Source organism: Drosophila novamexicana, unplaced genomic scaffold (assembly GCF_003285875.2).
Source record: "Drosophila novamexicana strain 15010-1031.04,08,12 unplaced genomic scaffold, DnovRS2.1 tig00001059-arrow-arrow-pilon, whole genome shotgun sequence".
Classification (NCBI taxonomy): Eukaryota; Metazoa; Arthropoda; class Insecta; order Diptera; family Drosophilidae; genus Drosophila; species Drosophila novamexicana.
In genome coordinates this window covers 96,403-384,760 of record NW_020824837.1, presented here as the reverse complement: position 1 = coordinate 384,760, position 288,358 = coordinate 96,403, and the positions used below count along the sequence as shown (strand labels likewise).

Sequence of the window (288,358 nt, the reverse complement as noted above, 5' to 3'; positions counted from 1 at the left end):
GGTTGCAGCGTTGCTTGTCAGCTAACGGTTAGAGAATAAAAAATGCTGCCAACTTAGCCCAATTTTTCACATTATCTTGTTGGCTAAATGCTACGCTTAAAATCTAGTCAAGCACAAGGAACCTAAAACTAACCTCAAACATTACCAAATATGCGGTTGCTCTTTTAAATGGGGCCCCTTTTAAGAACTTTCATGCAGTTTTAAATAGCATTTCGTTTCTAACGAGTAATTGTAGACGTCCCCCTTTCGAGTGTTTTCAGCAATAAAGCACATAGATGTGCATCTGGGCAAATTACGAAATCCCAGAAAAACCGCAACAGCACTAGAAACTGCACAATGCACAAATAACAATTCGCACAGATGCACACAAATGTTTCTAAATGGCCTCTGGACAAGAGCAACAACAACAACAACAACAACCACAACTAAACATGCACAACAACAAGAAACAAGGGTAACAATGTGAACAGAGACAATAAACATAACCACAAAATGTTCAGCAGCTTCATTATTGTCAACAGTTTTGGCCTGGTCAAATAGGAATTGACAGTCTGGCACTTGAAATTCAATATGAGATGCATCGTCATCCAGGCCGAATAATGAGCGTCATTGTCAATGCCACATTGCGATAATACGCAATACTTAATACGCTAATCAGCTCCATTTGAGATTTGCATATCTGCTTTATGCTATTTCACGTGGTTTTCTTCTCAATTTCAAAAAAGCTTTTCAGTTTCAATTGAACAGAGTATTGTAGTAAGTATATTATACCCTTATTGATAAGTCTAGCTATCGCTCGCTTAATATAAATATATATTTTTTTTATTTAATAGACAGTGTTTTCTGCTTTTATTTTGCTAAAGTTTCGTATGTTGCTTTGTTAGTTTTAGGAATGCTATTTGTTGCTTTCTAAACTTTACAGATAAAGAAAGGCTTTCATGTAAGCTTACATAGTTATGTTAACTTACAGAGCCATGTTAATTTACATTACATTATTTATATATCAATTTAGTAGAACATATAATGTATAACGTTCAATTAAACCTTACAGCGTGTCTTTAACCCGGAATTGAATTTTTAAATTTATTTAACATTAAAAGCTCCACTTTTATCATATTGAGACTGACCTAAGCCCGCAAAAAGTTGCATTATGATTTTAATTCAATGAAATGTTATTTTTAACATTCAATTAACATTAACAGCGTTACTTTAACAGTTCTTTACATACACAGCCAGTGTAACATACTTCGAAAAACAATCATTTTAAAGACTTTTCCATTCAAGCAAGTCATGGACTTTTAGTACCTGTCAGTCACGTAATCAACTAAATTATTTAAGCCAACATGCATTTCTTTGTACCCAATTCTTGTTCTCCACTTTTGCTGTAGGCAGCCCCACACAGAATTTGTTCCTCAAAAGATTGAGCATGGCGATTTCACCATCATATACGGCAATTGAAATCAATTTTCACTGCAGTTGAGTGGCTTCCCAACAAGCGAACCCAAAGCAATGTCCATCTCAACTCTCCGGTGAGTGCTGCAACACTTTCATAACAAAAAAAAATTGGGGTTTTTTTTTGTTGTTGTTGCGCTCTCCTTCTTTCTGGCTGGAAGCTTGTGTTGCAGACATTTTGAAAGCGGCTACAAATGCCAGTCGATAGTTGACCCAAATGCTGTGCCTCACTCCCGCTCGAAGCGGGTGAAAGAGAGAGAGAGAGAGAGAGAGAGCGGGAACGGAAGAGAGAGTGGGAAAGGGAGAGCGGGGGCGCACTCGAGAGAAAAAATGCTGACTGTCACGTACAAAAAAAAACACACACATAAAAACTTGCTTCCTTAGGGTCTACAACAAAAATATATGCAACTCTTTGCAATTCTGTTTCTCCATTTTATTTCTACGTTTTGTGTCTCGTTTGTCATGCTGCGGTGCAGTGCATGTAACTGTCAAATGGGGTAACAACAACAACAACAACAACAATGAGAGAAACAACAACAACATCAACGAGAACAACAACTGTCATATATATCAAATTTTTCTCAGACTTATACCACATACGAGCGGGCAGACGGCACCGCAGACAACTGCGGGTTTTATATGAAACTGTTTACCTTTGCCAACAACAACAACAAAAGCAACAACAACAACAACAATCACATGATTTACGATTGAGTTGCGCCTTGCTTAAAAACAATGTCATTTAATTTTGACGCTCAGGCAAGGCTAACGAGCAGCGAACAGCAACAAAATAGAACCGTAAACTTTCGACGGCAACGCGGCGTATGAGCAATGCGCGCACAAGCCAAATATTCCACATACGCCTCGTGTGTCACATTGCATTAGCATTCGTTTTGTGCTATGCTGCGTTGTGTTGGGTTTTCCCATTTGCTTTTGCATACTTTGCAGCGACATGCACGCAAATCATTGAAAACTCGCAAGGAAATTTACGTTTTCATGTACATTTTCAAATAGAATTTAATTTTAATAGAATTTACAATTGGCACATGGTGAAAATCCAAAAGGTAAATGCATTTTGATCAAAAATTATGTTGCCATATTTAAATTTTCATTTTTAACCATTACCAAAAAGCCAAATCTCGTCATGAGACGAGGTCAAATCAAGCACAACAAGCCAAATCTCGTAAAAATCGCCTAAAATTTGATCGTATTATGAGCAAAAGGAAGTTTTTACCCGTATACAAAAAACGTTCTCAATTTTAATAAAAAAATTTAAAAAAAAAAAAACCATGCCTAATCTTAAAACTATTCCTTTGGACAGCATCTTTAATTAAAAAAGTTTTAGCTCTTAATTGTCTTTTTACATGTTGAAGACGTGGGATATTGTGTGCGTGTTCTGGGATTTGTCCATATATCATATATCCGTTTTCAATGGCATTTTCTGCGGCATTTAATTAGGTGTTACAGTGTAACACGAACCTAACTTTGAGAGACTTTCAGCCTGTCAAAGACTGCAGCCGAAATGGAAATTTCTATAACGAAATTTTAAGCGCAGTCTTTTCAGATTTTGTTCGGGTCCCAAAAAAAAATACCGCATTGCAAATGCAGCTCGCATAGTTTGCACTTTGAACTTTGCCAAAGTTTGCAATAGAAGTAGGAATAAGGCAGGGTTAGCAGGAGGAAAACAAACTTTTCTGTAGTTTGAGGCAAAAGATGTTGGCACTTGAAGCTATGCGTATAGCATTTGAGGTTATGTCTAAAACCAACTTTGGCCGCAAATCAAGCGCGAATTAAGGCCATGCAATAGCATAAATAACAATTACTAAACTATGCATATATATTTAGCAGCAAGTTAATTGCGCTCGAAATGCTCTCAAGTGAAGGCAATTTGAAACGATGCTTCAAAGTTCTGTCATGTGTGTGACATAATTAACATGCATGTTAGCTGCAAGTTAAAAGAAAACATATATATGCATATATTTATTTTATTTGCTAGGGGGAAAACTTATTTAGTTCTTTTTTTTTCAAAATTCCCAGAGATAAATTCGCAGCACATGTTAGCATAGTTTGCGAAGGACGCGTGCTCGTTTCAAAGTGGAGGGCGGAGCGGGCGGACGAAATGCATCCACAGGATGTGCGGCTGTCTTAGTGCACGCTCAAGCGTAAACACAGACGCGACACTCAAGCGACAGGGGACAAGAGTGGTTGGGGGCAGAGCTGGCAACAGGGGTACTGGGAATACACAAAACAAAAGTTTCAAACGTCAAACGTTTTGTAGTCTTGCGTACATTTTCTTTTAGCATTCGCTTTGGCTTGCCTTTGCTTCCTCTCTCTCTCTTATCAATTATGCAGCTTGAGCAAAGCAACAGCAAAAGCAACGAGAGGCAGCAAATAGAGGGCGAAGGTCGTTTGCATAAGCACTCAAAAGTATGCTGGACATGTTCATAGAAATATATATATATATGTTTATATATCTACTCGCTTAGCAACTCGTTTTGACTGAAGTTTTCATTAAGCTAAACTCATTTGAATACCCTAGAACCATTACAAATCTTAAGTAGGGCATGCAGAGCAGTTTTGTGAATATGTAAGAGGCTGGAGATGGCATTTTAAATCCTGTAGCTAGTTAGAAGCTTTCAGGAATTTATCTAAATTAAACCCTGATACTAAATCTCGATTAGAAAGTTTCAGAACCATTCTAGAAATCGACTACAATTATATTTCGAATATGGAATATCAGCTTTTTTTATATTTAATAAACAATAGAAGTACAGTGATTACTCAAAACGTAGAACTTTAGTATATAAGTATTTGCCAAAAATTAAGATCAATAAATTTCTTACATTTTTATTCCATTTAAATTTTAAATATGAAATATTTATTATCTCATTTTTTTATTATTATTATTTAAGTTATCTTATTTATTTTTATTAATTTTTCTTTTAATAAAAATTATGTATTTTGAAAATTGGATTAACCCCAGTCAAATCAGCTCTAGGCATTAACACAGGGTATCTCCAAGGCGAGCTCTCTCGACTTTTACTTGCCCTAGAATTAACATCAGAATATATTTGCATTATTTAGGTTCATAAGCTTTAGATTGTGGATATTTGAAGCCCTTTATTTGCTTATTTATGTAAATCTTGTTTTGTACTTAAATCTCAGCTACTAAAAACTGCAAATTTATTCATTTCAATAACTGAATTCCCAAAGAACTAAAAGCATAGTCAACTTTTTTGATTTTAACAAAATATAGTTTTTGCTTTCTAAGCGAAATATGAAGCACTTGCTTTTAGCTTGTTGAAAGCCCAACAACTCGCTTACTTAAGCCATTAACTGAAAGTAGATTAACAGATAGTTTTAAAGGCGAATACCTTTCGTACTCATTATTAAGTCCAACATCCTTAATTATACATATCAAGGATAAAACTTTGCGGCCACATAATTATGTGCATACCATTCGACTGCAAGGGCATGCACAATTTCCTATTCATTTGAGGGCGGTTTTTGTTGTCTTTTTTAGTGCAAGCCGCAACTTTCATAGAGTTGACTGGCCTCCATGTGCCATATTCCTTGCTTTCACCCCGCCACGCTGTACACATTATATGCAAAGTCTATTAAAAATGTGCCCGAGTCATGTCGGGCACCTCAACGTTGCACGGGTGTTAAAGAGTGTGTGTGCATAACATAAAAAGCTGAGCATTTCCAATGAAAACAACGCCGACTAATGAGATACCTGTCAGAGGCCTGAAAAAGCTTTTGAACTGTTAAATTTTTCTGGCAAAATTCAAGTAAAATTTGACAAAAATTTTGGACATTTCATATGCTTAAGCTCCTAGTACATGCACTTCAAGCTAACATAACTTTGTCAAAACTGAATCAATTTTGTAGACAGCTGACATTTATTCATGCTTTGACCTTTTATTATCTGATTAACTGTGCATTTTTTTTTAAATCTTCTTTCTTTTCTTTCTTTATTTCTATATAATATATGTATATACCCCATTTAATTAATCTAGCACGGGTATGACAATGTCGTCGCGTCAACGGGGCGTATGAAATGTGTTATACAAGGAAGCAAATGCACACAAACACACACCCGAACAGACTTACGCACACACACCCGCACACTCTTTACACACTTTGACACTCATAACGGTTTGTGCAACGCCACCTGGCGGGCAAGTCATTAAGTGAGCTTGTTCTGTGCTGATTTGTGGCTGGAAGGAGAGAACTGGAGGCAGAGAACGGCAGCAGGAGGCCATAAAAATGCTTAGACTCAGCTCTCTCTACACACACACACATACACACACACACATCATTATAATGGGTATTAAAACGGACGCCAGTGGCCACCCAGCGCAGAGTTGCCAGAGTGTTTTATGCGCGCAACTGGTGAGAGAGAAAAATGCCACTAATAAAACCTTTTTTGTTTATTTATTCTTCTTACACAACTTATACACTTCCAGAGGGTATTACTGGTTTATCATGAAATGCGTAACGCATTGAATGAGGCATTTTTGAAGCCAAACAACATTTATTTAAATCTCATGCAATCGACCCAAAGAGTTCATTAAGTTTTCAATATTTATCAATATTTTATTAATATTTTTTATTCAAGGATAACCTCAGGACAAAATCTTGAAATATCAAACATTTCATTATGTTTAACATATTTAAAATGTTGTTTAATATTTGTATTTTTGTGTAGTTTTCCAGCGATATCTTAACCAAACAAAGCAACTATGATTTTATTTGCATATGTTCGTTTTATTTAGAGGGATATCCTAACCAATAGGAATATCTTAAACTCAATAATTACGGGTTTCTTAAATTTAAACAACATTTAAAATTTCTCAAATATTTTATAGCAGCTGCAAATGAGAGCAAAGGGAGCGGAATTGGGTTTCTTGTGAAAACCAACTTGTTTCCAGAGTAATGCGAATTTTGTAAAACATTTCTCACATTTCTCCTACCTCTGATAGGGCATTTAATATTCGGCTCCTCACTTTGTGAGGCCTTCTGGTTTTTGTTATATTAAAATAACTTACAAAATGGCTAAGCAGGGGCGAGTCCCAAGTTGGAAGTCAGCGGTTGCTTCCGGCCAAACAATCAAGAAGAAGGCGCCAAGAAGTCAGTTATATTATGCACACACACATATATATATATATATGTATGCAAGTGTGCGTGTGCCCAACATTGTTATAAACATAAACAAAAGTCAAAACTGTGCACACACGCACCCACACACTCACACACATAAGACACACAAGCCCAACGCTCGCTTAACCCCACATCTATATGCAAAGAAACTACAGTTTTTGGCAGCCTTGCGCAGTTCTCCCCCCCCCCCCCCCCCCCCCCTCTGGGTTTTCCAATGCCTGGGAAAAACCCTCTATTCAATTGTAAACCGTAAAATGCTCTTCATGCATTTCCGTAATTTTCAACGCTTTCCACTTTTATATTGCGCCTTTTGTGTTCTCATATTTTTCAACATCGCGTGCAAAAGGCGCATTACAAACAATTGCTCTTCTTCTTCTTCCTGTTGTTGTTGTTGTAGTTTGTGGTAATATGGGATTCAAATTGGGTTAGTAGTAAATTCTCTTGTTTGTTTTCACTATCTGTGAATGCGGCGCAGAAAGCAAAAACAAATTGCATGCAAATTCTTTTGATCATTTTGCTTCTGCCCGAATTCAAGTGCATTTTCGTGCTGCATACTTTTCGGCGGCTGCACGAAAATGTTTTAATACAACAAATTAAAATGCATTTCAATTAAAAGGTGTCTCAAGTGGTTGTTAAACAATTAACTTGCTCAAGCTTTATTTAAACGATTTAATAAGAAAGTGTGTTGTGTTTTTAGGATTTTGCTCGGGAAAACTAGAAGTTGTTGAGTAGTTTTTTCAAGAGTAACACTTTGGATTCTTGATGAGTAAAGGAACAAGAAATTTCGCTGACAACAAGACATTTTCTTCTTCTTGTGGTTTATGAAGCTGTTCTATCTAAAACTAAAGCACAGACTTTCAAATTGTCGGATACATAAGTTTACAGTAGATTTGCGCAGCTTGATTTAAAAGTCTTTAGTTTGGATCTTTAAAGGGCGACCAATTTGTTGCTCAGAAAACAACAGAAGGATATTGAATAAAAAAACTACACTCTTTTCTCTCAAACAGTGCAAACAAATTTCGATCAAAGTTGTGCAAGGCTAAGCTTAATAAACAGGAGCAGAAGGTCAGAAAGGCTCTTCCTAATATGTTTATATAAGTTAACATAAGGAAAAATCTTTCTCGGATTTTGGATATCTTAAGTGAAAGTTCCAAAAGGTTGTAGAGAGTTAAGCTTAAGAAGCTGGTCCGAAAAGAAGCTGTTTTTTCCTAAAGGTTTATTAGGAATAGTTGTAGGGGCAAATTGGGAAAACCTCTCTCAAATATCGCATATATTTAGTAAAACAAATTTCCCAAAATAACGTCACTCTTTAAAAGCAGCTGGTAAATGATACAATCCAGTTATATATCCAACAATAACAGGCCAGCCCAGCTAACATGTGATCTATTGCAATTGTATATCTAACAATTACACCTGTCTGACTTTTGCAAGTCAAGTTTCGTTGCAGCCGCTTTCGCATTTCCACAATAGGTTTTCTTTCTTAATGCTTCAATGAACGCTGAACATGTCTGCAGGCCATAAAAACTAATCACCCACGGGCAAGGACACACACACATGCACACGCAATATACTAGCTCCCTCTCACTCTCCCTCTCTCCCTCTCACTCTCTCTCTCTGATTTGAAACAAATTAACCGCACATGGCAGCCGTCACACGGATTTAAGTGCATCGCTCGGTTAGCTGGCAATTTTCCAGTGTGCGCCGCATTGAATCGAACCACCTGCAGAACCACCTGGCCATATAGCCAAGCCCCAAGCAATTCCAGCTAGTTGATAGCCCCCCTTCCACCCTGAACCCAGACTCCATTTGCGTTGGCCTTAGCCTGATGACAGGCGCTTAATTTTCAATTACGAGCACATAAAGTGCGAACGGACGGGCTAATGGTAATGCCATCATATGTTTGGTCAGGCTACATCCACACCTGTTCCCGTAACTATATACACACTTCCTATGCACACACACACACACGCATATATATAAATGGGTGTGTGTGTGGGTGTACTCTTGCGCAGCACGTTTCGCGTTTTAACACCTTGCAGTTCACGTTTTTATTTAATTTGCTGCACATTTCACGGCGCAACACAATCAAATGCATATCGCACACACATACATATACAAATATATATATATAGCCGGATATGATGTTGGCCTGGGCAAGAAAAAAAAGCAGAAGAAAATGAAAGCAGCATGGGCGTAGTTGCAGATGCAAGGCCAAAAGGGGGTAATGAGTTTGTAAGTGCTTCGAATATTATTGAAATAGCTTTTTCAAAAAGCTCTTGTCAAAGTCAGAAAATTGATTGGGATACAGCCAACGCCATGACCTCTTGTCAAACAAAATCTGAGAGTGGTTTGACATACTGGCAACGCCATGTCCTTTTGACAAACCAAACTGCACGTAGTGGCAACACCAGGTCCTTAAGTAAGCCAACGGAAACGAACTTGAACGAATTTAACAGCCTGTTAAAGTCGCTGTTAACTTTCGCAAAAATACTTCAATACATTCTTTAACACTTAACTGGAAATTAAATATTTACCAACTCTCGCACTTGTGTCTTGATGTTAAACTGCCCGTCAAATTTAACAGGCACATAACAAAATGGGCTTACATAGAAAAGAGACATGTTCTACTCAAAACGTAAATCATATATATACACTCTGCTGGCGTTCCAGTTGAATTCACAATATAGTTGCCTTTGAGGCGGCGTTGCCAGCCCGAGCCAAACTATCTTTACGGTTATCTAAGCTCCTGTGACAGCTGGGAAACCCACCACAGCCCGTCCCCTATTTGGCCCCATTTTCAATATAGAATTCAATTATTATGTGCAACAACTTTTTTTCATGTGTCTGCGCAATAATTTTTTTATATCATCAGCTTTTATTTGATTCGTTTTTTTGGTCTATTTTGTGCTTTTATATTGGCGCGACGTAGATTGCGATTCAATTTTTGATTGAATTTTCTCATTGTTTATGCTGATTGCGCATTTGGGCGCCGCACCTGCAATTAATTTAAATGGATGCCATAAAGTGCGCATTAATTATTTAATTTTGGCTTTGCGGTCTGTCGCTGCTTCAACATTATGTTAATTATTTTAAATGGGCTCTCGTTTTGTCGCATTTACATAGTTTAAAGTGCAAACAGTTATCCGATAAATGACAAACCAATTAATTAATATTTAAATAAAGAGAGCAAAATAGAGTATGGGAAAGATTTATATTCATATTTATCAAACCCATGTTACCATCTAAACCAATAAATTTCTAAGACTATCGAATACCCTGCAAGTCGAATCGAATTTGACAAACAATATTTATGTAATGAGCAAGTGAGAGAGAGAGAGAGAGAGAGAGAGAGAGATAGAGAGAGAGAGAGAGAGAGAGAGAGAGAGAGAGAGAGAGAGAGTAAGGGAAAAGCAGGCGAGAGATTTAGATAAAAACATTTCACATTTAAATTAAAAATATATAAAATATAGAAAATTATCCTATAAAATAATTTAAACCAAGTGAAATCGAATATAATTCGATAAATTTGAGTTTGAAAAGCCAAGAAAATTGATTTTCTTAGAATATAAACGGATAATCTTAAGCAGTTCCATAGGATAATCTGAATCAAAGCATTGAAACGACTATCAAATACCCTGCCATTGATGGAAATATTTACTCAGATTTATTCAGAAAAGAAACGAAATAAATGTCTCCCAAGAACAGCTTCTCTTTAGGTTTCGGAGCTTAGTGAAATTTACGTAAATTTAACAATTTTTAAAGCTTGTAAATCCAAAATAGTTTTGCATGAAATGCAGACAGATAAAAAAAACGTTTTAAATGTCCCCGATTAAAATTATAAATTAATTTAATACGCAAACAAATGTTTTTGTGCCGAATTTGAACTGGAAAACTGCCGCTTCTCTCGTCTATATTCATCTATTTCATTTAAACTTTCGCCTAAGTTAGCCATGTTCTGCATGTTTGTAATTTCGAACGCATATTATAAACAACATTTCAAAGCTAAACATAAGACCAAACAAACAAAGTTTAGACGGGCATGGTATACGCAGAGCCAATTTACCAAAATTTGTACAAACTGAGCTCTCGCAGATGGTCAGAAGCTCAACTCTTTGTGGCAAAAGGCCACATTTTACACATTTAACATTTGCCACTTGTGTGGGGCACACACCGAAACGTTGTGGACCCCGTTTTAAATGTTTGTGTACGACTCGCAGTCGGCCATTTTATGGGCTGCCGGCCAAAAGGACATTGCACAAATAATATATAAAAATGTTGCAGACAGACAGTCGCTCGAGTCGCACCATGAGGCAGTTTTATCTGCGCCACTTTTTATTTATGCAGCAGCTGCAACCGAGAAACCAGCTAAAAAGCGGTCTGGACTCAAATAGTTTTTGGTATGGTTTTTTTTTGTTATTTTTGTGTGTGTTTTGGCAACTGCTGAACTGAGCTCATGTAGCGCTTAATTTAATTAGTCTAAAGAGTGGGCGAGCATAAATGATTTATTCAGCTGCAGAATCAAGTAAATTCGTTTACATTTTTTCCCAATTGATGTATTGATGTATGCATGCATACACGGTGCATCCATCAATCAATAGATAATCATTAGCTAACAGCCAGGTCTATTCAAAAGAACCTTGAACCTTGCCCGGAAAAAATCGGAGTAGAAAAAAAAACGTTGACTAAACTGCCAGATGATTAAATGATAATATGTCAGTGGCAGCTGCGCCTAAACTAACACAACGAAAGCGATTGAGCGTGCCCGACTAGCAGATACCCTGAGCCCAACTCGTTGCTGGCCCTTTTAAACAATTTTGGTTACTTTTTTAACAAGCATACAACACAAACAACAAACACACTCTTCCTGACTTGTGCCAAATCATGTAAGGATCCTCTCTTGAAAAACTTCGTTGTTTATTGTCCGATCTGTTGGCAATTCATAATTCATTCAGGTCATAAATATGACATTCGAATGTGCTCGATAACTGAGTTTTGATGGATATCAAATAAAATATAAAAATGTTCAAATTTATTAATATGTATAGTATTATATGTACGACAATCTGAACAGCAACTCTTGTCTCTACTGCTTTAAGCTGCGACATTTGCTTCAAAAAAAGTGCGAATTCTTGATGATTACAAATCAAGTTGATCTACCCAAACAATAGGAATACCCAAACACAAGTCTACAACTTTTAAAGTACTCGATACCTGGCTTTTAATGCTAACTAAGATATATATAATATAACTTTATGCATATACGTCTGTAGCTCTTAGGAAGTGCGACATATACTCCAAGAACATTACCTTAAAAACCGATATTTTTCGATTTTGAGAAAACATAAAACTGAGTTTTCAAGAATTTGAAATAAACTTGAGCTACTCGAGCAATAGGCGAACCCAAGTCTCAAATTTTGCAGTGTCTATCTCGTAAAGTCGCCTAGATCAGCCAAAACGTTTCTGCTTTTCGATTCTGACTAAAAATTTAGATATACTTTATGGTATAGAAGACGCCTTTTGCGCGCGTTACAAACACTTGCACAGAAACAAAATACCCTATAAAATATTGAGCACAGATGGTCGCATGTGTGCGCGTGTGTGTGTGTGTGTGTATTGTGGCACATTTGCCAAACTTGGCTGGCACGTTAAAAATTGTTCAAAGCCAGCGACATTGTGTGGCTGCCGCCGTCTGCAAGAGCCGGAGGAGGAGCAGGAGCAGGAGGCGCCACTGCAGCCAATCGAGTTGCGACTGCATTTGGCATGTTTTTTTCATTTCATTTTTGATTTGGTCCATTGTTGTTATTGTTGTTGCGTGTTCGTGGCCATGAATATTTAATGAAATTAGCTCAAGAAGTATCTTGCAACGCGCATATGTGTGTGGCACGGCCTGTGCGCAGGCAAAGTTCACGCTGCAGTCACGTATTTTGTTAGCCTGCCACGTCTCTTTACCTTAGGAATTTGAAATTAACGCAACGCCCAAGCAACTAATTGAGTAGTTTTTAGCTAGAACTGTTCGAAATTCCAGTTTTGCAAGGCAAGTTCGACAAAATTCTGGCTAATTCATAAGAATATAAACCTCTTTATGGACTAGTCAGAAATGCGAAACTGGAACTGATTGCCAGAAACTAGAAGCTTAAAAGCAACAGCTCGTTAAGCTTGTGGAAAGTTCAAGGCTTTTGTCTAAGACTATTTTATATAATAACGAGTAAGAATGGAAGCTTCCTTTTTGCAGATGTGTCAAATTAGGAAAGTTCGCAAATGCTGAGTCTGATGAAAATATCTACGAAAACTATATAAAACAAGTAAGAGGTTCTAGGCGAGAGCTCCCGACTAGGGGATACCCAGAATCCTCTTCTTCCAACATCAAATGCATATATATATTCTATTTTAGAAGCTATATGTCAAGTTTGGTGACTCTAGCTCTTTTTATTTACCAAAATTGCCCAAAAAACAGGATATCGATATCGATTTTTATCGATTGCCTGAAAACTGAGTAAGTTATCGATTATCGGAAACAAACTCGATCTGCGCGAGAACTAGGAGCACATACATTTACAATTTCAGTCTCTAGCTCTTATAGGTTCTGAGATCCTTGCGTTCATACATACGGACGGACGGACGGACAGACAGACGGACATGGCTAGATCGACTCGGCTATTGATGCTGATCAAGAATATATATACTTTATGGGGTCGGAGATGCTTCCTTCTGCCTGTTACATACATTTGGCTTTCGCACAAATACAATATACCCTTATACCCATTTTTAATGGGTATAAGAGTATAAAAAGCTGCTCATCGATGAAAGCATAAATTAAGTATTCAGACTCTACAAAAATTTGGCAGATAATTATTAACAAATATAATTTATCGCATGTGTATTTGTGTGCAGCTCATATACGCCTATACATATACATATAAATACATATAGATATATATATATATATATAGATATATATATAGATATATATATATATATTGATATTTGCACGCACCTCCACTATATGTTTCTATAGACAGTTCCATTGGAGCGTTATGTTTACGTAGAAATATGCATGAGCTAAAATGCTCATAAATAAAAGACAAACACTAACAGTGAGAACTGTGGGAGGGAGGGGATTTGGGGGGGAGGGGTGCTGCCACGCAACACGAATTCTGCGTTCAGTCAATAAAGCGAAATCGAAATGCCAGCGGCCATATAAATCATAAATGGTCAACGATGCCAGCTGGACCAGAGCGGGGCAGGTGGCAGAGTGGGCGGTGGGTGTGGCAAATATCAACATGGCCAGAAAGGTGCCAAGAGTCCATAGTGGCAACAGATGCTGCGCCTCAGAGTATGCTATGCAGCCATAGCCAATGTGCTGCAGTTTAATGTGAAATTTCTCTTTAAAGTGGTTTTCCCAACTCTTTTCTTATGCGAATCTGTTGTCTATCTCTTTAAAAGTTAAGCATTTATTTTCTGATAGATCTAAATTGTTATAAATTATCATATTTTCATTGCATTTCTGTTGTCAGCATCCCATAAGTATTTATTTAGCACTCAGAACGAGAAAGAATCGATGGACATTTGTTCTTTGCAGTTATATGTGGGAATAGGCAGGAATATGTATTTGTCAGTCAAATATTTCGATAATTCTTGGCATATCAAGATATATGCTAACTGGTGCTAAAAGAAATGTCTGTATCGAGTTTGATCAACTTCTCAAATGAAATGGATCCTTGAAAACGAACTTGACCGCGAAACGTCAACCAACAAATCTTGGACCACCATTTCCACCGAAGAGGAATACATTTTTGGAAAAATGTGAAACACTTCTCAAATTAATTTGAACAATGAACCTTGAAATTGAGTTTGAGGCCGATCCGATTTTTTCACACTTTCGGGTGGAATTTCCCGAAACCCCGCCTTAACGTGCACCCTAATCACAAAGGCTCTTACGGTTTGGGCTGTGCGTTGATCATCAATCAGTCAGTCAGTCAATAAGTCAGTCAGTCGACTGACTAGTCAAACTGTCAGTCAATCAGTCATACAGTCATTCAGTCAGTCAGTCAGTCAGTCAGTCTGTCAGTCAGTCAGTCAATGAGTCAGTCAGTCATTCACTCAGTCAGTCAGTCTGTCAGTCAATCAGTCAGGACAAACAGTTTTATATATAGAGATATATTCAAGAAGGAAAGACATTAAAAATGATGTCTATTTGTATCTAATTGCATGAGAATACGGATTTCCAAGCTGCATCGATTACATAAAACAATCGATTACATTATATCGATTACATACATTATATCGATTGAATGAATGGAAAATCGATAACAATCTCTACAAATTGACTCGTTCGACATTATTTATATTCGTATGTGAATTATATTGTATAACTAAGCTGATAACTTTATAAACCTGCAGAGCTATGGACAATTTATATGCTCGCAAACAGAAAAATGTGTGTGTTTTCCTTGAGCCAGGAAACTTGTCGCCAATGAAAAATAAACATGGCCATTGCGCTCCACACTCGGGATAATATATTTTAGAAAATGTCACTCGACTGCAAGTTTTATTCCTTGTGATTATCCTTGCACTTGCTGGCAGCAGGAGCTGCTGCTGCTGCTTCTGCTGTTGACACACAAAATGCCACAGCCGACAATAATAGCAGAGGGGCTTGTATAATAATACATAATGATGAGAGGGGGGGGCGGTAGGTGGCTGGGAGAGGGTTGCCAGGCGCACAAGGAGGCCGCTGTTGACGATGTTTTGATGATTATGAGGCTTGTCGCGGAAGGGCGCACAATAAAAGCCCAGCCTCATTGAGCATAGTTTTGTTTCCCTCTAAAATAGATAAGCGATATGCGAAAGTTTGATAGACCCGAAAGTTTGCGAAGCTTCGAAAAATTGCATGCCCATTAACTGCTATTCGCAACTTTCCGATATCATTTAAAGCAAGTATCGATAAATAAGTCGATAAATTTGCATCGATATATAAACACTTTCGTTCTCTTTTTGCAATAAAAGTAATCGGTAAAAATCTGTTATATCTTTTTATCTGTCTATTAATCTTTTTTAAATAATTCTTTTAAATTTTTACAAGTTGTATACATGACAGACTTTTACCGATAACTTTTTATCGATAACACTATTGTTGTTTTTATAAGAGAACTCGATAGGTTTTCGATAAAAATGGAATGGTAAGAGTTTAGTTTCTTTAATAATATAATTTTTTGAATTTATCCCAGCATTGAATTGATCCAATTTCTATATAAATATGTAAGTTGATTATTCAACTTTTGTAATATAAAACAGATGTTTTTGCTTGCGATAAAAATGCAGTATAATGCTTATTTATCACACATTTGATTTTGAATAAAATACAGTTGTGTATTGAATAAAAAAAAAATATCATATAAAGATGTTAACGAAAAAAATGTTTTAATGAGGCGTAAATCTATATGTTATACTAAGATTTTATAATGAAACGGAATCATTTATCGATACTTTAAATCGATATTGAGCTGAATTAATCGATATTGAAATTCAATGCGAATATTTTGAAATTTGCTAAGAAAAATGTAAATATATTTTTGGTTCAGACTATAGGGTGTCTATAGGTCCATCATTTTGGTTCATAGACATATATTCTCTGTGTATATGCACGATTCGCGATTCAAGGACAAAACGCCTTGCCCTAGAATACTTACAAAAAATATATATATACACATATATATACATATATATATATATGTATATTTAACTAATAATATGAGAGCTTCTCTCTCTCTCTCTCTCTGTTTTTTATGGGCCAAGCTGTTGTCGGCCGTATATAGCCGGGTTTGGGCCACAATTTGATTGTGTGCACTTGCCGCCAGCTGTGAGTGCCACTTTTACTTTGTGAAAATCAGAATTTTTATGCGTTGCATTGTCAGGCCAAATGCAAAGAAAATAACGTATTTATATATGTGTAATAAAAAACGAAGGTGGGCGTGGCACATAAAAAGCAACTTTGCTTTAAGATAAGAACTTTATATGGCAGCGACAAGTGACGTGAAAAAAGTAATTTATCTGAAAGAATACAAGAGAAATTACGGGCACGCGACATTCAAGCGTTGCGTGGGTACACACCCCGCCCCTACCCACCCCTCCCCCCTCCCACTCATCCGCACCCACGCCATAAAAAATGCATGAGTCAAATTTGCCAACACATGGGAAAAATGCTGCCCGTTTTTTGGGGCATGTGGGAAAACAAGAAAAACATTTCCGAGCACTTGAAATTCGAGTTATTTCAGCTTGATTGGGACATTTGCTGATTTCGAATTTCCCTTCAGTGTTTTATGGCCGGAAATCGCGTTTGCGTGCGCTTTAAGCAAGCACCAGGATTTTGTTAGCGTTTACCAACACTAGAAACCAAACACTGACTGAGCCAAAGTGCCGGGTCAATGCTCTGGGAGAGAAACAATAGCAAATGTGCAAAAGAAATATCCAATAATAAATGTATTATTAAAAAAAATTTGTTCAATTATCATTTAATTATAACTGTGAAAGCTCTAGTTCTAAGAAAGCTAAGCAGAAAATGCTTATGTCGCAAAACGAACCTTTTTCTAACTGCAGAAACTTGCAACCTTTTTTTTTTTGGTACTTTGCAGCACTTTTCTCTGCCTTTTTTTTGAGCCCTTTTCAAAGGTAAGTTTTAATTCTTTGGGAAATAGCTTCGAAGATAAGTAAAAGTAACCGTTAGATGCCCAAAATTCCCAACGGTGTTTAAGTACCCTCAAAGAAGAAGAAGCAAACGGAGCAGAAGAAGAGAAAGAAGCAGAAGACAAATCGTGCCTATCAAATGCCATAAGGACCAATTGCCGTTACTTGCCTGCCAATCTGCCTTAAGATTTATTTGGGTTCTCACACACACACACTCACACCATCACTCACCCACACACACAGAGAGAGACAATTTCGTCGTTACATTTGTTGCCAATTTTACACGCCATAAAAATCGCACCTTTCTCTTGGGGGTTAGTCAAAACCAAACTCAAGAAATCAATGTACCCCACACCCCCTTTCAAATCAGCCCCCCACCACCCTCCTGCACCCAAAAAAAAACCACAAATATGCATAATTTATACAAACACAAGTGAAAATCAACTCCCCCACACACACACATTCGCACTCACACGCACTCTCACACACTCACACGCACGCAATCAAATGAAATCCATATTGACAAAGCAGCTGTGTGGGTTAAAAAGGGTCAGCAAATGGAGCGCTGTGCGCTAGAAGAGCACAGCAAATGCAGCGCCTGGCCGCTAACCAAATGAATAAATAAATAATTGTTCTAATAAAATGAAAAGCTTAGCTTAAGTTCGCAGCGCTTACCTTAGACATAACTGTGCTTGTGTGTTGCTGCTGATAAGCTCACAAAAATCGACTGTGAGATGTTTTTTTTTCTTTCGGTTTTTGCATAAAAGCCGTCGGCCTTTTGGGCTGAGCTAGAAGCTTCTGTTGTTGTTGTTTTTTTTTTTTTTGCTGCTGCTGCTGCGGTTGACGTGCGCTCGCTTTGAAGTGCCTTTCCACTAACTACGTTTATTTTGTTGCTGTTGTTGTTGTTGTTGTTCTCGATAGGCGCCAGCGTAAAAGTTGCTGCTGCCAAAGGTTAATATGTACCAACAAAAAATTAATAACTTATAACAAACACAAAACAAATTTGTTTGAGTTAATGATCAAATTTTGCGCCGTTTCTTTCGTCTTTTTTCCGCTTATCCTAATTTATAACGGTAACTCACATACACATACACGCACGAAACTATGTAGGTAGGCACGAATCAAATGTGTGTGTATTCACGTTTCGACACTGCGCCCGCACGTCCTACAGAAACAAATATTCACCCGAAACTGAAACCAAACGGCGACAGTGTGACCTGACTATAGAAAGCGCAGAACGGCGTTTTTTTCGGAAAGAAACGAAAGCCCGATTATAAGCAACATAAAATACTAAAAATGAACATTTAATACCATGAGTGATGAGATTGGATCATTTAAATATATGTGTTAATATACTTAGCTGCAAGCAAGACCTATAAATGACCAATTTAAAAATATTTATTTAGCTTTTTTGAATTTCTTGACCAACATTTACCACATTTTCATTTTATAGTTTATATTTAAATTTGCGCGCCTATAACTCAGTCAGTCAACATTTTGCACATCTAATGCTTGGTCACACTGCTAGCGGCATGCAGCGGAACGCACGCAAATTACTTGAATTGCAAACAAACTCCATTATTTTACTTTTGTATTCATATGTATTACAATTAGAGCAGTTTAATTAACTAAAATGTGTCGTTTTAAGGCAGGGCTCAAGCCGTAGACCTTTACGCAGCACCGAGCACTTAACGGACTGGCACCCAACTCTCCAAAACCTCGCCGTATTTCTTACGATCTGGAAAGCCAATAAGAAAAACAATATTCAATGAGCCTGGAAGGCAAAGTGCATAAATGCCAAAAAGAATTCACCTGTTTTCGGAAAGTCGTCCGGATGCAACTCAACGTAATGCCGGAGCACAGCGTCGCGCTTGGCCAGATATGCATCGCGTTGCTTGTCAATGAAGGCACCAAGTCCAGCGCCGATGGCTGTAAACGCAATGTGATTCTGTATGCCTGTAAAAGTACAAATTGAAATTGATCAAAAACACACACAATAATGGCAGGGACAATGTTACGTCACAGCAGTGCGCTGCGAACTTACCAGAGAAAGCGGGCTTACGGAAGCCCCAGTTGACAAAGAGCGCAATGCCGAAACCGGCAATCGCGCCAGCAATGGGATTCCATATGGGACCCACGAATGTCGGCTGGCGGTTGCCTTTATTCGTCAATATTTCCAATGGATCGTTCACTGGCGATGCCTGCATGTTGACAAATTCTAGCTGCAAGACAAGTGTGACCAGATCGCGAAACGAACAAAATGTGACTTAATTGCGGCACATCAGCTGTTTATAAGGGGTAAGCGGAATACATTTATCGATAACAGCACAATTCTGGCCAAACTAATTTGTAAATATAAGACAAAAATTAAAAATTGATTTAAGCGTCAGCTGAGTGCACATAAAAAAGTTAACTAGCGACACGCCGCGCTATATTAAACAGCACTCTTGCGTATGTCACAAATTCTTGTTATTGCCTGCTTATCGATTGCGCACTAAACACAGCACACACCGCTACAGTTACAGCGCGCCAAACACAGAGCGTTGCCAGATGTTGCTAAATTCAAAGGTTTGCAAACTGTTTTCTTTTTTGTTGTCTTTATTTTTACGTTAAGTTTTCAAAATTGTTTTACAATAGTTTTTAGTACACAATTACATTAAACAGCGCTGCACAAAATGCTAGCAAAAGGCAATTCAAAACTGTGTATGTGTAAGGCATTGTGTTTGTATTATAGCTGCTAAAAACTGTAAACTTTAAGGCAATTTTTTTTTGTCGTTTTTTCTTTTAAGCTATTTTTGTTTTCATTTAGCTTAAAATGAAAATGAACTTTGCTTTTCTTTTTTTCTTTTGACATTGAAAGCGCAAGTAAAACGTGTTTAGGCACAATTATTACATATACTTAAAAGGCTAGTGTTCCGCATTTAAGCCATTAATTTACAGCTTATATATCATATACATGCATATATATATATAAAGATATATATCATTAGTTCTACAGGTAGTTAGAAGGCAAAACTGTATTTTATTTCAAAAATTAAGACATTATAACTACTTATAAAGAATGGGGATTTCGGCACAAAGAAAATCATCGTGTGTTTTTTTCAAAAAACCAGCGAAAAAATTGTTGAAACAAATAAACGAAAAACAGAAAATGTTAACTAAACTAAGCAAAATGTTTAAAATTAAATTGTGTTTTGTCAATTTTTTTTTTTTTTTTTTTTCATTAACTTTTTTTAAATTGTACTTAAACATAAACAAGATCATCAATTAGTTAAGCGTAACTTTTGTGTTGTGTTTTTCTCTTCTTTTTTTTTTTGTTTTTTAAAGAAATGTATTGCATAAAAGTTGTTTAAAACTTGCCCTACACATAAGCATAATTTGATTTATATATGTATATACTATATATATATATATATATATATTTAGGTTTATTCTGTTGCTTTTGCTATTCTTTAAAAGCAATTCGCAATGACACATAAGTAGCACTTGAAATAGACTTGAACAACATTTGCCAATGGGCATATATCATTATCATAATAATAATAATAATAATAATAGTAATAATAATAGTACAATAGTTGTATATAGATCAAACTTTAGTTCGTTTTCGCTTGCATTAACTTTTTTCTTTTCATTTGTTTTGCATAAGGAATGACATTCGCGTAGAAAATCATATGTTTAAACTATAAAATAGATAAGTATGTGTATGTGGGCGAGAGGCGGGTTGAGTAGCTGTCTACATATATATATCAATCTAGGTACATATATATATATATAAGTGTATATATATATATATCGGTTTGTAAGGCATATATACACGCACACAAATATTTAGGCATAGGGCTCAGCTAACGGCATTACGTCTTTTAGCTACATCATCATCATCTATGTGTGTGTGTTGGGTTTTCCTTCCTTCTTGCTTGAATATTGTTTCCATTTAGTTGTCTTTATCTTAGGATACGGAACTGATTGCATTATGCGGCGATCCCATCTGTGTGAGCACCTTGTCCAGCCACTGCAGCGGCCCATGCAAATGTATCTCAATCCAGCAGGGCGTTGAGGTAACATCCTGTCGATGATATTCAGCACCCCAGCCCTTCACAAAGGACATGCGTATTGTGCACATTTTAGTTAGCTCGTAAACGGCCTCAAATCCATTGTTAACCGATTGCGATAGCAGTTGAGCAAATTCCTGATTGTTAAAGATTTTTAATGAACAACCGGGCGGTATTTTGCACACGGTGCTCGGATGGAAGCCGTGATGATAATTACAATTGCGCGATTGCACAAATATCGCAGAATCGGACAGGCATTCGGCATAGACCTCCCCGGTTACATAGTACAGATGAACGCCTTTACCTAAAAAAAAACATTACAAAGGAATATTAATAATGCACTTGTAGTAAAAAATGTCTATAAAGTAAGGACAGGCCGAGATAGAAATATCTTGGAAAATAAAATACTTTACCATAATCTGCCCCTTATAATTAATAATATAGCTGTGCGAAGTTCATAAGATTTGACTAATATGTAAACAGCAAAGTTTATCTAATAAATGACGAACTCTTGGTCAAGATATTTTGTTAACAGAACAAAGTTTTCCACTCGCTTCTTGATGCTGATCTGAGAATATATATGCTCGATGGGGTCGGAGATGTCTCCAAAAGAGAATAAATTGTAGCCTGAATAAAATTGAACATTTGTCTTCGTTACTTTTTTCTCTTTTTTCTTTCTTTACTTGGGAAAATACTCCAAAATTTTCTATAATAAAAATATTATCATTTTGTGTTTAAATATTAAAAATATTCTTCTAATAATTTCAAAATATCCTGGATAAATACTTAATTTGTAATATAGTTAAATGTTTTCTATATATCTTTAATCTTCGTACATACGATCTTTGAGTACACCTAATTTTTATGAACTGCCAACTTCATTATCTGTCAAAGTTAACACAAACCTCAGCCGGCTTGCTTGTAAATATTTACAATGAGGTTAGAAATACAGCGTTGCCACCCTACAAAACGTTGAGCTAAATAACTTCTCGAGTCACACCGTCAGCTTATCAACGCGTCGTTGTCACAATGTCAAACATGCTTAACATTTAGTTAGCAGAAAGCAGATTAAACAACAAAACTAACATGAACTTTGCCAGGAACATGGCCATAAATGTGCTTAAGCTAATCGAAACAAGATTTGAATTAACATTTGGCACACTTTTTACACACTTACCTATATGACGGCGTGTATTTTCTATGGTACTGTTGCGATTCACATTGCTGAGCTGGCCGAGGCAGCAGCGATCGGAGTTATTTGATGGATTCGTGAAGCCATCGACAATGACCGAATTGTTATTGCAGTGGAACACCTCGCCGACGCGACAATTAAGCTCATAGTAGGCAATGGATGCCCAAAAGGCTGGCTCCGAGTAGCTAACCTGCGCCACATCGCCCATCTGGGCGTCGAGCATTTGTGTGCCATCGTTCGGATTGTTCGAGTTGCCATCCTCCGAGGGACTGTAGGCGGGCGGCGGTGTGCCCGCCAGGCTGTCATACGGCGAATTGGGATTGGAATTAACCGAACTGGGACTGCCCACCGATGTGTTGCTATTGCTGAGACTGTGCGAATTGAAGCCACTGTTCGAGTAGCTGACATTGTGCGGCATGCTCGGCTCGGCCATCTGATTGAACTGCAGCATCGAGTGACCCGGCGCAAACTCTGAGTGCCTGGGCACCAGCACCGGCGGCAGCACCGGACTCTCTACACGCTTGTAGTGATACGGATTAATGCAGACCTCCTTCTGTTTGGCGCTAAACGGATATTGGCATAATTCGAGCGGTTTGAGTTCATGATGCGACTGTAAGTCCGGCCAGCGCCAGACGCGGCAATAAATCACATGCGGCAGACCCTTGCGATGAGATACCTGTGACGGCAAACAAACGAAACGGAATCATAAAGCTTTTGGTGTAATGGAAATGTTTAAGCAGATTAGATAGATTCAAAGTAGGCTCCATGTTGAGCCATTGCTTAGTAACTTTTCCTCCATTCTTTAATCCCAACTATCTCTTCAAGCGAATATAATCCTTGAAATAAAGTACTTTAACATTAGAAATCTACTCGATTTAATCTCCAGCGTCTGTTTTTAGATACATTGAAAACTCTCCTAACAAACACTCCCATTAGTTTTTATATTCAAATAATGAGTTTTGGTTTACGCTAAGATCATATCCCACATATAAGTTCAATTGAATAGACCTATCAAATGTGTCTGAATTCTGTCCTGTAGGCTCTGTTTTGTTTCGATGCATTATACAAGTGTCTTGTATATCAAAAACATGTTTAGAATCTAACAAATATCCACAGACCTTCGCTCCATATACATATTTACAGTGTTGACAGATACTTATACTCATACTCACAGTCCTACTCGTACTCGTACTCGTACTCATACTAATATTCATACTCATACTTATACTCATACTCGTACGTATACTTATACTTCTAATTATACTCATACTGGGACAATATCCTCCATTGTTTTTCTTCTTTCATGTTATTTGTAACTTGTATGGGCATACAGATTTTCTCCTCCATTGCCACTTGTTTATATCGAATCATCGATACTATTCATTGTCCTGCATTGTTAGTTGTTCGCTTTTCAGCCAAAGGCCTACTCACTTTGTCCTCCATTGTCACTTTTTTTTCATGTCGAATCAGTGCTTTTCATTAAAATTTCCAACTACGACTATTGCTATAAAAGACTCCAGTTCTGAATACTCTAACACACGCATACATTGTCCTCCTTTGTCACTTTTTTCATGTCGAATCGTTGCTTTTCATGAAATTTTCTAATTATAATTATTCTTACCTAAGCTCATAGTTCTAAGGGTCTACTCTCTCTACTCTTTTATATACATGCATACATTGTCCTCCATTGTCACTTTTTTATGCGGAATCTGAGCTTTTCATGAAATTTTGAGCTTTTCATGACATTTTCTAATTAACTTCGATCTATAACTATATACATATATATTCACAATCTGCCTTCTCTCATATGTATGCATTTCCTCATTGTCTTCTCATTTGCCTTATTTGATTCCCGGCTAGCGTCTATTTACCTGAGCTATCTGCGACTCTTTCACCTGCATGCTCAACTTTTATCTTACCTGTAATCGTCCATCTAGCGATCGTGGTATGGTCACACACTTGGATGGCTGACCGGGGCAGGATAGGGCGCGTTCCAGTTCCTCGATGGCGCCTTTGCGCTTCTTTAGTTTCTTCACCAAACTGTCGACTGCCTTCTCGGCCCATTTCTCCTCCTCATCGCCCTGTTTCCAGCCGAGTAACTTTTTCACAGCCGGCGATTGGAATGAGAAAAGGGTGCCCAATGTGGTGATGGCGCTGCTTGTGTTCGATTCGACATCATCGGTGTCCATTCTGTGGATGTGGCTGCCGCTGTTGTTGTTGTTGTTGTGGTTGTTGCTGCTGCTGCTGCTGGTGTTATTGTTGTTGTTGTGCTGGTGACTGCTTTGGGGTGGAGTTACCCGATAACCGGTATAGCTATCAACGGGCGGATAGTCTGTGTGTACAGAGAGAGAGACCAATGCAAATTCGTTAGATACATAATGAAAATATACATATATCAATATCAATGAAAGCCACGATTTAGATTGGATTTAAGCAACGCCCACAACACCACCAACAACAACAACAACAACAACAACGACAACAGACTTGGCCATGTGCCCAGCTTCAAATAAAGTCGTTCGTCTGATTGATTGAAGGGGGCGGGTTTTGCTTTGAGGCAGGGGGAATTCGATTTGTTGTTGTTGTTGTTGCTATTGTTGTTGTTGTTGCTGTTGTTGTTGTTGCTGCTGCCAGGCAGTGCACAAATCATGCTTGACTCCGCCCCGCTTTGGGCGCTCAGTTTTGCCCAAGGTCAGCGTCCATTGCATGCAAATCATACGCGAAATAACACACACACACACTCGCACACACACAAGTTCAATTTGATTAAGAAGAATTATATTCTAGAGATATTAATCGGGCATGCAAAACATACACAATTGTTTAATAATAATTCATTTTCATATGCGATAGAAATAATTTTAACTGATTAACAAGAAATTCAGTTTCCGTAGAATCGATTGAAACACAGTGTTGCAAAGTGAGCCATTTTCTAGCTAATTTTGGCTATTTTCAGAGTGCTTTAGACCGAAAGTGTTGAAAATTTTAAACACATTTTAGCTACTTTCTGGCTTTGCGTAGAATAGAAAGCTGAATTAGCTATTTTTAACTTATTTAAAGCTATTTTTACAGCAGCTACTTAAAAGCGGCTTTTTCCAACACTGAAACAAATATGTGTGCAAATTTATATCACGGTGCAAGTTAGTCGAAGACGAGCAAATTTAAAGGAATTTCATTCGATATCGATTGAAAGAAATAAATTCGATATCGATTAAATGAAAGAAAATAAAATCGATATCGATTAAGTGAAAGAAAATCGATTACGATCAAATTTAAAGTAAATAAATTCGATATCGAATAAATAAAAGAAATAAATACTACATAGATTAAGTAAAAGGGAATCAATTTGATATCGATTAAATAAAGGAAAAATATCGATATCGATTAAATGCAAGCATTCGATAGTCATGAAATTAAAAGGGAAATATAATCGATATCGCTCAAATAAAGGGAAACAAATTCGGTATTGATTAAATTGGAGAATACTTAAACAACACTTAAAAATGATTTGCTTTTTTTTTGTACAGTTATCAAAAGTGTTGCTTAGTTCTTAAATTATCTGTTAAAAATGCTAAAACAACTACAAATATTTATTTGAGCACAAACAAGTTTGTAAGCACGTTTTTAATTAAAGAGAAATTTAAAATCACGAATTCCGTTCTTTATTAGGAAATTCAAATGGAAGAAAGGTTAAAGGTTAAGAAATAGAGGAATTTAAAATTGAAGGCATCTAATGCATTAGTGCATGTTATAATTTATAAACATTATTTACTTCTGAAGGTTTTGTATATAATAATATTAATTGAAATGTAATTTAATATATATGTATATATAATTTTATTAAAGAGCTGACGGTCTGTCAAATTTATAGATGCACCCCGCTTGGATAATCCAAATAAACCGATGCACATATCTTAAGCCTAATCTTTATAGATTCATCATCCGTTTGCCAATTTTAGTTATTAACAAAATTTATTGAAAACTGTCAATTATTATAAAGCTAACTGAGTCACTCGGCGCTTTGCTCATGCACAAAACAAATTAATTTTATGCCTGAGAAATGCCAGTTTTATAGCCATCTTCAAGACAAGTGTGTGACGCGAGAGCGCTAATGAAATAAGTCGCTGATTCATTGTAATGCTCCAAAAAAAAAAAAAAAAAAACGAAGAGAAAAAGGGTTATAAGTGTTTATTGCCCGGCTAATGTAAAGTCCCCGATTATATATTTAGTTCTAATCTATTCGCAGAACTTGACAATAACTGGATATATATAGTATGTAAAAACATTGAACCAAATTCAAGGGTAATCAATTCTTTTGAGTAAAGTGAAAAAAGTATATGTAAAAAATAACAATTATATTTGTATATTATATAGCTTAAAGCAGGTAAATCAATGCCTTTCACTTTTCGTGAGATAATTTCTATACTTTCTCACAACTGTTTCAAGTACAACTTTACTTTTAAGTCAAGGTTTGAACAGACTTGTAGATCAGACAAAAGTCTGAACACACTGAACTAAGATTAGTGAAGTAAAGGGTTCGAATCCTTACAGTTTATTTGAAGTATGATAGTTATAACAAGAACTAATGTAAAATATATCAATATCATTATGCATTATTGATTAAGTCTAAAGCAACTGAACAAAGAAAAGAGAGTGTGAGGGTTCAAACCCAACTTATCGATATGCATTATTGATTTTTTCTATGGTTAAACAAGAGGACGAGAGTTCGAATCCTATCTAAAAACCATTCAACTAGTTAAGTTTGCTCGATATGTATTATTGATTTGCCGTAAAACAACTGAGGCAACACTGAAAAGAGAGGATGATGGTTCAAACCCTGCTTAGCGATATTTATTCCTGATTTACTCTAAGGCAACTGAGGCAACAATGAAAAGAGAGGATGCGGGTTCAATCCTACCACATGTACTTATTGATTTAGTCGAAGGTAGGTGAACAAAGAAAAGAGAGGGTGCTGGTTCGAATCATGCCTAAAAACTTTTAAGCTAGTTAAGTTTATTGTTTTTTATGTGGTATACCAATAATCATAATAATTATATTTAAAAAAAAAAGTAGATTAGGCCAGATGTCCTTTCACTCTCCTCCTCCTCCTCCTCCTCCAGTGCCCAGCCTCTATTCTTTTGATCTCTTTCAGTAGTTACCAGCATCTTTTGCCCCACTGTGCCGCCGAACAGAGTGCATTAACGCTCGAGCTCGACGTGCATCATAATTAGCACATAAGAGAGATAACACCGGGAGACAAATGTGCAAATTGGCAACCTGTCACCACGAAAGTGACCCACCTTCACCACCACGCATTGCGGTAACGGCAAAGACAACAATTCAATTTCAATTATGACATTTCAATGTGAACCACATTTCTCAAAGAAAATACAACTAATGCAAAAAAAGGCGATCTTATGCCAACACTTGTGTGCTTCAATTGTAAAGTGAGAAAATCTAATTGAAAGAAAATTTGTTGCAGCAATTAATTTCGATTTTGTATCATTTTTTTTTTGAAGGATAAGTGTGGAGGGGGGGGGGGGGGGGGGGATATGGGCAAATTTGAAATCCAATTTCAAAACCAATTAAACGTCGACAATAAATCAACAAGTGCAACACTTGGGGACACCTCCTAACACGCCTGCCACACACACTTACACACACGCATACACTCGCACACTTGCAAATTTATTTCTGGCCAAATTAGCCGCCGCTTGAATTAATTTTCAGCATTTTCTTGTAGCCTACGCGGGGCGTTGCCTGTTTCTTGTTTTCGTTTGACAATTTGTTTGGCTGCTGCCACATTCTGCGGCCGCCCCAAAAGTCAGCGACAACGCCTCAGGGTATCCCCCCCCCTCCACACTCCCCACTCCTTGTCAACTGCTCGCTGTAATTATCGCAATATTTGACCAGCTGGCAAAAGCCTTGCTCAAATTGGAGCTCAATTGATTGTTGGGTAAGCATTCAAATTTTCCATGCTAGACCCGACCGAGCCCCCCCCTCTAATCTAGATATTTTGTTGCTTTGCGCTTCAGTTCGGTTCTGCAGGTGGGTTTGGGGGCATTCGACCCATTGACATAGATGATATTTCATAGGAACTGCCCACCTGGCTGGCCACAGCTGGTAATCTTCCAAAACATACAAATGGGGGAAGATTTTCTATTCAAATAATCAAGGCATTATTTGTATTTGTATTTGTATTAAAGAAATGTATTGTAAATGAAAATATTTATTATAATTTCTAAGAAATTATACTGTTCCCAAAGAATATTTTGTTGTTTATTAAATGTTGATTATTTTGAAGAAATTTCAAAACAGTTCAATTTTAAGGAAAAACATCTATTTCTAGTTCTGTAAGCTATTCCCAACGGGAGTGCCCGACTAGGGTATACCCTGGACCTTCATTTTACCAACAACAAATGCAGCTCGTGCTAGGCGGAGCCACACCCTCATAGAGTTAAAGATACTTTATAGGCAAAGAGATTTGCTCAAGAAAACGGAACTTCGATATCGATTTATATCGGGTCAAGTTATCGATTATCGAAAACAAACTACAATCTTTAGATTCCAGCCGCTAAAATTGCTTGTCTTTCAACTTGAATAATATATAAGAAGACTTCTTTTACAGCTGCAACTCATCTTAATTAACCATTATATGATTTTGTACGCAGAACAATTGACTTCCTTTTGAAGCTTTGTACAGCAGAATTTTACAACCATTTTATGGCGACGATCATCCAGCCAGTCATCCATCCGTCTGGCTGGCGGGCAATGTTATCGAGACAACAATTAAAGAGCAATAAACGTAAACTTCAATTACAAATTAACCCCGTCTCTGATCGATAAAATGCGTGACAGTTGCTCCATGGAGCGAGAGGACTCCACCCCGAACTGGCGCAACAATGTAGCCAAACAGATTCTTCTTCCAGGGAAAAGCTGAAAAGTCCATCATAACTCAAAGGCACAGAGACAGAGCGGGGGGCATGGGCGGGGGAAGGGGAGGGGAGGGGGCATCACTCACGTATGGCTGGCACGCATTCGCGCATGCGTATCATATAATTCCAATCAATAATCAATCATAAATGCGGCAATGACAATAAAGCGTAAATCAAAGAGCGCCAGGTAGAGCGCGAACGAAATGCAGTAGCCTACCCAAGGAGCGAGAGAGAGCGAGAGAGCGAGAGAGAGAGAGACGGAGAGCGTGTGAGTGTGAGTGGAAGGGAAGTCAAACTTATCGCAGCGCTTCCGTTGCCATTGAAAATGTCAAAAAAAAAAAAAAAAAAACAGGCAGACGAGGACCTGCGTGTGAGAATGTGTGCGTGCGTGCGACTGTGTGTGCGTGCGTGTGTGTGCGTGCGTGTGTGGGGACATGTGTTTAAAAATAAACAAATAATGCAAGCGAACAGCCCAATGATGATAAATTACAAGCAAAAAAGGCAAAGCAAAGTTTGATTTGGGGTTGGGAAAATCAAGAAAATATAAATTATTGACAAATAAATAAAATAAAACTAAAGCGACTAGGATATTCCATAGCTTACATTATTTGCTGCTCTTAAATACCAAAATATGGAAATTGTATTTTTATACCCTGAGCTCATTAAAAATGGTTAAAAAGGATATAATGTATTTGTGCATATGTATGTAACAGGCAGAAGGAAGCATCTCCGATCCCATAAAGTATATATATTCTTGATCAGCATCAATAGCCGAGTCGATCTAACCATGTCCGTCTGTCCGTCTGTCTGTCCGTCCGTCCGTCTGTCCGTATGTATGAACGCAAGTGCCTGCGCAGATCGAGTTGGTTTCCGATAATCGATAACTTATCCCGTTTTCAAGTAATCGATAAAAATCTATATCGATATCCTGCTTTTTGGGTCATTTTGGTAAATAATAAGAGCTAGAGTAACCAAACTTGACATATAGCTTCTAGAATAGTATATATATTTGAATTTGATGTTGGAAGAAGAGGGTTCAGGGTATCCCCTAGTCGTAAGCTCCCGACTAGAACCTCTTAATTGTTTTCTTTAATTTTTTAAAACATTTTTGTAGCTAAAAGGTGAGAAGGCGGGCCAATAATCAGGGCTATAAATCTTAAAACGCGTTTTGAATTTTCATATATAAAGTTGAATACGGCTCTATTAACAGAAAGAAATTGATATATTCTGGCTAGTGATATGCCCACAAAAGGATATTTATCGATCTAGGGAAATTATATTAGATATTGACTGAAAATAATTTCCAAATTATGCTGCTTCTTATATGACATTAACTAGCAAAAACAAGCAGTTATATAATAGTTCAACATTTACAGGGTATATAAAAGAGAAAAAATAAAGCAAAACACGTACACATGATGAACGAGAGAGAGGGGGGAGCGGGCGGCTGTTGTTCTTCACGGTTCTTCGTTGGCTGCGACGGCGACTTCTGCTGCGTTTGTTATTTCTCTGCTTGTTGACGTTTATGGCAAAGATTGCAGATATTATTCTTATTTATTTATACTGCACGGCATACGCACAAATATATACACACTCTCACACACACACACATGCACGCAACGCTGCAGCAGCACAAATCAAAAATCAGCATCCAAATGTTATGCGAGACCCTCCACAAAGGCGCCGTTATTGAATTACAACAAAAATAAACACCGAACTGCAGCAACCAGTTACATTTTTCGTTCAACGAGCTTTTCAGTTATTTTGATTAAATATTATTCTGATTATTGTTTATACTTAAGTGCGTAATATTCGCATAAAAACAAATTCATTCAATAATATGAGAACGAAGCAACCAAAAACCCCGCGAGACGCAACAAAACACAACTGCACGAAGCGAACGATCGACGACGAATGTGAAGCGAGCGAGCGACCGAGCAAATTGAACGTGGTGTGTATGTGTGTGTGTGTGAGCGCGAGCATGCGAGTATCAGGGCTGGGCGAGAGCGCCAACAGGAGCAAAGCAACTATCGCGAAGCTATGAACCTAGACTTCACATTGTAATCGATATCTTAAGCGTGCCATACGATTATTTGACTAGCCTTTGTCTTCGAGTCATTTAAATGCAATATTGGTACATTTATATTGCAACGATAGTTGGCGAGCGTGCAGCCCTGGCTTTGAGTAACTGCTGAGTGATGTATTGTGGTTGCCTGCCGTCGTATGTGTAAAAAGCCACAAACAACAATAAGGAAAGCGGCAACCAAGCGCATTTCACACACACACACACACATACATACACACACAATTTTTTATTTTAAACAAATCAAAAGCGTTTCATATGTGAGGGGGACCGCGGGCTAGGCGTACTGCACGTGAACGTAAACGTGTGGGCTGCAATCAAACTGTAAATGCTGCCACAACAAGTGCACGGTAGCAATGGAAGAAACGGAGCTGGAAAGGGGCGCAAAACAAAGCGCTTAAGTTAAATGGACAAAATTCTTGCACGCCGCGTTGCCAACTAACTGTATGGTCAAATTGCAATTCGGCGTTGCCAGATATGTTGTGTGCACCGTGTGCTGTGTGCTGTGTTGGTGTGGGCGCTACTTTTAATATTGCCTAGTTTTTTTTTTATTGCGTGTTTAACACTACTAAACGCGAATTTATAGCCAACTTGGGTAACATAACGCAGTTGTCGTAAAAACCGAAAATAGTCATGAAGCGCACCCCCACAAATGAAGGAAAATTAAATAAAAACAGCAGCAGCAAACAACATAAACAACAATAAAAATTTATGCATGCATGCAAAATATACACATATGCAACATGCGCACACTCACACTCACCCGCTCACTCCCTCTCTCCCGCTCACAATCTAACTCGCGCTGGCGCACGTGCCAAAATTGGACTGAAAGTAAAATGAGGGTAAAATCCTTTGGCGAGCACAAAAATTAAGTCAATTCTAATTACAAATAATTGACGCGTTAATTGCTGAACCGCACGCAACCCTGCACGCCCTGCTAAAGTAATTGAGCTGTCAACGGCGTACAAAAAAACACAGCAACAACCCTACGCCCACGCCCCTGGACAGCGTTGCCAACTGCTTTGCGGTAGGTTCATGTTGTGTTTAGTGCGCACTTGCAAAATGTACACGCAAAAACATGTGCCAAAAGTGAACTTGCGCTAAGCGGCTGCTGCTGCTGCTGCTGCTGCTGCTGCTGCTGCTGCAAGAGGCGTCGCCAGCGCCATGCAACAATTGTTGCGTGCTCAGCTGCCAATCAATGCCAATGACTGACGCGGTAACCGGCGACCACCACACATCATCTACAGTGAAAGCTCTATTGACGAACAGCTTAAACTTCTTGCTTTTCGATTTATATGACCTGTCTTGGCAACTTGGTAAAAAGAAAACATCAACTACAAGAATTTGCAAACAGTTGTTGTTCGTTAAAGGCAGCTTTTACTGTGCCCCGTCCAGTTCCCCAGTTGCATGCGCCACCATGCACCCCCACGCACCGCTTGCAGCATCCACACGATGCGCGCGCTCGCCTAAATAGCCCATAAATATGTGGAGTATGCGCAACTGCAGTCGAGGCGAGGCACAGGCACTCGGCAAATGCTTCAGCTACTGCTTGGGGGTTAAACGTGGCCGCGCTTTGTGGCGCCTAATGCGTGCGCCAAAACAGAACGCAAAGAATTCTTAGAAAAGCGTCGCCAGAGTGTGGAGAGAGGGCATGGAGTCCGAACGGATTAAATGGCACAAACATGGCTAATTACATGTATTTAACACACACATAAACAGCAGCAACAACAACAACAACAACAATGTCTGCGCGCTGTCGGTGCGTTTGCGCTTGGCGTTGAAGTTGAAGTTGGCAACGCGACAGAACCAATGACAAGTACAACAATTATGGTCAAAAGCGGCTGCAAACGTTGTCACTAAACACAACAACAACAGGGGCCAAGCAATTGTCCAAGTTGTGCACTTTGATGATGATCATTACACGAATTGTGCGTTCTCTAGCCGCCTTCCTCCCGCCCCAACAAGCGCCAGGGCTGTAGAACTAGTTCTTGTGAGGAACGTTTTATTATTATTCTCACTTCATTCTCAGCAAAATCAAGTAAGTTTCAGCGTCCAACTTTTGATATAGACTCAGATAAGAATTTATGAACTTGTGATTTACAACTAACCCAGCTCAACTCATGCTCATGGTAAATTTATCCTCATAATAGTCTGTGCAACGAGGTTTATTTCTGTTGTCGCCTGCTCATTAAATGCGCTAAGTATGCTAGTTCATATATTTAAATCTGCATTAACAATTTTTTATGCATGCTCATGGTAAACTTATCCTCATGGCATGCTGCACAACAAGCTTCATACCAATTATAGCTTGCTTATTAAATTAGCTCAATATGCTTGTAAAAATTGGATACTTTAATCTGGAATAATCTTTTAATAAGGACTTTTGAACTTGTGCTTCACAAGAGCGTTCAATTGAACTAAAACTTACACTAAATACAATCATAAATATGCATTTATGAACTTTAGCTCGGTAGTCTTTAAATTCAACTAGTTCCAACTAAGCAGACTCACAAGGCAATCTCTTGCGAGCTTGTGTGAGACAAAGAGCGTGATATTCAATTTGACTTTACTTTTTGCAAAATAAACAGTTTTTGAATCGCAAATTATATTTGTAGGTAAAAACAATCGCATGTGAACTTGCGAGTATATTTAACAAAAGATACACCTCAAATTCAACTAGTTCTAAGGCCTAAGACAAACTGAACTAGCTCATTGAAACTTGAGACAATTCCCTTTTGAACCAAGCCAAATGCAATGCCAAATCGAACTAGTTCCTTATCAAGAGGACAGCAGTAGTTTATGAGTTTTTAAAAGAAATGAAAGCTCAATCGAAACGTGAATAAAACCTTGATGAGCTTGGAAATCAAAAAGCTACGCAAATAAATTCTAAATAACATACAAATTCTTGTTAGTCGAACGAACGAAATTAGTGCTTAAATGAACTAGTTCTTAGTACAATTTTTGAGAGCAAAATAAAGACTGAACTGAAGGAAAGTAGAATGACAATCAAAGTAGTATTCGAGTATTTGAAATCGAATGGTTCGTCTACAAAATTCTCAAATCCGATCAATTGTTTACTTTTATTTTTTGCACATAAAAGCGTTATGCAACCCTGGCGCACAGCGCCATTAAAATAGGAGCGGCTATTTAGCGGCGTCTTGCACACCCCGCCGCATGTTGCTGAAAATCCAGAAACTCCGCGATGTCAATGCATTTATTTATTAGATTTTAAATGCAATAATTATTAGTTTTATATGGACAATGAAGCGCCAAGCGTCGTCAAGAGTCGTGTGTGTGGCGCGATCTGAATGCCTGAGCAGGCGTCCGACCACGATAATAAAAACAAACAACACGAACACACACGCACAACAAGACAACAATACATAATACGATACGAGTTGTGGACTCCAAAAACATAGCTGCCGTCCACTTGTGTGGCGCTGCTGCTGCTGCTGCTGCTGGCTGTTGCATGCCCCAAGTTGCGTTGCTGCTGTGTTTAATATGCAAACGTCGCCCCGTTTGCATGTGCAACAACAGTAGCTGCCAAACTGTAAACTCAACTCATTCACCGTGTGGGTGTTATTGGTTGGCATCAATTTTCCAAGCCCGCCGACTGCCGACTGCCGACTTTCGTTTCGATGCGACTCGCAACAGCACACTTGACAGTTCGGCGACAGAGATTTATGCGCTGTAATTTCCCACTTTATTACAGTTTAAAGTTGCGTTTTCATACGTTTTTCCCGACGCAGTTTCGTCGCTTTAATGCTGCCATTTACTTCAATTTGGCTCATTGACTGCGACTGAAAACAAAATCAAGGAATGGTAATTGTGGTTGGGGGCACAGCAGCTGGTAAAACTGCAGTCTGCTTACTAAGTAGCTGTGCTCTAGGTGGGCGTTGGAATTGGAGATTGATCTGGTTATTAACTGGAATTGATATAATCGAAAAGACACTTCGTGCAGGCATACTACAAGTTTTATTTAGGGCATTTTAACTTAATTTTATATGCCACCTTAGGCTTTTTCCAGTTTAACATGTGGTAGAGATAGATAACTTATCCATCTTCATGGTAACTGACCCTGCTTGTAAATGTTATTTTAATCTGCAATAACACATCTCAACTCAGGCTAATGGTAAATCTATCCTCATGGCAGGCTGTACAGCATGCTTTGAGCCAATTAAAGCTTGCTTATAAAACGAACTAAATATGCTTGTACACTCAACTCATACTCATGGTAAATTTATCCTCATGACAGCCTATACAATGAGCTTAATATGAATTGTAGCCTGCTTATTAAATCATCTAAATATGCTTTTAAAAGGTCTAGCTTTTTTTTATCTGCAAAAATACATCTCAACGCATGCTCATAGTAAATTTATCCTCATGACAACCCATACAGCGGGCTTTATTCCCATTATCGCCTGCCTTTTTACTCAGGTAAATATGCTTGTAAAAGTTATTACATTTATTTTATTCTGCATTAACACATCTTAACTCACACTCATGCTAAATTTATCCTGAGGACAGCCTGTACAACCAGCTCTATACCCATTCTGATCTGTCTATTATTTCTTTGCAGTTATTACTATCTAGTTTTCAATAGGATAAGAATAGATTGCAGTATATTACGTTCAAGTTAGCAGATTCAGCTCGGAAAAGTTGCAAGGCAATTTATTATCATGTTAAATTAATCCTCATGACTGCTGCATGAATTCATATGAGAAGCATATATGAGTAGCAATTGTATACAAATGTATATAAACCATAAGATTTCTAGACAATCTTTTTTTTACTCTATCCTCACTTAGATTTATATCTAATTTTTAGCCAGGCTATTGTATTGCAGAACCATAAATCATGTGGCAAGGAACATAAATCATTTTAGCCATGCTGTAAGTACCTTAACTATGCAAATTGAGCTGTTGCTTAGTCTCACGTCTCGAACGCCCGACGCCTTCGATTTATATTTGAAACAAACTGCCGCGAGTACCTCAAATCATCCACGCCCACGCCGCCTACATATGCTCAACGTTCCTTCTTTTTGTTTTTACGGCTCAACGGTTATTCTAATTTATGTTGCATATTGTTTATATATATGAAGTACGACGCACACACACACATTCGCTCTTGGCTTGATTGGGCAATTCACAATTTGCCAGGCTGGCGAAAATTAAGTGCGCAAAGTCAATATTTCAATTTCGGAGGGGGCCAAAAAAAAATCACAACAAAAATGGGCAAATTAAAATAAAAATAATTTGCATATGAAGTGCTTGTTGTTGCATGCTGCACATGTGGCATGTGATTATAAACCAGCTAACCAGCTGTAAGGCGGCACACACAACGGCCTACGCATCAGGTTGTTGCACGTTGCAAGTTGCCCGTTGCACGTTGCAAACCTAACGACTTTTAGGCGGCATTTTGTAAATGAGCTTCAAATGGCTTTTCGCTCTCTCTCTCTCTGGGCTCTGTGCGCCTAAATAATTATGTTATTAATTGGATTTATGCACAGTTTGTGCAACATGCCCCACAACAAATCCAACAAACAATTTGCATGTCTTGCTTTAGCACAGTCGTCGCAATCCCAGGGCTTTTTGGGGGGTGGGCGTGGCTCTTATCGGTGCACAACTATTTTTAAATCTATCGAAAGCGTGATTTACGCTTTTTCAGTTTATTTTCAGCTTAGATTTTGTTTTTTTTTCTTCTTTTTGCAAGTGGGCGTCCCTCTTGTTCCCCATATACAAATATTTAAATATTTTTTGTTATTGTTGCTATTTGCGCTGCTCTTGATCTTCTTGTCGCGATAATCCGCGCAATGGTAATAAAAAAAAATTGAAAACAAAACAAATGCTGAAAAGGCGGGCAGAAAAAAAAAAATAAAATAAAAGACAGCAAAAAATTGTCAACACGCATTTGAACTTATTTTTAGACCCTGTCGCAATCGGATTTTGTCGCATTTTTTTTTATTATTATTACTATGATTATTATGTTATAGACTGGCAAACAACTTTATTAAGTGCTTGGCTACATGAGATGTTTATCGTGTCAAAGAGACCTAAGCATACCCTAGTTATAGCCAAGTTTAGGGTATTTTTAGCTTGTCAAAGACAACGAACAAATGACAAAAATGTTGTGGAAGTAGAAAACTATCGAATCCCGGATAATTGTAGGATGGATACAAAGAAATCAACATTTTGAATGATAATAAGTGTTGTAAAATGCAAAGTTTTTGCCCATTAACAGTTAGTTTAACACAATTTTTCCTGAGCTCCTGGTAGAGCATTTACTCATATTCTGCGCCCCAAAACTAAGTGTTGTCTTTTGGCAAACGCAAAGATCTTTTTGTTCAGTTTTTTTTTTTAAGGAAACTATCGTGACAATGCTTTAAAGTAGTAGAGCCTTCTATGGCATATACGTACGTAGTCGAACGTCACGTTCAGTAATCAGCGCACTGAATTTCCAATGGTGTCTAAATTGAAATGTTATCAGTTGGGTGAATCGTCTAGTCTGGCATTTTGAGGCAGCTTTAAAGCATTTTGCATTACGATGATGCGGCAAATTTTCTACTTGCAGGAGCCTCATATTTCCCCATATTCTCGCTATGCTCACTTGGGCACATCTCAAGCTATCTATGCACGACTTAACACGAAGTGAATGTGTTCAAAAATACAGTTTAAGGACATAGAAAATTTAAGAAATTTAGAATAAATTGTTAGCGATAATATTTTAATTGCATGAACACACTTTTAAAATTAAACAAAATTCAATTTAAAGCTCTCTACACGTAAAAATAAGCATTAAGTATTGAATGTTCGTGTTCGTGTCGTGTCAACACGCGCCCATCTCTACCTGCTAGCTATGAGCATAGCAAGAACAACAACAACAATAAAGATGTAAGTAGTTGCCATATCGCCCAAAGCTGAGAGCACACAGCGAACCGCAAAATACGCAGAAACCACTGCAAAAATCAGTACACCCACAACAAGTCAAAGTGTGCATGTGTTTGTGTGTGTGTGTGTGTGTGTGTGTGTGTGTAGAATTGAGTGCACGTCTTGGGTTGCGCTTCAGTTACCTTCGACAAAGGAAAGCAGCGACGCCAAAGCTGACGCTGGCAGCGACAGAGGCGGCGTCTAACGGCGTAGCGAAGGCAATTCTCAATACGTGCGTGTGCCGCCCCACAAAATCGCTGCTGCTGCCCCTCTGACGCTAGCTGAAAGGTTTGCGCGCGCGCTGCTGATATCAACAACAAGAAGAGCAACAAAAGAAGCGCAACAAAAGCAGCGCGGCGTAGATAAGCGTACACACACACACACACGCACACACACACGTACGCGCACACATGCGCACGCAGTGTAAATGCAACTGTGTATGGGAACATAGAAAATAGTAAAAAGCAAAACAAATTAAAGTGGAAGAAGGTGTGTGATGAAATTGATAACAAGCAGCGTTTTCTAGTTGTGTTTCGTGATAACAGTTTGTTTGAGCAGAGCAAGCCGTCTGACAGACAGAGAGAGAGAGGGAGAGAGCGATATCCAGCTCTCTGACTCATAAAAGGTAATAAGCGGTCGAAGGTTCGTTTTAATTCCATTAATCATCAAAGGTATAACAAACGCTATATTTGTTTTTAATTGTGACTAATTTAAAATATTATCAATAATATTATCAAAATACAGCGCGCGCTCAAAATTGCACAAATCGCCAGCGACAACCCCCCCTCATTGGGTAAACCGCACCTGTGCTTGCCAGGCAGCAGCGGTAGCAGCAGCGCAGCAGCAGCAGCAGCAGCAGCATTCAAGTGGATTTTTGTTCAAAGCACGAGCAGAAGAAATGTCAGAAATTTGTGTGCGGAGATAAGCGACATTCAAGTATTTTCAAAACATAATAAAAATTTGATTTTATTGTGTGTATTTATAATTGTTTTCAATTTTTCTTTCCTTTTTTTTTAGTTCAATTAATGGCGCGCGCAGCACAAAAACACCACAGGCACATATATACACACACGAACGCATACACACACACACACACACACACACGCACACATATTGCAGCATAAAACTGGCGAGAGGCTGAGAATAAAACTGTAATCGTAATCCCTGCAGAGCAAGAGTAACAGCAGCAGCAGCAGCATACAACAACACCACCAACAACAACAACAACAACGACGCCAGGCAAGACTCTTTCGGCAGCAGCGCGCAGCGAATAAGAAGTAGCGTAGTATGAGAAGAAAAAAATTTTCTTTCAGCCAAACGTAATTGCACTGCTACTGTGCTTATTTTTGCAATGGAAATGCACATAAAACTGTTTGAAAGCTACTCACGCGTACAATTCAACACTTGTGGTCCGCTTTTGTGGCCAGTTTGTTTACTCTAATGCACCATAAGTATGTGAATTTTTGTTATTTATTTTAAATTGTTTATCATGAACTGCACACACGACGACGACGACGACAACGACGAACGACCGACGACAGACACGAAGTGTGTACAACACGAATTACCTACAATACATGCATTTTGCAACACTGTTGCGCTGCCAACTGGTCGTGTCAAATGGATTACTCAAATGTTTTTACAAATAACATGCATTTTAATGCTCAATCAAATATTAACAATCTAACAAATTAAATTTACACGTGCTTCTTCTGCGGTTTTTGTTGTTGTGTATATCGATAGCTATCGACACTATATAACTAAAATGATCGAAATCTGGCAGCACCAGCAGCTGTCTTGCACTTATCGCTAGAGATGTGACAAGTCTACCGATGATTTTCAATGTGGGGCATCGCTCAGCCGTAAATGGATTCAAAATGCTCTCCAGTGAGTAATCCTTGTCATTGGCATATATGTAGCCCAATTTACCATGTGAGAGGATGGCTATTAAAATACAATCACAATCGGAGTGATCCTGACCACTGGCTTTGTTAATTTTTTTCATAATCGCATGGCTGCAAAGGTTTATTATTATTATTATGACTCATAGCTAAATTGTTTAAAAATGCTATTTAGCATCTTTATTTTCTATGCAATTACAGCGAACGCAATTAATTGTCGTTTGTGGCTTTTTGAATTTTTTAATATGGCGGCTTTTTATTTACGCAATGCATTAATCGATAATTTCGATAACTGCGATAGCTGCGATAACTGTCGACAGCAGGCGCACCAGCAGCTCCCGCTTTTGTTTGTTAGCTTTTGTTAATCCAAATCAATTAGTTAGGCAACATGCAAGAGTGTCCTTACGGCGAGAAATGTTACCGCAAAAATCCCATACACTTTGGCGAGTATTCACATGCGCATTGTACGTTAAAAGAAAAAACAGAATTACATTTGTTATGTTTCATTATGAATATTTGTGTTTCAATTAGTGGATGCCATTTATGCCAAGGGCTTCAAGGCGAACAGCAATGAGTATGACATACCCGGCAAGTATTCCAGCGAGCTGATCAACATACAGCTCAAGCTTTTGGAGAAAGTATTCCCGCAGCTGGGCACAAAGGATGCCAAACCCAAGCCGGCAGCTGCCGCTAAGGCGACGCCTTCTGCTCCCAAGCCGGCGCCGGCTGCGACTGCGAAGCCAGCAAAAAAGGAGCCTCCAGCAGCTACACCCATGACACCCAGCACCAGTCGTGGGTCTGACTCTGACCAGGCGAGCAGCAATGACAGCTCGAATCTGGCCAAGAAACAAAGGCTCAACGAGCGCAATATACGCGACTACATTCCCGTTGTGGTGGAGAAGGGGCGCATGGCCGGGAAGCTGGAGCGTGCAGCGCCCTATAATATGTTCCTTACGGCCATCACCGACTCGAAGCCGACGCATCAGGAGCCGCTGAGCGTTACGCTGCAGGAAATACTCGACGAAAGTCTGGGCGAGATTGAGTCCAGTGTCCAAATAAACTTTATGATTGACATCGGCTGGCTGCTGGGACATTATTACTTTGCGGGCATACTGTAAGCCGTGGCTGGTATTGTGGCAATCTTTAACCAAACAATCTGGCACAAGGCCGTTTTTCATGCCTGCAAGTTAATTTTGTAAATGCCTTCACTTCTTTCGCAGCGACAAACCCTTGCTGGTGCTCTATGGCGATGAGTCTCCCGACCTGCTGGGCATTGGCAAATTCAAGCCGCAGGTGACGGCCATTAAGGTCAATATGCCGACACCTTTTGCCACATCGCACACGAAAATGATGCTGCTTGGCTATGCGGATGGCTCGATGCGTGTTGTCATCTCCACGGCGAATTTATACGAGGACGATTGGCACAATCGCACGCAGGGCTTGTGGATAAGTCCACGGTTGCCGGCATTGCCCGAGGGCGCAGATACGGCTGCCGGTGAAAGTCCAACGGGATTCAAGCAGGACCTCATGCTCTACCTGGTCGAGTACAAGGTGTCGCAGCTGCAGCCGTGGATTGCGCGCATACGCAAGAGTGATTTCAGTGCCGTAAAGTGAGTACAAATCATGGAGACAATCAATATACTATATGAGCCGTCTGCTTTCCACAGCGTCTTCTTTATTGGCTCCGTGCCAGGTGGTCACCGTGAGAGCCCTGTGCGTGGTCATCCCTGGGGCTGTGCCCGTCTGGGTTCGCTGCTGGCAAAGCATGCGGCGCCCGTGGACGATCGGATACCGGTTGTCTGTCAAAGCTCCAGCATTGGCAGTCTGGGCGCCAATGTGCAGGCCTGGATACAGCAGGATTTTGTCAACAATTTACGCAAGGATTCAACGCCTGTAGGCAGGCTGCGTCAGCTGCCGCCCTTCAAGATGATCTATCCCAGTTTTGGCAACGTTTCACGCAGTCACGACGGCATGCTCGGTGGCGGTTGCCTGCCCTATGGCAAGAACACGAATGATAAACAGCCCTGGCTCAAGGCGCATCTGCAGCAGTGGAAGTCCGGGGATCGGCATCGCTCGCAGGCTATGCCGCATATCAAAAGCTATACGCGTTTTAATTTGGAGGAGCAATGCGTCTACTGGTTTGTGCTGACCTCGGCGAATCTATCGAAGGCTGCGTGGGGCTCCTTTAACAAGAATTCCCAAATACAGCCATGTCTGCGCATTGCCAACTACGAGGCGGGCGTCCTCTTTCTGCCTAGATTTGTGGTTTGTTAAATATTTGATATGCCTGCTTTATATTAAATAACGCCTTTATTTTCTGCAGACTGGCGAGGAGACTTTTCCTCTGGGCAATGCACGAAATGGTGTGCCTGCCTTTCCCTTGCCCTATGATGTTCCTTTAACCCCGTATGGACCTGATGATACGCCCTTCCTCATGGATTATCTGCATGGTTGAAATTCTTTTCATATTTGTGATAAGTCACATATATACCGTTACTACCACTAAGCATACAATAAATAAAGTATTCAAATCGACAGATATTGTTTAAGATTTAAAAATTTTGTAAAAACGCCAAATATATTTTGGAGTCTTATCGATAACATTACAATCGCAATACATTACAGTACGGTCAGTGTTCAAAAACATTTATATGTATCGTCACTCCCAATTGGTATTCTGTTATAACCATGTTATATATCTTATTAACTGTCGAAGACAGCGTTATCTTGGCCATGAGTTACATTAGCCAACTTTTGAAACTAGGCCTATGAAACCGCCAATTTTATTTTACACAATTTCACATAATTCCCCATCAATAAAATCAAATGTTGTCCGATAAAAAATAACGGCTTTAGTTTTATCAACACTTCACTTTGCTGCTAATAACTTTACAGCAAAATGTTAAATGTGTTGCTGTTAAAAACATATGTTAGACAAACGAACGAGCGAAAAATTAGTCACTCGTCGTCGATTTTTCGCACACAACTGTTCTGAAGCAGCGGTAAATTGGTAATTAACAAATTCGTCGCTACTATTACAAATTTGTGGTAAGTGCAATTACAAGAACTATAATATGTGGCTGTGTGTGTTTGCCTATCCATCGATGTGCTTTTCTTAATACAAAAAATGTGCGTAAAATACATTTAATTGCTAAAATTGTGAAGTGACAAACCCAGCGTAAAAGTGCCGGCTGCATTGTAAGTTGGGTGGGTCTACAGTTCCTGCGGCCAGGCTGTCTGGAATATCAAAATGGCACGTATATGCATGTATATACATTACATATATATATGCATATGCATATGTGTGTGTGAGTGTGGGCGTGAGGTGGTTGAGGACAGGTGACAGCTGTGTTGCCAGTGGTCTCCGGCTAGCGGGCTGTTTGGAGGCTCTTTGAGGCTATTTTTATGTGAATCATTTTTTGTTTGTTAAATTAAATACACATACATGTGTAACGTACAGTTGTGTGTGTGTGTGTGCGTATGAGTGTTTTGGTATATTTTTAATGATGATTTCATGTAGAATTTAATTTTACTTGCATATTTATGTACATACAAACCCGTATATGCACTACTGCTAATGCGCAAAAGCAAATGTGCAGCATTTATAGTCCATAAAAAGTAGAGTTAACAGTGCATAGTTTTTTTTTTTTTTTTTTTTTGTAGAACTCCTCAGCTGTTTGCCGCCTTACTGTTATTGTTGTTGCTCTGACTCACACCCAGTTTACGCAAGACTGAACAAATGTGTATGTGTGTGTGCATGTATTCGTGTGAAATCAAAGATGGCCAAAAAGCACTATCAGCAGAAAAGAAATTATTAAGAACAAACACTCATACATAGATTACACATACATATGTATATTTCTCTAGCTGACGGCAGTTTTGCTTTGGCCATAGACACGCAGCAGGTTTAATTTCTAATTAATTGTTATATGAGACGCGCATCAACAGCCGCGCATAACGGTTTAACTGCCACAGACATTTAATCTGCGGCGTGTATGTGTTGTGTGTGTGTTTGTGTGCGTGTGCGTGTACGTTTTGAATGCATTTGCCCGCAAAAGAACAACAGGCACAACACATTCACATCCTACAGTAACTCGTCTTTGCAGCGTAGCGAAAGTTGTTAGCACAGCCAAACGGATTCTTACACTAATTGCCAAGATTTATTTGTAAGTTAATGCATTTAACAATAACAACAAGTCGCTCGTTTGGCCGGTGCAATAAACTCATTGTTGCTACAAAAACAAATGTCTGCACAGCTTTTGCGCGCTCTCTACCTCTCTCTCGCTCTCTCTCTCTTTCGCTCTCTCGTTTCTTTCTCTCTATTGACGCGCAAACTCTATTTTTGTTGTTGCCATGACCACCGTGAAGCTTTCTCCACAGCAGCTTCATTTCAGCTGTTGACCCTGTGTACCCAAAGCAAAATTTTTATCTCAAATTTCAATTTGTTTTCAATGCGCATTCAGTTTTACGCCCAAATTTGGACAAGGAGTGTTGAAAAGCGGCTGCTTAAAAAAGCTAGAAAGTTGTATGAGGCTGGCTAACATGACCTTAAGATAAATGTTGTGCTGTTAAACAAGTGTACCCCACTAGTTCCGCTGCCTCCGCCCACTGGTTCGCGGCCCTTTTCACAAGCTAAGCTTATACGGCTGTTAACATGACCTTAACATTAACTTGCGCTGTTAAACGTAGTGCTGCTGTTCATTGATTCCGAGTCCTGTGCGTGCGCGTGTGCCTGCCCTTTTTTAGGGTGTGTTCCGTTCAACAGCAGCTGTGCAGCTTTGTGCGTGCGCGTGTGTGTGTGTGTGTGCGTGTGACCCAGTTGAGTGATAGCCGTGGCCTATAGCGCCCTGCCCAGGCCGTTTGCATTAAACATTGAAAAGTGCTTTAATTTGCTAATTTATTAATGTCAAAAGCAAAAACGAAAAAAGAAAAAAAAACCAAGAAGCAGGAAATAAATTGCGTTCAAGTGCGTGTGAAACGATTTACGTTACATGATATAGGGATAGGGAGCTTAAGGAGTGGTTTTTTACAGTAACTTTCTTTGCCTCTTGCGGCTTTCGTCATACGCCTAACCGATTCTTGTATGGCTGCTTGGCGTTGTTTTCCTTGTTGTTGCTGTCGTAAACGAGAATGAGCTAAAAAGAAAAGACACGGAAGTTGCATAACCCTAATGTGATACCCATCTTAAAATCGTTCATCCCACTACTTTAAGTACGCCAAGAGCCGCAAAAATGTTCTCATGTTGTCGTGCTAATCCAAAAGCGGCCAAAAAGGATAAGGACAAGGACAATCAGAGTAAAACGGACACTAAACCAAACGAACAGCTCCCCAGTCCAGCGACTCAGGAGGAAGTCAAACCGAATGGCAATGTCTCAGCGCCAGAGCCAGAACCGGAACCAGAACCGGAACCAGCATTCAAAACCGAACCCCAAACCGAACCGGAGCCAGCAGAGACTGTTAATATTGAGCAACCAACTGGTATTCACAAAAATGAATTAACATCTAGCACTTAGTACTTAATACACACAACTAGAAATGCGATTACACTCCTCTGCCCCCCGGCAGCTCTACCACACGCTGCGCTAATGTGTGTGTGTGTGCGTGTGTGCTTTGCACTTGGGCACAGGTCCCTGGAGCTTGGCTCCCAAAAAGCCCTGCAACAGCGTTTGTCCGGGACCTGCGTCGCCTTCAACACTTTTATTATTTCGCCAGAGCACGACCTAGTTTAACCTTCAGCCAAAGTCACCAAATTGCTTTCAGACACGTTTTCTCTTTGTATATCGGGGCATATAGACGAATACCTCTTGAAATTTGCATCAGCATCTAAGTTTATGAATATATAGTTCTTTTCTAATCTTGACAAGCTTCATATTTGGCTTAAATACTTTTCGTTTCAAGAAGAAGCAATCGGAATCTAATGTATCCATTCCTAGGTCAAAGATAGTCTTATATGAAGTAAACATTTATTAGAAAATACCATATAAATTTCAGATTTAATATAAATCTTAAGTATTCTTATAATAGATAACAGATGAGTTTACAAGCTGGACAGCGGGAGGTTTAAAGGTTCTTCTTAGCTCAACCTCAACCCTCTGTAGAAATGAAACATTATTAAATCCGCATTCGATTCAGTTCCCTGACCAAATATATATATGTGCGCTGCTTTGTGTCGCATCTTCACAGCCCTTGACATAGAAGCCAACGACGCAGCAGCCGCCACGCCAACGCTACGCTCGACGCACTCATCCACATCCACAGCACCGCCTGCATCGATGACCAGCGCAACGGAGGATGAGCCGGCACCGCAGCAGCAGCAGCAGCAGGAGGCGCCGCCGGCAGCTCATGCGCCGCCCACAAGGAGCTGCCTCTCGCGGCACAATTCAACGCATCATTCGATCAAGAAGAAGGTCAATATTAGCACACGGGCCGAGATCATTGAGCCGAAGCCGTTGACCAACTCGCTGCTGTTGCTGGCCAATCACAATAACAACAACAACTCGCTGGCGGATGACGATGAGGTCTTCTCGGACTCGCTGCCGCCGCCCAAGCGGGAGAGCATGTGCGCGCCGTACATTGAGGGTGAACAGCTGCCGGCCGGAACGTTGGCCCTTGCCCACGGACTGCCCGCCTGGTTTGATGACGAGCGACTCAATGAGATGTACGCGTTCTCTATCGTTAAACGACAAAAATTCCCAACCAGTTAAAAAACTCTCTTCTCTCTATTGTTGTTGTTGTCATTGTCTCGTTTGTTGTACGCATGCAGCGGCTGCATCGAGCCACCCGTCACGCCCGTGGGACGCGATGAGCTGGAGCTGAAACGTCAGCGTCTCTACACGGAGCTGCTGCGCGCCGCACACGCCGCCGTGGAGCACAGCGTGGCCGTGCGTGGTATGAATCAATACAAAATCAAAACGGATTTTTTCCGTCAACTTCGTCTACGTTCGATTGGCTTGCATGCATGCCGCGTCTTATCGTTAACAAGTTTTTCTTTCGAATTTGTTTTGAAGAAGCGTCATCTGTCCTAAACGTATAAATATATTTATATTCGTTGTATGTTGAGTTCACATAACACTTTGAATTGCCAAGAAATGCACTCTATCAAAATGTTCTTAAGTTCTACACGATATTATTTCTCTATTCCAAAAGTGGCCATTTCTTCGATATGCGATGAAATTTAAATTAAGTAAGCTATATTTCGAGAGAGTTTCACTGAGAATTCCCAGGAAATTCAATCTTAGTTTAATACGAATTTTTCTAGAATTATTTTTAATAATTTTTCTTGAATGCAGCATTTAAGTAGAAGTATTACACAAAAACTTCTCTTCCTTCCTGAAATTCTTTTTTAAACTTTTATATGATCGCTTATCAAATAAAAAATATATTTCGAAAGCCTTTCACTTGAAATTCTCCAGAAATTCACTCAATCAATTATTCTAATGCTACTTTATCTATGAAAATTCCTTTCCTATGATAAAATATATCTTTTATTTAAATACATATAAACAAGAAAACATTTGCAAATACGTGAGGTATTACAAATTTATTATAGCTATACATGAAATCTTATTCAAATCTAATCTTATTTATTTGAGAAATATTTGTATATATCTATATATTGTATCTCACATTTATTTTGTTGTTTATAAAACATGCACAACTTGAATATATTGTTTAATGTTTAAGTCACGCCGATTTCTTCCCATCATCATCATCATCAACATCATCATGAACTGGCCATTCAGCTTTTTTTTTGTGTCGTTTTGCAATCTTTCAAGTCGTTTCCAGTGATTCATGCAGTTTTTATGCATTCCCTGCGATGACATCAATTACAACAATTTGTTTTGTTTTTTTATGTAGATCTTTTTATAACGTATCTCTATTAAATGTGCTGTATATATATATATACACATTGTTTTACGCTTACATTTTTTACGCACATTTTTTGTACCCAAGCAAAAGCACAAATTTCTTATGAATAAGATGTAAGCTAAGATTGATCTCTTGCCGCCTTCACAGATAACAACGAGTCGGAATCAAAGCCCACGGCTGCCGTTGAGCATTTGGAAAGGATTTGTGAACGCCTGGAAACGCTAGTCGATCGCCTGGAGCATACGCTAATAGCGCCGCAGCCAGCAGAGCTAAACACAAAGTCAGAGCCAGCACCACCTGCACCAACTACACCAACTTTGCCAAGCCAACCAGCATCAGTTGCAACTGCAGCAGCAGCGCCCAGCAGCAGCAATAGCATGAGTGTCGCCGGCTTTGAGGATATTATGGCCGGGCCGCTGAGCCAGTATCTGGCGCTATCGGCCAAAATTGGCGGCGATGTGGCCCAGCATGCCCAGTTCGTCAAGGCAGCCTTTGAGTAAGTAGCAACAGCAGCATTTCTCACATGTCTCTCATTACCCTTCATTTTGTAGCGCCCAATTGCGTTATGTGACGCTGGCCACGCAGATCGCTCAGCCGGCGCAGGCCAAGCAAATGGAACTGTTGCAGCCAACATCGACGCAAATTAGCGCCATTCAGGATTTCCGTGAGAAGCATCGCTCCTCCGCCTTCTTCAATCATTTGTCGGCCATTAGTGAAAGTATACCCGCCCTGGGCTGGGTGTGTGTATCGCCGACACCCGGACCGCACGTCAAGGAGATGAACGATGCGGGCCAGTTCTATACGAATCGTGTGCTCAAGGAGTGGAAGGAGAAGGATGCCAAGCACGTGGAATGGGCACGCGCCTGGATCCAAACGCTGACCGAACTACAGGCCTACATCAAGCAGTATCATACCACGGGCCTGGTCTGGTCTGGCAAGGGTGCAGCACCAGCCGGTAAAGCTCCACCACCGCCACCACCTGGCGGTCTGCCACCACCACCACCGGTGCTGGATCTGAGTGCTCTGAAGCTGGACAGCGCTGCCGATGATCGCAGCGCGCTCTTTGCGCAAATCAATCAGGGCGCCGACATTACCAAGAGTAGGCGCAACAATTGTTGATCCCCTAAAATGCCAAAATTAACCACTTTATGCTTACAGATCTGAAGAAGGTAACCGGCGACATGCAAACGCACAAGAATCCATCGTTGCGCACTGGCCCCGCGCCCTTCAAGACGCCCGCCAGCAGCAGCGGAAGCACAGCTGGTCGTGCCAATGCGCCCGCCAAGGAGCCCGTCTTTACGCTAGATGGCAAAAAGTGGCTAATCGAGTATCAGAAGAACAATACGGGCTTGCGTGTGGAGAATGCCGAACTGAGCAATGTGGTGTATATGTACCGTTGCGAGGGCTCCACTCTCACCGTCCGGGGCAAGGTGAACAACATTGTGATGGACTCGTGTAAAAAATGCTCGCTGCTGTTCGATTCGGTTTTGTCCTCCATTGAGTTTGTCAACTGCCAGAACATTCAGATGCAGGTGTTGGGCTCGGTGCCAACTATTTCCATTGACAAGAGCGAGGGCTGTCAAATGTATTTGTCCAAGGATTCGCTGGGTGTGGAAATCATTAGCTCCAAGTCATCGGAGATGAATGTACTTCTGCCAGAGGAGAATGGTGACTATGTAAGTGGCAAAAATGCAGCTCATATTTGGAATTAGTTTTGCAATAATATTATCATACATTTTGCAGGTCGAACTGGCTTTGCCGGAGCAATACAAGACCTTCATCAATGGCAAAACCCTCAAGACTGTGTGCTTGGACAGTCTGGGTTAATGCCGGCGTCAAATCTGGAATCCCAAGGGCGACGTTGATTGCTTTCGAAAGGAAAAGAAACAAAACAAAAACAAATATATCCAACCCAAAGGCAGACCGCATTCAGCTAATTGAACTGGTTGCAGCAAAGCTAAAATAATCTAATTTTAAGCGCAGAGTTTTCGTGTTTATGTGTATTTATCATTTTTGTAATGTACGAGAATTTAGAAAATGGTTGCCAAATTTCTGCTGCGAGCGCTTTGGGATAAAAGTATTCACATCATTTTTGCATAAAAACAAAAACAAAACATATATACATATATATTTATTTTCTAATGCAAGAAGCAATGCAACGTGACCCGAACGAGAATCCAATTTGTATTAATATATTTAAAAATTAATGAAAATAATGCACGAAACTTTGTCAACATTTTAAGCAGACTTTTCATTCAATTAAATAACTTTTGCACGCATCTGGAGATGATCAGAATAAAAGCAAGTACTCTTTTATATTCTATTTAAATAAAATTTAAACATTTTTTTATTAAATAAAAAAAAGGAAACGTGTTTAATTTATACATTATTTATATATATATATATATATTATTCAATTTTCCATAATTAAGCCAAGATCAAGACAGATCGGATCAGTGCGTGCACAAGCGTGAGGCGGAATGAATTTGCTGCTAATACTTGGTTATATCTTCTTGTACTCAATGCGCTCCACCTTGACCTCGTCGCCAATCAGTTGGTACACATAGGTGACCACCGTTGTGCTCTGTATGTCCATCAGCACAAATGAGGGCACCACATTTGTGTCCAGAGGATTGAAGGCGCCCGTCGCCGAGCCGGGATTTATGTAGAACTTATTGCCATGCTCGTACGCCTCAAACTTGTACGTATGCCCCGTTATGAGTATATCCACATCCAGCTGGCGTTGGATTAGTGCCAGAGCCTCCGGATCACCACGCGGCACCACTTGGTGACCATGGCACAGGCCAATACGAAATTGTCCCACTGTCACAACCTTTTGCTCCGGATAGCTGAGATTCTCATCGAAATCGCCGCGCACTATGTGCACGTCGTTGGCCAGCGATTTGAGATAATCATACGACTCCTTGGTGCAGATGTTTCCGGTGGCCAATATATGATGTATCCGACCGGGCACAAGCAGCTTTTTGAACTTTGCCGGCAGACTACTGCAACGGTGAGGTATATGCAAGTCGCCAAGTACTAGTACAAGCATTTTACAGCTGTATTATGTTTCCTGTTTTTAAGCCCGGATGTGATACGTATTTAATGCGTTTTTTATCAACAAAAGCTGGTGAAACGCCCAGTAAAATTTCAGAGCTGACAAGAACAGCTGTATTTTGTGCACGCGTTTCCAGTTGAATGGCAAAATAAAATTCGAAGCAGTGGCAACCCTGGCGCGAGCGAAGCGCATAATGCACGAGGTAACGATCTGTAAAACACACAAATACTGCCAAATGACGGCACATTTAAATAACATCGAATCGCGTTCTCAATATAACGCAACTGTATAATATTATATAATAAAAAAGAAGGATAACATGTTGATGTTAATAACTGGTGCAATTAAACCTTTTTTAGCCGCTGCTCTGAGCGCTCTGAGAGCGTGTGACGTCATAAATTTTAAGCAGCTTGCATTGCGAACTCTTGCGCAACCTTGCAGCCTTGCAGCAGCATTGACACAGCGTTTTATTTTGCCGGCAAAATGGACGCAACGGAGGTAGCAGCAAATAAAGAAGGTATTTATTATAGTTAAATTTGATTTAAATTCAACTAATATTGTGCAATTTTAGCCGAGGCAAGTGTTGATCTGTTGGCTATTGTGCTGGACACGAATCCCTCACAGCAGATTGTGCGCCAAAATCCACAAAATCTGACACAAATTCTAGAGGCCGTCATCGCCTTTGGCAATGCGCATCTCATGCAAAAGGCCCAAAACAAATTGGCTGTAATATCCTGTTCGCATCATGCCACGTAAGTCTGATGCAGGTGTGATAGTAAGTGAAATAATTGTTGCGATATTCCAGCGACTTTCTGTACCCGCTGCCTGGGCGGCAAGTGGAGCTCCGGCAGATTGATGGCCAATATGAGGCATTCAGCTTGGTGGAGAAGACAGTGAAGCAACAATTGGGCAGCATACTAATGAATGCGCCACGCCTGAGCGCATCCTGCGAGAGTCTACTGGCTGGCAGCATGTCCATGGCGCTGTGCTACATATCCCGCGTATGTTGCAAGAACTCCCAATTTAATTACTTTTGCTTATTGTTTAATAATTAATTGTGCTTTTGCAGCTGCAACGCAATGTCGCCGCTGGCGTCAAGATGCACTCACGCATTTTGGTGCTCACGGGCAGCAATGAGTGCGCCTCACAGTATATGACCTATATGAACGTGTTCTTTACGGCCCAAAAGCTGGGCATTGTCATCGACACCTGCGCCCTGGACAAGACACTCAGTCTGCTGCAGCAGGGCTGTGACATAACCAATGGCCAGTTCCTCAAGGTAACCCAGCTGGATGGCCTGCTACAGTATTTGCTATGGGTATTCTTGCCATCGCCCCAAATGCGTCACAAATTGGTGCTACCACCGACCCCAAAGGTTGACTATCGCGCCTCGTGCTTCTGCCATCGCGAGCTCATCGACATCGGCTACGTTTGCTCCGTCTGCCTGTCCGTATTCTGTAAATACAGTCCCATCTGCACCACATGCCAGTAAGTGGATCTTTAAACAATTGCCCGACACAATCTTTAGATATTCGCCTTAAATGCTTGCAGCACCATCTTCAAGATGCCTGGACCACTGCCCGTTAAGCCCAAGAAGAAAAAGAAGACTGAGAAACAAATGTGAGCGAACATTTTAGCTCTTTTATTATTTCACGCTACTCGGGTTCAAAACGTTTTATATAAATGTCAAATTAATACAGATACCTGCATATGATTATAAGCTTCTGTTACCCGGCATTGGGCTGTTGTCTGTATCTGAGGGGCATCCCCGATACCTCAAAGGGATCTAGTCATGTCCGTCTGTGTGAGCGCGTCTCTCTTGGAAAACTCATGAGCTAGAGCCTTGAGCTTTGAAAGATATTTTCCTATTTAAATGCATTAATCACTTTCTCTCTCGACAAATGTCTGTTTTGAGCATAAGGAGAAAGGAAACCCAAGCTTTTTGGGAAGTTTCTCCTATACGTTTGGGGTATATCTCCTCCCTTTAAGAAGAAAACTCGTAATCGCGTAACAAATATTGAATTTTTCCTTTAATGATGTACATTATATAATTTGATATCACCTAAGAAGTTTTCTGCTGTGTCCAAACGCTTCAAGTGTTCCGGGTTATTTTACTGAAATACATTGGTCCGAAATTGGCGGGTAAATAGGGTAAAACCATTTGGCCATATTTCAAGCCCTTGGGCTGCTCGAATCTGTAGATATCGCTGAATAGTGCTGTGTGCTGGCTGAGATCCCTGATGCGCGCGGTAATGCCATGCTCGGTGAATACCTTTTGCAGCGCCATGTGAACGACGCCATCGTTTTGCACCGGCGACAGCGAGCACGTGGAATAGACAAGACTGCCGCCGGGTTTGAGCAGGCGCAGGCAATTGGCCAAGATGCCCGCCTGCAGTTCGGGTATGCGTAGGCGTTCCTTAATCCGTGTCGGTTTGAAGATATTGTTGTCCCGATGCATTAGCACATGCCTGTCCGTGGTGCAGGGCACATCCACCAAAATCTTGTCATAGCTGCCATACTCATCCAGATTGCGTGCATCGCTCTGGCTGAAGATCAGACGTTTGCCCGCCCAGCGTTGTTTGTAGTCGAACAGGTACTCCTGCATGACGCGTCGCAGCTTGTTTAGCCGCGACTCCTGCACATCGTTGCACACCAGCTGATCCAGGTGGAGGGTCTGCAGCATCAGCAAAGATTTGCCTCCGGGCGCTGCACAGGCATCGAGCACTCGCTCGCCGGGCTGCACTTGCAGGAACAGCGGCGGCAGCACCGAGGCGCCATCCATCAGAAAATGTGAGAGGACACCGGTTAGACACTGACGCGGAGGCTTGAACTCGGCACAGTTGCCTATCTCATAGGTGTAGATGGCCAGGTGTTCCGGATATTGGAATATGGCTTCGGGCTCAATAATCAGCGGAAAATCTGTGCTAGTTTGATAATATTTGTAATGCTCCGATTCGGGCACCCAATCCTCCATGCCCTTGATGGTGCTGGCGGGCACATACTCGTACAGGCCGCCCGTGCCAAATTGTGGATCCACCAAACGACTCGAATCCAATTGCACATCCTGCTCCAAAGCTCTGGTCAAGCTCTGCTTGAACTCCGCCTGCTTGCTGCCGCTTCCTGGCTGCTCCTCCTGGACGTTGTTGTTGTTGCTGTTGTTGTTCTTCTCATAGTTGAGCTGCTGTGGCGGCACATGTCCATCCTCTGCTGCACTGGGATAGATGGCAGCGACCTCGCGTTCCTGTTGCTTGCGCAGCAGCGCACCGAGCTTATCGTCGATTTCGTAATGAGCACGCGTTTGCTGGCGCTGCAGACTGTGCTCCGTGCCGGTCTCCTCGCGTTCCCGTGCCAGCTGTATAAGGGATTTGATGTTTATGGCACCGTCCAGCTCCAGCATGCTGCATGTTTGCTCCGTGTCACCGAAATTGTTCACCATGGCAACATATTTGTGCTCTGTTAGCAATGCGGCACGCATATTTTTCCAACGTCCGCCATACACGGAACCGTAGAAATCGTCAAAGCTTTCCAGTGCGCGATCGCAATTGTTCTTCTTATGCTGCAGAACATTCCAGCGCCGTTTGCCGCTCTTCCAGCGCCTTTGCAGCATGCAAATGTTGCGTATTTTCAACATTTTGCGGAGCCGGCGGCAGTTTCACTTGGAGCGACAGGCACCAGAGTTGTGGCCGCACCAAAAGCCACAAATTTTAAATTGTTGTGGGTTTTTTTTTTTTATTATATATTTTTGTCTATGGTTTTAAACCGACATAGTGGAAAATTAATCCAAATTTTGGCTTGGTTTTGTGTGTAAAATAAGTAATTTAATTTAATTTGATTGCCATTATCCAGAACAAAAGTCAAATGTTATCGATAACATCTGAATGAATGGCCGACAGTTGCTTTAATCGAACTTAAATTTTCGTTCAATTAAATGAACCAAGTTCAATTTCTTGCATCACAATGAACTAGTGAATCGCCTCAGCTAGCTCCTGTTAGGCCGCATTAGTTCGCTGTTATGCTTATGTTATCTTTTTTTTTTTGACACAAGCAGCCGTTAAATTCAAATACAAAACGCACGTTACATTTTATTTTTAAAATGCCGTTTTAATTTTTACACAATACAATTGAAATTTGTATATTCTTTAACAAACCGCCTTCAAAAAATACTTATCCATGCCCAATTATAAACTATATTTTTCAACAATCTGCGACAGGCAAGGCTCACTTGATTAACCAATATCCCAACTGCGTTAGTAAAGAAATTAGGCTCAAAGCCATGCAAACGATAAAAATATGGTTTTTATAAGCTAAAAACTTCGAAATCTTGAACTATTCATCATTCTACGGTTGTTGTACACCCTTGCCAAATACCAAATCGTGGCAATGAAGATGCTTCAATGCTATTTAAGAAAACAATAATTATCAAAACATTATTTTAGAATTAATTCGATATGACACTTACATTTTCTTCGGTAATAAATCCAACCAATTGCGGCACAATGATGCCCGGTAAAGTAGCAACAATATTCGTCAAAGCCATCAAAGTGCCAGCAAAATTGGGGTTGTTTCGATGTTATTCGATAGGAAGCCACAAAATATGGCGCCCATGCTGATAATAACTAGACACATAATAGCTACAGCCACATAATGCAGACATCCAATAAAACACAATCGATGGATCGTTCCATAACTCAGATTCATACCTAAGCTTCACGTTCAGTCCGTAGACAATGGGCCCTGCCGATATTAATAAAAATTTCTGTTTCGTTTTCCCTCATATTTTTTGACAGTCATATAATATAGTAGCTCGATTTGGAAAAGACTTGCTCAGTTCGCTTGAGATATTCATAAACCCACGCTTTGAATTACCTCTGAAACCTTCCAATATTTTGAACCCATCCCTTTATGATCGTATAAGCAGAGACCCATTAGCCTTGGTACAATATCATTTTATTTACTCTGTATGCGGTTAAACTTGTGAATTCTTGTCGTTTGTTAAGTACATTTTGGTTAGGCGGTTAAGCATAGACGTAATGTCCATAGACGCACAGATACGAGTATACCTAATAATTACAGGATAAACTAAAAACTATAATTGGTATTTGTAGTATTTACAGTCCAGGGCGATAGTTCGGTGCTTCAACTACACAAAATTCAAAATTCATGCAAATGAAATGCAATATGCGGCTGGCAATTATCTAGCGAGATTACAAATTTATGGCTTTAGCGGTGCATTAACATCCTTAAGCGGTGTCTTCTCATCCTTGACCTCAGCCTCCTTCTGGGCACCAGATCTGTTCCACGATTGCTCAGCACCCGAACCGAATATGGCGAAGACCAAGAACTCCAGCGCGAACAATACGATCGTAACGCCAAAGATGATGCGCCAGGCGCTAATATTTTGCTGCAATACAAAATAGAGATTAGGATAACTATTTCCAGTTACGTATAGTAACACCTACATTTCCATGGGTGACAAAGCCAACGAAAAGCGGCACCACAATGCCAGGCAAGGTGGCAGCAGTGTTGGTCAACGCAACCAAAGTGCCAGCAAAGTTGGGCGCGATATCAATGTGATTGGACAGGAAGCCAGAGAACATGGCGCCCATTGCCACAATACCCACAGACATGATGGATACGGCCTCATAGTGACGGCAGCCGATATAGCACAGGATCAGCAGGCATATGCCCGGTATAATGGTACAAATCGAGGTGGCCGTCTTTCTAGCGCAAGTTGTGCTTACTTTACCTATAAAACAGATGAATTCCTGATTAGAAGAGATCGGAGCAAAGGATATGGATATGGATATGGATATGGATATGGATATGGATATGGATATGGATATGGATATGGATATGGATATGGATATGGATATGGATATGGATATGGATATGGATATGGATATGGATATGGATATGGATATGGATATGGATATGGATATGGATATGGATATGGATGCGGATAAGATTGTGGATATGGATATAAATGTGAATATGGATACGGATATGTAAAGTCAAGGATAGGCTTACCCTTCGCTTGCAGCGTGTCCAACACTTTGCCGAGTAATATGCTGAATATGATCATCGGGAAATAGGGGAGAGCGCTGAGTGCCGCATTGCTGGCCACATTGAACTTGAGCACCTGCTTCATGTAGAATGGAATCTCGATGAGGAACATGTACCAGCCAAAGTTGTTGCAGGTGTGCGCAATGAGTATGGCCCAGAATGGCACCGAGGTGAACACCTTTCCCCATGGCACCTTTGGATGATGTTCGACCTTTGTTTCGGTGCCCAGCGAGCTGGTGATCATATGCCGTTCCTCGGCGCTAATGAAGCGCTGCTTGTTGGGATTGTCCTGCACTAAGAATACCCACAGCACCATCCAGATGCAGCTCAGAGCGCCCATCACATAGAACACCGACTCCCAGCCCCAGGAGGCGGACAAGACGCCGGCCAGCAGTATGGAGAGTGCAGTGCCAGCCGATGTGCCCACATAGATGATGGTGGACATGACCATACGCTCTGTGGGCGGTGCCCAAGAGGCGATCATGACATGCATCGCCGGAAACGAGGCGCCGCCGCCCACGCCCTCCAGCACACGCATCACAATCAAGCCGCCATAATGGGAGGCAGTCAAGACAGGAGTCAACAGGGTGCACAGCACATTGATGGCCACCGAGAACAGCATGACCCACTTGGCCGAAAAGTTCTCGGCCACATGAGCCAATGGTATCTGCGAGACCAGATAGCCCCAGAAGTAACAGCTCAGCAGCGTGCCCTGCAATGGTTCACTCCAGCTGAAGGGTCCGTCCTGTAAAGAGATTGGGAATTGGCATTGCAATTGGCGGCAAGTGATTTGGCGGCTGGCGACCTACCTCAACCTTGGCGGTGACATTGGTGGCGCCACCTGGTGGCGAGCACTGCTCGACGGGATTGCTCTCGCTGGTCGTGGCATTCGCAATGCTATGGTGACCGGCTGACTGCTGCTGCAGCTGGTGTATGGCCGTGTGGTTGACCATGGCGACCATGGCCACGCTGAGATTCACCTTCAGGCCGTAGACAATGGCCATGCCAATGGAGCCGAGTATGGCGAGCACATAGCGTGCGGGCACCAGTTCTGCAAAGAGCCAAATTCCGGCAGTCGATTAGTTTTGGGGTGGGTCAGGGAAATGTGTCTTTTCTTTCCTTTCTTTTCGTTTTCCTATTAGACCCACGATTGGAGCTGCTGCCGGGCAATTACGGCCGCTCCCCGATAACAAATTGAAATTTTTATGGTATTTATTTTCAATTTGAAATTCTCTTCTGCCAAAGACCCGGCGACAAATTGATGGCAAAACAAATTAACGTTTCGCAATTGTTCAGTCGTTATCGCAGCGACGCGAAATATCACAATTCCATAGTTTTTATATTGCTCCGATAGCGATAGCAGGGGTTAGGCGATTTGTACTTTAAATTTAAGAGCTAACACCTAAAACACAACTAAATCCTAGACAGTGCGAAATTCAAAAAGTTGCTGAGTGGGAAGGCAAAGCTAAAATGAAGAGAGTTTTTACTTAAATCAAGCACGAAGTTCTTATTTCTAGCACATTTTTCCAATATTTTTTTTCTATAAATTAAATAACATCTGATTATGTGAGCCTTTTATTGAAAATTTGCTTGATTCATGAATTTTCTTACTTTAAGTAAGATATTAAGCTCTTTTTAAGAGAATTTAAGTTTCACGACAATTTCTTATCCTATCTTCCATTAAAACTTCGACTGCTGCAAGTATAAGCTATGTGAGCTTTTTTTGAGTAATCGAAAGTTCTTAAAACAATTCCAACAAAAACGTTTTAATCATAAATTTGTTTACTTTAAGCAAGATATTTAGTTCTTTTCTAAAGAATTGAGGTTCTTTATTTTAATGACAATTGCCTTGCGATCTTTCGTTAAGACTTAAAGCTCTGCAAGTAACTTATTAAGCTTACTTTAAGTAAGCAACAATTCTTAAAACAATTCAAAAAAACTCTTTAATTAAGTCCAATTCCTTTCAAAAATTTGAAAATATATAAATCCCAAGACCAGGTCTAGTAATAGATAAGATCTTAAAGCACAGAAAAAATGTAAAATCGAGAAAATCCTTAAGATTGAGAATCGAAACTAATTGAATTTGGTGGAAGCAAAAGGAAGATACGAACTTAAAAGTTGCTTAAGAAAAGATTTAAATGTTGAAATGAAAATAGGCGAAATGAAGAGTTGGGTATTATGTGAATTACAAGGAAACGTCTGAGAGGTTGAATAGAAAGATAAAGTTAAAGATAAAATGCTAAGGATTTGAAAGAAGAAACTAACTCGGAAGTACCCATATGCAAGGCTTAAGCCTAAGATATGGAAGCCTTATGAAAGCATAAGAGAAGAGTTGGGTACAAACTTAATAATTGACTTAAAGACAGCTCAAGGAAAAATGTGAGGAGAAATGGGGAACGGAAACTGAAGTGAAAGCATACAGATAACGGTCGCATCAAGTGCTTTCACCTGTGCCCAAAATAACAACCGCAATTATAACAATTTTTTGACATGTTTCAATCAGAAGGACAACATCGATTATATATATATATATTCGATGAGATAAAGCGTTGTACACATTAATTTCAATATCAATTTGTTGGCCTAGGCAAGTGGGCGCAATCTGTGTATTTTGGCAGAGTTTGAGTAAATCAGAAGGCAATTTGTGGGCGCTGACATACAAATGACCTTCAGGCGAGCTGTCAATCGGACATCATAAATTTGTAAATTTTATTTCCCAGATATAAACAGAAAAGTTTATTTTTTTTTCGCACAGGAGCAAAAGCACATACAAAATTTGGGCGCGTTCTATAAAAAGCCGCCTTATAGTTAGCTGAAAGGATAGCAAAGACACACACATACGTATACACACACGCACATACACACACACACACACGTGCGCGTGCGACCTTTGTGCTGCCTTTGAGGTCAAATAGGCCCAAAGACGCCGCATTTCGACCATGCGGCAGTGCGTTTCATCAGGTAAAGCCCACGGCCACGCCCACTCGCCCACTGCAGCCCGGTTTTTCTTTTCCCGGCGACACTTGTTGCACTTGCACTGGCTGATGCACTCGGCACATGCATTGGCGAAATCTTGCGCACACATATGCCACAATTGTTAGTTGGAATTCTAGAAATTGTTTCTTTCGTTTTTGGCGATCCACTTACTGCCCAAAATGCTGCCCTTGGCGGGCACTTCCTCGGACATGATGAAGAGCGTCTAATAGTTTAGTCAAATATGACAAGTTTATGTATATATATATATATAGAAATATGTTGCGATTTGTGAACTGTGAACTGTGTAAGTGCGACGCGTGCGTTGCCAGAGGCAGCTGCCCAACAACTGAACTCGTTGCTGGATTCCCATTTCCGACGACGCGATATTTTCGGTTTATTTCGTTGATTTTGTGTGCGTGTGTGTGTGTGCGTGTGTATCTGTGTGTCGCGGCGGCTCCGGGTCTCGTTTTGGGGGCTGGCACCGGCCTTTGGAGTGTGCGTGCCTGTTGGCGCGCGCCTTGCCTTAGCTGCCAGCTGTGGAGCTATTGTATCTTGTATTCGACTAGTTTTTTTTTTTTGGTACAACATTTTGTCCTCCCACTTCCCCTGCGCCCGCACGCAACGCTTGCCCCTCCCCCCCACCGCTTACCACGCGCTTTGCGAGCATAGCTGCCACATTCCACAAAATATTTCACATTCATTCCAATTGGTTGCGTAGTACAAGCTGTCGGGTTGTTGTCTTGGCTAAAGGTGACTTTGCTTGCGCCATGCTAAAAAGTTCAATTAAGTTAATACCCTGTATGTAATTGATTAAAGGGTGTTATGATTGAGCTTTTTGTAAGGGGAATTAAAATTGAAGAGTTGAAATGAGTTCAAAAATTAAATATATTTTAGAGATATATATTCTATATGATCGACATATAGCTTTCATATAGAGTATCCAATTTTATAAATATATTATGAAAAAAATATATAAATATATTATGAAAAAAGTATATAAAATTATTACGAAAAAAATATATAAATATATTAGGAAAAAAGTGAAAAAAGTAGCAAAATTTTTATAAAAAAAACACATATCTCATTGCTCAAATGAAAAAAAATGTATTAAATTCATGAACTCAAGAAAGCCGTTATCAACTTTTCCGTAAAGGGTATTTAATAGTCACAACAAACACATAAAATTTCCAATTGCCATTCATGAATGGCAAAAGTTATACAACGAAATGTATGTATATATTTATAAACAAATAGGTGAACTGTTTAAATGAAATACCCAAAAAAAAGTTGCTCAGTTAAATTTACCAAATTTTCGAATACAATTGTTTGGACTCAAATTCTGTGTATATAGCACAATTAATTAGATATTCAAAACGCGTGCATAAAATAAATATAAATTGGCCTAAACGAAAAAAAAATACACTTGTATTTTTTTTCGTTTTACGAAAAACTTGTCTCGTTATACCCTGAACCCATTAAAAATGGGTATAAGGGTATATTGTATTTGTGCAAAATCCAAATTTATGTAACAGGCAGAAGGAAGCATCTCCGACCCCATAAAGTATATATATTCTTGATCAGCATCAATAGCCGAGTTGATCTAGCCATGTCCGTCTGTCTGTCCGTCCGTCCGTCCGTCCGTCCGTCCGTATGTATGAGTCAAAGGATCTCAGAACCTATAAGAGCTAGAGACTGAAATTTTAGATGTAGATGCTCCTAGTTCCCGCGCAGATCGAGTTTGTTTCCGATAATCGATAACTTACTCCGTTTCCAAGCAATCGATAAAAATCGATATCGATATCCTGTTTCTTGGGCAATTTTGGTAAATAATAAGAGCTAGAGTCACCAAACTTGACATATAGCTTCTAAAATAGAATATATATATGCATTTGATGTTGGAAGAAGAGGGTTCAGGGTATACCCTAGTCGGGAGCTCCCGACTAGAACCTCTTGTTTTGTTTTTGTTTAACGAAAAACTTGTCTCGTTTGTGCTTTGTGCTATAATTCTCGCTTACATATCTAAAATTATTTGTTAGCTTCTGTTTTAAATCTGGTTTGCAGCTAATTTGTGCTTGTAATTAGCGGCAAATTTGATGCTCGTCCCATGACAGAGGTGCAAATTGTTCTGCCCAACTTGCGCTGATCGTTGAAGATAGATATATATATATAGACACAGATATATACAGAATGTTTTGATTATTAAAATGAAAATGAGAAAATACCATTTAGCAATGGAATAAATAATAGCTAAAATAAACATTTTTTTTTTGTTTCGTGTTTGATTAACAAGTATTAGAAGATTCTGTTCCATAATTAGAATGTTTGCTTGCTTTGGAATAGATGGAAAACTTTTTGTTTTAAACAATATGCAATAAGAATATTAAAATTTAATTTTCTCAGCCAGCGCAGAGATCTTAAATATATACAATATTTTATACGCTTATATCTCATTTTGCAAAAAAATAATTTTTTATTTTATTTTATTTAAAATTTAAGAAAAGATTAATTTCATTTAAAATTGCCCAAAAACAATTTTTTTTCTAATGATTATTTTGTTTTATTTTAAATTGACAAAAGTAATATTTATAAAATTGACAACAAATTATTATTTCATTTTTTTATAATAACAAAAGCTTTTATTTATTTTATTTAAACTCACACAAAATTAGACGAACTGAAAAACTTGGCTGAAAAAAATTAAAATTTTTTTTCAATGTATTAAAAGTTTTTGGGTTAGAATATATTTTAATAATATTGGTATTTTATTTATTAAAGGATAAATACCTATAGAACATATTCTACAGTTAAGTCTAAAAAATATTGTCATTATTTTAAATAATTTAGTGCAGTGCAAAAGTTTCTTTTCGATTATTTCGGTATATTTAATAGGTGAATTTATAATTTAAATTTTTATTTTCATTTTATTTTATTATTGGTAAATTTTTAAATGAAATATTTCAGTGCAAAAGTATCTTTTGCCAATGTTTCTTTGAGTTTCTGCTTCTCCAACTCCTGAAATATTTACTTTAATATAGATTTATTTAAGAGGTTGCTTATATTTATAAAATTAATTTTTTTTTTTAATTTTCAATTTCAAACGTATCTTTTCCCAATGTTCCTTTGGGTTTCTGGATTTACCACTCCTAGAATATTTTATTTTATCATAGGTTTATTTAAAAAGTTGTTTATGCGTATAAGTTCCATTTTAATTTAGTTTTCGTATTGGTAAATTTTTAAATGAAATATTGCATTGCAAATGTATCTTTTGCCAATGTTCCTTTGGGTTTCTGGTTACCCAACTCCTGAAATACGGCAGTATTTGCCAACAGATCAACTTAAAAGCTGGCCCAGTTTTCCAGCTTTCATCATCATAATGATGATGATGAGGCTGTTGATGATGATGATGATGATTTGGTATGCAAATGCGTCAACGTTTAAGTACGGGAGTTGTCAGATACCCGGCCTACGCGTCGGGCTTAACTGCCGGTCGCACATGGCAGACGCCAGAGCTTCTACATATAGAAATACATATTAATGGCTTCAGTTGTTGTTGTTGTTGTTGTTCCTGTTGTTGTTGTTGTTGTTGTTGTCGCTACTCTTGGCTGATGTTTGTTTTATTTTCATTTTTGTTGCTGTACTCGCATTTTTTATTTGTCTTTTATCAGCCTGTTTCCATATGGCATATATATTGTGCGGGGCGTAGCATGGTCAAGGGGGTGCGGGGGAGGGGGGGGGGGGGGGGGGGGGCTATGCACATTTTGAGTAATTGAAAGCCGCACTCATCCAAATGAACTGCTAATACGTATATCAATATTGGAATACATTTGCATGTGCCCATAGTTGAATTTGTTTTGGGCTATTTAAAGCGCAATAACACAGGGTATTCGATATTCGTTCAAACTGCGCTAACATTATTATTTACTTTAACCAATTCTGCTGCAGTTTGTTTGTTTACGTACCACAGTGACGGCTCTATGGGCCATTACTTGCCCATAGATCCGGGACATGGACATGCCTGTTGGGTTCTATGCCTCGCTGACGGCTCGGCCCAGCGCATTGTCCAGCATTGTGCCGCATGTGGCACAGCATTTGGCTGATATTTGTGAAGAGAAAAAAACAAAAAACAAAAACGAAAAACAATTTATGCTTTTTAGTTTTGAGCAGACCAAATTGATTTTTATTGAAATTTTGCACACAGTTTCAATAAAAATGTTTGAGCGCCAATATTTCATTTGATCTATTTAATTTCGTTTAGCTGTTAATTGGCATTCATTGAATTGCCTTCCAATTTTCATTTCTTAAACTCTTCGTTTTTTTAAGGCAATTCACAACAAAAATGCGTGTGCTATATATAAATTTAATAAATGGGTAAATGGGGTTGGATAGACAAACATCTTAGATGAAGTTAGTTTGCCTCGGTTTGAAGATCCACTTTGAAGATATATTGACTATTTATTTATAAAACTATTGTTCATTTTTATGATCAACATTAAGATATCTTGCATAATTGCCACATCACTAGCTTCTTTGTCGAAACATCTAATAGTTCATTCTATTGAAATTATGAGAAATGAATTTACAGGGTATTTCGTAGGCAGTCAAAACTGTTCTCTACTACTCGTTGACAACAAAATTCGATGTGTATTTTGATTGTGCGTAGTTGTTGCTGCGCCATTTGTGACGTCATTGATTTATGAACAACATAAGAAAAAGCCCTTCAGAATTGCCAAATCAATGAATGAATCAATGAATCAAGTTTAACATGTGGCGATTGGCTAATTGTTGTAATAGCTTTCGCACGTTTCATTAACTGAATATTTATTTTATTTTATGAGCTAGTTAAAAAAACGTAAGGTTAAGTCTAAATCTGTTACCGCAAATACCTTTAGTTTATTTATGGTAATTTCACTGAAAAGCTTTAAAAAACATTATGCATACATACATTTGCAATATGAATGCGCTCACAAATCAATCATATTTTAATGATAATAAGGTTTATTCATAGACCTGTGAGTAAATTGCAGCTGCATGAATATGAAGTATGTATAAAGCAAAGTGCGCACAGACCCACTCAATTATCGGCGCTGATAATGAATATATATTTACTTAATTGTATTTAAATGGGCTGCAAATGACACTTAACAGGCGCATGTTATTTAACAGCTGCACTGTAATGTGGCCAGCAGCTAAAACTGTTAAGCGTTAACAGCATGCTATTTTCGATTCTGTTAATGAATAATTAAGGCATTTTAATTGAGGTTTTCCAAACCAAAGATATATTTATTTAAATGAATCATAAATCAGTTTTATACGTAAAACCAATAAAAATGAAGCTCACATAAATGAACGGCCAAAGTATTTGATGAGCCAATCAAAAAAAAAAAAAAAGAATACATTTAGTTAGTTTTGAGTGTTTTTGTTTATGTTATTTTTTATAATTAATATGGTATGCGGGGGCACATACATTGTATTTGTAGCTATTTATAATTTGTTATAAATTTTTAAATAAATTTTGTATATAATTATGTATAAGTATGCATGTATATCGTAGTATGTATATTTTAAACGTTTTTCCATTTTTCAATGTTTTTTTTTTCAATAAAACAGTCAGACAATTTTTATTAAAATAAATTAACACGTTTTTCGTACGTCGCCGCCGCCAATATTTTCAATATTTTATGCGCTGAGCCACTTAATTTTGTTTTTTGTTTTTTTTTTTTTGACAAATAGTATGCATATTATTATAATAATTGTATACATATATTTCGATTATCATATAAATATATATATATATGTGTGTGTATATATATTTGTTGTTAATATAATTGTTAGTTGCATAGATATTTCAAATAGTTGGTTTAACAACATTCGCATAAAAGTATGTTGCTAGTCGCTCAGTGTAAATAGTTCGAATGTAGTACAGTGTAATGGCGCCTTCTTGTACAAAAAATTAAAAAACATTTAAAGCAAATTGACAGACAATCTGTTGCTGCTGAGCTCGTTTAAAGTAATTATCGTAAAGTATCTATAGATTGTTTGACGTTTGTAGATAAACATTTTCTTTGTTCAAAATTTTTTTTTTTTCGGTTTTTTTTCCATTTTTTTTTGTTTTTTTTTGTACTACTTGGGAAGCCTCTAGTTTTGATATTACACAATAATATACTGATAGTTTTGGCGGTTCTTTTGTTAAATTGTACAGTTTTTTAGGGAAATCAAAAATCTGGACAATAGACATTGACACTGTTGATTAAGTGTGATTAGGTTTACGCGAAGTTAGGTTAGGTATAGGCATATAGGTAAGTTCGCATTGGACAATAGTTTGTCAACCCTGTTGTCAGTGTTTTAAAAACATTGATTTTGATTATGTTCTTGACATACAATATTCAGTTATTATATATGCATAGATATAATAATATTACGTGTTGTTTTTTATTTTGTATTTTTTGGTTTTTTGTCAAATTCAAACTCTACACAAAAATTGCACGTGACGTTGACTCGTTTTAATTAGTTTGTTTAAATGTTATGTATTTTATTTTCTTTCGTTTGCAAACGAGGGCAAAGGTCAAATGATTGGGTACAGACACTATTTTCTTCTTTGAATGTGGTTACCAATAAAACTGGAAAGTTCAGCTTGAAAGCTTATATTCTCTCTCTCTCTCTCTCTCTCTCTCTCTCTCTCTCTCTCTCTCGCTCGCTCGCTCTATGCCTCGCCTGCTGTATTTCAGTGTCTTGGCCTATTTTAGTAAAACTTCTCGCCATAGTAGCTGGGTCCACGTTCGCCAACCGGTTCGTTCATGAACTGGTTCTGGCCAATGGAACGCTTCTTCTTGGCCACCATGAAACGCTTCGAGGAACCAAGACCTGAAAAAGAGGATTATACCATACAGTATTGTGTTGTTGACGCGATCTTTTGGCTGTTTCCAACACTTACGACTATTGCTGCCCATATATTTCTGTGGGCGTGGCACATACTCATACTTGGGCACCACCTGCGCCTCGACGGGCACGCCATAATAGTCGACCAGTGCGGGCGCCTGTTGTTGCTGTACGGGTGCATCTAACCAGCTGCCAGCGGGCACATAATCCATTTCATCGGCATCGATCAAGGGCACCGAAACTCCGCTCTCCACATCGGTCTCCTTGCGGGCTCGCTCACCGGCTTCGACCAGGGCAACGAGGGCTAACATGTCAGCTGGTGTCAATTTGGTGGTGTCACGCTTCAGGCTAAGTGGAAAGATTAGAATAAAATTAGCACAATTATTTGGTTGCGAGCTGTCAGGGTGAACTAGTTTGAACAGGTGTAGGTAATGTGATCGAAAACTGGATTTAATTCAAATGGGTTCTTCTTTAATTGATTTTCAAAAAAAGCATATGAACATTTCACTTAACATTCTATGTACACTAACATGTAACGTTATGTAATGTTATTAACATAGAATACTAATGTGAACCTTGTCGCTTAACAGTTCTTGTTATTCCTACAGTGCGAATAACTGCTAAGCACATGTTTAGCTGTTAACATAACTGTAGTCTGTATGTTAATGATTTACACTTACCGCATATCTCCATAGCGACGGTATTTATTCAAATTGAGATTCTCGCTGGGAGCATTAGCGCCGGCCAAATTATAGTAGATGCCACGCTTATTACGCTCATCCAGATTATAGTTGCGATTGGCATAGGTAAGTGGCACAGACAGGGGAATGCTCTCCAAATAGGCCTCGGCATTGAGCAGATTCTGTAGATTATCGTAAGCCTTATTGCGTCCAGTGGGCGTGTTCGCTAAAGAGGGGCCGATTGAAATGGGCATTGGCCACAGAATTATGCTAATAGGTGCCACTTACCATGTCGCTCCGGCACATAATCGTCCAGTTCCTGCAGCTCGCGTTCATTGTTATAGTTATTGTAGTTGTTGTAGCCAATGGGCGCAGCGGGCTCATAGTCCTCGGCCCAAACGCCATTGGGCACTTCGCTGCCATAATCGTTGCCAGCCACGCTCATATATGGATTGTACTCATAGTTAATGCCACGCTTGCGCATTGTGGAGCTGGCCACAGCCTCCTCCAGAGCCGTGGGCTCATTCTGCGCCTGCTGCTGGCCGCCCTGGGCGGCGGCTGCCACAGCGGCCAGGATCTCATCGTTGCTGGGCAGCGCATAGAGGCCAGCCTGTGGCTGCTGTGGCTGTTCGTTGGGCCCGTTCCTGGCCGGTGCATTGCTAAAGGTGGCCGGCACAATTTCCGGACTTGACTTTTTGTCGGCCTGTGGCACGGTGCCACCCGATGTTGCCCCATCCTCAGCGTGTTTCACTGCAAAATATATATAGAACAGTGAATGTAATTTTCCATTGCGTGCTTTTAGGGGTCGCCGCATATTTCAATTTGCGCTGCTGCTGATTCAATAAACTGGCAAAACCAATTAGCCAAGCTGCTGTCTAACATAATTTGTTTCATTTGGAAGCATATTTGTTTTTTATATTTTATTATCGCCAGCTTTGCTAATTGCTATTAGCGCCGGCAAAGCCATGTTTATTGCATATACTTTAGCAGCTGGCTGTCGCGAGGCATTTAGCTAGTTGCTCGGTTTATCCCCATAACAACTAATACCCATTGACATTATTATCCCTAATCATATTTACTGTTGGCTTTTACACAACGCTGCACAATGCTAATTGAATCGACTTGGCACGAGCCCGATAATCAAGCGTTTCCTAGCTGGCAATTAAACTTGAATTAACACTTGCGGCAATCAACTACAGTGAATGCTCCATGGCGCAGGCAGCTTGGTTACTATCTCTATTGGGATAGTTAATCATTTTACGATTCTTGCTAACATTCAATTTGCTAGTTCCCAATTAAAAAGTAAATTTAAGGAATTGGCAGCAATCAAAGCTGTCCGTTAATGGGGCTTTCACTGTAACAGTTGACAACTGTCATGAGTCAAACTCATGTCCGCAGACCCACGCAGCTATCAGCTCCATCTAACGTGTTTTATTTAGCTCCATTTCAACTGGAGCACATCATTTCACGGAGCCACATATTTAATGGGGATTTTCCTGTGCCTTGCCAAGCGCATGTTTATCTACTTAGCACTCCATATTGTATCGACATTTGAAATGCTTTTGTTTTTCTCTCTCTCTCTAGTATCATAATAAACCGTGCGATAAGCAAAGACCCAGCGCGTAAACAAATGCCCCAACAAATGATCAACAATGATTTATATGTAGGTACACATAACGGGATTGCAATCGTTAATCTATTGTTTAGTCGGGCAGGCCGGTACCTCAACCAACCCAACCCAACCTAACCTTATCTGCATTAAAGTGTTATAGCCTTGTTGAAAATGTACTGATTTTCCGAATATAGAACTCTTTCATCCGTCTGCCTAATGTATTACTATATGTTATTAGCAATATTTTATTAAATTTCGCTTAAATTGAAAGGATATTTTGTTCTTTAAATGTTTTATGAAGCAGACCAAATATTATTTTGTATCTATTGTGATTATATCAAATAGTCTTAAACGAATTTGGGGAATATGTTTATATTATTATATTGTATATATGCCACAATTAAATTTATTTTATAGGGAGACTAACATATTTAAAGCAGAAATTGGCATTGGGGTATTCCCAAAATAGATGCGCCATGGCCAAAATCAGAAGTAATCGCTTATCAAAAAAACATAACTCTAGTCAAATGATTTTATTCGAACCCATTGATAGCTTATCTTAACAAAAAATTGCCTAATTTTGGCAGTCAATTTTATTATACCTTTAAGAGTTTAGCATAATGTACAACTAGCAATATGGCTGACATATTTTCTAAACCATTTGCTAAAGTAGTTTGCTGTGGCCTTCATCGACAGCAGGCTAACCCAGTTTCCAGTTGGCTCTTCTATTATTCTGACCAACTTGGCCATATGTTTGCCTTGTTCAGCCTCGTCATGAGCCTTAAGCCTTGGCCAAGTGTGCACAACAAGAAAACAAGGGAGGGGGGGGGGCGGGGGGATGGTTGGCTATAAAAAATATACCCTCGGCTGTTGCGTCTGGGTATCCTCCGGCAAGGAATTGCCGGGTGCAGGGGCATAAATAAATAAAACCAGCAACTAAATTATACGCCCTGACGTTTGCTGACGTCGCTTCGCGTATTGTTGTTGCCGCTGCCAACATGAAAATATTCAGTGAACTGTAAAAATATCAACAAGTTGTTTGCTCTTCAATTTTTGCCACACACAAGCTCACACATATCCACGCACAGTTGTGATTGTGTTGGGGCTGTTCTTGTGGTTGGGCCTGTTATTGTTGCTGTTGTTGTTGTTGTTGTTGTTGTGGTTGTTGCTTAGCCTGGGCTAGCGCAGCTGCTGAATAACAAGTACCAAGAACGTTGGCAACAACACAATTAACGTGTCCGCAGGCAGTGCGGCCTGAAAATAACTTAATAATAACGGCATATGGAAAATTTGTGACAACAAAATGGAAATGCGGTTGCTTTGCGGCCAGTCAAAGCTGCTCGCACACTCCCTCCCTCTCTCTCTCTCTTATATGTACCTTCCATATATATATATAGTATATACATATCTTTGTGGTTAGCCAGCGCCTTGACTCTGCAATTGACAGCCGCAATGAATATTTGATGAATTCACAATCGCATATGCTACGCTATATGGCCAAATCCGAGACTTATATCAATATGGGATTAGGTTATGTGCCGTAATTGAAAAGTATGGCAACGCTGTCGTTTTGAATTGGCCTGTCATGGCTGAGCGCTGTTAGCGGCTTGAGAGCAAAAGCGTTGCCTACTTTTAAGCGCGCCCGAAAATGTTAAACCCTATGCTGAGCACATTAAAAGCAACCAATACACAGGCAACTGGCGTCAGGCAGCGACCGCAGCAGCAGCAGCGGCAGCGACAGCGACAGCAGCTAAAAGCAAACAGCAAAAACGGCTGCTCTAACGGGATGTCTAAAAATAGAAATGAAATCGCGCGCACGTACACACAGAAACACACACACACACACACACACACACAAGCACGTACACACACTCACACACATATATATGTACGCTCGCTTGCATACCAAAAGAGGCTGGCCGCCATTTTGTGCAGCAGCCTCCCACGCTTTGCGTAGGTGTAGCTGACTCTGTATGAGCATGTGTGTGTGTGTGTGTGTTTTTGTATTTGTGTATTTTAGTATATTATGACTCGCAATGATTGTAATGTTACACTAAGCCCGCTGGCTCTGGAGTGCAAAGCAACAACTACAACAATGACAGCACGAAAGAAAATTCTTTTAATGTATATATATATATATATATTTTTTTTTGGAAAAATCGGCTGAGCCACAAGCTGCTTGCCAGCTGTCGTGCTGCCTCCTCTGTGGCAAACACCTACGCAATTTCCTGCAAGCCCAACAGCGGAAAATGGAAAGCGCTGCTGTTAAGCGAAATAGAGAATTTGTTGGGTTTTGGCGATGGCAAATGGGGAGGGGGGAGGGGGGGGGGGGTGGTAGGTTGAGGCGGTAGGCGGAGATGAGAAACACAGACAGGATGCTGGGTGGTCCGTTGCCTTCTGCTTTTTAAGCGCGCGTGGGCGTTTTGCTTAATGTGCTCAACTTACAAGTTACACGCACACACATTTACATGTACAGTAAAACACAGCTAAGCTGTACATAAAACTTGCCTAAGCGCTTGTTTTATTGCATTTAAGCTGATATAAAAATGAAAACAATTTGATTTTTGCTGTTAGAATTCATTTTATATTAAAAAAAAAATGCTGAAAGATTTCTTTTAAGAAATTAAGAGTTGTTTTGAAAAAAGTTACAGAAGATGAAACTTCGATTAAAATATAAGTTTCCGTGTTTGTGAATTGTTTTTTATATAAAAAAAGAAAGAGAAAAATTCGTTTTTTCTCTTTCCCTTTATTTGCAAAGCAGATAAGCTGCTTGTAATCTTCATATCTTTAAAATGCCAAGTTTATTTAAACAAAACTTTTTTTTTTATAAATCAAAATCAATCTGTTTATATATTTTTAGCGGTATTATTTGTTTATATATACCTATCTAAAAGTTAAAGCATATTTATCGAAACAAAATTCAATTAATTAAGTTTTGTTTTTCTGAAAACAAGAAAAATATATGGTTTTCTTAATTCAATATTCAAATAAATCTATGCGTTTTTTCGGTATTTCAACTTTATCTTACAAATGTCTAAATTATAATTCCCAATTTATTTCTGATAATCATTAAAGTAGGAATCCTAAAATCAAACGAAATCAATTTGTTAGAAGAAACTTACAATAAATTTGTAATTTTCTTTAAAAGCGCTTTCTTTGCTTTTAAATTTGAATATATTTTTGATTGAAACCAAAACGAAGCACACTTAAAATTGCGTTCTGAGACTTGTGTACACTTTTGTTAGGTTTTACCGTGCACACACACACACTAACACACACACAGAGGGAGAGGATACTTATGCGGCAGTCAGTAACAAGGCGGGACCATGGGGCGTATGTCCATTTTTCAAACATGAAATTTTCAAATGACCTTTAACATTAACGGCACGTTCCGCCTGACGTGTGTGGGCACTGTGTCGACCCACGCACTTGAAAAAATATGAACTTTGGCACTCACCTGCCGGCAGTTCCCGCTGCTGCTGCTGCTGCTGCTGCTGTTGTTGCTGCTGCTGTTGCAGCTTGTTGTTCACATTGGTGGATAGCTCTGTGTTCTGGGCCAGCACAGATGCTGGCACCGCTGCCGCCAAACCGACTAGCAGCAGGAGCAGCGCCAGCAGCATGCTCTGACCATTTCCGGACGCTGACAATGATAACTGCATATTCAAGCACACACGCACGATTCACGAGTGAAAGACGTTTGTTGAGTGTCCCAATTATGGGCCTGATCAGGTTGACGGATGACTGACCGACTGCCTGCTTCTTCAACTGGGCTTTGCTGTTCGGTTTCAGAGTTCAGAGTTCAGAGCTTCAATAGTTTCGTGTTGGCTGGCTGGCTGCTTGTCCGCGTGCTGTGACTGTTCTGAATGAACTGTCTGCTTGCTGCCGTCGTGCAACAGTTTTTAATGTTCAATCGCCCCAAATTCGGTTTGCAGCCGAAGGCAGCGGCTGGCTGGCTCGTCGTTGTCTGCACAGCCATCTACGTCATTGTCATTGATAAGAATTGCGGCCGTCTGCAAATTAAACAAGCCAACAGGCTCTGCTTACGTACTTTCAGCCTGGCCAAATGCTTTCAATGCGCCTGCTCCAACTCTGCACACAATAGCCGCCCCTCAAATATCTGAATCAATTATATATATGTGTATATATCTAAGGCTAAACTGTTGCCCTCTCTGGAGTTGGCGATTCCAGTTCCAGTTTGTGAACTTCGTTCATCATTTACATTTTTGTATTATTCTCTTTAATATTTTTATATCCATCTTATATATTTTTTTATTTTGTTAATATATTACCATATGTAGATGCCAAATTCCTAAACCACTATCAAAAAGCAAAGCCTGGTGGTGGGAAATTTCAACCTATGTTTATATGGGATATTTGAGGTTACCATTTTGACATGAATTTTGACCAAAAAAAAAGGTTCCCAGATTTGGATGCAGAATTGATCTAGAGGCCAAACCATGAACAAAAAACCAAACCTTAAGAAAATCTGATGAGATATTACCAAGTTATGGGGGTAGGAAGTTTTGACTATGTCTAGATGGATATTTGAGGGTACCATTTTGACATGAATTTCGACCAAAATTAATGTTGCCAGGTTTTGATGCAGAATTGATCTAGAGGCGAAACCATGAAGAAAAGTCCAAACCTTATGAAAATCCGATGAGATTTGACCAAGTTATGGGGGTGGGAAATGTTGACCTATATCCATATACGATATTTGAGGGTACCATTTTGACATGAATTTTGACCAAAAAAAAAGGTTGCCAGATTTGGATGCAGAATTGATCTAGAGGCCAAACCATGAACAAAAGTCCAAACCTTATGAAAATCCGATGAGATTTGACCAAGTTATGGGGGTGGGACATTTTGACCTATGTCCATATACGATATTTGAGGGTACCATTTTGACATGAATTTCGACCAAAAATAATGTTGCCAGGTTTTGATGCAGAATTGATCTAGAGGCCAAACCATGAACAAAAGTCCAAACCTTATGAAAATCCGATGAGATTTGACCACGTTATGGGGGTGGGAAATTTTGACCTATGTCCATATACGATATTTGAGGGTACCATTTCGACATGAATTTTGACCAAAAAAAAAGGTTGTCAGATTTGGATGCAGAATTGATCTAGAGGCCAAACCATGAACAAAAAGCCAAACCTTAAGAAAATCCGATGAGATTTGACCAAGTTATGGGGGTGGGAAGTTTTGACCTATGTCTAGATAGGATATTTGAGGGTACCATTTTGACATGAATTTTGACCAAAAAAAAAGCTTGCCAGATTTGGATGCAGAATTGATCTAGAGGCCAAACCATGAACAAAAGTCCAAACCTTATGAAAATCCGATGAGATTTGACCAAGTTATGGGGGTGGGAAATTTTGACCTATGTCCATATACGATATTTGAGGGTACCATTTCGACATGAATTTTGACCAAAAAAAAAGGTTGCCAGATTTGGATGCAGAATTGATCTAGAGGCCAAACCATGAACAAAAAACCAAACCTTATGAAAATCTGATGAGATTTGGCCAAGTTATGGGGGTGGGAAGTTTTGACCTATGTCTAGATAGGATATTTGAGGGTACCATTTTGACATGAATTTCGACCAAAAATAATGTTGCCAGATTTGGATGCAGAATTGATCTAGGGGCCAAACCATGAACAAAAAGCCAAACCTTATGAAAATCTGATGAGATTTGACCAAGTTATGGGGGTAGGAAGTTTTGACTATGTCTAGATAGGATATTTGAGGGTACCATTTTGACATGAATTTTGACCAAAAAAAAAGGTTGCCAGATTTGGATGCAGAATTGATCTAGAGGCCAAACCATGAAGAAAAGTCCAAACCTTATGAAAATCCGATGAGATTTGGCCAAGTTATGGGGGTGGGAAGTTTTGACCTATGTCCATATACGATATTTGAGGGTACCATTTTGACATGAATTTCGACCAAAAATAATGGTGCCAGGTTTTGATGCAGAATTGATCTAGAGGCCAAACCATGAACGAAAGTCCAAACCTTATGAAAATCTGATGAGATTTGACCAAGTTATGGGGGTGGGAAATTTTGACCTATATCTAGATAGGATATTTGAGGGTACCATTTTGACATGAATTTTGACCAAAAAAAAAGCTTGCCAGATTTGGATGCAGAATTGATCTCGAGGCCAAACCATGAACAAAAAGCCAAACCTTAAGAAAATCTGATGAGATTTGACCAAGTTATGGGGGTGGGAAGTTTTGACCTATGTCTAGATAGGATATTTGAGGGTACCATTTTGACATGAATTTTGACCAAAAAAAAAGCTTGCCAGATTTGGATGCAGAATTGATCTAGAGGCCAAACCATGAACAAAAGTCCAAACCTTATGAAAATCCGATGAGATTTGACCAAGTTATGGGGGTGGGAAATTTTGACCTATGTGCATATACGATATTTGAGGGTACCATTTTGACATGAATTTTGACCAAAAAAAAAGGTTGCCAGATTTGGATGCAGAATTGATCTAGGGGCCAAACCATGAACAAAAAGCCAAACCTTATGAAAATCTGATGAGATTTGACCAAGTTATGGGGGTAGGAAGTTTTGACTATGTCTAGATAGGATATTTGAGGGTACCATTTTGACATGAATTTTGACCAAAAAAAAAGGTTGCCAGATTTGGATGCAGAATTGATCTAGGGGCCAAACCATGAACAAAAAGCCAAACCTTATGAAAATCTGATGAGATTTGACCAAGTTATGGAGGTAGGAAGTTTTGACTATGTCTAGATAGGATATTTGAGGGTACCATTTGGACATGAATTTCGACCAAAAATAATGTTGCCAGATTTGGATGCAGAATTAATCTAGAGGCCAAACCATGAACAAAAGTCTAAACCTTATGAAAATCTGATGAGATTTGACCAAGTTATGGGGGTAGGAAGTTTTGACTATGTCTAGATAGGATATTTGAGGGTACCATTTTGACATGAATTTTGACCAAAAAAAAAGGTTGCCAGATTTGGATGCAGAATTGATCTAGAGGCCAAACCATGAAGAAAAGTCCAAACCTTATGAAAATCTGATGAGATTTGACCAAGTTACGGGGGTGGGAAGTTTTGACCTATGTCTATATAGGATATTTGAGGGTACCATTTTGACATGAATTTTGACCAAAAAAAAAGGTTGCCAGATTTGGATGCAGAATTGATCTAGAGGCCAAACCATGAACAAAAGTCCAAACCTTATGAAGATCTGATGAGATTTGACCAAGTTATGGGGGTGGGAAATTTCGACCCATGTCTATGCCAACTATTGTGCTTGCAATGACTCCACATGATGAATCCACAACTGTAACTCTAAATTGTACAAAAATGCACCAAATTTTGAATATAATACATGTTTATTTATACCTCTTTTGGTTGCAATAAATATTTTGTTATAATCTTTACATATTGTAAGTCTCAAGGCTTCTAAGGTGTATGTATTTCGGATTTTTTTTTCGATTTTTCTTTTTGTTGCACTTATAATTTAAGTATCGAGCTGAAAGGTCAGATGGTTTAACGATCTTGCGTCGTGTATCGTGTCGTATGTTACATTTGCATTATGAATCAAACAAAATCCGTATAAAAAGAAGGTTAAGACTACAATTTGTCAGCTAATCGAAGGAAGGAAAACATTGCCAATAAATATAACTAGAAACAGGGCGTAACGCATTGCACAGGTCGGTGTGTGTGTGTTTGTGTGAACAGGAGTGTGTTAGTTGGGGGGATGTGGCCTGACTAATGTATATGGCCTGATCTCTACAGATGCTCTATTTGGCATTCTCGAGCACCTCAACAATGTGCTTGGAGACGAGCGCAGTGGCCTCTGTGGCGTTTGGTATCAAGAAACGGTCCATGTCGGTGATGAGCAGCCCGTCGCCGTCGAGAAAACCGTATTTGAATGTAATCAAATCGCGATGCCGTTTCTTGGCCGTGATCTTAACGATGCTGGCCAATGGACGGCGCACCATAATCTGGGCCTGGCCGCGTCCCAATTCGCGCAACACCACCAAATGGGTGGGCGTTATGATCAGATGGCTATCGTACATATAGCCATTGATGTGCACATCCCGGCACTTGAACGCATTGATAATGTCCGCCGTCTTGAAATATTGATTGAGATTAACAATTTCCTTGTTAACGCCCGACGCCTGCGGCGCATCCCGTTCACCATCGTCGTATGTCTCCTCGTTCTCATCGTCGATGCTGAACACGGGCGCCACATTCCGATAACGTTTCCCATTGCGATCCTTGGCGCTGACATGTCGCTCCTGGGCGGCCTGTGTCTGCGCGGCGCCATTGTTGGAGGTGCTGGCGGCGCCATTTGAACTGGGATTCACAATGATGTCCAGTAGACGGCCCTTGACCTCGGCCGATTTGCTTTTCATGGCCGCGGAGAATTTGCTAAACAGATCCGTGGAGGACGGCGTCGTTGCTGGTGCCTTGAGCGGTGCGGATTTTGACTGAAATTTTTGGATCATTATAACAAATAGTTTCTGCAGAATTGGAATTGGATTACCTGTTTGACATTGTGCTGTTGGCACACGAGACATTTGCTCACGCTGTGATCCTCCAGGCAGTCGGCCATGTGATCGCCAAAGTAGTCGTGAATGGAGGCATATCCGCCGCTCAGTAAGGACACGTAGTGTGTGTTCTTTTGCAGGAATGAGGCCACCACCATGTGCGTATATTGATCCTCCTCGACACGGCCGCTGCCCATAAAGCACAAATGCTCACCGCCCGCATTCGAATTGACCTCAATGGCCTGCTTCTGTGCGGTGAGCAGGCCCTGGACGGCGGTGGCAAAGGCGACCGGCTCCTGTAGCATCAGATTGCAGTCGAGATGAAATGCGGTAGACAAATGGCCCGCATTGTACTGTTCGGCTGGACGGCAGTCCACGAGAAAAAAGCGTACGGCATCCTGTACAGGGAATTCCGTAGCTGAATTCTCGACCAGCTCATAGACGGAGACGGGCAGACAAAGTGCTTGGGATACTTTATTGGACTCCTCCTGGCTGCGTGGCGTATCATTCTGTTTGCCGTACAATGCCTTCAGGTAATCCGTCTTGAAGGATGTGGGCGTTTTCAGCGCATAGTACTGGGCCAGGGAGCAAAAGTCGGGTACATCGTCCACCTCCAAGGCGCACGGCATATTGATTAGAAACTTAATGATGTCCTCCTTCGAAGCGTTTTTCATTAACATTATCTGTTCGCGTCCATTGATGAGAATAATCAGCGCCAGAAAGAAGACCATAAACGGATCGGCGTTCTGGAAATACAAATCCCACATGGCAATAATCACAGACAGGCTGCTGCAGGAGGCGAAGAGCGATTGGAACCAGGTCAACGAGTAAAGGTCGGGTGTGATCTTCTTGGTGTCCAGCACAGTGCACAGCTCCGGATCGTGATAGAGCAAAAGCAAACGAAATACATGGAAGACATTGCCCTTGGGCTTGCAGCCTTTCGGTATATATGTGTCCCGTATGGATTCGAACAGATTGAAGGTGTCCGAACGATTCAGTTTGAGTGCGAATAGCGGCAGGAGCAGCTCGATCCAACCATTTTCGGGCTCATATTGCAAATTGCGATTTTTACAATAGAAGGTCATAATCGATTCCAGATCGGAGACAACCGAAACTTTGTCCTCCTCATCGTTGCCCATGCGTTCCACATAACGTTGGCAATCCTCACGCAATTGACTTTGAAATGGCAGATCGTAGATCTCATTGAAGAGCGACATTTGATCGCTTTTGTGGCGCACATCGAGGCACACTTGCCACACATCCGGACGCAGTGCCTCCGGTAGTTGTTTGCCCTGGCAAATGCTATATATATCATTCACATTGCAATCGTCCAGCAGCGCCGATTCCAGCTCAATTATCCTGCAAGTTCACAAAGACAAAGACTTGAATTATTTACCGTTCGTACAGCACAGCTTTTGCTTTCATACAGACACGCAGCCAGGCTGGAAAGAGAGTGAAAGAGAGAAAAGCTTTCAACCGATCGCCTCCCTCTCAAGGCTGGACTAATTCGTTTGTTTTCGCTTAATTCAACGTGTCCAACTTGGCACAGCTGTTGCTGATAACATTAAAAAAAAAGTTGCCTATCTGTTTGGCTGCTGACTCAAAAATTTGCTGGCTTCTTCCACTATATTTCCCTCTTTGTCGCACGCATAGCAGGTATGCCAGCAGCGCAAGGCCAATGCGTAGTCCTAACAGCAATGTGCTCAATAACGATACTTTATATTTATCTTGAAACAATTGCAAACTGGCCGCTGACGTCGCTGCCGACGTCTACTGTGTGCGAGCAGAGTCAATGTTTATTTACCACATATTCTCCTCCATGTCCGTGGGGCCCACATATACAGTTGCACGGTTGGCAAATTTGTCTTTGGCTTGCTTTTGGCAGCGTTTATCTATTGCACTCTTAACGTTTCTGGCAACAGACTTTTGCGCATTTTTGGTACGTTTGGAATAAATGTTGAATTTCGTTAAGAATCGCCAAAAATTGCTTTACTGTGTATGAGTTAATGTTTTCTTATTGGAAGTATTTTGTGGCGGCACACCGATTATTGCCGATAAATGTGTGCGCGAGCACGATATCGGTAGGGATGCCAACTCTTTTTCTTCTCGTGTCGCCCAGTCACTGTGAATGTTTGAACTGGTAGTCCGCTCGCAAAAATTCAAGCAAAACATTTAATTTGAAACGTTCAACAATTAATGCAGCTGCTGCTCATTGTATGTCAAGTAAATCAAATAAAACGCACCAAACAGTTTGCCATTAAGGAAATTAATTTCTAAGCACTAGGCAATTGGTGCAACGTGCGTCAAGTAAGGTAAGTGGTTGGGGTAAGTGCACCCGAGCACACGACACACACACACACACACACACACGCACACGGGCAAATACAGTTTGCAAAAACAAAAACAAAAGCATTATTTTTATTTTGTGGCTTTGCAACTAATGGCACATATATGCGCATATTTATACATACGGCTGCACACATTGATGCAGCCTTCACCCAAATAATGCATCTATTGATTTTGCATATGCATTTTGTTGCATTGCCAAGCGGCATTACTTGCAAGATTCACGTATGCGTGTGCATGTGCGTGTGCATGTGTGTGTGTGTTTTTTGACCTCACGAGTCAACAGCCAGCAACAGCTGTCCTGTCGCTCCAGTTTGGCTTCGTGCCCCCACACCCCCTCTTCCGTCTTGTCGCAAGCTCAAGAGTGCTTTTAACAGCTTCACGTTTTCTTTGTGTGTTTGTCATTGCATTTGTGCCGCAGTCGCAGCCACGTGTGTCGCTTGGCATTTGCATAGCAGCACGTAGACTCTGCCATTTTTCGATACCCTAAGCTCATTATAAATGACTGAAAAGAAGGGTATATCTCAGCTGTGCAGATGTGTGTAACGGACTCGAACTAAAGAAAGACTAAAAGTTTAAGACTCCAAACTAGGATTAAGTTTAATTAGTCTCAAATCAATAATTATCGATAACTGCTGTCACAGCAGCTTGGTAAAGGGTATCTTCTAGTCAAACACTCGTAAATGTCACATTCTTACTTGTTGCTTACATACATTTGAATTGCGTCTTCTTTGCCCACAGATGAAACAACGCTCTGCAACAAGTGGCAGCAACAATAACTCGTTTGCCAACAACAGCAACATTAACATCAACAATAACAGCAACTTTGGACAGCAGCAGTTGCATGCAACGGCGGCAACAGGCCAGCAACAACAGCTGTTAAAGTCGGCGCAGATTATAAGCGAGTGGGATGATGGCATTATCTTTGATGTGGATGATCCAGACTTTTGCCCCGGCCCGCCACCTGTCGTTATTGACAAGCTGACAACAGCCACGAATAGCTGTGCTGCAGCGTTACGGAATTTGAATTTTATAGGTGAGTAGCCTATATTTACGATTATCAGCAACTGATTAACATAATGCAGTTAGTAACAGCACATTACAACGAGCCGAAAGTAACATAGCACAGCCTTCTCTCAACAAAACATCACATTGTTAGTAACAGCAGGCCACAAACGGTTTGACAGACTAGTAAAAAAAGTAAATTGATTTGGTTAATAAGATAATTTGTGGGAATATGTTCACGTGTATTTAATAGTTCTACTTTCAGTTGAATGCAATTTGTGCGGGAACTTTTGTTGTTGTTTCTAACATTGCGCTGACAATGTTATCAATGCCATCTGCTCAAGACTCATTAGAACGGGCAATTTAGACACTAAAATTTATATTGTCTGACCTTAGAGGCGGCATTGATAAGAATTTGCCAGAAGATACCCTAGTTCTTAATTTAAAACAAAACAAAACAATGCAAAGAAAAAGAGATGGTCTGAATCAGAATTTCTAATTGAAATTTCTCACTTAAAATTTGGGTGAACGGACGCGTCAAGGTTCAAACCAAAACCTTGGCTGATGGATGTTCACGAATATTTGGGCGAGACATTGATTCGTTTTGTAACCATTCACAAATATTGATTGTTAAATTTCATATTTAAAAGCAATACATATGCTGCTGTTAGTAACAGAGATCTAGCGTGATGTTAGCTAACATAAGTTTGAGCATTAACAGCGCCTGTTGATTATAATGCGCAATAGCTGTTAAATTGAATATTTATAACAGTTGCTTAACAGAATGTACATAAATCAGTTCTTCAAATGAATTTCGAGAGACGTTGCCAACAAATGTTGCCTGGCACGGAAAAACAAATCCAGTTCAGTTTTTGTACGAATACTTCCATGGGGATTCCCTTATAAATCTCTATATATAGCGATAGAGGAGCTGTAATTGATGTTTTTAAAGTCGACTAATATTGGCACACGTTGCTGTCCACGATTAGACTTATTTATAGACGCTCGAGTCTAGACAAACAGTGCCCGAGAATACCTTATTACTATAAATATTTACGATCGATCTGCTGATAGACCTAAAACTGGAAAATTTATTTTGCACTGTTTACCATTTCGAAGAGCGTGTGCTGACTGGCAGCTAGTTATATATATATGTATATATATATATGCATATGTCTGGCTTATCAGCTGCGTTTTTTCCAGCTTGCTTATTAACAGGTGCGTGGGCGTGGTCGCTATTTAAGTAAGTCTCCATACGCTTGGTGCACATATAATATATATAGTGTATATAGTATATATATATATAAATGCTGGTACTTGTACTTTATCCATATCGCGTCCCTGTACTCTTTGTGCGACCCACTTGCAATTCTTTTTTGTTGCTTTATATACTTATGATTGAGCGGAAACTGGCGCACACTTTTATTAACATCAATTGCCAGCGATAGTCAGCTTTATCGCTCAAGTGGCTCCCTCCTCTAATATACGTATGTATCTAATGCCAAATACGCGGACTATCAATTTATATTTTAGACCAGTTCTTGCTGCTTCAAAGTTCACACTCAAGCATTGTCATCGGTCATGCATGCAACAATAATCGATAGCCAAGTAATCGATGTCCTTTTATATTTAGCAACATGTTCCATTATTTATAGAGACAATTAATTATGTGCAACAAGAAGGAATAGCTCTTTAAATGCTCACATGGACATCAATCAAATTAGGTTTGATATCATGATTAAACCAAATGTCAATCAATGATGTATTTGAAGCGGAAATATATAAAGATAGATATAGTTAACTGTGTTGTAGATATAGTTAACTGTGTTGTCCCTTGTGTTCGGGTAAATACTTGATGGATTGATCAACTTAGGCAGAGCTTCAATCGAGTATTCCCCAGATTCGTGGACCTATCGTCTCGACTTAACCTAAAGATAAACCCACTTAATATTCTCTTAGTTCTTTTAATCGATTGTTTGAGCTTTTTGAAACTTGTTTCAAAGTCTTAACATAAAATAAAATTATACATAATTGTTCTAAAGAACAAAAGGTATTGTATCTCTCTCAATATATGATATATAATATGACTGGTCGGTATTCATCATACCCAATATATAAAAAGCTTGTGTGTGGGGTGTACGGGGTTTCAAACCAAGCAGAATTAGTTTTTATATATATATATAGAGCATAGTAATGCGATTAATGGGAAAACTAATATTCAAAGTTCTTAATAGCTTTTGTAGTAAAAGTGCCAAAGTCGGGGCTAAATCGGCACAGCTCATCGACCTGATTAAAGAAATATAAATGTACATTTGTTTAGTTGACAGGAAATATGTACATATATGTATATAGTTTTTCGGAAGTGACTCCTTCCATGCGTTACGCATTCGTAATTCTGTTTAAAAACAACAAAATATAAAAAAAAATAACACCCATTGACCATCAATCAATTAATGTACGTGCCCTGTTATGGGCCTTCGAGCATAGCCCAAAAAATATTTTGCCGCTTTGTGCTAATTATTGTCTTGCTCTCTTTTGTGGATTTTATCTGCAATCTGATTAGCCATATAAACAAAGCGTGCGGCTCGCTTATTCACACGTTTCTGTTGTCGCTGGAAATTTATGAAATTCACGCGTTTATCATGTGACTCTCGGAACTCTACCTTCTACCATTTGCCTAGGGTACTACGAATTGTGCAAACATTAATCACGTTGCGTTCGGGGATTATGCATGTTAAACTGAACAACTTAACTTATTACTTTACATTTTATGTTTGCGTGTGGCGCTACAAAGTCCACCATTTTCTTTCTTGTTCTTTATTTAAGTGGCCCTCGACACGTGTGGATCGTTTAGTTAATTTACAAAGCCGCCAATCAGGCTAACATCCACCACGAAGCTCTTGCGTGTGCCGAGCTATAAGAACTGTAACCCTGTAGAGGAAGGGGGCCGTGGTGCGGCGTGTTTATAATTGAGCAATGTATTTTTATGTAGTTGTTGGTAAAGCAAAAATTGAATTGATTAGCACATTAATTTTTATTTTCCAACATGAGTTAAATTACAAGCATACAGTATTCATCAGCAGGCGTGTCTTTTATATACTTATATGCGAATATGTACAGAGTTCTTGTTCTATGTTAATGTATCTAATTCGTAGAGGGTATTCTAGTTTTTTTAGAATCTATATGTATGTATATATTCTAGATCAGCATCAGCCGAGTTGATAGAGCCGTGCCCACCCGTTCGTCTCTCTGTATCTTTGCGAACTAGTCTCTCGACTTAAGCCTATCGCATTGAAAATTTGTATAAGTCCTTCTTTGCGTTGCGTCCTGTACATATGTCGTAAACTGCCTGATCGAACAACTATATCATATATCTGCCAAAGGAACTATCAACCGAGCAGGTGTTTCTTATATGAAAAACCCTTTATCTTACCCAAACTCGACATTTGTATGCTTTATGCTCCCTCAAAATCGGACCACAATATCATATGATTGCTCCAGGAATGATCGGCCGAAAAATAGAGTCTGTCCTGAAGGACATTTCACCAAACTCCGAATTTACGAGCTTCACAATTCTCACATAATTTCAAACAGAAAATGTTTAAAGGGTATTAAATCTTCGGCGTGCCAAAGATATGCTTAATTTCTCTTCATATTTGAATTCAGAGAATCTATAAATCAACTCTTGGATCATCATTTTTTGTTTCGGTTGAATTTTTGTGTAGATCAAGCTTTTACTCAAAGTTGAATAAGAGCTACAATTTGAAAGATTTGTTCAAAATTTTGGCTACACACTTATTTCAGCATATTATTCAGACACAAAAGTTATTGAAAAATCGAAAAATGTACAAACACGATTTGGGTCTAGGGCAACGCAAAGTCGGGCACTCATAAGTTTTATACTCTGCTTATTTTTGGCTTTTACTATTTGCTGATGCAAATGCGAATAGTGAATTATCAGAAACCATATCGCAAGATCTTCGGCAGTTCTAAAAATAATTAAACAATCATAAAAAGAAAAGCTTAAAAAAATGCTATATAACGCTAACCTGAGTCAAAAAATAAATAATGCCTGGCATGTTATGCTGAAACGTATTCGAAAATCTGCTCTATAAATATTTATATTTACATTAAGATTTATATTGAATTTAATTTGTATCACTTAAGCCACAGCTAGAGGTTATTTTGTACAGAGCTTAAAAACCAGAAGTTTTTTTTTGTATTTTGTTTGCTTTGGCATCACATTTCCGAATGAATGGGAAAGCAACATGAGTAGCTATATCTTTATTATATGGCATATGTCTTGTAAATATTATATATCACATACTACGATTGTTTTTTAAGGTCTGGCTTTGTTTAATATATAATATTATAGATATGGGCTTCTGTCACCAGTTCCTTATAACACATGAATATGGCGCTATCATACATTTCTCGGTATTCAATAGACAAGTCTGGCAATTCGTATGAAAGGTGTACTATTAGTTAATACGGCATAGGATTTCTTGTAAATTTCTAGTTGAATAATGCAGTGATTCTTTTTTTTTATACCCTGTATCCATAGACAATGGGTTAAATGATTTCGTGCAGTTGTATGTAACAGGCAGAAGGAAATACATATATATATTATCCTAAGCCACACGCGGGACGAATTTATGATTTTTTCCTAATATCATGAAATATCGATTTTGCGATTTAGCCATATCCTGGTGAGCTAGACACAGCAATTTTTTCTGAATGTTTTCGTATAGTAAACACAAATTAGAAATCTATCCCATTTGAAAACTTTCTAACTGAACTGAAAGAAACGTTCCTTATGCTTTGGTATATACACGCCTGTGTCTGCCATAGTTCAGCAAAGTTTCATAAAAATCGGACTTCAAATACCGATCTCAATCAAAATTGAAAGAAAGAGAAAGAGGGTAGAAAACACAGTCATCGAGTGTGCAGCGTGTGTATGTGTGTAGTTTTGTGCATGTATTAGCTGAAGATAACTAGAATGTTTTGTAATGACAGCATTTCGATAGCTACAGGGCATGTGCTAGTCGTGCACACACTCGTTTGGCTCAGCTTGAACTGTTGTATTTTACTTTTATTTGTTGGCTGGTATTTCTCAATGTAATTACCTTATCTTTATAATTAGACAAACGTTATCGTTCATATGATGATCATGATTTGCATCTTATCTTCGCACTCCGAATAATGAATCACAGCCAGACCCAGACAGAGCACTTGCTTGCACAATACCCGCCCTTACAGTCTATCTCTATCTCTCTCTCTCTGTCTCTGTCTCTTATATCATCATCGATTGAGATTCAGCAGACATTGACCTGCCCCTCGTACTGTTTCTCAATTCATTGCCGTGTCTGATTATCGTATATTAAATATTACAAATTATTATAAAATTACTCAGAATGCATTTGGAACTAAAGTTTTTGCTCCCAACGGCCCAGTCCGGGGCCGTCATGCATTTTTGCTTACATAAACGTCGCGCTTTTATGCAATTGCTTATAAAAACGACAAACGTAATGACAAATTTTACAAATAAAATCGTTTTCAATTTCGCACTGCATTTTCCCTGCCCTCCCCCCTCCACCCCTAGGGCCCTTATTGCCCAGCTCTGCGCCTCTCCCCCCCTTGCACTCGGTTGTCCATCTCTTCCCCTTCGAACTGTGTCTGGTTGATTTTGCATGCGAGAAATTGTTCCGCTGCTTTTATGTTCCCATGCTCATTATAGACAAAAACCAAATGGTGCGCCACGCGCAGACTATGTATACCCTGTAATTGCAGCTTGTGGGGCATATGCATTCTTTGAGGATTATATTTGAAAATTTAAATAAATTTTGTGTGGATAAAAAACGTTTATAAATGTAATAAATTATATTTTTAATTTAATCACATTTATATGCCAACTTTATGGATTTGTAAATGAAATAAAATATTAAAATACAAATTTTAAAAATACATAAAACTACACTATATAATCTATTATCATATCTTTTGACATTATGAATCCCAAATATTTCCAATACTTTACAAAATTTGTATTTTTTTTATATATTTTCACCAATTGCTTCAAAATTTCCATTACTTTATTTAATTTGTATTATGGCTTTTTTATTTTGACCCAAAAAGTTCCTATGGCAAATATTTTAAAAGTGAAAATGTATTGCCAAATACAAATAACATCCGAATTCATATTTGCATTTGAAATTATCGAATATCTATGACAAAATAATGGATGTAATTTGTAGTTGATACACACATAAGTTTTGAATATGATGTATCATATAAATCACTTATGAATTATTTACTTAACAAGTTCTGCTTTAACACTTGAATGTTACAAAGTTGAACAGTTGGCGTTAACTCATCAAGTTTTTCCATGACACCTTAAATATTTGTTGTATTCCAATTGGATTAACAGTTACATCTAACTAGTTCAAGCCTGTTCTAGAATTGGTTGCGAATTACAAGCGCAAACAATGTGCAAATTAATTTTGTAAATCATTCAGAATACGACGTCATAACGTAATCAAATCTATTAATTATTAACGCTTGATTCATGTAGAGTATATTTATAGGGTATATCCTATATTATGAGATATATATGTTTTATTTTTCTTAATTTTTTTGGAACAATAACATGTGATTTCAAAATGTCGTCGTTCCAAGTTTGTTTCAAAATAAAAAGCCAACAAAAGAAACGATTTTTAAAAACAATCTTTAAAAATGGCTAGAAAGGGTATCATGATTTTGCTTAAAAGTATGTAACACAGGCAGAAGGAAGCATCTTTATAATATATGCTGTTGATCAGGACGACGAACATGTTCGTATGTATGAAAATGTCGATCTGGAAAACTTATCTATATACATAATTCTATTAATATCTCATTTCTTTTTCATAATGTCTATAGAGAAGGCTTGCTTTTCTGACCATAACTCGAAGCATTAAGATTTAGATCAACTAAAGGTGTGCAGTGTGTTATAAAAAGTTTTAAAATATTTTCTCTTTATTTTAAATAAAACCTGATAACAGCCACAACTTTGAAGATGTATCTATAATTTGTTGGTACACAAATATTAAAGCATCTTATTTCGATATATTCAATATTTTACTCAAATCTGAAGTCGATTTTTGTATATACTAAAATGTATTATACATTATACTGGGCTACTTGCCTGGGTAATCTCTAGTCGAGCATTATTGCCTAGAGTTATTATGCCTTTTTTTTGCTTATTTTTGGTTTATTTTAAATGTTGGCTCTATATCATCAACATCAGCAGCGCATGCGACACGAGGGGGCGCACAGCCATGCGCCGTGCCCATTGCCTCAGCCTCAGCTCGGCTCGACTTTGCCTGACGCGATGTTGTTGTTTTTGTTGTTGTTGTTGTTGTTTTTAGCAGCTGATAAGCTGTCATGTCCACGCGTCGCCTCAAATTGCGCTGCGGTCAGGTCTGAAATACAATAAAAAAGCAAACTATAAAATAAATTTCAAAAAAAAAAAATGTGAAAATGCAATTCGATGATTGAGTTTGACCTTTTTGTCGCCTGTGTGTCATTAAATGTGGCATGAGGCGCCAGTGTGTGTGTGTGTGTGTATGCGGCCTCCAATCGATATGTTTGGGTGACAGCCGCCGTTTATAACCTCAAAGGCGAGTCAAGTAACCAGCAAATGGTTACCTGAGCCGAGCCGCTGAAGTTGAAGCTAACTCTGACTCTGACTTTGATGATGGTGGCTTGTGGTGCTGCCTTCTAATGCCACCGCGACGAGTGTCAATGGAACGTGCGCAAATGTGGTTCATTTGAGACCATTTGGCATTCAGTTGAGCTCAGGGCTGGTGTACTTTTGAGGGGCAGGTCGCTCGACAACGCATTCTTTACGACTACCGCGTGTACAGTGAAAGCTCTCATAACGAACTGTTACACTCACATTTTAATACTCAAGCCTAAACTGAAGCCAACTCCTTGCCTTGAAGTGAAAGATTTTATAAAGCTTTCTAGTACAGGCAAACATTTTCTTCTAGCTAAAAACTACTCGTCAATTAGACTTTCAAAACTAAAGATAACTTAAAAGTATTGTACTCTTTTTTTAATTGATTTCGTTTTTAACACATTTAAATTTGACTTGAAAGCGTGGGCGTTCGCTTTAGTCAGCTTTCACTGTATATACTATTCTATGCTTATGTGTATTGATTTCCATTTAAATTGCGCTTCATTCATTCATTGCAGCGCTTCATTGTTTTATCAATTTACAATTTTAACACACACTTAAAGCAGGCACACTCACACACAACCACTAGACACACACAGACACACACACAGTATACTGAACGGGCATCAGTTATGTCGTGCGACAAACGACTACGACATTATTTAGTAGCAGTCGGTTTAAACTGGAAACTTAACTCATCTCAGCTTGTTGTAGATCTCTCTAGTGTGTATCTGTGTGTGTGTGTCTGTGCTTGTGTATGTGTGTGTGTGCACTGTTCAAACGATTCGTGCGACGCAAATCTAACACAAATGCCAGAGAGACGCTCATCATCGTGTTGATGACGACGTCAGCCAGTTAAAAAGTAGTAAAAAAAAAACGTCAACTAAATAGTCGGTCAGACCACTTGAGTAGCCAGATATTTACTATATATATATACATACATAAATATGCCCAGCTAGGCTGGGGCTCCACTTAGTTAAAGCAATCCGGACTTAAGTCAACTTGTCACGTGTAATTAGCAGAAATTTCGAGCAAAGCAAATAATTAAGTGTGAATCCAGACGAAACTGTTAATTGCACTGTTTACCCTATATCTCGACTCCAAGAAATCGAACTGCATCATTAGTTTATTAATTAATCACGAGATTCTGGCGTGTTATGTGCCAGATATTGGCAGGGAATTTAGAAAATAGTAGATGTTTCTTATTTTTTTGGAATTTTGGTTAAGTTGGCTCGAACTTTTACGCAAGACGTAATATTTGAGGATTTCTCTTTAAATGTCTAAAATGTGATCTAAATGTGAACACGCCTTTAAGTAAAAGATTTTATAATAACAAATATATATATATATTTGTCTACAGAGTGCACGAGAATATCTGAAAGATAGGATTACATAAACAGCAAAAAAAAAGTGCTGAAATTTTCTATAATATAGTACGTGAGATATCGCTTCCATCAATATATGTTTAAAGCTGAAAATATAATCTACATATAACATCGTCTCGGCTAATTATATCGGTAACAACATCTATATGTATATATGTATATACTCTATACGTTCTTTGTTGCACATTCTGTGACCAAATCTCAAACTCTATTTAAATTACTTTTGGTTCTATAAATGTGCCGGGGACTGTACCCAAAATGTGTGGAGGCCTGTTCTAATTACGTCTAGGGTTTTTTTTTTTATTTTTTCCGATTTGGTTTGCGCATTTCGCGATGCAAATGCGGTTCAGATAATACGAAATACATACGTACTTGGACTTTATAGCGTTCAATGTACGCGGCGTGCGGGGCAATTCCCTATGTAATACTATACTCAAAGTACAAATATTAAAAGTTCTATATTCAGTTCAATAAATAGTACGTTAAATATATATACATATATGTATCTAGGCATAGTGTGACGCCAGCAATGCCCCGAGAGTATTTTCATAACAATTCCCAAGAATATGCACAAATAAATGTGAATATATATATGTATGTGCGGGAGGTAACAATGTATGTAACATATATATAATTTATGCGTATATAGAGAAACTTATCTGCCGGCTGCATAATGGATCCATTGTATCATAAATGATGCAGCTAAATTGAGCTAAACATTAGTTGAATAGCTTTCACATGTGACTACTTGGAGCATTAATTTGATTGAATCGCAGCAGAAAAGTTTTCTAGAATTATTGCAAGACACGCCCCTCCGTGCTCTACAATTACAGAAAATCATCAATAACTAAAAACAGTTTCAAAAACATTTGTTAATTCCTAATCGAATGCTTTTATAGCACGTTCTTTATATAGCTAAGATAAAAGTATAATTGATGTAGGCCGTGTACAAAGTGTACAACTTTCCTTAAACAACTCAACTTACTCGCCAAATTTCCATTGTTTAACGCTAAATGCCAGCTGACATGCCCCCACATTATCGCCCAATCAATAAAAGATTGATTACATACGCCATATTAACGATAAGGCCTTGGCCTATGTAATTTATCAATATCTAATAACATTGCAATTTGTATGGCAAATGGTTTGGAAATGTGGTCGCAAATGTGCAAATAACAATGCTTATTGACTTAACAGCTGTTTTTATTTGTACTCTAACTGCATTCCGGCATTACACAGTCATGTCAAGCTCGAAACATATTTTACATTCTGATAAAACTCTTAAGCAATATAAAATATCAGTACATTAGGGCTTAACAGCTTTTGGATTTGCTTCAATTATATTAACAGCTGCTAAATGGACGTAGATCGTCGATAATGCCCTATTACAATAACATTTTTGGCATAACAGCAATTAGTTTTGCTAACATCATGTTAATAAAAGACTGTTAAAATATAGTATCACAATGGCTGTCTATGTTTTTTTAACAGCTCTTCTGTAGCATGCTAAGAATAACAGAATGTTATTAAAGACTATGTTAACGCTCCGAATATGCTTCGAATGCTGAAATAAAACATGTTTTTCTTATATATAAAAAAACTAGTTCCTCTAGTTTTTAGTAAAATATTAGCTCACGGGTTCTTTCCGCAATTCAAACAATTTTTCATTATATGCAGATCATTCTATCCATGAAACAATGCAAATTTCTTGAGCTCAACTATTTGCGAAGCAAATACAGACACATATGCAAATACGCAAAGTATGGCGATGCGTGAAGAGATGTTGGGTTTAAGTTCAGGGTGTCGGAACTTTTTATTTCTAATATGCCCAGTCGGTCATATGTAAAATTCGCACACTTCTAATTGCCATTGTCAACAGCTGTGCATTTTCTTTCCCATCCATCTATCTATCAACTCGTGAGTTAATAGCTATTTTATTTTTCACTTCCCTCTCATCTTGCGGCGGCTCAATGGAAGACCGCTATCTACTATACTATATATATTGAGTCGTAGTATATTCATACTAACTACGTTTAGATATTGTTTCCCTGCATAAATTAAGTCAACAATTGTTGGAACGTTTGTGCGCACAAATCTATCAGCGAGGGAAGCCCGCAAAATATTTTATATATACAAATATTATTTCGAAAAAAAAAAACTCGTTCCGATTTGCGCTGAACTCATTTGCATTTGATTGGCGCCATTAATTTGGAATTTCTCAGTCTGATATTTGCTGTTGCTAGATTTCTGTGTAAGTCGTGAATCACCCGTGACTGATCCACTGATCAAAACAATGCATCTGCGGCCTCTTCACTTCATTTTTTGTGGGTGTACTGTTATATTGTCGCTGCTTTTCCTGATTTTTGCGCATTGACGTCAACGGCTTTTGTGTTCTTAGCTGGGGCGGCACATTTGGTGCACAACATCTGATCGCTGCCTTTTGCCAGGCAAACATATCATCCATCCAATAAATACATATGTATTTATTTACAATTGACAGCCACTTGCAGGAGCAGCTTTGTTTGCATAGCTGCGTTTGTGAAACAAATGAAAACGAGTTGTTTCAACTGTTGCAGACTTCAAGAGGAAGCGCATGTCTTTAAGCAGCACTTGTATCTGTATCTGTTACCTTTTTGGCGAATGCGCATATTCACAATTCAACGAGGTTTGCTTTAAGAGTACGGGTTTTATTGGAAATTCGCCAACGAGCGTGAAATATAGGTGAAACGCTTTTATACGACATTTTGGTATTTTTTGGTATTGTATATAAAGCTCGGATACAACATTTTATGCCTAGAGCTGTAATTGATAGAATTTGGGTTTTCTTAGAAAGACCGTGAAATAAAGGTGTAACGCTTTTGTCACACATTTTGGTATTTTGTATTCATAAGCTCGCATGTAAAATGAATGGCTTTAATTGAAGTACACGCCCATGATAGGAAAATGTGTGAAAAGCTTCGGAAATTTATAAATACAGTTATCTTAATTCAATGATAATATTATTAGATATGGGTCAGATCTGATCAACATGGGACTGTTATATCATATAGCTCTATGGAAAAACCATATGTTTTTGCTTAGCTACTCTTCCTCTTAACATTACCAAGGTTTATAAATAGTAACCTTTGCCAAAGAATATAATTTTTTAAAGAATATTTTTCGCCTGAACCGGCAAATGGTTCGAATCAAAGGCAAGTAAAAGGAACATAGGGCTACGCGCTGGCATCCCAGGCTAGTATATAGGGTATATATATAGTATTATATATGGAATCACTCCGTATATATCCCATACCAAAATAATACTAACATATTCTATATCCTTATATATTATATTTAGCAATACAAACAAATGAAGTAAATGAAAACTAAGCATATCTATTTTGGAAATTGTTTTACATATGTAGCTGCCAGGGTTGCAACCTTTGCATGCAGTTACCTCTCAAGCTACCTGTGCATGCAGCTATGTACATAGTATATAAGCATATATTTATATTTCAAGCAGGTAACTCAAATATGTATCACAAATACACAACAAATACGAACACAGCTCAACACTTAATAACTTTTTAAAAGGTTTGCAAAATATTGTTTAAATATTATTTGGTTCGACTTGCTATATATATATATAGATGTATATATATATCTATATGTTTGTTCGTGCATTGTTTTGCCTGTGGCTTATTGGTACACATTAATATCGCTCACGTCTGTCGTCTGACGCAATCTTTTTGAACGCTGCGGAGAGGTGTTTCAAGTAATTGCCGCGCGACCTTCTCAGATGACAATGGTCTTCCCCTTCGACTGAAAATATATGTATGTAAATCTGGCCCCAACAACAATGCGAAACTGCGTCGCATCCAAAGTTGAATGCCAGTCAAAAAGTGTGCCGTTCTCATATGCCAGAACTAGAGGATCATGATGACAACGATGATGTTCTATGCCTTTCTAAATAAACATCAATTGTTTATAATATCAAATGCAAGTGTGTCTCTGTCTGTGTGTGTGTGTGTGTGCGGTTCTGTTGACGTCGCTGCTGCTGAGTTGCATTATTTTTGGCGAGGGTCACTTTTGAGTTGATCTCTGGCTGCTCCGGTTTTTCGTAGACCCCAGCGAAATTTGAGCTGCGACTGACGCGACGCGCGACTCGTGTAGACTGCGAAAATGCAACAAATAAAAAATAAATTAAAAAAAAAAAAAAGAAACCAAAACACACAAATCGCCATTAACATGCGAATATATTGTAGTTGGTTTTTAGCACTTGCGCTGGCAATTTCCATTCGCCCAACGGGGGGCGTGGTCTGCCCTGCTTGATATAGCTTAGACTTTGATATGGGCTGCCTTTACAGGTGTTTCAGATTTCATGCTAGATTCAGAACCACGCGTCGATAAGATTATGTGTGTGTGTGTGTTTTTTTTTTTTTTCAATGTACATATTATATTTAAGATAAGCATCGTGCATGGGATAATCAGTTCCAGTTAAGTCATAAAGCGCAGGTCGCGCTTATTTATGTTACCTGCTGTTGGCCGAATTGACGAACTTGTGGCCCTCCACCCCCTGCTGCTGTACTCTACCTGTCGCTGGCCATATATTATTTGTTATTCAAATGAAACGCTGTCATTGCTGACGCTTGTTGCTGCGCCGTGTTTTTTTTTTTGTTTTGCCTGTATTTTCATGTCCAAATCATCTACGTCAACAACCCCTCGAGTTTACATTTAGTCAATGTACTAGACTTGTTCCACGCGGCGTATACGTATTGTAGAGTATCAGTGTGTGCGAGTACGCGCGTGTGTGTGCGTTTGGGGTTTCAATATTTTTGTGTTGTTTTTTTTTTTTTGTTGCCTTGCGGTTTGACCGTTAAATGAACGCGCGCGCGCGCGCTCTTAATAATTATCGCGCTCTCTCATTCGCTGTCATTCGCTCTCACTGGCTGCCCACGGTTTATGCTCTGGCGGAGAGGCAAAAGAAACAACAGTTGTTTTGTTTTCGTGCTCTTATCATCGGCCCCTGTTGCCAACTACATAAATACACACTTATAGCGTCAATTTGGCCAGCATCTGCTGACTTGGTTTTCTGTTTTATTTATTTTATTTTTCTTTGGCATTAACTTTGATTTACCCTATGCCACGCCGTTCTGCGTTTCGCAGTTTTTATGCCTGTTGTGTCTGTGTTTTGCTAGTGTGTTAGTGTATTGGTGCGCATTTTCAAATTTCAGGCTGACAAGTTCGTTAGCTTTGCTTTGTCATGCCCACACACACACACACATGCACACACATACAGCTGTGAGCACTCGCTCGCTCGCTCGTTTGCTCTCTCGCACTCAGCAACAGCGGCTGCAATATCACTGCGCTCACTCACAGCTTGCTGCTACTGTTGCTCGCTCACTCTCTCGCTCGCACACGTCCGCTGAATTTGCTATAAAAGCGAGTGGCAATCGGCGACTTCATTTGAGTAATTTTTGTGTTGTCGTGCACGCCACTTGGTCTTTAGGCTTCTGTTAAGCTACAGCAAGTTGAAATAAAAACAATAACAAATTCCAACTAGAAAGCCCAACTATAAAAGTGTGCTGCAGCTTCTGTCACAATATTTATTAACATTTACCAAAACATATTTTGTGCGAATTTCGTGTGTTTAACTGTTGCGAAGCGCGCGTGTGAAAAGTTAAACAAAAACAAAAAACAAAAAGCAAACTTTTGATTGCAATTATTTAAAAGCAATTGTACAAGCAATTTCATTATTGTTGTCGCTTACGCAAGGCCAACTATATAACAATACAACTGGAAAAAGTCACAGCCAATTCCAAATTTGGATTATTAATAGCGCATAATAAATATTTTGCGCCGTTAGCAATCAGATATTCTGTAAAAGCAGCTAACAGCAACCACAACAAATTGTAAGTATTTCCGTGCCCAAAATAAACTCAATAGCACACACACACACATACAGAGACAACAAAACTTGCATTCTACGCTACATGTATGTGTGTGTGTGTGTGTGCCCTTCTATAAATAAATCACATCAAATTTAATTAAATGCAACTAGTTGTGAGTTGCAGGCTGCCGCATTGCATGCCAAGTCTATATATAGAAACAATCATATACATATGAATGTATGCATACATATACATACATATCTGTCTCTACAGTGTGCGAGTGCGAGCGTGTGCAAAAAAAAAATGTTAGAGTTTACAGTTGCAGTTGCGTTGCCCGCCATTTGCTACAAAAACTTCATTGCCGATGCACAGCACACACTTAATAAATGCACTCAATTAACATAACATTAACATAACATTTACATTTGCATGCGGCCAACTTGTTGCAGTCTGTTGTTTTTACACTTGAGCTTTAAATTTAGATCGTACCGTTAATTTGATAACATTTTTAAATGCGCGACTCTGTCTCACATGATCCACTAAATATAGCAACAATAAAAACAATAAAAAAAAAACGAAAATTATATGATGCTCGGCAGGCAACGGACGCAGAGTGTCAAAAATAAATATTTTGCAATGCTGCCAAAATCAGAAAGATTTGCACACAACACCGTCACAACCCCCTCACCCAAAATAAACCGTGAAACCCCTGTCCAACGGCAGACACGACGCTCGTGCCGCCATTAAGCTAAAAATACACCAATGCATTGCATATACACATATACATATATATCTATTTGCGATATACATACATATGCACAGCTTCCATGACAATTTAGCTGGAAATGTAAAACTGAAATTTAATTGCCTTCGCAATACCTAAATTAATGTTTACACAGGGTATAACAATAATTTGCTATGACACATCCCCCCAATACACAAGCTGTGTTGAGTTGTGTGTGGCCTTTCCGTTGGCGCTTTCAACCGGATTTTTGTGCGTTTTCTTAATTATATATTGCAGAATGTCGTTTATTGACCAGCACTTAAAGTATATTGACCATTAAGCTGGAAAATTTTGTTGAAAGCAAGTGTCTTGGTACAGTTGTGCTTGGCTTTGGCTTTTTTTTGTGTGACATTTAAGTGTTTTATAATACCCACACACGCACACACACACGCACACATAATCATAATGAACTTCACAACACTCGCAGCAGCTGCACAGCTAGCTTGTTTACCTTCGTGCGTTTGTTTACCTGTATTTTGATTTTGATTTTGATTTTTTTTACTTACTCGTTTTGCCCCTGACATATGGTATATGTATTTGCGGGGAAACCCCCTCGCTTTGTGTTTTAATTTTTGGTATTAATGCTTTTCCTTATTTCTGGTTTTTCATTACAGTGCCAACAGCAACAACAACAACAACAGCAACAGCAGCAACTATGTCGAGTGCCAGCGTACATGCTCCCCAAATTGCCGACATTTGCAGTCCACTGGCGTAAGTAAAAGTTGAGATACATGTGCATTAGATGTCCAATAAATACACAGTTACAGCCGCACAGATAGATTAGCTAATAGATACATTGCGAAACACACACAGATACAGATGCAGATACAGATACAGATACAGATGCAGACACAGATACAGATACATATACATATACAGATACAGCTACAGCTACAGCTACAGATACAGATACAGATACAGATACAGATACAGATACAGATACAGATACAGATACATATACATATACATAATACATATACAGATACAGATACATATGCATGTATCAGCATATCTATCTATGGCCAGATTGCTCATACGCCTTGTGATTCACGGCTGTATTTAGCTGGAAGCGCCATTTCCGTTTTTATTGAGTGACAATCAGCGAACGCCCCTTTTCCCCCATTAGCCCCTATCCCCTTAATGATACATTCGCTGGATGTGCGAAATTTTTGTTAGTGGGCTTCGTAAACAAAGTCAGGGCCAGTTATGGCGAATTGACAGTTAACGCGAACCGTGTCGCTGACAGTGACTGTAACAGTGACTGTCACAGTGACTGTCAAATGCTTAATGCCTGCGCTTATGCATGGGCCTCCATTCATAGTTTTGCAATCTAATCGCGAGCTGGGTGCAGAGTACAACTAACAAATCAACTTGGCCCCGACTTTGGCTGCCATTAACAAAATGCCGCATACTGCATTATGTTTTTGTTGTTGTTCTAGTCTGATACCAGGCTAAGGGGCATTATCATAAGCTCTCAGCCGTCACTCTCTCTCGCGCCCTCTCTCTCCCTCTCACTCTTTATCTGCCGCTCTCTTGCGCCAACAATAAAGGCTGGCGACGCCGCGTCGTTCACATGATCGGGCGAAAGCTGTCGCTGACTCGCTGGCTGACTCGTCGTCTGTCGTTGGTACAGTCCCGAAACGCCGCCGTCGTCTCGCCGCCGTCACGCTGCTCATTATCATAATCACGCCAGCGACAGAGCACGCCATTCCCCAATGTCCGCCCACCGTGCAAGGTCATGGCCTGCCTTTCGCTGAGCCAGGTGCGCCTCGGGGTGAATGTCAGGCCCAAAGGGCATACAGACTTGTATGGGATTATATCAGAATAGGTTGAGGCAAAGAGCCTATAGTTGAGCTCTTTTATATAGTAAATGTTTAATGTATTTGATTTATTTAATATTCAATTAATTAAAATATGCACAATTTGTCTTTCCTTTGAGGAACAAACGTATCTAATATCTATAGAGTTGAGCTCTTTTATCTTATCTGCTGGAAAAGTAAAAGATTACCTTGTCCCAAATTGTAGTCAGCAGCAGCTGCGAGCTGCTTTAAGCTGTTAGCATTTGTGTTACCCATCAATCTAGTTAAATGAATATTAAACTAAGTTAATTCAAGTCTTAAGTCTGAACGAATGCATTGTGCTAATGTGCCCCTTCTCTCCCCTCTCTCTGCTTGCAGTCACCACAGCTTGGGTCTGTCTGCCTCGTTGCCGGATTTGGTTGGCAGCCCGTTGGAGATCAACATGGACAATGTGCTGACCATTGAGGAGCTGCGCCAACATCTGGGCTCCTGCTTTACGTGCGGTGTCTCCTGGACCGATGATCATGTCTCGCTCGATTGCAGCGAATGCGGCGGCTACAGCCTGGAGCGTCCCTGTCCCCTGTGCGACGGCCAGTGCGGTGTCCAATGGAAACGTGACTTTGCCATGGTGAGTGTTGCCTGCCGCATGCCTAGAGCACAGAGTGCAACAATAGCTAATCCTTTCTTCTTCTCACCCTTGCAGTCGCATGCATGCAGCAAAGCGCGCTGGGTCGGCGTCTGCCTCAGTTTCCCGGAGGCGATGGCCGCTGCTGTGCAGCAGCAGCTGCCCGTTGCCAGCAATACGGCCACAACGGCCACATCCTGTGCCGCTGCCGCTGCCGCAGCGCATCAGCTGCGTCTGGCGCAGGAACTGTGCTCGCGCCTGGAGCAGCTGTCGACGGCATCGTCGACGGCGCCAAATAAAATGACGCGTCTCTGAAGCGTTCGCGCCGGGCCGGCGTACTCTAGTACAGTGTTCCTTTTCAAAACGTGTTGGCGCCAACTAGACACAAGCACATGCATTATCAGCCACCTGCCACATGCCACATGCCACATGCCACACATACATAACCCATACATGAGCCAACAAAACAAACATTTATTATTTTATTGCTGCATTGGAGAGAGTCGCAGAGGAGGAATGAGCGCGTGGACGCCACTGGAGAATCTCTTTCTCTCTCTCTCTCACACACACTTCATATTTAAATTTAGTGCTTTATTTACTAAGCTTTTTTATTAGTTCTTAGTGTTTTTTTTTTTTGTTTTTATTATTCTTCTTCTACTGAAAACAGTTTTTTGTTGTTGTGCACGCGTTCGAGCTTTTGCGAATTAATGTAGCTTGTGTTGAATTAGCGTTAAGCAGTTAATTAATTATTTGTTTATACTGTAATTACGGCCACACACTCATACATATTGAACAAGAAGAAGAGACTACATTTAGCTTGAACTTAAGTCCAGTTTAAGCGCCGCGCTGCGCAGTGATAACGGTGATATTAGCCAGAGAGAGAGAAAACAAAAGCTAAACGCAAAATGTTCATTAACAAATAGTGAATTTAATAATTGTAGCTAAAAACAAAAAGAAAGTCCAACGATCTAAATACCTAATTGTTAACATTTTAGTTGTTGTTGTTGCTTTTGCTTAGTGTCAAAACAAAAAAAAAAACACACACACATTTGCCAAATCAAAATGAAAATGTTAAAAAATTTGATAAACAACTCGTTGGAGAATTATTGCAACAAAAAAACAATTATTCAAAACAAAAACAAAGAATCTTCCATAGAACGCCTAATGCTCAACGCAGAAAAGCAACGCACAAAGAAAAACCAAGCTGAAAAGTGAAGAGAACAAAAAATTATGAAAATGAAAAGAAAAACAATTGGGAAAGTAAGCATTACTCAAAAGAAAGTTGAAGATTTTCTGTGAAAATCCATATGACATATACTATATACTAGAAGTTTATACCTTATATATACACATATACATAAACATATATATACATATATGTATATACATCTATATATACTACTATAGCTGCATAAAGTATACACATACACACAAACACACATATATATATATATACTATATATTTTTAATGTAGAGATATGTTTTGTAAAAAGACAAAATCATATTTTTAAAATTAAAATATATTCAAAAATTGTAATTGTATTTTTTGAAGGCGCGTTCGCCTTACACTCTTTATATATGTACATAAATATATGTACCATATGCAAATATATATATATGATATATATAATCGTCAAGTGTAGGGCTTAACACATGCCTGGCCTTATCAACACACATCAGATAGTGTGTTCCCGAGGGCTTTTAGATTTTTTATTATTATTATTATTCGAAATGGGCACAAATTTCATCATTGTGACTTTTGTGAACCTAACAAATGGACTTTATATATACGTGTGCATATAAATTTATTTAGTGGTCATTTAGTTTAATGTTCGTTAATCTTCAAACTGTCCTTTATTTAGCTTTGCCGCTTTAACGGTATGCCACACACACACACAAACACACATATAGTTTATTGCCTTGTGCCACATTCACTTCCTTGTTGCCGGCTACAGGTTTGCCCACACACACACGCACACAGTGAGCGCTGTTAGTTAACAGCACTGTGCAGCATTTTGCCATTATATCATCTATATTTATATATGTATATATATATATATAAATATATATATTGGTAATGCTGTGTGGGCACCTAATTTACCGGAAAATGCCAAAGTGTGCAAAAACAAATTTACGGAATAATTATATTTCGCTTAATGGAAAATAATTAGTGGCAATTGACAAAAAAAAACATATAGAAAACAACTGCTATTACAAAATCAGTTAAGTTGAACAAAATAGAGTTAAAAATATATATGTATATGGGCAGAAATTCTTTATATAAACCATAAAGCAAAATATATTTATAAAAAATAGGTAAATGTACAAAAACATTTATATTCTGGGATAAGCGTCAGCTTAGAAAGATTATAATATTTTATTGGTATTATTGAGTAAAGTTGAAAATTGATGGCAGAAATTCAAAATATATTTATATGTACATATATATATTGTAAGAATCAATGTACTAAAGCCTAGGCTAAGCCATTAAGCAAGACATAATTTATGTTATGCTCCCCCAAAATTAATAATAGTTCATTTTTTAGGCAAACTACCTAGAGAGGGAGTGGGAAATTGTGACCTATGTCTATAAGGGATACTCGAGGGTTAAGAGGGTTTAGATGCCAAATAGATTAATAGGTCGTGAAAATCGGATGAGATTTGACCAAGTTATGGGGCTGGGACCTTTGTCTAATCTATACATATACATTATATATCTATACACATCAGCTTACAGGTATTTAATAAATATATATATAGAGGTCATCTTCTATATATATTAAGATGCATAGCTTTGCTCTTATAAGTATAATTTGTAAACTTTATAGAGCTTATATAAAGGTAATTACTTTTGCTATAATTACTCTGATTATAATTATAATAATTGTTGAGGTTTTTGCTGGGAAATGAAAAATTCCAGAAAATAGAATTAACATTTTGCCTTAGTGCAAATTTTATTCAATTGTTTTTGGATTTTCAACATTTTTGCATATGAAATTTGGAAAAACCCGATTATAGAGCAAAAAGTCCACAATCTAAAAAAAACCTTTCAATATTTATATTTAATAATATTCTATAGTAATTTATATTGTTTGCTTTAAATTGGAATTTTGCTTTAAATGGGGATTTTTCACAAATCGAAAGTACTTTGGAGGCTATAATTATAGCAATTTATGTATAATATATATTATATATATATGTATATATATAATTATAATATTTGTAATACTTAATTTAGCTGCCATTAACGTTTTATTATTTTTGAGCTATTTTAATTGATTTAATCGATTTACGACAAGTTCTTTGTTTGTCTGTAAGGCAGAGGCTAGCTACGTTATTTATTTCCCGATAATGCTCTATTCGTAAAGCCCCATTCAGTGAACCGCTGGCCCATTCATTATTATCAGTTCAAAAAAATATTTTTATTCGGAATTTCCTGTACACGAGTGCAGATAAGTTAACGCTAAGCTAAACTAAATTTATTGCATGGATTTATTTGAAAAGTGCCACTAAAAAGAACGAAAATTGTAAATTGCAAATGTGATTAGGGTATCCGGTAGTCTCTCATACACGGCACGACCTTCGCTTACCTGCTTAACACTAATTCGCTTGGGATGAGCCAAGGCAGCAGCAGAGACTGCGACTGCGACTGCGGCAGCTGCGACGTCGCTGGTGTTTATACCAGGCGGACATGGCCAGGTTAACATCGCCTGCTTGGCGGGGAGCATGAGGAGAACAAGGCTTTTGTTATGGTTCAGTGGACACGGCAATTTACTCTTACAGCTGTGCGGCAGGTGCAGGTCCAGCTGCAGGTCCGGTTCGTCGGCGGGCGCGGGACTGGGCAGATGCGATTCCAGCTGGCCGAGCAGCTCGCTCAACTCCTGCGCATCCTTGCTGATGCTGCACAGCTCCTCCTGCTGGAAGTCCGGATTGATTTGCTTGCACAGCAATATCTGGCTAATCACATTGCCCAGATTCGAGGGTGCGCCGCGAGCGGGTGCTAAATTGCGCCAGGTTCAGATTTAATTCTCGGATCAGCTACAGCCACTCACCATAGTAGTCGGTCATGTCGTAGGGCACCAGCTGTATGAGCCGATGGCTCCTGATGAGCTCGTGCCGGAACTGCTGCGTCAGCTGGTAGAGCAGCTGGAGCTGCAAGCGGCACTCACTGGAGCTGGCCGGCTGGCTGTGCCTGGACTGTGGCGTGATCAGATGCGCCGTCTGCTTGCAGGCATCCACGCAGCTGCGTCGCAGTCGACGGATCTTCTCGCGCAGCTCGGGCGAATCGCGCGTTTGGCCAATAAAGATGAGCAGCTCACGGAATTGAGCCACATGGCAGTTGATTTCCATGATGAGCTGCCAAACCAAAGAAATGAGTCAGGCATTTATGCAGCTGGCCGAGCAGCAAAGGACTGCACCTTTTGTGGATCCCGCGTGGGCAACAGCAGCTGCGGCAAATAGATGGACAAACGATGCGCGATTATTGTCGAATTCCGTATGGCCAGAGCCGTGCTGCTGGTCACGCCCCCGCCCATCGCTGGCAGCTTCTCGCCATAGTCGAAGCCTCCAATGTGGGCCATGCTTTGATGCCGACTGCTGCGGCAACTGTGGCTGCTTCTGTCGTGGCATTTGTGCACCGCTCAAAAGTATGCTATAAAAAGTACAAGAGCAGGTTGTCTCACTGTGTGTGTACGAGTGTGTGTGTCTGTATGTGTGTGTGTGTGTATGGGTGTGTGTTTTGTGCAAGCAAATTGCGGCCTGTCTCATTACCTTGTGTCAACAAGTCACGGCTGCTAAACAACAGCAAAACAAGAAGCAGTAAAAGAATTGCTCGACTGTTGAGATACTCTGTAATCAGCAGAGTAGTGGCAATTATTTGTTTTGCTTTAAAAATTCAAGAAAAGTTCAAAAATTAGTTTTTGTGATTTAAACATAAACTTAAATAAAAGTTTACATCAATTTACCTGCTAAATAGCAATACATATAAATTTGAAAATCTGAAAGATAAAAACCTAAAACTAAACTTTACCTGAATGTCACAAGCAGTGCCACACAACCAATATACCCTTTAGTGCATTTGAGATAAGAAAACAAAAATAAAAATAAAATTGCAGCATTGCTGCAGTTGCCAAGTTGTGTTGCATGTTGCAAGCATAATAACCATCTAATGTAACCATAATCACAACTGTTAGATAAAAAGGAAGAAGCAGAGCAGATGTGCAGACCATTTCCATGAAAAAGAAGCAGAAGCATCAGGATCATGGCGACCAGGAAGGACACGAGACAGTCGCTGGGCTGAGCACATGAGATAAAAAATGTTTTGTTTAGGAACAAAGTAAAGGAGAAAAAGATGAGCTTAAAAATGTTGATTTTTGTAAAGAATTAAGTAAAAGGGATGAATGAAAAACGCATGAGATTTAAGAGATAATTGTCTTTATAGAAGGAAAAATAATATATAATAAATAATAAAGGTATATAAGTATTATATATATATATATATATATATATATATGTGTGTGTGTGTGTGTGTGTGTGTGTGTGTGTGTGTGTGTGTGTGTGTGTGTGTGTTAAAGTGTGTATGTGTGTGGTCGTGTGTGTGTTAGTGTATGTTTATATATATGTATGCATGTATGTTCGTTTTCTAATACCAAACTATACTGCAAATTTATATAAAACGAATTTATACTAAATGCTCTCCTCCTCGATTCTCAAAAATTTAGGTGGGTCCTGCTGAAATTCAACAAGGCAGCAAACGTTGGCTCCAACGGCCGGTGGCGGAGCAGCTTGCGGTGGTGGAGCAGGAGGTGGTGGAGGTAAGTCGAAATGTATGTATGTAGGTGTACGTATGTATGTATGTATGTATGTATGTACGTATGTATGTACGTATGTATGTATGTATGTATGTATGTATGTATGTATGTATGTATGTATGTATGTATGTATGTATGTATGTATGTATGTGTGTATGTATGTATGTATGTGTGTGTGTGTGTGTGTGTATGTATGTATGCATGCATGCATGCATGCATGCATGGAAGTATGCATGTGTGCATGTATGCATGACTGCATGTATGTATGTATTTATACATGATTGTATGTATGCATGTTTGCATGCATTTATGCATGTTTGCATGCATTTATGCATGTTTGCATGCATTTATGCATGTTTGCATGCATTTATGCACGGGTGCAAGTATTTTTGCATGTATACATGTATGTATGCTTGCATGAAGACATGTATGTGTGTGCATGTATGTATGATTGTATGTTTCTTTGCTTGTATGTTTGTATGTATGCATGTAATGTAAGCAAAAAAGATTCAAACAATATTTATAGAATATTTATAATACCCTATATAGACTTATTTAAAGTCATATTTTCATATTCAAGAAAGCACACAGAGCTCAATAATTGACAAAACCTTAATTTAATTTCAGCTTTTAATTATTTGAATGCCGGCTACAAAAGTGATACGATGCGATACGACTTTAATCGTCATCATCTTCGCCCAAAATCGATGTGCCACTATTGGTGGGACTGAGATAATCTACATACAGATCCACGGTGTCGATGTCAATCATGTCCAGCTCGTCGAAGATGGTCTCATCCCTGATTCCTTTTGTGGGATCCTGCAAAGAGATCAACAAGGATGAAAGGTAAGAGCTCTCTTAGGCGTTAAGTACATCTAGCACTTACAGCTCTAGCATATTTCCAACACGTGAGGGCATTCATATTGTTGCCCATTTGTAAATTGATCAACGCCAGGTAACCCCAAATATCTGGCACATGTGAACCAAATGTGGTGCATTGGACAAAACACTCCATCGCCTTGCTGTACTCATTCAGCTTATAGTAGGCCTTGCCCATGAGATAGTTGCTGACCAGGGAAAGCAATTTGCCGACACTGGGATATTGCAGTGCATCAATTGTCAGCTGATAGTTGCCCGCCTCAAAGGCCAAGTAGGCCAGACGAAATTTGCTGAGTAACAAATTATCACGACCTGGTGTAGCTGCTCCGCACTGTTGCAAATTGCGTGCATAATATTCGGCGGCGCTCTCCATATTACCGCGATAATACTCCACATTGCCATTTAGCTGAGCATTAAGGCCGACCTAGACAGAGTTCGAAGTGGGAATGTTGATTAGAGGTCTGCATCGAGACAATCGCAACGCGTTTTGGATGCTCGAGTCGGTCAAGACTCGAACTTGTTGGTTCGAGCTGTTCGAGTTGCAGACAGGAAATTGAGTAGTTCAATCAAACATATTCAATCGAACATGTTGGTATCTCATGCAGCTCGAACTTCGTTTGTGTTCGGGTTGGGTGAATAGTTTATTCAAACAGTGATTAGCTCGATGCTCGAAGGTTCGAGTCTATCGGTTTGCTGCTGAATCGTTTGAGTATTCGAGTTTGATAGAAATGTGAGTAACAGACGTCTGAACGAAAACTCACCAGCAGTTCCTCCGCACCGCTGCCCTCAAAACTGAACGTCGTCACCATAAAGTCCGGATCTAGTTGATTGAGAAATATCCTTAACTGTGTGCTTATCATATAGCTCTCCGCAAGGCTGCACTCGTGCTGCACATCCTCGAATATCACCTGACCGAACTCGTACAGGCCCAAGCGCACAAACATTTTGAAGGATTCGTAGAAAACGTAGCCGCGCTGATGGTCAAATGTGGGATACACGTTCAGCGATATGCCCCACAAGCTATACGGCGCCGTGGAGCTGCTGGCACGCGGCTTTTTTAGGTGATCTTCCAAGCGCCAGCGTGCATACGAATGCCCGGGCGCATAATCGAAGCGTTTGTAGTAGCAATAGAGCAATATCCAACCATCCAATTGACGATCATTGTTTTCCGCATATTTCATTATGCTATTCAAGAGGCATTCGGTCGCATTGGCTGATACTAGCGGATCGGGATCGTCCCGTGTGGCCAGATAGTCCAGGTAAATGCGTATCCAGCCGCTGTGAAGGCATACATTTCATTCTGCTACAAGTCTAGTTTGAGTTGACCGACTAGCAGATACCCTGTACGTTTCGAATTCGAAAGTTTCTGAGGCTTATGCAGACAGACAGATAGGTGAGGAGACAGACGGACAGGCAAATGGGCATAGAGGTGGGAAGAGAGGTGGGCAGAGAGGTGAGCAGAGAGGTGGGCAGGGAGGGGGGCAAAGAGGGAGACAGGCGAGCTGGATGGGCTCAGCTGGGAGATGCCTCTGTCTTGTACTTCAACAGACTACCCTCCTCTTTCAAGCACATTTTCAATGGGTACAGGGTATCTGACTGTCCATCACTTACGCAAGGTAATCGTGCATCACAGATAAAAGTTTTTGCGTTTTAAAGAAGGCTTTGGCTGCCACGTATTCTCCGCGTTCCATGTTTGCGATTAGGTCATAGAACTCAAAGAGACTGGCAAAGGTATTCGTTCTTTCCTGAGAAGGAAAATAAGCGTAAATAAGTTTTAATCTGTAATTAACTTTAGCAAAAAAAAAAAAAAAAATGAAAAGAAAATAGTTAATTTTCTAGATACATTTTGTGAGTACTGAGTGGGTTTTGGTACTGAAAAAAAATCAAATTAAATAAGCTGGGACTGAGAAAGTGCAAATTTTATGCTGAAGCTTATTAAAGGGTATTTCCCTCACTTAATTTTTGATTCAAATTTCCTATAGCATCTATATGGTATAGTAATCCGATATTAATAAGATTTTAATATAAGGGGAAATTTAGAACAAAAAGAGAGTTAAATTTTAAATAATTTTTTTCTTAAGGATCTCTAGGATATTGATCGATTTTCCTAATGGAAACTTAAAATAGAAGTCAGAAAAATTTGTTTGAAAAAAGTTTTGTTTTTAAAGCTAAGCTTTCAGGAGAGCTATGTGATATAGTGTCCCAATCTGGCCGACTTGGATATAGGTAGTTATTATCTAGTTTGACAGAAAGTCAGACTTGATTAGACTTTTATCGATCATATCAAATATCGATTATAACAGGCTAGAATCGATAGCTTATAAATTGTTGGGTATAACTGGAAGAGAAGAGTCTGAAAATGTTTTTTCGTGTATTTTAAGTGAATATGATTTATGATGCTTAACTGCACGAGATACGAATAGCTTATCTTTAAAGTGCCCAATCATCCAGCCAATCACCTTTTCGTAAAAATAATTGGCCATACGTTTGTCCCCGACGGCGTTCATGATTTTAATGGTATTCATATGATCGATCAGATTGTCGATGCGCTCCTGTTTGTCGGCCACAAGCTCATCCAGGCCCTCCGCCTCGATCTTTTCGAGCAGATTGTGCGCCCGCTGCTCCAGCTCATTGTAGGCAACGGCGCACAAGTTCTGTTGATTGAATTAGACTGTATATATAATGGGGAATAATTTCAGTTATTCGAGATTTGACTAACTGCAAACTCAATGCTGGTGCTGGTGGGTACGCGCATATTGAAGTCACAGCCGATCACCTTGAGCAAGATGTTGGTCAGATTCTGCAGGGCGCAGCAGAAATGACTCCGCTTGTCCTCGATGCTGTGCACATTCCTATCGACTATATAGCGTATCGTTTCCCGCATAAAGATATCCAGCCGCGTATAGGCGTCCCGCTGGATCTTACTGAGCGGCAGGGGCTCCGCATGGTGCAGCTCGCCTTTGCAGTAGAGCAAACGGTTCTGGCTAATGAAGGTTTCGCGAAACACCTTCAGCTCCTCGTACACCTGACCGAGCGGTACCAGTAGGCATATTTTTATAATCGCAAATGTCGGCGATTCGGCATCTTGTTGAGAGCTCGGCCGATTCGTATTACGAGACTGGGACGTTGTGCTTGTTAGCTTTGTGTTGGACAACTTCTTCTTGGCGCCCAGATATTTCAGCTCCACAGCAAAGCGAATCGTTTGCACTGCAAAGAAACCCGCTCAATTTGATTTAATCGCAAGTAAACGACTATCAGATACCCTAGCAAAACTTTAGACACCACCTTCTTCTTTTCCCTAGATACAAACTATGGACTTTTTTTAATTTTTTCTGGTATTTAACTGAGTGCATATACCAAAAAAATACCAACAAATCAAAAATGTTGGGGAAAATCGATATTTATCGATACCGATTAAATACCAGAAAATTGGTGTAAGTATTAGATACGTACCGCCGGGAAAGCAGAATATGGCTGGATCTAGTATGCCCGAGAATATAATCTGATTGCCCGTTGTTTTGACCATTTTTCTGCCAACTTTTTTCTCAATTGTGGCCACATTCCAGACATCGACAGCAATAACATATCGCCGCCAGGCGATCGCCGTATACAATATATCCGACATGTTCTTGGTGAGTATATATCGATGGAAGGTGTTGCAGACCAAGGCATTATCGAGTATCGGATCGATCAGATCAAAATCGATGTCCATATGATCGGAGCGCATCAAATGCTCGAAGAGCTTATGCATTTGCACCTCCATGCTGGACTTGAGGCCCGTACAGGCGCTATCCGGCACGCTATTCCGAAAGTATTCGAATACATGATGATTATCCTGATTCTCAATGGTCGTTTCGGTGAATTTATTGAAGCTACACCAGGGTATCACATGGTATTCGTTGCGATCGACGGGCAGCAACGACCGAAAGCTCAGCTGCACAGTTAGCGTATCCAGATCGAGCGTATACTCCTCCTTCAGATTGTAAATGGACTCGAATGTGACAAACGCCATGTTGGTGAAGGTCAGCTCCTTGGCAATGGGCACCAGCGTGTACAGATGCCATTCGGTGTTAACGGTGCGGCGCAGTTCAATGGGGCAATCGGGCACAGGATAAAGATAGAGCTCCTCGCGCAGCATGCAGCGATGATGACCGAATAGCTTGATTATATCGAGATAGCCCACACTGAGCAGCACCATCTCGACTTTGGTCTCGTCAAAGCTGAGCTCGGCCGTGACATCTGTACTTTGGTCAACTTTATCAATTAGCATGGACAGCAAGTCGGAGGCTTCTGCCTCTACTTCCATCTCCTCCGTCTCATAGTAGGTCGGCTCGTCGGTCTTGCACATATAAAGCTTTATCAGCAGGGGATTATCGGCTGCATGATTGATCCGATCCAGATTATCCTGTTGAAATACCAACGTGTATGTGGGCTTCAGATGGAACTCATCCTGTACTATAATCCCGTCGGTGTTATAATGCTCATCGCATTTGATAATTAGGCTGCCGCCTTGATCCAAATGTATTTCCAATGGATCCATTATGTTAGGCGGTATGTCGATATGGGCCAGCTGTATGTATAGAAATATATTTGGCGGCAGCGGCTTGAAAACCACATCACTGTCTGGCGTGGCCGGGCCCTGGTTGCCTTTCTTTTGTGGCATTTTTGTAAATTCTAACAAATACTTATATATAATTCTTTTAATAACTAACGTTAATATCAATGATTGGCAAATTCAAAAATTTGAATTTGCTTTTTGCGCAAGTTGGCAGGCTGGCCAAAAGTACTATCGATTACATCATTGAGCAGCTTCTAGTGCAGCCCTGGCTGGGCCAAGCGCACTATCGATACTATCGCTTGAACAGCTGTTAACGCAGCCCTGTCTGGCCTCAACACGTGAAACGCGCAATGGACAACAAAATATTATGCAAGCAGCGGACATATTTGTGTGAAAATTAAATAAATTTCGTAATCAAACGTTGCAATTGCATAGCCAAAATGTATCGTTTGTTGGGCGGCAATCGTGCCACAGCCATGCAACGGGTGCTGCGGCTGCCAACGCCTGCCTCAACAAACAGTTGCTGCTGCAGCTGCGGCAACATCGGCGCCGCTGCGCACAATTTAACACAATATCAGCAATATTATCAGATGCTCTATCGCCCAACGCCGGCAAGTAAGTAAATGACTTTATTTAGTATAAATTGCAGCATATTGATAATTATTTTGCTGACAGCAACAACAACAACTGCCGCACGCGCACAGTCGACCACGCCCACACAAACAGACGCCCTGGCGCTGGCCAAGAAGAAACGTTTGCGCAAACCGCGCTACGCCAAATATGTGGAGCTGCTGGAGGGTATGCAACATAAATAAATAAACAAATTCACATTATTATTTATAAATCATTAATATATTAACACAACAGTTACCGAACTGATGGCCAGCGAGCGCAAATCACGCGTGAAACGCTTGAAATCGAAGAAATTGGCGGATTTCATACAGAAAACGCAATTGCAAATCCTGGAGAAGCGCGCCCGGGACGAGCGACGCGCTGTGAAGAAGGGTAAGACGAGCAGCGAGGAGGCCGCACAACGACAGCCGGCAGAGTATCAAAAAATCGATTTGGATGCACTCGATAGCTCCATACTGGAGGCGGGCATGTACGATGACAAGCCCCTGATATTCTTTGGCAAAGAGACGTACACGAAACAGTTCATTGCCAATCCGGCGGAGGTGCATAAGATACTGAAAAGCTTTCACAATTATCGTGACATTATTGAGGGCATGGAGAATGAGCGACAGGATTATGCCGAGGCAGATTTGTCGAGCTTTGGGTACGTAGCTCCCTCAGTTGTAGAAAGCATTTATTTACTTTACTTTATTTCAGTGTAAATGCACCAAAGCATGCAGCTGAGACGGAATCGTTGGATCCCTTTGAAACAATTGAGCCATATATCGATTTAAAGGAGTCGCACAAGGCGACCGTGCCTGCCATCAGCCAGCCCCAGTCTAATGCCGTGACAGCCAAGTCCAAAAAACGGTTTGTTTTACATTGTATGCCTTCCTGTTCTTTCCTGTATTAATTAGCTTCTGCTATTTGTCCAATAGCTTCAAATCCAAGGTGCACGTCACTGAGGAGCAGGAACGTCAGGCCAAACATCGTGCGCTGATCATCAATTTAACCACATATCTCAACGTGTGCGTCTCGGCCAATATGCTGAGCCGTGCGCTCTCCACGATCTTCGCCTATCGCAGTCGCGCCAGGAAGAGCAACGCGCAGCAGCAGAAAGAAGCCAGCAGCATCATCAGCATCGATTTGTACAACATTCTGTTGCATGGCTATGCGGGCAAGGGTTCCTTTGACCGCTGCCAGGAGCTGTTCAAGTTGATCCATGAGGATGGCCTCGAGTTCAGCGAACAAACGTATGCGGCTGTATTTGAGTGCCTGGGACGCGTGGAACCGGACGCACAGAATCAGCAACTCATCGAACAGTACATAGCCCAGGCGGAACAGCAGGGTTATACACTAGATCAAATCATGGATCGCGCAAAATTTATAGCGGATCAGCGTGACATAGCGCTAGATGCCATTCGGCGTGTGCGTGCAAACTTTACGCCGGTTTATGTGCCGCCCCAGCTGGGCTACGATAACGAGCTGCTCAACGAACTCAACGCAAAGGTGCTGCCCGTGGGAGCGGAGGCAGCGGCTGCGGCTCCGGAGGAGGATTGTGTTATGATGAGGTCGAAGCGTGGCTTCAGCAAAGCACAGCTGGAGCAGATGGCACGAGAGCAGCTACAAGTCGAGTTGGACGGCTGCATTACCATCAAATCCATTGAGAATTCCAAGGAGTTTGCCAATGCCGAGTATTGCGTAAGTTTCCTGTCCCTAGTTTGAGTAGAAAACATTTCATGCTCCCTTCTTTCGCAGCGTGGAAAACTGAAAGAGCTGGAACAAAACTGGCGCAAACAAATCTCCGCCGCGATTGTGCGCGATCTGAATACGTTGCGTGCTCAGGTGAGATTCAAGCCGCACGGTTATATGAACTACTACACGTACCTGAAAGTGCTCGACACGAATCACTTTGCGGACATACTCATCAAGGAGCTGTACAAGCTAGCCGAGGGCTCAGAAACATTTAGTCCCACTGTGGGTCAGCTGTACCGGGAGTTGGGTCAAAGGGTGCAGCAATGCTATCAAATCGAGCAGAAGAAACACAATGGCACGCTGGAGAAGATCGGCGATATCTACAGCGATTATTGTGATCTGTGGGCCAGTGGACACACCGAGGACAATACGCGCCAAATGTGGCAGCGACTGGTGCACGAACAGCGACACAGTGGACCCTCCATGGATCTGCCCGAGGTGCCGTGGCCCACCAATGTGCTCGCCGGCGTGGGTCGTTTTCTATACAATATACTAATGCGCGACATTAAGATCGATGCGCACATCATGCGCCAGAAGAGCAAGACGAAGACAACGGCCACGACAACGCCACAGAATTTGCTGCCCGCCTTCTACACGCTGTTCCGCAATCAGGGACGGCTGGTCAAGGAGGAGGTTAAGCCGCATCCGGTGCTGTCGCGTCTGTTGCGCGCCTCACGCCAGCAGACGCTCACCTTTGACTCGAATCTGGTGCCCATGCTGTGCCCGCCGCAGCCCTGGAGCACGCCGCAAAACGGCGGCTATTTGCTTAACAAGTCGGAGCTCATCCGACTGCCGCATCAGGCTGTGCAACAATGGGAGCGCATACGTGCCGCCAATCCGCAACATCTCTATCCAGCGCTCGATTCGCTCAATCAGCTAGCCAGCGTGCCGTGGCGCGTCAATACACAGCTGCTGGATGTGATTGTTGAGGTCTTCCAGAAGGGCGGCGATGCCAAATTGGATGTGCCACAGCCGCCCAGCTCCTTGCCGCCGCTGCCCACGTTGCCCACGGGCGAGAAGGATGCCAGCGGAGTCTCGCCAGCGGAACGTGCCAAACTGTTTCGGGATAAGCTCGGCCATCGACGCAGACAGGCCGAAATGTACAGCTTATGGTGTGATGCCCTCTATCGCCTGTCGCTGGCGCAGCACGTGAGTAGGAAAAACTTGAAAATCTAATCTGTGTGCCAATATTTAAAATTAAGTCCGTTTGCCTTTCAACTTGATTTCAAAGCTCTGCCAGGGGGCGGAAGGGTGGTTAGTTCGGTTACCTTACATGATCCGAAACAATCGCAATATTCTTCTCGAAATTCGTTGCCAATTTGTATACCCTGAACCCATTAAAAATAGGTAAAAAGGGTATTATATATTTGTGCAAATGTATGTAACAGGCAGAAGGAAGAATCTGCGGCTATATACATATTCTTGATCAGCATCAATAGCCGAGTCGATCTAGTATACACACACATTCATGCGCGTCTGCTTCGAATTCTATCAACAGCATTGCAATTGCGATTGTTTTCTGTGCTGCTTTTTTAATTTTTCTCAATAGTAGTTAATTATTGGTGTGGCTGTTGAGTAGAGGCATAGCAAGTGGTGCGGTCTGTCGCGAGTTCGAGCAGTACCGGCGAAACTATTTTGTTTTTGGCTGGAGTGGTTGTTGAGTAGAGTCGTCAGCAAGTAATGCGGTCAGTTGCGAGTTCGAACCCTGCCAAGGGAACTTTTTTTTTTAATTTATCTTTATCTCGGGGTATTCCCTAGTCGGGAGCTCCCGACTAGGACCTCTTACTTATTTCTTTATAAAAGTGTCTTGGTTCTGTTTTGGTGGTCAAGTGTTTGTTTGGGTGTGTGCTTTAGTTTAAGAAAGAACGAATGGAAGGAAGGAAGGAATTCCAGGTGTAAACAGTCTTGTTAACAGACCCCTACCTGAGTGTGTACATATTCGCATTGGCATTGCAATTCTAATCGCATCTTATATACAGTACCGCGACAAGGTCTTCTGGCTGCCGCATAACATGGACTTTCGTGGACGCGTTTATCCGGTGCCGCCGCATCTGAATCATTTGGGCTCGGATTTGGCGCGTTCGATGCTTATCTTTGATCAAGCACAGCCGCTGGGCGTGGATGGTTTTAGCTGGCTAAAGCTGCACTGCATCAATTTGACGGGCACAAAGAAGCGGGATTCAGTGCGTGAGCGTCTACTCTACGCGGAGGAGATAATGCCGGATATCTTGGACTCGGCGGACAATCCGCTCACGGGTCGCATGTGGTGGGCCAAATCGGACGAACCCTGGCAGACGCTTGCCTGTTGCATGGAGATAGCCAAGGTACAACGTTCTCCCGATCCTGCCGCCTATCTGAGTCGCTTTCCCATACACCAGGATGGCTCCTGCAATGGCCTGCAGCATTATGCGGCGCTGGGTCGCGATGAGGCGGGCGCCTACAGCGTTAACCTGGCGCCCTCGGCCATACCGCAGGATGTGTACAGCGCGGTGGCCGCTCTGGTGGAGCGCTCACGCAAAACGGATGCACAGAACGGACTGCATGTGGCGCAGGCGCTGGAGGGTTTCGTGCGGCGCAAGGTGATCAAGCAGACGGTGATGACCACCGTTTACGGCGTCACACGCTACGGTGCACGGCTGCAGATAGCGCGTCAGCTGAAGGATATCGATGACTTTCCCAAGGACTGGGTGTGGCCGGCTTCCACATATTTGACCACCAAAACATTTGAGAGCCTGCGCGAAATGTTCACCTCGACGCGCGAGATTCAAGACTGGTTCACGGAGTGTGCGCGTCTCATAGCGGGCGTCTGCAGTCTGAATGTGGAGTGGGTAACACCGTTGGGTCTGCCCGTGGTGCAGCCGTACAATCGGCAGGAGCTGAAGCCTGTGGCACGCCACGGCCTGCGCGTCATTCCCAATATGCCCATGGACATGTACGAGCGACCGAACATCCTGAAGCAAAAGAACGCCTTTCCGCCCAACTTCATACACTCGCTGGACTCGTCGCACATGATGCTCACCTCGCTGCACTGCGAGCGGCAGGGCATCACCTTTGTCTCCGTGCACGACTGCTTCTGGACGCATGCGTGCACGGTGCCGGAGTTGAATCGTGCCTGTCGCGAACAGTTTGTCGCCCTGCACTCGCAGCCCATACTCGAGCAGCTGTCGGAGTTTATGCGGAAGACCTACAGCTTTCGGGACAAGTGAGTAGGATGCAATGAATCCTCTATCAGCTTCGACTAAGCCACATTTTTCTTGCCTTGCAGCGACTTTACCAACGATGGCTCCGTGGAGGATCTGTCCAAGCGTCAGTTGAATCGCATTTTGCGCCAGCTGCCACAAAAAGGTGACTTTGATCTGCGCCAGGTGCTCGACTCGGTCTATTTCTTCAGCTAATTCGACTAGCTATAAAAATGTTGCCTAACTAAAGTCATTTCGTTTAAGCTTAAGACTCTGTTAAGTTTGTTGAACAATTCGATGCTTTTAAAACCAAAAATGATAAATACTTAAAAGAAAAAAAAACAACTAGAAGAAAGATCAGTCTGTGCAGCAGCAGCAAATGTGATTTTGTAGGAGTTTACACATAAAACACCTAATATTATATTTATTAATATTATATTATATTAAATGCCCATTGAAATAGTTACGCGAATTGGCATTTCACATTTGAAATGGTATTCATAGAACAGCAGGTTTATTTTTGAAACGAAACTTAAAATTTGCTAAAGTTTTTAATTTTTTACATAATATAACATTTGCGATTTCTATAAACTGTTAGTTTCTTCTTATGTCGAATCGTTAATTCAAATTGAGAATCTGCAAGTTTTGCCAAAATTACAAAATTTTCTATAATTAAGATTAATAGTTAAACGACTGATCCTTAAGATTTCTACAGTTAATTAAGCGCAAACATTATCAATTTTTAATAAGAAAAAACTAACTGTTGCTTGAAATCGCAATGTTTATAAAATAATTAAACTTGTCAGTCAACAACAAATGGGTATAATGAGGCTTAGAAGTTATAAAACCCGTCGCAGCTTATCAATAAATTGTTATAGAAAAACTATACAACAAAATGTGATTCTTTTGTGAAAAAGTTGTTTTCGGCACACTAAAGTTAGCCCTTTTTTAACTCTACGGGCTTAGTTTACAAATAATGAGTATTTTACAAAACTTAAAAACGATCAAGTTTGATCTTAAACAGTATCAAAATCGTGTTAAAAGTATTTCAATTTCTTACAAAAGCTTCAGCTGTTTTTCGCTCAAAGTAATGGCATAGTTTATTTAATGCTCAGTGCATTGCGCTCTCTTAACAGCTCTGCATTAACATTTCTGTTAAGAATTGCAACTGCCACTCAAAACGAACGACGCTCACTCAACATTTGAGCGCCACCCCATATTCAGTTTTAACTCTTGCATGACTGTTAAGTAGGGCACATTTAACATTTCTGTTAAAAATTGCACCTTTCACTCAAATCGGACGACTCTTACTTAACAGTTGAGCGCACCCCATGTCCACTCTTCCTTTTTGCATGGGGCTGCTGCGCTGCTGCTGTTGCTGCCGTTGTTGTTGTTGTCGCTGCGTTCGCTGCTGCCGGCGACAGTCGCTGCGTCGGCATTTTCTTCTTCGTTGCTCGCTCGTGTGCGAGTCGTTCGCTGCTCTGCTCTGGCTCTGCCCGCTTGCTCACACGGTCGGTGGTCTCAGTTTGAAAAGTTCATGCGGCGCGTTAAGAACGTAACGGTTTCAACGAAACGGTCAGCGAATAGCGTTAATTCGCAATTTTAAGAAGTGTTAACATTCGGCAAACGCATCTTTATTGTTATTTTTGCATTTTTGCGTCTACTCTTTATTTGGTAATTTCTTTAATTTTAACTGTGCTTTGTGCGACAACGAATTGCGGTAATTGCTGCGTGGACGCGACATAAAGAAGGTAACGAAAATAAAATAAATAAAAAAAAAAAAAACAGCTGCTTAACTTTTTATCGCGTATCTCGCAGAGACACGTTGCCCGGCCTCAGCTGCTGTTGCGGCGGCACTGGCAAAATGCAGTGCAAATAAATTTTCAGCGATTCGAAATTCGAAAATAAAGGCACAAAATGCAATATAAGAAAACAAAAAAAAAAAAACATTCTCAATTGTTTATATTGCTTTATTTTGTTTACGCTGCATTTTGTTGAGTCGCTTTTTGTATCTTTGTGTGTGTGTGTCTTAATTTGCGCAAAATGCATAACAAAATAAGTAGTAGAAGCAGAAGCGAACACATACTCTTATCAGCGACTGAGCTACTATCAAAAGCTCGTATCATATTACAATTAATTGAATTATAAAACATGCGCCATGCAAATTGCGCTGCAGCAGCCCGCAACAGAAGTTGCTAAATGTCTCCCAAGTGGGTGGATGTCTCTGTCTGTGTGTGTGTGTGTGCTTGGATAAAAACCACATGCACCTCAGTTACAATGCGTCTGTGTGTGTGTGTGTGTGTGTGGCTTGGTAATTGGGGCAATGTTTGTTGCCGTTTATCTGCAGCGAGCGGTGCAGCAGACGTCGCCGTCGCCGTCGACGTCGTCTCTCCCTGATAAGTGGCCACAATTTAATGCATTGACATTTGATTGAATGCTCAAATTGTTTTATTGACGCTCTTTGGCAACTGATTCAATTACCATGACGCACAGCCAGCCCGGCGTATACGTAATGCGTGTGCTTGTGCTTGGGCTTGGGCTTGTGCTTGGGGTTTTGGTAGAAAAAAGTTTACTCCAAAGACCTTAACTCCGGTTACAATCAGTTTTCCTCGGTTTTGTTGAGTTCTTTTTTTTTTACTGTTTATTTATTTACTTTGTTTTATTTATAATTTCTCTATTAAAACGCTCGCGTTCGCTTTAGACTAGTTTATTACTTCGCTGAGCTTTTGAAGCAAATGAAACAAAGTAAACATCTCATAAAGTTTATTGTTCGTTTATTGTGCTGCCCTTCACCATTTGACTGGCTACTGAAAAATGGGCTACTCTATAGATAATGGCGCGTTACGAGTTAGAAAACTTAAAAGGATTAACTTATCTGAATAGTGTAATAATGCACTGAAGAAAAATGCTGTTCTGATTCGTATATAAAGCTCCATTTGAGTTATCTATTCATTAAACTTGGAGAACAAAGCTTGTCGCTTAGTTATACCTGCTAGAATATATATCCAATAACTTAAGCTAGGCCAAATTAACTAATTTGTAGAACGAAGAAGTATCTCTTGCAAGTCTCGAGTCCATTTACGTATAAGTTGTGATACATTTTAGTCAATTTTTTAATTACAATCTCATGTTTTGAATCCCGATTCCGATTTATACGAATCAAACGGTATAGCTAACAACGCTCTGATTCAAATTATTAAATTCAATATTTTAGTTTATCTAAAACTAAATTAGAGAAAAAAGAAGAAAGAAAGGATTCTTCGGCATGCCGAAGTTTAAATAACCTCCTTGTAGACATTTGGCCTTTGTTTTGATGCAAATATGTACAAAAGCTTATATTTCGACCGATTCTTCCTATAGTGCTATATAATAGAAATAGGCATATTGTTAAGATTTCGCTCATATGTAAGCAAGAAAGCTTTGCTGATAAATGTTGGATTTGGTCAAGATATCTTGTGATAAACAGAAAAAGTTGTTCATACATGAAACTGCTTGTCGTCCGATCGTTCCTATGGCGGCTATATGATATAGCTTCCCGATACAGCCACTTTCGACTTGCCTGCAACAGAAAGAGGAATCGATATAAAGTGGCCAGACATTAGCTTTAAAACTGAGAGATTAGTTCGCATAGCAACAGACGGACAGACGGACTTGAATGTATCAACTCGGCTATTGATGTTGGATCTAGAATATATATGCCTAATGGGGTCAGAGATGTCGCGTTACACATTTCATGACAAAATTAAAGGGTATAAATATCATATATTTATGATGTACATTTATATTTCTGTTAGATTTCTAAACTAATTTTAAAAATCTTATAAGCAATTCAAATTTTTTTGTTTTCTGAATTTATTTCTACATTTTCTTGATATGCTGCTTACAAAAATTATGTTGAGATAATGGAGAAATTGCCCGTTGACAGGAACAAATCATAGAGAAAGAAAATCCCCAAAGAATGTCAGAATGTCATTTCACGCATATTTCGATAAGTTCTTATCGGTTTGAGGATTAATGCACGAATTGCCTGACGCGTACTTTCGTGGCGGGCTCTATCAGAATTTTGATTTGCATTGATTTCGACTTGACATAAACGGCGTTATTTATACGGAATTTTCATTATTTTATGGCTGGTGTTGTCCGGCGTAATTTATGAATGCGAATTAATGAGCCTTTGGCATGCCGAAAAGCATTTTGCCCGAACGGTACGGGACACTTGAACTTGGCCCTGAACAGTTGGGACAGAGCCGGGCGGCACTTTGTTTGGCTAAATGCGACGCGATGCCCATTGTTGGGGCCCGTTGTCGCCCATTTTGGTCGCCATTATTGTGTCCATTTCCGTTCACAGATTTCCGGTGATTATTTCCAGTTCGCGACTCGCTTCCAGTCCAGTCAATGTCCAGTTGATGTGCCGCCGCACTGATTGAATCAAGCGCACTGATCCTGGCCAGGCACACGCAGCTTAATTAGTGTACCAGAGTCAGTTGCTCCACTTAAACTAATTGAAATTGATTCGTTTCGGCCCTCAGGTGGGCGAGTAAGTCTGAGGTTGCACGGTGCCAACCTGTCATAGCTGAGAGTCAAAAATTTCAACTGACATAAAGCTATTTATGAAAATTGCTGCCATGTATCGATTCAAGTTGCGACACAGTGCCAAATATTGTCAAGGGGTGGGGTGGGGGGAGCAGGTGGGCCAGGCAGCTCCAACTGTAATTTGTATGATATCAAACAATGCGCCATATGACACACACACACACACACACAGAGAGTTAGGTTCGTGTGTCAGAGAGCCACAGATAGACAGGAGCCCGAAACTCGCACCCAAACTGGCAGCAGAAGCTACTCTAATGCAAAGCCACATAGAAGAGCCCAAGCTAGCGGAAATTGTTGAAAATAAATAATATTGGGCAAGCACCATAATGATCGACTAGGCAATGCCCTGGAAAATAAAGCGGTTGCATTAAATGCTCAGTTTGTTTGTAAGTGAAAGAATATGTGTTATATATTAGTTGTGTGTGATCGACTAAGCAATGCCCTGGAAAAAATATGCATAGAATTCAGAGAGCAAAGAAATAATAGTGTGATCGACTAGGCAATGCTCTGCAGCAATTTTTTTTACCATGTACTTAGTTTTAGGTATTAATAGCATCTACTCAACTTAACCCTCCGAAAATCAACATTGGTTGTGGTGCATTTTTATTTGAACAGAAAACATGCTACGTTAGTTCAATAATTATGCCTCAATATAATTTTTAGCTCTTTTAATACTCGCGCTAATAAACAACTTTATGTGCTTCATTTATAACATTCTATCTTAGCTGAGTCGATCTATTGATTTTCTGTCTTTGAGTTGTTATTATTATTATTAATTATTGATCTGTTTGTTATGAATTATCAGTTATTACTGATAGAGAAATATTGGGTTATTTTGTCTAAATATTTTCATTTTGCCAGCATATTTTTTATTAAATTGAATGACATCACGTTGGTTTTTAATAGAAATAATATCCAAGCAAATAATTCAAAATGCATATAACCGCTTCGAGACTGTATTAATGGGTATACTCAAAAAAAAATGCAGACCGAACAGAGTTAAGCGTAAAGTTTGTTTTCTGAATATAAATAAAATCAAAGTTCATACGTAAAAATGCATATGCCCACCATGAAAACAGGTATTACAGGGTATATTATAAATAAGTTCGCAAACAAACGGAAACACAAAAACAAAAAAAAAAGCAGACTGAACAGAGTCAAACGTAAAGAATTGTAACAAGTTGAACGCGCTCGCTGAGCATTAATAGGTTTTTGACTTGCTATAAAAACGTTGTCTCCCCCTCCGCAGTACCCCCGCCCCCCCTCTCCCCCCTCCGCACCATTGTCCCCCTCCACCTAAGCCACTTTCCCTGGCCAATGTCAGAACAAGCGCGAAAAGCTTGGGAAACTACCAACGAGACTACGAATGAGTTGTCTTTGAGACAGACAAATATAAAAAATAAAGCAATAAAAAACTGAATGAAATCTTCCCCCCGTATCAAGCCGAAGCCAATTTGTTGGCTGCTTTTTAGACAATGATTTGGCAAAGTGTTTTTTTTTTCGAGCAGAGGTGTGGGAGGGGGTGGGGGAAGGTTGAGGTTGGTTAAGTTCATTTTGACTTAGAGCTGGTCTTGAACTTCTTGTGACCCGCTCCTGATTAACTTTATGCTGCGTCTTGTGGTCTAATTGGCCCGCATTCTGGCTAAAACCCACTTGACTGGGCCCCAAAGATGGCAAAATAATGTGATGCTATTTTCTGTTGAGGTCTCGTCGAACAACCTGAGCCAGCTGGCATTTTATTGCCCATTATTATCAGACGCTTTAATTGCGAGCCGAGACAAATGATACGAACAGATCTATGTACCTATATATTCCTTAGGTACTTTGTTGTGTTTTGCCCACATTCTAATATACCAGATATACCAGGTTTCATTACTTTAAAGTATCTGCCAGATAGTGAAGAACATTTCGTTTAATTAGGAGCAGAGCAAAATGATATCAAATGACATTCTCGAAATATAAGTAAATCAGTAGGTTGAAAATGAAAAGAGGCGAATCTGTTCGAACTGCAATGAATTTCATTAAATTTGCTTTAAATTTCAAGCACTCGAAGCGCACGGCATTTGAATTACGGTAATTGCCCACTCTGGCAATGGGACAGGTAATTCAAATTTAATGAGCAAATAATTGAACTCAAGTCTTAAGCTCTTTGAGCAATTAAAATGTAACCTGCAATTAGTTGGCTTGGGCCAGCAGTACCTACACGAAATGTTTACTTTTTCGCTTAATACACTTTTAAAAGGTACATCAAATTAAACGGTACTCTTGTAATTAGACTATGCATGTGCTCTGATTTGTATACTCTGCCCTCTTTCATTCTATATCCATCCCGCTCTCCTTGCATGCCACAGCTTTTCAGTTCGGCATCTCAGTTCGCTTCAGTTCTTCTTTGTGCGACATCCGTAAACGTGTTACTGCTTAATACTTGCATGCCGCATCTTTCTTGTGTAGTCTTTCTTGTTCTTCATCCCAGTTCTTTGCCGTTCTTCTTTGTGCGACATCCGTAAACGTTTTACTGCTTAATACTTGCATGCCGCATCTTTCTTGTGTAGTCTTTCTTGTTCTTCATCCCAGTTCTTTGCCGTTCTTCTTTGTGCGACATCCGTAAACGTTTTACTGCTTAATACTTGCATGCCGCATCTTTCTTGTGTAGTCTTTCTTGTTCTTCATCCCAGTTCTTTGCCGTTCTTCTTTGTGCGACATCCGTAAATGTTTGACTGCATAATACTTTTATGCTTTCTTGTGTAGTCTTGCTTGAGCACGCCATTTCGGCATTGTCTTTCTCTTTAATTCTTCTTTTTGCGACATTCGTAAATGTTTCCTTGGATAAATATGTAAATATTTAGTTAAAAAGATGTGTAATTGTCATTTGATTAGGCTTATAGTGTTGATTGCAGAATCAGCTAAAAACAAGTAAGATGTTCGAGTCGGGAGCTCCCGACTAGGGGATACCCTGAAACCTCTTCTGCCAACATCAAATGCATATATATATTCTATTTTAGAAGCTATATGTCAAGTTTGCTGACTCTAGCTCTTATTATTTACCAAAATTGCCCAAAAAACATGATATCGATAACGATTTTTATCAATTGCTTGGAAACGGAGTAAGTTATCGATTATCGGAAACAAACTCGATCTGCGCGGGACTAGTTCCCTTATACCCATTTTTAATGGGTTCAGGGTATAATAATAACCCATCATGTGTCAAGTTCGGCAACGTTATTTCGAATGATAACAGTTCCTATCGCAAAACTGCATACTTTCTATTTTTATGGTAGCTACAGTTGTACGACCTCATGTACCTATGTATGTGTGAATAGGCTTGTACGACCTCATGTACCTATGTATGTATATCAACAAATTGTGGCTGATAACATATTTGGCCAATCTTTTGCAATTTGCATGCTTATCTCTAAACATGTATACTCCATATATGAGTGTATGGTATCAAACCCTCCCCCTATTACACTCTTCCTTCTATTCGTTTTCCGTTTACATTTCTGCACAGGCTGTAATCAATTTTCCATTTCAGCATGAATGCTACCTGTCCTTCATTTATCTATGCATTCAATCAAAAAGTCGACCTTAGTCAGTCAACGCTTTACTCTGCTCTCAACCATCCCCCCACCGCCCCTCTTCCGCTTCCACCTACTCTTACTCTTAGTCTCTGCTGCTGCCTTGCCTTATTCATAACAAATTTGGTTTGAAAAATTCATTCCTCAACCTATTCAATGACTTAATTTTTGTAATACACTCGCCGAGGGTATGTTAATTTCGTCAGCTAATGTGTAACGCAACGTCTACGATACATTCCAATACATACTTGATAAATAATAGTAGCTGCTGTAAGCCATATCATATCATATATCCCCTAATTAAAACAAAGGTTCACTTTTTTATTAGAAAACATATGCCTAGATACCTTAGAGGGTATCAGCTTTTCGGCATGCTCTTATTTTTTTCTTGTATTTCGCTTTTGCATTGCCGTTGTTTGCATTTGCCCGGCTCACACTTTAGTTTCTCTCTACTCGCCCGCTCTTTCTATTTTCTTCTTTCGAGTTTCTTTTCTGCAACGTTTGCATTCGCATACGTTTCCTTCAATTTCTTGTTGCTCTCTTGCCATTCACTTGCTATTTTATTTGCTGATTTAATCGTGTCTTGAAGCTTCCTTCCTGTGACTGTTGCTGCCGTTGCCGTTGCCGCTGGCTTCGCTGCCAGCGTCGACGTCGACGTTGGCGTCGTCTCCATCGTCGCTTGTTCAGCGAATGGGTTAATGGCGAAAAAGGGGGGTAGGCAAGAGGAGAATGGACAAACGGGCAAACGAATTTATAAGGCGTAGTACCCGGCTACCGAAACACACACACACACACTCGCACACACACACACACACTCGTCGAGACACATAATCAAATGTAATGCGCTGTGGGGCAATAGCCCGCAACTAGTAGCAACAGCTTTGCCCCGGCTAAAGATTACAAAATACATGTGCGAAAAAAGAAGATGTGCCCAGACGAGCTGGCATTGCGCTACATACCTTATATAAACACACATACATATGCACATACATATACATATACGATCTAATGTTATTTTGCTGGCGAATATATTCTATGCTATTGTAGGAATTTCATTATTTTCGAATGAAAAACTTAAACTAACTGACTCAGTTTAAGTACTATAGTTTGTTTACGAATCGAAGCAAAAGCTTATAGAAATTCTGTCAACAATATAGAACGACATTTTATCACCTTTAAAGATCTATTGATGTACATAGGTTTACAACAAGCTTGATGTTGATTGATTACAATGATTGTTGGAAGACTTTAGAAGGTATTAAGCTATATAAAATGTCTGACTCTTCTAATACCCTGAACCCATTAAAAATGGGTTAAAGGGTATATTGTATTTGTGCGAAAGCCAAATGTATGTAACAGGCAGAAGGATCTCAGAACCTATAAAAGCCACTTGAGACACTTGAAATGTTGGATGTAGATGCTCCTAGCTCCCGCGCAGATCGAGTTTGTTTCCGATAATCGATAACTTCCTTCCGTTTCCAAGCAATCGATAAAAATCTATATCGACATCCTGTTTTTTGGGTAATTTTGGTAAATAATAAGAGCTAGACACACCAAACTTGACATATAGCTTCTAGAATAAAATATATATATGCATTTGATATTGGAAGAAGAGGGTACAGGGTATCCCCTAGTCGGGAGCTCCCAACTAGAACCTCTTACTTGTTATAAGTGTTGATTAGTTGAACAAGTTAGGAGCAAAAGTTTTAACAAATTTATTAAGTAAAAAAAAATGTACAGCTTAGCTGATAAGAAATATCGATATTTATCGATTACGGCTTTTAATCAGCTTGGATTTGTTGGAATATCTTTAACTATCCAAATAGATTATGGATATTACAAACAATTAACGCAAATACAAACTTTTATTGCCATAGTCGGGCTTGACAAAACTTCTATAACTTTAACAAAGGACTTTAATTTCAAAGAATAATATTTAATATAAATATAGTAATATCTATATGGGTTTATATAGTAATTGGTTTACTTATAAGACTTGAGATAAGTTTAAGAAATATTTCATGAAAAATGCAGCGAGTTTCACCAGATCAACTTTCGCATATTGAGTTTTAAAACAAAAAAGTTTCAAATATTCTAAAGAACCCTTGAGAAACGCATTCGGAATTCCAGTGCACACGCACTCCATAAGTCATTTCGACATTTCGCCCATTCTCATTCCTCCCCGCCCCGCCCATTTTCATGCCCATTCTCATTTCTATTCACATTCCCATTTGTCGTAATATGTTTGTATATTTATTTGCACTTTCTTATTTGCCTGGCAAAGGCGACAAGCGCGAAACCTAAAAACTAAAGCGTATTACGGCAGCCAGTGCAAATATAGGGAAGCTACACACACGCACACACACATATACACATGCCATGCAGGTTGTGTTGTGTCGCCCAACGTGTCGTATGCTTCATTTTGATGTCGATGTCGATGATGTCGTTGTCGTTGATGTTGACGAGTCAAGCGAATGTGTCAAACAGTAATAATCAGTTTCAAGGCAACAAAGTTAACAATGCACAGCACACACCCACACACACACTCTCACACACTCACACACACACTCTCTCTCTAAACCCTTAACAATGCCTTGGCGTGCCACATGGCGTATACGTTACATTTTGTCAGCTTCCTCAACATCTCATACGCTGGCAGCCCTATTAAACGCACATTATGCGAAAAGCGAAGAAAAGATGAAAATGACAAAAACTTTGCATTGCATACGGAAACTGTGGTAGACGGCTGCACTGAGCGAAATATTCATATATTCCGCAACAGAGAGCCTTGACAGGTGTCAAGTGGCTCTCGGCCGGATCTGAAGACTTTAATCGGCGCATTTTAATGAAGCTGGCAACTAAAAGAAATGAAGGATAAAGATTGGTATCCCTTTTGGTTAGAGTATTGAGAGGTTTTTCGATCAGCTTTTGTTCTCAAAACTTCAGTTCTTCTTCTTTTTTTGATCTTTATCTCGTTCTACGTACGAGAATATATTAAAATATCAATTATTCTCAATTTCGAATCAAAACTCTTATTGCAAAGCACAAATCAGTTGTCAGGAGGATAATAGAAAATCTGAAGTATTTAATAAGATTCAGTTGATTATCTGCGTTTGCGTGTGCGTGTGTGTGTGTGTGTGTGTGTGTGTGTGTGTGTGGCGCGTCTGCATTCCTTTAGCCCGCGCACCCTCAAGCCACAGATTTACTTATAAACAGGCCTCAGTTAACGTCAACGTCAGCGTCGCCGTCTTATCAAGCAAATTGAGCGCTCATTCACACGCAACAAATAAATATACAAAAAAAAAATTGTAAAAAATAAATAAAGAAAAAAACAAGTAGGAATAAATACTTGCGACACGCCGAATATTAAATACCCTTGCACACGGCTTTTCAGTTGGAAAGAAATGAGAGACTCGTAATTGTTAAATTTGCTTCAGATATCTTTTGAATGCTTCTTCCTTTCCAATGTCAAGACATCTTTAATCTTATTCTTAATAAAATAGCTTAAATTGAACGTGATAAAAACGAATTGTTTAACCATATATCCTATCCTATATCCTATCCTATGTGGATAATCTTTGACTTTGTTTATGTGAGTTGCATCATAGAACTCGATTAAGATTTCTTGAAATCAACAACATTATTGATAGAAGAGCTTAGATTTAACCGATTCTATGGCAGCTATATGATATAGTGCTTCGATGTTGTTGATTAAATAATTCTTGATTCAGTTAAGAGATCTGGAAAAGCAATACTTTCTATAAAACCATATGCCATATACTAATCCGATGTTGATAAGAGCATGGTTAAGATATCTTGAATGCAACAAAATTTCTTATGCAAGAACTTAGACCCATCCAGCTAGATGATATAGCCATACGATACAGACAGACTCCCTTGATTCTTTATGCTGATCAATAATATATATATATATGCTTTATAAGGTCGACTATGTCGTCTTCTATGCGTCACATATTCAATGACAAAATTATAATACTCTCCCACTGCAAGGGTACAATAAGTAAGTCAGCTACGTCAAATATTTGTACATGTAGCACCAAGTGTTGCTGCTGGGGCACTGTGGCAGCTGTAGGCAGTAGGTGTAGCTGTTAGCTTGTGTTAGGTGTGCAGGGTGTGTGTGCCAGTGTGTGTGTGCGAGTGTGTGTGTGCGAGTGTGTGTCGTCGTTGTTGTCGACGATGTCGCGCGTTTGACTGCACTTAATGAAGCCAGCGCCGCACTAACTAAATTGACTTTATTGCTTTGCAAATGGGCGTGCAGCTTATTATTTGTTATTCCTGTTGTTGCCGTTAAGTATGTATTATAATAATAATATATTTACATATCCACACATACACTCGCACACACAGTCGAGGCCTATGCAAGCACTCATTGCCAGTGCGTTCGTCATTTTGCTCATTGTACTTAAAATATTATAAATAAAACATGGGCAATGTTTCCACGCTACAGTTTGTGCTATAAATATATGCACGCACACTCACGCGTAATAAGCGCAGCTGCATTTAAATATTTAACTTGCAATATTAAGCATTTAAATACATTAAGTGTTAATTCATTTAAATGCTGCACGCATTTATAAACAAAATGAGAATTTATTGCGAACAAAGTTGAAAACTTGTGTCTGTTTCGTGTGTGTGTGTGTGCGAGGGTGTGTGTGTGAGAGTTTTGGGGTAGGTCTTACTTTCAGAAACTTTTTAATTAATTTGCACAGAAAACGAAATTTCCTGTCTTGCTATGCTATCTACATTTATTCTAGTTACCTATGCATACATTTTATTCTGGAAATATTTTTTAAACATATTTTAAGAGTTTTACAAATGTTCATGATTGACGACATGTTGGCCATGCTTTGACCTCTAGAACAATTTCTTTCTGCCCTTCTCAATTGTTCTAAGATCTAATAAGACCACAGAAAAGCGTGTATAAGCATGCAAATATGTAAACATTTTGAGGTACATGAACTTTATTCGTGTTTATGGCTTGTTTTAGCCGACGTAACGCTGAGTACATTCGATATAAAACCCTCGATATCTTAAGATTGCGGCCTTTCAATGGCAGGCGCTGCTTTTGTTTTCTATTAGTATTATTTTTAGAAATCACATCGCTTATGAAGCAATTAAAATGCTAATGCACAGGCGCCTACACTTGAGCTTAAATCTATATATCTACTTCTCTATATATAAAACTGTTTGTCAAAACTGGCTGACTAACTGAATGACTTATAGACGGACTGACTGACTGACTGTTCTCACGTGATGAAGGTTAATTCGCGGTTTCGGGAAATTCCACCGACATGAGTGGAATAATCGCGAAAAATTGTTTTTGGGAAACTTTTTTGTTTATCAGCCGATCGGTTTGAAACTCACTTTCAAAGATCTTTGAGAGAATTTATTTTAAGCATACCACGGGCAAAGCCGGGTTATACCCGCTCTAATCCTATATAGACATAGTTCAAAACTTCCCACCCCCATAACTTGGTCAAAATTCAACCGATTTTCATAAGGTTTAGTTTTTTGTTCATGGTTTGGCATCATTAACAATTCTGCATCCAAATCTGGCAACAAAATTTTTGGTCGAAATTCATGTCAAAATGGTACCCTCAAATATCCTATATGGACATAGGTCAAAACTTCCCACCCCCATAACTTGGTCAAAATTCAACCGATTTTCATAAGGTTTAGTTTTTTGTTCATGGTTTGGCATCATTAACAATTCTGCATCCAAATCTGGCAACCAAATTTTGGGTCGAAATTCATGTCAAAATGCTACCGTCAAATATCCTATATGGACATAGGTCAAAACTTCCCACCCCCATAACTTGGTCAAAATTCATCCGATTTTCATAAGGTTTGGACTTTTTTTCATGGTTTGGTCTCTAGATCAATTCTGCATCCAAATCTGGCAACAAAATTTTTGGTCGAAATTCATGTCAAAATGGTACCCTCAAATATCCTATATGGACATAGGTCAAAACTTCCCACCCCCATAACTTGGTCAAATCTCATCCAATTTTCATAAGGTTTGGATTTTTGCCCATGGTTTGGCATCGTTAACAATTCTGCATCCAAATCTGGCAACAAAATTTTTGGTCGAAATTCATGTCAAAATGGTACCCTCAAATATCCTATATGGACATAGGTCAAAACTTCCCACCCCCATAACTTGGTCAAAATTCAACCGATTTTCATAAGGTTTAGTTTTTTGTTCATGGTTTGGCATCATTAACAATTCTGCATCCAAATCTGGCAACAAAACTTTTGGTCGAAATTCATGTCAAAATGGTACCCTCAAATATCCTATATGGACATAGGTCAAAACTTCCCACCCCCATAACTTGGTCAAAATTCAACCGATTTTCATAAGGTTTAGTTTTTTGTTCATGGTTTGGCATCATTAACAATTCTGCATCCAAATCTGGCAACAAAATTTTTGGTCGAAATTCATGTCAAAATGGTACCCTCAAATATCCTATATGGACATAGGTCAAAACTTCCCACCCCCATAACTTGGTCAAAATTCAACCGATTTTCATTTGGTTTGGCTTTTTGTTCATGGTTTGGCATCATTAACAATTCTGCATCCAAATCTGGCAACAAAATTTTTGGTCGAAATTCATGCCAAAATGGTACCCTCAAATATCCTATATGGACATAGGTCAAAACTTCCCACCCCCATAACTTGGTCAAATCCCATCCAATTTTCAAAAGGTTTGGATTTTTGCTCATGGTTTAGCCTCATTATCAATTCTGCATCCAAATCTGGCAACAAAATTTTTGGTCGAAATTCATGTCAAAATGGTACCCTCAAATATCCTATATGGACATAGGTCAAAACTTCCCACCCCCATAACTTGGTCAAATCCCATCCAATTTTCAAAAGGTTTGGATTTTTGCTCATGGTTTAGCCTCATTATCAATTCTGCATCCAAATCTGGCAACAAAATTTTTGGTCGAAATTCATGCCAAAATGGTACCCTCAAATATCCTATATGGACATAGGTCAAAACTTCCCACCCCCATAACTTGGTCAAATCCCATCCAATTTTCAAAAGGTTTGGATTTTTGCTCATGGTTTAGCCTCATTATCAATTCTGCATCCAAATCTGGCAACAAAATTTTTGGTCGAAATTCATGTCAAAATGGTACCCTCAAATATCCTATATGGACATAGGTCAAAGCTTCCCACCCCCATAACTTGGTCAAATCTCATCCAATTTTCATAAGGTTTGGATTTTTGCCCATGGTTTGGCATCGTTAACAATTCTGCATCCAAATCTGGCAACAAAATTTTTGGTCGAAATTCATGTCAAAATGGTACCCTCAAATATCCTATATGGACATAGGTCAAAACTTCCCTCCCCCATAACTTGGTCAAAATTCAACCGATTTTCATTTGGTTTGGCTTTTTGTTCATGGTTTGGCATCATTAACAATTCTGCATCCAAATCTGGCAACAACATATTTGGTCAAAATTCATGTGCTGCCCTCCCTATATCTCGGTCTCTCGTATAATTTGTTTTAAAAAAATAAGTTTCAGTTCGTGTTTAGGAAATGTGTGTGCCTCCCTCAAATCGGACCTGGCCTAAAGCCATTTGCAGTCCCAATAAATCTGGTTATAATGAGGTTCTTGCGACTTAGCCGTGCCTTGGTTGGAACAATGAGTTTTTATCTCTGCCGCAGAATAATGCGCAATTACAAAACGACTTTCCCAGCTGTTCGACAGCTCAAAATGAGTGTCTCTTGTCTTTTGTCTACAGCAGTGCTAATCTGGGCATTTCATCTCGATTACACGACATTGTTGTTCAGTGAAAATTGAGACAAAAGCTAACGGAAATTGAAACACGCTTAATTATTATTAATTTGCATGATGTGTGCGACACGAGGGCGCCGTTCAGTTAGCGTCTATATACACCATATATATATATATTGTGTTTGGCTGTCAACAAAAGGCCAAACAAATCTATCGCTGAGAGGCTGCACACGCACACACAATTGTGATCAATGGCTCGGCGTACAGTGGGGCCTCGGCCAACTGAGCACGTCACAAGTGCGTGTCACTGTACTTGAGCCGCCCTCAACTGAATGGGCATAAATGGTTGGCATTGAGCGCCGCCTGGTCACCAAGTTGTTTCCATATAGCCAACAAATTAGGCTTGACATCATCATCGGCGTCGGCTTTGGTGTCGATTCAGCTTAACAAAGTGCTCTATTTCTTTGTATACCCTGTACATGCTGTGCAAATGGGCTATATAAGTTCTGTCAGTCATTAAGCCAAAATGTTTGATTTGTTTATAATTTGTAATTATATATTATATGATTATATCATTTAAACTATTCGAATGTTCACGAGAATGTGAATATGAATGTGAATGTGAATGTGAATGTGACTATGGAGAACAGCTGAGCTGTATGGATTGAGTTGGTCGTATATAAAATGATTCATAAATAAAAACTTATTAAAATTTGCAAAAAAAAATCCAAAAAATAATTTATTGCCATTATTTCTTTTAACCCATTTTTGTATTTTTAACATGCAAAGTTCCTCTTATTTTTCAAGAATCTTCTTATCTTTTTCTTATCCATGCAGCTTACTCAATCGATTCACCCTAACCTCATAACCATATAAACTCCGACTAGACGTTTCTTAAATTATTGCGGAATTACTCTCGCATCATATGGAAAACAAATTCAATAAGAAAAAGTCAATCATATTGCCTAAACTTGGTTTTTTGATCAGTCGATGCAACATAACCTTAAAAACCTAACATAACCTAAAATTATTGTAAATGTTAAATGTTAGCAGAACATGTTATAGTCAAGCACTTCCATTCATATATACGTCCATTTCTTCGCACATATTATTTTTATTATTTTGCACAGTTTTTTTTGATTGCCTTAAATTGTTTAAGCTTGTTGTGTGGGTGTGTGTGTGTGTGATCTATTTGTGTGTGTGCGCGCCTTTTAATCGCGATAATAGATTTGACATTCAGTTAACAGAAGGCGGCTCAGCAGCTGAGCTTTGCCTCTGACTAGGCAGCTGCCTTTGGTCGTGGTGCGTGGCGCAAGCGGAAATTCCCAGCAGGTGTGTGTGTGTGTGTGTGTGTGTGTGTGTGTAGAGGTCAGTGCCTGCTTGCCCCGCCCAGGGGCGCAATAACTGCACAAATTACACAGGCGTAGACAGCGCAACGCTGCAAAAAGCAAAGCAATTTCAAAATTTACGACATTCTACAGTCATTACACCTTACGGCGTCTTTTGCCGGCCACGCCCACTGGCTGGCCCATGCGAAATTCGCATATAATTTCCGCACAAAAACTTTCGGTTTTTCTTTCTTTCTTCTTCTTTTGGCTTCTTCTTTTCGGCTTCTTTGTTTGTATGCAAATTTTTATTTCATTTCATAGCCAAATGCTGGGAAAAAACGCGTTCAAATGGACTCCAGCTGAACCCCTCTCCCCCTGCCCTACCCCTCCGTCAGACTCCTCTTCCTTTCAGTGCACGTTGTCGTTTGGTTAGCTGACAAAAAAAGAAAAGAAGAAAACACAATAAGCGTGATCTAATGGAGAGTGTCTGACTAGCAGATACCCTGTGGCTAGCCTTAGCAAACTTTGAAGTTTTCTTCAATACAATTTTGGGGGAAACTGGGGTAGGGTATCTAAGAATCTATATACAAAATTTGTTGTTTCCAGCTCTTAACTCCTTTAAGATCGATATATATCTCGATATTGTATAAATATCGTTAGTTATCGAAAAAATAGATATGAATATATTTTACATAGATGCGAAGTTGTCCTCTTCTGTCCGTCACATATGCTGGCACCCAACTAATATACCCCTTTCTGTGCCTTTTCAATGGGCATCGGTTATAACAACAGTGAAATTTGTTAGCCTTATCGGCGCTTGGTCTCTTCTGGCCTGGCCGTGTGGCTGGCTGGAAAGTGCGAGTATTTGCATTATTGCGAATGCCCATTAGAGAATTATAATGGCGGGCACTTTGGTTCACTTGAATTGCTTGTAACAGCTGAAAGACCAAGCTCCAGCCACTTAACTAACCATTTGCTCGGCTCCAAAACTCAAGTGTTATTTATTGGCCGCAATTTGTGTGTAAGACATAATTTATATGGAATTTTGGCAAATTTGTGCTTTAATAATTGCGTTAACAAAATGTTAGTTTGAGCCTGTTAAGTGCCTGCTACATTTTGGCAGCCGACTTAACAGTAACATGGGCATGTTTAAGCGCATGTTAAAGTGCTTGTTAACTGGGAGATCAAGTGAAAATATGTCAGTTATAGTCAAGGTTTTTGAATTCAAACTTAAACAAACTCAAAACCGATTAAAATAATACAATTTGTTTTGAAAGTTTCCAATCTTTAATCCTGACTTAGGAGCTTGAGTTGAGAGCTTTGAATGTCAAAGATTTTAAACTTCTTTTTTGAAAACATATTTTAACTAGTTAATAATTTTGATTCACCTTATATATAAAAAAGTCTGTCCTGTCTGAAATAACCATTCCTCCTTGTATGATATATAATATAAATAAATTAGTAAAAATTTGTTTCCCTGACATTATATTTGCTTTGTTGGCTTAAAGTAAATGAGAATTGTCATTAGTACTGATCTTTTTCTTTTTTTAAGATAGTATATTTTCATATTATTTCGTGTAAAATGAACACAAATTGCTGTCCATTTTGATATATAACACTGGAAATACCAGAGATTAGAACTGGTTGGAAAATATATTCCTGCCTGGAGCTGGCTTCCTTAGATCTCAGTTATGAACATATGCATAAAATTATATATTAAAAAACTGTATTAGGTTCTACAAAATGAAAATCAGCTTAAATATGTCAGACCAAAGCCTAGGGTCTTTGTTTGTCGTGGACCTGCTCTGAATAATATTTTGACCAACTTATGGCTCGGAACGCCTGGCTACTCATGTATTCAATGTAAATGTTGTTGTGCAGTACCCCCCCCCCTCCCCCTCCCCGTCACTCCCTCTGGTTGTTGTTCTAGTTGAAATTGAAGGACAAGCCAGGAGCTACACTCTACTACACACACCGCTCCGCACACACCCTCGCCAATCGGCCGCAAACAAATGTTTTTTGTTGACGCTTTTGCTTTATGAAATTCAAATTGAAATTGAATTTGGAATGTGGAATGCGAGGAATTTCAAGTGGCTTTCATTTTGAGTTGAGCGTAAAAACTAATTAATTATACGTGCAAATTGTGTGATAAATGCCATTTCTATGCTTCCTTCCGACACAGCTGCTGCTGCTGGCATTTTCCTTTCGCTTTGCTGCGGCTTGGTAATGCCTTTTGTTTATTTTGAATGCACTTGTTTCTCGCATTTTTTGTGTGACTCTTGCGATAACTATGCAGATTTCCATTGATTTAGCTAGGCATTTGGCGGCCAGTGGGCGTGGCCGAGCACATCATTTTCACAGATGCTGCTGCACTTGGCTGACCACACACTACAACAACAACAACAACACAAAGTGTCCTTGTGCTCGTTAGCCAGCTGCAGCTTATTTTGGAGCACATCTATTTTCATGCCACACCCACACAACAACCAGACCGCCCCCCCCCCCCCCCCCCCCCCCCCCTTTTGGATTATTGCATTATTTCGAACGGCGCGACATCTATGCAACTTGTTCGCATCCGAATCGCCTGCACTCGCAAATGATTCATGCACAAAAATATTTTAATTATGCGAGCGCAGACAACGCATCAACTTGTTAAGACGCCGATGAGGGGGGGCAGATGGAGGGGGGGGGGGGGGGCTGCACGCTCACTTAGCGCTGCGGGCGAAGCATTCAATTTGTTTGAACTTGCAACGCGGCGCAAGTGCCAAGTCCTTAGAATTAATAATGTTGCACAAATTGAACTTGACCCAAAAAAACAATAAGAAAAAAAACATGAATTTTTTTTATTATTATTTCGACTCAAGAGCAAGATTAATAATATGAAAATCGCAAAAGTGGCAAAGTTGTCGACTTGAATTACACAAACTGATTCGCTTAGCCGGGCTTCTAGACGCTTGCATGAACATGGCCCGAACTAATGAAATTTTGCCGAATCCACGCGCTCCTAATTAATTGTTTGTTATTTCTGGCAGAAGTTCGTTGTTGTCGATGTGCATGCACAGCTTAAAATAGTCAAGTCAAACAATTTGTTTTCTATTTCTTTGATAATATTGCGATTTTCAATGTTCAGGCTAAATGCATTTTAATTGAATTGGGCAAATATTTTGAGTGTTATTGAAGACAGCAAAATGATTTGAATTAAGTAAAATCGTTTAATTAGTGGCAAATATTTGCGCACACAAGCCTTTCAATTAAATCTCTAAAAGCCACAAAGGGCCGTTGCGTCGCATTTGCGGCTGCCTTTTCTGTATTTATTTGCTTTAATTATGTTATTCAATCCAAGCTGTTAATTGAATTAACATAGAGCCGCGTCGAGTTTCTTGGGAATTTTTATACCCTGAACCCATTAAAAATGGGTACAAGGGTATATTATATTTGTGCAAAATCCAAATGTGTGTAACAGGCAGAAGGAAGCATCTCCAACCCCATAAAGTATATATATTCTTGATCAGCATCAATAGCCGAGTCGATCTAGCCATGTCCGTCTGTCTGTCCGTCCGTCCGTATGTATGAACGCAAGGATCTCAGAACCTATAAGAGCCACTTGAGACACTTGAAATGTTGGATGTAGATGCTCCTAGTTCCCGCGCAGATCGAGTTTGTTTCCGATAATCGATAACTTACTCCGTTTCCAAGCAATCGATTAAAATCGATATCGATATCCTGTTTTTTTGGGCAATTTTGGTAAATAATAAGAGCTAGAGTCAAACTTGACATATAACTTCTAAAATAGAATAGAATTCAGGGTATATAATAACCTCTTACTTGTTTAATTAACATTTGACTATCATGATTTGCAAACAACAAGCTGCTTTGAAGCATGCACAGACAAATCCTGCTGCCATATTCATAATCCTCTTAGAAGATGCATATGCAAGCTGCAAAGAAATAAGACAAAAATAAAAGACTACTCTATACGACGTTCTTTTGAAACTTGCTCTTTCGATGTGCAGCTGCACTCAGCGAAAATTAAAACTAGACCATAAATGCCGATTTAGAATATATATAATATTATATTCTTTATTTTAAGACCTTTTCTTGAGATTTTCGAAAGACGAAAATTTTATGAATATTGCATAAAAGTACTTTGCATTCAAAGAAGAAAAGCTTCGATTTGGCAGCCAATGTTTCTCGAAGTGAAACTTTGAATTTATGCATCCTACCACACACAGATAGAGAGACAGAGAGACAGACAGACAGAGACACAGAGAGACAGACAGACAGAGAGACAGACACAAGTTGCGCACTTAATTATGTATGTCCCACATATGATCCAGAGTCCTAAGTGCAGATGCCATTGCTAGCATTTTGCGAGCTGAGTCTGAGCCATCTGTTTGGCAAAGTACTTTTGGCTGTTCCACATGCCGGCTAACAGCTTAACTGCAGCTCAACTATCAAGCTCCAGCCCCACGTCAGGCATAAGTATAAGCACGTTTCGGTTTTCGTTTGATATCAAAATGGATTCATGTTTAGTTTTGTAATTAAAAGTGTAATTCTAGCGGCACGCACAAGCACCTGAGAGGCGCAAACACATGGAGAAGGTGGGAGGGGAGGGGCGTGGTAAAAGGGTTGGCATTAGCATGCAAATGTATGCGCTCCAGTGTCGAGTGGCAACAAGAAACATTCAAGGTAACACACACACACACACACGCGCACACACAGCTGTAATTACATTCGAGTGCTTTTTGCCTGCGCCATGTTTGATAAGTACGAACAAAAATTGTTGCATACTTTCGAGCGCCACAGAAAAATGTCAACGGCTGCTGCGCCGCTTTATCTACAAATGCAAATGCAAATGTATACGCGTGTGCTGCAAATGTGTATTTAATTGCACGCACACTTCAAACAGCTGCCTGGCACGCCCCCAAATTCTATAAGCCCGCCCACAGTCGGATTTTCTTCCATTTGCAGTGAAAGGGCTGTCAGTCAATCATAAAAAAAAAAAATGGCCTCACTTGTCGCACAGTTGTCCTAAAACTTTTGCTAAGCCATGTACCCCCCCCCCCCCCCCCCTCCACACCTCCGCCGACCTCCTCTTCTTCCAGCTGCCTTGTGGTGCGTATAATATTTTAAAAATGTTTATAGTTGAAATATTGCTGGCCATATCTCTAGAGCGCGCCTTTAGCTAGCTTCCTTCCTTGGCAACTTCCTGTCACGCTTCGAGGGCAACAGCCATATAAACATGATTGTTATTGTTGTTGTTGTTGTTGTTGTTGTTGTTGCTGCTGTCTCTGTTTCATTTGAGAGGACGTGCAGGAAATTTGAGCAACGCACAAAAATCCATTTACGTAATTACTTCACGTTAACTTTTGCTGTGCGTCGCCCAAAGGTTTCCTGCCTTCCTTTTCTTCTTATTTATTTTTCTTTTTTTGCGTTGGGTCTTGGAAATATTTTATGGAAGAGTTGCCAGCAAAATGAAATTGCAACCGAGTCCTTTTATTATTAAATTATTACACAGCATTGCTTATGGCTTTATTGGAAATCTTTTTCTACTTTTCCTTTATTTGCCCTATTTTTTTTCTTTGCCCCACTAAACTTTGCTTGTTGCCTGTCGACGGCCTTTTCTAATTAGATGAGGCATTTCGGCCAACGCCTATTGATTACAAAGTTTTGCCTTAACTAACCTCTTGTCCCTAATTATTGCCCAATACAAAAACACTTTCGCCCTCTTTTCGACATTTCTGATAGATTTGTGCGGCCTAGGTGAAAGCATATTTCTGAAATCCAATTAAATATGCAATTCAATTAATAATTTTTCTATGATTTGATAAGTTTCGCTTCAAATTCTGATTAATTTTGAGATACTTCCCATAAAGGATTCCTCTGAGAACGAGAGCTGCATAATTCTTAGCGTGAAAATTAAAAAACTGTAAATTTCTTCTTAATCTAATCTTTTGTCGATTATTTCTAGGTATGCTCAAGAATATTTCAAACTAAAGTAGTTTTGCGCAAAATATTAAAATACCCACTTTAAGATGCAGACAAGTGCAAAAAGAATCAGATCTTCAAGTTTGTCAAAGGCAAGAAGAACAGAAACAACATTTTTTATACTGAGATCTAATATATATATTGTTATATCTTATATCTAATATATATATGCCTAATATCTATATTATATATGAAAAAAAAGAGTTCTAGAACAGAACTTAAAGCTTGTACGAGGCATTTTAATATTTTAGATACCTAATATCTGTATTGTAATATCTAATATCTACATTATAATGTCTGAAAGAAAAGACAATTTTCTCTTGATTTGAGGCGTCGCCAGGCTAAAGGTTATGAAATCCTGAGCAAAGGGAAGTCGGATATGCCTATTTTCTAATTGTAAAAAAACGTTTTAAAATGTTTAAAAAGGTAATTAGGATTTATGATTTTTTTTTTTTCCATATATTTACAGATTTGTGCGCAATTCATTATAATGTAAGGCAACACTTTGGGCAGCCAACCAAGAAACGAGTTCAGCTGGGCAAACAACGAGGCAACACAGGCAAAAGGGCACAGAGGAAGCGAGCTGAGGTAGGAGGAGAGTTGACAGGACTTGGGAGCCGGCCTCCGTCAAGCCCCACAGAGGAGGAGACCAACAAGTTGCCATCAACGCCGTCACGCCCTTTTGAGTGAAGGACTCCCTCCCAGGCGCAGAGACAGAGACAGCAGCAAAACGGCAGCCGTGGATACCAACACGCTGCGCAGTTCCGCTACTGTGAAAGCGACGACGCCGGCATCGAAGTCGACGTCGCTGTCGCTGCCGCCGCTGACAATTTGTCAGCCGCCAGCGCCAACGCCGCCTTATCAGCGGCTGACCAAAGCGTTGCAATGCGATCCGAGATGCGGTCACGAGGTGAGTGCCAATAAAGAGTTCAGCTCGAGTTGCGGTCAAGCGGGGAATGGGTGGGCGGTGGGTGGCGGGTGGCTTTGGGTGTGACGTCACAGCCAGGAGCGGACTTAACTGAAACGCAGGCATGAATGCAAATATGTCCTCTTCGTGATAACTCAGTTTCAGCTGGTAATTGAATCAAGTTTTTCCAGGATTTATTTCTCGTTTAAACCAAGCACAAATAGCAGCACATTTCTCGAGCAAATTGTATTACCAACAGCTTGTTGTAGCTCAACTTTGGGCTTCTAAATCAAAGACAAAACACTTTTGCTGCCGACTTTGCGCTTGTAAATTATTCATTTTACCCTAAAACCGACCCTTGGGCAGTTTTTCAAATAGCACAAATTTCTTGAGCTTAATTATTATTTAAAATGGTCCAATAGTCCTGAGGGCAAAAGTCCCAAAGCCTTAAACTTAATCTTTAGACTTGGGAATTGACTAATTTTTATTGAAATTGAAATAAATAAAAATAATTAATTGGTTAGAAGAATTACCCAAGTAAATCGGTACCTCAGGCAACTAACAATTAAGATTTGATAATAATAATAAAAATTTACAATTGATAATAATAATAACAATAGGCTCTGGACGGGAGCACCTAATTAGAGGATACCCTGAACCAACTTCTATGCGATAGCTATATAATAAAAGATACTTGATATATATATATACTGTTCTTGAAGCTATATGTCAAATATGGCGTCTGTACCTCTTAAAACATAAGAGATTTGCTCAAAAAACGGAAAAACATGATATCGATTTTATTCATTTGCTTGAAAACGGGACAAGTTATCGATTATCGATAACAAACTTGTACTGCGTTAACACTAGGAGAACCTATGTTTCAAACTCTTATAGGTTCTGAGATTACAGATTACAGATACAGACAGACATGGCTAGATCGACTCGACTATTGATGCTGATCAAGAATATACTTACTTAATGGGGTCGCAGATGCTTCCTTCTGCCTGATAAATACATTTGCCCAAATACATTATACCCTTTCTATCTATTCAGAGTATTCAAATAATAATAATAATGATATTGATAATAACAATGACAATAATAATTAAACAACTATTAATAACAATGATAGTAGTAGTATTTAAATCCAAATATAATGCTCTCAACCGAATCTACGAACAGATAAACCCCAGCTACAGATAAACTAAATCTACGGACAGATAAACCCCAGCTGCGACCCTGGTCCGCGCTTCGTTAGCTAATGCACAAACCAGCGCTTGCAGTCGCTGTCGCAGTCGCTGTCGCAGTCGCAGTCGCTGTCGCTGTTAACGTTGTCGTTGGCGTCGCAGCTGCTGCGCTGCAATTATGTCGTGGTTCAAGGCTAATTTTCTTGCGCCCCAATGAGCGGGCACAACGGCTGTGTGTGTGTGTGTGTGTTTGCGCCATTCATCGTTTTTTTTTGTTGTTGTTGTTTTGTTGTTGTTGTTGCTGTTGTCGCTTTGTGTGCATACGAAATGCGCGTGTGGCAAATGTAATTCCGCCGCATTACGTATACGCCACGTATTGCACGGCGTTAATTAACGCTGCCCGCTGCCGCCGCTTTGTCTCTCATTTGGATTAGAAAAAGCCCAGCTACAAAAGGGGCAGCAGCAGCAGCAGCTTTGCTCCAATTACATTTACCAAATTGCAGACCCACTTGACCTTGGCTAACCATAAGCCGGACGCAAGGCAGAAGGCGGATCTTAGTCCACACACGCAGTCATATGTGGCTGCACTTGACCTCGCCCTAAGCTGATTACTCAGAGTCATTTTCGAAATTCATTTTAATTGCATTAGTTGCTGCATTTTATTAATTTAGTTGAATTTAGCCAGTTTATCAATAGAATAATTTGTAAACTAATTCGATCTTGAACTAATTTGCTGGCCAGGTAACAATTGGACGTCGCATTGGCCTCTACAGATTCTGTGGCGACATCGGACGCGGCAACTTCTCCAAGGTCAAGCTGGCCGTGCATCAGCTGACACGAGGCAAGTTTAAACCCAATTGCACTCTAAACTCTGACATAGTTAATTCAAGAGAATCTCAACTTTTGCAGACAAGGTGGCCATCAAGGTAGTTGACTTGGATCGCGCCGGCCTGGACGCGAAGGCGTTGCGCATGCTCTCCAGCGAGATAGCCACGCTCGAGTGTGTCCATCATCCCAACATATTGAGGTGAGCGGGCCTTGCCTGAATTCCCAATCCACCTCCACCAATTGTCTCTCTCTCTCTTGAGCAGGCTCTTTGAGGTGGTCGAGACGCTGGGACGCGTCTATCTGGTCACGGAGTGGATACGCGGCGGTGAGCTCTACAATCACATCACGCAGGGCGGGCCGCTGCGCGAGATACACGCGGCGCCGCTCTTCAAGCAGCTGCTGCTCGCCGTCAAGCACATGGTAAGTCAACTCGCTGGAAGAGAGAGAGAGATCTGATAATCAGTTGGCTTGCTATCTCACCCATGCAGCACAGCTTGGGCTATGTGCATCGCGACATCAAGGCGGAGAATGTGCTGCTGCTCTCGGAGGATCGCCTCAAGCTGGCCGACTTTGGTTTCAGCACACAGTTAATTAATGGTGCGTGCTAATCCCTGTGCCTGTGCCTGTCCACGACTTGCTTTAACCAGTTTGTATGCGTTACAGGTGCCAATCAGAAGCTGGATACATTTTGCGGCTCGCCGCCGTATGCGGCGCCGGAACTGTTCTCCGATGACCATTATATTGGCGCTCCGGTGGATGTCTGGGCCCTGGGCATATTGCTCTATTTCATGGTCGTCGGCAATATGCCATTTCGTGCACCCACCATACCTGGCCTCAAAGCGGCCATACTCAAGGGCGACTATCTGCTGCCTGGCCAGCTGAGCTTGCCCTGCATAAGACTAATTCGTAAGTGTTCCATCTATCTAAATCCGAACTGTCTGCTCATTTTAACTAAAGCTTTCGAAGATCTTGTGCCTACAAATTGGACAGAGCTTCTATGAAATGCATTTAAGATTGCAATTAGTTGCTGGATTTGAGCCAGCGACTTTTCCCAAGTTAGTTCAACGCTCAGGCACAAGCGTGTTTGCCAACGTTTCGTCGTGAAACTGCGTGAGCGTCGAACTAGCATGCGCGAGCTCGCCAGTTCAACTTTTTTGAAAAGTAATTTAATGCAAGCAATTGTGAAGGATAAAAAGGCGAACTCTAATTGAAATATTTTTAAGTATCGCCCATTTATCTTCCTGGCGAAAGAAACAGGACTTGTTTATTTGTTCACTCAAATTTCTCCCCCTCTCTCCCTCTCTCTCTCTCTTCTTGCCTCCCGCTAGAACGAATCTTAATCCATGTGCCCGCCCAGCGGCCGACCATAGACGACATCCTGAACAGCCAGTTTGTCACCTGCCCGAAGCTGAGCGTCGAGCTGATGCAGCTGGAATTGAATCTGCACAGCAAGCCCGCCAAGCGTTCCATTTTTTGGGTGCGCAAATCGCATCGACTGCGTAAAAGCGCCTCGCTGCGGGAACGCTACGCGGAGGTGGTCAAGAAGCCGGCGATTAGCATGAACACACGCCAGCAGGACGAGATGTTTGTGGACAGCTTTTTGCATCCCATCGAGCTGGGGCACGAGCAGCAGCAGCAACAGCCGCCGTCGGCGGTGGCCAATACCAAAGAGCTGGAGGCGAATGGGGAGTCGGTGAAGCGTTCGGGTCCCGGCCGGCGTTATCTCTTCTGCGGCACACTCAAGAAGAAGATAACGCCCATTGAAACGGAGCCGGAGAAACAGCTCTCGAATGGCGGGCCAACGGCCAAGCTAAGCCCATGGAGCATCGAGGTGGCCGACGATTGTCCCCTGTTCAAGAACTATGACGCAGAGACGGGCAGCTGTGTGATGCTGCCCACCAATACGGACGATCTCAGCCAGCTGTGCGCCTTGGAGTTCGAGGCCAGGCAGCTGCTCGCCGAGCTCGGTGTTACCACACAGATGCTAATCACGGCCATACCCAGCGGACCGCGATCCGACATCATTGGCGCCTATCGCATCGTTGTCAATCGCCTCCAGAAACAATCCTGGCTGGCGCGCAAGCATGTGGAAATGGCGCTCCAGCTGGAGCCGAAGCCGGAGAAGCGCAGCGAGCGACAGTGCTGCATATTGTAGGCCATCAATCTTCAATGTCTAATGCTTAATTAATTATAATAATTAATGATTAATGATTAATGATTAATGATTAATGATTAGTGTCAATTCTATAGCCCAGCAAGGCAGGCAGGCGTTACGTGTGCGTGAGTTTCTCGTTTTCAGTGTAGAGCGACAGAGCTGAATAGTTCCTTATTTCGTCTAGGTTCTGAGTTTCAAAAACTGTTAATTAATTAAATATTGAAGGATAATTAGATATGCAATGCATTAGGCGCCATTAGACTGGCTTTTTTTCAAGAGAAAACTTGCAAATCAAATCGAATATAGATAAATATTTTATGATTTGATAGAAAATCAAATCGAATATAGATAAATATTTTATGATTTGATAGAAAACTAACTAAATGCAAAAAAAAAAAAAAAAAACGAATACAGTAAACTCTCGCAAATTGCAACGCTTTGATTTCTGCTTAGCAACTATTTTCTCATTAATGTTCGATTGATGCTGATTGAAAGTTTTTATTTAAAATTCAAATTTCTTTTAAATTAATATTTTTTCTCATTTTTAATTTTATTGATTGTTTATCAGATCTTTAAAAATACTCTATACCAAAAAGTGTTTAGTATTGAGTTTATGCTAAGTTAGATGGTTAAGAGTCTGTGAATTTATTACGCAATTTCTCAATTTTACTCAAATTCGAAGGAATTTTTCAAAAATTTTGCAAGTATTTAAAACTTTAGTTTCGCAAGTTCCAATTTCAGCAATGGAAAAAAAATTGGCTAATAGAACTCTTTAAAAAAAAAACCAAAATGGTTTAAGAACGACTTTTAAAGATCTAAAGACAAGATCTGTCACGATACACATATATATATATATATATAGAATATTGAAAATTGTCAAATTTCGAAAAACGCCAGAAACGAATATTTCGAAAATGTTTAGCTTAATCGAATGGCATAATTGAAAACAAATAATATTAAGCAAAAAACCAAGTTAAAAAAAAAAAATATTGCCACAAATTGAATGTGCCACTTGCAACTTGAAAAGCCAGTCTAATGTGCATGTGGTTTGTTTAAATCTAGTGAAATTTATATACATGCATACACATATAGTCCAGGTATTATGTATTTAGTTGTTGGTCCATTTTTAAAGCATATATATAGCTATATATATATATATGCATACGAATACATATACAACATATACATATAACAGATACTCTTTAAATTCCATATAAAAAATGTTGATGTTTTAATCAATTAATAAGGTAGTTTGTATTATAAAGAAAGCATAAACAATGCGTCTGTATGTGTGTGTATGTGTGTGTTTGCCAAATTGTCTCGCATGGAGTCAATCAAACTTACAATAGAGCAGCATATTAAATATATATACATATATATATGTAAGTAGGCTTGCATGTGTGTTCGTTTGTGTGTGTGTATAAATTTAACACTAGATTTCTTATAGTTTATAGCCATTCGCTAGCCGCAGCATCCGCTCGAGCTGCACAGCTGGGCAGCTGGCCAGCTGCTCCAGTTTTCGTACAGGTTTAACTACAAGCATTGAGCACGGCGCAGACGCCGCACTCTCTCCGTCTCTCTCCCGTCTCTCTCCCGTCTCTCGCTCTCTCAGTCAGCCGTCGGCTCTCTCAGATTGGGTTTGCTGTCGACGTCGCTTCCGCTGCCTGGCAATTGGAGCGCATTGATAAGAGAGACGGGAAAATTGAGTGCGAATTGTTATCACTCACCCAGCATGGCAAAGGACTCGGAATCGCTGGCGGCAGGCCAATCAATGTCCGGCATGGCGGGCCATTCGATATCGTCCGCCGTATCCCAGTCCACGGCACGGGATTGACTTATCTCGAACAGTGCCGGCGTGCACAGGCTGAGCACCTCCTGGCGCAGCTGCTGCAGCAGCTCGTCGAAGCTGTTGCGCGTCTTGCACAGAAAACACACGGCCAGCGAGGGATCCATGGCGCCAAAGCTTAAGCGTGCCGCATACTTTTGATGATAGCTCTCGTCCAGCTCCTGCTCCGCAGCTGTTGTCTTTTGGGCCACGCTGCCGGCACGTTGTGTTGTATGCGGATCCAAATACAACACCTCATCGTCCACATAGCCCAGAAAGTAGAGCGCCTGATTGGGCCGACCGCCAATCATGCCGCAGCTGCTGCTCAGCTCCAGGCAGCGCTTCAGGGCGGGTATATAGATGGGATTAATATCGCTAATGCCCAGCCGGAGCGGCACAATCAGCAGCAATGGCTTCCACGTCGACGCGCTGGTCTCCTGACAGCGTGTGTCTACAAAACAAATAAAGTAGATGAGCAAAGATCCGCCACTTCCGTTGCCTACTCACATATCTCGTCCAGCACCACGGTGCTGTCCATGGCCACGTGTACGACCAGCGAGCTCCAGTCATCGAAGCGCACTAGGATTCTGTGGAGTTAGATTAAAGCATTATTAACCGGCTTTGTACGGTCCAGCTGCCAGCTGCTAGCTGCTGCTCACTTGAGTATTTGGGCAACGGTATTCGGTCCGAGCCACTCGCCGACGGCTTTGTTCTGCGACTCGCCCGTCAGGGCAATCTGATGTATGGAGTAGAAGCTTTTGCGCGTGTCCTCGAATCGATTGACGATCTTCAGGTAGGTGGCATCACGACAGTCTGGCGTCCAGAACCAATCACGACCCAAATGCAGCTCGATCAGGGCCTGGGCGAGCACCATTTGGCCGCAGCGCAGCATACAGCCCCAGCCCTTGTCGCTGGTCAGCTGCACTTCGCCCAGCGGCACGAAGCCGTGCCGATATGTGCACCACAGACGCGACTGGATGTCCCGTCGGATCAGCTCCAGTTCTGCAAAGGGCAGACGGGTAAGCATAATGTTAGATACGATCTACAGGAAAAGCACCCTAAGACATAAGTATATCAGCTTCAGATCCGATCTAGTATTGTCCGGCTAGCTGTTAATCTCGGAGAGAATCTTGCAATTTGGATGGGAACTCCTTTTACTGACCGCGCAGATCAGGTATGTTTTAATTAATCGATAAGAATCGTTATCGAAGTCGTCTACTAATCGGGCATACCCGACCAGAGCTGTTCGTTCAACGGGGTCTTCACTGTACACTCGCGCTCTCACCTTGTATGGCATTGTACCGTTTGCCCAGCAGCCAAACGTCTGTATTGCGCTTTGGTATATCCTCCGGCTCGCCGACGGCGCCAGCCAGCACGCTGTCCGAGCCGAGGTAGGCCTCGAAAACGCTGTCCATGCCGCGTGTTAGCTGCGCGTAAAGGCTAACCAGCATTTACTGCTACCACCCGATGCTGCTGCTGCGCTGCCTCTGCCTCTGCCGTAGCCTGCCAAATGACGTTGTGATTTCTTGCTGCTGCTGCTTTGTCTTTGTTTTGGCTAATGCTGTTGCCAGGCAGGGCTGCTTTTGTTGTTGACTCACAGCAAATGCTTTAGTTGCTGGCAGTGTTATTGTTATAACAAACTAATCGCAAATTAGTTTTGTCGTGTCTGCAACTGTTTTTCTTCCTTTCCTCCTACTTTTCTTTTTTTTGTGTGTGAGCTGATTAAAACGATAACAAAAATCTGCCTTGGCAGCGTCGTCAGCTGCGCGGTCGACGCGTTGGCGTTATGCTGGTATGACACCAGCTGAGCTGCCTTTTTGTTGTCGCCACATGCTGTTTTTATATATTTTGTTATTGATTTGCAACAATTAGATTGCAATTTTAGACGAAGTGCACAATAACTGTGCAGTCGTATAAAGATTTTTATATTTTGCTCAAATCAGCGTGAAGAAAAATTAAATGTCATTCTGTTAACAGAGACGTTGCGATGTTGCTGCTCGATTGCTGTAATCGATTTCGGTTAACAGCGCTGTTAAGCACTCAACTCTGGCGCTGCCCTGTTAAAATGTAAACAAAAGTATTTACTAGCACATAGCCAGTGTTGTCAATTGTCGCTTGCATTAGGATGTGGCGCGTCAATTTGAAAATGTTAGCCAAACGTTTTATTTACACATATTTACACTTTTAAGCCACAGAATTTGTTGTTTAAATCAAAAAATGCATCCTCCTCGTTCTCACTTTGCTGCAACATTTCCGCATTAGGATCGGCGCCGTCAGCGCCAACCGCAACCGCAGCCGCTTTGCGTGCCGCCTGCCTCTGCTTCTTGAGACGCTTCTTCTCAACGACCTTGGCCGCGGCCTGCTCCGCCGCCGACTGCTGCTTCCAAGGCGGCACAAAAGCCGCACACCAATCATACAGAAAGCAATAGAAGTCGAACATGAGACGCGAATCGGCCAACAGGAAATGCTCCACATGGTAGCGCACATCCAATCGATTGCGCAGCAGATCGTACAGATTATAGATGAAGGCGCCGCAGTAGAGCTGATTCATGCGCGGACTCCGGAACGGCTGATCGAGCAGCGCATTGAGGCCATTCAGCTGGTAGACAACCGACTGGAACTCGGCAAAGGCGTGCAGCACGCTCGTCGAGTACAGATCGTACTTCTTCTTGAAGATTTCCTGCATGTGAAAGTGCGGCAACAGGCGCTCCTGCACCAGATAGCAGTCCGACTTGGGCACCTGCGACATGCGCTCCGGCACGGGCAGCTGCAGCAGCGCGGGCTTAACGCCGCGCCTGATGCCCGCCGCCGCCTCCTTGTCGCGCACCGCACGCTCCTGCCGCAAGATCTTGCCAAAGCGACGCTGAAACTGCCGGCAATCCCGCTCGGCGGGTATTGTGACGTCCACGGTGCGCAGCACGACCAGGCACAACAGCAGCGCATGCAGATGCAGCAGATCGCAGTGCTCCGATCTGTGCAGCCAGTACACAATGGCCAGCCCGTACAGCTGCAGATCCGGCGGCAGCAGCTGCAGCTGCTCGAACAGCTGCGCCACATTCGCATGCGGCACCTGCGCCTCGAATACGGCACGCAGATGCCGTGCATCCGGCGCGGCGGGCACAAATTCGTAGGCGGGCAGCTGCTCGATGGCCTGGCGATAATAGCGCACATTTGTGACGCGCAGGGCACGCGTCAAATAGGTGTACTCGATGGGCAGGGGTTGGCCCTGGGCATCCAGCTTGGGCGGCGTTGCGTCGCCAGCCACATGGTGCAGCAGGGCGAAGCTGTAGTTGAGTATGGGCAGGGCCAGAGCGTTGGCGTCGTGATGCGGAAAGTGCTCGATTTGCGGATTGTTGATGTACTTGCGCAGATGCAGCAGATCCACAAAGTAGCGCGGCAGATGAGCCGGATAGAGCTTGTCGAGAAACCATTGCGGAAACAGCAGCGTCTTGTCCTCCACATCGGGTGCATCCTCTGCTGCCTCCTCCAGCTCCTCCTCCTCCTCCTCTTCGTTGCTGCTTTGCTGCAGTTGCTCTGCATCCGGCTGCTCAGCTACTGCCTCCTCCCGCTCCTCCTCCTCCGCTTCAGAAGAGCTTCCCTCTTCACTTAGTTCGTCCTGCTCCTCTTCCTCCTCGGAAGAGCTCTCTGCTGAGAGATTAGCCAACTGTTCAACTTCAGTTAGTTCCTCCTCCTCTTCCTCAGCCTCGCTGGCTGTCTCCACAAGTGGAAATGCATTCTCGTAGTGCTTCTCAAAGAATTCGTAGGCGTGGCACAGCTCATTCGAATAGCCAGAAATGGCTGCCTGCACCTGAGAGACCAAAGAATCGCGCTGGAACTGCAATACAGTAAGTAGAATTCGACTGAGGGTCATTCTTTGCTAATACTTATACCACATACCTTTTTCAGTCGGGAGAGCACCTTGTCCAGCGCCGACTCGGCCGTCTGTTCGCGCAGCCACTGCAAAATGACGCGAATGCGTCGCTGCTGCTTTCTCAATTTGCGACTGCGTCCCGCTTTGCCCATGCCAGCGGCAAAGAAGTTGCGAAACGCCGAGCTGAAATGGAGCGGAAATGTCAGAGTCTGGTAAGACTGCGAGATAGCCTTGTAAATCTGCCGAAGCAGTGCTGCCAATTTAGCTAACAGTTACAGTTGCCGTTGCGAACTTGGCAGCACTGCTTAGCAGATGTCCCCTATATTCTAATCTCTCCTTTTTGACAGGGTATAGCGCAACGGAGCGCCTTACACACCGTGCTATATAGTCGTTGCCCAGCAGAGCCGCAAACAGCGGCAGCTTCTCGGGGCTGAGGGCGCCACGCCCACACAAATGCTCGACACGATAGATGCAACAGTCGAGATATTTGTAGCTGCTCTTGACGGCATACTCGGGCTTCTTCGCCGTCACCTCCTGGCTTGTTCTGCCCGAAAGGATTTTGTGCGCCTTGGTGCGTTTCTCCACGTGCTTCGCCTCGTGCCGGCGCAGCGTGCGCTGCGCTTCGCCCGCCCTCCGGCGCTGCTTGGTGAGCACCTTGACGGTGAGCGTGATTAGGGGTATATACTGGACGTTGTGTATGTAGAAGTCCGAGTCGTACGAGAGCACGGGACAGTTGAGCTTGCGGGCGAGGGCGGCCAGTTCGTCGTCCGCCTCGAAGACGCAGCGCATGACGGGCACGCCGCAGTCGCGGACGGCGTCGACGAACACCTCCTTGAGGTGCAGCGGAAAGAGCGTTATCGAATCGCACGGATTTATCTTCTTGATGACCGCAATCTTGCCGCGCAGCCGTTTGCCGACGGTGCGCAGCTTGCGCTCCTCGTAGCCGCCGTCCATCAGCACATAGCCGCGTATCTGGCACTCCGCGAGCACCTGGAAGAACTCGACGACGGCGCGATAGAAGTCGTCGTAGTCGCCGCCAAAGGCCGAGTAGCAGCCGGTCACATCCTTGTACAAATTGCAGGCTAAATTGTCGCCATCGATGACCAAAGCGGTGTTGTGCAGCTCGTGGGGCTTTAGGTAGAGCTCGGCACGTTGCGCTATGTAGCTGGTCAGGCCGCGAACACCCATTTATTTGTTAAAGCAAAACTTTGTTTATGTTTATATAAAAACAAAAAACAAAAAGCGCGTGTTAGCAACACATGTTTGGGCAGTGCTGCAAAGCGCCTGCGCTAAAGTGATGCCCATAAGCGCAAGCGGCGCTGTTAAGTTGCCTGTTGCCGTAATGTTGTCGTGTTATATGTGGTCAGTGTTGCCACGCTTAAGAAATAGCTAGTTCTAGCTTAGCTAATTTGGCTATATACTCTGTTCTATTCCTTTGTTTTTTATTATCTTTGTGGCAATTTTAAAGTTCAAGCAACGGTATTTATATACCATATAGAGTACTTTGTAAATATTTAGCATATTTAGCTGTATATATATATTATAAAAATATTGCATTAACTCCCAGATTACGCTATTGCTGCAGTTAAAAAGGCTAAATCTGCTGTGTTATAGCCGTAACAGACAACACTGTTAAGCATAGCATTTCGCGCTAACGCACTGTTTCGTCGCTGTTAAACGCAAAAACGAGCCTGTTAACGCGCCCCTCGGCTCCCGATTGTTTTGGTATTTTGCTGAGTGTGTTGCATTATTATGTTAGCCGCTTACAGCCACACTGCACTCAGACTGTCGCTGTCAGGCAAATAAAACGCTTGTCTTTCGTTCGTAACGTAACGCGTAACGCGAGTGGGTTTTGTGGCACAGTGAAAAATTCAGCAACAGCAGCAATTAAAAATCGAAATCAAATGCAACACGCAATCGAAATAAACGTAAAAAGCGAACATAAATCAAACAAACAAAATATAATCGAAAATTTATAACAGCGGCACGTTATGTGTTATTAACGTGCAATCGAGTGCCTTTCCAAATGCGAGCAGCAAACGCGTGCATATATACGGGTTCCGTTCGTTCCGCAGCGTATCGTATTTAGCTCTTGCTTTTGCCCACTTTACGTTTCGTGTATGTGTGTTGTTTTTGTGCTTGTTCAACGTAAAACAGCAGCAGCAGCAACAGCAGCGGCGTCGGCAGCGCTGGCACAGGTAGACAACGTCTAAGACACCATAAAACGATGAAAAATTGAATAAAGCCAAAAAAAGTAATTAAATCAAATCTAAAGCTAAATAGCGAAAAGTATAGAATAAGAATTTTGTCTGCGAGGAGCGCATCAACAACCGCAACGACAACAACAACAACAGAAGAAAAAAGACAACAACAACAGCACTCATTTTTTGTTGTGTTAATTACTTTTTGTGCGTCTTTGCTTTGCGGTCGCATTCATTTCATATACTAGTAATATTTTTCTTCTTGGATTTTCTTCAACAAGAGCAGCCGCAGCCGCAGCCATCAACGGCCGCCAGACAAACAGACAAAATCCAACAACAACAGCAACAAAAACAATATCAACTGCTCTCGCCCCCATGGGTGTGAGCGAGCGCGCAGATCATTTATACGTATCGTAAACGTATCGTGAATGAATATTCTGTCTATGTGTTTTGCAGCGCGAGCGAGCGAGCGAAAGGGAAAGAGCGCGCGGTGCGTTGCGTTGCGTTGCGTACGTGTTTCAGTGTGTGCGTGCGTGTATGTTTGTGTGTGGGAGCCAAGAGCATTTATAATAAATAAATTGTGTAGCTACTCCCCAAGCAAATAAATAATTATGCTGCATAAAAGAAAAACGGCAAAAGCGTAACAAAAGTTTGAAAAATCGCCGACAACTTCAGCTCAAACAAAAAAAAATTATAATAAAAATAAAAAAGAAAAATACGAGTTAAAAACACTCGCACGACTTAAGAGCCAAAAAAAACCAAAAGCTCTCAAGTGTTTCACTCTTTTACGTTGCCTCCCCCCCTTCCCTTCAAAATATTCGCGACTTTTTGCGAGCGTGTATGTGTGTGTTTTTTGTACGTGCTTATGGAATTTTGACAATTTCGTGTGTTGTCAGTCGAAAGTTTTTTGTTGTTATCTTTTCTTCGATCAATTCGTCAACGCAACGGGAAGCTGCTGTGTTGGAATACGCGCTCACTGTGTGAGAGAGGCTCTCCCAAAAGGTGCGTATTACAGTTATTACTTATTTGAAATTGCTCAATTATGTTTTATATGTATATACTAGCTGGAAGTCAGTTAGTTGATATTCCAGGAATTGGCAACAAGCTACGGGGCGTCTGCACGCTCACGTTTCCTGTCTTAGCACATTTTCACACGTCCTTGCGCCTACGACGACAATTGCAATTTTTTGCGTTTCCCACGCCTTCACCACACACACACACACACACACATACATATATACTGCTCTGCAGGTAGTAGGAAAAATTTCTCGCATTACCAAAATTGAACAAATTTCGTTGAATGCCGCCGTAGGTGGGCGAGAGAAATGGAAAAATTAGACACACACACACACGCATGCACACTTGCATACATGTGAGTTAGTGAAAATGCGCAAAATTGACCACCCGCAGTTTTCCAGCAGAAAAATATGAATAGGAATATGATTAATAAATAATGATGATGATGATGAGGATCATTCCAATGGGGACTGCGACTGCTGCAATTTGGCACAATCAGTGAATCAGTGCGTCGCCAGAGGGCGCCACTGCTGTGCCGTAATCAAGCGAAATTCAATTGCCGCTGCCTGCCAAATGGCGTTTTTGGCAACATTATGCAATTTCTTGCTGTTCTCCAGCCATTTTGGCAAATGGACTATTGAGCACAAAAGTTCATGGGTTCCCCGCCCCACCTCTTCGACTGGAAGTGGAGTTTAAGTTTTACTGTTGCGACAGCTGCTGATGCTGCTGCTGTTTGTTCTCTGATTTTATGCATTTTGCTGCATACAATAAAAAGAGCATAAAATACATTTATATATATATATACACACACACGCGCATATGAACCGTGGCAGCTGCACAGATCTTGCGCCGTGTGCGTGTGTGTGTGTGTGTTTGTGTGTGCGTCTCAAATGACACTTGCCGACTGCATTGGAAAGCGTTGCTGCCGTCTGCACATTTTTCTATAGAATTTCCTAGTAGGAAGTGCAGCAGCAACAACAACAACAACAACAACGGCGACAACACTTGACAATTGCTTAGGCACTCGACTGTTGTCTCGCTCTCGCACACCTGCCAGCCCTGCAGGCAAAGAACAACTGTCCTAAGTACATATATATATATATATATGTGTGTGTGTGTGTAAAGGTATTGGTTCCTTCCTTGTAGGTTTGTTTTGTATACCCTGTACAAAAGGAAAATTGAAGATAAAGGGCAGAAATATAATATATAACTGAAAAATCTAGTTATTCGCAATCGATAAATATCGAACGTGAGCCACGTGTTTTGAGCTTAACTCATTTGATGTTCGGTTCAGGGTATTTTTTAGTCTAGCACACTTGCTATTTCTATAGCTCATTGTCGTCTGTACTCCAGTTATTTTATGCTCGCAATTATTCAATTGTCTTTGATTAAATGTGCAAATTTGTCTAATGTTTTGCTGGTTCTCTCGCTGATTGCGCGGAAGTTGCCGTTTAAAGCTGCAACTAATTGTCCGCCATTTGTAATTTGTCACCGATCTTCCCCCCCCCCCCCCCCCCCCCCCCCCTCTCACGCTCTCTCGCATACACACTTTCTCAATTATTAACTTATCCGCTGTCAACTTTGATTGTATGTCTGTGTATGCTTCTACCGTTATTGCAACACCAAATATATTCGCCCCCCTCCACCCACGTTTTGACCTACAAGTCGGCTTAATTATATTACCGACGCGCGCATTTCCTGTACAATTTTACTTTATTTACTGTTCAGATTTTTAGGGGCATTGAGCAAGGCGCGCACAGCTAATAATAATAAAAAACCAAAATTAAATCCAAAAAAAGAAGAAGAAGCGGCTTGCAAACAATTTTAAATATCCACTCGAAAATGCAGCGCACAGCAACAACAACAACAACAACAAATAATGTAATTATTTCCCTTCACAAGCTCCACAAAACGAAGCAAAGCAAGAACAAAAATAACAGCACAAAAAAAACTCGACAGGCGAAGCAGCGATAGCGACGTGTCGGCAACTTTGTTGTTGTTGTTGTTGTTGTTGTTGTTGTTGCTGTTGTTGTTGCTGTTGTTGTTGCTGGCGGGCGTAAGCACGTGCAGCAATAGAATCGATAGAACGCACAAACTGAGCAAAACTATTAATAAACAATTTGCATTGAACCCGCTCTTCGCACGCGCGCTCTCTCTCTCTCCCTCTCTCTCTCTATCTTTCTTTAGTGCGCTTTGCTCTCACTGCGCGCTCTGGCGTTTCAAACCGGAACCTAAATGGATTTTTGTGAATGAAACGAGGCGGCGACCTTGCCCGTTTACGTCGAGCTTACGTTTTGCATTGATCGTTGATCAATTGAAAGCTTTTGCCGCAATTCAATTTGATTGATGAGAGACCGTTTACGTTGTGGCGCTTACGTTATGTTTACAGTAAGCCGTCGCAACGGTTTTTAGTACGTCAAAGATAAGGAGATGAAAAAAAAACAAAAGAACGTAAACTAGTAACATTTCTGAAAGTTGCATTAGCCGAGTGACCACTGTATCGCTCTCTCACTCTCTCTTGTGTGTGTGTGTGTGTGTGTGTGTGTGTGTGTGTGTGGGTGCGCCTTTGTAATTTCGCAAATGTTTGCCGCTAATAAATCATGTGTCCCTTGTTAGCCAATTGTAAATTATTCGTTCAATGCGCGAGGTTCAAGTGTTTGTTTTTGTTGTTGTTTTTTTTTTTTTTTTGTCGATTTGGCCCCCTTCTGTGTTTTGGCTATTTATGCGGCGTTTAGCTACCGTGCGCTTACGTCATTTGCATATGCCGTCTACGTTTACGTATTCGTATTGTAGCTCATATAAGTACGTATTCGTATTGGTATTCGTATTGGTATTTATGTTCGTATTATTCGTACATACTTGGCCATGTTTTACAGTTGTCAATTGGCTGCTGCGGCTGCTGCTCTTTTGGCCACTTTCGTGGGCCAAAACACATTCAGCTCGCGTCAACACAAAATATTGAAAGTAGGTAATGCGACAACAACAATAACAACAACAACAACAACAACAACAACTGAGTCATCAGTTTTCTGTTTTCATATTCAAAATAAATGCGAAAAGTTTCTAGTACACGACCACAATATTCACATATAACTAGTTCAACATTGAAGACATTCATGAAATACATATCGATCGAATGATTCCACTTAATTTTCACGTTTGACAATGGAATACGATAATAAGGGAAACAACTATTGTTAAGCTGGTCTACCTGCAAAATTGCAGCCGCATTTCCACGCAGTCAAGTGGATTCCACAAAACCAGTGAAATTCGTTAACTTTGAGTCGAATTGCAGGGAAAAGCTAAATGTGCTTGCTAAATATTCTAATCATGGACACATTTATTTGTATATTCTCTTATCGAGACCCCCCCTCCCCCTCGCTCCCTCACCCCCTCTCCCCCAGTCGTTCAATACGAATCTAGCTTATCCATCAACTGTATATAAAAACATCCTGAAAAACGTATTTGGAATTTTGTTGCCGTGCGCATAATTCGCAAGAATTTCAACTTTTGGCTAGACAATATTCATAATGCAATAAAATGTTTATAAATTGGCGCGTTAATTGAAAATAATGTAGACATTTGTTTTGATTCGCTTGCGTTAAATGCAGCCAGCATTCGCCGCCTGCCAATTACTCATGAAACAATCATGAATGGAACCATGAATGAGGCCATACAATAAACAAACGCCTCCATAAGTACAATTGCGTCCAGGGTATGAGTATATCTTTTGTATGTGCTTAGATGGTGGGCAGATCTTTGCTCTTCCTATATATTCTATGGCGGGTACTAGAGGTTCCCTATGAAATGTGTGGCACAAGTAGTGCTCCATAAAGTTATTATTATCGAGTGGGTATAGATCTATTTGAGTGCCTTCGTCTATGTGAACCAAGCTTCCTGAGAAGCTATTTTGTTAAAACTTGTTGCAGATGCTTTTTGCTTATGCAGGCGTGACATAGGTTAGAACCAGCGTGATTGACCAACTTTATCATATACCTAACTGTCTGAACTAAGCTTCCTGTGAAGCTATCTTGTTAAAACTTGCTACAGATGTTTCTTATTGCTGTTGATGCCAAAAATATTAGAACCAGCGTGATTGACCAACTTTATCATAACTTTATCATATACCTACCTATAATAACTCAGCTTCCTGTGAAGCTATATTAATAAAACTTGCTATAGACGCTTCTTGTAGCTGTTAATGCCAAAAAGATTAGAACCAGCGTGATTGACCAACTTTATCATATACCTAACTATTTGAACTAAGCTTCCTGTGAAGCTATCTTGTTAAAACTTGCTACAGATGTTTCTCATAGTTGTAGATAAGATATAACTTAAAGTTAGGCTGACTTTATTATATAGTTACCATATAAATTGTCTGTTCCAAAATTGAGTTTTTATGCACTACAAATCTGTTAATTGACTTCTTGCAAGGGTATTTCATTGGCTGGGCTAAGATATATATTTCTGCTACACTTTGATTGTATTTAATATGTTGATCTTGTGGTCTGTGACGTCACGTGTGTTTATAATTATGAATATGTTTCCGAGAATGTTTAAGATAACGCCTTTTAAGATTTCTGGCAACAACAGAAAGTAATTAGCATTTGATTGGGATAGCCCGCAAATGCAGAGATACGACTAATACTAACTAATTAATCACTGTGCCGTTAACTAATTGATAGAACCCGCAGCTTAAGTCAAGTGCTTTTAAGTTTCAAAGAAAAAACCCAATTCTTTCCTGTTCTCAATAATCTTATCGGGCCATGTCTGACTGGGCGTTGTTGCCTAACGAGCTGGGTCAACAATTCAATACAAATACGACAGTTACAATTGCCATAGATAGGCAACGAAATGCCTTAGATAGGGACATGCTTCTCTCGGCTGGTTAACTGGGCCCCGAATTCTTCCCACAGTTCATAAAATGCGTCAGTGTGCTCTAAGTGAATCATTAAACAAATTACAAATTCCTACGCCAGTTATAAATAGCTGATGTATAGAAACTGAAATCGAAATAAAAGAAAACCAGGAATTTCAACAAATTAGGCAAACATGTTGTCCATGTCCATCAAAGTTGTGTAAATATTGGCGCAGCTTACGTGTCTTATGAGTGAGTCGAATGCCACCACCCACAGTCAGCGTCGACAGTTAGTCAGTCACTCAATCAGTCAATCAGTCACTTCGTCAGTCCGTCAATCAGCCAATCCGTGACTGTGCAATGGAGGCGTTCGATTAGGCAGCGTTCTTTCCAATGAATAAGCCATACCTTTTCTAGTTTACAGCTAACTTGAATGCACATTTGTTTGTGTTATTTGAATTAAGCCAAAAAGTGATGCATTCTTCACTTCGTTTGCACATTCAAGAGCAGACTTTGGACAAGGCAACTACACACTTGAGTTTAAGTCCAGGTAAATGTTTACACTCAGTTGACAAGTTGTGCTCTGTGCATAAGTACGTGTTAGTCTAGGCTAGAGAAGTTCAATTGTGTAGAAGAGTTGTTTGGCTTATGGATAGATATTAAAGCCAGCCTGGCTCTACGTTTCATCGAAAGTTCACTGGAGGAGATCAAGAATCAAGAGGAACACAGATTCCAATCTGTCAAGATGCATAGAATATTGACTTGAGAAATAGTTCACAATTTCAGGTAAATAACTTGATAAACAGCTACTGAGTTCTATTCGAACAAGAACTAAAGTCCAACTTTGATTTGTGGATTCAGATTCGACAGCAATTTGGCCACTTACAGCTAAAAACTAGCTGTTAATTTGCCTATCGATTGTTGCCTATCGATAACTGTGGCATTTACCCATCGATGCCTATCGATAACCCAATTGTAATACTCAAATACTTTTGTTGCCACCCTCGTGCTTGCTGCAGCTTGTTTATAAACAATATCCAGCGACCGATCTTGCCCCACAAAACTCTTGCATTTAGCCGCTTCTATAAACAATGTTTAAAGTTTAACCCAAACCCAAAAAAAACAATTTCATTCTGTTGATTTCGTCTTTTCTTGTTTCCAGCATGCACAAATTGCACTTATTTTGATTGATATAAACGCTTCGGGAACTTGTCTGAAGTGTTTATAAGATATATAATACTTACAATTCTCAGACATTTTAGGGGGCCTACTGCGCTGCCTTGTGGTTAACTTGCCCTAAACCAGTTCCCCCTCCCCCCTCCCCTTCCCCTTTATAAGCCAGGGGGAAAAAAAACCGAAAATTGCGTCTACCCAAAAACCACACGAAGAGTGAAAAACCACAATAAGAATTCCCATAATTATAACGAATGCTTGAGCCCAAAAAAAAAACGAAATAATCTCCAAGCGTCACAAACATGACAAACACGAAGAAGAAGAAGCAGCAGTAGTCGAGGCAGAAGAAGAAGCAGCAGCAGCAGCAAAAGAAACTCGAGCAAGAATCAAAAAGTGCCTTTGAAATTTTAACTTTTGTGGTTACAAGTTTTCTAGACCACAAAACTTCTCAACCGAAAGCTAAAGTTTGTTGTTGTTGTTGTTGGTGTTGTTGTTGGTGTTGGTGTTGTTGTTGTTGTTGTCGGCTGCCAAAACAAAATCAGAAAAACAACAACTAGAAGAGCAAGAAAAGGTGTCTCTCTCTCTCTCTCTCTGAATGGAAACGCAACCAAGTCCAAGTCGGAAGAAACAGTCAAAAACAGACAGCGCAAAAGTTTTCTCAACTCTTTTATATTTTATTTTCTTCTTGAACTTTAACAACTTCCCAAGATGGATAAGAATTAAAGGCGGGAAAGGCAGCTAGGTGTGAGCTGTGTGTGTGTGTGTAGGGTAGGGGGTGGGGAGTGGCAGTAGTTGGGGATCAAATCAAGTTTTCAAAGATAACAAGAGCACTTTAACATGCGAGTGTGCACGACGCGCAAATACCCTGTACTGTACCCTGTACCCTGTACTTGGAAATGAGCGAAGGAAATGCGGCAAGAACTTAAATATGCCTGATTATGCTATGCGTTCTATATGAAGAATTCATTTATTTATAATAATATACTAATTATATATAATTATTATTAGTAAATAATTGATCTAGGTATTTTCGTATGTATTAGCATTAAAGATTGTGCAAGCGAAACTCGTGCTAGCCAGTTGCAATAATCCCAGAGATCCCAGAGGAGTTCAAAGCAGAAGACACACGTAGGGCAAATTCGGATTGTGATAATTACAGGGTATACGACAACAACAGCACGCAAATCATAGAAAAGGCGACAATGACAATGACAAAGCACAAAACTGCGACATTTAAATCGACCTGAAAATAGTTAAGAGGTGCGGAATATAATTTAAGAGCTCTAAGACGAATAGAGAGGGGAGCGAGGGGGAGAGGGGGAGGGGTTGGGGTAGGCTGGGGATGGTCGTAGTTTGCTTGAGAGAGAATGTGCCGTTAGGTACAGTTGAATCAATTAAAGCGCACAGCTTGCCCGCCATTTTGCTGTCAACCCCATTTCAATTACAGGTGTGTGAAGGGCAAGGCAGGAAGGGGGAGGTGTAGTGAGGAGGGGGAGGGAGGTGGGGAGGTGAAGGCGACACATCAAAATGTGTCATGGCTGGCACAGTTGGACCCAAATTACCGCAGCTCGAATCATTTGAGCCGGCTGTGTCTGTGTCTCGCACCTGAGGATGAATTTTAGTGTCTGTCGCGTAATTTGTTGGCTTCCTGCAACAAGCCGTTGCACATGCGCCGCTTGGCTACACACACACACACACACGCACACTCCATCTCTCTCTCTCTCTCTCTCGCTCTGTCCACTTGCAACAGGAGCAGCAGTTGGTTACACTTTCGGGTTCAATGCGCTCCACACACACACACACACACACACACGCACACACACACACACACACACACACACACACACACGCTTTTCAGCTGTGGCATGCCACAACAATTGATAAACAAAATCATCATCAGTTATACTCATTTCTTTTTGCGGCAAATTAAGGTGCCGCCCGGTGGCAGACACGACCAGGATGAAGCAATCGGTTGCATGCCACGCACACACACACACACACACACACACACACACACACACACACACACACACACACACACACACACACGCACATATTGACTACAATTTGTGGTAACCCCTTATTACGCCCACGCCACAACTTGACCCAAAGCTGGTTGCATTAAAAAGCACGTGCCGCGCATTTGCCGCAACTTGGCGAACGCGTTAAGCCCACAAAATGATTGCAAAACAAAAAAACATGTAAATTAATTAACCGGGCAAGCTTAGCCCTTGAATACCTTGTAAAGTGAATTAATTGCATTTAATTGCGGTTTAGTGATTTTTAATGTGAATTGTGCAGAAACTGTGAATGTGTATTGGAAATGCATTAGTTCACCTGAATCTAAAGCTCGTGAAAATATTTTAGAAACAATAAATTATTTGTATTCTTAATGGTTTTTAAACCTTCTTGCATATGATATACATAAAAAAGAATCGGAGTATAGCTTATAGGAAGCCATAAATGATATTTTGCGGGCCTTTTAGAACTTCCACTCGGAAGTGTGGAAAAAACGTGAGTGTATGAAACTGTGTGTGAAACTTTTTGGTTTACCATTCGATCACGATCAAGCTCAAGATGTTTAATAATACTTGGCTTTTTGGCTAGAAAAACACAATCCAAAAAGTAAATTGTCCTACAAATCCACCTCAAAAGTTCCCAAGTTTACGTCTTCATATAGGATATTGCACAAGGAATAATTCGATTTGGATTTAATTATAAAATTTGTTAACCTGTCTCCAAGAAGAGTTGCCTCGAGTCAACCTACCCCTTAGCAATCATTTTACAGGGTATGCAACAAAGTTTTCTGGCATTTGGGGCGAGTCTGTTGTAATCCGCACATAAAACCGTTTTACTTTTTCTCAGACTTTTATGCGAATTTCGCAGTCATGGTTTTAGTTATTGTTATATATATATACTATTTTTTTTTTGTTATTTTCTTAATGTTTCGCACACGTCAACGTTTAAAAGCGGACGGCAAAGAGGTCACACACCTTCTTCGTGTGTGTGTGTGTTTCTGTTTCTGGTTGTGTTCCAATGCCAAAGCGTTCCCTCAACCCTCACACTGATTTGCACACACACACACACACACACACACACACACACACACAGACACACGTTAACTAACCCCAACAAAAAGAACGCAAATGCTGAGGATGAGCCAATGCGGGCCATAAACCAGAACCTCCCCCCTCGCCCCCTCCCTCCACCCCGCCGATCGTTCGATGAGGGCAGGACTTGAAGCGCAGGTGCATTGTCATCGTTTAACCCTTCTGCTTCAATTTCAATTTCGTAAATTGAGTTTATATTTCGATTTATTGACACAACCAAAGCCAAAGAAGAGGACGACTTCTGCACTCTGCACTTTGCCAACTGACATTTATTGCCATTGGTTGCGTTTCTTGGCGCTTTTACGAATTATGTGACCGTACCATAACAAAAAAAAAAAGACAACAAGGCGCCGTTACAAGAAGCTCAAAATACAAAATGGCGACCAGGGTACAGTTTCGTTAAGGATATTACAAGTTTTGTGTGCTGAAAGTCTTTAACCTGATATGTGGGATCTGTCAAAGCCGAGTTTAGAGCATGAATTGACAAATGCATAAATATAAAGCTTGAAAGTAAAATATCCTTATTGAAGAAGAAGAGCAGTTTATTGCCTCACAAAAGAAAAACCACATCAAACTCCTCTCACATTCTGGTTCGAAATATGTTTCACTTGAGTTTCCTTTACCGAAATCGACACGTTCTAAGCTAGGAGAACTTTACCCCTTAAGTATATAATAACATATTCACAATTAAGTTAAGCTTAAGTGCATTAATACACTGTTTAATGCGTTTTGTACTTTTGCCAGTAAATGTCTGTAATTCGCTCTTTAGCGTTAATCAACCCACATATATATATCCATATATATATCTAGCCATAAATCCTTGCAGCTTCCAAGCCAAGAGTTTCACGAGTTTAACATGAAAATGACAGCTGCAGCGTTGCCCAACTTCTCGAGACTATTTTTTCACATGGCTGTCCATTTTCCAAATTTCTGACTAATTTGCCTTGTACAAGGCGCAATTTGAGCAAGTCTTGCCAAAAAAAAAAACCAAAAAGAATAAGTAGAAAATCTATGAAAAATCTAAAACGAAATGTCATGCTAGACTTTTCGAACAAATTCCAAAGTCTGGCAACAATGGCATACGCCAGGCTAAAGGTGAACGTGAACGTGTTGCAAACAAAACATATGCAGCCGCACACACAAATAAAGGAAAACACATCCTGGTGGATAAATTTTCCACTTGAGTTTCCTCATGCAGAAAGCAACAACAAGCGTCTTCCGTTTGCCCAGCAAAAACAGCGACATGTGTTTGAGGCCAAGTCGCAGACGGCGACGGAGTCTGAGATCTGCCTCTTTGTGTCGCCCTCTCGCTCGCTCTGCCAGCTACATTTAGCATAATCTCAATTTTCATTTTTCACCTGCCCAAATGGCCCGCCCGCGCCCGCATGCACTTAGCCCTCAACAATCTGCCGCACAGCTTATCAGCGGCAAAACGGCCAACTAAATAGCTACAAGAAATACATGCATACATGCATACATGCAAACATGCATACATGCATGCATACGCACTCGAACATACTTGTGCTACTCAAAAGGCAACAATTTGTCTATTATCTGGCCAGGCCAATTTCGTTTCACCCTCTCTCTCTCCCGCCCTCTCTCTCTCTCTCACTCGCTTACTGATGCTGCCTTTTTGATAAATGTGCCGTCGTCGTCGTCGTTGGTAAATCCGCTCAATCCTGATTAAGTGAACTATTATGCTCGCCCATTGCCTTTGCTCTCTCTACTGTTCTCTTTCTCTTTTTATCTTTTTCCATTCGTCATGCATGTGTAGACACACAAGAAGCAGCCGCCGACGCCGACGCCGACGCCGACGCTGACGTTGCAGTCAAACAGCGCAGCCATCAAATATTGTTTATGTTTTCAACAAATAGAACTGGCTAGCACACACACACACACTCACACCATCACTCAGCGACACAATGAGAGCGCAGCGCGCGCGTGTGTGTGTGTGTGTGTGCGTGCGTGTGCTTGAGAGAGCGCATTGGACACGCACATTGCACTCTTTCTAATCAGCCGAGCGAACGAGCGCTTGTTGCATTTGTACCTGCTTGACCTGTGCTGCAGTTGTTGTTGTTGCTGTTCTTGTTATTCTTCTTCTCTCTCCCTCGCATGCTGCATTTCGCTGCTCTTGATCCATTTCCATTTCTATTCATTTTGTGCGTGCTGCTCATTATTTGTTTCACATGCTGCTGCTGCTGCTGCTGCTGCTTCTGCTGCTTCTTCTGCTGCTGTGTGACCAGCTTCATTGAGCTTTGCTTGGCTGCAGTCACGTTAATGCTACGTGATTTATGTTGTTGTTGCTGCTGTTGTTCTGCTGGGTGGTAAAATTAATATAACGTTCTTTTTACCTGGAAGTTAGTTATGTGCTGTGCAATCATTCAAACAATGCTGCTTGTAGCATACTTCAATTTAATTGCTCGCAAGTTGAGGCGAGTTGCGTAATTGTCGATCAAATCAAGTTGTTGCCACTAACTTGCTGCAAGTTGCATTTGCAGCGCAGCTACAATGAATATTTATGTTTGCGTTGCAATTTACTTTGAATTGATTACAAACAAACCTTACAGTTATTTATAAATTCATGCTAAAGTTGAACTTGGTATCGTTTGGCAAATGTGCCTGTCAAAGTTTATGTTAAGGAAATGGGATAAATTTGACAAATAGTCCAGCCGAAAGTTGTCCTCAATTAATTTCAAGCCAACAATTTTAACTTTAAGGCATAGAAAAATTGACTTTAATTTCGCTTGCAAACTAAATGGATTAAAAAGGACAAACCTTTAACATGCATGTTCAATTTTTTTTATACAAATCGTTGGCCTATGCGTCAGAATGCAGATCTATTTTGCGCTGAAGTTTATGAGGCAATTTGCAAATTGACTCTGGCCACACATTTTTATTGACTCGGGAGCCCACCCACTGTTTTGGCCATAAATTAGCTCATCTGGGCCATTTTATGTTATGACTGCGGCATTTTCTGTTGCCGGCTCGCTAGAATTTTGGCATGCGAACACGTCAACTTCTCATTAAGATAAGCCCGCCAGCCGGGTTTGATTTACCGAGCCGAGAGCTCTGCTGTGGCATGTGGCAAATCAGTGTGAGCCACCGATTGTGGCATGCAAAATGCACCCGCCGCCGCCTGGCAACAAGGAATTTCAGTTGCCTGCAGGCAACGTCTTGAAAGTTCCCGTTCGCGGTTAAGTTGACGCTCCTTCCTCTTCCACTTCTTCTTCTTTTTTGGCACACGCCAGCTGTCGAGCTGGGAATTACGCCAACTGCCTGTGTTTATATGCAATGCATATTTTACTGCCTAGTCGAAAAGGTTCTGTTCTATTCGTTCCGCCACGTATGTCACTTTTTGTATATATACACTCGAAGAAACAAGGGAGAACTTTGGCGAAATAGAAGTGCATTATTTCACTTAAATTGTGGCAGCTTTTCAACAAAGTTTTGTTGCTTTGTTTAAGTATATTTTACATTTTATTTTATTTAATTTGAAAATATTTAAAATATATACCGCTGCTGCTCAAATATAGAGCGACATTTTTCTTCGAGTGTTTTTATATATATATTTCTTTTTTTTTTGGGCTATAAATTGCCAACATGCCAAGGCAATAAAATAGCAGCGCAGCCGTAGACACATTTGCAATTTGCGAGCTGGGAGGGGTGAGGAGTGGAGGGCAGGGGGAGTGGAGTGGGGTGTTACCCTAGATTCCGGCAAAGTCGTTTCTGGCAATTCGCCAGTCACTCGCGCTAATTTAACTGGAAAATAATAAAGAAGAAGAAGCAACTTGCTAAAATAACTGTGTTTCTTTCTTTTTTATCACTCGCTGCACTCTAGTGCAAACTCCTACAAAATGCGACGACGCCTCCGGCACAAACAATTAAACGACGCGTCGCCGTCGCCGTCGACGCTCTGATAAACAAGGTAGATAACAAGCTGAGAAGGAAGAAGAAGCAGACCGACCGACCACACATATGTAGGTACTACCCCGTCTTTGGGTCTATCCCTCTCCTGGAACAGCGCGGACAGCATATGCTGCACAGTCTTTTTTTTGTTACCAATAAATTCTCGAAATACCTTCTTAACTTACCGTCGAGTGCAATTTTTTCATTAGCGCTTCGCTTGGCTCATTTTTCTCTTCTGTTTTTTTTCTTGTGGTAGGGTCTGGCCGAGGGTCAAGTACGAGAGTGCAAACGTCTACTAAATAATTGCCACAATCGGTAAATTTCAACAACTTTTTAGTGGTGACTGTTCAGGTACGAGGCGCACTCGATAAGTTGTTTAACTAAGCCGCAGATGCTATTAGTGGAAGTTGATGCATCTAAATATAATACATAATAGATCTAAAGAGTTTCTATTAACTGATGCTACTTTTAGGGTCGGTCTTCTGAATGATTCGATCTACAAGTGAGGCAAAACTCTGGGCAAAGTTTGCATAGGAAATACTACTTCAAGCGTCGGACTGTTAAGCGAGAGGTAAATGGTTCAAATATAGCAAAAATTCTAGATTTGTGTTTTATTATTAACAAAGAAAGCACCAATAATAATGAATAACAACAAGAAGAGTGCCTTAAGCTTTAAGAGTCGAACTATTAGGCGGAAGGTAGCTGGTTCAAATCAAGCAAATATTTCTAGTTTGTACGTTAATTGAGCTTGAAATTATTTACAAAGCAAGCAGCAATAATAATAAATAAAAGCAAAGCGTCGAACTGTCAAGCTGTTAAGTGAGGTAGCTGGTTCAAACCAAGTTTAGTATTGTAGTGCTTTAGTAAAGCTTTGTTAAGGTAGATTCAGATCGATAGAGATTACCTTGCTGCTGTTACTCTTATTATTCAAATAGGGTTTAGAGTTGGGCACTTTTATTGGCAACCCTCGTTCGGACCATTTGGCAACCCTGGCCGCAGGCAAACAACAACGGGCAACGGGGGCCCCCGTTTTTACAAGCAAGTATAGAAAATGTAGCAGCTAAATTCCAAGCAACGTTTTGTGGCCGATAGTCGCTGTTGCACTGTGCTTGTTGTTGTTGTTGTTGTTGTTGTTGGTTGTAGGTTTTTCAGAATTGCATTTTTATTGTCTGGCACTTTGTTGTTACCACTGTGTGTTCCGAGTTGTTCTTGTTGTTGTTGTTGTTGTTGTTGCATAAATAAACCATATGGTTAAAAGCGTAGCATATTCTACGACCAGCCTTCTTCTTCTGTTGTTGTTGTTGTTGTTGTTGTATTCTCCTCTCTTTTCTTAGCTGGCTGCCTGTCAACGTTGATGTTGTTGTTGTTGTTGCCTTTGGTGGTTGTTGTTGTTATTGTTGTTTGGATGTGGCTATGAAGTTTCTGCTTTCTGCTTCAGTGCGTTTGTAAATGTTTATCAAAATGTCTTGTGCCGTTCTCTAAGTTCATACTCCCTGCTCCCATTCCATATCTCGTACCTCACTCCCTCTCTCGCTCTTTCTCTGTTTACCTGTGTGTATGCTGTTGCTGCTGTTACTCTTTTTATACCCTGTGTGCAAGAGAAGGTATACTAGTTTTCTGCACATGTTTGTAGCAGGCAGAGGGCGGCATCTCTGAGCCCATAAAATAAAGCCCATCTGTGCGATTGTGTGAACGCAATAAACTGCGATATTATAGACTAGAGACTAGATATATTGAACATATGTAAAATATCGGATAACCCGAACCATCATGCAATCGATAAATATCGATATCGATATCCTTCGCTTTGCCCACATTCCGGAGGCACTTGAATTGCATGAACAGATCTGGAATATTTAAGTTTCTGTTCTGGAAACACGCTTGATTTTGGGTATCTCCTAGTCGTGTACTCCCCACCCGAGCAGTCTTACCTGTTCTCTTTTTTTGTTACACTTGAAACGATGGTCGTCGCACGATCATTAACCGCAAAACATTGTTCTTGTGGCATGTTGGGCTGGTTCTATCCGCAACTCGGCAACATGTTGTCTGCCTCTGCCCCTGCCTCTCGCCCTCTCTGTGAAACTAGACTGTTTGTTTGTTTGTTTGTTTGTTTGCTTAGCGAATTCTTGGAAGTCGAGGCGCAAAATATGTCGCACCACACATAATGCAGAAATTGAAATTGCAATGAACCCAAACCACAGTTGGGGAATGCTTTCAGGAATGCTTCCTATTTCGATAGCAATATATCGAGTACCTGTATATCGATTAAAGTGCATTTCGTGTATATTATCGATAATTGATCGATTCGTGCTGTAAACTTAATGCCTTAACATGGATGTACAAGTCCAAGTCGAGCATGGAGTATGCGAAAAGATAAATACTTATTTACAAACATGTATCGATAACTCTTATATTAGATAAATATCGATTAATCGAAAGTAAAAGTAGAAGTACTCAAACTGGACTCCCTTTTCAGCTATTGCTAAACCCAAACAGATGCCAGGTTCGATTCATATTATTACGTTATCCGAGAAATGTTTTGCCTGCCCAACGGAATACCCTTAATAGAACTATCTTTCTCACTTCTCGCTTCATTTGACGCTGTAAATCATCGTGTTCTCGAGCTACCGTCGTTCTTTTAGCTGGCGCCGCTGTCACCAAATCTCTTTCGCATGTCGCACAATTTTCACCAGACAGTCGGCAGACATAAAATGTATATATAAAAAAAAAAACAGAGGGGCGCAAGAAACAAGCTCAACATCAATGAAAGCGACGCCACAAAAAACCACAAGGCTATACAAATACACCAAAAGCTACACACACACACGCACACACACACACACGCTCACAGCGAGAATCTCTCCAGTTTTAATCGATCGATTTTATGCGCTGTGTGACATGGCCGTAAATCACACGGCGCACCACATTTGTTGGCTTTGTATCCATGAGATACTTGTGGCGCGGCGCATAGATACTTTTATTTGCTCTGATCTCTAAAAACAAATCGAATGCTGCAGCGCCCCAAAACTAATTACTAAATTAAAAGCTCATTAAGGTGTGCTTTTACCCCTGCTTCTTCTTTTTGAATCATTGAAAAATTTACGCTGTGGAAAATGCATTTGAATTGCGCGACTTGCGCCACAACAATTAATGAATTTACAATGTGTTTCATATAATTCGAGCAACAACAAAATTAATGTAAACAATTCAAATGTTTTCGTTTCGAATTTTTTTATTAAGTCTTTCGAGCTTTTGCTGATGTGCCAGCCCAAAATATTGTGAAAGCACAGGCGTCTATTGATCTCGGCTGAGTTCATGCGACGATCATAATAATGTTGTGTTAGTAAAGAAGCATGACATTGATGAGGTTTGTCCGATTAGGGATAATAGCTTAATTGCTTTATAATTCATGAGGATAAGTCATGAAAACTGACTTTGGATTGTGCTGCTTTTATAGATCAAATCTCACAGATTTCTTCTCTTCTTAAGTAAAGAGACTTAAGCCAACTTGAGCTGAGACATATCTTACATGCTACTTCTTTTAAGCTGCCGTTGACTTAAAGAGAGAAAATTAAACAAAAATGAACAAATTAAGTTGCTATCAAATGGCTTAAGACGATTGTGTACAGTGTGTGCTGACTAAGCCAAATAAGAGTTGGCGCGCGAGCAGGGACAATGTACATGTAACTTGTTTTAAGACAGTTTGGATTGATTTAAGTTTAACTAAAATGTTGAAATTTAGTCAATAATTAACGGCATGAGACGATTTTGTTAAGTGTGTGTGGACGAAAGCAAATAATTGTTGGCGCCCGAGCAGGGACAATTTTTACATTCCACTTATTTTAAGACAAATTGGCTTTAATTTGATAAGAAAATTAACCAAATTGTTAAATTGTATTTCTAAAACACAAAATAACAAGATTTTAATGACTCTAATATCTATAGAATTTCAAACAAGTCGAAACGACGGGTAGTATCTGTATGTATCTGTATCTGAGAGTCGCAAGCAAACGTTTATCTTTTCGAATGTTGCATTCATTCAGATCGAGCACATTCCAAGAATCATATCGTTGAAAAGTTGCTGCAGAGAGTATCATTAAATCCGGCAGCAGCAGCAGCAGATGGAGCAGGGGGAGCGGCAGCGGGAGGGGCAACAACTGCATTTAATCACAAGTCTGGCAACGGCATTGGGCTATATGTTTCAATAAATTCCAGCAAATCAAAACATATATGCATGTATATGAGACACGGCTTGGACTTGGACTGGGTCTGGGCGCAGGAGCGCATGCGTAATGGTCAAATGAATGCGCAAATGGCTCGCGGGCTGAAAATGATGACGGCGACGGGTATCGTTGGCCAGCCTTGCCACAAGCAGCCGCTGCAAGGAGCTGAAAAAAAAACCCAAGCTGAAGACGTTATGGTTCATAAAGCAAAAACGAGCAGCAGAACAACAACAACAACAGCAGCAGCAGCAAAGAGAAGAAGCAGAATGAATAACAGCAGCAGCACAACAGAAGCCAAGCAGAGAGGGGCAAGTCGAGAGCAAAGTAGAAGTAGAAGCAGCAGAAGAAGAAGAAGCACAAGAAAAAAACGCGACCAGGCAACAGCCGCCCAAACATTGAACAAAAACATCTGCTGCCACAGTTGATGAACTCGATTCGGTTTGGCTCTCTTACCCTGTCCCTCTTCCTCTCCCTCTCCCCCTCTCTGGCATTCGCTGTCTCGCTCGCACAGCGAGTCTGTTGCGCAGGCGCACAGCAAGTACCCGCAACGCGTGTAACTGCGAGCGAGTACAACTGGCAGCAGCAACAACTACTGCTACTCCTCCACATACTCTACTCTCCAACTCCCCTCCATTCGACCCTCTCCGCGCCATTGGCCATTGCCTTAACTCCTCTCCATTCATCTCTCGCACGCTCTCGCCTTGCCTCTTCTGCTGCGCGTCAATGTATTTCATTTATAATTCTCATGCCTCGCTGCAATGCCCCCTCCACCGCCCCCTCCACTCGTACTTCTGCTCGCTTCCCTCTCTTTCGGCTGGCTCTGTGTCTTTTTTAATTTGGTTCACAAAATACCGCGCGTTGTTGTTGAAATTCTTTAGCAATCGCTTCGTTTCGTCTCAGTTACCTCCCCCCCCCCCCTGTCTCGCGGCCCTCCTTCACCAACACTTAAAGACTGCTGTGCCTTCTGCACCACCGTCTGGCGGTGGTGCTCGTCGCTCGATTTTTGACAGGTGGTGCAGTTTGTATTCAATTTCTTTTGGGCCGTCGCCGGCGACGACTTTTGCTCTTGGGCTCTTGTTGAGTTTTTCTTTATATTCATATTTATTTATTTATTTTTTTTTTTGGTTTTTTTTTTCGGTTTCTCTGCTGCTGCGTTTCGTATTCTTCTTTTGGTGTGTGTTCAAATTTTTGTTCTTCATCTCAATGTAGTTTTGCCTATTCATAAAACAGCAAATGAGTTCAGACAGCAGCCGAGCAGACAGCTAACAAAAGATTACCAAATGGCACACACACACACACACACACACACACACACATGCTCGAAGGATGCGGAGCTCAGGCTCAATTTTGAATTCAGTTCAATGCACTTTACCAAATTAGTTTTTATATGCATATGCCCTGTGTCTTTCAGCTTGGATAGGGTATGTAGAGTTGGCACAAGATTTCGAATATACTTTATTTATATTATTGATTATTCATTTGTTAATAAAAAAAATGTATAACAAGTCATACATTCAGTTAGCTTAATAATTTTTTTATTTTTAAATAATGTTCTTATATTTGGGAAGCCCAAATTTAAGTTTTTCTTATTTTGTATTTAAATTCCACTTGCAACTGTGAAAAATGGGTGGAATACATGTGTCTGCATTCGATAGACTCTTCATTTATTTTAAGAACTTATGCAAAAATGCATTAAAATTTGTCGGATGAAAGTTCAAAGTTTATGAGAACAGTTTCTTTTTCAAAAATATAAATGAGTCTGAAGCCTTGTCTAATGTCTAATGTCTAATGTCTAATGTCTAATGTCTAATGTCTAATGTCTAATGTCTAATGTCTAATGTCTAATGTCTAATGTCTAATGTCTAATGTCTAATGTCTAATGTCTAATGTCTAATGTCTAATGTCTAATGTCTAATGTCTAATGTCTAATGTCTAATGTCTGTACAATTTCACCATAATTAGCGGAAAATGCGTGTAAATCTCTAATAACTAATTAACTTGTTGTTATATGTATAAAGATATTCCTTAAACTAATTTATAGGGTATCCTTAAGTCGCCATCACTAAGTTAACAGCTCAGAACTAATTGGATTCTCTACTCTTTTTTTTTCCAGTCGTGTGGTTGCCAGGATGCAGAAAACGCGGCATTAGCCACAGCAGCCAACGGAGGAGCTAAAACGCAGGACACGCAGGAGCAGCAGGAGCAGGCGCACCACAAGCAGCAGAAGACGCGAGAGCAAACCGCGAGAGAGAGAGTGAAGGAGAGAGAGAGGGGTTTTTGTTAACCATGTCACAGCAAGTGTACTCGGCGCATCCAGCGCTGGCCGCTGAGCAGCTGGCAGCGCCGAGCAGCTCCACAAACGCCACAAGTGGCAGCATCAGCGGCAGCAGGCGGAAGGTCACGCCCAAAAAGTACACACTAAGCAGAAGCTGTGCGGCGCTAGCAGCTGCAGCAGCGGCAGCCAAAGCAGCAGCAGCAGCAGCAGCCGAGGCAGAGGCAGAGCCAACAACAACAGCAGCAAGGACAGCTAGCGGCAGCGAATCGTGCCACACGCGCAAAACGCAGCCGACGCGAACAAATCTGGCGGCGGTGGACGATGATGATGACATCGAGTGCGAGGATGTGGACGATGTCAACTTTGGCGTGCAGCAGCAGCAGCAGCAGCAGCCGATTGTGAGGCAAACAACAACAACAACAACAACAACCAAAGACAATGGCTACGATGAGACGGACCATGTGCAGTTGCGCCACAAGCGCCACAGCCGACAAATGCCACACAAACAGCTGGACCGAGGGGGAGGCGGCGGACTGGTGGCCGCCTCAGCGACAGCTCTGACTGGTTCCATTAGCGATCTGAGCAGCGTACTGAGCTCGCCCTCGGCCAGCACAGTCTCCTCGGCGCAGTCGACGCCCACGCGAACGGCGCCGTTGCAGCTGCAGCTCCAGCTGCAGCACAGCCATCAGCATTGCTGCCACAAGCAGTCGAAGCAGTCGGCGGCAGCAGCAGCAGCAGCAGCAGCAACAGACGGAGCCACACACCAGCCACATCAGCAGTCGAGTCGCCACCAGCCGAAGCATCAACAGCAGCAGCAGCAGCATCATCATCATCACCATCATCATCATGCTGCGGCCGCTGCTGCAGCGGGCTGTGGCGCCAACGCCGCCAGCTCCTTCAAGAGCAAGAAACTTGATCCGCGCTTCAGCCCGTCACCGTATCGCCAGCTATTGCCCATATTCCTGTGCCTGCTCTCGTTTGCGCTGGTCTTTGCCACGTTAATTGTTTACATGGACACGACAGGTGAGAAGTCCAAGTAGCGCCATATACACTTACCTTTTTTGGGCATTATATATATATATATATCTATGAACAAGTGCAGCGGCATAGCTTGACTTATTGACATTCTTGTTGAGCATGATAAAAGTCGGGCTTACCTTTGATTATATAGATTCTTCGAATTGTACCTGCCAGTAAAGATAAATCTGTCATCGCAACAATTTGTCTTAAATAGAGCTTTTGTAGAAAAAGCTGAAGATTTTACACTCAACTCCCAACTTTCAAAACTATATCGTCTATATACCTTCCTTCTGCCAGCTTTGTTAGGGCATTTGATCTTCCCCCTCTTGTCCTCTATATATATATACATATTTTAATATAAATTTGATATCTTTGGCATATGTCTCATCTGTTTATCTTTTTTTTTTTTTAATTTTTTTCTGTGCACGCGTTTCTTCATTTAAATTTTTTCATATAAGTTTTCATTCTTTTTGGGTATATGTGTGCTTCCACCGGATGTAGGCTGTGTTTGCCTTTGGCTGCCTGCTGTCCTTTCCTGGGCACACTTTTCAGATTAGTTTACGCATTCTTCTAACTAGCCGGGCATCGCGTTCTTGTTGTCTGCGGCCTGACATGCTTAGTTTGTGCTTAGCGCATCTTTTGTCATAGATCTTGTTCCCTTTTTGGGTACCTCTGTATTATTTGCTCCCTCTCTCTCTCTCCCCCTCTCTTTGGCTTGGCGCAGTGGCGCTTCCTGTCAACAACAACAAAGTTGTCCGATGAGGTCTCACTTGGCAACAGCCGTGGCGCAGCTGCTGTCATAACGTCATCATCGGCGGCGGCGACACGTGCCGCCTACAAAGGTTGCCGCGCTGCAACGCCAAAAGAATTTCTAATTTGCCATTTGATGAATGGCTCAAACGGCAATTGCCAGCACGGGCACTGCAACGGGGCCTACATTGTGGCTGAACTGTTGCAAGTAAGTGGGCGGCATGCGAGACTTTTAGATACCCCTTACGAAGATACCTCCCCCTCCCCGCCTACTTTACTTTGTCTTAATCTGTTATTATTGCTTTTTTGTATACGAGAAATCATATTAGATAAAAAATGATTAAATAATAATGCTCGATTTGAACCAGCGACCTCTTTTTAGTATGCATATACGAAACTAAACTAAACATACAAACAAATTAAATAAAATTAATAATATAAAAACTAGAAATTGACGTTGAATTTGAGATTGAAAAGAAAGGTCGCTGGTTCAAATTGTGTACAAAAGAAAGTTCGCTGGTTCAAATTGTGTACAAAACAAAGGTCGCTGGCTGGCTTGTAATATGTATGTATGTTTATAGGTTATATATACTATAAAGTCTCCAGTTAAATAGTATATATATATATATCTTAGAACACATGGAATATTGAACGTAATTCCAAAACAATTTCTCTGCATTACCTGCAACAAACAATTTATGTAGCTTATCAGAAACTTTTCAACCAAATAGTCATAAATAGTTTGGTTAATTATAGTGAATTTGCAAGCAGCCTTTTGGAATGCTAAAGTTAATTGCAATTTTCGAAAAATTCTCGAATCATGCATATGAATCATAACTCCTCCAGGAAGTAAAACTCAGAAATTTACTAGGCCAGCTCTTATAGGCCAGAATCCTCCAAAATTCCAACAGCAAAAAAGGTATATTAATGATAAATGTAGATGTTTTATTAAAATGCAAAATGATCTACGATAGGCAAACTAAAAGCAAGAGGTAATAAATATACAAACTGTACAATTAGTTGATAATACTTTTAAAAGAAATGCACTTGCTTGATTTGAGAAACCTTGTCTTAATTGATACTTAGCTACACCCACCCCCTCCCCCCTCCCCCCTCCCACACACACACACTAGTTAGTTAGGCTTTAGTCAAGTATGACTCATGTTTGGCTGATTTGCCTTGTAAATGTACTTGGCTTAGCTCCATAGTTACAACTATCCAAATTATATATCCAGACAGAGGCTGTCGGATGAGGCAATTTTCTTTTAATTCGCTAAAATATTTTGCTATTGCGCGACGTCGCCAATTCCAATGTGGAAGCATATATATAGTACGTGGCTTTACTTTTTACTCTAGTAGAGGGCAAAATAAATTTGCTTAATTTGTGCCGTTTCTCAATGAAAGCGAACAAGGAAAATTGTTTTGCATATGATGAAGAGCCGGCCGCCGATGGATCACCATTGCGTGATTCATATACCCAAAGTGACTCTTACTCTGTGCTTCAGAGAGACCCAAAATATCAATGACAGTCCATTGTGCTTGTGCAGCTGCTAAACAGCTTCAGCCTGATTGCACAGTGACTCAAAATACGTTTGCAACAGTTGAACAAATTAATCAATGCATCTAAATTGACTCAAGAATGACAAAGATTGTTTGGGAATTTTCCATGATTAAAGATATATTATTTGTATTCCATTTTGGAATACAAAAATTGGAATTTTGTCACTGCCTTATTTAAAGAGAACATCAAGAGGAGAGAGAAGCGCAATAAAAGTGTGTAGCTTACTGATCAAATATTATATTATTAAATCGATAAACATTTTTCAACCGTAACTGAGTTATCGATCGGCGACACATGGATGTAAGATATTTAAAGAATAGTATAAAAATTGTATGCAATATTATAAGCTACTGCAAAGTGCTGCATCTGACTTATCATTTATCGACTAAGTTTATTCATTATACCCTGAACCCATTGAAAATGGGTAAAAAGGGTATATTGTATTTGTGCAAAAGGCAAATGTATGTAACAGGCAGAAGGAAGCATCTCCGACCCCATAAAGTATATATATTCTTGATCAGCATCAATAGCCGAGTCGATCTAGCCATGTCCGTCTGTCTGTCTGTCCATCTGTCCTATGTATGAACGCAAGGATATCAGAACCTATAAGAGCTAGAGACTTGAAATTTTAGATGTAGGTGCTCCTAGTGCCCGCGCAGATCGAGTTTGTTGCCGATAACCGATAACTTGCTCCGTTTCCAAGCAATCGATAAAAATCAATATCGATATCCTGTTTTTTGGGCAATTTTGGTAAATAATAAGAGCTAGACACACCAAACTTGACATATAGCTTCTAGAATAGAATATATATATGCATTTGATGTTGGAAGAAGAGGGTTCAGGGTATCCCCTAGTCGGTAGCTTCCGACTAGAACCTCTACTTTGTTTTTGTTTTGTTTTATCGAACCTCGCTCGCCTGAATTATCGTTTATCGATTAGCGTTAATCGATACTTGTTTTGTTTAGCTTATTGAACATCTCGCACCACTGTGCGTATTGCCCGTCCAAGAAGAAGTGCATTGTAAATTCCGCTCAAGTACAAGTAATTTTCGCAGCTCGTTGTCGCTTTGGGCTTCCTTTTTGCTGGTATCGATTGCTGCCTTTTAGCGCCTTTGTCTTAAGACTGAAAATATATGCAAATTGTGCAGCGAATTAAAAGTCGATAAAGACGCTGCCAAATTGCCTTAAACAGACTGTCAATCAGACAGTCAGTCAGTCAGTTAGTCAGTCAGCTGTTTGCCACCCAATTGTCAGTGCTGTGGGCTGCTGTTTTGGTTGCTTTCTTTTCTTCTTTTTCTTGTTTTTTTGACTGTGCCGCCACATCGACTAGACGGGGCTTGGCTCCGTTGCGCTGCTGCTGCTGCTGCCGGGCGTGGCAGCTGCCACTTGGCCAGAAGAGCTTGACAGCTTGACTCGACTGGCTGGCTGGCTGGCAGCTCTAGTTTTATGGCCCCATTGATGGCTCTATTAGGTTTATACGAGCCATACGGATTCATAAGCCATAATAATACAAATATGAGCATGCTGTGCATAATTTTAGCCCTCGAGCCGCTAAGCTGCATATAAATTTGAACACGTTTCGCCGTGTGGCACAAAGGTTGCTTGAACTAGACAGTAAAAAAAAAAAAATAACTTCAAATCATACTAACCACAAAAAAGAAAAGAAAAAAAAAAGAAAAAAAGTCTCAAAGAATGTGAACCCAAATGCGCTTATTAAAGTGACAAATTCTTGCGGCTTTGCGTTGAGCTCTTTTAGACTCAACCTCGACCATGACTTTACAGAATTTAAAAATTCCAAACTAACCTTTGGTTATTTTTCTTCTTGACTTATTTTTTTTTTTTTTTGGTGCTTGCCCACGATCTTCTTGTTGTTACAACATTTCTCTGTCTATTGCAAACGTCCTCGGCCTCAGCCTCGGCACACAATCCCCGAGCTCGTTGTAAATGTCACGTTTCATCCAGATGATAATTATGACTATAACTATAATGACGATCGTATGATGAGTGTCGGCGCGGTATAGAACTCTTTTTTTCTATTCCGATTTCTCAATCGTCTCTTATCTTATCTGCGTCATTCACATCCATTGACAATCTTATCTTATGCCATTGTTGCAAAGCTACTTGCGACTAATTCGAATGGGAACAAAGTGTATTTTTTATCATCTGGTTGACATCGGCAGAATGACATACTTACTTTATCCAACTCTGTGCAATATTTGTTATAATGAAATGTTTTTGCACCTGCAAGAACTGCAAGAAACCTTTCTTATGAAGTGTGCGCCATGCCTTTCACAAGACTGTGAATCGATGTCTTCTGTTCTGGTTTAAATGAAATACCCCTTATTACCGCAATTCCTATTATATTTAGCAAGATCTTTGGCTATATATTATATTTAATTTAATTAAATTGCATACTCACTTTTATATCTGCTTGTTGAGATCACAATTTGACATGAACTTTCATTCATTCCGAACATGCTTCCCGCTCTGTACTAAATATTCTCTCTCTTCTATTTCTCTACTCTCTTTTCTCACTTGCTATCTCTTTCGCTTGCTATCTCTTTCTCTCTCTGTTTTTGCTCTAGCACTCTCTCTCTGTCTCTCTCTCTCTGTCTCTCTCTGTCTCTCTCTCTCTCTCTCTCTCTCTGTCTCTCTCTCTCTCTCTCTCTCTCTCTCTCTCTCTCTCTCTCTCTCGCTTGCTCTCTCCCTCTCTCTATCTTCTCACTTTCTCTACGCTCCCACTTCTCTCTCGTCTCAGTCTTTGTTCTATCTCACTCTCAATCTCCCTTATCTTCCTCTCTGCCTTTCTCCTGTTTCACTCTCCTTTTCTCCACATACATATCGCCTACTTATCGTGAACGTGGCGCGCCTTTTTGCAAACTGTCTGCTGGCACACGCCCACTCAAAGATGGGCGTGTCAGTGTAGGCGTGGCGCCAACGTTGCCACATTTCACACATTTGTTGACATCGCGTGGCGCATCTGCACGATTCTTGACGTTGCACTCGTCTGGCAAATGTCATTAGCCCCCCTGCCCCTCCCCCCCCCCCCCCCTGCATGCACTTGCCGCAAACAGGCGGAGAGCGGCGCATAAATCGCATTAGCCCAAATCTTGAAACGTTGCCACATTTGGCAACGGAAAAACACGTTGACGTCTGCCGTTTTTATTTATTTATATTTCGCTTGCTTTTAGGGCCAAGAGCGATGTCCACAAGGGGGCAGGGGGGGGGGGCGGTCGGTAGGAGGGCGTGTCGAATCGGTAATCGAATCGAGGCATTAATTATGTTAATCGGGCATTAGCTTCACACTTCTCGAGCAATTTGCAAATTGCGGCTTTAATTGATATACACAATGGCATACACACACACACACACACACACACACACACGCACACACATGCACACTCGCCCGCACACTAATGACTTAATTCCCGTTAAGCAGCAGCACGCTGCGACAAGTTGCATGCCACACCCCCAATCTGTGGCACAGCGCAGTGCTTGCAACATGTACGCCTAGAATCAACCCCTGACCCTGTTTTGCCATGGCTTGTTGCCCCCACCGGATGTCATTGCCGTCCGTCCCTTGCCCCGTGTCCCGTGTCCCGTGTCGTCGTCTAGTGATTCATAATTATCAACCCCGCTCGACGCTCTATCACAGATCGGCGACTTACCCGCTGCTGCTGCTGCTGCTGCTGCAAGCGAAGCGCAGCGAGTGCTCAATTTGAAAAGCAAAGCTCAAAGAGCATTATCACAGCATGCGCCATGCTGCCATATACTGAATATGGTTTTCGCCGTTGTCTCATTTGGAACGTGGCTCAAAGCAGCAGCAGCCACCCGCATTCGGGTTTCAGGTTATTGCAACCCCCGCCGCGCGCGTTTCACTTGAGCAATTGCGCAATTTCTTGTCGGCGTCTGCAACGTGTGAGGTTCCATTATTTCTCCGTCTGCCTCCTCTCTGCCTTTACAACATGAGAATCCGCATTCAATTGGGGCAATCGCCATGCGATAAGCCTTCAAGACACGCAGCTCTAATGCAAATTTGTCAGTTATTATTAAATTATGTATTGCAATTCAATTTAAAATCGTGTGTGTTTTCGTTGATTTTCTTAAGGTTAAATGTAGTGGGAAATGAAACACTTGCAAATTATTTTGGTTTAATTGCTTTTCATATCAAAACTCTATATTATTTATATATTATATAGATTAAGATATAAATGGAAATGAAACGTAGACATAACTTGGTACATTTGCTTCCCTATTCGTAGTTTTGCTAGGTTAGGTACAAATGGCAATGAAACACAATACAATTTTCATACTTGGAGCATATCTATCCTTGACACATTTCATACAGAATCTAAGATCATATTTAACTATAAATGGAAATGAAGCATATATTAGTTTTTCTCCTATTCGTAGTTTTGCTAGGTTAGGTACAAATGGTAATGAAACACAATCACCAACGGGTATTATTTAGTGAGATTAGGTACAAATGGAAGTGAAAGACATTTCAATTTAATTACCCCAACCATTTCCTTTAAATATTGCATGCTTCAATACAGTTGCCATAAACTTAAATTTTGCCCTTTTTTAGTTAATTTCGGACAAACATTTTTATTGCCAATATTTCGCTTTAAGGCCATGCCAGTTCCCAACATTGTCTATCGCCTCGTCGCGCCTTTAGCTAATTTTGCCAAAATATTTATGAAGTATATGAAAAAAACTTTTCGGTCACAAAATGGCCATAAAGTTGATTATAATGTATTTATGAAACAGTTTCCGGCGCTGGGCTCATAAAATGGTCAACGACAATTTTTGGCCAAAACGTCGACAATTTAGTAATTTGTTCGGGCAACCACTTTCCGCCCTCCCACCTGCTGCTGCTGCTGCTGCACCCCGACATGAAAACGTAACGCGACGGCAATGAAATGAAATGCTCAAGTGAAAACTTGGACTAATTAACGCGGCTGGCCGTAATTTGAAAGGAAAGTGCGCCAGCTTTATGAGACAACAGAGCAGCGCAGTTCCATAAAATACAGTTAAATAAAACACACACACTCAAGGAGAAAAGAAAATTTATGCCCACTATTAGAGGTAGAAATCTGATATCACAAAGTTTATTATTAGGAACACGGGAGATCGCATTACATCAACTCAACGGCAATTGGGCGATTAGAGGTTAAGTTGAATAGTTTATAGATGGGTCTACCAGCAGAAAATGGTTTAGGCTAAGAATATGCAATACGATAAGGTGAAACGAAATGGAATGGAGCACGAGACAGCTGCTCATTGAAATGCTAAAGAGAGATGCAGCAGTTAGAGGGAGAAGAAGAGGCTAACAGTATTAATAAATATTTGATAATTGAGTACATGTGCGCCTAGCAATGCTTCAGATAAGCTCAACAGCCGTTGCTTCTCTTAGGGTTACATCATAAAATGAAATGGAATGAAAGAGAGACAGCTGCAATAATGAACGAAAGATACTGCAGTTAGAGAGAGAAGAAGAGGCTAACAGTGTTGATAAAGTACGCAATATAAACCAAAAACAAATTGAGTGGAATAAAATGGAATGAAACAGTTACATGTGCGCCTAGCAATGCTTCAGATAAGCTCAACAGCCGTTGATCCTCTTAGGGTTACATCATAAAATGAAATGGAATGAAACAGAGACAGCTGCACTAATGAACGAAATATACTGCAGTTAGAGAGAGAAGAGGCTAACAGTGTTGAGAAAACGAATTGAGTGGAATAAAATGGAATGAAACAGTTACATGTGCACCTAGCAATGCTTCAGATAAGCTCAACAGACGTTGATCCTCTAAGGGTTACGCGCACGCCTTAAATATTTGTTAACGTCACGAAATGAAATGGAATGAAACAGAGACAGCTGCGCCTGAAACCGTTAAATGCGAGCATATGGTAATCCGCAGTGGAACAATTACAAGAAAGACCATACAAAAAAAAAAACGGCGAAAAAAAGTGTAATCTGGCCTCGGGCTCAGCAATTTCGGCGTCAAAAACGCTGACATTTCTAATTTGCACGACGAGCAGGGAATCGGCGACGTCGGCTCGTACAATGGTCGTCGGGGTGGCAAGACAAATGACGGGGCAAGGCCCAAAAAATAATTCGAAGGAACGTTTAATTGCGGTTAAGCGGCGACGTCGGCGTCGGCTTCGGCCAACTTAAAGACGTCAAGCCCGAGACCTGAGACCGGAGACTGATGGCTGCCCCAGGGCGCGGACTTCTGCCAGGGGTAGCTGAGTCGCAGAAAAGTTGTGCCCCGCTGCACCACGCCCTATTCAATAACTCAACAAAAGCCGCACAAACACACGCGCAGCGCAACTTTTATGCATTTTCAATTACGAGAGCGCTTAAAGAATATTCAAACAGCCATCAAAAATGGGCGGGGGGCCAATAAAAAAAAGGAAAAACTTTTTTTTTCTTTTTCGTTTTTTTTTGCTCTGTTACCCTTGTTGTGTAATATTTGTATGTGGCCTGGATTGCGTGTGCCCCTAGCCCGACCACGGCCCGTTCACTCGTTTCGTTGTTGTATAATTCATTTCTATAGCCACTTTTATTATTGATTTCTACAGCTCGGCGCATTCAAGTCCGGGTCTCATTTAACGTGTAATTGCTTGTTTAGCTCCATTCAAAATGGCCCGTCGTTTCCATGTGTGTGATAAGAGCCAATTGTAGCTGTTGTTGTTATATATCGCTAAATTGTAACTGCCTGTTGTCTCTTCTGCTTGTGCCAACAGCTAATATATAACGCGCACGGCGTTGATTTATTGGCCTTAACGCGCCGAACCGTGCCTAATCTAACTGGGTCGATCTTCGGCCGGGCCAACAGTGTGAGCGCCCCCTAACGCTGACTAACTGCAGAAGGCCAAAGAATGGAGCAAAAAATATAAACGATTAAAATGTGTTTGATTTATCGATTACGATTATCATTATATGCGGCCATAAAAATATAATATCAATAAGACTGTATAAATTGTGACAGTATTTTAATATGGCCAATAAAAGAGTGTTCCATTCCACTTGGCCCACCCACTGTACTCGAAATTCAACTATAAATCTCATTATTATTTAAAAAATCAAGCACTCTAAGGCTTTACAAAATTGTTATATCCCTCACTGGAGCTCTTGATAGTTGTTTGAATAGATAATAATGCAGTTCCATTCCGTTTTGTTCCGTCAGAATAGAATGATCCGTACCAAAAAGCTGTTAATACTTGAATTTAACATTATTTACTTAGATAAAATAACATGCCAGAAACAATCACAATTTCCTCAAATCTATGTTCCATGCCATATTGTACCTAACCTCACAATTAATGTGCGCAAATTAACAAGATGTGAATTAATACTTAAGCCACTTTTTCTTTTGCTATTAAATCAGTATGAGTTGCCCTAGCAAAAGTTGCCTTAAATTTCAAAGCTTGCTGCAGCTGCATTTCGTCAATTTGCATTTGCGTTTGCATGTTCCATGCCACATTGTACCTAACCTCACTCTAATTGCGACACGCCTCTTTGGCGCTTTGCTGGAAACCCGTCCATGGCCCTCTCAACCCAACCACTTGCCACACTTACGAGTACATTTTATATTTTAATTTATTTTGCCTTTAACGAGCATTACGAGCTTACGGTCAGCTAAAACGAAACAAAAAGTGGAAATTGGCGCAAGGAAAGTGTGAAAAGCAAATAAAATACGCTGAAACCAAAACTTAAACAAACAACAAATAGTTGGGCCTGTTTATAAGTATATACATATGCATTACAAGCACATGTACTTCAGGGCAGGCAAATTGGCTCATGAACTAAATATCAAAGGCCGTGCGCTCATTATATTTTATGGGCCTACCGGGCCGGTCCCCAACGAGCGCGTCGGCATAGTTTCAAGGCTCATTTGAGTCAGGTGAGGTCGTTGCCAAAGTTCTTGACGTTTCGTTCTTTTTTTTCCGCTTTTGGCAACGGCATTTAACCTTCGCATTTGCCACTTTTATTCGATTATTAATGCCAAACTGTCAGGGCAATCTCTAATTAGCGTTAACTGATTTCATAATTTGAAATAGTTTTTTAAGAGAATGGAATAATTCTATACGCTATAAAAGTGCCAAAACTGGAACGTATTGGAATGAAACACATGCTAAACCTGCTTGTAACTTGTAACACAAATGAAACGTACTTTGTCCGCAAATGCAGTTCATTAAAACAATGAATATTACATTGTTGCCAGTGAAAAGGCTGTCAGTGTTTCGATTGCCAAGACGTTCCCAAAGGCTCCCTTGCGCGTGCTCAATTTGATCAATGCAAATCTGGTCAATGCGCCACAATTGTCAGCGGACCGTGTCGAAGTGGATGCAGCGCACGCCATGCCCCATGCTGTTGCTGCTGCTGTGGCTGGTCAGCGTCCAGTGGTGCAACAACTTTTAATTAAATCTAATTGCCCAGCTGTTGCAACAACAAAGAAACAATGCCAATAATCAAGGCTGCAAGCCGGGCTCAATTCGAACCGGTTCGCGCCTACAAATCCGTGCCCCTCAACATTATTGTAATACGATTGCGACTTTTTAGCTTTTATTCCATTTTTCTATTAAATATAAGAAGCAAGAGAAATGAAAAAAGCCTGTTCTATTTTAAAAAAGATATTGTTTTGGCGCGCCTCGAATCCGGCTCCTTGCAAGTTCACGAAATGAACCCAGAAGCGCGGGTTCGAGCCCCCTGGTGGAAAGTTTTTTTAATTGTACTAATTATTCTTTTGTTCTTTTTTCTGCTGCAGAAATCCGGCATCAGCAATTCCGGCTAAACATGTCGCGCGACTACGAGCTGAACAGCGTGGCGCAAGACGATCCCGCACTAATTGCATTCCTGCGCCAGATCCATATGCGCAAGTATATGTATATGGCCAAAAGTGGCGCCGTCTCCAGCTCGGGCAAGGCGCCAGCTGCCAGCGCAGCTGTACCGCCCGCCGGCACGGGCAACAGCAGCGGCGGCGACAGCGTTGCCGATCAGCTGGCGCACTATGTGTCCGATCTGGTCGGTGGGAAGCTGAATGGCGCGGTCATTCAATCGCTGAGCGGTCCGCTGGCGCATCTGATAACGGCGCCCTGGCTGAGCGATCAGCTCAACTGGATGGGCGTCCTGGTGGAGCCGGAGCCGCGCTGGTATTTCGCGTTGCGCAAACAGAATGCGCAACGGCAGCGTATGCAGGTGGTGCATGCCTGCGTTTCGCCCAATCCCTTTCCCAAAGAGGTGAGCCGTCACTTGCAATTGCTTGATTACTTGAATTTTATAAATACAATATTTAATTCAATTGCATCTCTTCGCAGATAACCATACACAATGAGGATGTGCGCATAAATAGTTTGCACGACGAGGAGACGTCGTGGTTCAATTCGCGTGTCAAATGCTTTCCGCTCTACACAATCATGCTGGCATGTGAGCGCACCGAATACGATCTGCTCAGTCTGGGCGTGCAGGGGCATGAGCTGGAGGTGAGCTGGTCATATACCCTGTATATATATTTACAGAAATTTGATTAATATATACCGTTTTTGCCTTACAGATCTTGCAGACGCTGCCCTTTGACAAGATCAAAATCGACATCATTTCGATACATTTGCTGGAGGATCACGAAGATGTGCTCGATTATGTGCAGAGCATAACCAAGTTCCTAGCTGGCAAATTCTATAAATTGCAGCGCAAAATCGGACGCAATTATTTCTATCAGCGGCTCAATGCCAGCGCCGGACGGACGCGCAAAAAGGACATACTGCTGCTCAAGACGCCACAACAATAACAACAACAACAACAACGAATTGAGGACTAAAAGCCTTTATAAAATAATTGCTAAAGAAAATGCTAATTAAAAAAGAAAACAAACAAAAAGCGAACAAAATTTTGCATACAAGAAAAACAAATACTTTCGATAAACTCAAAAACGTTTATGTTATAATGATAATTATTATATATACATATATATATATATACATATACCATGCCACGCTCTATATATATATACTATATATGTTAAATATTATATACAACCCATACTATATATATATGTATATATATATGTATGTGCATACTGTATGTTTAGTTTCTTTTTGTCTTCAACAAATAATCGATTATTGTTTATCCTTTTTTTTTTCAACATTTTTTTCTTTTTGTGTCGAAATTGTTTAATATTATAATTTTTTTTCTCTGCTGCGTGCGTTAAATTTTGTTCATGATGCTAAAATGCGCAACTAGCTCTAGCTAAGGTATTATGATTTTTGCTCTAAGCTATGCTAACATATACTCTATATAGTTACATATATACAAATATATATATATATATATTATTTAATTTAGGCGCGCCCCTAAACTTGTCTTGATCGTGTATGTATAAATTACAAAAATTTGCAAACTATTATTTGTAACTGCTTTTTGCTATAACTACATAATATAGTACTACAATATTATAATAATAATAACTATACAACTATAAATTATTAACTATTGAATGCTTTATTTAGTAAAACATAAGTGAAAAACAAAACACACACACACACACACAATAACTAAATGCAACACATTTAAATGATATTAAATTATTGAACCAAAATGCAAACCCAAGCACATTCATACACACTCACACACACACACATATACGCAATTATATAAAATAAAATAATAAATCATTGCAAAATCTGCTTTCAAAACTCATCTCATACTCATAGTTAAAAGTAAGCAACAAGAAGAAGCAGCATAAATAGAATTCGTATAATTAATTAATTAATTAAAAAAAAAACAATAATGAGCAACAATTTACAAATGAGGCAGCAAACGAAATTAAGCAAATCGAATGAAACAAATTAATTGCGCTTAAAATTAGCAAAGCAAAAGCAAAAGCAAACATAAAACCCAACACACATGCACATTTTTATGTATTAGCAAATAAATGTATGTAAATTAAATGTAGAACAACAAACAAATATTAAATAATTATAAACTATATAAACATGAGTTAAAACACATACAGATACACGCGTATTTTAATTACATTTTTAGTAATTACATAATGTATTATTATTTTGTATATTTCATTGCACACACACACACACACACACACACACGCACACTTTGACGGTTGTTGTTGTTGTTGTTGTTGTCGCTGCAATGTGAACTCGTTGCACCTCGCACTAGCACACACACATCTACACACACACACACACACTCACTGCAGCATCGTATATATATTAAAATACAAACAAATCAGTGCCTTTTACTTAGACTGTAAAAAAAAATTGAAGAAAATAACATAATTTTTGTGTTTAACAAAACGTGCAACAACCGTCAATTAGATAAACCACAAATTGCCGCCTCCTAAACTTGCCTTATCGATGTTGTCAGTGCTGGCAGATCAGCAAGACTTTCTATATATATACACATATATATATATATATCTTAACTATATAGATCGGCCAGTTAAACAAGCATAAAACTCGCACAGTTACTAAACAAATCCGTCACAACAATTTAATTAAACGCTTTGTACAAAGTAAAACGAAACACATAAATCCAACTACACACACACACACACACACACTCACACACACACATAAGCATCACTTTTAAACTTAAGCCTATTCGCAAGTTCTAATTAGTTCTAATTAATTAGTTGTGTATTTTTTTTTCTGTGTAAATTAGCGTTTAACCAAATTTTAAGTAGACTTAATTTACCTTAAACATAAAGCATATATTTAATTTGGCATCACACACACACACACACACACACTCATACACACACACACACTCAAGAAAAAAGGCTAAGCTCGAAATTATTTATGAACGTAAGCATAAAACGAAAAACTTTTTAGTTAATAATACATAAATAAAGCAACGAAAAATTCCCAAAAAAAAAAACAAAAAAAATGATGTAGAAATTTGAGTTTTGATCTGGCACAGCATATAGAACTATATTCTATATAATATCTGTATCGTAACAAAAGGTAAATTGTTCGTCTTATGAAAAGAAATGACTTGAAAAGCAAACAAAAAAAAAAAACAAACTTTTGAATTATATATGCAAAAAACGCGAAAATATATGCTAAAAGTAGCGAATAATCAACCTTATAGCTAGACACTTGCAAACAAATTGATAAACAGGCTTACAAGAGAACTAAAAGCAGAATATGCTGAAATTTATTAACTAAAACCAACAAAATTTACACAATAAATAAAATAAAGATTTACATAAAATGTATAAAAACAAATATGTTGAATGCGTTTTGCAAAAAATCAAATTTCGAATTTAGTCGGTTGTATTGATGATTTATATAGAAGCGTGTGAGTAAACGTATGCATTATATATTTTACATTATAATTTCCTTGGAAATATATTGAAGTCTAGCTATTAAAAAGTATATATAGTGATAGTGTAGAGAATCAAGACTAGGTTCAAGTTGTATTCGATTCCCAGATAATCTATGCGTTCATATACGAGAACATTTATTGACAGAGTGTAAACGAAAAACTGTGCTCATATGTATTTGTTATGTATTTACTTTGATTTCCGGCAAAATGGCCGCAATTAAAGCGTCCGCCCAAAAGCAGGCAACACTTTTTATCGCTGCGCTGTCAGGAACAACTTGTTGCGCCAACAGCAACAACAACAACGTCAACCACGCCCACCCTTTAGCTAAGCCAGCAAATGGCGTCAGTCAAAGCCAAAAAGCCAACACTTAGCCAAGGGCTTAGACAGGCCCCAGCTAAGCATTGATCCCCTTTGATGCGACCAAAAGCCGGAAACGAACAAAGCGACGGGCAAACTCATTAAAAGGGTATTAGGCATGCAGTTGGGTTTTATTGAGTGCTAAAATGAATACGCTACGCACAGCTATGCCAAGAGGCGAATACGCATAGGGATTAGCAGAGCAGCGGCGCGGCAGAGCGATAGTGCGACAGTGCGGCGGCAGCGCAGCAGCAGAGCGACGCTTTGGCATGGCCATTGTCTGGGACATGGGCTGGCCGCTGCCTTCCAGCGCAGCGGCGCCGCTGCCTGGAAGCTCGCCCTCACATTTTGTTGCTGTTTGTTGTTGGCTGGCGCCCGCTCAGCGTCGGCAACAGGCTGTTGGCGGAGCTTTTGCTCGCGCTGCGACGCGCACGCGTTGCGCTGACACACTAACACACATGCAGCGCGGGCAGCGGACAGGCGCAGTCGACGGCGACGCTGCGCACGAAAGTGAAAGCTGCGACTTTCAAACTGTTGCGCGCTCGAGCTCCTTCTGCAAAATCAATAACGGCAGAGTGCGAGACAAAGCAAACAGCTGTCAACCTACGTCAAGTGCAAGTGGAAGAGGTGGAGCTGTTAAGTTGGCTGTCGCCGTAGCGCATATGCTGCGGCATATGGCAAACGGGTGTCAGTTGGTAGCAAAAAAAACGTTATATAACTATTTTAAGTTCACAAGTTTCTTTTGCAGCTGCTGGTCAAGTTAACATCAAACCTAGTTATGCTGCAGCTATGCACACTATTTTGGCCAGCACTGTGCTGACGATTGACATTTAAACTTCAAAGTGCCACTGAAAGTAAGGGCAGCGGGCTTAAAAAGCTCTGGCAAAGCTTTTGCTTGATGGCGTATGTGCCTAACCTACAGCACACAAGCAGAGCTAACCAACGCACACACACACAAACGCACGAAAATGCGTAGGAATTTGTAGGCAACAAACTTGTGTGCGTGCGTGTGTGTGTGTGGGTTTGCGTGCGTGTGAAACTCCGAAGCGGCAGCGCCGAGCCACAAGCAGCGCTGCAAACGAACGGTAATTTCAGTAGGACAGGCAGTCCTTCGACTGACGGTCAACGCGAGCAGCCACCAAAAGAATTTATAAGCAGCACCCAAAACTAAAGCAGGCAGCAATAGGAGCAGTGAATGAAAAGAAAAATGTAAAAGAATGTGTTTCATATATTATTTATCTAACAGAATATTTAAAAAACATTTATGTACTCTGTTAACAGACAGGCGAACAAATATGGCGACAGAGCTTTCGGCTTGGCCAGTGCCAGTTACAATTTTATTTGTTCGTCATTTAAAAGCGAAAGTGAAATGAAAATTTGACACTGAACTTCACGAGATAAATGTGTAGATATATGCATATAAATCTGTGTGTGTGTGTGTGTGTGTGTGCGCATGCTGACAATAACAGCGGCCCGCCCAGAACTATGCTGGATAAAATGTATGGCTCAAGCATATGGCGAGCTGTTGTTGCTATTTTAACAAGAGCATCAACAAAAATAACAACAACAACAGCAGCCGTGACGTGCAATTATAAGTATTAGAGCATGCATGTGTCTGTGTGACTGTGTGGGGGGGTGTGTTAGTATGTGTGTGCCCACAAACAAGCGACAGCGTAACGGACAATTTGCGCAAACAACAGCAACAGAAATAACTGGCATGTCAACTTGACTTGTATACACACACGCACACATACTATGTTAGTCGTGTATGTGTATGTGTGTGTGTGTGTGTTAGCCTATGACAGCAGCACCCGCTTATTGCGTCGCAATTCGCTCTCACTCTTCCGCACTCGCTCTCCCGCTCTCACTCTCACTCTCACTCTTTGCTCGTGGGCGTGCGACACGCTTCTTTTTTTTTTCTTTCTTTTGGCCGCATACAAATACAAACAAGCTGGCAATATCAGAGTGACATAAACATTAACAGCGCGGCGCCTTCTGGGCAATTAGATGCCCAGGCGCAGGCTCTGCCGCCCACTCTGCTTTCCATTCATGCTCTCTTTCTTATTTAGTTATCAACGTCATCGCGCGCCTGCAAACACCTGCGGGTTGTCGTCTGCCCACACACAAGCACAAATACAAACACACACGCACACACACACACACACGCACACTCAGTCACAAATCGAATTACCGGCGCTCTCATAAGCTCACTCTGTGGCTTTCGCTCTCTCTCTCACTCTCTCTCTCTCTCTCCCTCTCTTTGAAGAAGCGTTTCGCTTAGGACATCGAGCGGTCGCTGCTGCTGTCGTCAGTCGCTGACGTTGTTTGCGTCAAAAAGAAGTTGTTGCTGCTCGCCCACAGGCAAAGAAGCGAAGAAGAAGCACCAGTAAAGAACAAAAATTAACAGTACAATTTAACAGTTTTTTGATGGACCTTGTCCAGAGTCGAACGCATCTGTAATTGTATTTGTGTTGTGTGCTTCCTCTTTTCAGCTGGGCAACAACAAGAAGTACAAAGTTAACGCAAAGCCAACAGCAATCAACCAATCAAAAAGCAACAACAACAACAGCAACAACAACAACAACAACAACAATTTGCATGTCTTCGTTCATTTGCGCTGAAAATGATATAAAAACCTACATGAGCCACGCTATAAATGTCAAACTGAGGTGAGTCCCATTGTAAATAAATGTACATAGACATACGTATATATATATAGATGTGTTTATTTGTGCGTGTATCTGTGTATATGCACGGTCTAGTGCGGGCTAAGTGAGTTGACCTTTGACGTGCGCGCGTGTGTGGCAACAGGTGCGCCTGCCTGTACCCCTCCCCCTCCACCATTCTCCGGCATTCGTCGTTGCCTGTCTTAAGGGCAAATGCAATATGCAAATCGCTAACAGCCCCAGTTAAAAACGCGTGCGGCATTTTAATTAAATGTATATTGTGTAAATTTACCATCTACAGGGGCAGATCCTTTTTCATCGTTAGCTTAATTAGCTTCAAAATTCAATTTTTATCATTTTAAAACCATTTTTTTAAAAAGATCCCAAGAGTATTTTTATCGTGGCCTGGACATAGCAATAGACACAAAAGTAGTAAGCAAAAGTCGAATTTGAATAAGAAATAACTTTTGAATCTCGAACAGATGCCGACTGTTGATTGCCTTTCTTAAATTTGGGGAAATTTTACAAAAATGGCAAGGGGTGTATCATGTACATCACAAATTTTGACTAGATAGGTTCGATCCTCAGCTGAAATACCAGAGGAACAGAAATGCCCAGCAGGGAGATGCACAGGAAAATGTAATTTAAAAAAAAAAATTTCATTGCATACCCGCATGGTGTAAAAATGATAATATGATAACTTCATAACAGTCCATTGTTAATTAGCAAATTGAGCTGTTATTTAACAGTTTGATGTTAAACACCTGTTATATAACGTTCACTGTTAGGTAGCTGTTACTAAACATACCAGTGTTAACATGTGCTGCTAAGCGGGGCTGGTGAGATGTAAACGAAATTTTGACAAAAATACCAGGCGAACAGAAATGCCCAGTAGGCAGATGAACTAAAATTTTACTGAATAAAAAATTGCATTGCATACCCACAAGGTGCAAAAATTTTCTTAACGGTCAACTGCTAAATCAACGCTCGCATATTTCTTTGGCACACCTTAACTGTCGCTATTAACAGCAGGCACAACATACTGTTAAGCTGCAGCTATGTTAAAGGGGAAAGCAAAAAAGCGTGTATTATTCTGGAGCATTTCCGTGAGCATTTTGCGATTTGGTCCTTTAGGTTCACCAGGACAGTATCTTTGGTATGGTTAAACCAAGGATATATTGGTCATCTAGGAACCATCGGTTGGGATTGTCTGTGCGTTTAACTCGTGGAGGTCCATATAATAGATTGGCATCAAAGTTTTTTGATTTATGAAAAAAGTCATTTTAGCAAATATAATTTTTGATCAATTTGGGGCAAGTTTTAGAATGCGGATTTAATTAAATTATATTATTTTGGGGTTGCATATTTATACATATTTTTATTTTTATTTTTATTTATATATTTTTATATATTTTTTTATTAATAGAATGAAGATAATAATTTATGTATGTATGTCCTATTTAAGAAAATATCTAAATAGCTCCTACAAGTCCTGCGTTCAACAAATCGAATGATCCAGCTTACGAGATATCAAGCAGATTTCGCGCCCCATCCATATGCTGATGCTTGGTTGCAATTAATATTTCAAATTCAACGGCCGCCAAATTCCATTTGGCATGTCGGCTGTGTCGCAAAATTGGACCCAAACTCAGCTGAATTACCAGGCGAACAGAAATGCCAGCAGGTAGCCAAAAGTCAGAAACATCAGAATAAAAACAGATTGTGCGCCGGCGCGCCATTGGTCAAGCGAAAATCCATGATGGCTGCTTGACGAAATATGTAACTGTAACTATCCTTTTGCTTTGATTCCTCTATGCATATTAATGAAAACCTTCTTTGTTAAGCATAAAAGTATGCAGCAAAAATGTTGAGGCCATTAATTTGACAGCAGCGCAAAAGTATGCAATACATAATATTTACAATATATTTAATTGACTACGCCTTAGCCCCCAGGCAATGGAGCATACCTGATGTCTTCAGTGTGTGCTCAAATACAGGTGCGAGCATCTTCTTGTGCTTGTTATTTACGTCGTTTCAATGGAAACGCAGTCACGTGCTGTGCTAATTTCGGGCAGATCAGGTGGCAGGACATGTGCCACGGATTCAATTGACGCATTTGTGACGCAAAGGCAGCAGCTGCCGATGGGGCAAGTGCGTCAATTGTGTGCTTGAGCTCCTTCATTTACTTTGATTGAATGCTGTTGACAGGCTGGATGTGTGGCGATCCGAATATGCTGGCTTAAATATAGCGGCAACAACAACAAACAGCCAAACATTTCTATGCTTCGGAGATATAAATGTCACACAGCGGGAAAAATTCATTTTGATTAAGACTTGTGTAAACAGCAGCCGGAAGCTGTGCTGCCCGCCGCAATTCTCTCGTCGCGACGCGTTCGCTTTATAAATGAAACGCAAATATTTGTGCGTCAACAATGGGGCAGCATATAAAAAAGCAATTCGTAAACTGCCACACATCAAATTTGCCAGATAGTTCAACAGAGAGGCGCTAATAAACGAACGAAACGAAACGAAACGAAAAAAAAAGAAAAATAATAGGAATAAAAGCACTTTCGTTTCATAGTTGAAAGACTCCATAAAAACAAAGTCCGGCGCTTGCATAAATATTTAACTATCCACATAAAAAGTGTATCAACATGACGAAAAACAAAAACATAAACAAAAATAAAACCTAAAGAGTTGACAGAGCTCTTCGCAAGTAAGAGTTAAGTAAAATATTTCGTAATATTTAATTATTTAAAAAGTTCAGCAATATTAAGCATAAGTTCATATAAATTGTTATTAATTTTCCTTCTTGTCGAATAATTATTGTCAATTGATCATCAATTTTTTATGTTCATTTGCAAATTCAATTTGGTTTTTATGATGTTGTGTGTAATTATTGTGACATCGATTGAATTATATCAATTTATATCAATGTAATTAAACCACGTTCCGCCTTCCAGCATAATATATGTTTCATTATTTCATTATTATTTGCTAATGTTCATGTGTTTATTAATTTGCCCAGATATCTTGGCCTTCCTCTATCTTTACCTACATTATTTCGATTTTCGAGCCATAATAGCTTTAATGGAGATTTTCATCGGAACACTCCACGCTCAACAATTTATTGCGCCCTGAAAAGTATGCAATGAAAATTTTCCGAAACATTTGTTGATATACCTAATTTTCGCATTTCATGAAATGATATTAGAATATTATTTGTTTTCGAAGTATACAGATGTGTTTACGCGCGCAGCACTTTGCCTTTGATTTTTACTATCCCAATTTAATCGACTTGCCCTCTCGGGAGTATAGTTTGTTTTACCGCGAGTGCATGCTGTGTGTTTTCGTGCACTAAGCAATTTAACTTGGAGCTCTAGTAGTTTCTGCCGGTAAAAATGGTGTGTTGTTTTTGCTTTTTGCATAACTGCATATCGCTGGTCTCTAACTTGCATAGGTTCCACGGGTCAAGTGGGCGATACTGTCGTCCTACGCAATGGTCTGCCTGTAGGCAGCACAGAAGTTCATTCAGTATGATCGAGATGGCACGTTCGAGTTGCTCCCACTAAGCGAACATTTTGAGATCAAACATGTTCGAGCTAACTAGCTAACAATCTAATGAATGATGGTTACCAAGCTGATTGTTCCGAAAAGAGAACATATAGCCTGTCTATGAAGTGATGATCAAAAGAGACGATATTTACTCGAGATATTAAAAAAAAAATCATGAAAAAAGTTTCAATCACATCGGTTTTTAGGTCAACAACTTTTTTGAACCCATCGATTTTTTTTTGTTTGATTTTAATTTGTTTGAATGCCAATTTATAGTAGGGATCCGTACGAATAAAAAAAGGTATAAAATTTCAAAATCAGGCGTTATTTACTCCGCGATATGGAGATATGACGTTCCAAAACGACATAGCTCCGCTGGAGATATGACGTTCCAAAACGACATAGCTCCGCTGGAGATATGACGTTCCAAAACGACATAGCTCCGCTGGAGATATGACGTTCCAAAACGACATAGCTCCGCTGGAGATATGACGTTCCAAAACGACATAGCTCCGCTGGAGATATGACGTTCCAAAACGACATAGCTCCGCTGGAGATATGACGTTCCAAAACGACATAGCTCCGCTGGAGATATGACGTTCCAAAACGACATAGCTCCGCTGGAGATATGACGTTCCAAAACGACATAGCTCCGCTGGAGATATGACGTTCCAAAACGACATAGCTCCGCTGGAGATATGACGTTCCAAAACGACATAGCTCCGCTGGAGATATGACGTTCCAAAACGACATAGCTCCGCTGGAGATATGACGTTCCAAAACGACATAGCTCCGCTGGAGATATGACGTTCCAAAACGACATAGCTCCGCTGGAGATATGACGTTCCAAAACGACATAGCTCCGCTGGAGATATGACGTTCCAAAACGACATAGCTCCGCTGGAGATATGACGTTCCAAAACGACATAGCTCCGCTGGAGATATGACGTTCCAAAACGACATAGCTCCGCTGGAGATATGACGTTCCAAAACGACATAGCTCCGCTGGAGATATGACGTTCCAAAACGACATAGCTCCGCTGGAGATATGACGTTCCAAAACGACATAGCTCCGCTGGAGATATGACGTTCCAAAACGACATAGCTCCGCTGGAGATATGACGTTCCAAAACGACATAGCTCCGCTGGAGATATGACGTTCCAAAACGACATAGCTCCGCTGGAGATATGACGTTCCAAAACGACATAGCTCCGCTGGAGATATGACGTTCCAAAACGACATAACTCCGCGCGGAGATGCTTTTTTGTCGATTTGGGCAAAATTTAGATTTTCAGTATTTTGATGGCAATTGATAGTACTGATCCTTACGAGTCGAAAATGGTATAAAATTCCAAAATCGGACATTATTTGGCCGGAATATACCAAAAAATCATCAAAAAAGGTTGACTTTACAAACGAAACGAGTGCTGTCTCTTTAAAATACCAAAAACTCTATTTCTGCTGCGCCCATGGGCAACATTAAACAGCAAGCGATCACTATTCATGGTACCTAGTTGACCTATATATCCTTGGTTATTCCATATCATGGGTATAGTCCTAGCGAAGACCAAAATGTATATGCTTTTCTTTTCAGCCCGCCCCTCGATACAAAGCCGCCACCCTGGATGGTTTCTAGTTGACTAGCATAACCTTGGTTATACCATACCATTGATATAGTCCTTGAAAACCTAAAGGATCAGATCGCAGCAAAATGTGCATTGCAATGGTCCAAAAACATGTATGATTTTTCTTTCAGGAGCCCTTTTACATTCGCTGCAGCTACAGCTTAGTTCAAAGCACTCATCGACCTTCTGTGCATTTCTGTTCGCTTGGTATTTTAGCAGATTTTAAGAAAAATTTCGGAAGCCAGCGGTTTCCAAAAAACGCTACTAACGCGTATGCAATAGGTTTCTAAATACCGTTGATTTTTTAACTTTTAAATAAAAAACAGGAGTTTTCTTTTTTATTTCAAATAATTGGTTTATTTATGTTTGAATTTACAAAATTGTTTTTTATTAAAATTTTTTTTAATTAAATAAAGTGCGATCCTGGAAAATCAGCTTTGTCACTTGTGAAAGTCCTTAGAGCTCGATGCAGTCCTTAATTTGACAGTCTGAAAAGATAAAAATACATTTAAATTAAGGCAAAAGGCAAGGCAAAAAATATATAAACCCATTTTATGTAAAGAAAAAAGTCCATAACTCGGTCATTTTAGGTATCCGTACGAATTTAAAAAGGTATAAAATTTCAAAATCAGGCGGTATTTACTCCGCGCGGAGATATGACGTTCCAAAATGACATAAGTTCGCTGGAGATATGACGTTCCAAAACGACATAACTCCACTGGAGATATGACGTTCCAAGACGACATAACTCCACTGGAGATATGACGTTCCAAGACGACATAACTCCACTGGAGATATGACGTTCCAAAACGACATAACTCCCCATCGATTTTTAATTTGTTTGAATGCCAATTTATAGTAGGGATCCGTACGAATAAAAAAAGGTATAACATTTCAAAATCAGACGATATTTACCCGAGATATTAAGAAAAAATCTTCAAAAAAGTTTCAATTTTTGAACCGACCCCGATTTTGAAAAAAAACGTGATGTAACCCCTTGCTTTTTTGTCGATTTGGGTCAAAATTTAGATTTTCAGTTTTTTGATGCCAATCGATAGTCCTGATCCTTACGATTTAAAAATGGTATAAAATTCTATAATCGGACGTTAATTGGCCGAGATATTCCACAAAATCATAAAAAAAGGTTGACTTTTCAATCACATCGGTTTTTGGTCAACAACTATTTTGAACCCAGCGATTTTTAATTTGTTTGAATGCCAATTTATAGTAGGGATCCGTACGAATAAAAAAAGGTATAACATTTCAAAATCAGACGATATTTACCCGAGATATTAGGAAAAAATCTTCAAAAAAGTTTCCATTTTTGAACCGACCCCGATTTTGAAAAAAAACGTGATGTAACCCCTTGCTTTTTTGTCGGTTTGGGTCAAAATTTAGATTTTCAGTTTTTTGATGCCAATCGATAGTCCCAATTTATAGTAGGGATCCGTACGAATAAAAAAAGGTATAACATTTCAAAATCAGACGATATTTACCCGAGATATTAAGAAAAAATCTTCAAAAAAGTTTCCATTTTTGAACCGACCCCGATTTTGAAAAAAAACGTGATGTAACCCCTTGCTTTTTTGTCGATTTGGGTCAAAATTTAGATTTTCGATAGTCCTGATCCTTACGATTTAAAAATGGTATAAAATTCTATAATCGGACGTTAATTGGCCGAGATATTCCACAAAATCATAAAAAAAGGTTGACTTTTCAATCACATCGGTTTTTGGTCAACAACTATTTTGAACCCAGCGATTTTTAATTTGTTTGAATGCCAATTTATAGTAGGGATCCGTACGAATAAAAAAAGGTATAACATTTCAAAATCAGACGATATTTACCCGAGATATTAGGAAAAAATCTTCAAAAAAGTTTCCATTTTTGAACCGACCCCGATTTTGAAAAAAAACGTGATGTAACCCCTTGCTTTTTTGTCGGTTTGGGTCAAAATTTAGATTTTCAGTTTTTTGATGCCAATCGATAGTCCTGATCCTTACGATTTAAAAATGGTATAAAATTCTATAATCGGACGTTAATTGGCCGAGATATTCCACAAAATCATAAAAAAAGGTTGACTTTTCAATCACATCGGTTTTTGGTCAACAACTTTTTTGAACCCATCGATTTTTAATTTGTTTGAATGCCAGTTTATAGTAGGGATCCGTACGAATAAAAAAAGGTATAAAATTTGAAAATCAGACGATATTTACCCGAGATATTAAGAAAAAATCTTCAAAAAAGTTTCAATTTTTGAACCGACCCCGATTTTGAAAAAAAACGTGATGTAACCCCTTGCTTTTTTGTCGGTTTGGGTCAAAATTTAGATTTTCAGTTTTTTGATGCCAATCGATAGTCCCAATTTATAGTAGGGATCCGTACGAATAAAAAAAGGTATAACATTTCAAAATCAGACGATATTTACCCGAGATATTAAGAAAAAATCTTCAAAAAAGTTTCAATTTTTGAACCGACCCCGATTTTGAAAAAAACGTGATGTAACCCCTTGCTTTTTTGTCGATTTGGGTCAAAATTTAGATTTTCAGTTTTTTGATGCCAATCGATAGTCCTGATCCTTACGATTAAAAAATGGTATAAACTCTATAATCGGACGTTATTTGGCCGAGATATTCCACAAAATCATAAAAAAAAGGTTGACTTTTCAATCACATCGGTTTTTGGTCAACAACTTTTTTGAACCCATCGATTTTTAATTTGTTTGAATGCCAGTTTATAGTAGGGATCCGTACGAATAAAAAAAGGTATAAAATTTGAAAATCAGACGATATTTACCCGAGATATTAAGAAAAAATCTTCAAAAAAGTTTCCATTTTTGAACCGACCCCGATTTTGAAAAAAAACGTGATGTAACCCCTTGCTTTTTTGTCGATTTGGGTCAAAATTTAGATTTTCAGTTTTTTGATGCCAATCGATAGTCCTGATCCTTACGATTAAAAAATGGTATAAACTCTATAATCGGACGTTATTTGGCCGAGATATTCCACAAAATCATAAAAAAAAGGTTGACTTTTCAATCACATCGGTTTTTGGTCAACAACTTTTTTGAACCCATCGATTTTTAATTTGTTTGAATGCCAATTTATAGTAGGGATCCGTACGAATAAAAAAAGGTGTAACATTTCAAAATCAGACGATATTTACCCGAGATATTAAGAAAAAATCTTCAAAAAAGTTTCAATTTTTGAACCGACCCCGATTTTGAAAAAAAACGTGATGTAACCCCTTGCTTTTTTGTCGATTTGGGTCAAAATTTAGATGTTCAGTTTTTTGATGCCAATCGATAGTCCTGATCCTTACGATTAAAAAATGGTATAAAATTCTATAATCGGACGTTATTTGGCCGAGATATTCCACAAAATCATAAAAAAAAGGTTGAATTTTCAATCACATCGGTTTTTGGTCAACAACTTTTTTGAACCCATCGATTTTTAATTTGTTTGAATGCCAATTTATAGTAGGGATCCGTACGAATAAAAAAAGGTGTAACATTTCAAAATCAGACGATACTTACCCGAGATATTAAGAAAAAATCTTCAAAAAAGTTTCAATTTTTGAACCGACCCCGATTTTGAAAAAAAACGTGATGTAACCCCTTGCTTTTTTGTCGATTTGGGTCAAAATTTAGATTTTCAGTTTTTTGATGCCAATCGATAGTCCTGATCCTTACGATTTAAAAATGGTATAAAATTCTATAATCGGACGTTAATTGGCCGAGATATTCCACAAAATCATAAAAAAAGGTTGACTTTTCAATCACATCGATTTTTGGTCAACAACTATTTTGAACCCAGCGATTTTTAATTTGTTAGAATGCCAATTTATAGTAGGGATCCGTACGAATAAAAAAAGGTATAAAATTTCAAAATCAGACGATATTTACCCGAGATATTAAGAAAAAATCTTCAAAAAAGTTTCCATTTTTGAACCGACCCCGATTTTGAAAAAAACGTGATGTAACCCCTTGCTTTTTTGTCGATTTGGGTCAAAATTTAGATTTTCAGTTTTTTGATGCCAATCGATAGTCCTGATCCTTACGATTTAAAAATGGTATAAAATTCTATAATCGGACGTTAATTGGCCGAGATATTCCACAAAATCATAAAAAAAGGTTGACTTTTCAATCACATCGATTTTTGGTCAACAACTATTTTGAACCCAGCGATTTTTAATTTGTTTGAATGCCAATTTATAGTAGGGATCCGTACGAATAAAAAAAGGTATAACATTTCAAAATCAGACGATATTTACCCGAGATATTAGGAAAAAATCTTCAAAAAAGTTTCCATTTTTGAACCGACCCCGATTTTGAAAAAAAACGTGATGTAACCCTTTGCTTTTTTGTCGGTTTGGGTCAAAATTTAGATTTTCAGTTTTTTGATGCCAATCGATAGTCCTGATCCTTACGATTAAAAAATGGTATAAAATTCTATAATCGGACGTTATTTGGCCGAGATATTCCACAAAATCATAAAAAAAGGTTGACTTTTCAATCACATTGGTTTTTGGTCAACAACTTTTTTGAACCCATCGATTTTTAATTTGTTTGAATGCCAATTTATAGTAGGGATCCGTACGAATAAAAAAAGGTATAACATTTCAAAATCAGACGATATTTACCCGAGATATTAGGAAAAAATCTTCAAAAAAGTTTCAATTTTTGAACCGACCCCGATTTTGAAAAAAAACGTGATGTAACCCCTTGCTTTTTTGTCGATTTGGGTCAAAATTTAGATTTTCAGTTTTTTGATGCCAATCGATAGTCCTGATCCTTACGATTAAAAAATGGTATAAAATTCTATAATCGGACGTTATTTGGCCGAGATATTCCACAAAATCATAAAAAAAAGGTTGACTTTTCAATCACATCGGTTTTTGGTCAACAACTTTTTTGAACCCATCGATTTTTAATTTGTTTGAATGCCAGTTTATAGTAGGGATCCGTACGAATAAAAAAAGGTATAAAATTTCAAAATCAGGCGATATTTACCCGAGATATTAAGAAAAAATCTTCAAAAAAGTTTCAATTTTTGAACCGACCCCGATTTTGAAAAAAAACGTGATGTAACCCCTTGCTTTTTTGTCGATTTGGGTCAAAATTTAGATTTTCAGTTTTTTGATGCCAATCGATAGTCCTGATCCTAACGATTAAAAAATGGTATAAAATTCTATAAGCGGACGTTATTTGGCCGAGATATTCCACAAAATCATAAAAAAAAGGTTGACTTTTCAATCACATCGGTTTTTGGTCAATAACTTTTTTGAACCCATCGATTTTTAATTTGTTTGAATGCCAATTTATAGTAGGGATCCGTACGAATAAAAAAAGGTATAACATTTCAAAATCAGACGATATTTACCCGAGATATTAAGAAAAAATCTTCAAAAAAGTTTCAATTTTTGAACCGACCCCGATTTTGAAAAAAAACGTGATGTAACCCCTTGCTTTTTTGTCGATTTGGGTCAAAATTTAGATTTTCAGTTTTTTGATGCCAATCGATAGTCCTGATCCTAACGATTAAAAAATGGTATAAAATTCTATAATCGGACGTTATTTGGCCGAGATATTCCACAAAATCATAAAACAAAGGTTGACTTTTCAATCACATCGGTTTTTGGTCAATAACTTTTTTGAACCCATCGATTTTTAATTTGTTTGAATGCCAATTTATAGTAGGGATCCGTACGAATAAAAAAAGGTATAAAATTTCAAAATCAGACGATATTTACCCGAGATATTAAGAAAAAATCTTCAAAAAAGTTTACATTTTTGAACCGACCCCGATTTTGAAAAAAAACGTGATGTAACCCCTTGCTTTTTTGTCGATTTGGGTCAAAATTTAGATTTTCAGTTTTTTGATGCCAATCGATAGTCCTGATCCTTACGATTAAAAAATGGTATAAACTCTATAATCGGACGTTATTTGGCGAGATATTCCACAAAATCATAAAAAAAAGGTTGACTTTTCAATCACATCGGTTTTTGGTCAACAACTTTTTTGAACCCATCGATTTTTAATTTGTTTGAATGCCAGTTTATAGTAGGGATCCGTACGAATAAAAAAAGGTATAAAATTTCCGACCGACCCCGATTTTGAAAAAAAACGTGATGTAACCCCTTGCTTTTTTGTCGATTTGGGTCAAAATTTAGATTTTCAGTTTTTTGATGCCAATCGATAGTCCTGATCCTTACGATTAAAAAATGGTATAAAATTCTATAATCGGACGTTATTTGGCCGAGATATTCCACAAAATCATAAAAAAAAGGTTGACTTTTCAATCACATCGGTTTTTGGTCAACAACTTTTTTGAACCCATCGATTTTTAATTTGTTTGAATGCCAATTTATAGTAGGGATCCGTACGAATAAAAAAAGGTATAAAATTTCAAAATCAGACGATATTTACCCGAGATATTAAGAAAAAATCTTCAAAAAAGTTTCAATTTTTGAACCGACCCCGATTTTGAAAAAAAACGTGATGTAACCAATTGCTTTTTTGTCGATTTGGGTCAAAATTTAGATTTTCAGTTTTTTGATGCCAATCGATAGTCCTGATCCTTACGATTAAAAAATGGTATAAACTCTATAATCGGACGTTATTTGGCCGAGATATTCCACAAAATCATAAAAAAAAGGTTGACTTTTCAATCACATCGGTTTTTGGTCAACAACTTTTTTGAACCCATCGATTTTTAATTTGTTTGAATGCCATTTTATAGTAGGGATCCGTACGAATAAAAAAAGGTATAACATTTCAAAATCAGACGATATTTACCCGAGATATTAAGAAAAAATCTTCAAAAAAGTTTCCATTTTTGAACCGACCCCGATTTTGAAAATAAACGTGATGTAACCCCTTGCTTTTTTGTCGATTTGGGTCAAAATTTAGATTTTCAGTTTTTTGATGCCAATCGATAGTCCTGATCCTTACGATTAAAAAATGGTATAAAATTCTATAATCGGACGTTATTTGGCCGAGATATTCCACAAAATCATAAAACAAAGGTTGACTTTTCAATCACATCGGTTTTTGGTCAATAACTTTTTTGAACCCATCGATTTTTAATTTGTTTGAATGCCAATTTATAGTAGGGATCCGTACGAATAAAAAAAGGTATAAAATTTCAAAATCAGACGATATTTACCCGAGATATTAAGAAAAAATCTGCAAAAAAGTTTCAATTTTTGAACCGACCCCGATTTTGAAAAAAAACGTGATGTAACCCCTTGCTTTTTTGTCGATTTGGGTCAAAATTTAGATTTTCAGTTTTTTGATGCCAATCGATAGTACTGATCCTTACGATTAAAAAACGGTATAAAATTATATAATCGGACGTTATTTGGCCGAGATATTCCACTAAATCATAAAAAAAAGGTTGAATTTTCAATCACATTGGTTTTTGGTCAACAACTTTTTTGAACCCACAGATTTTTAATTTGTTTGAATGCCAATTTATAGTAGGGATCCGTACGAATAAAAAAAGGTATAACATTTCAAAATCAGACGATTTTTACCCGAGATATTAAGAAAAAATCTTCAAAAAAGTTTCAATTTTTGAACCGACCCCGATTTTGAAAAAAAAAAACGTGATGTAACCCCTTGCTTTTTTGTCGATTTGGGTCAAAATTTAGATTTTCAGTTTTTTGATGCCAATCGATAGTACTGATCCTTACGATTAAAAAATGGTATAAAATTCTATAATCGGACGTTATTTGGCCGAGATATTCCACAAAATCATAAAAAAAAGGTTGACTTTTCAATCACATCGGTTTTTGGTCAACAATTTTTTTGAACCCATCGATTTTTAATTTGTTTGAATGCCAATTTATAGTAGGGATCCGTACGAATAAAAAAAGGTATAACATTTCAAAATCAGACGATTTTTACCCGAGATATTAAGAAAAAATCTGCAAAAAAGTTTCAATTTTTGAACCGACCCCGATTTTGAAAAAAAACGTGATGTAACCCCTTGCTTTTTTGTCGATTTGGGTCAAAATTTAGATTTTCAGTTTTTTGATGCCAATCGATAGTCCCGATCCTTACGATTAAAAAATGGTATAAAATTCTATAATCGGACGTTATTTGGCCAAGATATTCCACAAAATCATAAAAAAAAGGTTGAATTTTCAATCACATTGGTTTTTGGTCAACAACTTTTTTGAACCCACCGATTTTTAATTTGTTTGAATGCCAGTTTATAGTAGGGATCCGTACGAATAAAAAAAGGTATAACATTTCAAAATCAGACGATTTTTACCCGAGATATTAAGAAAAAATCTTCAAAAAAGTTTCAATTTTTGAACCGACCCCGATTTTGAAAAAAAAGTGATGTAACCCCTTGCTTTTTTGTCGATTTGGGTCAAAATTTAGATTTTCAGTTTTTTGATGCCAATCGATAGTCCTGATCCTTACGATTAAAAAATGGTATAAAATTCTATAATCGGACGTTATTTGGCCGAGATATTCCACAAAATCATAAAAAAAAGGTTGACTTTTCAATCACATCGGTTTTTGGTCAACAACTTTTTTGAACCCATCGATTTTTAATTTGTTTGAATGCCATTTTATAGTAGGGATCCGTACGAATAAAAAAAAGGTATAACATTTCGAAATCAGACGATATTTACCCGAGATATTAAGAAAAAATCTTCAAAAAAGTTTCCATTTTTGAACCGACCCCGATTTTGAAAATAAACGTGATGTAACCCCTTGCTTTTTTGTCGATTTGGGTCAAAATTTAGATTTTCAGTTTTTTGATGCCAATCGATAGTCCTGATCCTTACGATTAAAAAATGGTATAAAATTCTATAATCGGACGTTATTTGGCCGAGATATTCCACAAAATCATAAAACAAAGGTTGACTTTTCAATCACATCGGTTTTTGGTCAATAACTTTTTTGAACCCATCGATTTTTAATTTGTTTGAATGCCAATTTATAGTAGGGATCCGTACGAATAAAAAAAGGTGTAACATTTCAAAATCAGACGATATTTACCCGAGATATTAAGAAAAAATCTTCAAAAAGTTTCCATTTTTGAACCGACCCCGATTTTGAAAATAAACGTGATGTAACCCCTTGCTTTTTTGTCGATTTGGGTCAAAATTTAGATTTTCAGTTTTTTGATGCCAATCGATAGTCCTGATCCTTACGATTAAAAAATGGTATAAAATTCTATAATCGGACGTTATTTGGCCGAGATATTAAACAAAATCATAAAAAAAAGGTTGAATTTTCAATCACATTGGTTTTTGGTCAACAACTTTTTTGAACCCATCGATTTTTAATTTGTTTGAATGCCAATTTATAGTAGGGATCCGTACGAATAAAAAAAGGTATAACATTTCAAAATCAGACGATATTTACCCGAGATATTAAGAAAAAATCTTCAAAAAAGTTTCCATTTTTGAACCGACCCCGATTTTGAAAATAAACGTGATGTAACCCCTTGCTTTTTTGTCGATTTGGGTCAAAATTTAGATTTTCAGTTTTTTGATGCCAATCGATAGTCCTGATCCTTACGATTAAAAAATGGTATAAAATTCTATAATCGGACGTTATTTGGCCGAGATATTCCACAAAATCATAAAACAAAGGTTGACTTTTCAATCACATCGGTTTTTGGTCAATAACTTTTTTGAACCCATCGATTTTTAATTTGTTTGAATGCCAATTTATAGTAGGGATCCGTACGAATAAAAAAAGGTGTAACATTTCAAAATCAGACGATATTTACCCGAGATATTAAGAAAAAATCTTCAAAAAGTTTCCATTTTTGAACCGACCCCGATTTTGAAAATAAACGTGATGTAACCCCTTGCTTTTTTGTCGATTTGGGTCAAAATTTAGATTTTCAGTTTTTTGATGCCAATCGATAGTCCTGATCCTTACGATTAAAAAATGGTATAAAATTCTATAATCGGACGTTATTTGGCCGAGATATTAAACAAAATCATAAAAAAAAGGTTGAATTTTCAATCACATTGGTTTTTGGTCAACAACTTTTTTGAACCCATCGATTTTTAATTTGTTTGAATGCCAATTTATAGTAGGGATCCGTACGAATAAAAAAAGGTATAACATTTCAAAATCAGACGATTTTTACCCGAGATATTAAGAAAAAATCTTCAAAAAAGTTTCAATTTTTGAACCGACCCCGATTTTGAAAAAAAACGTGATGTAACCCCTTGCTTTTTTGTCGATTTGGGTCAAAATTTAGATTTTCAGTTTTTTGATGCCAATCGATAGTCCTGATCCTTACGATTAAAAAATGGTATAAAATTCTATAATCGGACGTTATTTGGCCAAGATATTCCACAAAATCATAAAAAAAAGGTTGAATTTTCAATCACATTGGTTTTTGGTCAACAACTTTTTTGAACCCACAGATTTTTAATTTGTTTGAATGCCAGTTTATAGTAGGGATCCGTACGAATAAAAAAAGGTATAACATTTCAAAATCAGACGATTTTTACCCGAGATATTAAGAAAAAATCTTCAAAAAAGTTTCAATTTTTGAACCGACCCCGATTTTGAAAAAAAACGTGATGTAACCCCTTGCTTTTTTGTCGATTTGGGTCAAAATTTAGATTTTCAGTTTTTTGATGCCAATCGATAGTCCTGATCCTTACGATTAAAAAATGGTATAAAATTCTATAATCGGACGTTATTTGGCCGAGATATTCCACAAAATCATAAAAAAAAGGTTGACTTTTCAATCACATCGGTTTTTGGTCAACAACCTTTTTGATACCCATCGATTTTTAATTTGTTTGAATGCCAATTTATAGTAGGGATCCGTACGAATAAAAAAAGGTATAACATTTCAAAATCAGACGATATTTACCCGAGATATTAAGATTAAAAAATGGTATAAAATTCTATAATCGGACGTTATTTGGCCGAGATATTCCACAAAATCATAAAAAAAAGGTTGACTTTTCAATCACATCGGTTTTTGGTCAACAACCTTTTTGAACCCATTGATTTTTAATTTGTTTGAATGCCAATTTATAGTAGGGATCCGTACGAACAAAAAAAAGGTATAACATTTCAAAATCAGACGATATTTACCCGAGATATTAAGAAAAAATCTTCAAAAAAGTTTTAATTTTTGAACCGACCCCGATTTTGAAAAAAAAACGTGATGTAACCCCTTGCTTTTTTGTCGATTTGGGTCAAAATTTAGATTTTCAGTTTTTTGATGCCAATCGATAGTCCTGATCCTTACGATTAAAAAATGGTATAAAATTCTATAATCGGACGTTATTTGGCCGAGATATTCCACAAAATCATAAAAAAAAGGTTGAATTTTCAATCACATTGGTTTTTGGTCAACAACTTTTTTGAACCCATCGATTTTTAATTTGTTTGAATGCCAATTTATAGTAGGGATCCGTACGAATAAAAAAAGGTATAAAATTTCAAAATCAGACGATATTTACCCGAGATATTAAGAAAAAATCTGCAAAAAAGTTTCAATTTTTAAACCGACCCCGATTTTGAAAAAAACGTGATGTAACCCCTTGCTTTTTTGTCGATTTGGGTCAAAATTTAGATTTTCAGTTTTTTGATGCCAATCGATAGTCCTGATCCTTACGATTAAAAAATGGTATAAAATTCTATAATCGGACGTTATTTGGCCAAGATATTCCACAAAATCATAAAAAAAGGTTGAATTTTCAATCACATTGGTTTTTGGTCAACAACTTTTTTGAACCCACAGATTTTTAATTTGTTTGAATGCCAGCTTATAGTAGGGATCCGTACGAATAAAAAAAGGTATAACATTTCAAAATCAGACGATATTTACCCGAGATATTAAGAAAAAATCTTCAAAAAAGTTTTAATTTTTGAACCGACCCCGATTTTGAAAAAAACGTGATGTAACCCCTTCCTTTTTTGTCGATTTGGGTCAAAATTTATATTTTCAGTTTTTTGATGCCAATCGATAGTCCTGATCCTTACGATTAAAAAATGGTATAAAATTCTATAATCGGACGTTATTTGGCCGAGATATTCCACAAAATCATAAAAAAAAAGGTTGACTTTTCAATCACATCGGTTTTTGGTCAACAACTTTTTTAAACCCATCGATTTTTAATTTGTTTGAATGCCAATTTATAGTAGGGATCCGTACGAATAAAAAAAGGTATAACATTTCAAAATCAGACGATATTTACCCCAAAATCATAAAAAAAAGGTAGACTTTTCAATCAAATCGGTTTTTGGTCAACAACTTTTTTGAACCCATCGATTTTTAATTTGTTTGAATGCCAATTTATAGTAGAGATCCGTATGAATAAAAAAAGGTATAACATTTCAAAATCAGACGATATTTACCCGAGATATTAAGAAAAAATCTTCAAAAAAGTTTCCATTTTTGAACTGACCCCGATTTTGAAAATAAACGTGATGTAACCCGTTGCTTTTTTGTCGATTTGGGTCAAAATTTAGATTTTCAGTTTTTTGATGCCAATCGATAGTACTGATCCTTACGATTAAAAAATGGTATAAAATTCTATAATCGGACGTTATTTGGCCGAGATATTCCACAAAATCATAAAAAAAAGGTTGACTTTTCAATCACATCGGTTTTTGGTCAACAACTTTTTTGAACCCATCGATTTTTAATTTTTTTGAATGCCAATTTATAGTAGGGATCCGTACGAATAAAAAAAGGTATAACATTTCAAAATCAGACGATATTTACCCGAGATATTAAGAAAAAATCTTCAAAAAAGTTTCCATTTTTGAACCGACCCCGATTTTGAAAATAAACGTGATGTAACCCCTTGCTTTTTTGTCGATTTGGGTCAAAATTTAGATTTTCAGTTTTTTGATGCCAATCGATAGTACTGATCCTTACGATTAAAAAATGGTATAAAATTCTATAATCGGACGTTATTTGGCCGAGATATTCCACAAAATCATAAAAAAAGGTTGACTTTTCAATCACATCGGTTTTTGGTCCACAACTTTTTTGAATCCATCGATTTTTAATTTGTTTGAATGCCAATTTATAGTAGGGATCCGTACAAATAAAAAAAGGTATAACATTTCAAAATCAGACGATATTTACCCGAGATATTAAGAAAAAATCTTCAAAAAAGTTTCAATTTTTGAACCGACCCCGATTTTGAAAAAAAAAACGTGATGTAACCCCTTGCTTTTTTGTCGATTTGGGTCAAAATTGAGAATTTCAGTTATTTGATGCCAATCGATAGTCCTGATCCTTACGATTAAAAAATGGTATAAAATTCTATAATCGGACGTTATTTGGCCGAGATATTCCACAAAATCATAAAAAAAAGGTTGACTTTTCAATCACATCGGTTTTTGGTCCACAACTTTTTTGAATCCATCGATTTTTAATTTGTTTGAATGCCAATTTATAGTAGGGATCCGTACGAATAAAAAAAGGTATAACATTTCAAAATCAGACGATATTTACCCGAGATATTAAGAAAAAATCTTCAAAAAAGTTTCATTTTTTGAACCGACCCCGATTTTGAAAAAAAAACGTGATTTAACCCCTTGCTTTTTTGTCGATTTGGGTCAAAAGTTAGATTTTCAGTTTTTTGATACCAATCGATAGTCCTGATCCTTACGATTAAAAAATGGTATAAAATTCTATAATCGGACGTTATTTGGCCGAGATATTCCACAAAATCATAAAAAAAAGGTTGACTTTTCAATCACATCGGTTTTTGGTCAACAACTTTTTTGAACCCATCGATTTTTAATTTGTTTGAATGCCAATTTATAGTAGGGATCCGTACAAATAAAAAAAGGTATAACATTTCAAAATCAGACGATATTTACCCGAGATATTAAGAAAAAATCTTCAAAAAAGTTATTTGGCCGAGATATTCCACAAAATCATAAAAAAAAGGTTGACTTTTCAATCACATCGGTTTTGGGTCCACAACTTTTTTGAATCCATCGATTTTTAATTTGTTTGAATGCCAATTTATAGTAGGGATCCGTACGAATAAAAAAAGGTATAACATTTCAAAATCAGACGATATTTACCCGAGATATTAAGAAAAAATCTTCAAAAAAGTTTCAATTTTTGAACCGACCCCGATTTTGAAAAAAAACGTGATGTAACCCCTTGCTTTTTTGTCGATTTGGGTCAAAGTTTAGATTTTCAGTTATTTGATGCCAATCGATAGTCCTGATCCTTACGATTAAAAAATGGTATAAAATTCTATAATCGGACGTTATTTGGCCGAGATAATCCACAAAATCATAAAAAAAAGGTTGACTTTTCAATCACATCGGTTTTTAGTCCACAACTTTTTTGCATTCATCGATTTTTAATTTGTTTGAATGCCAATTTATAGTAGGGATCCGTACGAATAAAAAAAGGTATAACATTTCAAAATCAGACGATATTTACCCGAGATATTAAGAAAAAATCTTCAAAAAAGTTTCAATTTTTGAACCGACCCCGATTTTGAAAAAAAACGTGATGTAACCCCTTGCTTTTTTGTCGATTTGGGTCAAAGTTTAGATTTTCAGTTATTTGATGCCAATCGATAGTCCTGATCCTTACGATTAAAAAATGGTATAAAATTCTATAATCGGACGTTATTTGGCCGAGATATTCCACAAAATCATAAAAAAAAAGGTTGACTTTTCAATCACATCGGTTTTTGGTCAACAACTTTTTTGAACCCATCGACTTTTAATTTGTTTGAATGCCAATTTATAGTAGGGATCCGTACAAATAAAAAAAGGTATAACATTTCAAAATCAGACGATATTTACCCGAGATATTAAGAAAAAACCTCAAAAAAGTTTCAATTTTTGAACCGACCCCGATTTTGAAAAAAAATGTGATGTAACCCCTTGCTTTTTTGTCGATTTGGGTCAAAATTTAGATTTTCAGTTTTTTGATGCCAATCGATAGTACTGATCCTTACGATTAAAAAATGGTATAAAATTCTATAATCGGACGTTATTTGGCCGAGATATTCCACAAAATCATAAAAAAAAGGTTGACCTTTCAATCACATCGGTTTTTGGTCCACAACTTTTTTGAATCCATCGATTTTTAATTTGTTTGAATGCCATTTTATAGTAGGGATCCGTACGAATAAAAAAAGGTATAACATTTCAAAATCAGACGATATTTACCCGAGATATTAAGAAAAAACCTCAAAAAAGTTTCAATTTTTGAACCGACCCCGATTTTGAAAAAAAACGTGATGTAACCCCTTGCTTTTTTGTCGATTTGGGTCAAAGTTTAGATTTTCAGTTATTTGATGCCAATCGATAGTCCTTATCCTTACGATTAAAAAATGGTATAAAATTCTATAATCGGACGTTATTTGGCCGAGATATTCCACAAAATCATAAAAAAAAGGTTGACTTTTCAATCACATCGGTTTTTGGTCCACAACTTTTTTGAATCCATCGATTTTTAATTTGTTTGAATGCCAATTTATAGTAGGGATCCGTACGAATAAAAAAAGGTATAACATTTCAAAATCAGGCGATTTTTACCCGAGATATTAAGAAAAAATCTTCAAAAAAGTTTCAAATTTTGAACCGACCGCGATTTTGAAAAAAAACGTGATGTAACCCCTTGCTTTTATGTCGATTTGGGTCAAAATTTAGATTTTCAGTTTTTTTGATGCCAATCGATAGTCCTGATCCTTACGATTAAAAAATGGTATAAAATTCTATAATCGGACGTTATTTGGCCGAGATATTCCAAAAAATCATAAAAAAAAGGTTGACTTTTCAATCACATCGGTTTTTGGTCAACAACTTTTTTGAACCCATCGATTTTTAATTTGTTAGAATGCCAATTTATAGTAGGGATCCGTACAAATAAAAAAAGGTATAACATTTCAAAATCAGACGATATTTACCCGAGATATTAAGAAAAAATCTTCAAAAAAGTTTCAATTTTTGAACCGACCCCGATTTTGAAAAAAAAACGTGATGTAACCCCTTGCTTTTTTGTCGATTTGGGTCAAAATTTAGATTTTCAGTTATTTGATGCCAATCGATAGTCCTGATCCTTACGATTAAAAAATGGTATAAAATTCTATAATCGGACGTTATTTGGCCGAGATATTCCACAAAATCATAAAAAAAAGGTTGACTTTTCAATCACATCGGTTTTTGGTCAACAACTTTTTTGAACCCATCGATTTTTAATTTGTTAGAATGCCAATTTATAGTAGGGATCCGTACAAATAAAAAAAGGTATAACATTTCAAAATCAGACGATATTTACCCGAGATATTAAGAAAAAATCTTCAACAAAGTTTCAATTTTTGAACCGACCCCGATTTTGAAAAAAAAACGTGATGTAACCCCTTGCTTTTTTGTCGATTTGGGTCAAAATTTAGATTTTCAGTTATTTGATGCCAATCGATAGTCCTGATCCTTACGATTAAAAAATGGTATAAAATTCTATAATCGGACGTTATTTGGCCGAGATATTCCACAAAATCATAAAAAAAGGTTGACTTTTCAATCACATCGGTTTTTGGTCAACAACTTTTTTGAACCCATCGACTTTTAATTTGTTTGAATGCCAATTTATAGTAGGGATCCGTACGAATAAAAAAAGGTATAACATTTCAAAATCAGACGATATTTACCCGAGATATTAAGAAAAAACCTCAAAAAAGTTTCAATTTTTGAACCGACCCCGATTTTGAAAAAAAAAGTGATGTAACCCCTTGCTTTTTTGTCGATTTGGGTCAAAATTTAGATTTTCAGTTTTTTTGATGCCAATCGATAGTCCTGATCCTTACGATTAAAAAATGGTATAAAATTCTATAATCGGACGTTATTTGGCCGAGATATTCCAAAAAATCATAAAAAAAAGGTTGACTTTTCAATCACATCGGTTTTTGGTCAACAACTTTTTTGAACCCATCGATTTTTAATTTGTTAGAATGCCAATTTATAGTAGGGATCCGTACAAATAAAAAAAGGTATAACATTTCAAAATCAGACGATATTTACCCGAGAAATTAAGAAAAAATCTTCAAAAAAGTTTCAATTTTTGAACCGACCCCGATTTTGAAAAAAAACGTGATGTAACCCCTTGCTTTTTTGTCGATTTCGGTCAAAATTTAGATTTTCAGTTATTTGATGCCAATCGATAGTCCTGATCCTTACGATTAAAAAATGGTATAAAATTCTATAATCGGACGTTATTTGGCCGAGATATTCCACAAAATCATAAAAAAAAGGTTGACTTTTCAATCACATCGGTTTTTGGTCCACAACTTTTTTGAATCCATCGATTTTTAATTTGTTTGAATGCCAATTTATAGTAGGGATCCGTACGAATAAAAAAAGGTATAACATTTAAAAATCAGACGATTTTTACCCGAGATATTAAGAAAAAATCTTCAAAAAAGTTTCAAATTTTGAACCGACCGCGATTTTGAAAAAAAACGTGATGTAACCCCTTGCTTTTATGTCGATTTGGGTCAAAATTTAGATTTTCAGTTTTTTGATGCCAATCGATAGTCCTGATCCTTACGATTAAAAAATGGTATAAAATTCTATAATCGGACGTTATTTGGCCGAGATATTCCAAAAAATCATAAAAAAAAGGTTGACTTTTCAATCACATCGGTTTTTGGTCAACAACTTTTTTGAACCCATCGATTTTTAATTTGTTTGAATGCCAATTTATAGTAGGGATCCGTACAAATAAAAAAAGGTATAACATTTCAAAATCAGACGATATTTACCCGAGATATTAAGAAAAAATCTTCAAAAAAGTTTCATTTTTTGAACCGACCCCGATTTTGAAAAAAAAACGTGATGTAACCCCTTGCTTTTTTGTCGATTTGGGTCAAAATTTCGATTTTCAGTTATTTGATGCCAATCGATAGTCCTGATCCTTACGATTAAAAAATGGTATAAAATTCTATAATCGGACGTTATTTGGCCGAGATATTCCAAAAAATCATAAAAAAAAGGTTGACTTTTCAATCACATCGGTTTTTGGTCAACAACTTTTTTGCACCCATCGATTTTTAATTTGTTTGAATGCCAATTTATAGTAGGGATCCGTACAAATAAAAAAAGGTATAACATTTCAAAATCAGACGATATTTACCCGAGATATTAAGAAAAAACCTCAAAAAAGTTTCAATTTTTGAACCGACCCCGATTTTGAAAAAAAATGTGATGTAACCCCTTGCTTTTTTGTCGATTTGGGTCAAAATTTTGATTTTCAGTTATTTGATGCCAATCGATAGTCCTGATCCTTACGATTAAAAAATGGTATAAAATTCTATAATCGGACGTTATTTGGCCGAGATATTCCACAAAATCATAAAAAAAAGGTTGACTTTTCAATCACATCGGTTTTTGGTCCACAACTTTTTTGAATCCATCGATTTTTAATTTGTTTGAATGCCAATTTATAGTAGGGATCCGTACGAATAAAAAAAGGTATAACATTTCAAAATCAGGCGATTTTTACCCGAGATATTAAGAAAAAATCTTCAAAAAAGTTTCAAATTTTGAACCGACCGCGATTTTGAAAAAAAACGTGATGTAACCCCTTGCTTTTATGTCGATTTGGGTCAAAATTTAGATTTTCAGTTTTTTGATGCCAATCGATAGTCCTGATCCTTACGATTAAAAAATGGTATAAAATTCTATAATCGGACGTTATTTGGCCGAGATATTCCAAAAAATCATAAAAAAAAGGTTGACTTTTCAATCACATCGGTTTTTGGTCAACAACTTTTTTGAACCCATCGATTTTTAATTTGTTTGAATGATAATTTATAGTAGGGATCCGTACAAATAAAAAAAGGTATAACATTTCAAAATCAGACGATATTTACCCGAGATATTAAGAAAAAATCTTCAAAAAAGTTTCATTTTTTGAACCGACCCCGATTTTGAAAAAAAAACGTGATGTAACCCCTTGCTTTTTTGTCGATTTGGGTCAAAATTTCGATTTTCAGTTATTTGATGCCAATCGATAGTCCTGATCCTTACGATTAAAAAATGGTATAAAATTCTATAATCGGACGTTATTTGGCCGAGATATTCCACAAAATCATAAAAAAAAAGGTTGACTTTTCAATCACATCGGTTTTTGGTCAACAACTTTTTTGAACCCATCGACTTTTAATTTGTTTGAATGCCAATTTATAGTAGGGATCCGTACGAATAAAAAAAGGTATAACATTTCAAAATCAGACGATATTTACCCGAGATATTAAGAAAAAACCTCAAAAAAGTTTCAATTTTTGAACCGACCGCGATTTTGAAAAAAAACGTGATGTAACCCCTTGCTTTTATGTCGATTTGGGTCAAAATTTAGATTTTCAGTTTTTTGATGCCAATCGATAGTCCTGATCCTTACGATTAAAAAATGGTATAAAATTCTATAATCGGACGTTATTTGGCCGAGATATTCCAAAAAATCATAAAAAAAAGGTTGACTTTTCAATCACATCGGATATTTGGTCAACAACTTTTTTGAACCCATCGATTTTTAATTTGTTTGAATGCCAATTTATAGTAGGGATCCGTACAAATAAAAAAAGGTATAACATTTCAAAATCAGACGATATTTACCCGAGATATTAAGAAAAAATCTTCAAAAAAGTTTCATTTTTTGAACCGACCCCGATTTTGAAAAAAAAACGTGATGTAACCCCTTGCTTTTTTGTCGATTTGGGTCAAAATTTAGATTTTCAGTTATTTGATGCCAATCGATAGTCCTGATCCTTACGATTAAAAAATGGTATAAAATTCTATAATCGGACGTTATTTGGCCGAGATATTCCACAAAATCATAAAAAAAAAGGTTGACTTTTCAATCACATCGGTTTTTGGTCAACAACTTTTTTGAACCCATCGACTTTTAATTTGTTTGAATGCCAATTTATAGTAGGGATCCGTACGAATAAAAAAAGGTATATCATTTCAAAATCAGACGATATTTACCCGAGATATTAAGAAAAAATCTGCAAAAAAGTTTCAAATTTTGAACCGACCCCGATTTTGAAAAAAAACGTGATGTAACCCCTTGCTTTTTTGTCGATTTGGGTCAAAATTTAGATTTTCAGTTTTTTGATGCCAATCGATAGTCCTGATCCTTACGATTAAAAAATGGTATAAAATTCTATAATCGGACGTTATTTGGCCGAGATATTCCACAAAATCATAAAAAAAAGGTTGAATTTTCAATCACATCGGTTTTTGGTCAACAACTTTTTTGAACCCATCGATTTTTAATTTGTTTGAATGCCAATTTATAGTAGGGATCCGTACAAATAAAAAAAGGTATAACATTTCAAAATCAGACGATATTTACCCGAGATATTAAGAAAAAATCTTCAAAAAAGTTTCCATTTTTGAACCGACCCCGATTTTGAAAAAAAACGTGATGTAACCCCTTGCTTTTATGTCGATTTGGGTCAAAATTTAGATTTTCAGTTTTTTGATGCCAATCGATAGTCCTGATCCTTACGATTAAAAAATGGTATAAAATTCTATAATCGGACGTTATTTGGCCGAGATATTCCACAAAATCATAAAAAAAAGGTTGACTTTTCAATCACATCGGTTTTTGGTCCACAACTTTTTTGAATCCATCGATTTTTAATTTGTTTGAATGCCAATTTATAGTAGGGATCCGTACGAATAAAAAAAGGTATAACATTTCAAAATCAGACGATATTTACCCGAGATATTAAGAAAAAACCTCAAAAAAGTTTCAATTTTTGAACCGACCGCGATTTTGAAAAAAAACGTGATGTAACCCCTTGCTTTTATGTCGATTTGGGTCAAAATTTAGATTTTCAGTTTTTTGATGCCAATCGATAGTCCTGATCCTTACGATTAAAAAATGGTATAAAATTCTATAATCGGACGTTATTTGGCCGAGATATTCCAAAAAATCATAAAAAAAAGGTTGACTTTTCAATCACATCGGTTTTTGGTCAACAACTTTTTTGAACCCATCGATTTTTAATTTGTTTGAATGCCAATTTATAGTAGGGATCCGTACAAATAAAAAAAGGTATAACATTTCAAAATCAGACGATATTTACCCGAGATATTAAGAAAAAATCTTCAAAAAAGTTTCATTTTTTGAACCGACCCCGATTTTGAAAAAAAAACGTGATGTAACCCCTTGCTTTTTTGTCGATTTGGGTCAAAATTTAGATTTTCAGTTATTTGATGCCAATCGATAGTCCTGATCCTTACGATTAAAAAATGGTATACAATTCTATAATCGGACGTTATTTGGCCGAGATATTCCACAAAATCATAAAAAAAAAGGTTGACTTTTCAATCACATCGGTTTTTGGTCAACAACTTTTTTGAACCCATCGACTTTTAATTTGTTTGAATGCCAATTTATAGTAGGGATCCGTACGAATAAAAAAAGGTATAAAATTTCAAAATCAGACGATATTTACCCGAGATATTAAGAAAAAATCTGCAAAAAAGTTTCAAATTTTGAACCGACCCCGATTTTGAAAAAAAACGTGATGTAACCCCTTGCTTTTTTGTCGATTGGGGTCAAAATTTAGATTTTCAGTTTTTTGATGCCAATCGATAGTCCTGATCCTTACGATTAAAAAATGGTATAAAATTCTATAATCGGACGTTATTTGGCCGAGATATTCCACAAAATCATAAAAAAAAAGGTTGAATTTTCAATCACATCGGTTTTTGGTCAACAACTTTTTTGAACCCATCGATTTTTAATTTGTTTGAATGCCAATTTATAGTAGGGATCCGTACAAATAAAAAAAGGTATAACATTTCAAAATCAGACGATATTTACCCGAGATATTAAGAAAAAATCTTCAAAAAAGTTTCCATTTTTGAACCGACCCCGATTTTGAAAAAAAACGTGATGTAACCCCTTGCTTTTATGTCGATTTGGGTCAAAATTTAGATTTTCAGTTTTTTGATGCCAATCGATAGTCCTGATCCTTACGATTAAAAAATGGTATAAAATTCTATAATCGGACGTTATTTGGCCGAGATATTCCAAAAAATCATAAAAAAAAGGTTGACTTTTCAATCACATCGGTTTTTGGTCAACAACTTTTTTGAACCCATCGATTTTTAATTTGTTTGAATGCCAATTTATAGTAGGGATCCGTACAAATAAAAAAAGGTATAACATTTCAAAATCAGACGATATTTACCCGAGATATTAAGAAAAAATCTTCAAAAAAGTTTCATTTTTTGAACCGACCCCGATTTTGAAAAAAAAACGTGATGTAACCCCTTGCTTTTTTGTCGATTTGGGTCAAAATTTCGATTTTCAGTTATTTGATGCCAATCGATAGTCCTGATCCTTACGATTAAAAAATGGTATAAAATTCTATAATCGGACGTTATTTGGCCGAGATATTCCAAAAAATCATAAAAAAAAGGTTGACTTTTCAATCACATCGGTTTTTGGTCAACAACTTTTTTGCACCCATCGATTTTTAATTTGTTTGAATGCCAATTTATAGTAGGGATCCGTACAAATAAAAAAAGGTATAACATTTCAAAATCAGACGATATTTACCCGAGATATTAAGAAAAAACCTCAAAAAAGTTTCAATTTTTGAACCGACCCCGATTTTGAAAAAAAATGTGATGTAACCCCTTGCTTTTTTGTCGATTTGGGTCAAAATTTTGATTTTCAGTTATTTGATGCCAATCGATAGTCCTGATCCTTACGATTAAAAAATGGTATAAAATTCTATAATCGGACGTTATTTGGCCGAGATATTCCACAAAATCATAAAAAAAAGGTTGACTTTTCAATCACATCGGTTTTTGGTCCACAACTTTTTTGAATCCATCGATTTTTAATTTGTTTGAATGCCAATTTATAGTAGGGATCCGTACAAATAAAAAAAGGTATAACATTTCAAAATCAGACGATATTTACCCGAGATATTAAGAAAAAATCTTCAAAAAAGTTTCATTTTTTGAACCGACCCCGATTTTGAAAAAAAAACGTGATGTAACCCCTTGCTTTTTTGTCGATTTGGGTCAAAATTTCGATTTTCAGTTATTTGATGCCAATCGATAGTCCTGATCCTTACGATTAAAAAATGGTATAAAATTCTATAATCGGACGTTATTTGGCCGAGATATTCCACAAAATCATAAAAAAAAAAGGTTGACTTTTCAATCACATCGGTTTTTGGTCAACAACTTTTTTGAACCCATCGACTTTTAATTTGTTTGAATGCCAATTTATAGTAGGGATCCGTACGAATAAAAAAAGGTATAACATTTCAAAATCAGACGATATTTACCCGAGATATTAAGAAAAAACCTCAAAAAAGTTTCAATTTTTGAACCGACCGCGATTTTGAAAAAAAACGTGATGTAACCCCTTGCTTTTATGTCGATTTGGGTCAAAATTTAGATTTTCAGTTTTTTGATGCCAATCGATAGTCCTGATCCTTACGATTAAAAAATGGTATAAAATTCTATAATCGGACGTTATTTGGCCGAGATATTCCAAAAAATCATAAAAAAAAGGTTGACTTTTCAATCACATCGGTTTTTGGTCAACAACTTTTTTGAACCCATCGATTTTTAATTTGTTTGAATGCCAATTTATAGTAGGGATCCGTACAAATAAAAAAAGGTATAACATTTCAAAATCAGACGATATTTACCCGAGATATTAAGAAAAAATCTTCAAAAAAGTTTCATTTTTTGAACCGACCCCGATTTTGAAAAAAAAACGTGATGTAACCCCTTGCTTTTTTGTCGATTTGGGTCAAAATTTAGATTTTCAGTTATTTGATGCCAATCGATAGTCCTGATCCTTACGATTAAAAAATGGTATAAAATTCTATAATCGGACGTTATTTGGCCGAGATATTCCACAAAATCATAAAAAAAAAGGTTGACTTTTCAATCACATCGGTTTTTGGTCAACAACTTTTTTGAACCCATCGACTTTTAATTTGTTTGAATGCCAATTTATAGTAGGGATCCGTACGAATAAAAAAAGGTATAACATTTCAAAATCAGACGATATTTACCCGAGATATTAAGAAAAAACCTCAAAAAAGTTTCAAATTTTGAACCGACCCCGATTTTGAAAAAAAACGTGATGTAACCCCTTGCTTTTTTGTCGATTTGGGTCAAAATTTAGATTTTCAGTTTTTTGATGCCAATCGATAGTCCTGATCCTTACGATTAAAAAATGGTATAAGATTCTATAATCGGACGTTATTTGGCCGAGATATTCCACAAAATCATAAAAAAAAGGTTGAATTTTCAATCACATCGGTTTTTGGTCCACAACTTTTTTGAATCCATCGATTTTTAATTTGTTTGAATGCCAATTTATAGTAGGGATCCGTACGAATAAAAAAAGGTATAACATTTCAAAATCAGACGATTTTTACCCGAGATATTAAGAAAAAATCTTCAAAAAAGTTTCAAATTTTGAACCGACCGCGATTTTGAAAAAAAACGTGATGTAACCCCTTACTTTTATGTCGATTTGGGTCAAAATTTAGATTTTCAGTTTTTTGATGCCAGTCGATAGTCCTGATCCTTACGATTAAAAAATGGTATAAAATTCTATAATCGGACATTATTTGGCCGAGATATTCCAAAAAATCATAAAAAAAGGTTGACTTTTCAATCACATCGGTTTTTGGTCAACAACTTTTTTGAACCCATCGATTTTTAATTTGTTTGAATGCCAATTTATAGTAGGGATCCGTACAAATAAAAAAAGGTATAACATTTCAAAATCAGACGATATTTACCCGAGATATTAAGAAAAAATCTTCAAAAAAGTTATTTGGCCGAGATATTCCACAAAATCATAAAAAAAAGGTTGACTTTTCAATCACATCGGTTTTTGGTCAACAACTTTTTTGAACCCATCGACTTTTATTTTGTTTGAATACCAATTTATAGTAGGGATCCGTACGAATAAAAAAAGGTATAACATTTCAAAATCAGACGATTTTTACCCGAGATATTAAGAAAAAATCTTCAAAATAGGTTCAAATTTTGAACCGACCGCGATTTTGAAAAAAAAACGTGATGTAACCCCTTGCTTTTATGTCGATTTGGGTCAAAATTTAGATTTTCAGATTTTTGATGCCAATCGATAGTCCTCATCCTTACGATTAAAAAATGGTATAAAATTCTATAATCGGACGTTATTTGGCCGAGATATTCCACAAAATCATAAAAAAAAGGTTGACTTTTCAATCACATCGGTTTTTGGTCAACAACGTTTTTGAACCCATCGATTTTTAATTTGTTTGAATGCCAATTTATAGTAGGGATCCGTACAAATAAAAAAAGGTATAGCATTTCAAAATCAGACGATATTTACCCGAGATATTAAGAAAAAATCTTCAAAAAAGTTTCAATTTTTGAACCGACCCCGATTTTGAAAAAAAAAACGTGATGTAACCCCTTGCTTTTTTGTCGATTTGTGTCAAAATTTAGATTTTCAGTTATTTGATGCCAATCGATAGTCCTGATCCTTACGATTAAAAAATGGTATAAAATTCTATAATCGGACGTTATTTGGCCGAGATATTCCACAAAATCATAAAAAAAAGGTTGACTTTTCAATCACATCGGTTTTTGGTCAACAAATTTTTTGAACCCATCGATTTTTAATTTGTTAGAATGCCAATTTATAGTAGGGATCCGTACAAATAAAAAAAGGTATAACATTTCAAAATCAGACGATATTTACCCGAGATATTAAGAAAAAATCTTCAAAAAAGTTTCAATTTTTGAACCGACCCCGATTTTGAAAAAAAAACGTGATGTAACCCCTTGCTTTTATGTCGATTTGGGTCAAAATTTAGATTTTCAGATTTTTGATGCCAATCGATAGTCCTCATCCTTACGATTAAAAAATGGTATAAAATTCTATAATCGGACGTTATTTGGCCGAGATATTCCAAAAAATCATAAAAAAAAGGTTGACTTTTCAATCACATCGGTTTTTGGTCAACAACTTTTTTGAACCCATCGATTTTTAATTTGTTTGAATGCCAATTTATAGTAGGGATCCGTACAAATAAAAAAAGGTATAACATTTCAAAATCAGACGATATTTACCCGAGATATTAAGAAAAAATCTTCAAAAAAGTTTCATTTTTTGAACCGACCCCGATTTTGAAAAAAAAACGTGATGTAACCCCTTGCTTTTTTGTCGATTTGGGTCAAAATTTAGATTTTCAGTTATTTGATGCCAATCGATAGTCCTGATCCTTACGATTAAAAAATGGTATAAAATTCTATAATCGGACGTTATTTGGCCGAGATATTCCACAAAATCATAAAAAAAAGGTTGACTTTTCAATCACATCGGTTTTTGGTCAACAACTTTTTTGAACCCATCGACTTTTAATTTGTTTGAATGCCAATTTATAGTAGGGATCCGTACGAATAAAAAAAGGTATAACATTTCAAAATCAGACGATTTTTACCCGAGATATTAAGAAAAAATCTTCAAAAAAGTTTCAAATTTTGAACCGACCGCGATTTTGAAAAAAAAACGTGATGTAACCCCTTGCTTTTATGTCGATTTGGGTCAAAATTTAGATTTTCAGTTTTTTGATGCCAATCGATAGTCCTCATCCTTACGATTAAAAAATGGTATAAAATTCTATAATCGGACGTTATTTGGCCGAGATATTCCACAAAATCATAAAAAAAAGGTTGACTTTTCAATCACATCGGTTTTTGGTCAACAACGTTTTTGAACCCATCGATTTTTAATTTGTTTGAATGCCAATTTATAGTAGGGATCCGTACAAATAAAAAAAGGTATAACATTTCAAAATCAGACTATATTTACCCGAGATATTAAGAAAAAACCTCAAAAAAGTTTCAATTTTTGAACCGACCCCGATTTTGAAAAAAAACGTGATGTAACCCCTTGCTTTTTTGTCGATTTGGGTCAAAATTTAGATTTTCAGTTTTTTGATGCCAATCGATAGTCCTGATCCTTACGATTAAAAAATGGTATAAAATTCTATAATCGGACGTTATTTGGTCGAGATATTCCACAAAATCATAAAAAAAAGGTTGACTTTTCAATCACATCGGTTTTTGGTCAACAACTTTTTTGAACCCATCGATTTTTAATTTGTTTGAATGCCAATTTATAGTAGGGATCCGTACGAATAAAAAAAGGTATACAATTTCAAAATCAGACGATATTTACCCGTTATATTAAGAAAAAATCTTCAAAAAAGTTTCAATTTTTGAACCGACCCCGATTTTGAAAATAAACGTGATGTAACCCCTTGCTTTTTTATCGATTTGGGTCAAAATTTAGATTTTCAGTTTTTTGATGCCAATCGATAGTCCTGATCCTTACGATGAAAAAATGGTATAAAATTCTATAATCGGACGTTATTTGGCCGAGATATTCCACAAAATCATAAAAAAAAGGTTGACTTTTCAATCACATCGGTTTTTGGTCAACAACTTTTTTGAACCCATCGATTTTTAATTTGTTTGAATGCCAATTTATAGTAGGGATCCGTAAAAAATGTATAACATTTCAAAATCAGACGATATTTACCCTAGATATTAAGAAAAAATCTTCAAAAAAGTTTCAATTTTTGAGCCGATTTAGTAGGGATCCGTACGAATAAAAAAAGGTATAACATTTCAAAATCAGATGATTTTTACCCGAGATATTAAGAAAAAATCTTCAAAAAAGTTTCAAATTTTGAACCGACCCCGATTTTGAAAAAAAACGTGATGTAACCCCTTGCTTTTATGTCGATTTGGGTCAAAATGGTATAAAAATTCGATGGTATAAAATTCTATAATCGGACGTTATTTGGCCGAGATATTCCATAAAAAAAAGGTTGACTTTTCAATCACATCGGTTTTTGGTCAACAACTTTTTTGAACCCATCGATTTTTTATTTGTTTGAATGCCAATTTATAGTAGGGATCCGTACGAATAAAAAAATGTATAACATTTCAAAATCAGACGATATTTACCCTAGATATTAAGAAAAAATCTTCAAAAAAGTTTCAATTTTTGAGCCGATTTAGTAGGGATCCGTACGAATAAAAAAATGTATAACATTTCAAAATCAGACGATTTTTACCCGAGATATTAAGAAAAAATCTTCAAAAAAGTTTCAAATTTTGAACCGACCCCGATTTTGAAAAAAAACGTGATGTAACCCCTTGCTTTTATGTCGATTTGGGTCAAAATTTAGATTTTCAGTTTTTTGATGCCAATCGATAGTCCTGATCCTTACGATTAAAAAATGGTATAAAATTCTATAATCGGACGTTATTTGGCCGAGATATTCCACAAAATCATAAAAAAAGGTTGACTTTTCAATCACATCGGTTTTTGGTCCACAACTTTTTTGAATCCATCGATTTTTAATTTGTTTGAATGCCAATTTATAGTAGGGATCCGTACGAATAAAAAAAGGTATAACATTTCAAAATCAGACGATTTTTACCCGAGATATTAAGAAAAAATCTTCAAAAAAGTTTCAAATTTTGAACCGACCCCGATTTTGAAAAAAAACGTGATGTAACCCCTTGCTTTTATGTCGATTTGAGTCAAAATTTAGATTTTCAGTTTTTTGATGCCAATCGATAGTCCTCATCCTTACGATTAAAAAATGGTATAAAATTCTATAATCGGACGTTATTTGGCCGAGATATTCCACAAAATCATAAAAAAAAGGTTGACTTTTCAATCACATCGGTTTTTGGTCAACAACGTTTTTGAACCCATCGATTTTTAATTTGTTTGAATGCCAATTTATAGTAGGGATCCGTACAAATAAAAAATGGTATAACATTTCAAAATCAGACGATATTTACCCGAGATATTAGGAAAAAATCTTCAAAAAAGTTTCAATTTTTGAACCGACCCCGATTTTGAAAAAAAAACGTGATGTAACCCCTTGCTTTTTTGTCGATTTGTGTCAAAATTTAGATTTTCAGTTATTTGATGCCAATCGATAGTCCTGATCCTTACGATTAAAAAATGGTATAAAATTCTATAATCGGACGTTATTTGGCCGAGATATTCCAAAAAATCATAAAAAAAAAAGGTTGACTTTTCAATCACATCGGTTTTTGGTCAACAACTTTTTTGAACCCATCGACTTTTAATTTGTTTGAATGCCAATTTATAGTAGGGATCCGTACGAATAAAAAAAGGTATAACATTTCAAAATCAGACGATATTTACCCGAGATATTAAGAAAAAACCTCAAAAAAGTTTCAATTTTTGAACCGACCCCGATTTTGAAAAAAACGTGATGTAACCCCTTGCTTTTATGTCGATTTGGGTCAAAATTTAGATTTTCAGTTTTTTGATGCCAATCGATAGTACTGATCCTTACGATTAAAAAATGGTATAAAATTCTATAATCGGACGTTATTTGGCCGAGATATTCCAAAAAATCATAAAAAAAAGGTTGACTTTTCAATCACATCGGTTTTTGGTCAACAACTTTTTTGAACCCATCGATTTTTAATTTGTTTGAATGCCAATTTATAGTAGGGATCCTTACAAATAAAAAAAGGTATAACATTTCAAAATCAGACGATATTTACCCGAGATATTAAGAAAAAATCTTCAAAAAAGTTATTTGGCCGAGATATTCCACAAAATCATAAAAAAAGGTTGACTTTTCAATCACATCGGTTTTTGGTCCACAACTTTTTTGAATCCATCGATTTTTAATTTGTTTGAATGCCAATTTATAGTAGGGATCCTTACAAATAAAAAAAGGTATAACATTTCAAAATCAGACGATATTTACCCGTTATACTAAGAAAAAATCTTCAAAAAAGTTTCAATTTTTGAACCGACCCCGATTTTGAAAAAAAAAACGTGATGTAACCCCTTGCTTTTTTGTCGATTTGGGTCAAAATTTAGATTTTCAGTTTTTTGATGCCAATCGATAGTCCTGATCCTTACGATTAAAAAATGGTATAAAATTCTATAATCGGACGTTATTTGGCCGAGATATTGCACAAAATCATAAAAAAAAGGTTGAATTTTCAATCACATCGGTTTTTGGTCAACAACTTTTTTGAACCCATCGATTTTTAATTTGTTTGAATGCCAATTTATAATCATAAAAATATGCTTGTCTATTCTCAAATCCGCGCGAAGTTTACTTTCTCTTCTCTTACTAGACTCGAAATAAACATTTACTTAATTACCATTTACAGGGTATTTAGTTTGCCTGTATTGCGCGTCTGTCTATTGTTTAATGAACAGCACAAGCTGTTGCCTGAACAATAATTTATTGCCTGATATGGCAACCCTGCCCGCACTCCTAACATATATATGTTTGTGTATACAACGGCCGTTCAAGCTCTGGAGGTATTATTAATGAACCTGAAGGCGGCAGACGTTGCTTGCAATTAATTTTAGAGCCGAACAAATATTAATCATAATTCGCACACGTTTTCAAAGTCTGGCAATATCCTTTGGCCGTACCGCTAAAAGGATGTGCGAGTCGTTGGTGTCTGAATTGAATTCGAATTGGAATAAAATGGCGTCAGATTGCGCATCAGAAAACCTCAGCAAAGGTAACATACATTTACCTAATGAGCTTTCAATTGAGGCTCTAAACTAACCCCTAGACTAGTTGCTCCTCCTTGGTTACAGGTGTAATGTCGCTTCCGTCACATAAGCAGTATGTATGTGAGTCAAGTTCATTCATAAAAGGCAGCCGAAAAAATCAATTCTGGGCTTGGGTTTGGGGTTGAGGTTAGGGGCATTCCCTACGCAGGCGCTGCCTAAAAATAGCAGACAAATTTTTAAAAAAGATATCAAGTTTATAAGGTTTTTGCCAAAACAAGTGCGGGGAGTAGGGGAAGGGGAGGGGGCTGTACTAGTTTATGGTAGGCAGCTTAAAGACTGACTTGGCATTTGCGTTAAAAGCAAAAGTTGTGGTAACATTTTGTCGAAAACTGTAAAAGAAAATGTGGCCAAATATGAAGAGGAGCGAGAGTGGGCGCAAGGAAGGCGAGTGGGCGGAGGGAAGGCGAGCGAGCGGGCGGTAGGCAACCAGAATGTTCGCGCTGTTGCTATTTTTGGAACGAAACGCAAAAAGAGCGCAAGCCAAGTGAGAGCGAGAGAGAGAGAGAGAGAGGGGGGGGGGGGGGGAGAGAGAGGGAGAGAGCGGGCCTCACACTGACAACGTTGCTGTAGGCGCCAGGCAAACGCGCCCGCCACCACCGCCCCCGCCCCCGCAGTCAAGCCACAACGCATTGCGTGGGCTTGAAAAGCTGCACGAAGCAAAAGCTTTAAGCGTAGGCGTCGCTGCCGACGCAACAGGAGCAGCAGCAGCAGCAGCAGCAAAGCTTTGCAACGAAAGCTTTGCTAACACAAGATTACCCCAGGCGCGCAGCTGGAAAGCTGGAAAGCGCAGCTTCGGCACACGACGACGCTGTCGTCGCTGTCGTCGTCTGGCTTCGGGCGCTGCGCTCGGCTGGCGTGTGCGTCTACCTGATGCTCGACGTCGAGCTGCCGAGTTCAGTTCAACCTGGCGAGCGCAGCGTGGTGAACGCTGCGCAATGTGTTGAGCGGTTAAATAAGAAAAGTGACACCTACAACAAGTAGGAAAAATCCCAGCTAGTGTTCTGCGCCAGCCGTTCGAGTGTTGCCAAGCGCCAGTGTGGCCAGCTCTGTTCCTGCTGTTGCTGCTGCTGCTGCTGCCGCCGCTGCCGCGTGGCATTTCGAGTACAACATATGGCAGAACAGCATCGATGCCAAAATGCAGCGCGCTTATCATGAGACCATTGCGCACCAGCAACTGTGGTAAGTCACGGGGAAAAGCTGGGCAGTAAAAGTAAGGAAAACTTAAAGGAAAACTAAGAAAGAAAAACTTAAGTCCAAAAACTTTGCAAATTTTCTTCAAAGTTTTTATTTTTCCTTAAGTTTACTTTACTTTTGTTACTTTTTGCTCTCTTTTTTGTGGGCTTCCGCTCACTTAGAGGAGATTTTAAGGGCTTTTACGCTGAAAAGTATGCAGCATTTTCTCTTTTTTCATGCTAATTTGCGAGTCGCCATTTTGTGCGATCGCCTGAAAAGTATGCAATGGCATTTTTACAATGAAAAATACAAAAACTTGATTATGCGCTTGAAATCCAATTAAAATGCAAATAAATTCCATTTAATTATATAATTAGCTTTTACTTGTGCTGCAATTTGCGCTGTGAAAATTGTGAAATAGCTTGGAAAATTCACGCATATGTGCACCAATCAATATTATTCATAAATTAATGATAAAATTACGCATTCATTATATAAATATGACAGGAGCAATATACATATACATATATATATATATATATATACACAAAAATCCACCCATTCGTATAAAATGTAACATGTATCAATTTCCTGTTATCAACCAGATAAGAAACAGCTATAGATACACGCGCTACAGGTACAGATACAGATACACACACAAAGGTGCTATGCAACTGTGGGTCTCAGTTGCAGAGGGGAAATCGCCCTTCCCCCATCCTCCTCCCCCTGCACCAACTGCTCTCCAAGCCCGCCCGCCCCCAATTGTTGTGCAAACTGCGCAAATGGTGATTTTTGTTGTTTTTCTTTTCTTTTTTTTTTGGAAAACATCGAACGTTGATTTCCAATTGATATGCAATTTTCCTGCTGCGTCAGATACGCAGTTACAGATACAGATACAGATACATATATGAAAATTCACGGGCCTGTCGTCGGCCACATTAATATGATTATCAGCAGACAGCGGGAATAATAAATCTGACATTGCTTTTCATATATGAATTCATTAAAGTTTCCTCGGAAAATGCATACACAATTTTCCCAATGAATTCGGGGGCGTGTGCTGCGTGGGGGCTGCGTGGGGCACCCTTTGATTGCAGTTGCCCAGGACAACAGCAACAGGAGCTTTCCCAGGACTCGGCTGCTTTGTAAGCGGCTTTGCCAGCGACCAAAGCGAATCCCATCCTATTCATTGGCGCAGGATGTGCACAATTTCCATGCACTTTTCTCTCAAATTCAACATACATTTTTTTGCCCAAGCTGCTCGCTTCTAATTTAGAAATGTGAGCGGAGGACGGGGAGGGCAGCGCATAACAGAATACAACTAGAAAACTGAAATACTCGGAAACAGCTTAAAAAGCAACTTAAATGATTTAAGCCAAATAGTACGCTCCGTTAGCTGAAAGACGAAAGCGTAAAAGTTTTCCAAATCAGCTTATTAGGTTTATGGTCCCTCTCCCTCTCGCATTCCCATTACTTTCAAAATTTAAAGACTTTCAATTTGCAAAATGTTTTTACAATTTTCCGAACAGGCAAAACTTGCAAAGTAAAACAAAAGTCAAGATTGCACACTTAATTCTTCTACTTCCCTTACTGCCATGTACTGAATGGAGATATGTCGGCGGAGTTATGAATATTCCTGCTTATCTTGTTCACATTATGCCCAAAAATTGTATTTCATTTGTTATTCAATTTGCAATCATTCAAAATCGATAAGTATCGATACTGTGAGGTTGAAAGAACTCGTTCTGCGTCTGTTCTAGAAATGCAAAGCTGAATCTGTGCTTAAATATTGAATTTCTTTTGATATTAAATACAAAATTCTTTGCTGCTTTCCAAATTAAGCAAGAAAATGATATTTTAAAGGACATCCTGTGGACCCTTTTGTTAATTTCGAATCAAAGTAAAGTAAAGGGCGGACCAGAAGGGATTACCTCATGCGGCGAATTGCTGCACACTGAGAGAATGTGTTGTAAAACAGCTGGAGCCAGCCCGACAGCCAGTTCTTCGCACACAAATCATATCCAATTGCCACATTGAGCTGGCGGAAAGAGCTTATCTAATTGCTTTTCATTTTTCGCACGGAACGGAAATGCCTTCTTCTAGCATATACTTGTGCATATATTTGTATATTTATAGAAATAAAAGTCAGATAAAGGCAATTTGTTATGCCTCAAAACATTGACCGGATGTTGCCCCAAATAGCCCTCCGATTCAAACTCGAAATTCGCTTAGCTGTCTTTTTTTTTGGTGCACAATAATGTGGCACCAAAGAGCTCTAAAGTGCCAGGTGCGATATGCGCCGCACTTCAGGCTCAGCTGTGCGACCTGTGACCCGACGGCAACTAAGCATTTCGCAGGCATTCCGATTGGCTCAGCAGTAAACGAATATTGAAATATACTGAGACGACGTCAAGTGATGAACTGCCTGCTCAGTAGAGCCCATAAAAATGTTAGCTGAATGCGTACACTCAGCGAAAAACGATGTGCAGTACATGTTGTGCTCTAGTATTCATCTAATTAAAACCTCATGCTTATTTTACAAAAAAAACTAATCAAATGAAGTGAAGAATTGCCCTTACTTCATTTAAGCATAATACACTCTTAATATGAGTAGAATTAAAACACGAATTAAGCAATGCATTTTGAGTCTTTTTTTTGGGAGGCATTTCGAGCTTAAGAGCAACAATTTTTGCGTGCTCCGGAAATTTGTACCTTGGAAAACCAAATTGAAGCAGCAAATTCTTGGCTTATTCGCTGAGTGTACTCTCCAGCCCCGCCCACACGCCCACACGGCCGCCTGTTGTCAGTTCTGGTTTCATGCTCGGACGCACAGCAACTGTCCGTCCGGTCCAGGCAAGAGGCACAAGACAAAATCCTTTGCGGCTTTTGGTCAAGAAATGCGCAACGAAATCAACTTGAAAGCGTTGAAAATCTGATTTCAAAAATCTGCAAAAAACTCCACAACAGCCCAAGTCTCAAAGGCACAGCAAATATTTCAAAGAAAATAAGCCGCAAAATAAAACATAAATGTTCAGCAACAACCAACTTGAAATTCTTTGGCCGGAGCCGCGCCTCCGCACGCCCAACCGCCCACCAAACTTTCTGGCTACTTAAGCTGTTTACTCAACCGTAAGACGTACCTGGCCATGTGGCCAGGTGTTGCCAGCTGCCACGGAATCTGGCCATCTGGCCCACTTTGTGGCACGGAGCTGTCAATTGATTTCGTATTGCGAACGCGTCGACCGAACGCTGATTAAAACTCTGCGCACCTAACTTAATCAATTTCCGTTTCAATTTACGCGCGACTAGCAATAGAATACAAAATGTTTCTTTGATATGATTCTATGAAAGTTTTAAAAATCTATTGTTATAGGCAGTGGAAGGTTTTCCTACATAGAGTAGTCTCTAACCTTCTATTGAGCCTCTGCGAGCTCAATACGTATTAGGGACGACAGAAATTTGTGGCTAGTTGAAATTTTGCGAGAATTTTCAATTTGTATATTCATGGTCTGTTATAAATCGCAAAGAAAGAGGCAAGACAAATTTGATTTGGGTGCACTTTGGAAGGATTTGTATCTGCCTGACGCGAGCTATAAAACAAATTTCGATTTCGATTCCACTTGAATTTTTCACATTATACACAAGACTCTTACATATTATATTATTATTAATATTATATACGTATATTTATTTGATTTTTGGTGCTCAATTATAAATACATATCTCAATTATAATATGCGTTGTACCTTTGAGCAGGACATTACATAGTCGAGCACTTTTTGGTATTATTTTTGGTAATTTTCACGCTCGAAATTGTTGGGTCGTGCCCGTGGGCAGGGCAGGGGTCTTGAGAGTCTGGCCGCAAATGGGAAAACTAAAGACCTCTTTATGGCTGCTGGCGACAGCTGCAAATTGAATGAAATTAAGCCGAAAGTTAGAGCCCGCCATTTATTAAGTGGCTTTGCAGGACGACTGCCTGGCGACAGGATGTCAAAAGAAGCAACAGCAGCAGCAGCAGCAGCCGTCCGCCAACAAAAGCCATTTTAATTGAATGAAGTCCTTTTGAATGCCACCAGCACCTGGCAACAGCAACAAAAACAACAACAACAACAACAACAACAACAACAACATCAGCCAACTGGAAAGCTGATTACTTACACTCTGCCACAAACAATGCAAATTTGCAAGTGATAAAAGCTCTACTACGGCAAAATTCGCATAGATAAATACTTTGTTGGGAAAGCTGGAGTTGAAGCCGAGCAACCGGACCGAGTCAGGAAAAGCGCAACGATTACAGCTTCACAATTGAAAAAGCAGAATAAAGAAATTACATTTGAAAAATAATATAAAAATTAATTCATCAGTTAAACAAGCAAGAAGTGCTGCGAGGGTATATATAAGAATGTCGGGCAATAAAGCCACACTTTTCCACCCATTTTCCGGCCGTGGCGAAATGAATTTTAGCGTGTGTTTCTCATATGTTTCATATGCTACTCAAACGATTCCATCGGGGAGACTTTAAAAGCTAGATCTATGTAGGCTCTCACATAAGTAGGTACCCAGACTTATATCATGATTATAATATGATTATAATATGTTCCATACCAAATAATCTCGCTTTCTGTTGGCAAGAGCTAACCAACATCGGGTCAAATACTTGATTTACAACATTTTTATGAAATTCGTGCTATATTTGTGGATAGTCATAAACCGTCGACCGGCATCCATCGCATTTTTTTTTGAATTTTTATCCGTTTAGATACATCAAATATGAAATGTTCCTTGCAAATATAATTGAATATTGATAAAAAATTTGAAAACTTGACCCGATCCGACTCTTCGATTACTTCACAATAACAATAACACACTGGAGAGCTGGAATGTGTTACTCCCCCAATTTAGTTGCCCTCTAGATGTCGACGCCCACAGTTAGCTCCATGATGGCATTGACCACATCGCTCTTGTGCTTGATCAGCGCCTTGATGGCCGTTTGGCGCGTGCAGCCGGCCTGCATTTGCACCAGCTCGATATCCTTCTCGTCCAGAGCATTGCCGAGTGCATCAATGTCGACGTCAACGTCCTCGTCCTCATTGGTGGCCAGCAGCGGATCTCTGGCATCGTTGACCAGCTGCGGTGCACGCACATTCACATCGTTGATGTAGCGCTCGGCTGCCTGGGCGGCGGCTGCGTTTGAGGTATTCTCGATGCGCACCTCTCCGAAGCAGATGAGGGTCTTGCTGTTGGGGCACTTGTACACCTCCGGCTGATCGATGCAGAGCAGCACGTTCTTGGCCTTGCGCATGGTCACACGCGAGACATTGGCCACCGGCTCCAGGTCCAGTTTCATGAGCAGGCGACGCGCCTTCTTCTCGCCGCGCGAATATTTTGGCGCCGAGAGCAGCTCGGCGGGCACATCCGTTGACAGTTTCTGCTGTCGCTGCGGTGCCGACTGCCCGACTCCCCCTGCTGCTGCCTGTTCTTCTTCAGATGGCGCCGGATCGGGCGCATCATCGCTGTCAGAGCTGTCCGAGGCCGATGAGCCGGAGCCGGATGATGGCTGATTTTTGCGTGTGCCGCTTGGCAGCGTTTGCAAATTCTCGGCCAGGCTCATCAGATTTTGCATATTGTTATAGATGGCCCGTATGTCTGGCTTTTGGTTGCTCTCATCGCTCTTGTTCTTGTTCTTGCTGTTGTTTTTGTTGTTGTTGTTGTTGTTGTTGTTGTTGCTGCTGCTGCTGTTGGCCTCGACAGCTGGAGCTGACTGTGCGGCTACGCTGGCAGCGGCCTTGGCAGCTGCGGCTGCCTTCTTCATCTTTTGTTTTTTGCCCATTTTCAAGCTCTTTTCTTTTTAGCAGAAGTTCCAAATAGTTTTCGCCTCACAAATATTGACGAGCTGCAATTTATTTCAACAAAGTTCCGTTCACAAAATTTTAATAATTTTTATTATTTTCTTTTTCCCCCGTCAACTCGGAAAATTCACTTGCCTTTGGGAGACGTCAACGCTTATCGTAAGTTTCGATTACAAGAGAAAAGGGCTCACTCGGTGCGTTAAGTTGGCTGCGTTGGCGGCAGTGTTGTAAGTGTGCGGCGCTTGAGCAGTGTTGGTAAAAAATAAAATAAAAATGCCTCGATCTGGCACGTTTTTCACTCGAAAACAAAATGTACTTGTCACCAAAAATTATTGGAAAAATTACATTTTTCAAAGTAAGTTTAGTTTTTCTTTTTATAGTTCAGCATATATATTAAATAATGCATTTGACAATGGCATAAGTACTCGCGTGTAAATTTGCTTAAAAATATTGAAGAGTACTATCTAGTACTATAGCCAGAAAAATATCAATAATCTTAATCTGATCGGGATGGGGTAGTGTTGTATAGTGACAGATGAATGCCGATTAACGAAAAGAAGAGAGTTGAATATTTTGACTTATTGGAGTTTAACAATGTTGTAAATTGTGTCGTGTTTTTGTTCGGCTTTAATACAACGTAAAAAACATTTTCTTTTTCAAGGATATTTTTTCTCCAATATGATGGTGCCCATATGGACATCGCTGACATTCAGTATCCAGATTAAGTTTCAGTTAAGGAAAACCATAACATAATTGAATTCTTATTTTCTTTGCATTTTCCTTCAACACAATTACTTAACCCTTCACTTTCTATTGAGATCAGCCGAGGTCAGTGTTGGAAAACGCATAAAACGTTCCGCACCTAGTATCGAGTGCAAAAAAGTAATCATTCTTAGCATTTTGTTTGCCTAATTGGATTAAAAGTTTTGCATCTGCATTTGACAGCGAATACATGAAATTTGTAGAACCAAATCCAATAAAATTTGCGGCTATCGCAGCGAATTTGATTGAAATTGATGATTGAGCCAAAATATGCAAGGCGAGGACACGTTGCGGCTGCGAGAAGCCAATTGCAAGGAGTAGAAAACGAAAAGTGGAAAGGGAAAATGCTGCTCGTGACAAAAGGGAGACTGACTCGCTGTGTTGGGCAGAGGCGTGCCGAGGGAAGGAGCGGTCGCTTTAGAGGTGCATTCTGCAAGTTGAGTGCGAATTTAATGCGCGTCGCTTCGGGGCGCAATATGCGCGGATAAAAGCCAAACGGATGTGACTAGAAAGGCAATGGGTTTGCCAAACGGTGCTCAGTGTGGCACAGGGTGTAGGGTTGGGCAGAGGGGTAGAGGAGGGTCGGGGCGTTGCACATTGTGTGGACGGAAGTGGAGCGCACAATGCACAAAAAGGCGAAAAGCAAGCCAAGCTGCATTGCAGCCGGTTGACAAGCGCAACAAATGTATTTTAAAGTAATTTCCTTGCATTTTAATTGCAGCAGCGCTTGCAACGAGGCGTGTGCGGCAGTAGCAGGGCGAGGTGGGGCGGCGTGGGAATACTTTCTGTACGCTACCCAAAAAATAATGCAAAAACAAACAAGCCCATCCTGCCAGCTGCTCTGGCAACTGCGGTTTTTTTTTTTGTGGCATGCGAGAATATAAGAGATTAAAGGGGAACAAATGCTTCAGATAGACGAGGAAAGGGAGGGAGGGGAGGAGCGAGGGTCTGGTATTCCATGCCATTGTGACATTGTGTGCATATCTGTATGCAACCGGCTAAAAGCCGCACATTCACTTAATTAAAAAATGGCCGCGACCTATTAGGCGCCGCGGCACCTACTTCACTTGTTGCCGCGGCACGCTTGAAAATTTATTTCTTTTTTTTAAATGTAAGATATGCAAATAGAATGTCTTGGGCTTGTCTAATTAAATTGTTGCATGTTCTATAGAGCGCTAATGTTTTTAAGTGAAGCTTTCGCAAGCTTAAAGCTTAATTAATTGTAGCTAATTAGAATAAGATCAGTTAATGTGCTTTGCAAGCAGTTAAACGAAGGGATTATAAGCGAGCTTTAAAATTACTTTCTGTAAAGAAGCTTTTAAAGCTCATCAAAGCTTGACGTCTGATTGATGATATGTATGTCCATCCATAAGAGTAGCTTTGAAAGCTCTTTGAAGTTTTGCATAGCGTCAGAAGCTTCTGAAAGCTTGCATCTTAGCTGATTGTATCAATTTTGTTTATTTTTGCATTGGACGCACATAGGTGTAAAGTATATTTGAAAGCTCATTCAAGCTTTAAGCTTAAACATTATATTTTAGGCATATGTATGAAGCTTTTAAAGCGTCCGAAGGCATTTTTACTCATACTACGCATAATGGCTTAAAATTAGTTTTGAAAGCTCCAGAAAGCTTTACTTTCAATTAATTGTTACTTTAATTTAGGCAAATTTTGTAAAGTTGGTCTTTAAGTAGAGGAATATATATATATATATTGATTTGCTCTGAAAGCTCATGAAAGTTTTAATCTATAAAAATAAGTTATTTCTTCGGTTCTTGCAATTGACAAAAATAGCTATAAAATAAATAAAAGCTGCCATTTGTTAAGACTCGCCTGGAGCTTACTTAAAATACTTTGCATTTTGTGGGAAGCAATCAAATCGAATGATGAGTTCTCCACCATATCAAATAAAGCTTAAGCAATTTTTAATGGATGAGTGCTTAGCAAATGGATGTCGAGTTTATTTATGGTCTCCGGCAAGGCCAGGGTCGGCACTTGGTTGTTTTTATAGCTCTGGCACTTTGTTTGTGTTTGTCTGTGTGCTTGTGTATTTTTACTTTTTTATTATGATATTTTTTTCTATTTATTTTCCTTGTTGCATTCGCTGATGCGTTTTTAATTGCACGACATTTTTAATTAAAGCGAATGACAAGGGAGAGCGGCGGACATTACAAAGTGAAATACTCAACGTTTTGCAATTATTAGAGTTGATTGCCAGGTCGACTGCATAAATTAACAAACAGGAAAAGGAAATGGCAAAAGGCAGCAAGAAAGTCGCATAGATGCGGCTGTCCGCTGACGTCACTCGATTAAATTGAATCCTAGTGGGCAGCTAATCAAATATTCCCTTTACGGGCAATAAATTTATACATATTAGTGGGCAATATTATAAAGAGCTTAACGAAGTTTTCCTCGGCCAACAACTTTGCCCGCGGGCCTCTTAGGTGGGCGTTGGGAAAACTTTGGGGCCGGCACGTTCGAGCGATGATTAATTATGCCGCCGCATATGTTGCAATGTCATGCGGCATTGGGGCGCCATGGGCTCGTTCAACTTATTGAAGCTTAGTTCTGTTTAGTTTTTGCACAGCCAGCGGCAACGAGCGGCGCATGAAAAATGAATCGAAATGCCCAAGACGCAGCCAATGGCAAAAGGAATTCGAGTCATCGCCAGGTCCTGGTCCTGGGGAATAACTATGTCAAGGCAATATAGTCCTGTCCGGGGCAACGAATCTGTGAGCACATTAATCATCTAGCTTATGCGAAATGATTGCCTACACATGATCCGACTGCGACCAGATACACATGCCTACATACCATATATACATAAATATAAACTCTGTCAAGGGGTTTGACTTGTGTGTCAACAAGAAAGGTCCACAAATAAACTTGAATTTATTCCGCGAACTTTGAGTATTTGCCAGTAGCAAATAGCAAACAGAATATGTAATTACGAGTGTATTCATTTTATTCGCTTTCACTCAATTTTACAGCTGGCGCGGAGGCAAACAACTGAACTTTGCTGGCATCTACTTATTAGCTTAAATACTGATTTACAAATGGGCTTTCACTTTGATTTAATTCTGTTTTCTATTTTGAAATCTCTTGTCCATTTTCAGATTTTATCCTTTCGGAATTTCAATAGAAAATAGTTATAATTTTATCCTGTGTGGCACATCCCCTATAGTATATACATATCTCTCTATATACAACTCCCCTGACTAACTGATCGACTGACTGATTGGTGATCAACGCACAGCCCATATCGTACACACACATACATACATGCATAAATTCACACATACATACATACATATTTGCATGCATACATACATACATGCATGCATACATACATACATACATAGATACATACATACATACATACATACATACATACATGCATACATACATACATACATACCTACATACCTACATACCTAAATACCTCCTCCTGCTGCTCTTCCGCCATGCTTCTCCGGCTCCTCAGCTTCCTGAGCCTAATTCATTGGTGAAGCCTGCAAGCCTTACTTATGTTTTTGAGAATCGAGGAGGAGGGCAGCTTTAATAAATACGTTTTTCTATTATAATTTGCCGCGCCATAAGACAAATCGGTCTGCTATTGGTATTTTATAAGAATATTTACATGCATACATACATAAATACATATATACTCACACACATACATGCATAAACACATTAACACATTCATACATGCATTCACTCATTCATACATGCATGCATATATAGACACATGCATGCATTCATACATGCATACATACATAAAGACATACAGACATGCATACATACATATGTACATACAAACATACATATGTATATACAAAATAAATTTGAAATCTAAAGCTGGCAACATCATTCTTGTATATAAATATTTACAGCCCAACTGATGTGTGATGTGATGAAAATGAGACTCTCATTCATCCAGATTTCATCATGAAACTTTTCATAGAGCTTTCCTGTCAGTTACAGGCAGTATATATATATTGGAATCGGGCGAATCGAATCGTTATTCGTTTCTTCTCACAGAGCTTTAATATAATTCTCTATCTTTTGCTTTGTTTTATAAAAAGGAGTTCTACGTTTAACATATCTTTGGGTCCAAAAGTGCTATTAATTTATTTTCATTCACTAAATTAAGGCTTTGACCTATCAGTAACTACTTATATTGGACATACCCTTATCCATTCTTAGGCAAAGTGTCAAAAAAAAGGCAGCTAAACATTTGGGCTATTCCCACGCACACATTTATTGAGTCAATACAAATCTTTCCTTTGTTTATTTAATAGTTGTTCTTTCTTTTGGGGATTTTTCTGTTGGGCTAGATTGACAGGTAATTGCATTTAATTCTGTCGCTTTTTGTGGCCTTCATCACATCGCTGGCGACATTTGCCTTAAGCCCAAAACAGATTTGTGTGTAGCCGGGCGACAGTTGATGAGTCCCAGTCTTCGTCCCAGTGTTTAACAATAATACGTAAAGTAAAGCGCGTGTTTCGTGGAAATATGTGAGATAAGGCAAAAAAAAGGGACCCAAAATAGGTGCCAATGGGGCTGGGGGAGGGTGGAGCTTCAGGTAACGACCAACTGAAGCCCATTGAAGCGGCAAGGAAAATCAATTTCCTTTTGGGGCGCAGCTCCTGGCGCTTTGGCAAAAAGAAGCCTGACATTTATTACCATATAAACAGCATGAATTATTCGTAAGAGAGCACAAAAGCAGCGGAAACTGCAGCGCAACAATGCTGAACAACTTCTTCGTCCTTCCACTTGTATCCGACTCGCAAGGCTGCGGATGGATTGTGTATTGTGCATATTGAGCGAAATATCGTAAATTTATATGCGTATATATATATATATGGCAATGCCGGAAAAACGAAAAGTTGTTTTTCCTCCCCCGCCATAGAATACGCTTAAATGCAATTCGAAGCCCACGCACAGTGGTTCGAAAACTTCATAATCATAACTGTTGGTTGGCGCTCATCAAGATGATTCTTCGTGTCATCGTGCGAATGATAAATGTTGAAAATTGTAAAGTTTTTTGCCAACATTGCGTGAATTTATCATTTTTTTGCCGACAGCTGGGAATCCTGTTTACAAATTATGCCACAAATGTGGGCAAAATGATAAACGCGCCGAATGAAAAGCAACTGGGCTAATGAGGCAATATCTTTGGTTAGATAAGATTCAAAGAGAATGATGGATTTTGTGCCCCTTACATCTCACACACTTTTGCAACACTTCATCCTAAGTCCATACTGGAGCTTTGGATTGCTTCATTTGTCCTGCTTGAAGTTTATCGTATTTACACTTAATCTTCGAATCGAATAAAACTAGCTGTAGCATGTCTTCTTTTAAACTTTCTTCTGTAACAAAAATTCAGTTCTGTAAATAAAAACTCATTCTTTTGATAAACTTATTAGCTCATAACAACTGCACTCAATTAATTTTAGTTTCGAGTACATTTTAGTCCCAAATTGATTAACCTAATGCAAATGATGTTGAATGCCACTGTGCTCTGTGCTCAAGTTCTCAATTCTCAATCAAATCCTTACCCAATTTCCTCTAAGCCGAACTGCATTTAATGAAAATTTCGTTCAATTTTATATTCTACTTTTTGCTGACAGGTGGGCCGATTATCATGGCAAGCAATGTACAACAACAGCAACAACAGCGGCAGCAACATACAACAACTAGAGCACATCAGCAGCAGCAGCAGCAGCAGCCGCCAGAAGCAACAACAAGCGCAGCAGACAACTGCGAGGAGCAACACGAAGGAGAATGGTCTAAGCTGCGACAGCAACAACAACAACAACAACAACTGCAGCAGGAAGAACAGCAACAACAACAACAACAGCAGCAACAGCAAGAACAACAGCAACAACAGTTGTCCCGGCGTGCTCAGGCGGCGTCATTGCCGTCGCAGCGACGTCGCAGCCGGCGTCGTCTACTAAACGGTAGACGGTCGGCAGCATCAACGGGGCGTGGCTGCGGCCTGAGCCGCCTATGCTGTAAGCTGGACGTACTGCGGCAATCGGCGAGGCAGCTGCAATTCGCATCCCTGGAGGCGCTGCTGCTGCTGCTGTTCCTGGCCTTGCATGGAGATACCGTACAGGCGGAGGGCAATGTTGGTAAGTACCAAAAAAACACACAGTTTTCAACACTGCCGGCGGGAGTTTGCTTTGATGTGTTGTTTCTGTTTCTCTCTTTTTTTTTTTTTACTCTCTCTCTGTGGCAACAACAATTTACAAGTTTAATTAAAAGTTTGACGCAAAACTAAATCCAAATGCCCCACAGAGTGAACCTCCCCCGCCTGCATCGCAGCAACCACTTCACACGTTTTTAACAAGATTTTCAATGCAAATATGTTTTTAACTAGTTGGTGCATATACCAAAATTCATATGTATGTGTGTGAGTGTGTGTGTGTGTGTGAGTAGTTGGATTATGGCCATCACCTGATCATTGGGCCAGAAACCGAGAAACTGCAACGGACTAAGCGAGTTACAGTTGTTAAATCAAATTATCGTTAACCAAAACTGAACTGACATTTTGTGTAGCACTCGCATGGCGTACAGTTCTGTCAAAACGCATTAAGTGTTGTGAAATGTTACACCGCATTACGGTGCAATGCATTATTGAGCAACTTGGGTGTTTATGGTCGAATGCTCATGAAATCCAGGCTCTTAATGTGACAGCAAATAGTGAGCACACAGCGTGTGCGTTAGAAATGGGTTCTTGTTCACTTTGAGTGGAAGAAGGGAAGCTATTCAAAAAGTAAAAGATTATTAATCTATATAAGAACATTGTACGAGAACGAACATATTAGGCTTCAAGTAAATAGCTCTTAAAATATCAAATTCGATACTTATCGATATTATGAAAATGAGCAAATATTTCGATAAGAAATATATTTTCATCTTCATAGAAGATTATTGAACTAAGGGTTTCGGCAGATCCCAATTAATCTAAAAAATGCTCCTGGAAAAGTTTTCTGGTTCGACTTGCTTCAAAGTAAATGCACTTGCGATTTTTTTAAATATTTGATTGTGTTCATAAACTTTTCACACATCTAAAAACAACTCAGTTGCAGATTGTTATGCACATGAACCAATGCGCATCAGTCTAACGTAATGCACACTTTTGCATAATGCATTGTTCAGCTCTTGTACGTGGTCCGTTTAGGCAGGGCAACAACTGTTAACTGACGGCACGTGCACCTGGCCAGCTCTTGGGCTCAACTGTACTTTTCCATTAGGGCGAAAGCAACAGCAACAGCAAGAGCAAGTGCAAATGAAAATGAAACTGTGTCTGGGACCTGTATCTGGATCTGCTGCTGTGCTACCCCCAAAAGGACCAACAGCTCAAAGTCCGGTAGTCATAGCAACAACCAGTTGCTGCTGCAAATTTGCAGCTTGGACGTCAGCAATCACGCAACCCACGCAGCAATATGTGGTGTGTGTGTGTGTGGGGGTGTGTGTGTGGGGGGTGTGTGTATGTGTGCATTTATGCATTGCCCTGTGCAAATATCAACAGGAGCCAGGTCCTGGGATTTATTGATTGCCAACTGCTGTCGCCAGTCTGTGTGTCGCCCACGCATCCGGTTGCCGTAGCTGCTGCTGTTGCTGCTGCTGTTGCAGACTCTTGTAGATAAATGAACTGACATTGCATGCTGTGGGCTGACTGTGCAACACACACATAAGCTCACATACTGATATGAGAGGTGGCATTGTTGTTGTACGTGTCATGTATAAATTAGTAAGCAGGTTGCATTATCAGCAACTGCAACGGCAACGGCAACAACAGCCACAACAGCAGCAACATTATCATTAGCCGTAACTAGCGCAAAGCAGCAGCACTCGAGTTTGCAACTTTTGCACTGTTTGAAGCATAAAATTTAATTAACAGCTGCTACGGATGGGTTGCAAGCGTGGCATGTTGCTGCCGTTGCTGTAGCTGCTGCTGCTGCTGCTGCTGTTGCTGCTGCTGTTGCTGCTGCTGCTGCTAACAGTGTGACCAACAGCAGATTGAACTTTCGCCTGGCTGGCTGTCAGCCAGTGGCAACAACAACTTCATTAAGCTGACAGCAAAACCAAAGGCGAAAACTTTTGCTGCCTGTCGACACGGCAGCAACTGTTGTTGCTGTAACTGTCGCTGCCGTTGTTGTTGCTGCTGCATTTATTCATTTTCATTTGAAAAGCAAATATTTGTGCGCAGCATCTTTTGCAATTGTTGTTGCTGTTGTGCATTTTCCATATTTTTTCGCAGTGCGGCACATTTAATGAAATTCCAGCCCGAATTCAAATTCAAATTGAAAAACTGCAAAAAAAAGTCAACAACAACTACAGTTTTGTTGTTCTCGCTCTGTCATGCTCGCATCTATTTGTCATGAATTATTAATTAGTTCATTCGTGCAAAAATATTTCAAATAAATGCAGCGCTAATGGCATTTGCATGTCCCACTTAGCACATTGCGTATACGCCGTGTGGAGCTTCGCAAAAAAACAACATTTGCCAATTGAAAGCCACGCACGTAACCTAATCTGATTTTCAACTCTTTTCACAGCCCATTTCCATTCTTTTTTTTATATATTTGTTGCAACGTATTGTGGGTGGAGCGGCAGGGGCGTGGCTGGCGGCAAAGGCTGCGACCACAAAGTAATTTTAAACAAAGCGCTTTGTTATTATTTTTATTGATGCGTTGCTTTCGGCCAATGAATGATTTTTATTAGAGGTGTAAATTGGTTTAAAATTTCTTTAGCTCGATTTTCAATTTATTTGATTTACAGTAAAAAAAATATAATAAAATAAATCAGAGAAGCAAAAAACTCAAAAAGCACAAATAAATACAATTTTACTCTCCATTTTCTTTATGTATTTTTCCTTATTCGAAAAAATAGTTCAATTTTTAATTCTCAGCACTTTTTTATGAGTTATTTTGTACAAAATAATTGTCAAAACTCTGTAATATTAGTGAACTTCTTTTCTGTTTTTGCTTTAACATATTTTGAAATATCGGGCTTTGTTGACTTTTTCAAATTTCGCCCAAGAACCCAAGAACTCAACAGGATAATAATATTTTCATACAATATAAGTATTTTTTAATTTAAATATATATAAGAATTTTCTGAACAGAAAATCAATTTCTTGATTACATTTTTGAAAGGGCGCAGAATAAAACAGCTTTGTTCAAATACAAGCATAAAAACTTAAGTTTGAAGAAGACGAAATATAAGTGAAAATAGGGATTGCTTTAATTTGCACACAAGCCGAGTTGGATAATATCCTAAAAACAGAAATTTTAAGCTTTTCAAATAGTAGAACGTAATAAGTAATGAAATAAATGGCACATCTGCTAGGCTAGAGCAATTGAAAGTTTTTAATTGTTCCATATCAAGCTGTCCCATGTGGGGCTTTTATTTTGCAAATGGGGCAGAGTAAAGCATTTAACTTAAGCTGAAGTCCACTTGGCTCAATTAAAAAAGTTGCGATTGCCAACTGAAAGCTAGTTAAAATTGTGTCTAAAACTTGGTTGAGTGCCGCATTATCTGCCGCCTGGCAACTTTGTGCGGCATCTAAATGCAACAGTTCTCTATGTATTTGTTGTTTGTGGCAAGTTGCGGCAATTGTTGGTAATTGCGACACTTAAATTGCGCGCCGTGGCTTACCTACAAAGTGTGTGGCAAGTTTTTGGGGCTTGCCAACTTTTGCTGGCCAACCAACAAAGCATTCGCTGAAACGTTGCAGCTGTCGTCGAGAGGAAAAGTCGAGGCGGGCGGAAAATTTCGCGAGCAAAAATGCTCGCATTTGCCGTGCCTGGCGGAAGTCGCAAATATCGTTGCACAAATGCTGCTCGATTATGTCTGCAATATGTTTGCGCTGCCACGCCCACTCACTGCTTGAGACAACAGAAAATGGGCGGTGCAACGTTGTTGTTCCAAGTCATTTGAGAGCGCAGGGCACAAATTGAGTGCATTTTCATTAGTTACAAGTTGTTGCATTTAATAAATTAAATTGCCGAGGCGTGCAACAACTGGAGAGACGCCTCAAAGGCTGCAATTACTTTTCATGGCTCACATTCTCTGTTAGCCTTGGGAGGGAGTGAAAAAACAAGAGCGAGAGAGAGAGAGAGGGAGAGAGTGGGAGATGGCTATCATTTGAAGTACTTCAACAGATAGAAACACGCAGAAACACAAACACGGACACACGCACACACGCACACACATACACGAAGCTTTTTGAAAAGTTTTTGCCACGCGCAACAAAAGTTGTCTATTACCTGCAGCCAAAAGGAATGCAAAAGAACAGGTTAACTTCGGCAAGCCGAAGATAAAATGCGCTTACAGACAGCGTAGAAAATCACGTAAATACTCTACTCAATGCCGCTATTTGTAATTAAATCTAAATAACTCCTATGCCAATTCCATATATAATATAATAAAGCAGTCGAAATTGTTACGTATCAAAAGCCGCAAATGGTTTATATGAGAGCTATAAGTTATAGTGAGCTGATCCGGCAGCTCTCGCTATATGTATATACTTATAGATCAACATTAGCTGCAGCAAGTTTGAAAAGAAAAGCTACATTAGTTCACATAGGTTGAATAGGCGGCAGCTGGCTTTATCGATGAAATGTATAAAGAAGCAATAAATGAAATGCCATAAATACTCTTATAGAATTATTCATAGTACTTTCTTCGCTTACATAAATTCATCACTCGTCCAAATGAGAAATAAAAAAGTTACATTCGAAAAAGTAATGTAAAGAAATCATGATTTAGTTGTACATCAACTGTTTGAGGGACAAATGCGTATTATGAAACCAGAGAGAACGAAGAAGAGCTGGAAATCGACAGCAAACTTTGTCGAGTCTTCGATGTGGAACAAATGTTCAAAGTTGGAATTGAGGTTAAAGTTATCGCAAGTCCCATAAATAACTGTGGCAGCATATGCTAAATGTCAGCTAGGTTTAATTTTGTGCGTTTCTGTTGTCTCAATTTCATGGCGCTTATGCAAAATATTTTTGCTTCACATTTAAATTAAAGGCCAAGGGCAAAATCTTTGTTATTTATGAAATCTGAAAATTGTGTATTTTTATTAAAAATTCTTATTCGATATTGCCAAAAGTCACGTTCTGCGAAATATTGGCATAAAAGTTCGTCCAATTCAAATGTCAAACACAATTCTTTGGTGATTTTTTATGTGATATTTTTTTAAAATATTTAAATGCAAATAAAATATTGAGGCAGTCAAATTTAACAATATATTTGCTGAACAATATTTTAAAATATAAATATAAATAAAATTGTCAGTCGTTAGGCAAAAATATTTCCAGCAGCTCTGAGTATATCATTTAAAGATATTAATTGGAAATATTTCATTTAATTTCCTATATTTGAATTTATTTTCTTCTCATTTTTACCCAAGCTTAGCTAAGACGAATTTGAGATTTATGGCTTGATTATATAACATTCATTCGTTTATTCGATATTCGTAGCTCGTTACGTAAAATAACTTTTTTAATTAAATTTGTCGAGCATTCTGCTCGGAATGTTGCCCAAATTGGAAACAAAGCAAAATATGTTTATAATATACTCAGACAATGCTATCTTCGAGCTTCGGGTTTCAATTGAAGTATCATATGGGGGGCACACATTGAAAGCCATAACAATTCAATTATGTGGCTTGATAAGCTTGTGCCTTAAAAGACTGGGCGGACGGTCGGCTGGGGGTGGGTAGATATCTAAGAAGGACATGCTTCTTAGACGTATCGAATAACAGCAGCTGCACTGAGATGGGCTGCCAAGTTAATTAAACTTGGAGAGTTGAAGGCTGGCATCAAGATGAAAATGTAATTAAGAGATAAAAATGAAACAATACGATACACAGCCACACACACACATGTGCCAGGATATCTGTGTGTGTGTGTGCGTCACGTTGTTACGCCCACTGAGCATTACGCTCACATGCATTATGTTGCCAATCAGTTGTTAGATAAATACAATAAGTTGAACTGACACGGAATCAATAATGAGCTGATTTTAGAGTCCTTTCACAGACGAAACGCAATATCAAAATCAGCGAAGAGAGAGGGAGGGAGAGGGAGGGAGAGAGCTGGGGAAAATCAACCAGACAATGCCAGATGCTACAAAAGCGTGACTAATAACTAATAGCTGTAATCATCATAAAGATTCATAAAAATGATATATGTGTTCTATATAAGTCCGATTCGAAATTGGCCGTCAAATTGCCGGCGGGCATGCCATCAAAATTAACGTAGCATCGTAAATATTTGCAGCCGGAATGCACACACACACACACACACAGATCCACACATATTCCACATACAGATCCGCATACCCGGCGCCACATACATATCCATATAAATAGCCATACATATGTGCACGCATGTGAGAAATGCTACAGTGAAGTGCAAATATGCGTAAAATTGCGCACATATTTCGCACAGTCTGAGAAAAACACACAAACACACTTGAGCACACACACACACACACACATTCAGACACGTACAGGCCCACACACACACACACGCATTTGGCATATTAAACATAAAAATGTCGCGACCAACAAGTGAAAGAGAGGCATATATAAGGATTTGATTGTGTGAATGAGTACGTTTTGTGTGCACGACTTGAGCATACCCTATAATAATAGATTGCTGGTATTGAATTGGAAAACAATGTCAAATGTAAACAATCCGAATTGCTGTACGACCTCAGAATACCCTGTATAAAATTAGAGAACTGAACATTAGTACACTAAGAAAAATATTTAATATTTACTTTTAAGTAAATTCTTTTAAGGAATTGGAATTAGTCATAGTCCTTACTTTCTTTATTCTTCTAGGGTATTCAGATAGAAAGGGGCTATGTTTATCCAGGCAAACGTCCTTAGGGTGTTTGGCGTCTGCTGCCAATGTTTGCGTGCACTTGTTTATATATTTACCATATGGCTATGGGCGTGGCACTCACACACACACACACGCACACATACAGTTACCCATTGCCCGCCAGCCAAATGCTAGCAATTACTTTGTTGGCACTTTGTTTTGGCTTTGCTTTTGAAGTTTTTTTTTCTTATACTTTTCTGGGTTTTTTTTTGCCTTCGGCTTTGGACGAGGATCAGCATTAAGAAGCAGCTTAGGTGCAGGCCCAGCTGTATTTAGACAGGCGCCAAAACTAACAGCCAGCTACTACAACAACAATTACAGCACTTACAACAACAACAACAACAACAGCAATAATAACCATTCACATGTTGCATAATTTATGCAAATATATTTATTGCCGCGCCACAAAGTAGGCAACAGAAACGGGGCTTGCAAAGGGGGGCAACTTGTACAGGCTCTGCCAAAACAAATAAATGTTAATATCATGGTAATGGCCCTGCTGTGACTGCAAGGTGTAGCAAAAAGCAAACGGGCTCCCACTGTGGCCCCCCAAGCCCACATAAACATACGAGTTGAGCCAGAAAAACAAACCAAAAGTCAACGAAATGTGTATTGATGTACATGCCAAACAGGCCTGTTATGTACGGAATGAGTGTGTGTAAGTTTTCACTTGTATTTTGCATTTTGTGTGCGTTATAGAGGGAAGGAGCATGGCATTAAAAACAAAGCGCCCAAGCACAAAAATAAAAACATGTAAAATTCATACAAGTAAACCAGCAGCTGTATGTGTGTAACTAGATTGTAGGGGCTGCCAAAGGAATGTGTGTGTGTGTGTGTGTGTGGAGGGGGTTAGGCATCTGGCAGCTGCCCTGCCCTGCCATGCACCGCCTGCATGTGCCACCCATTTGATGTTTGCCTTAGGCCTAGGCATGCGTGGGCGTGCGGAAATTTAATAAGAATTGGATTTTTATGTTTTTGCGCGTCTAGATGGCATATGGCACACACACACACTCACACACACACACGCATGAGTGTGCCTGCGCCATGGGGCGTACTTAATTTAGCATTAATACCCATGACAAGCGCGCCAAGAGCTCGAGCAAGCCCAGACCCAAACCCAAACAGAAAGTTCCTCTGGCTGGCGACCTTAACCTTTTGTGCTAATGATTTGATTTATTTGCGGCCAGGCAAAAGCCATTATTTGCACAGCCACAAAAATAAATAAATAAATAACTTTTTGTCTCCCCATTTTATGCTGGCAGCAGGTTAATTATTTTCATTGATTTTAATGCACGTAAATTTGTTTTAATTCCACGTAATTAGAAGCCCTTTTTATAATGCGCCCCTCCCAAATAATGTGAGCATAATTAAAACACATTCGAAAACCAATTTATATACCTCGATTTTATATACATCGGAATCACATTTGCCTTTTTTCGGCATGTTATTAGTCAAGTCCATCAATTTAATGTGTTGTCATTAGACAATTAATATATAAATTACTCGATTCGGATTTGTTAATAAATTATATGAAGTTACAAATTTTGAGAATGCACTAATGAAGGGTTGGCTTTATATATAAAGTAAGAATCGCTAGGGTAAGTAGGGCACAAGTCAAAGAATATATCGCTAGGGTAAGAAGGGCACAAGTCAAAGAATATATGGTGTCCTTAACTCTTATAATGTCCAAGTTATGCTCATGAAACTATGTCTGCAAATCGATAACTATCGATTGTAAGAAAAAGGGGTACTTATCGAAACAAAATTGAGTAGGAATAAGGCAAATATTTTCGATATATAAATAAAGTAAGTAAGCTCTAAAGTCTCAGAGATCGATAACTCTGCAAGGCCAAGAACAGAAACAGGAATCGCACATGCTTTACACCAAATAAATACGACCCTTTTCCATACATATATAGGGTATACACAGATTACCCTAAGTATTTTCCGAGCTAAGCTATTATAGACTAGAAGCCCGTTTTAAACAATGATATGCCTATTATGCCGGGTTGCCGATAAATCGTTATTGTTATCGATAATTTAACGGTGCTTGTTCCCGTTAATTTTCCCCAAACATTCAATCCTCCCACCCTTCACCCTCACTCAGAGTGCTGTTGTGTTTGTTGCTTCTAATTTATGCAAAAATTCTAATGAATTTTTATGCCGAAAAAACGCCAGCGAAATGAAAAAACAAGCGGAACGAAGCGTCTGAGTGCGGGGTAGGAGAAGGGGGCGGTGTGTAGCAGGGGGTGGGGGAAAACAAGGGCGTTGCGCACTGGGCGAATTAATGAAAATTCATGAACAATTCTTTTGTCTTAAGCCATGTGGGCGTTGGCAAAGTATGGGGATCCATTAACGCGTACAAATTAAAAGCAGCCCCAAGCATTAATGGAAAAAGGCCAGAGATATGGCCTGAATTGTTGAAGAATGTGCACAAAATAATAAGCAATAAAGATTTGTGCATTATTTAATAAATTTATTTTAATGGCAAATTGCCAAAGACTACGTAATTGCACATTAAAGCCGAGCGAAGCGTTTGCGATTTAATTAAATCACTTGTGGCGAAGCTTAGTCCATGTTATGGCAGGTATTTCAGGGATTTCGTTGGATAAAAGCCGCATTCAGCCAATTGCTGGAAATTTGCATGCATAGGCAGGGGCGTGCTTATGCAAGCAGCCAGATAAGTAGCACATTCCCTCTCCCAGTCTGACATGAATCTCTTTTGGGCAAGAAGGCATGGCCGGAGCCCACAGGTATGCTGGCAGCCCCCTCAAGGGGGCCTGAGGTCAGCAATCAGGCATTATATTGGAAATTCGATTTTGATTTTCCATTTGCCGTTTTCTCATTTTCCATTTTGATTTGGATGCGTATAGCGATTGCTGGCAACGCAACACACCGCCCTGAAGAACTCAATTTCAATTGCAATTTTGCCGAAATTGCGCCCTGGTTATATTTTCTTTGAAAGGAACATTTCCATTGAATCACTTCTTGCATGGAAAATTGCTGTCAAAGCAGCGCCTGATGCTGATGCACTTCTGGGAAACGTTGCTCTCATCATTATTGTAGCGAGAACTGGGCCAAGGATGTGTTACCAAGAAATAATCAAGGCGAACACATGCATAATAAACGGAAGTCAAATTAATTGACTAGAAAGTTGAGAACCTTTTGTCAATTTGTCTTCATTACGTGCAGATAAAGAGAAAACTTAATTGCCAGGCATATTTGAATATTTATGCCGTTCTGGGCGCAATTCAAGATATAATTGATGTCTTTGGGCAATCATTTAAATTTTGCCATTTTAAAAAGAGATAAAAAAAAGGAGATTAAATAAAATTTATGTTGTTTAAAATGCATATTTGTAGACGATTGCAAGCTTAATGTTCTCTTTGATATGTTTAAATTTGTTCAAGCATACTTTTAGGAACGGCTAGGAATTCAAGAAGAAGGCTAGGAATTGTTGGCAAGTTTCCAGAAATTCTGGATTATTATGGTTGATTATGATCAATGATATACTTAGTCATAAAGAGCAATATAATTTACTCAAAGAGCAAAGGCTACTTGAGCCTTAGCTTAGATAAAATTGCCTGAAGTTCGCATCCTGGACTACAGCATTAATCAAAAGTCGACATCTTACATATTTTCATTCTTGAGGGCGACAGTTCTTACTAAGATATACATATACACATATATGTATGTGGATAGATCGATTAAGGGCTTAGTCTTTGTCTAGCTGGAATCAATAAGAAGTATGGGCTGTTGCTTTCAGTGAGTTAAAAGATAAGTGCAGCATATTAGCTACAACAGCTAAAGCCGTTAGTTATGAACATATATATGCTTAATTTTTTAGCTTAAATTTATATATATTTTACCCATTAGCTTTCTTTCCTACTCTTCTAGCTTAGCTTTCTTTTGAACTCTTCTTCTCGGTCTCTCAATTATAAATTCAAAATAAAGATAATAAGGAACTTGCTTGAGGGGCAGGTCCTCGGCCATTTTAATCACTTTAAGGGACATCCCTGCAGGATAAGCCACTTGGCAAACAGGCAGAAGACAAATTGAAGGCATCAGCAGGATGTGCTGTGCGGTCTCTCTGGCGTTTATCCTTCAGTGCGCTGTGGTTAGTCACACGAGCGTGTCTGAGTGTGTGTGTGTGTGTGTGTGTGCGTGTTGTGGAACTGCCGCAAGAAGTGCAAGGATGAGCTTTATGTGCTTAATCTGCCGCTTGTTGCTGCCACACTCAATTTATATTTTGTGAGGCCACAGACAAAAGGCCAACCGAAACCGGAGCGGACAAAAAAAAGAAGGGAAAGGAAAAGTTTTTATTTATGCGGCACGTTCATTTGAAGTGTGCAACTTGGCCGCCTAATTGCGTGCCAAATTTGTGGCCAACAATTCGGGCTAACAAATTCCGCTAGATAAATCAGCGCCACCGGTTTGGTCGTGTAGTGAGGGGGGAAGGGGGGTGTTGTCCCGGTTCGGGGCAGCCGAAACATTTCAAAATTTATGATTTAAATGAGTGCGCATAAATCAGCATAGAGGGTGAAAAACTGCTTAGCCAGGGCAAACAGCAGCAAAAAGCAATAGCCGAGCATTAAAGCCGAAAGTCATAAAGTCAAGCAATGCGAAATTGTGGCCCCGCTGCAGCTGATGTGAAATGCCGCCGTTTATTTACACTTCATAAAGCTGAAACAAAAGCGTGGCAAGAGCCAAAGCTAAAGCTGACGAGAGCTCTGTATAAGTTCTTGCTTATGTTTTCTTTTATATACCCTACAGCGAAAGGGTATACGGAGCCGACTCCACTCACTGATCAAATTCTATTTAGCTGTGAGCTCAGGCCATCTTATAGTCGGGCACACCCGACTTGTCACTCGCTTGTTTGTTTGTGTTTTTCTTTTAGTTTGGCTGCAGCTAAGCGCATAAACAGCTGCACGGATTGCATTGGATTGCCGTTGGAGGGAGGCACTGCATCCACTCTGTGTCCTGGCTTCATTATGTTTTATATGTTTGTTTGCCTTTGCCTCTGCCTGGCGCATGTGTGTGCCAAGGCATTAAATGCTTGACAGCACGCATAGGTAGAACCGAGGGAGAAGGGGCACAACAAGCCGGGGCAGGCAGGGGCAGGGGCTGGCGCAACTGGCGGCTCGTGTGTCGTCTTGTTTTGTTGGTCTTTAACGAGCTGCCCCACTCACAGGCTTTGTGTCTATCACTTCTCGTACATCCACATCCCTGCTTCCCTCCTTCGCCTGGTCGCTTTTCAACATTTCGCATTTGCCAGAGCCTTGCCTTTGGTATGTTCGCATTGCCAGTGGCCGTGCTCTGATTTGCTCCTCTTTGGTTCGGCTACCGGCTCTTGTCTTTGTCGCGATTAATGGTCCTCCTGTTATTATTTATTTCGCTTTGTGTGTATGTGTGTCGCTCACTCTGACAGTTGCTTCTGGCCCCCATGTTATCCTGTTCTGTCCTGTCCTGTCCTGGCCATGTTGTGTTATCCTTGTTGGCTGGCCCCAGCCATTGACACACGTTGTCAGCGCATTTTTATGCGAATGCCCCCGGAACAACATCATTAAAGCAAAAAGCTAGCATTAAAGTCCACGCACAGCACAGTGGTACCCAGTGCACAGCGAAGCAAAATAACAACTACTTTCAGTTGTCAGTATTTTGACCAAAAGAAAGACTAGGACGTTGCCAGCTTGTTGAAAGGCTGCGTGGTGTTGCCACCTTTTAAGAATATTTTAACATTTAGCTTGACATGAGAATGGAATTAAAGTAAGAATGCAATTTAAATGTTGGTAAGCTAGGTAGAAAATGTTGCAGATATAATATAATATAACTGCCGAAAACAAAAGTAGCTTTTTATTTTGATTGCAAGCTTCTGAGATTTTTCGATTTATATTTGAAGCAATTCTAAGGTAGATAAAGCTTGATATATAATTGTAAGATTTGAATTGAGTATTTTTAACTAACCATATATATTGCTGGGAAATATACGAAATATAAGCCCTACTAAAATAATTTTGGGTAATATGGTCCATTAATCAAACAGACTGCACCACTGTGCGCCACCCACTAGAAATGCTGTGGTTTTCTCCCTTTTTATTATATTTTGTTTTTATTATTATTTTGCACATTACACATACCACACGTTAGCCGTGGCGCCCTGGCACCGTGCCTCACACGTGTCACTGCTGCTGGCCGGGAGAGGAAAAACGTAAAAAATGTTATGAAAATCTTTTAAAAATTCCTTGACCCCAAAGCAAATAACAGTGTAACAGGGCCAGAAGCCACACAGAGCGACTAAGTAAACAGCATTTGCGGCCAGGCAGAGCTGAAGCTGTAGCCAAACCTGGAACTGAGAACTGGGAACTGGGAACCGCAACGGAATTGTGCTGAACCGTGGACATCAATCAAAAATGTGAAAGTCGGCGATCTGGGGCATGGAATTTTCAATTTCGACTTGCGGCTGAATATATTAAATTGTTGCGGTCGCCTCGCTGTTTACCAAGTGGCCGAGAAGCCCTTGCCATTGCCATAATTTATGTGCAGAAATTGAAATAATGTCGAAGCGTTTCCACAGAGACGCCACCCACCACACCCTCGCCAGGGCCACAAATTACAGTGGCTGCTGCAACAGCTCGCACAGCTTCCCATTCAGCAAAGACTCTTCAGTTTTCTAGTTTCCCTTCACTCAGCTCATTGACAGTCCTTCGGCTTGGAGCGTTAACGCATCAATCAATTTAAAGATGCAACCACAAAAGGCAACAATGAATGAATGATGGGCGTGGCAAAAGCTGAACAGCAGCGATTGGTACTTTTGCATTGACGTGACCGATTTTGATTTGTTATTTGGCTTGTCGAAGATTGCAAATCACTTCAAATGTCAGTTGAATGTGATGCATAACTTCAATCGCAGCGCTCAACCAACAATTGGGTATATAGCACATAAATATACGCATTATATAGATAGCTGTGACAGATCTGCGAGTCTCTAGAGTCTAGGTCTTGGTACAAAAATCGGATAGCTTAAATGGCTTAAGCCAAATATAAACAGCCTGGCACATGTGAGAAAAACACATCCTAAATCTGACAGACTTTCAGATTACGTTTCTCATTTCAAATGAACAACTCCACAAATATAGCTGACAATCTACAACAAATTTACATTTGATTAAGAAAAGGCTTACGTTAACAATTCTTTTAAAATAGGCTTCGGCTTGGTTTTGGGATTAACTCAAATCTTTTTTTGGGCAACTAGTAAAAGATGTTTTGGAAATTCAAGCTCGAGCTCAAAATAGATTTGCACATTTTGTGAATATTTCCTTAAGGAATTCAATACTTTTGAATTGATTTGAGAGCAGATTAGCTTATCAATTTTTTTTTGTGCACTAAATATTGGAAAATATTTAAAAAATCAAAGAAAATACGTGAAAAACTTACCAATGTATTTCCAAATATAATTTCGTTTATATGCCTTTTCTTTCAATTACAAAAACAACATCCTTCTGTAAAAGAAAAATAGAAAAAATTTGCTATAATAAATATATATTAAATATATTTGTAGATTAAATTGAAACAAGTAAGAGGTTCTAGTCGGGAGCTTCCGACTAGGGGATACCCTGAACCCTCTTCTTCCAACATTAAATGCATATATGTATATATTCTATTCTAGAAGCTACATGTCAAGTTTGGTAACTCTAGCTCTTATTATTTACCAAAATTGCCCAAAAAACAGGATATCGATATCGATTTTTATCGATTGCTTGGAAACGGAGTAAGTTATCGATTATCGGAAACAAACTCTATCTGCGCGGAAACTAGGAGCACCTACATCTAGTCTCTAGCTCTTATAGGTTTTGAGATCCTTGCGTTCATACGTACGGACAGACGGATGGACAGACAGACGGACATGGCTAGATCGACTCGGCTATTGATGCTGATCAAGAATATATATATACTTTATGGTGTCGGAGATGCTTTCTTCTGCCTGTTACATACATTTGCATTTTGCACAAATACAGTATACCCTTATACCCATTTTTAATGGGTTCAGGGTATAAAAATATATATATGGGACCAACATGGAGCAGCAGCTCGCCAGTTCAAATTCAGCACCGGATATCCATAAGAGAAATGTCAAACATATTGCACAATATATACTCTGATTAGTTATGTAATAGTTTATTAAACTTCAGCTTCTTTTGTTTCAGTCAGCCCTTGGCTAGACACCAATTCGGCAGCTCTATCAATTCAAAAAGCTGCACCCTTTTTTTTTTGTAGCCACTTGCAGAGGATGCACGCATTTTGTGAGGCAAATCGAGCGCAAAAATAAATAAAAGTTGCAACGAGAAAAAAATGGCCAATGAGGCGGGGATTGGGCTGGGGCCAATTGGTGGATGTTGGCACTTAAAGCTTTTAGCCCCGTTTCGGTTTATTGGCTGGGCTACCTATGCCTATGCCTATGCCTATGCATTGGGCCATTTAGCAGGCGGCTTTTTTGCGACTGACCAAACAAAGCGCTTTTCAGCGAAATGTGGAATATTGCGCATACGCCGCGTGTTGCCTTATCGGGAGAAAGCGGCATTGGCAGCTAGCGGCAAGGCTCAGGACATGAGCCTGCATATTTATGAGCCTCGGCTAAGGACACTGCTTATGGGCTTTGATGTTGGGCGCGATTTGTTTTTTTTTTTTTTTTTGCACGCTTCGCAACAAATGTTGACAGACATCCGGAAGAGGCTGTGGGGTTTTGGGAGTAGGTGCTGTGGAATTTAGGGGTAAAGTGTGGGCTACAGGTCTACAGGTCCAGCTGTCTGTTCTGTCCTTTATAGGGTGTGGGGTGTAGGGTGTAGGCTGTAGAGTCTGGGCTATAGGGTGTGAGGTGTAGGTTGAAGGGTGCAGGTTTTCGGGTGTAGGGTGTGGGTACAGGCTGTAGGATGTAAATAAACTGGCGCGAATAAAGAGCTCAGCATACAGATTTAAAGGTGTAGGGTGCACGGCTGTCTGGCTGACCTAGTAATATCTGGTGCATGATGTAGGATAAAGGATATAGAACATATGATAACGTTAAGTGTAGGGTGCAGAGACAAGTCTGAATGACCCAGCCTAAGTTGAGCTGAATGGGCTGCTCTAGTAATATAGCGCGTAAGGATCAGATATTGAGGGATACGTTAGCAGTCTGAGCTACCCAGTTTAAGGAGTTCGGAGTGCACAGAATAAAGTGAAAAACGTGCAGGCTAAAAACAAGCTCAGGCATGAGTTGTATATGGCTTAAAGTTGGGTGTGTGTGCCCAGTGCAAGCTTAAGTAGTAGCTGGAGTAGCTGGAAATGCAGAATTAAGCTCTTAAGCTGTTGAGTGCTGGGCCAGACAATTAGACGGGCAACCTAAATTGCGTTTGAGCTGCCACAGCATTTGTTTCGTGTCGTGTTGCAAGTGTTCGCCGGACACGTGCCGCATTGGCCCCATTTGACAGCTATTGACAAGCGCTTTTCACATTTATTGACAATTTCGGGCTCGGCCATGAAGTGCGCTTCAATCTGTCATGTTGTTGACAGTGCACAAAAGTGTCGTCAAATGCTATAGAAAGGGCTCACAGCCAACATGGGCCAACATGGCCAACAATGTTGCAGTTGAGTGCGCGATAAACTTGGCCGCAAAATGACATTTGATAGTTCTCGCATAGAATGAGAGAACAGCTCTGATACTTGACTCGCCTGTTTGACTGCTTTTAACAGCCGAGGACATGAAGTCATTCGTTTTACTTGCGCCTCGATTTAGGCAACACAATTTTTAAAAGGGCAACTTAATTTGTTATGGCTCGAAAACGGCTAACAAATTATGCATATTAAGTATATTTGGGCGCTTATCAAAAAAGGGTTCAGCTTGAAGGTAAAGTCTCTGTAATCGGGCGTCTACGACTAACGAATGCCCTGCAATTCGCAGTTGACTTATTATTATTATAAATTAATTATGCCTCACATCAGCGTTTTGTCTGGAAAGCTCACAGATAGCCCTGCTCTAGCTGAATCTACAAGTTTCTTACAGTCATGTAAAAGACTCTGCGACATTTCTTACCTATTCTGGCTGTAGGCTATACCCTATAAAGTGGCTCTCTAGAGTTTAATTTTGCCGCTATGGCCGTCCCGCAATTAAACAACAATTAAAAAAAACAAAAATTCAGCGCGAGGCAGAGGCAGCTGGCAACTGGGCATGGGACCGGGGAAGGGTTTTGGTTGGCGGGTCTGGGTAAAATTGGAGGCTGGCAGCTTGGGCCCGCACACAAATTACTGTGGCTTAATTAATGGCCAAGAGACGTTGTGTGCGTCAACAAGCAAAAGTTAAAGCCTGGCCAAAGAAAACCGAACAGGCAAGACAAAGTTTTTTTTTTAAGGGACTGACAGCTGCTGAGGGTGGGTGTAGGGCGTAGGAGTCTCTGCTTGTTTAATGACAGGCGTTGACGTGGCCTACGTGAGTTGTTGGGGCGACAAGAAAGTGCGACATTTTTTAGCCAGGCAGACGCAGCTCAGCCGCAAATACGCCAGCGGCTCTTGACGTCACAGCAGCATCAGCAACAAGATGGAGAACAGCAACAACATGCGGAACAAGCCTGGCAACCAGAGCTATTTGACTAAGCAGCATTTTTGGGCATGCTGTCGACAGATATTTTGCAGTTTGTCAGCGGGTGTGTGTGTGGCTGTGTGTGTATGTGTGTGTGTGCGCGTGTGTGTGTCATGTGCGACATGCTCATAAAAAGCGTTTATTTAGCCAAGAGCCAAGCAAGTGGCACATGACACCAACAACAACAACAACAACAACAACAACAACAACAACAACAACAACAACAACAACAACAACAACAACAACAACAACAACAACAACAACAACAACAACAACAACAACAACAACAACAACAACAACAACAACGACAACGACAAACAGACAACGACAAAATGGCGACGTGCCAAAACTCCAGAACGTGTGATCTGCGTTGGGCGTTTGGGTTGGGGGGCGTGGCACGGTTGTTACATTACCCGGCCAGAGTGTGGGTAATGCTGATTTGGCTTTTACCACATGATTATGTCTTAACTGAAAACTTGCTGTTGTTATTATTCTTGTCCCCTTTTCTTGTTCATTTTTTTTTTGCTTTCTTCTATTTTTGTTTTTTTTTTGGTGATTGAACAACTCTTTCATGTCTCGCATTTGCTTTGTTTTCTTTCAGGCTGCCAGTTTGTTAGGACGCTTTGCATACCCCACTCCGAGGTCTGTTACGATGGTAAGTTGAGATATCAGCGACAACAGTCGATTAACTCGATATACACTACCCACAACAACAACAACAACAACAGCATCCGATTGTGTGTTTATGAAGTGTCAGCGTTTGTCTGTTTATCAACTGTGCGGAAATATGATAGTATTTAAAATGGCTAGGGTAAGTTTGGGCAATTGATACACATCTTGATGGCTAGGGTTTTTTTCGGTTAAAACTAAATAGTTGGGCGTGTGGTTAAACGATTGCAAATGAAAAACGAAATGTATCAAATTTTATTAAAAATAGGTAGATATTTTAAAAGCAGACGAAGGAAAGCACTTGCGTTGAGAAGAGGTAGCCCGTTCTTTTGAAAAAGTTAGCTTGATAGCTTAAAGTGCTATCATAAATAAAGAAGAAGCAACATATATTTTATGCCCCATTATTCTCGTATATTAGAAAATAGCTACAATTAATAGATATTCACTTAGATGTCTGTAGATGTAACAATAAAACACTCTGATAAAAACTGAACACAACTTGAAAGCGAAGCATTACTTGAGGCTGTCAGCAAGATTCGAATCTGTAGGGTATTCCAATCTCAAGAAATCTAAGCAAAAAGTGAAACAATCTTAAATAATAAACAAAGTATTGATAAAACAAGAACAAGTCACAATTAAAAATTTGATATAAATATGGCATCAAATATTTAATGCGGGCTGTGAAATGTGAATCTTTAGCTGCAAGCTGAAGCAATAGAAAATAGCGAACAATTTCAGATATGGAGCATTAATAGTTATGAAATGAAAAGAATGAAGAATGCGCTGTGCCCGACTAGGAGATACCCTTGATTCTGCCAACACGCCTGTAGCTAAGTATTTAATGAAAGATACTTGATCTGTGTATACTTTTCTACCCAGATACCGTGAGTCGAGTTGCCATTAGAAATATTCTTGTTATCTCATACATACATACACGGAGACATATGGGAACTGTGCTTCTTCTTCCCTTAGTAGCACAATTTATATGGGAAATGCAATCTTAGTTAACTTCGGTGCTTGTAATCCGATTCTTATGAAATTTTCAGTGCCTAATCAAGGCATGCAAAACTCTGTAGTATATACCAAAGCGAATAGATCCTATTCTTATAATTTGGTTTTCTTCTACATCCAGTGCATAAAAACAAATCTGATTTTATAAATTTTTAGCATGAGCTCCTTGCAGACTGCAGTTCGTGTGCTCTTCGATTTAGGGATGTTTTTTGCAGCACTTGAACATTTTTAATGACACGTCTTGAAGCGGTGTTCATTTGAAACCTGGACTGCACCCTCAAGGGCTGCTCAATTGCACTAAGTGCTCAATGGCAGGCGGGCCTGCAATATAAAACGACTTCACACACACAGCGGGAGAGAGAGAGAGAGAGAGAGGGGGAGAGAGGAGGGGAGAGAGGGAAACGGCGATTGCCAACAGTTACCCAAAATGCGCTTTAGACCCTAAAAACCAAAAAGCATTTGTGGGTCAAATTGCGTTCGGGCACAGCTGAGTTTTGGGACCTATTTTCCCGGGCCCGGAGTACATTATCGTATTTGCCAAGCGCTTGAATGCCAGGCACATTCTAAAAAGGACACCCAAAACAAATTGGGGGCAGAGTGCAGGAGGCAGGACGTAGGGCGCAGGAAGCAGGAGGCAGAGGCTTGTTCTCGCCAGTGCATTATCGAGAACACACTCAATTACTTATGTAAGCACTGCGAAATTTGTGAATGGCTGTGGCGGGGGGGGGATGGCCAGAACAATTGCAGCTGCTGCTCGGAGAAAACCTGTGAAAAATTGTGAAAATTGCAAAAGGCAAAAGGCAAAAAATGTTCGCACGGCAACATGAAAGGGGAAGGTGCACTCAGAAAAAATATGCTGAGCATAAAATAAGACGGATTTCAAGTGTCAAAGTTTGCTAAGCCTCTTACGATTTTGTTCCTCGTAATAGGTTTAATACTCAAATACTCTAAAGGAATTCTTAAAATCAGCTAGTTGAGCGTGCTCGACTCGGAGATACCCTGAAACTCCTATGGCTATAATATCTTCAGTGTTTACTGTCAGACTTGTGTATAATCAACTTAGACAAGGACCATGCCCCCCGAACAACTGTGTTTTAAAATGTTGTGTGTTAGTTATTGAAAATTATTCAAAATTCTGAGAATATTTTGATCTGTATATAGAACGGAAGAGTCTACATACCATATTTTGATGGGTTTAGCCCGCATAGTTATCCATGATTAGAAAATCTGCAAAGGCAATGAAAGGAGATATGTTAAAGATTTCATGGCAAGATGCAATTGGCTTTTGATGTAGATCAAGAGTATAGATATACACTTTATGTATTCGGAGAAGCCTACTTTTGCATATGGCATACATTTGCACAAGATTCCGAGTTCATATTAGTTAATTAATGAATAATAGAAAAACAGAAAACAAACTTCATTTGCAGCAGGGAATAAAATTTGAATTGCGAATCTCAATTAGAATGAAATCATGACTGAGGGAAGTGTACAGAGTATTTTTGTCAGTGTATACACACATAGGTGTAGGTATGCTGTGTGACTGACTACTGCACACGCAGTTTTTCGCACACCTCCAACCCCGCATTTGCATTATGCAAATGATGTTCGAGGCAGCAGCAAGGATATACATTTAAATGCTCGTAAATCAGGGTGAAAACAAAAGGTGTCCGATGTGTGTGTGTGTGTGTGTCTGGGGCAGGGGCCCAGGTGAAGGTGGATTGTGTAAGACACGCGCTATTAATGCAGTTACATGGCCTATTAAAATTGTGGAATAATTTGCATTCGCAGACAACATCTTTGGCAAGTGCATACCAACCACTGGAGTCGACGTGGAGGACATTGAGAGGTAATTAAGCTTGTTTAAATTTCTGCAGGGTTTAATTGTGTGCGTGTGTGCGTGTGTGTGTGTGCTCGCATTGCAGGACACCACTCACCGAGGAGCAATCACGTCTGCTGGCAACCATGCTGGAGGAACTGCAGGGCGCCGGCCTAGGCTGGGATCATCATTATGTGCAGTGCCGGATCCAGGGCGCGCTCTTCTCGCTGCAGCGCCAACAGCAGCTGCCGCCGAATCTGTGCGCCAATCTGGCGCCGGCCCCACCCGAATACGGTGATCCGGCGAGCGCGTTAGCCTATGTGCGCTTCACGCCACCGGAGCCGGTCGAGCAGCTGGAGGCGAATGTGGACTATTACGAGCAGCTGCTGCCAGCCAGGCCGGCGCAATTCTATCCGACGATGCGCAAGAAGCAGCCGCAGGACAGCGGCTTCAATAGCATACTGCATCAGCTGCAGCTGCAGGATCGGAGGCGACTGCGTCACGATCCGCTCGAGCTGGAGCACTTTGGCAAGCTGGACGGGCATACGAAGAGCACGCAGCTGGAGTTGCCGAGCGTAATGGATGCCTTTTTGGATACGGAACGGCAGCGCATCGAACGCGAGCAGCAGCTGCGTCTCGCCGAGCAGGATGGCAGCGCGGCAAAGGTGGAGCAACAGAATCGTCTGGAGCTCTATCAAATACTGGCCGACTCCGAGCCCGATCCGCAGCCGTATCAGCGCAAGCCACAGCCGGCGAATGCCATGGACCAGCTGGAGGCCATTGTCGAGAAGCAGCAGCACCAGCAGCACAAGCAACAGCAGCAGCAGCAGGAGGATCAGCCGCAGGCCGTGCCCGTCTATTTGCCCGAGGAGCTAAACGAATCCAGTGAGCTCTATTTTCCGGACAACTATGCGCCGCTGAAGCGTCGTGGACAGCAGCAGCCCGTGGAGCCCCCGAAGCGTTCCTTCTTCCGCGAGCTGGCCAATGAGCAGGGTCTGCCCCAGGAGCCGTTGGTCGAGCTGGCTGCACAGCCGCAGCCGGAGCTGATGAAGCGTCGGCCGGAGCTCAGTGCCCGGGAACAGCAGGAGCTGGCATTTGAGAGCAGCTTGCGGCGCAACTCGCTGACACCCTTGGAGGAGGAGGCCATGCTGGCCTCCAATAGCTATCCACGCGCCCTTCAAAATCAGCGCGTGTTTACGGAGGGTGGCATGCTGCTTGTGCCGCAGGAGGAGGAACAGCAGCAGCTGGCGGACTCGGCCCAAGCAGATGAGCCGTCGGATATCAAGCAAACGCTGCTGGCCAACATGTTGGGCTTTGCGCGTCACGAGCGGCTCGATGTGAAGAAGCCGGGTCCGCAGCTGGGTCCACCGGCTGAGCTGAGCCACCAACTGGAGACGGAGAAGCCGCGATCGCACACGGAGGATGTCAACAAGGAGGTGATGCCTGCCCACGTCAAAGGCGGCGATGTCAACGAGCCGTACAAGAAGAAGAAGCTGGTCAATGAGCAGCACTCGGACGAGGATCATGCGCCGCACACCGTAGACACTGAATATGCCCATGTGTTCGTCAAGAACCCGTAAGTACTTGGTTAATCAACTGTAGAAGCCTTTTGGAACAGCTCTCATTTGCTTGACTCTGTCTCGGTCTCGTCTCTTGCAGTATCGACAGCTGGTACGATGGGCAGCGCATTATGAATGAGCTGGCGCAAATACTACACATGCAGGGATACTTTTCTTATTTAACGTACGTAGCATGCGCATGGTAAAAGATATCATGAACTTTAAACTGCATTGTGTCTTTTCGTGATAGTTAGTTCCTTCAGTTTTCCCTAATTAATCTAACGCCACACCAATTGCAGCGTTCAACCACACGAAGTCAGCTTCCGGGTGGACTCAAACAACCCCGAGCGCAAAACGGCCGCAGATGTGGCACGCTACATCAATGAGAACCGCGGCGTCAAGAACAACATCCAGCGACGCGTCGGCTTCTATGTGTTGCACGCCGGCGTCGGGGATCGGGTCAAGGATCTGCGTGATCCGAGCATTTCCGCGTCCCGCATTGAGCTCGCCGAACAGGGACCGGATGTGACCCACATTATGGCTTACATGTTCGCCGGTGCGGGCGCAGCGGCTGTGATTGTGATCTTTGTGACGCTGATTCTGATCAAGCGACACGATCGCAAGCGCGATAAGCTGGGCGGCTTGCAGTCGGGCATGTCAGGCGCCGAGAGCTGCAGCAAGGATTACCAGGAGTTGTGTCGCGCGCGCATGGCCGGCAAGAATGGCAACACAGCGACTGGCAATGCTGGCAATGGTGGTGGGGCTGGTGGTGCTGGTGGCAGTGGTGCTGCTGGTTCAAATACCACCGAGCAGCCGCACAGCGGACGCATCATGTCGCTGAGCAAGGAGAACGAGGGCCGGCCACCATCCTCGCGCTCCAGCACCTCATCGTGGAGCGAGGAGCCAGCATTGACGAACATGGACATCTCAACCGGACACATGGTGCTGGTACGTAGAAACCCCCCACTTTCTAACTTCTGCCTCACTTAGTAATCGCCCACATTGTGCAGTCTTATATGGAGGATCATCTGCGCAACAAGGGACGTTTGCAGCGCGAGTGGGAGGCGCTTTGCCGCTACGAAGCCGAGCCGAGCGCTCGGGATGCCGCCTCCCAGCCGCAGTGCGTCAATCTGAATCGACCTGGCGCACCGCTGCCCTACGATCACTCGCGGGTGGTTCTCAATCACTTGGCCAATGCTGAGGGTCTCGACTATGTGAATGCTTCAACAATTGTGAGTAGACATTCGTTATACCTATATTAAATATCAAGTATTTATCGAGTAAAACTTAAAAGCAAAATTGACGCTGGTGATGAATTTTAAAGGTTTACTGATATGGAAACTATAGATACGCAATTTATGAACAGAGCTAAGACTTTTTTCTGTGGTAGCTTATCGTATTTCTTCAAATACGATATTCACGCTGACGCGAAAAGTGTGTGAAATAAGTATAAATATCATCGAAACAATTGAGACGAAATGTGTTATCCCCATTTTTCTTCAAATACGATATTCAGACTATGAGACGAGATGTGATAGCCACATTTGATTACATGATGATGATAAGTTTGATTAACAGCTGCAGTAACTTAGCATCGAAATACTTAAAGATTTTGAGCATTTCATAATTTTCTGGGTTCACACTCTCAAACCCTTTAAATGTTTCTATTTGCCCCGTCAGACTGATCACGATCCCCGTGCACCCGCTTATGTGGCTGCCCAGGGTCCGCTGCCCTCAACGTTGGCGCACTTTTGGCAAATGATTTGGGAGCAGGGCGCCGTTGTTATAGTCGCCTTATGTCGCCTGCAGGAGAATGGAGAGGTCGCCTGTGCGCGCTACTGGCCGGAAGAGGGTGCTGAGGTTTATCACATCTATGAGGTGAGCCTGCCAGCAGCTAGACCCCTGCAACCCGTGGCATGCGTAACTAAGATTCGATCTCATCCCTATGCAATAGGTTCACTTGGTTAGCGAGCACATTTGGTGTGATGATTACCTCGTACGTTCTTTCTATTTGAAAAATCTGCGTACTAGCGAAACCCGCACCGTCACCCAGTTCCATTTCCTGTCCTGGCCACAGATGGGCGTGCCGCCGCAAGCCAAGGCGCTGCTGGACTTTAGACGGTGGGTAGCGAATCACGCTGATGATGCCCCATTTGATGCTAACTAATCTCGCTTCTCTTGTAAACCGCAGCAAGGTGAACAAGTCGTATCGTGGCCGCTCCTGTCCTATTGTGGTGCATGGCAGCGCTGGCGCCGGACGCACTGGCTCCTACATACTGTTGGATCTGGTGCTGGGACGCATGAACAAGGGTGCACGCGAAATAGACATTGCCGCCACGCTGGAGCATCTGAGGGATCAGCGCGCCGGCGTGGTGGCCACGCGGCAACAGTTCGAGTTCGTGCTGATGGCCGTCGCCGAGGAAGTGCATGCCATACTAAAGGCTCTGCCGGCGAATACGTCCGGCGAGAAACGTGAACTGGACAAGGAAAGTGGCGGCGCCGCTACCACCAAGGAGCCGCTTAAAGAGGACAAGGCGCAGGAGGCGGCCGAAGAGGAAGCACCCACCAGCAGCAGCAAGGCTGCAGCTGCCGCGGCAGCCAAGGAAAAGGAGCAGCAGAAGGAGAAGGAGAAGGAACAGCAGAAGGAGAAGCAGAAGGAGCAGCCCAAGGTGTCCGTTGAGCAAAAGACGCCGGCAGCTAAGAAGTAGACGCGTCTCACAGTAAAAAACAACAACAACAACAAAAGAATAACCAAAAACAAAAAACATCATTTAGTTCAAATCACGTTTGTTGCAGCGTTTCGGGGGTCTCTAATTTAGTTGTTGTAGTTAGTATTAAAGATAAACGATTTTTGTGTTTGAAATATATACTTTGGTATAAGCACTTGGAAGGTTCGAAAAGGGCAAAACATGGTCGGCTAGCGTTGGAAATACAATTTTAACTCGTTCAGTTACTATATATATACCAAATATACACAGTATACAAATGTGTATTTAGCCTATGTTCAGCACAAATCGCACTAAGCAAAAAAACAAAAGAAAAACCTGTTGGGAACAACCGTGCAACGCTGCCGCAACACTTGCCACACGGCCGGCACGCGGCTCCGGGTGCAACACCAGCCCGTGACATTCGGAGCGCGTCTCTGGTGTTGGTATTCAAGTGTGTGTTGTGCGGCGTTGTGCGGTCCAGCAAATGAAATGCACATATTTTTAACTAGTACATATATACATATTTATATATATATATATAAAACGATATAGGAAAACATATTTGAGTGTTATACAGGACAAAAGTTATTTATATATATATACATATGTGTGTAGATGTTAAGCATTTAAATTCAATTATGAATGCATTTGACATATATCGATGTTGGCATTAAATACGATACCATATGAATACCCTGTACTTTTATGTAAACTCTCTAATCGATGTGCTTGAAATAACCAGCGGAAATACAAGAAAACAAATGGTATACATATGCCGCAGAAACCAAACACATACACACATACACACACATAGACACACACAGACACACACATGCCACATGCCACATACACATACATATACAAGAGCAGACATATACATATACATACCGCATACAAATGAATGCAAAATTTGTACCTAAACAAACAGAAAAAGAAAGAAAATGAAACTAAACTCAAAGTTCTATTTACAACAGATACAAGACGCTATTGATGTGTATGACAATTAATTATACAAGTTTATTATTATATACTTATATTGAACGAGAAAAACAAAAACAAACTAAAACACAAATATTATAAATATATATACAATATACATTATTCATATACAATATGGTGAGTGTCAATATTTATATATAAAACTTATCGTCTTATCGACTAACTACAAAAATATCTGCGTGTAATTTTCCAACAAAAAAACCTATTTGAATATTGTTTTACCAAACCATATGTGTGCGAATTTTATATATACCTATATATTCTATTCTATATTCAGTTTGTCATTAAGCCAATCCTAAAAAACAAAAAAAAAAACAAATGTATCATTTAAAAAAAAAAAGGAAAAAGAAAACCAAAGTAAATACGAGAATGGCATTTGAAGCTAGCTGCAGGTTCGCACAATTTGTGGTCGCGTTTTAAACTCATGTATTTCTCATCTGATTTCGAGGCAGCTAGAAGCGTTGCTCGCAAATTGTTCGGGTTTGCAATGAACAAAACACCCGGGATGAATACATAGTTGGTTTAGGAGCGTGTTTCACACACATATATGTATGTATGAAGGAAAGAAAAACATCTAGATATCGAAGCTTTAAGAATAGATCAAGATTAAACTCAAAATTGTTAATTAATGCTTTTTCAGGCATACGAAAACACTAACACTACACAACCACAACCACACACACACACAGACAGAGAAACACAACACATCTACACGCACACAGTATAACACAAGAAAATACTATCAAATACTAAATGAATTCCCCACTCAGGCATGACCCTTTGAATGTTTCAAAAGGACAATTAGATAAATGTTTAACAGGAACTTAGCAATGAACACATGGTTTAATTGCGGTATATTAAAAATACTGCAGCACACGCTACACTGGACACCAAACAAGGAACAGCACAACAAAGATACAAATGACTACAAAAGATACCCAAATGACTAAAGATAATACAAACTAGTTAAGTAAGTGCAAATTATTCAAAAACCAAAAAAAAAAAACAAATAAAAAATACATTAAATATAAAAAAAAAAATACCAAAAATGAATGAATGAGTAGCAAAGAAGTTGATTTGAAAAATGCCGCAAAAGAAGATGTAACCTAAATAAAATAAAATAAAAAAAATACTGGAAAAAATACCCATAAAAATACTAAATATTTAACAGTTTTCTGTAGCAGTTGATGTTAAATTACATAAATGAGTTATTTGTAGTTTAAAAATGAAAACAAAACAACAAAAAATAACTTTTTGAAAAGCAAATGTCAACTAAATAATATTAAGAGAATATTCGAAAACAAAAATTTACCTAGACGCAAGATTTATTTGTTAGCATTTCCTTCGTTACAAAAAAAAGAAAAACAACGTTTCATTAAAAACTAAAACTACATTTTCACAAACAACACACAAAAGCAAATGAAAAACAATATTACAATAACTGTGGCAAGCCCAACAACAGCTCGCGGCTTGCAAAAATCTCCAAATACTTATAAAAAAAAAACTTATTAACGTGGTAGAAAGTATTCAAGACAAATTTAAAGTTTACAATTTAAAAAAAAAAAAAAAAACACAAATAAATATTACGTAGTGCGTTTTTTCCATTCATTTAACAAACGTTTTTTCAGTGTTTATTAAATACAAAATATTTCCAATTGTTCTTCGACAAAACAAATTAAATAAGTGTACTAAAAAAAAAAGAAAAGGAAGCAGAAGAAGAGCAAAACAACTCTAAATGTATTGTAGTAAAAAGCGTAAAACATATATACATATATCTATAAAAGACAATTATTGATGTATATTTGACATAATAATATTATACTTCAAGTGAAAAAAAAAACAACAACCATGCGTAGAAAATTGAACGGAACTTACACAAAACACACAAAAACGAAGAAGAATAAGAAAATATATAAACTAAATACAATATATATATGTATTAATATGAAAGGCATATATATATAAATATGATTATATATATTTAGAAATAACATATTCACAGCATACAATATACGATATGTATGGGTGCATTATTCAGGCACAGAACTTATCATTTCCTTCAGCTATTTTCATTGATGGTGTAACATAGATATACAAAAAAAAAAAAACAAAAACAAAAATTGGTAAAACTTAAACCCGTACGGACAGCTATTAGCATAAAGCGTAAGGCATAAAGCCTTTGACGCAACGGTACATTATGACCCAGGAGTTTAAAGCCAAGCACAAGCTCCCGCTGGAGCTCTGGGCGCAAGGCTCCGATTGCATAAGTAGGCAACAACTACATATATTAAAGGCTTAGGTATAATTGCAACAATATGCCCAAAGGTCGACACTTGGTTCCTATCGAGCGATACCAGACGCTAGACAGGCTTTAGGTTCTACTGCAGCGAATGGACCCCGGACAGATTTAATGACAGACGAACCGATTACAAAATGGTTTGAGTTCCTATAAACGCAAGCTGACTTTAAATAAATACGGAATACCTACGCAACGCTGGACAGCCTGTAAATACGCACATCTCAACATTGGACAAACTGACAAGAAGAATACTATAAAAAACAAATACCAACCTTAACCCGGACAGATCAGCGCAGTACCCTACAGGCTATAGGCCTACACGATGAGATTTACTAAGGAGAGTGTTACGAGTTCCTGGAGCTTGTCGCAACCCAACCCAGGGTGGGGGTCGTACTCGCTCGATACGATCAAAGTAGTCCGACTTGGCGCAAGTTTTGTTGCGGATAGATTAGTGTGAAATACATATGACGTTCAACCCAAAACTGTACTAAATTAAGAATGTTTCGATTTAATTAATTTACACTTGTTTCGATTGTTTAATTATTTCATCTAATCAAACGATATACAAATACAAATAAATACAAATAATATATGAGCTATATGAACTATATCGTACATCCAAAACTATATATATATATATATATATATATATATATATAGATATGTGTCGTAATTGAAAATTGATTAACCGATAAACACATATATATATATATGCAAAATTAAAATGAATATATCAAAACAAATATATTGCTGTATGTTAAACAATTAAACAAATATACTTAAGCATTAACAAATAAATACCAAGCGCAGGCTTTCATACATTTTTGGAAACGAGAAACGAAAAGTTCACGAACAATTCGAATACGATTAACCAAATATCGATGTGTATAACATAAAACTGAATATTTAGCCACTTGGCCGAAATGTTGTGTTATTAAGCAACAAATACGAAAAACTAAATCAAATCAAAACAAAAAATAATCACAAAAATAAAAAAAAATTGTAAAACCAGCAGAAAAAAAAATTATGCTGGCTGAGGCCACAACTTAACAACTTTTATTATAAATTATAAATAAAACAACACTAAAACAGACAAAATTACACACACACACTAACATAAACAGGCAACAACATGTTTATGGTCATACCTATTAAAGGTTTTTTGTGCAAGCATAATTAAGGAACAATACATACTAAATATATAGAAAAAACAAAAACAACAACAACTAAATATATACGAATATAAATGTATACTTCAATTATTTACGACAAGTACATACATAACTATATACGCATTCAATATATATATATATATATTAAATGTTATTCAGCAAGAAAAAATAAACAAAAAAAAAGAACACAAATACTTTGAATCGATATAAATATGTCCCTATCAGAGGTCACAAGAAGAAGAAGAAGAGGCAGCAGAGAGCTCTCAAGCACACAAATTTAAATGTAACGCGCCATTGTGTAATATGCGCTACATATATATGCTATATATATATATATATATATCACTAAATATATATGTGTGTAACTGGATGTATAAATGTAAAGAAACGAGCAAAAAGCGAACATTTGAGAAGTTTGAAGTTTGAAGGAAACGCAGACAATTGATTATAATATGTCAATATCAATTATGTAGAACCGGTAATAATTACGATTATTATTATAATACATGCCACAATATAATAAAGAGAAACCCAAAAAGAAAAACAAAAACCAAAAACGAAAAACAATCCAATCCAAAACAAAGAGAAACATAAAACATAAAACATAAAACCGATCATTGAAACGATTCGATTCTCAGTGTATTGCACTTACATGTGAAAATGAGAAGCTGCGAGCACAATTTATATTTAAATTACACTGTTTAACAAGGATTATCGATTCCAAAATATCGAACGATATATGCTATATATGCTGTAAAAAGAACACCACTTGCCACACTTCATGGTGCAAGGCGTTCAGCGCGTCTTGCCCCAAATGCTATATAGGTAAATCTCTAAATAGTTTGTAATTTCTGTTCTAACAAACGACAGTCGCAGGTTTGGAGAATCTCAATCAACACACACACACACACACACACGCACACACACACGAGCCCTAATCTACACAACACACAACACAGCCCTTTACAACACTGCCCTGATCAAATTTATACAACACTCTTGCACAAATCAAATGTATTTCGGGATGTTTTTTACTTGGTTGCAAATTTCAAAATTGCTCTTTTTCAGCTTCCCCTCGAATTGGCGTTTTTTCAAAATTTTGTTTGGGTTGAAATTGGCTGCCTTTTATCCTTATATCTACCATATTTATGTATTCGAAATTCTTTTCAAAATTGTTTTGACTCAAAACTAAAACAAACATTGGTTGAAACTGGCAAAAGTTCTTTAATAAAAGTATTTTTTAGTTTTTGTTTTGGAATTTAAACTTATTTTCATTCTAAATTAATTTCATATATTTTCAATTGATTTACTTTTTCTTCAAAAACTTTTTTTTTTATTGAAATAATATTATATGAAATTGGCTATGAAAAAGAAATCTGAACGAAATTATTTAGTATAAAAATTCATCCAAATTAAGTCCCGAATTCATAACTCAATTGGCAATACGAAATTGTAATTCCCATAAGCATATATTTCAAAGAAATAGCACACAAACACACATCGAATACTTGGCCTAAACGTACTTAAAGCAAGCTATTCGCATAATCTTTAATCTAAAATCAAATATGCAAATGCATTAAATAAATCAATTGAAGCTTCCAAAGGACTAAAATTACCAAGAAACTAAGAAGAGCGCACGGCAGCGCTAGGGCAAAGGCACTAAATTGTTTTTTTGTTGTTTTTTTGTACGGAAATTCTCGGACAAATAATGCACTTGGCGAAAAGCGTGTCTCTAGCAGACAATTTAACTAGATACATTAAAAATATGCTCAGCGTTAACTACGCTCGATATATAATAATATCCTATGGCGATACGCTCTTATATAGAATATACAATATATATATACATACTCCACATACATATATACATATATATATATATATATATATCTACTTAGTACAATTTAGGTGCACGCGGTTTTTTTTGCATTTTTTTTTTTTGGATATTTTTTCATTCGCGATAATTGAGCACTGTGCACACGGCGGGTTAAACCAGTAGGTTCCCTGGCCTAGAGATTTTTTTTTTGGGCAACTCCGCAAGGAGTTGCCCATCTTAGCAAATGGATCAGGTCCTAGCTACATATATAACCACAAAAAAAAAGAAGAAAAGAAAAGAAGAGAAAAGAAGAAAAATGCGAAATGCGAAATGCGCAAAGCAAAAAGAGCAGCTGTGTCTACACTGCAACAAATCAATACAAATTAATCAAAAACAAAAACATTTTAAGCACAATTCACAATGCAAAATATTCGTTAATCTATATGTATAACCACATATTTAATCCATGTGTGTAAAGCAAGCATTCAAAAAAAAACACAAAAAAAGAAATATAACAAATTGAAAATGAACCAAAAAATCAAAATGAAAATTCCATTCAAAACAAGCAGCAACATTTGGCGAACGCTTTTTATTTACATACGGACTAGATATACTTAATACGTTTTTTTGGTTTTTTTCTTTCTCCGTGAAAATATCCATTGATTTCCTGAGAGCCTGTGAAAAAGGCAGTGCTCAGGCAGTGGGTTTGGGAAGTACATTTTGCATATTTTCGATCTTAACAATGCATTCTAAGGCCAAGGCATGCACATTTTTTCAAAAACATACAATCTCAAAAACACATTCATGTGAAAAAAGCCGTGCTCAGGCAGTGCTTTTGGCATGTACCATTCGCATAATTTGGGCCTTGAACTTGGGCTTTAGGTACAGATCATGCAGTTTGCTTAACATATATCATATATCCCTGTGCCCGTGAAAAAAGCAGTGCTCAGTCAGCGAGTTTGGGCAGTACGACTTGCCTGTTGTTTTTTTTTTTTATCCTTTACCAAATGTTTTAAGGCCAAGTCATGACATGCAGTTTTTTTTTTATATATCCCTTCATTTGGCGAGTGCACGTGAAAAAAGCAGTGCCCAGTCAGTGAGTTTTGGCAGCACATTTGCACATTTGCGACCTACACCAACGTGTTTGTTGCGACACAGACACGCCCCTAAGTATATGCCACATGCATAGGAAGCAGCACCCCTTGCCAGACCAAGCCCAAGCCCCTTGCAACCCAGCTCTCGCAGTTTCAGAACAAAGCAAAAATACCGCGGCAAAAAAAAAAAACAAAAACAATAATAATAAACCTAGCAGAAAATCGGGTCATAGCCAATTTTATATGCTAGCAACTGCTGCGGTGGTTCAACCGCATCTGTGCGTGCGTGTGTGTGTGTGCGTGTGTGTGTGTGTGTGTGTGGTGTGTTGTGTGTTTTTTCGAGTTTTCGATTTCATTTGGTATTTTGGCACAATTTCAGCTTTCCATCGCTTGCTGTTCGCCTGCTACGAATGTCGGAACATTTCTTTGAAATGCCGCAATGAAAGGCAAAAAGCCGCCGTGCAAACGCTTTGATGATTTTCCGCCAGCCGCCGCACCACCAACCACCAATTGCCAACAGCAACAACAACACCAACAACCACACGAAAGCCAGCGACAAGGAACGTTTTTGATGACCGCCTTTCTGTGCTGTTGCTGTTGTTGTTGTTGCTTTTGGCCCGCTGATGATGATGTTTGTTGCTGTTTGCGTTTGCATTTGCCATGGCGAGCATATCAATTTAGGGGAGTGGCATGCGTGACGCTTAACTGAACGAGATTATAGACTCTGCTCTCTCACTCCCAAAGTGCCCAAAGAGCCCGCGACCGGCGACCCACAGACTGACACAGACTGACACAGCTTGCCACAGTGCGCGGCAAGCTCTTTGTTGTTTCCCAGCTGCAGCTGGGCGTTGCCGTAACAGGAGCACGAGGAACAACGGCAACAGGAAGAGCAAGAGCAAGAGTAGCAGAGTAACAGGAGCAGCAGTCTTTCAGCTCGTCTCACACACACACACACACACACACACACAACAATAACTTAAACACTTTTGCCCCGCGCAAAACAGCTTTTGATTGCGATTTTGATTTACTTAGCTGGTCTTAAAGTGCATAATTCATCAACGCCTTGCCAGGCAGATAGGATGCGTTTTATTGAAAGAGTAATGCCAGGGCATATTAACTATGTGCTCTATCGTGTCGCTTTTCTATTTGCATCTATCATTTATATTGTTTTCATACTTTCTTTGAGTATTATTACTATATATATTCACAAAATTATTATTTATGTTATTGTTTTTATTACAATTTAAATTGTAATTATTATTATTATTATCTTATAGACCTATAATAATTCTCTTTCATACTAGGCAAATTTGAGTATTTCAGTTTGGACATTTCCCTTTATCACGCTCTTCAATATTAATACAAGAAGTAAATTATATATATATATATATATATATATATAATTTTTATTATTATTAAATGGAATTATTCAACATGCTGGCAAAATACTTTACTTCAGACACACATTACTCTAAATGCAGTCAAAATACTTTACTTGACCCACTGTACTCATGGAAAGAGAAATGCGGCTTAAACATGTAAAGCACTTGCTAAAGAGACAAAGTTTTGAAAGGCAGATGGCGCTCGAAATCAACTATGCTCGCAAGTAGAAGGCGCCACTAAGAAAATCGACCTGTCAGCTAATATACACCAAATACAAAAGCAAACATAAATGCAGCTATAAATTTGGCAATTCCTGTTTGTTATCTTAGCTAACACGCTCCGCAGAGAAAGCAAGAAACATAGCTGAAACATAGCTGAAACATAGCTGGCGCAAGCAGTAGCAAGCAACAACTAGCTTCGGGCAACTACCAATAGCTGGCACTAGCGATAACTAGCAGCCAGTTACCAATAGCCAGTTGTAACTAGCAACTACTAGCTTCGGCCAAGTGCCAATAGGTAGCGCCAGCTGTAGCTAGCAGCTACTATTTTCGAAAAAGTGCCAATAGTTAGCGCCAGCTTACCCAATAGTTGCTGACAGCTAGCAATAGCTGGAGCCAGCTATAACACGCTGCTGCCAGTCGCCAATAGCTGACGCTAGCTTTAAAAAACCTGTATAAACAAAACAAAATGTTTATATAATGAATTTGTCACGAAGTGCAACAATTTGATGACGTTTCAATTAGTTGTCCAAAAAAATGAAATAATTAATAATGCTAGAGCTACCTAAAGCATTTGCCAGCCACGAAAAAGCTGCTGAACGTAATGGAAAAAACTTGGTAAAATAATGCAGCTTGTTTTCAAAATGTCAACGCAATCGAAATCAAATAATTCATATGCAAAACCAAAAACTCGCGGTTCGTAAAAAATTAATTCAGAAAATTGAATAAATTACGCGAATTATGTAACAGGCGAACAGAAATCGATGCCAACAGGCAGCAGAAGCAGAAGCAGCGGGAGAGAACCGTTTAGGAGCACACACGCACACACACACGCACACACACAGATGCTTTTCCTCCAAAAAGTCAAAAGTAATAAGTATGTGAAAGAAGAAGAAGCAGCAGCAGCGGCAGCCGGCAACACTTGAGGCAGATAAACTGAAAGGCGAGGGGGGCACAGCAGCAGCTGCTGCTGCTGTTGCTTGGCCATAAAACATTTTTCATAGCCACGGAGGGGTGGCCGGGGGTTGCAAATGCCTCGTCTGGAAAATGAATGTACAAAGACACAGCGAGTTAGAGCGAGAGGAAGGGCAAGCGAGAGAGGGAGAGGGTGCGAGCGTGGAAAATCATCAAAGGTTGCCGCTGCGGCGTTTTCGCCTTTGTGCCAAAATCCTCAAAGGAATTTTCCGATATTTGTAGCAGGCGCACAGCAAGCGACAGCTGGCAAAGTTGACCAAAGAAAAGCCACAAAATTTTCACACACACACACACGCAAGCACACACACGCGCGCACACACACACACAGTCGACCTCAGCCAATGAATTTTCCGACGATACGTATATTTTTTTTTTGCGCTCGGGGAGAAAATTCGCTTTTCATGTGTGCCACACTAGCACACACACACACACACACACACATGTCTGATTTATCGATGAGATGCTGGCTGCGACGTCAGCGCTGACGTCGATCCATTTGGCGAGCGCATTTTATTTGCGGATTTTCCCTCACGCTTTCCACAGTGTTGTCATTGTCCAGCGGAAAAGCCCCCACCTGACATTGGCCAAATGTTCATTTCTTTCTTTTCTTTATTTTTTTTTTCAAACATTGTTTCGCTTTTGCCTAAAACAAAAGCATTTAATTGACATTTTTATGAGCCGCAAAGCCTCGCTGCTGCCAATTTTGGTAGCGCATAAAAATATCTATAGATAAAATCGAAGAAAAAAACAAATAGATTCATTCAAAAATGGGCATCGGACATAAACATAAAAATTGAATGAAAGACGAAGAAGAAGAAGACGACGCATAAATTGAGCAGCATTAGAGTAGAGGAGAGGGGCGTGCTAAGGGCGGCTGGGGGAGGGGCAGAGATTGTGGCCAATAAATGTTCGAGTCAAGCGATTTTGATGAGTGTGCCAAAACGAGTATAGCACAAGCGAGTGTGTGTCTGTGTGTGTGTTGTGTGTGTGAGGTGACGACTACTAGATACCCTAGTTTGTTTGTAGTTGTAGGAAAATGTTGATAATTGTATATAGAACAAGTAAGAGGATCTAGTCGGGAGCTCCCGACTAGGGGATACTCTGAAACCTCATCTTCCAACATCAAATATATATATATATATATATTCTAATCTAGAAGCTATATGTCAAGTTTGGTGACTCTAGCTCTTATTATTTACCAAAATTGCCCAAAAAAACAGGATCTCGATATCGATTTTTATCGCTTGCTTGAAAACGGAGTAAGTTATCGATTATCGGAAACAAACTCGATATGGACAGGCACTAGGAGCACCTACATCTAACGGATGGACAGACGGATGGACAGACAGACGAACATGGCTAGATTGACTCGGCTAATGGTGCTGATCGAGAATATATATACTTTATGGGGTCGGAGATGCTTCCTTCTGCCTGTTACATACATTTGGCTTTCGCACAAATACAATATACCCTTATACCCATTTTTAATAAGTTCAGGGTATACAAATTTAATAAAATCGTTATAAAGTCACGTTAAAGAAATGAATATTTTGGGTGATTTTTGAATTTCATTTCGATTATAGAAACTGATGATGAGATAAATTTAAAGATATATATAACTAGAGCAAAGATATAGATATAAATATATCTACATATATAAATAACGACAGTTCGGCGCTCGGTACAGCGTATCTCTTAGTCGTGCACACCCGCAACCTTTTGTGTTTGTTTGTTTATTTGCCCAATCAAGCTGCCAAAGTTTGGCACCAATAAAGCATTTCGTCTGGCCACATACCCATTACTAAGCAGTTTATAAGGCACGTTTTCGCAATCGCTGCACAGAATCCCCCCTCCCCGCCCCGCTACACACCCCCCTTCCTTACCATGCCCTGCTCCTCGCCGACCACATTTGGCAGACGATTCGTCGCCTCTCTCTAAAGAAAAAACCTAAAAATAACACTAATTTATTTACGTCGATTGTTGCAACATTTGTTTAAAATGCCAAAGCAAATGTTGTGCCACCCGCCCCCGCCCACGCTCTCCGCCCCGCCCCTCCTCAAACAGTTGGCCAGACTAAACAAAGATGTTGGCCAAAGTTTTATTGCGCTGCAACTCTTCGCTTGCTCTCGAGGCACGCGCCAAATGGGCCTTGGGGAATCTTGTTTTCTGAATCTGAATTTGATTCCCATAATGACCCTCTTCTTGGGCCCTTCTGGGCCAGCTGCCATGCCAGACGTGCCAAAAATAAGTCCACTTGGTTTTGAGCTCAAGCTGCTGACATATATGGGTATACCCTGTTAAAGATGATATAAAGAGTATATCTACGTCTATATCTATATCTATATCTATATCTATATCTATATCTATATCTATATCTATATCTATATCTATATCTATATCTATATCTATATCTATATCTATATCTATATCTATATCTATATCTATATCTATATCTATATCTATCTATATCTATATCTATATCTATATCTATATCTATATCTATATCTATATCTATATCTATATCTATATCTATCTATCTATATCTATATCTATATCTATATCTATATCTATATCTATATCTATATCTATATCTATATCTATATCTATATCTATATCTATATCTATATCTATATCTATATCTATATCTATATCTATATCTATATCTATATCTATATCTATATCTGGTTTATATGATCTGCAACAATTGTGATGATTGCGCGTTCCAAAAGCTGCATTCGCAGACTTTTCACACGAAAAAGGAAGAAGAGATAAAAAGAAAATAAACTACAGTAAACCAAGCAATTGTCACTTGTTTTAAGCGCAAAAATTCAATAAATATCAATAAAAACGACGAAGAAAGAGAAGGAGAAGATCTTTAAGGAGCTGCTAATTGAAGCAGCAACAACTTCAAAAGCCGCAAAGCCGACAAGTTGCCAGGGGCAAGAGGCAAGAGGCAAGCGGCAAGTGCTTAAGTTGAACTTAATTTCAAAGCCAAAGTTAAGTCGATAAGCAAAAACGCGCCGAAAGACAAAGCGCAAAACAACTTTAACGGTAATCATATTAACTAACTGAGCGCGAAATTTAATTAAATCGCCCAAAAAAGAGTGCAGACAACATTTATTTTTTCCTGTTGTTCTTGATGCAACGGATGCGCTTAAAAAATATTAAAATATGCGAATATTTTGCCGACGACAATGTGAAAAAAAAAGTCAAACAAGAAAGAGCAGCTATCTTGTCGGTGTGTCGCATTTTAAATACCCTTGCAGACTTTTTGATATATAAGTATATATAATTCTCGATTTCGAGAATTACAAAAGTGAGAGACTTGAACTTGTAAATAAATATGCTCTCCCATATCCTAAGCAGAACGAGTTCTATATAACCTTTCGCTGTTATCGAAATTATTTGCAAATTATCGATAAATATCGATGTTGAGACTTTCTATTAAGGGAATAGCTCGCAGATTAACAGAGCTTTATCAACCAAAGCTGATTATTAGGTGCTCGTTAAGTATACACAAATGCAAATTAATTCACATTTTGGAAAATTCCCTTCATAGCGCCATAAATTAGAAAAAAAAACCCTATTTTGAAAGATAGAACCCTGAACATTTCATAAAGATCAGGTTCTAAGACAGACGAAGCTGAATATAATGACACGGCTGAGCTTACTAATCTATATATATATATATATGGATTGAGAGTTGCCTCCTTCTAGGCGTTACACATTGACTGACAAAATAAGCATACCCTCCAAAAAGGCCACATAATGTAATGAAGTTAATGGGAATAACAACTACAATGCCAGCAATTAGCTACAATGAATGGCAGGCAGGCAGGAAGTTTTTGGGGAGCTGCACGAGACGCGACCTTGCAATGTCGCAACGAGCACAATGCCAATAATGATGACAACGCTAATGATCATAATGATGCTAATGATGCTGATAATGATGTAGATGTTGCTGTCGTTGTTGGGCGGCTGCTTGTTAAGTTTAACAGCGACTAACTGTTAACTTTGTGGGCTTGCGACGCCCCCAGCTGCATTCCCGCACGCCAAGCCAAAATGTGAATAAACTTATCTAACTGCATGTTGCATGCCACATTGTGGCAGCAGCAGCAGCAGCAGCAGCAACAATCACGTTGCAGGGCCATTAAATTATGTCTAATAATAATGCAATTTGCAGCAGTTTTTTTCAAACAACTCCAACTGGCATTTGCATTGAGAGAGCGCCCCATTTGCTGCCACTTGTGGCAAGGTGTTGGCCAAGCTAATTGCCTGGCCAAGCTGCTTCTAGCCAGGGCTAGTCTATAGAGGAGCAACAAATATATGCAAAACTTATGCTTATCATAAATAGAGAACATTTTCAAGAAGATTTATTTCAAATATCTTATTATTATATAGGGAACAGAGCGTAACTAACAAATGCCGAGTTTGGTTAAGATATCTTCAAAAACGAAACAGTTTCCCAACAAGAATCTACTATTCAAACATTTCCCATGGCAGCTATATGATATAGCAGTCCGATGTTGATAAGATTTTGCCTATATGAAGAAAGCATACTGGAACTTATATATCCTGTGTTTGGCTAAGATATATTGATAAACAAAAAAGTTGCCTATACAAGAACTTACTGTTCGACCGATCGTTCCAATGGCAGATATATGTATGTATGATATTGTGGTCCGTTCTGGCCGGTTCCGACATATGTCTTTAACACTGAGAGATAAGACAAACAGACAGACAGACAGACAGACAGACAGACAGACAGACAGACAGACGGACAGATGGGCAGACAGGCTATATCAAATCGATAGTTGTTTCTGATCTAGAATAAAGGTTCATATATATAATACTTTATGAGGGCGGAGATGTCTTCTTCTATGCGTAACAGATTCCATGGCAAAAGTATACAACCCTCTACATAAATTATATAAACAAAATCAAAATAAATTCAGTTAAGGCAATAAATAATTAATAAAGTAGAAAGAGCCTTATATTTTAAATGTATATATTTATAAACAAAATTTAATTATCAGACATTTAAAAATGCTTAAAATTCATTTGATACGCTCACAAGATGTCTTTAAACGTTTTGCACTTCAACTTTAGTTTGGATCTTCTTGAACTTTCTTTGTTATAGGAAACTATATATATATGTATATATTTTTTTTTGAGAATTTATTGAAACACATTTGATGTTAAATGTGTAACTTCAATAAAAGCTTGTTTATTTGTAGAAAAGTTCGTTGCTTCCAAAACAATGAAAATCATTTACTGTAGATTTTTAAAAAAGGTTCTCACCTAAAATTTATGTTTTGCCGTGAACTTTGAACTCATTTCGGTAACACTTTGAGCCTTTGGCATGGTTTGTTGTGGCCGCCATCAACTAAATGCAAATGCAAAGGAAACTAAATGGAAACTAATGGACACACACGTGATAAAATCAACTTCCGCAGGATTACAAAAGTCGCCCTCGGCCTGGGCCTCGGAGTCGGAGTCGGGTTAGGGTCTTGGGGTCAGGCCCGGGGCCTGGCGAGCAGCTGCCGTTGCGCATGCGCGGACAACGAGGCTGATGGATTTGGGATTTGCCATGGCAACAGACATAGCATAACAACGCCTGGGCGAAGGGCGTGGCAAAGGGATAATATGCAAGAGCTCATGTTGCCAGCGCGCGCTAAAAGGATTTACACACTCCTCGTGTGTTTACTTTAATTGGTTTGTCTGCCAACGCCACGCGTCGCTCTCTAAGTGGATTTTAATATTTGGTTAAGTCTGCGAGCTGACTGCTCGATTGCAGCAGCTGTTGTCGGCAGTCAAATATGCTTCACCCATCAAACAACAGTTGGCAATTATTCTTGCCAAAAAGTCAGCCATTGCCACGGATCCTTTCTGACCGCAAAACCACAGCAGGACATCAATATGGTCAGCAAGCACAACGGCAATTAATCACGTACACCACAAAGAAACAACAATAAACGGGCACTTACAACTCTTAAGGTTGATCGACAAAGGGCAACAAATAAATAATGCCAGAGCGCACATAATGCATATAAAACTGAAGTACAATAACATACATAGGGTTAATTTAGAAATAAAACCAATGTATTAAACTAAGTAGATTAACTTTCCCCTTTCCAAGCAATCAATAAAAATCGAACCCGAAATCCTGTTTTTAGAGCAATTCACTTGGGTTTTACGAGCTAGAATCAAGCCTCTAGAATATTATATACCTTCAAATCAAGAATCTTGCATTTTATAGCTATCAAATCTAGCCATCACCAAGGAGCCACAACCTGATGAAAATCGGTTGAGCTTCGACCGAGTTATGGGCGTGGGAATTTACGACCTATGTCTATATAGAAATATCCTATAATTGAACTATGTTCACATGAATTACGATCAAGAACAATGCTAGATGCCAAATCTATGATCTAGAGGCAAAACCATGCACGAAACGCCAAACCTAGTGAAAATCGGATAAGATTTGACAGAGTTAAGGGGATGGGAAATTTGGACCTATGTCTCAAATTTTTAAGGGTAACATTTTGACATAAGTTTTGACCAAAAATGATGTCATATGTCATATTTGAATGCCAAATCAATCTACAAGTCAAACCATTAACAAAACGCCAAACCTCGTGAAAATCGTATGAGATTTGGCCGAGTTATGGGGATGGAAAATTTTGATCTACGTCTATATAGAATATTTTATAGCATACCTTGGTACTTTTCAAATAAATTCTTTAAATGATCTTTGAAAATGGGTTTTAAGCCGATCGGACGGTAAACAAAAAACTTGCATACATAACGTTTTTCACGATTTTTCCACACATGCGGGTGGAATTTGTGGAAACTGCGTGAACTACAATGAAAATGTCAACTTCCTATCTCTCATGGTTTGAGCTGTGCGTTGATCATCAATCAGTCAATCAATCAATCAGTTAGTCAGTCAGGACAGTTTTATATACCATTTAGATTTTTAAAAGAATGGAGGATTGACCGGGAGCAAAAACTATGCATACGAGTAGTTTTCGTAGAGAGTGTCCGAATGAGTTGAAGTAACCAAAACTGGCTTGTTGCACGCTTTGTCGCCGCCCTTTGATACCCTTTCGTGGACCCTATTCGAGTACTCGGTATTACAAAGGGTGTGCACCCCCTTAATAAAAAAAGTGTTCACAATGGGCACAGCTGCAATTGCGAACAACTGAAAACTGTAAACTGTGGAATGCTTGAGGTTTTTCAATGCGTTGACAACGGCAACATTGTCGCTTCTCATTTGCATTTAGGACTCGGTCTCGGACTCGGAGTGAAAATGTGGCCACTTGTGGACAATCTCCCCTCTCCTTCCATCCTCGCGCTCTGCTCAAGTGAGGACTAATTGTTGGCAGTTGAACTGTGAAGCTGTGCATATGTTGAGAGTTGCGAGAGGCAGGAAAACCAATGAGCTGAGTTTTCCAATGATGCTCAATTTGTGTGTTTTCTGATTTATGCATAGGCGATGCCAACAGCTGGTTGGCCATTTGACACGGCAAGCATGTGTGTGTGCGTGTTGATCTTGGGCCCAGCAGTTGCAGCTGCTGCTGCTGCTGCTGCTGGTGGCAGATCTTGGGTCAAGGCGTCGACTGCGTGTGGCAGGCACAAGCGTACATGCGGCATGCCACACTGAACTCTCCCACTCTCTTTTTCTTTCTGAAATGCTGCGGGTCACTAGGCTGCCCCCTTAAGGGTAGTTACCCTTGCTACTAAGCAACCCCTACACGCAGCCCAGCTCAGACGCAGCTCAACACGTGCGTCACGCGCAGACGCAGCCACTTGCAGAGAGGAAAACAATTCGGGATCCGGGCTGGCAACTGTGGACTCTGGTGCACGGGCTGCCCCACCCCAGTTACTAAAATCGAACAATGGGCTGCAAAAACCCATTAAGTGCGTTATGAACATAAATAAAAACTAGCAGCAAATACTTGTGTTTACTTTGTTGTAAATGGCAGGAAATGTGCACTTGAGTGCCAGCAGCAGCAGCAGCAGTCGCAGCAGTTGCAGCAACTGCAGCAGTTCACATACAAAAAAAAAAAAAAAAATTACAAAAAGCAAAACAAAACACATTATTCACAATTCGATTGTATGGCAGCAAGAAATTGTGACCGCAGCTGTCTGCATATATATATTTTTTTATTTATTATTTAATTTTAGTAGCATTTTTTTGCGCTGCAACAATTAAAATTGCATTGCAAAATGCAAACCATAAAAAGTAACGCGCGTAGGCTAAAAAACTAGCAACAACAACAACAAAAACAAGTCTGAGGCATTCGAGATGTTGTCTCCATTTTCATTGCCTTGACACAAAGCCAGAGCCGGCGACAAGCTGCGGCGCCAGTTTTACAAAAATATAGATATATATATATATATTTATATACTTAGATAAATATATGTGCATATATAAGATCATGGATTAATTATGGATTGGGCGTCATTTGGCAGCTGATGAATGCAGCGTTGATATCCAATTGATTTATGCACAATAAAATGTTAAGCAGCCGCTTTATGAAGCGAGTTAATAGGCATAATTAATTAACTAACTAAATGCATTTCAGTTTTGCCAAATCTTCGGCACTGTCTTCCAATTCAAGGTGCTGAGACTAAGTACTGGGGCACCCTGGTACATCCGCAACCGGAACATAGCAAGAGACCTAAAGGTTCCCTTGGTGGGTGACCTCTTACTACAACAGTCCACTAGTTACATGGCCCGTCTCTCTGCCCACCCCAAAATATTGGCAAGAAGGCTTTGCAGAAGAAAGCGACGGAGACTTCGCAGGATCAACCACATCGACCTCCCAAACCGGGTACTTAGATTAGGAAAACACAAACCAACAAATAATCTATAACCTAATATGTAATGTTAAGTATAATAATTAAAAGTATAATAAATAAAAGTTTTGTTTTACTTTGCAAGAGCAAAATGAAGTTAATCCCAAATAGAAATCCGCTTCTTCAGCTATTCCCATTCGCCCGTTCTCTTAATAAAAACCCATCAAATTATCCCTTAAAAAACTGTTATCATGGATAATTGTATATCATATTTATGGGGTGTAGCTTTTATGTGACATACTCGAATGACGAAAATGAAGTAAATTAAACAATTAGTAATAAGTTGCATCCCCCCACATGCTGTGCACACTTTTTTTACCACCGAGTTGGCCAACAGCTGACGCAGTCTCAGGGCTAGGTAAACAGATAGAAGAGGCACCGCTCACCCTTCTCTCCCCCTGCTGCTGTTGCACATGCGCCGGCGAAGGGTGTCAGCAATATGATTGCATAAGCAATAGAAAAGTGTGGCATAACTCATAGGAACAGCAGCGCATGTCAGATCAGAATTATATAAAGAGATACCACCAAATGTTTGACTTGGCTCTCGCCTGTGTTTTGATAGCTTCCAAAGGCAGGGCCAACTGTTGCAAGATCGGAAAACTATTCGAATATTAGGAAGGCGTTCCAAATGCCAGTTTTGTGGTTGCAATCATCACGAGGGTTGCAGAGCCTACACAAATGTTATTCTATTAATTCTTTGTGCCTGCGAAAAACTAACATGAACAACCAAAATTGCCAACATCTGTGAAGCCAGCAGCCATCTGTTACAGCCAGAAAATATGTTGCATATTACAGTAGAAAATTTGAAGGCATATTTGTTTTAATGTTCCCACGTTTACGACACGTTCCAGAAGCTTGCAGCCTGAAGCTTGCACACGTCTCGGCTAGTTATCATATATCATAGTACTTTGTAGTACTCTACTTTGAGCTCATCAATAAAACTGTCTTTAAACTTGAAACTCGAGATTGCCAGCGAATCATTAATCTAGTTCCCTATTTAGAACAACGAATTGATGGCTCCGTGAGGCGCTGATGACTTGACAATTGCCAGCTAATTATGCAGCCCCAAAAGGCAGAAGGAAAAACCAGCTGCGCGTCTCTCTCTCTCCCTAATGGAATTAGAAGACGCCTCGGTTGCGGTTGACTTCCGAGATTAATTGGTCTGGCAACAGATAAGATCAATTACAAGCTCCTAACGCACTTAGCCCCAAAGTCTGTTCATAAATATAATATCCATTATAAATACACCTATCGTACTCCAGCATCAATTGTATATTCATAATAAGCAGAGCCTACAAATAATGTGTTTGGATATTCGAACCTTAGGTTATTTCATATTCCAAAGAAAACTTTTCTATCACACAACTCTATAGAAAACATCGGTCGGAAAGTGTGCTTTTGTAAGGCAAAGTTTTTAGGATCATTTTCAAAATATTTGCAAAAATTCTACAATAACAAGTTTCATAATAACTCCACAGAAATCTACAAAAATGTGCATATAATAAAAATGAAGCGTTTTTCTGTATTTTCAATTCTACTTTATATTTTTAGATCAACATTTAGTATTAAAATGAAAGATACTCGATCTGTATTTGCCATTTAAGAAGCTACATGTGAAATTCGTTATATTTTGGTATCGATTTATATCGATTGCTTGCATACGGAGAAGTTATCGACTATCGGAAATTAATTATATTTCATATCGCGCTTATCCTGTAGACTCTGAGATCGACGCGTTCATACATAAAGAACGGCGACTCGACTATTGATGCTGCTCAAGAATATATATTCTTTATGGCTTCGAAATGCTTTCTTCTGAGAGTAACATAGATTTGTACAAAACAAGTTTTTATCCTTTTTACCCATTTACAAGGTGTTTAGATAGTTAGAGTGGGAAGGAAGATGTCGTGTTCTGATATCAAACCCTTTTAGTTAAGATTGTTTTCATTATGGGTAATTATCGAATTTGTAAGCCAATATTTGAATCATTTAAAAATAAGCAACTTTTTGTGAATTTGTCAATTAATAATTATTTAAATTAAAATATATCAAGAAAATAGTATTAGCTTATAGTATTTATGCTTAACCAATTGAAATGGCAAAACCCACAATTAAATTGCGCTATTATCTCATGGATGAGGTTTGTATACACAATAAGAAGACGGACTTTTGGATTGTAATACACAAGAATGTTTTTGACTTGACGCCCATGATCGAGGATCGGCGCGATCATTGGAATCGCGTACGTTTGCCAAACCCTAGCCCAAGCGCACGCTCGAAATTTATAGATACTTATTCTGTTGTTGCCCTAGAACATGGACTATCTGGTGGCACATGGCGGCAAGGATCTAAGCCATTTTTTTCATGAAAATGGCGAACCACGCACCGAAATCTCTGTCAACTCGGGCCGTCCACGTGTTCTGTTTCCGCCCATTCTGGAGGTGGCCATCAGCGAGTTCGCCAAGACGAAGCACGCCATGTGGAGTCAGGATCCGTTCTATCACATTGGTCGCGTTACCCGGCGACCGCGTCGCCTGCGCCTGATAAACGCGCTAACTGGCACAGTGCAGCATATGACCGTCTGTGATGAGGACAGCATCTATGATATACAGCAGAAATACAAGTTCCGGTACAATCATCATGCGGGCAGCTACGAATGGCGCAAGTTCTCAAATGGCGTAGGTCTTGCAGACCGATTGCATTTAAAAAAAAAATAACTAAGCCTAACT

General features: G+C 39.5%; 21 protein-coding genes and 1 long non-coding RNA gene across 28 annotated transcripts in view; 10 read left to right on the top strand and 12 right to left on the bottom strand.

The window, feature by feature from the left end:
- Positions 1-18,873: 18,873 nt before the first annotated feature.
- Positions 18,874-19,541, bottom strand: LOC115765933 (NADH dehydrogenase [ubiquinone] 1 subunit C2). The gene is made up of 3 exons (XM_030709679.1): positions 19,340-19,541; positions 19,108-19,251; positions 18,874-19,033 (listed from the first exon to the last, which is right to left on the bottom strand). The coding sequence occupies exons 1-3, from the start codon at positions 19,500-19,502 to the stop codon at positions 18,984-18,986; spliced, it is 357 nt and encodes a 118-aa protein (XP_030565539.1). The 5' UTR covers positions 19,503-19,541; the 3' UTR covers positions 18,874-18,983.
- A 978-nt stretch (positions 19,542-20,519) lies between these two features.
- Positions 20,520-31,057, bottom strand: LOC115765877 (protein mothers against dpp). Its single transcript, XM_030709615.1, has 4 exons — positions 30,891-31,057; positions 24,462-24,874; positions 22,528-23,218; positions 20,520-21,654 (listed from the first exon to the last, which is right to left on the bottom strand). Exons 1-4 carry the CDS (start codon positions 30,892-30,894, stop codon positions 21,248-21,250), a joined length of 1,515 nt encoding a protein of 504 aa, XP_030565475.1. The 5' UTR covers positions 30,895-31,057; the 3' UTR covers positions 20,520-21,247.
- A 7,992-nt stretch (positions 31,058-39,049) lies between these two features.
- On the top strand, positions 39,050-40,287 carry LOC115765878. Of its 2 annotated transcripts, XR_004018160.1 has the most exons (4): positions 39,051-39,157; positions 39,231-39,422; positions 39,504-39,937; positions 40,230-40,287. It is a non-coding gene; the product is annotated as an uncharacterized LOC115765878 (long non-coding RNA). The 2 variants fall into 2 exon arrangements; XR_004018159.1 differs by lacking the exon at positions 40,230-40,287 and having other exon boundaries at positions 39,050-39,157; positions 39,504-40,222.
- Positions 40,288-40,601: 314 nt separating this feature from the next.
- LOC115765876 (probable tyrosyl-DNA phosphodiesterase) lies at positions 40,602-42,911 on the top strand. The gene is made up of 5 exons (XM_030709614.1): positions 40,602-40,851; positions 40,919-41,501; positions 41,608-41,997; positions 42,055-42,652; positions 42,711-42,911. The coding sequence occupies exons 1-5, from the start codon at positions 40,776-40,778 to the stop codon at positions 42,840-42,842; spliced, it is 1,779 nt and encodes a 592-aa protein (XP_030565474.1). The 5' UTR covers positions 40,602-40,775; the 3' UTR covers positions 42,843-42,911.
- Positions 42,912-45,603: 2,692 nt separating this feature from the next.
- LOC115766004 (adenylyl cyclase-associated protein 1) lies at positions 45,604-50,620 on the top strand. Its single transcript, XM_030709773.1, has 7 exons — positions 45,604-45,865; positions 46,571-47,045; positions 47,151-47,275; positions 48,404-48,752; positions 48,808-49,355; positions 49,415-49,932; positions 50,000-50,620. Exons 1-7 carry the CDS (start codon positions 45,619-45,621, stop codon positions 50,081-50,083), a joined length of 2,346 nt encoding a protein of 781 aa, XP_030565633.1. The 5' UTR covers positions 45,604-45,618; the 3' UTR covers positions 50,084-50,620.
- A 6-nt stretch (positions 50,621-50,626) lies between these two features.
- LOC115766003 (vacuolar protein sorting-associated protein 29) lies at positions 50,627-51,433 on the bottom strand. The gene has a single exon (XM_030709772.1). It carries the CDS (start codon positions 51,306-51,308, stop codon positions 50,760-50,762), a length of 549 nt encoding a protein of 182 aa, XP_030565632.1. The 5' UTR covers positions 51,309-51,433; the 3' UTR covers positions 50,627-50,759.
- Positions 51,434-51,485: 52 nt separating this feature from the next.
- Positions 51,486-53,229, top strand: LOC115766002 (general transcription factor IIH subunit 3). Its single transcript, XM_030709771.1, has 6 exons — positions 51,486-51,516; positions 51,674-51,831; positions 51,886-52,066; positions 52,120-52,315; positions 52,384-52,802; positions 52,866-53,229. Exons 2-6 carry the CDS (start codon positions 51,798-51,800, stop codon positions 52,936-52,938), a joined length of 903 nt encoding a protein of 300 aa, XP_030565631.1. The 5' UTR covers positions 51,486-51,516; positions 51,674-51,797; the 3' UTR covers positions 52,939-53,229.
- Positions 53,230-53,322: 93 nt separating this feature from the next.
- On the bottom strand, positions 53,323-55,155 carry LOC115766001 (5-methylcytosine rRNA methyltransferase NSUN4). The gene has a single exon (XM_030709770.1). It carries the CDS (start codon positions 54,943-54,945, stop codon positions 53,407-53,409), a length of 1,539 nt encoding a protein of 512 aa, XP_030565630.1. The 5' UTR covers positions 54,946-55,155; the 3' UTR covers positions 53,323-53,406.
- Positions 55,156-56,258: 1,103 nt separating this feature from the next.
- Positions 56,259-60,673, bottom strand: LOC115765927 (sialin). Its single transcript, XM_030709673.1, has 5 exons — positions 60,525-60,673; positions 58,187-58,428; positions 57,342-58,122; positions 56,774-57,060; positions 56,259-56,715 (listed from the first exon to the last, which is right to left on the bottom strand). Exons 1-5 carry the CDS (start codon positions 60,562-60,564, stop codon positions 56,527-56,529), a joined length of 1,539 nt encoding a protein of 512 aa, XP_030565533.1. The 5' UTR covers positions 60,565-60,673; the 3' UTR covers positions 56,259-56,526.
- Positions 60,674-66,134: 5,461 nt separating this feature from the next.
- Positions 66,135-73,370, bottom strand: LOC115765996 (probable serine/threonine-protein kinase tsuA). Its single transcript, XM_030709763.1, has 5 exons — positions 72,979-73,370; positions 68,198-68,659; positions 67,910-68,135; positions 67,285-67,577; positions 66,135-67,214 (listed from the first exon to the last, which is right to left on the bottom strand). Exons 1-5 carry the CDS (start codon positions 73,178-73,180, stop codon positions 67,093-67,095), a joined length of 1,305 nt encoding a protein of 434 aa, XP_030565623.1. The 5' UTR covers positions 73,181-73,370; the 3' UTR covers positions 66,135-67,092.
- A 3,553-nt stretch (positions 73,371-76,923) lies between these two features.
- On the bottom strand, positions 76,924-80,215 carry LOC115766009 (TBC1 domain family member 23). Of its 2 annotated transcripts, none has more exons than XM_030709778.1 (3): positions 79,881-80,215; positions 78,073-79,435; positions 76,924-78,016 (listed from the first exon to the last, which is right to left on the bottom strand). In XM_030709778.1, exons 1-3 carry the CDS (start codon positions 79,895-79,897, stop codon positions 77,324-77,326), a joined length of 2,073 nt encoding a protein of 690 aa, XP_030565638.1. In that variant the 5' UTR covers positions 79,898-80,215; the 3' UTR covers positions 76,924-77,323. The 2 variants fall into 2 exon arrangements, with proteins under 2 accessions (XP_030565638.1, XP_030565639.1); XM_030709779.1 differs by lacking the exon at positions 79,881-80,215 and adding an exon at positions 79,504-79,625.
- A 78-nt stretch (positions 80,216-80,293) lies between these two features.
- On the top strand, positions 80,294-100,215 carry LOC115766010 (protein pinocchio). 2 transcript variants are annotated; one of them, XM_030709781.1, is made up of 5 exons: positions 80,294-80,388; positions 81,164-81,458; positions 97,798-97,894; positions 99,361-99,610; positions 99,686-100,215. In XM_030709781.1, the coding sequence occupies exons 2-5, from the start codon at positions 81,164-81,166 to the stop codon at positions 99,920-99,922; spliced, it is 879 nt and encodes a 292-aa protein (XP_030565641.1). In that variant the 5' UTR covers positions 80,294-80,388; the 3' UTR covers positions 99,923-100,215. The 2 variants fall into 2 exon arrangements, with proteins under 2 accessions (XP_030565641.1, XP_030565642.1); XM_030709782.1 differs by lacking the exons at positions 80,294-80,388; positions 81,164-81,458 and adding an exon at positions 95,672-96,420.
- A 2,808-nt stretch (positions 100,216-103,023) lies between these two features.
- On the bottom strand, positions 103,024-104,187 carry LOC115765855. Its single transcript, XM_030709584.1, has 5 exons — positions 104,026-104,187; positions 103,660-103,963; positions 103,389-103,607; positions 103,198-103,317; positions 103,024-103,116 (listed from the first exon to the last, which is right to left on the bottom strand). Exons 1-4 carry the CDS (start codon positions 104,185-104,187, stop codon positions 103,208-103,210), a joined length of 795 nt encoding a protein of 264 aa, XP_030565444.1. The 3' UTR covers positions 103,024-103,116; positions 103,198-103,207.
- A 1,830-nt stretch (positions 104,188-106,017) lies between these two features.
- Positions 106,018-110,991, bottom strand: LOC115765975. Of its 2 annotated transcripts, none has more exons than XM_030709731.1 (7): positions 109,750-110,991; positions 109,016-109,503; positions 108,702-108,950; positions 107,908-108,041; positions 107,058-107,574; positions 106,304-106,720; positions 106,018-106,236 (listed from the first exon to the last, which is right to left on the bottom strand). In XM_030709731.1, the coding sequence occupies exons 1-7, from the start codon at positions 110,957-110,959 to the stop codon at positions 106,096-106,098; spliced, it is 3,156 nt and encodes a 1,051-aa protein (XP_030565591.1). In that variant the 5' UTR covers positions 110,960-110,991; the 3' UTR covers positions 106,018-106,095. The 2 variants fall into 2 exon arrangements, with proteins under 2 accessions (XP_030565591.1, XP_030565592.1); XM_030709732.1 differs by having other exon boundaries at positions 108,756-108,950.
- A 201-nt stretch (positions 110,992-111,192) lies between these two features.
- LOC115765951 (DNA-directed RNA polymerase, mitochondrial) lies at positions 111,193-117,339 on the top strand. The gene is made up of 8 exons (XM_030709700.1): positions 111,193-111,469; positions 111,530-111,652; positions 111,722-112,130; positions 112,184-112,336; positions 112,405-113,167; positions 113,225-114,370; positions 115,201-116,423; positions 116,487-117,339. Exons 1-8 carry the CDS (start codon positions 111,295-111,297, stop codon positions 116,614-116,616), a joined length of 4,122 nt encoding a protein of 1,373 aa, XP_030565560.1. The 5' UTR covers positions 111,193-111,294; the 3' UTR covers positions 116,617-117,339.
- Positions 117,340-140,265: 22,926 nt separating this feature from the next.
- On the top strand, positions 140,266-145,065 carry LOC115765968 (serine/threonine-protein kinase SIK3). Its single transcript, XM_030709721.1, has 7 exons — positions 140,266-140,562; positions 142,491-142,590; positions 142,659-142,776; positions 142,841-142,997; positions 143,066-143,174; positions 143,241-143,483; positions 143,906-145,065. Exons 3-7 carry the CDS (start codon positions 142,721-142,723, stop codon positions 144,730-144,732), a joined length of 1,392 nt encoding a protein of 463 aa, XP_030565581.1. The 5' UTR covers positions 140,266-140,562; positions 142,491-142,590; positions 142,659-142,720; the 3' UTR covers positions 144,733-145,065.
- An 864-nt stretch (positions 145,066-145,929) lies between these two features.
- LOC115765872 (cysteine protease ATG4B) lies at positions 145,930-148,391 on the bottom strand. The gene is made up of 5 exons (XM_030709609.1): positions 147,843-148,391; positions 147,217-147,559; positions 147,065-147,144; positions 146,460-147,008; positions 145,930-146,396 (listed from the first exon to the last, which is right to left on the bottom strand). Exons 1-5 carry the CDS (start codon positions 148,006-148,008, stop codon positions 146,341-146,343), a joined length of 1,194 nt encoding a protein of 397 aa, XP_030565469.1. The 5' UTR covers positions 148,009-148,391; the 3' UTR covers positions 145,930-146,340.
- Positions 148,392-148,719: 328 nt separating this feature from the next.
- Positions 148,720-151,862, bottom strand: LOC115765871 (protein asteroid). Its single transcript, XM_030709608.1, has 3 exons — positions 150,805-151,862; positions 150,455-150,611; positions 148,720-150,392 (listed from the first exon to the last, which is right to left on the bottom strand). Exons 1-3 carry the CDS (start codon positions 151,614-151,616, stop codon positions 148,734-148,736), a joined length of 2,628 nt encoding a protein of 875 aa, XP_030565468.1. The 5' UTR covers positions 151,617-151,862; the 3' UTR covers positions 148,720-148,733.
- Positions 151,863-153,267: 1,405 nt separating this feature from the next.
- On the top strand, positions 153,268-186,364 carry LOC115765988 (protein Star). Its single transcript, XM_030709752.1, has 5 exons — positions 153,268-153,631; positions 173,030-174,214; positions 185,299-185,771; positions 185,849-186,013; positions 186,085-186,364. The coding sequence occupies exons 2-5, from the start codon at positions 173,203-173,205 to the stop codon at positions 186,316-186,318; spliced, it is 1,884 nt and encodes a 627-aa protein (XP_030565612.1). The 5' UTR covers positions 153,268-153,631; positions 173,030-173,202; the 3' UTR covers positions 186,319-186,364.
- A 3,987-nt stretch (positions 186,365-190,351) lies between these two features.
- On the top strand, positions 190,352-267,660 carry LOC115765879 (receptor-type tyrosine-protein phosphatase N2). Of its 3 annotated transcripts, XM_030709619.1 has the most exons (12): positions 190,352-190,443; positions 191,727-191,903; positions 241,153-241,656; positions 259,644-259,697; positions 262,514-262,571; positions 262,648-264,117; positions 264,201-264,284; positions 264,400-265,048; positions 265,111-265,332; positions 265,781-265,978; positions 266,055-266,221; positions 266,292-267,660. In XM_030709619.1, the coding sequence occupies exons 3-12, from the start codon at positions 241,167-241,169 to the stop codon at positions 266,806-266,808; spliced, it is 3,909 nt and encodes a 1,302-aa protein (XP_030565479.1). In that variant the 5' UTR covers positions 190,352-190,443; positions 191,727-191,903; positions 241,153-241,166; the 3' UTR covers positions 266,809-267,660. The 3 variants fall into 3 exon arrangements, with proteins under 3 accessions (XP_030565479.1, XP_030565478.1, XP_030565477.1); XM_030709618.1 differs by lacking the exons at positions 190,352-190,443; positions 191,727-191,903 and adding an exon at positions 228,664-228,917; XM_030709617.1 differs by lacking the exons at positions 190,352-190,443; positions 191,727-191,903 and adding an exon at positions 235,023-235,115.
- Positions 233,615-234,974, bottom strand: LOC115765880 (nascent polypeptide-associated complex subunit alpha). Its single transcript, XM_030709620.1, has one exon. The coding sequence runs from the start codon at positions 234,739-234,741 to the stop codon at positions 233,821-233,823; it is 921 nt and encodes a 306-aa protein (XP_030565480.1). The 5' UTR covers positions 234,742-234,974; the 3' UTR covers positions 233,615-233,820.
- Positions 267,661-287,662: 20,002 nt separating the features above from the next.
- The window catches only part of LOC115765942 (cytochrome b5 domain-containing protein 1), an 891-nt gene continuing 195 nt past the window's right edge, over positions 287,663-288,358 (top strand). The window contains exons 1-2 of the mRNA XM_030709687.1: positions 287,663-287,871; positions 287,942-288,307. Coding sequence (XP_030565547.1) covers positions 287,725-287,871; positions 287,942-288,307 — 513 coding nt within the window. The 5' untranslated portion in view covers positions 287,663-287,724. The remainder of the gene's footprint in view (positions 287,872-287,941; positions 288,308-288,358) is intronic.

Excerpts from the sequence above, each read along its gene's own strand:
- LOC115766009 (XM_030709778.1), bottom strand. Across the intron at positions 78,017-78,072 it reads AACAGCACAATGTCAAACAG|TCAAAATCCGCACCGCTCAA; the intron begins GTAATCCAATTC and ends CAAAAATTTCAG.
- LOC115765880 (XM_030709620.1), bottom strand. The coding sequence starts at position 234,741 with ATGGGCAAAAAACAAAAGATGAAGAAGGCAGCCGCAGCTGCCAAGGCC.
- LOC115765876 (XM_030709614.1), top strand. The coding sequence starts at position 40,776 with ATGCAAGAGTGTCCTTACGGCGAGAAATGTTACCGCAAAAATCCCATA. Across the intron at positions 41,502-41,607 it reads TATTACTTTGCGGGCATACT|CGACAAACCCTTGCTGGTGC; the intron begins GTAAGCCGTGGC and ends CTTCTTTCGCAG. Across the intron at positions 42,653-42,710 it reads TCTTTCTGCCTAGATTTGTG|ACTGGCGAGGAGACTTTTCC; the intron begins GTTTGTTAAATA and ends TATTTTCTGCAG.
- LOC115765877 (XM_030709615.1), bottom strand. Across the intron at positions 23,219-24,461 it reads CGCTAGATGGACGATTACAG|GTATCTCATCGCAAGGGTCT; the intron begins GTAAGATAAAAG and ends TTGCCGTCACAG. Across the intron at positions 21,655-22,527 it reads AAATACACGCCGTCATATAG|GTAAAGGCGTTCATCTGTAC; the intron begins GTAAGTGTGTAA and ends GTTTTTTTTTAG.
- LOC115765996 (XM_030709763.1), bottom strand. The coding sequence starts at position 73,180 with ATGCAGTTATCATTGTCAGCGTCCGGAAATGGTCAGAGCATGCTGCTG. Across the intron at positions 68,660-72,978 it reads GCAGCGGGAACTGCCGGCAG|TGAAACACGCTGAGGATGGG; the intron begins GTGAGTGCCAAA and ends TATATTTTGCAG. Across the intron at positions 67,578-67,909 it reads CGTCGCTATGGAGATATGCG|CCTGAAGCGTGACACCACCA; the intron begins GTAAGTGTAAAT and ends CTTTCCACTTAG.
- LOC115765968 (XM_030709721.1), top strand. The coding sequence starts at position 142,721 with ATGCTCTCCAGCGAGATAGCCACGCTCGAGTGTGTCCATCATCCCAAC. Across the intron at positions 142,777-142,840 it reads CATCATCCCAACATATTGAG|GCTCTTTGAGGTGGTCGAGA; the intron begins GTGAGCGGGCCT and ends TCTCTTGAGCAG. Across the intron at positions 143,484-143,905 it reads GCCCTGCATAAGACTAATTC|AACGAATCTTAATCCATGTG; the intron begins GTAAGTGTTCCA and ends GCCTCCCGCTAG.
- LOC115765855 (XM_030709584.1), bottom strand. The coding sequence starts at position 104,187 with ATGGCCCACATTGGAGGCTTCGACTATGGCGAGAAGCTGCCAGCGATG. Across the intron at positions 103,608-103,659 it reads CGACATGACCGACTACTATG|CACCCGCTCGCGGCGCACCC; the intron begins GTGAGTGGCTGT and ends GGCGCAATTTAG. Across the intron at positions 103,318-103,388 it reads CCTGCACCTGCCGCACAGCT|GCGATGTTAACCTGGCCATG; the intron begins GTAAGAGTAAAT and ends CCCGCCAAGCAG.
- LOC115766010 (XM_030709781.1), top strand. The coding sequence starts at position 81,164 with ATGAAACAACGCTCTGCAACAAGTGGCAGCAACAATAACTCGTTTGCC. Across the intron at positions 81,459-97,797 it reads ACGGAATTTGAATTTTATAG|TGCCAACAGCAACAACAACA; the intron begins GTGAGTAGCCTA and ends TTTTCATTACAG. Across the intron at positions 99,611-99,685 it reads GGAAACGTGACTTTGCCATG|TCGCATGCATGCAGCAAAGC; the intron begins GTGAGTGTTGCC and ends TCACCCTTGCAG.
- LOC115765879 (XM_030709617.1), top strand. The coding sequence starts at position 235,034 with ATGCCTCGATCTGGCACGTTTTTCACTCGAAAACAAAATGTACTTGTC. Across the intron at positions 259,698-262,513 it reads CTCCGAGGTCTGTTACGATG|ACAACATCTTTGGCAAGTGC; the intron begins GTAAGTTGAGAT and ends TTGCATTCGCAG. Across the intron at positions 265,979-266,054 it reads AGGTTTATCACATCTATGAG|GTTCACTTGGTTAGCGAGCA; the intron begins GTGAGCCTGCCA and ends CCTATGCAATAG.
- LOC115766002 (XM_030709771.1), top strand. The coding sequence starts at position 51,798 with ATGGACGCAACGGAGGTAGCAGCAAATAAAGAAG. Across the intron at positions 52,316-52,383 it reads CGCTGTGCTACATATCCCGC|CTGCAACGCAATGTCGCCGC; the intron begins GTATGTTGCAAG and ends GTGCTTTTGCAG. Across the intron at positions 52,803-52,865 it reads CCCATCTGCACCACATGCCA|CACCATCTTCAAGATGCCTG; the intron begins GTAAGTGGATCT and ends AAATGCTTGCAG.
- LOC115766001 (XM_030709770.1), bottom strand. The coding sequence starts at position 54,945 with ATGTTGAAAATACGCAACATTTGCATGCTGCAAAGGCGCTGGAAGAGC.
- LOC115765872 (XM_030709609.1), bottom strand. The coding sequence starts at position 148,008 with ATGCTGGTTAGCCTTTACGCGCAGCTAACACGCGGCATGGACAGCGTT. Across the intron at positions 147,560-147,842 it reads ACGGTACAATGCCATACAAG|AACTGGAGCTGATCCGACGG; the intron begins GTGAGAGCGCGA and ends TGCCCTTTGCAG. Across the intron at positions 147,145-147,216 it reads ACCGTTGCCCAAATACTCAA|AATCCTAGTGCGCTTCGATG; the intron begins GTGAGCAGCAGC and ends CTAACTCCACAG.
- LOC115765933 (XM_030709679.1), bottom strand. The coding sequence starts at position 19,502 with ATGCAGGCATCGCCAGTGAACGATCCATTGGAAATATTGACGAATAAA. Across the intron at positions 19,252-19,339 it reads CCGTAAGCCCGCTTTCTCTG|GCATACAGAATCACATTGCG; the intron begins GTAAGTTCGCAG and ends GTACTTTTACAG. Across the intron at positions 19,034-19,107 it reads GGACGACTTTCCGAAAACAG|ATCGTAAGAAATACGGCGAG; the intron begins GTGAATTCTTTT and ends TTGGCTTTCCAG.
- LOC115766003 (XM_030709772.1), bottom strand. The coding sequence starts at position 51,308 with ATGCTTGTACTAGTACTTGGCGACTTGCATATACCTCACCGTTGCAGT.
- LOC115765975 (XM_030709731.1), bottom strand. The coding sequence starts at position 110,959 with ATGCCACAAAAGAAAGGCAACCAGGGCCCGGCCACGCCAGACAGTGAT. Across the intron at positions 109,504-109,749 it reads CATATTCTGCTTTCCCGGCG|TGCAAACGATTCGCTTTGCT; the intron begins GTACGTATCTAA and ends GTTTCTTTGCAG. Across the intron at positions 108,951-109,015 it reads GCACCAGCATTGAGTTTGCA|AACTTGTGCGCCGTTGCCTA; the intron begins GTTAGTCAAATC and ends TTCAATCAACAG.
- LOC115765951 (XM_030709700.1), top strand. The coding sequence starts at position 111,295 with ATGTATCGTTTGTTGGGCGGCAATCGTGCCACAGCCATGCAACGGGTG. Across the intron at positions 113,168-113,224 it reads TTGCCAATGCCGAGTATTGC|CGTGGAAAACTGAAAGAGCT; the intron begins GTAAGTTTCCTG and ends CTTCTTTCGCAG. Across the intron at positions 114,371-115,200 it reads GCCTGTCGCTGGCGCAGCAC|TACCGCGACAAGGTCTTCTG; the intron begins GTGAGTAGGAAA and ends TCTTATATACAG.
- LOC115765988 (XM_030709752.1), top strand. The coding sequence starts at position 173,203 with ATGTCACAGCAAGTGTACTCGGCGCATCCAGCGCTGGCCGCTGAGCAG. Across the intron at positions 185,772-185,848 it reads CCAATCCCTTTCCCAAAGAG|ATAACCATACACAATGAGGA; the intron begins GTGAGCCGTCAC and ends ATCTCTTCGCAG. Across the intron at positions 186,014-186,084 it reads TGCAGGGGCATGAGCTGGAG|ATCTTGCAGACGCTGCCCTT; the intron begins GTGAGCTGGTCA and ends TTTGCCTTACAG.
- LOC115765871 (XM_030709608.1), bottom strand. The coding sequence starts at position 151,616 with ATGGGTGTTCGCGGCCTGACCAGCTACATAGCGCAACGTGCCGAGCTC. Across the intron at positions 150,612-150,804 it reads GGCAACGACTATATAGCACG|CTCGGCGTTTCGCAACTTCT; the intron begins GTGTGTAAGGCG and ends GCTCCATTTCAG. Across the intron at positions 150,393-150,454 it reads TGCTCTCCCGACTGAAAAAG|TTCCAGCGCGATTCTTTGGT; the intron begins GTATGTGGTATA and ends ACTGTATTGCAG.
- LOC115766004 (XM_030709773.1), top strand. The coding sequence starts at position 45,619 with ATGTTCTCATGTTGTCGTGCTAATCCAAAAGCGGCCAAAAAGGATAAG. Across the intron at positions 47,276-48,403 it reads GCACAGCGTGGCCGTGCGTG|ATAACAACGAGTCGGAATCA; the intron begins GTATGAATCAAT and ends CCGCCTTCACAG. Across the intron at positions 49,933-49,999 it reads CAGAGGAGAATGGTGACTAT|GTCGAACTGGCTTTGCCGGA; the intron begins GTAAGTGGCAAA and ends TACATTTTGCAG.
- LOC115765927 (XM_030709673.1), bottom strand. The coding sequence starts at position 60,564 with ATGTCCGAGGAAGTGCCCGCCAAGGGCAGCATTTTGGGCA. Across the intron at positions 58,123-58,186 it reads ATGTCACCGCCAAGGTTGAG|GACGGACCCTTCAGCTGGAG; the intron begins GTAGGTCGCCAG and ends ATCTCTTTACAG. Across the intron at positions 57,061-57,341 it reads GGACACGCTGCAAGCGAAGG|GTAAAGTAAGCACAACTTGC; the intron begins GTAAGCCTATCC and ends TCTGTTTTATAG.